Raw genomic sequence first — 284,244 nt, 5'->3', positions numbered from 1 at the left:
CAGGCTCGTGCAGGTGTGAATGCAGCACATGAGCTCTTGCTCTGGGTAGGCCTTGGCTCTGTTGTCTAGCGTGCTGCTCTGCGCTTCCCTTCCCGTGGCGCCCCGATGTCTGATGTTCTCAAACCTTCGCCTTCTCCTGCCCCTCACCTCTCCCGGTCCCTCCTCGCATCTCCCCCCACGAGCCTAGCTGTGGTTGCTTCTTGGCTACAACTCTTGACTCTTACCTCTGCATGCAAATATTTTCTCTCTACCTCTTTTTTTTTTTTCGGTGTTTTGAGTGGATATGATGAGTCTAGGAATTTATTTTTAATTCTCTGACAGTCTTAGGTCTGTGGTTTGGTGCTCTTATTTGGAGAAATTCTTATTCCTTATCTCTTCAAATGTTTTTTTGCCTCGTTCCTTCTGCTTTTGAGGTTTCCATACTAGAACATCAGGTGTTTGGCTCTTGAATGTTCTGTTCTGTTTTCCCTCTTTTTTCCCCGTGGGGAATGCCGTGGGCCATCTTCGGGCTCTGCGTGAGCCTGCTTGGCCCATAGAGAGCGCCCATGGCTGCTCCTCCTGGCGTTTCTGTCTGGAGGCCCTGCTCGCCCCAGGTGTTCACGTGAGCACCTTTCCCACGTCCTCAGGTCAGCACTGGGAGTCCATCTGTGTAGGCTGTGTGGTCTGACAGGGAGAGCATATTTTCCTGCTTTTTCTTCTGGCACTGGCAGGCCTTAGAGTGGCAGGGGAGTGGCAGGGGAGCAGCAGGGTCCCGAGTGCCCTCTGCCCCCCCCCCCCCCCCCCCCCGCAGCCTGGGACCCGGGTTTTTGAGTTGGGCTGCTTTGTTCTCTCATTGGGCGGCTGGTCTGGGCACCACACCCTGTGCTAGCTTTTCTCAGGGTTTGTCTCTGTGCTCACTTCACCCCAGCGTGGGGCCTTGGAGTCCTGTCCCCTAGAAGCATTTTTCTGTCCTCTCCTGTCCTCCTCAGAGTGAGCACTGCCTCTGGCTCTTCCTGTTTCCTGCTTTCTATGGGAGGGCTGGGGTTCTTGGGGAGGGTCTGGGATCTAGGGGGGGCCTGGGTTCTAGGCGAGAGCCTGGGTTCTAGGAGAGTTCCTGGGTACAAGGGGAGAGAGGGCTGGGTTCTAGGAGAGGGAAGGTCTAGGTTCTAGGGGAGGGAGGGCCTGGGTACTAGGGGAGAGGGATCTAGGTTCTAGGAGAGATCTGGGTTCTAGGGGAGGGAGGGTCTGGGTTCTGGGGGAGGGAGAGCCTGGATTCTAGGGGAGAGAGGTCCTGGGTTCTAGGGGAGGGAGGACCTGGGTTCTAGAGAGGGAGGCTGGGTTCTAGGGAGGGAGAGTCTGGGTTCTATGGGGGGTCTGGGTTCTGGGGGAGGGAGGGTCTGGGTTCTAGGGGGTCTGGGTTCTGGGGGAGGGAGGGTCTGGATTCTAGGGGAGGTCTGGGTTCTGGGGGAGGGAGGGTCTGGGTTCTGGGGGAGAGAGTCTGGATTCTGGGGGAGGGAGGGTCTGGGTTCTAGGGGACGTCTGGGTTCTGGGGGAGGGAGGGTCTGGGTTCTAGGGGAGGGAGGGTCTGGGTTCTAGGGGACATCTGGGTTCTGGGGGAGGGAGGGTCTGGGTTCTGGGGGAGAGAGAGTCTGGATTCTGGGGGAGGGAGGGTCTGGGTTCTGGGGGAGAGAGAGTCTGGATTCTCCGGGAGGGAGGGTCTGGGTTCTGGGGGAGAGAGTCTGGGTTCTGGGGGAGGGAGGGTCTGGGTTCTAGGGGAGGGAGGGTGTGGGTTCTAGGGGAGGTCTAGGGTTCTGTCCTCTGTCAGCATTCACAGTCGCTGCTGCAGGATGGCCGTGTTGCTTTCTTGTACAGGAAAGTTCCCCGTCCCTCCTCAGATTTCCCGGGGTGGCGGCTCCTCTTCTGAGAATCCTCCCATCACAGCCGCTTAGGCTGTGTGGGTGAGAGGTGGTGGTGGCCTGTCCCCGGTGCCCAGGTTCGTCCCTGGGGAGGAGGTGGGACTGTCCTTTCCTGCGCACCTCGTCCCAGGTCTGAGCGGTGCGCAGGCCCCGTGCTCCCCCAGGCCAGCCTGTCCCCGTGGGCCTGTCCCAGGTCTGAGCGGTGCGCAGGCCCCGTGCCCCCCCCCCCCCCCCGGGCCAGCCTGCCCCCGTGGGCCTGTCCTTCGTGGGGTTCTGCTGGTGCCTCACCTCACAGTCCTGGCAGCCGCCTCGCTCGTGTGGGAGCCTGGCTTTCCAGGCTGCCCCCTGGGAAGGGCTGTGGCGGCCCCTCCTGGCACCCTGACCAGACAAGGCACTGTACTGCAGGGGCGGGGGGGGGGGTTGGGGGGGGGAAGGAGGGGGTTTCCTCTCCAACTCTGCTTTGAGAATGGGTTTTCTGGGAACTGAGTAATTCACTTGGGGGTCCCTAGGTGGGCCTCCTCTGTGCCCCTGGGGTTCTCTTGGTGGGCTTGGCTGAGCCCCATGCCCGCACTGGTGGGGCAGAGACGGGGCGGGCACTCGTCCATTGCGCCATCCTGCCAGGCCTTCCATTTCCTTGGGCATTTGGCCATTTTAAGTGGAGGAACTGAGGCACCGTCTCTGCAGGGCGTCTCCGGGCCAGCGCCTCCACCCAGCGGGCGCCCACTTGGCACGCAGGGCAGTACCAGCGAGCCATGTGAACCCCTGGGTGCCCTCACTCACAGGGCCTTACTGGGAGGGGCTTTGTGTTTTGGCACCAGCCACCGTCCAGATCAGGCCTCCTGAGCCCAGACCCCCAGTCCACAGCCCAGTTCTGGAGGTGGGGTGGGGTCCCGGAGGGTGGGACCATCAGGAGGAGGGTGGGGCCAGGAAAGGGGTGGCTTCTGGGCTGCTGGGGCTCCGGCTGTGGGGTCCCTGGAGAGGTGGGTGAGCATTGGCTGGGAACTTGCCAGGGCAGCAGCAGCGCTGCTAGCTTGTACTTCCCGGGAGCCAGGTGCCGAGGGGCCAGAAGTAGCGAGGCTGGGGAATCCGTCCCCAGCCCAGTGCCGGGGACACGCAAGGCCTTGCTCTGACCCAGTGGGGGCAAAGCACACGGGGTGGCCTCGGGTTTGATGCTTGTTTGCTTTGTGAGCCTTGGGCGTGCGTGTGTCCTTGGGGTGTGTCCCAAAGCTCTGCGGGATCCTCATCGGCTAGGACGAGGCGGAGAGCCACATCTGAGGGAGGACCAGGCGCCGTGACTCACCTGTCATCCCTGGCACTCCGGAGGTTTGTGGTTGCAGGCCGGCAATGGCAATAGGTGAGACCCCCTGTTGACCAGCAAGTTGGACATGGTGGTGCATTGCTGTCATCCCAGCCACGTGGGAGGAATAGGTAAGAGGATATCAGTCCAGCTTGGTGTGGGCAAAAAACGTGAGACTGTATTAAAAAAAGCAAAACTATAGCCAGCAAGGACTTGGGAGAATGAGCGGCTCAACTGGTGGAGTACCTGCCTGGCAAGCACAAGGTCCTGAGTTCACAGCCTGATACCATCTTCGCCTGAACTTCTGTGCCTTCCAGGTTGCCAGTGACACCCGGGGCGGGGGTGAGGGGTTGGGGGGGTAAGGGGTGGGGGGAGGAGGTGCCCACAGCCATAGCCACACGCCGTGGCCACACCCACACTCCACGGGGCCACGTTTCGTGGCCACACCCCAGGTCACCCGCCATCATGTTTCATGGCCACACTTCCCATTGCGATGATGTTTTGTGGCCACACTCCCTGTGGTCACCTTTTGTGGTCAGTTTTCATGGTTACACTCTCCATGGCCACCTTTTGGGACCACACTTTGTGGCCATGCTCCTTTTGTGATTATATTTCATGGCTGCACTCCGTGTGGACTTTTTTTTTTTTTTTTTTTTGCCAGTCCTGGGGCTTGAACTTGGGGCCTGGGCGCTGTCCCTGAGCTTCTCTGTGCTCAAGGCTAGCTCTCTACCAGTGGAGCCACAGTGCCACCTCTGGCTTTTTCTGCTTATGTGGTACTGAGGAATCGAACCCAGGGCTTCATGCATGCAAAGCAGGCACTCTACCACTAAGCCACCTTCCCAGCCCAGCCGTGGTCACCTTTTGTGGTCTCTTTTCATGGTCCCACTCTGTGGACCCACAGGTAGAAGGGTTGGCCCACAGTGAGTGGTCCAGGCTCACGGCTGCTCTGTGGCGTGGCTCTGGGCAGTTCACTAGACTGAAACAGGAGAGCCAGTGGTCGGGCAAGTCCCCAAGAAGTGAGGGGTCCTCAGTTACCCACTGCCAGCTGTGGCCGGAGGCATTCCTGCAGCGTGAGTGAGCGGTTAGACAGCTTGTCACGTGGCGCCTGTCACGGGTGTTCTGATGACTTTCTTGCATTGGTGATTGTTCACCTTTTCCTGCCTCACTTATAAAGCCAAGCTTTCATCATAGGCCTGCACATGGGCGGAGCATTGGGTATGGAGGGTAAGGGACCCTGCAGATGTGCTGGGAGCAGCACACGGGGCTTTGTTAGCAAGCAGGGGTGTTGCCTGAACCAGGGGCAGACGCTGGACAGGACAGCACATGCCGCCCCTGCAGGGCTGGGCTAGCACACGAAGCGCTGAACTGAGCAACGCCGCAACGCCGGTATAGACCGGAGCCCTGTCAGGGAGGCCACAGGGCTCTGTCCTTATCCCTCGAGCCCGAGGTTAGCCCACGTGACACGGGCCATATGATGAAGTCAGACACAGAAATCTGAGGCAGGAAGGGTTGGTTCTGAGGAGTGGGATGGGGGGAGGTCAACTGGAGCCCAGAACTTCACCCATGCGGGGAAAAGGTGCAGCACCAAGCTTCACCCCTAGCCCAAGGCTGTGCATCTTCTGTTGTGAAACCCATAAGTGCTTTTAAACTGGGTGGTAGTGAGCCGGGTGCTGGTGGCTCACGCCTGAAATCCTAGCTACTCTGGAGGCTGAGATCTGAGGATCGAGGCTGGGAGCCAGCTGTGGCAGGAAAGTCTATGGGTGTCTCATCTCCAGTTAACCACCCAAACAAAAGGCAGGGAGTGGAGCTGTGGCTTCAGTGGTAGAGCGCTAGCCTTGAACCAGATAGCTCAGAGACTGGAGGACCCCATGTCCCAGAATATCTCTCCCTTCTCCCCCCCCCCCCCCCCGCCCCCCCCACACACAGCAAAACAGCAGCTAGGCAGCAGTGTGACTTTGGTGAATGATAGAAAGGGGTCTCTGCTTGCCAGGCCCTGGTGCAGCCAGGGTCCTGTTCTGCTTCTGACCCTGGGAGCTGTCCATGGTGCTGAGCTCAAGACTGCTCTGGTTCCCGGGACAGAGCTGGCAGAGCAGCCTTGTTCCTGGCTTTCCAGCAGACTCCTGCCTGGCTCTTGGGTCCCAAGACTGAGCCTCTGTGTAGCCTGGGCCTTGTCCTTCTTGCTTCCATCAAGTGCAGAGTGCTCAGGCCGCCTGGGGTGGTGAACTCAGGCAGTCTCCTGCCGGCCTCTCTTGGGGCCTGGCTTGAGGGCAGGCTGGGCAGCAGGTGGTGATGTTTTCAGGGCTGTGTGCAAGCACAGGCCTTGGGGAGGGGCCTGGGGCTGAATCCATAGTGCACCCTCCCCGCAGAGTGCCTGTTCCCACCTCCGTGGTATGTGTCCAGGCTGTGTTGCTGCTTGGTGTCCCTGGAGGGCATTTGGTCTGGGGCCTGACCATGGCGTGGCAGCCCCTGTGGCTCAGGCTGCAGTCTTGGGGGCACTGCAGGCAGAGTTGGGGTTTGTTTGTAGCTGAGTGCAGTCACACCTGTGTTCAGCCGCTCCCACACCACCCAGTGTGTGACCTGGACCCAGGGCTGCTCCTGTGTGCTCTTGAGCCACAGACTTCCAAGAGCCACTGTCTCCCCTCTGCCACTGAGCTCATAGATTACTCTCCCACCCGTGTGCAAAGGACACGGACCACGCAGCCCTGCCTTCGGAGCCAGGAGACCCCGCTGTGTTCCGTGGGGGCTGAGTTGCAGATGAAGGCCTGCTGGGAAACCACGTAGATAGCATAGGCTGTGAAGTTCCCCCCTCCCCCCCGCCCCCCCGCAGGTGCAACGCCATTATGCCCCTCGGCAGGTGAGGCAGGCACCTGCTGCCTCACTAGACATGAGCGACTTGGTTGGCACACGGTCACCCCAATGTGGCGGTAGGCCCAGCATTCTCTGAGCACCTCCCTGCCTCTCTCCCAGGCACCAGCCTACTGCAGGAGGTGGTCTACCTGGTCAGCCAGGGGGCCGACCCTGACGAGATTGGCCTGATGAACATTGACGAGCAGCTGCCTGTGCTGGAGTATCCGCAGCCTGGGCTGGATATCATCAAGGTACTGGTGCCCCGCCCCCCCCCCCCGCTCCCTCCCCCCCCAGAACCAGCAGCCGCCGAACTCTGAAGAGGCTCACAGACCTCGTCCACAGGCTCCTAGGTGCCCACCTCCCACCCCTCCCCCATAGCCAGGAGGGGAAAGCTGGCAGGCCAGACCCATGCAGCTGCCCTGGATCTGGTTGGGGTGGGGGGCTGTCAGGGCTGGAGAGTTAGCGGGATGAGAAGGAGGCAGGTGTTTGGGGTGCACAGGCTGAGCACCTGGCTCCCCTCATCTCCATCCCTTGGGAGCAGAGGAGGACATACTTTAAGTATTTGGTATCAAGAATGGAATAGATCTGTGGTGGCTCAAGACTAATCCTAGCTACTCAGGAGTCAGGGGTGAGGTAGAGGTGTGTGTGTGTGTGTGTGTGTGTGTGTGTGTGTGTGTGTGTGTGTGTGTGTGTGTAAATCCCAGTTCAAGGCCAGCCCAGGCAAAAAGTTCCAGAGGTTTCGTCTCCACCCATGGCTGAGTGCTGTGATTACCCATCACCCCATAGACACAGGGACACACAAGGAGGACCACGGTCCATGCTAGCCTTGGTGCAGAGCCAGCTCCGACCTGGAGAAAAACCAGTGTAGAAAGAGGCTGGAGGCCCAGCGGGGGCTCAGGCTCTCCCCCGGGGCATTCCCAAAAGTGTCCTCCCATCCCAGGCTCCAGTGGGGTCCTGCTGCACCCTGTGCCCAGCCACATTGCTCCCTACAGCAGTCAGTGTGCAGCAGGGAACTGAACGTCACAGGACGTTTAGACAGCGATCACGTGGTCCTCAGTGCCGGCCTCGGTGGGGCTGGATGAGCCTGGCTCCCAAGACAGGAGCAGCAGGAGCAGCGGACATGAGGAACTGGGACCCGATGCGGGGAAGAGGGGCTCTGAGCAGAGCCTGAGCTCTCGATGGGGTCAGCCTGGCTTCTGTGCACGGGCCTGGGGCCGTGGGGTAGGCAGGAGCAGTGGGGCTGGGAAGATGTCTGGGTAGGGCCGGGCTGCTGGGCCAGTCCCGTGAGCCCCACTGCCCCACAGGCCTTCCTGTGGCTCTGCCCTGCTGCACTGTTCTGGGGGGGTCCCCATCCCCCTATCCCAGCCACTCCCAGCCTGAGCCCACCCTGGTGGCTAGGAGGGACGTTGGTCAGATGAAACGGGCTGACATCCATGCTAGTTCTTTTTTTTGGGGTCCAGTCGTGGGGCCTGAACTCTGGGCCTGGGTGTTGTCCCTCAGCTCTTCAGCTCAAGGCTAGTGCTCTACCACTTGAGCCACAGTGCCACTCCCGGCTTTTTTTTCCTTGCTTATGTGGTGCCGAGGAATCGAACCCAGGGCCTCATGCATGCAAGGCAAGCGCTCTACCACTGAGCCACCTTCCCAGCCCTCCATGCCAGTTCTAAGTGCTCCCCTCTGCCCACAGGAGCTGACGTCCCCCCGCCTCATCAAGAGCCACCTCCCCTACCGCTTCCTGCCTTCCGACCTGCACAACGGGGACTCCAAGGTAACCTGCCCGGACCCCATGCCCCAGGCCCTCAGCAAGAGGAGTCTGAGGCCTGGGCTGTGCTGCCCACCAGCTTGGGTGCCTCCCTGAGCACTTTGGGGTGTGACTCGTAGGGAGGGCCGGCCCGGGTCACACCGGGAACGCTGCACCCGGGGCAGCGCACACCTGCATTCGTCTTCCTCCAGTTGTAAGGTTGATGCGCAGGTTCTCCCCGGTGTCACCTTTGCCTCTCGGTTCCCCGGCCGCGGGGTTGTAGTTCTGGGGGATGGGCCAGGTGAGATGCCCATGGCTGGTCCTGGGCGGGGCAGGGGCGGCTGACCGGCAGTGGAGGAAGGCAGGCAGGGGCGGCGGCCTCCCGCGCCCGAGGCTGAGCCAGCAGCCAGCAGCACTCTGCCCACAGGTCATCTACATGGCTCGGAACCCCAAGGACCTGGTGGTGTCCTACTATCAGTTCCACCGCTCCCTGCGCACCATGAGCTACCGCGGCACCTTCCAGGAGTTCTGCCGGAGGTTCATGAACGACAAGCGTGAGTGCTCCTGCCCTCCTGTGCTGGGCGAGGGATCAGAGAGGCGTGTCAGATCTCAGAGCAGGGGGCGGCGGCAGCACGGGCTGTGGACTTGCACCGCCCTGCGCCCACCCTCCCTCCAGCCCAGCTTCGGTACAGGGGAGATGGGAAGAGAACTTACAGCGTCTGTATGTCACTGCTGTTAGCAGCCGGGGCGGAGCTGTGGCGGGGCGTGATTGTCACTGGCCTTTGGCTGGATGTGAGACAAAGGCAGGCTGCCGCGCAGGGCAGGGCAGGGCAGGGCAGGGCAAGAGGGCCGAGTGTCCCATGCTTTTCTAATCACTGCGCGTTGCAGGCGAGCAGTGTGGAGCGCTGGGCAGGGCTGCCTCCCTCCCAGCACCCCATGTCCTCTGCAGGAGCGGCTCTGCTCGGGGTTTTCTGCCGTGCCTGGTGTCTGGGGCCTGCTGGGCACCCAGAAGCTTGCAGGTGGCCTGCAGCAGGCCGGGCCTCACGCCCCCCTAGTGCCTTCGTCCATCTGTGCCCCTTTGCAGCTCAGTGGGCCAGGGTTTCACCCCCACAGCATCCTGCTGAGACCCACCAAGCCGGAGGGGGGGGGGGAAGGTTGGAGCATGGGGAGGCCACGCTGTCAGGGCTGGGCAGCTCAGCCGGGGAGACAGCGGGCACCCGGAGAACACCCAGCCCTGCCGTGCATCTGACGGGGCGGCTCCCTGCAGTCCAGGGTTCTAGCTTGTCCTACAAATTCCCTGTGTTCTGGAACTTTCCTAGAGCCTTCTGCTGCCCATCCCACCCCACAGGCTACTCTGGGTTTTTGTGGGCATCACTGGTCTCTTCCCATTGAATACTTCGTGGCTGGTGAAGTGCCGGGCTGAGGTCCCTCCCAGTGCTGCTGCCCAGGCTCAGAGCCCCCACTGCTTGGTCAGGCCTCTGGGATACCCAGAGGGGGTGACTTGGCTCTTCCAGGCCCGCGTCCCACTGTTTCCCTTGCCTGCTGGGCAGGCAGACGGCACCTGGGGCCACAGGGCCCGGCCCGGCCTGTGCTCACTTGCCCTGTCTCCACAGTGGGCTACGGCTCCTGGTTCGAGCATGTGCAGGAGTTCTGGGAGCACCGCATGGATGCCAATGTTCTGTTCCTCAAGTATGAAGACATGCACCGGGTGAGTGTTCACCTGCCTCCCCGCACCCCTGCACCGTGTGAGTGCTGGCCCACTTCCCTGCACCTCTGCACCGTGTGAGTGCTGGCCCACCTCCCTGCACCCCTGCACCATGTGAGTACACGCCTGCCTTCCTGCACGCAGCCATGCACTGTGTGAGTGCTGGCCCACCTCCCCACACCCCCACCCCACGTGAGTGTTCCCACACGCACCCCTGCACTGCATGAGTGCTGGCCCGCCTCCCTACACCCCTGCACCGCGTGAGGGCTGGCCCGCCTTCCCACACACACCCCTGCACCACATGAGTGCTGGCCCGTCTCCCTACACCCCTGCACCGTGTGAAGGCTGGCCCGTCTCCTCACACCCCTGCACCGCGTGAGGGCTGGCCCGCCTTCCCTGTACGTGTGAGCCTTACACACCGATTTCTGTTAGGGCAGACGCAGCAGGTATGTGCTTAAATCGTCCACTGCCTGACGGGTCCTCAGTGTTTAATGAGCCACTGAGTGATGGCACGGCAGAAACCCTTATCCCCTTTTCCACGAGAAGCCGCGGGTTGCTGGTACAGGAAGGCCCCCCCCCCCCCCCCCCCCGCAGTCCCGCCTCATGCCAGTGGGCCAGCGCAGTCCCTGGACTGATACCTGGTCTTTTTTTGAGACCGGTCTTGCTTCCTGCCCAAGTGTGCCTGTCCAGTCCACCCATGGGAGGCTTCATGGCACAGCTGAGGTAACAGTGTGGTGCACCTCCTCGGTCTCCCAGATTCTCCACTCAGGATTGCCTAGAACTGCAATCCTCCCATTCCTAGGTTCCCAAGGAGCTCAGGTGACAGTGTGACCCCTGCCCAGCATGGCATTGTTTGTGTTTTATCCCTGGTAGTGTGAAGCTCACCGTGTGAACTCTGGTGCTGGGTCCTTGGCTCCAGTGTCCAGTGTGAGTCCGTAGTCTGCCAAGGCGTGGTCTTTTTTCTATCCTCTGTGGAGAATGTGGCCTTTCCCTGTCCATCCTCAGTGTATGGGGGTGTGGCCTTTCCCTGTCCATCCTCAGTGTATGGGGGTGTGGACTTTCCCTGTCCATCCTCAGTGTATGGGGGTGTGGACTTTCCCTGTCCATCCTCAGTGTATGGGGTGTGGCCTTTCCCTGTCCATCCTCAGTGTATGGGGTGTGGCCTTTCCCTGTCCATCCTCAGTGTGTCAGGGCATGGCCTTTCCCTGTCCATCCTCAGTATGTCAGGGCATGGCCTTTCCCTGTCCATCCTCAGTGTATCAGGGCATGGCCTTTCCCTGTCCATCCTCAGTGTGTCAGGGCATGGCCTTTCCATGTCCATCCTCAGTGTGTCAGGGCGTGGCCTTTCCCTGTCCATCCTCAGCATGTGGGGGGGTGGCCTTTCCCTGTCCATCCTCAGTGTATGGGGCGTGGCCTTTCCCTGTCCATCCTCAGTGTATGGGGGCATGGCCTTTCCCTGTCCATCCTCAGTGTGTCAGGGCGTGGCCTTTCCCTGTCCATCCTCAGTGTGTCAGGGCGTGGCCTTTCCCTGTCCATCCTCAGCGTGTGGGGGCGTGGCCTTTCCCTGTCCATCCTCAGCGTGTGGGGGCGTGGCCTTTCCCTGTCCATCCTCAGAGTATGGGGGCGTGGCCTTCCCTGTCCATCTTCAGTGTATGGAGGCATGGCCTTTCCCTGTCCATCCTCAGTGTGGCAGGGCATTGTCTTGGGGCCTGACCTTTTTTTTGTGAATTTGCCATGGTTGATGTGCTTAGTGTATTCTGCTAAGAGGTGCTCTGCTGAGTGTTTCCCACGTTTCCTTTTTGGGGTAACAGTGTGTCAGGCTGCTGTGTCCCCCATGACTTGGTAGATGTCAGTTTGCTTGGTATCGGATGCCTTTGTTTGCTTGGCCTTCTAAGGTGGTGTTGGCACAGGGCGTGTGCCTGTCCTCTGTGAATCACGACGCGCTGTGGCACGGAAGTGGAGACAGCCACTGCCCAGTGCTGGGTGGGGCACCTGTGAGGAGCAGGTTCTTCCCGGAGCTTCAGCTTGCGTGGTGGTGAGGGATGGTAAACACCAGTCCAGTGTCAAACCACCAGGGAGCAGAAGCAGTTGTGTGGGTGGCACTGCTGGGCTCAAGGTCACAGGTGACAGCTCAGGGATCCCGGTGGGAATTGGAGGTCGCTGGGGATGCCACGAGGCAGTGGCAGATGCCGAGAAGAAGTGAGAAGAGCAGGGAGCCCTTCGGCGTCAGGGCTGGGACAGCCTGGCCTGTCCCATGCTAAGGGGCGAGGGGGCTTCTTCAGGCTGCCCCTCAGTGGGGAGGGAAGGCGCTGGCTAGCTTCCCGGGCCAGGATGGCACAGGAAACTGTGGTACTAGAGATGGCCGCAGGGCCAGCCCATCCTCTGCCCTGACCCCTCTGCTTCTTGCTGCGGTTGGAAGGTTAGCTGCAGCTGTTGTATGCTCTCGGTCTCCTCCTGATCTCCCACTGCTGTGAGTTTGAATCCTAGACCAGTAGCTGGAGACCTGAAAGCCCTTGGACCATCTTTACCTGTAGGCCTAGACGGGGGCTTGAGCAGTTCAAAAAGGAGGCACGTGCTGGACAGCGCCGGACCTGAGCAGGTGCCCAGCTCGGCAGCATGTGCTGGGAGGTGCTGCAGCTGACGGGTCCTCTGCTCTGTCCTCAGGACCTGGTGAGCATGGTGGAGCAGCTGGCCAGATTCCTGGGCGTGGCCTGCGACAAGGCCCAGCTAGAGGCCCTCATCGAGCACTGCCACCAGCTGGTGGACCAGTGCTGCAATGCGGAGGCCCTGCCCGTGGGCCGGGGTGAGTGCTCCCTGGCCCCTGCCTTGCCAGGGTCCTCCCTCCCTTTTGTCTGCCTGTTGCCTCCCTTCTGGAGCACGTGCTAGCCTGTGCGCTCTGACGGTGCCTGTTGATGGTGCTCGAGGCACAGCAGTGTGCCCTGCCTGCTCACAGCTAGAGCCCGGCACTCCAGGGGATGGTGCTGGCTTTGGCAAGACAGCCCAGCAGGGTCCTTTCTGATGGTGGAGGTCAGTGCCCCACAGAGCAGATCACGCCAAGCGCAAGGCTGCCCAAAAGGTTTTCCTGCCTCCGATTGGCAAGCAGGAGAGTGAGCTGGAGTGGGGGTGGGGGAGCGCGCGGTGGGCAGCAGTGGCGGGGAGCAGATCCTGGGTGAGGAGACCCTCCCCTTCCTTCACCCAGGACACCCGTGTCTTGGAACAGGCAGCAGAGTTGTCCACCCTCAGGGCGGGCGCAGGTATAAACAGGGCAGGAGCTGTGGAGATGGCCCACAGGAGGCAGGCGCCTGGCTCAGCGACAGGTGGCAGGGTGTGGGCGGGGAGCCCCTGAGGGGGGACCCTCAGGAGGTGTCCCCCTCCCCCCACATGGCGGCTACACGGGGGTGTGGTGGGAGCTTCAGTACTGCAGTCCCCGGCGGCGGGGAGCCCCAGGCCAGGAGCCCCTCTTGGTGACTGTGGACAAAGGTGGTGGGGGCTGAAGCCCACAGCGCGATGGACTGGAAGCTTGCAGGAGGAGGAAGTTCGAGGGAAGGTTCCAGAAGGATGGATCCCTCCTCTCTAGCCAGGGGAAGACAGGAGCTGCCCACGGCTTCGTGTCCTTGCTGTGGCGGGCCGGTCACAGCGGTAGAGCTCTGAGGGTCAGGCGTGCAGGCCCTGTCCCTCCTACAGGAATAAGTTACGAGAATACCAGAATTCCCTGCCGTGCATTTCCTGCTTGTGTTTCCACAGTATTTATCATTTAAAATTTATTTGCCATTTTTTTAATTTGCGTTTGCTGTGTTTTGTTGTTTTGCCATGACCCCCCCCCAGCACATCCCTCAGTGTGTGTGTGTGTGTGCGTGCATGTGTGTACGCACATGTGTGCCGACGAGCTGTGGGACCCTTGTGGGGACACAAAGGGTCCTGCATGCTCATGGGGTGTTTGTGTCACCATCGCCCGCTTGGTTGCTTCATTTCAGTTCTGTGGTTCTGTTTCCTTTTAGCACACTGCCTCTTTGCTCGGACGACGCCCCCAGGGCGCTGAGAATGCAGGGCTGGAGAGCCAGCCGCATTGCTTAGATTTGATTCTTACCACACCATAAATTGTCTTGAGTCAGATCCTAAACCAGGTGGGTGACTCCTTCCACCGGCGCTCCACCGGGACAAACCACAGAAAAGTAGATGTATAGTGTGGCTGGTCTAGAAGCTCCTAATGTTGTCCCTTCAGCACGAGAGGGTAGCAAGAACTGATCGATGTCCTTTCCTTCTGCCAGCCTCTCTTCTTGTTACTACAGAGAAATCCCCGCCCTGCCAGGGTGTGTCCTTCCATTGTGAGGTCCCAGGATGTCCTCTGTGGGGACAGGTGTGGGACAGAAGCCCTGAGGGAGAGGGGGCATTGCCAGGGACAGCAGAGCCTGACCTCAGGGGCTGCTCAGGAACCAGCCACGGTGACGCGGGGCCCCTCCCCACAGTGGGGCGTGCGGTGCACGCGTGCTCCGGGCGAGTTAGATGTCTGCCCTGCTTGCATCAGCACAAGCATTTCATTTGCTTTGAAGGCTCCCCAGGTATTCCAGTGCAGGCTTCCAGAACTCTCCACACGTGGCATCGTCTGGAGCATTTCCTGCACGCCAAGGTGTTGTGTCTTGGGGGTGAATTGTTTTCTTCACATTCTCCCAAGGCACAGCGTGAGCGGTGAATGAGCCCCCTGACCACAGTTCCACACAGTGCCAGTGTGCACATACCTGTGCCAGAGCATGGTGCTAGAGCACACACACACATACACATACCATGGACAAGCCCACATGTCAGCACACACACGTGCACACACACACACACACACACACACACACACACACTGACAGGGACTGCCCTTGTGCTCTCAGGGACATTTACGAAGTCTTTCTATATTCTGTAGTTTCAGATTTCTGGCCCAGCTGGCCCACCCTCTCCCTTGGGATAGTTGAGGGGTTCCATGTATTAGATCTGGAGGCCCACGAGTAGATCTGGAGGCCCACAAGTAGATCTGGAGGCCGACGAGTAGATCTGGAGGCCCATGAGTAGATCTGGAGGCCCACGGATAGATCTGGAGGCCCACGGATAGATCTGGAGGCCCACGAGTAGATCTGGAGGCCCGCGAGTAGATCTGGAGGCCCGCGAGTAGATCTGGAGGCCCGCGAGTAGATCTGGAGGCCCGCAGGGCTGGCCCTGGGCTCCCCTTGCCTACCCGCAGCAGGCACCGACTGTGCCGTGATCTGTGTCGCAGGGCGTGTGGGGCTGTGGAAGGACATCTTCACCGTGTCCATGAACGAGAAGTTCGACCTGGTGTACAAACAGAAGATGGGGAAGTGCGACCTCACCTTTGACTTTTATTTATAATCTTGAACCCGCGAACTTGCATGCTCACTATACCCAGGCGCTCAGCTAGCTCCACGTCCTGTATGCATTCATCGACTCTTTGCTGGACGCACGGGAGGCCGTGGGGCAGACCTGGCGGAGGGGGAGAGCCGGGAGGGCGCCATGCAGAGCCGCTGGCTCGCCTCCACTTTCCCCCCGAGATTGTTGCTCTGCAGGCCCATACCCCAGTGCGAAGTCTGTCCCTGCACACCCCGTTACTGTATTTTATCAAGCTTCTCACTGGAAATCTCATAAGTGTGTCAGCCACATACAAAGTCATGTCGGAGGGGAGGCCAGAGCCAGCCCTGCCTGGATGGTGGCAGTTCTTGGGGAGCTGGCGTCACAGGCTCTTTGCTTGGGGCTCCTGCTGCCCCTGAAGGACGGGTGGGGCCCTGGGGAGCTGGGGTTCAGTCCTTTGTAATCGCCCTGGAGAGAGCCTGTTCCAGCCAGGATCAGGAAGAGACTTCCAGGAGGAAGGCTGCTGAGGAGGCCAGCGGATGGAGGCCAGTATCCTAGCATCGCAGGCTGTGTGGGGACTTCACGCAGATGGAGGTCTGGAGAGAGAGCACGTTCCTGATGAGGCCATGGCCGGCTCATCCCTCCCACGGGACCAGATCAGCGCCCCTCTGGGCCTGGGGCTCTGGCCCAGAAAGCCAGGATGGCTGGTCCCGCACCCTTGTCCACACACACGGGACGGGACCCCTCAGTACTCTGAGGGGACCGGCTGGGCTACGGCGGCTGCGGTGTGGGCCGAGGAGGAAGGGGCCTCGTGGAAAGGGCTGGTGGGGCCTGTGATGGCGTGGGTGCCTCCCCTGCGGGGAGGAGCGCGGTGGGCACAGCCCGAGAGTGTCTAGGAGGGGCGGCTTCCTGTGAAATTCTGTTTCTATTTTTCTATTTGTGGACTGTATGGAATTCCTGAGCTCTCCCACGGTTCTCCACGCTTGCTTGCATTTTAATAAAGACCCCTCTCTGCTGTGTGTGTGTGTGTGTGTGTTGGGTGGAGGGCTGCAGGGAAACTGGTAGCTTTTCTGGCAATTCTGGGGCTTGGCAAGTGCTCTGCTACGCCCTCCCCCCCCAGCCCCTTTGCTTGATTTTATTTGGAGGTGGGGTCTTAACCAACTTTGTACTGGTGCCTGTCTTCACCTCCAGGCAGCTGGAGTTACAGGCATGAATTACACTTGAACTGGGGGGGGGGGGTTTCCTCTTTCTGTTATTGGCGTGCATGAGTGATGGGGGAGATCTCCTCATTCCACTCAGACTTCCTTCATCACACCCTGCTCCTCCCCCCATAAAAGCATCTCCAACAGATACCTCCTTCCATCTGCATAGTTGCAAAGGATCTGTTCCAACCTCCTTTGTCCTCTCTCCCTCCCCCCAAGGGGGCTTCTGCTGAGGCAGAATGGCTGTTTCAACTCTTAAACTTTCTAGGGTTGAACCCTCCCCCTTTCCCAGTTACCTTTGACCTCTTTACAAAAGGAAATGGGACACATGGGGAGAAAGAACAGGGGCGGGGGAGATCCTGGTGTTTCCTCCTGGTCCCACACTCATGAGCCCTGTCCCTGGCACCAGGGGTGAAGTCCATCCCCCACCCGCACCCCAAATGCAGAGCCTTCATGCAAATCGCTTCCTCTGGCCCTGTGAGACCCTGCAAGGCACAGCCTGGCCCCTGGTTGGTGGGGGGGGGCTCCAGGTGGGCACTGGTGGACTTCCTCCCCCAGGCTCATTCTTCGGTAGTGACTTGAACACCTACTGTGTGCTGGTTTCTGTGCAGAGGAGGGATGCTGGGGCCCTGAGCTGAGGGGGGCAGGGTAGGGCAGGACCCCTTGGCCTTGAGGTCATGCGTGTTTGGGTTCTGGACTAAGCTGGGAGCCATGGCGGGGAGGAGGGGTTAATCAGAACATAAACCTGGCTTGAGCCTGAGTCCTGGCCAGGGCTGAGGGCCCCTTACCTGGGTGTCTGGGTCTCAGGCACAGCTTGGGGCTGGGGGCTGTGTTAGGGTTCTCTAGTACCCCCCCAGTGGTCTGCAGAGGCTGTTTACGTGATGGGTCCTGAGTGTTGGTAGTTCCGTCTCTGCCCAGCAAGGGGGAGCAGGCAGCAGGGCACCGGGGCACTGGGACTGGATGCCAAGCCGGGCCTGCAGGGAGGAGAGACCAGGCCTCCATCAGTTCACCTGACAAAGGTTAGTGGGGAGGGAGGCTGCTGGTCATTACACAGAAGGCAGATGAATGAAGATTCTAGAAAATGTGTGGAGGGAGAGCACAGGGGTGTGTGTGTGCGCGCATGTGTGTGTGGGGGGGTTAGATTAGGATCCCTGTGGGTAGCAGTTCTCAGCAGCCCCTCAGCATGTGTGCGTGTGCACGTGTGTGTGTGTGTGGGGGGGGTGGTTAGAGCAGGATCCCCGTGGATAGTTCACAGCAGCCCCTCCTGAGTGTGTGCGTGAGTGTGTGTGCCTGCACGTGTGTGTGTGTGTGTGAAGTTAGAGCAGGATCCCAGTGGGCAGCAGTTCACAGCGGCCCCTCCTGAGCATGTGTGTGTATGTGTGTGTGTGCGTGTGTGTGCGCGTGCATGTGTGAAGTTAGAGCAGGATCCCAGTGGGCAGCAGTTCACAGCAGCCCCTCCTGAGCGTGTGTGTGTGTGTGTGTGCGCGAGCGTGTGTGTCTGGGTGTGAAGTTAGAGCAGGATCCCAGTGGGCAGCAGTTCGCAGCGGCCCCTCCTGAGCATGTGTGTGTGTGTGCGTGTGCATGTGTGTGTGTGTGCGTGTGTGCGAGCATGTGTGAAGTTAAAGCAGGATCCCAGTGGGCAGCAGTTCATAGTGGCCCCTCTTGAGCATGTATGTGTGTATGTGTGTGTGTGCGTGCGCACGCGTGCGTGTCTGGGTGTGGAGTTAGAGCAGGATCCCAGTGGGCAGCAGTTCGCAGCGGCCCCTCCTGCGCTGGCCGCTGGCACCTCCACCCCCCTGGAACCCCTCCTTGGTGTTGGGGTTCACCTGGAAAGGGAGCCACCAGATTTCCCCCTCCTCCCCCCCTCCCCCCCCAGGCAGGGAGACTTAGTTCCCAGACCCTGGGCCACGGTTCACACCATGGAGGCCTCATTCTGGCCGCTTGCCAGGCTGCCCAGCGCCTGCTTTGGGAACTTTGATTTCCCCACCCCTGCCTGGTTGCCTGCACCGCCCCCTAGTGGCCACAGACGTCCTAACTGATGGGAGGTGGGGTATCAGAGCTGCAGGCTGGTGCTGGGGGACCTGAGTATGGGAGGGTTTTCACACACACACACACACACACACACACACACACACACACACACACACACGAGGCCGGGACAGCATTGTCTGCTCCCCGAGGGAACTATGAGCAGGGAGAAGTAGACAAGCCGAAGAGGGGTGGGTCAACAGAACAGTCTCCGTGGCCCCGCCCCCCAGTATGGCCACAGGTGCCTGCCACTCAGCAAGGCCACGGGTGCCTGCCACTCAGCAGGGCCACAGCCAGCAACTCCAGCCACCTCCAGGCACAGTGGACGAGATGTGCTGAGCCTTTGCCAGATCTGCACATCAAATGCCAGTCTGATGCCATGCCGGGGTCCTGTGGCAAGCTGGCATGGAGCGTCTGAGCTTCTTGCCTGCTACCACAGAGGGAGCCTGTGCTCTATTAGAAAGCATTTTCTGAAAACTGGGGAATGCCTAGTGTGTCTGTAAGATGAGAATCAAGCAGGAAGCTCATTTTCTCCTTCCTGAAGTTGGCATTACCTCCGTCCCTCTGTGGCACTGGGCACCAGCGGGGAACAGGAAGGAGCCAGGCTCACACAAGTGTGCCGTGTGCACAAGCCAAGACACCATTGGAGCTGCCAGAGGGATGCTGGTCTCTTGCCTGCATCCTCAGAAAACCCCTGTGGGTGGCTAAAATTGCCTCTGTTGGAGGCCTGCGTCTGGCTCTCCCGGCAGACCCTGGCTGGTCCCCGCTGCCTGTGATGCCGTGGCTGGTTGGACTGTTGCACTGGCTCTTCAGGATCCGAGCTGTGCTCAGGGCTGGCGGCCCACGAGCACCTTTTGGTCAAGGCTGTCACATAGGTGGGACCTGGGGACCTTGGTCCAAAGCTTCTGGAGGCCAGGGCCCCGCCTCCTGCTTTCTCAAGTGCAGAGCCCTGAGTGAAGGCAGCGAGGCCAGGGAGCAGCCCCCTCCCCCCACCCTGGCCCCGCCTCCTGCCACTGTGTCCCCAGCCTCAGAACTCAGCTTCGTTGTCACAAGGACCCTCCGTGGCCCAGACACCCCTTTCACCCCAGGACCCTGACCTCCATGTCTGACAGAGCCTTCCTAACGAGGGGCAGTGTGGGTGACCGGCCCCACGTTCATCTGTTGCCTTCCAAGCCATTGTGAGATGGGCCACCCCTGGCAGACGGGCGGAGCTGCAGTGGCTGGCGGCCACTGCTGTCTGAGGCCCCTAGCACCTTTGGGGGGCTCTAGCCCCCAGCACGGTGACCAGGTCCTGTGTCACAAGACCACACAGCAACAGGGACAGTCTTTGGCTTTGGTGTCACAACTGTGTTCACCTTTTCTTTTCCTATTGGATATTTTCAGCCCCAGTAGGAGCATGAGCAGGGATGGGGCTCATTTGTTCCCTCCCCCCACAGCCCTTCCCCCCCTTCCCCCCCCCCCCCCGCCCCGTCCCCATGCTGGACTTGCACAACCTTCCGTTCCTATCAGGTAATCAATAAGTGCTCGTTACCTCACCAAAGGCAAATTAAATGCTAAACAGCACTAATGACAAGCTGTTGCAGGATCTAGCACTTAGCAAAGAGAATTACTCGTGATTGCCGGGGGTTTGCTTATTATGGGGTGTAAGGAACGCGGAACTCTTCTTCTAACAGCATCTTCATTCCAGGGGGAGGACGCTGCTTTGTAACGTCGGGGTACGGGGAGCTTCATTAACATTCTCTGTGCCAGAATTCTGCACTGGAATCTTGTTTGGGAGCAAGATAAGTGGGCTGTGCATTCTGTTTCCATGAAAGAGAACAGCCAGCAACTATGAAAAGAAATTAAGAGTTTAGCACAGCAACACATTGGGGTGGGGGGTCCATGGGTTCATCTCAGGTGCTATGCTGCTTTAGCACCCTAAAATAGATGCCACCAGGGCCCCATTTACAAGAGGTGATCAGTTATTTGGAGTGGCAGAGCTTCAGATGTGCAATTTAGTTTCTGGCTGATTGAATGAAACTAGGCAGCCATGTCATCTGTCAAGGTAAATATCGGCGAGAGAAAGGATCTATTTCAGTGAAGAAAAAACCCACTACAGTAGCTTTTCCCCAAGAGCTACTTACACCTCATTTGTTTTCTCTCTCTCTCTTTCTCTCCTAAGGACAGGAGAGGGAGGGGAGTCTTGTCTCCATTTTAAGATGCTCAGCAGTCAGATTCCTGGCTGTGTCTCTGCTTTGTGGCTCTGAGTCACGTGCTTTGCTCTTCTATACTTGTGTTAGACAAGCCCTCGTTCCTTGGGGGTAAGAAGCCAGGCTGGAGGGAGTGCCCAACTTCAGGGCCAAATAGTACCCGGTGCTCATCACCAGGCAAAGGCTCAGTTGTTATCTAGGGCTGGCCCGAGTCACACATGCTCCGTCCTGGAGCCTCAGCCCTCAGGCATTGGGAACTGCAGGGAGGATGGAAACCCACAGGGTGGGCTGGGGATTACGGCTGCATGGTTTACCGCGATCCCAGGGTCTGCCACATCCCAGAGGGAGCGAGCAATCTGGTGAACAGCCTAGGTGTGAAATACGTTCTCCGCGTGCTTCACATCGCAAGTTCGCCTCCAAAGGTGCTGAGTGAGCAGCAGACAGACAGCAGCTGCTGAGCTGCAAAGACAGAGTTCCTGGTGGGTGGAGATGCTTTCCCGAGTATGTGGCACCCAGTGTCTCCAAATCCAGACTCAACTCCAAGGAAAGCAGGGGCCGGGAGGAAGGTGGTGGAGAAGAGAGCAGTGCCCTGCACACTCTGTGGGGCCACTCGATGCTTCATTCCAGAAAAAGGCCACAGCACTCCAAGAGATGATATGGTTCCAATGGGATAAGAAACAGGAAACTGCATTTTAGAGGTGTGTGTGTGTGTGCGCGCGCGTGTGTGTATTTCTGTGTGTGTGTGTGTGTGTGTGTGTGTGTGTATGTATGTATGTATCACAAGGAAATGAGAAATTTCCAGAGCAGGTAAAAAAACACACTTTGGAGTAAAAATGCTGTTTAGAAAAGTCCCATATCAGACCTCTCTCTCTCCCTCTCATTGTTTTTTTTCTTTTTGTTGTGGGTCGTGGGGCTTGAACTGTGGGCCTGAGTGCTGTCACTGAGTTCTTTTTTTTGAGGGAGGGGGTCCAGTTGTGGGGCCTGAACTCTGGGCCTGGGCACTGTCCCTCAGTTCTTCAGCTCAAGGTTAGCGCTCTACCACTTGAGCCACAGCGCCACTTCCAGCTTTTTTCTTTTTGCTTATGTGGTGCTGAGGAATTGAACCCAGGGCCTCATGCATGCAAGGCAAGCGCTCTACCACTGAGCCACTTTCCCAGCCCCACTGAGTTCTTTTTCTCAAGGCTAGTGCTCTACCACTTGAGCCACAGCATTACTTCCCCATTTTCTGGTGGCTCATTGGAGATAAGAGTCTCATGGGCTTTCCTGGCCAGGCTGGCTTTAAACCTTGGTCCTCAAACCTGAGCCTCCTGAGTAGCTAGGATTACAGATGTGAGCCACTGGCACTTGACTTAGATCTCTTAACAGGTGGTGAGTTAATCAGTAACTACATACACACATATATATTACACATCTGTATGTATACACATGTATACATATATATGTATAAGTGTTTAATGTCATAGTTACGGAAAAAGAAAAATAAAGGAGGAGGAAGGAGGAGGAGGAGGGACAGAGGAGACACTGGCTGAGGCCACATATTCAAACCCAGTTTAAGATGGGCAGTCCCCAGGGACATTTTGACACCTCCCCGTCCCCACGCAAACAGAAGGACATGCTTTGTAACAATTGCACAGGAGATTTTGCTGTGAAAGGGCTGAAAGCCAGGATCTAAGGAAATGGCATCATTAAAATGCTGAACAAAAATAACTGCGACCCAGAATGTATACTTAGCAAATCTTTCCCCTTACAGGGAAAGGGGATAAACACATTTCCAGATGAATGCACATAGAATTAATTCCTTTCCAGTAGAGCCGTGCTAAATAAAATGCATTGTGCCAAATTTCTTGGAAAGTAAAAGGACAAATAGCAACAAGGAGTAAAATGGATGGAGAGGTTCAACAGCATGTGTGCATGTGTGTGTGCACGTGTGTGCTGTGTACTGTCCCTGAGCTTTTTCACTCAAGGCTAGCACTCTACCATTGGAGCCATAGCTCCACTTCCAGCTTTTTCCTGGTTAATTAGAGATAACGGTCTCACAGACTTTTCTGCCCAGGATGGGCAGATCCTCAGATCTCAAAGTCCTGAATAGTTAGAATTACAGGCATGGGCTTCTGACTTCATTTTAAACCCAACAACTTCACAGATACGTAGCATGTTCAAGTATAAATAAAGCAGTCACCCAAACTGACCAAGTGAGCCATAAATTTCAAAAGAAACTTAAAAATTTTTTTTGTAGTAGTGTGGTTTGAACTCCTAGTGCTTGCTGGGCAGGAGCTCTATCACTACGCCACACCTCCAGCCCTTTTTGCTTTAGTTACTTTAGGTTTTTGGATAGGGTCTTGAGTTTTTGTCTCTGGAGCTAGCACCAGACTGTGATCCTTCTGCATTGGTCTCCTGCATAGCCAGGACTACAGGCTTGAACTACCTGGCTTATTTGTTGATCAGAGCTGCCATTGCCTGGCCTCAAATCATGATCCTCCCCATCTCTGCCTCCTACGAAGTTGGCACTACAGGTGTGAGCTACTATGCCTGATCTTCAGAACTTATTTCTATATTCTTTGACCACAGTGGACTTAAGTTAGGAATAAACAACAAAAATGTAGCTAGGAAGTTCCCCAAAAGTTGTAAGTTAATATGATTTTATTTTTAATCCATGGTCACAATGGAAATTGATGTGATTTTGTACCTATTGCTAAAAACCAGTGATTCGTGTCAGAATGCAGCCGTCGCCTTGTCTAGAGGGGAATTTATCACCTTCAGCACATGCCTTACAGAAGAAGGAAGGCTGAAAATCAATTATCTCAATATTTATAGCATGAAGCAAGGAAGAAAATTACAAGTTATATCCAAAAGAAAGGGCAGAAATAAAGAGGAGCAGAAATCAGTGACATGAAAATGAGTGAGAGATCTATTTGAAAACATGGTATTTTCTTTCTTTAAATTATGATCTTTAAGAGGTGTACAAAGGGGTTTCAATTCAACATGTCAGTTTGTGAGCACAATGCATCTTGATCAATGTCACCCCTTTTGAAAATGTGGTATTTTCAAAGAAGCTAATAAAGCTGATAAAGGACGGAAAGAAGAAAGACCACAGCAGTTGTGGTGGCAGAGGCCGGCTGGCCGGCTCAGCCCGCAACTATCCTGTTTTGTTTTAGCACTGAGACCCTCCATTCCCCAGGAACCTTTTATGTCTTGAAAAATGGGACCATTGGTCATGCTAGATTCAACAGACCTTGTACTACGAGGATAACAAAAAATGTTATGCCAATATGTTTGACAACAAAGATGAGGTGGAGAACGCAGTTTACCAAATAGGAGAGGAAATAGAAAATCTGAGTAGACTTACAGTGAACAGAGAACTTTCTCCCATGAAGAAAACCCTAGGACCAAATAGCCTTACCAATGCAAGTTTCCATTTAAAGGGGTGTGTGGGGGTGAGGGAGGGGAGAACGCACACAGAGAATAACCTTAATTTGAAATCGGACATCATAGAGAATACTGGTCAATTTCTTCCATGAAACTAGATGAAGAACTGACATATGTTTTTCTCCAAGGACCTGACAGGAGCTGTGGCTGAACAGATTCCATCACCGCTTCTCAGTCTACCATCCTCATGTAAAGCAGTCATGAGCACTACACAGGCAGTGACATCTTAGGACTTTGTATGTCCAATGAATGAAGGAGCTCCCTAAAAGGAGCCCACAGGGTGACCCAATGCTATGTAAATGTGAGCGTCAGCTTAGGAGTTCAAAGCACATCAGCAAGAACAACAGAATCCCAGCTACACGGAAAAAAAGGCTGAGGATCAGGAATTCTAGGCTAGACCCTATCTCAACAAAACAAAACAAAACATACCAGGTGCTGGTGGCTCAAGCCTGTAATCCTAGCTTCTCAGGATACTGAAATCTGAAGATTGCAGTTCAATGCCAGTCTGGGCATAAAGATCCATGAGTCTCTTATTTCTAATTACCTTGACAAAACCAGAGGTGGCACCATGGCTCAAAGTGATAGAACACTAGTCATGAGCAGAAAGAGCTCAAGGAGAATGCCCAGGCCCTGAGTTCAAGCCCCACAACTGAAAAAAACAAACAACAATAAAATAAGGCCTGGGGGTATGACTTACCTGCTCTTTGCCTAGCTTGCATGAGGCTCTGGGTTTAATCCTAAGTAACACAAGAAAGTGTACAAAGGGTTTCATTGTGATACTTCCCCCTCTTTTTATGGGTTTCATTACCAGTTTATATGTTGAAGCTATCATTCCATTTCCCTTGAAGTTTGCCAATATTTAGAGATGGGACCATTTTTGTTTGTATTTGTTTTCTGTGGTGCTGGGAACAGAAGCTGTGCTTGGACAAAAGCCTCATTCCAGCTTTCTTGACAGGGTCTTTAGGGAGGGAATTAAGCCTAGTGACGCAGGAGGCTGAGACTTGAGGACCGCAGTTCAAAGCCATCCCAGGCAGGAAACTCCTATCCCCAATGAACCACAAAAAGCCAAAAATGGCATTGTGGCTCAAGTGGTAGAACACTATCTTCAAGTGTAAAAGCTCAGGGACAGTGTCCAGGCTCTGAGAGGCAGGTGCATAAGTATGAAGAGTCTGTTGCCTGCTAGGAGAGTTTCTTTCTTTTTTCTTGGTCAGTCATGAGACCTGAACTGTGGGGCTGGGCACTATCCCTCAGCTCTTCAGCTTAAGACTAGCGCTCTACCACTTGAGCCAAAGTGCCACTTCCAGCTTTTTCTGCTTACATGGTGCTGAGGAATCAAACCTAGGGCCTCATGTATGCAAGGCAAGTACTCTACCACTGAGCTACCTTCCCAGCTCCTTAGGGCAGTTTCTTAAAAAAAAAAATCCAGCACTGAAAAGTGGAGAGCAGAGTGTGGTATATGCATAGGTCAAGAGCCATATGGATGGCTGAAGGCTGATTGCTAGTCATGCCAAGGGAGGGTACAGGTTGTTGAAAAGAGCAAGAGTAAGACCCAGGGCAGAGTCTGAGGGACGGTAACCCTCTGAAGTCATAAGAAGAGAATCATTAGTGGGTCCTAAGAATTGAGTAGTTGAGTGTAGATTATTTTTTTCTTTATGTTGCTAGAGATTTGAAGCCATGGCCTTACCTATACTAGGCAAGCACCATATCACGGAGCTACATTCTCCATCCTTGTGTGATGTTAAAAGAGGCAGATAAGGTAGGAAGGAGTAGTCAACTGGGTTGAGTGTTATTGAGAGGTAAGGCTAAGTAGAGATGAGCTATTTATGAAAATGGCCAGGTACCACAACCACACCTCTCACCAATGAATGATAGCGGGCAGAATGCATGTGTAGTTGGCTCTACTGAGAAGGGTAGGGACAGAAATGGGGTAGAAACTACACAGAATCCTTTTGTCCCTAAAGACATTTTAGAATGTGTTTCAAAAGAAAGTGAGGGAAAAAGAGAAAATGAGATTTTTAAATTTAAATTTAAATTTTTTTTTTTGTCGGTTGTGGGGCTTGAACTCTGGGCTTGAGCGCTGTCCCTCAGCTCTTCAGCTCAAGGCTAGCACTCTACCACTTGAGCCACACACCACTTCCAGTTTTCTGAGCGGTTTATTGTAGATAAAAGAGTTTCATGGACTTTCCTGCCTGGGCTGGCTTTGAACCTCAATCCTCAGATCTCAGCCTCCTGAGTAACTAGGATTACAGCATGATCCACCGGCACTCAGCTGAGATTGTTGTCTATTGGAAAACAGAGGGGAATGGTTTAAGCCCTTTTGATCTCAAACTTTCTCTTCTCTGAATCCTTCCATACCCTTAAAAATCATTAAAGATCCTCAAGAACTTTCATTCATATGAACTGTCTCTCAATAGTCATCATATTACAAAATAGGACTAATAAAATTTAATTCATTTAAAGTAATAATAAACTCATTAAATGTTAATGTATTTTTGATGAAGAATTAGTTTTCCAAACAAAAAAAAAAAAGTAGAAAGATTTTTACAAATCTCTTAATGTCTGGTTTGACAAAAGGCAGCTGGAGTCTCCAATCTTTTCTTTTCTTTTTTGGTCAGTCGTGGGGCTTGAACTCTGGGCTTGAGCGCTGTCCCTGCGCTCTTCAGTTAAAGGCAAGCACTCTACTGCTCGACCCACAGCACCACTTCCAGTTTTCTAGTGGTTTTTATTGGACAAAAGAGTCTCCCGGACTTTCCTGCCTGGGCTAGCTTTGCCGCGATCCTCAGATCTCAGCCTCCTGAGTAGCTAGGATTACAGGCGTGAGCCACCAGCCCCCGGCTCCAATCTTCTTTAAACACTGTCGAGATGCTTGAGTCTCAGATCTTCCTCAGCGTCCTCTTGAGATACCATGCTCACCTTGGTGTCTAGAAACCCTAACTTACACACGGGAGACTAAGAGTGAAACATCAATAACACCTTAGTAGTAATGGTAAAGGATCCCAGGACCGTTAAGGGCTCCCAGAGCCCACCTACTGAGCCACTACCAACATAAACAAGAGTGAGATTTGAAAGCTAATGTGGTGGGACAAAGGGCATGTGTGGAGGGATTCACTCTGACTCACTTCCACTTTGGGAAAGAGCGTGAAAGAAGAGACCAAAGTGATTGTGATTGCCAAGTGTTTTCAGTTCTTAATGAATCCTATTTGGCAATGAGACCCAAGGCGTGGCTATTGAATCAGTGTGAAGTGGAGAGTGTGGTGGTCTGAGCAGGGGGTGACAGGAGGTAACTGAGTAGGGAGAAAGCTAGTTTACCAGTGGAATGAAGCCAGCTGGTCAGGCCCAGACTCGTGTCCATCTCAGCAGCACACAGCAGGGTGCTGCTGGCAGACGGTGCAGTGAATTGCAGCCACCCTCTTCTATCCTCCTTTCTGGGTGAGTAGGTGTTAGGTAAATTAAATCGGCAGCCGAGGAAAGAGAGCGTAGCACGTGGTATTCAGGCCGGGGAAAGGTTTATTTTCGAGCTGCAGGCTGCCCCAGGTTAAGTTGGAAGCCCATGCAGCCAGAAAAAAGGTGGAACCACAGCCAGGCGAGGACTTATCAAGGCCAGGGAGCAGAAGAACGTGTGGCCACACTGGATGCCGATGTGATCTGGGGGAAGGAGTGAGGTGACTGCCCCCAAGTGTTCCAGTTATCTAGGTGACCGCAGGTACAGGGCGGAGACTTAGCCAAGAGGAAGGAGGGGTCTGCCCCGCCTTCCCAGGGCGGACCTTATAGTAGGGTGGCAGGTGGCTTCAAATGAGCACGTGCTGCCCTCTGCATTCTAAGTCTGCCCTAAGGACCTGGTCTGTGACTCAGTTTCCCACAGGGGTAAAGATGAAATCACTTGTAAACCATTTAGAAGGGTGCCCAACAAAGGGAAGTGCTTTACAGAGCTAGACATGACTGTTTTTATGATTTGTGCTTCCACGAGGTCCTGTGACTTGGCAGTAACTCATCTATTCAGCGTTGATGCGATACCCACCATGCACCGCGGCGGCCTTCCCGGTGGAGGGGGGCACGGGGCCCGCGGCAGACGCAGGGGCCCACGGCAGGTGCGAGAGCACAACGGGCCCACGGCCTTTGGCAGGTGCGCGCGTTGAGGGGACCAGGGCCCACGGCAGACGCGGGACGGCGGGGCCCGGGAGCCGGGACGGCGGGAATGTCGCTCCCGCTGGCATCAGGAAGGGCCTGGCAGGGACCAAGGCACAGGCGCTCTCGTCAGCCCTGACCAGCGCCGAAGCGGGTACATTCGTCCGGCAACCACATCTGCTTCCTCGGGGCCCCGGCGCCCGGCCCCTTCCCGGGGTTCGCGGCAGCTCGTCCCGAGCCGGTCGCGGCCCGCACCACACCTCACACGCACCTGACGGGCCTGCAGCCACCACACCAGGCGTTCACAGCTTCGCACTCCCCGGGGCGGGACTTCCTGTGGGATTGTCCCCGCCCACTTCCACTCTCCACGCGACCAATCGCAGCTTTGCTTCTTGCGAGGGGCGGAGACCCATCCTCCAATCGGCGAGGGTCCTCGTCGCTCTGGCAACAGCGTCCCGGAGATGCCGAATTGGCGGGGCCGCGGCGGCCCGGCGGCCTGGGGTCCACTCTCAGATTTGGGCCCAGAGAGGCGGAGGCGCAAACCCGGGCCGGGGTAAGGCGGCGCGGGCCTCGGTGCACGACCCTCGGCCCTCGTTGCGGGCGGCAGCGCGCGAGCGTGAGGACCGCGGCAGACCCGGGCGGGTCCCGCAGCTCCGGGGGCCCCCGCTGCGCTGAGGGCAGCGCACTGCGCCCACCCAGGGGCCAGGACGGCTGTTTGTCTGTCCAGCACCTCAGCGGAGCGCCTGGCTCGAGCTAGACTCGGGCCCAGTGACCTAGTGAGGCCCCTGCGCCCACGGGGTGGGTGAGCGTCGGGGTCGTGACATCTCACAGGAGCCGTGGAGAGGACGGAGATGGCACGGCCCGCCCGAATCTCCCCAGTTGACCGAAGGTCTTCCGCCCTCTGCTTGTTCGGGCCCCTCCGCGGTCCTGAGACTGTCAAGGCCTCCGTGAGCCTGTGGACAGCCCAAGGGCTTTTCCAGCCATGCACGGAGGAAAGTCACCCGGCAGAATCCAAACACAGCTTCTGCCTGATTCCTCTGCCCTTTCACACTCTTCTCCCTAGGCCTGCCCAGCTCAGACACTTTGTTTGGAAGCACTCTGTAATAGGCACTAAGGTTCGGTGTAGGGCCTGGCAGAACCGGGCACTGGTAGCTCATGCCTGTAATCTTAACTACTCTTGAGGCTGAGATACATGGTTAGAAACCAACCCAGTCAGGAAAGTCTGTGAGACTCTTACCTCAAATTAACCATCAAAAAGCTGGAAGTACAGTTGTGGTTCAAATGGTAAAGTGCCAGCCTTGAGTGAAAAAGCTATGGGACAGTGCCTAGGTCCTGAGTCTAAGCCCCAGGACACTCTCTCTCTCTCATCACACACACACACACACACGCACACACAGAGAAACATCATCCCTCCACTCCTTTTCCTTGTCTACTGAAAATCTGTGCCTTCCAAGATGGCTTGCCCTCATTAAGGGAGCTGTGATATTACTTGGAAGAAGAGTGTTTCTTACGTTGTGCCTTTAGAGGGGTGGATTTACTGAAATGTCAATAAATTTACACACTGCAGTTCCTTCATCTTTTCTTTTATCTGTCGCCTTCAACTCAGCAAATATTTATTCACCTGAGCTCTGTGTACTCAAAAGCAAATCAGGCATGACTCCTTGAATTATCTTTGAGAGCCTTTGCCTCCTACTCAGCCTTACTGTGAGCTTCTTTGAACATAGGATTTTATTTTAGTTATGTTGCTCCCCCGCCCCCTGTACCTTCATTTTGGTGCTTGGTTCCTGGTAGGTGTGTATAGATCTTTGTCAAGATCGCTTACATGAGATTGTAAATTTTGCTCTCACATTTTTTATTTTTGTTGCTCTTTTCCAGCCATCTGCTTCTTCCAGTGTAAAAGACCTTCTGCGGCATCCACACTGTGATCCTTTGAGCTGACCAGCACCTAGAGACAGAACCAGCTTCACAGGATGTTTCGTAGCCTGGTGCCTGCCCAGCCAAGGAGTCTGGTGTTAACAAGACAGTTGATTTAATAAAGCTTCTTTACAGGTGTGTATCTAAATCTACTGTGTAAAGTTACTAGATAGCAGAGTTACAAAAGGGCTTCCTGAATGTCTGCCTCAACTGCCAGCAATGAAAACTAAGCCACACAATGTAGAGGAGAAATGGAGAAAAGAAGCCAAGATTCAGTGTGTTCTTTCATGCCAGAATAATCTTTTCTTCTTCTCTCTCTCTCTCTCTCTTTCTCTCTCTCTCTCTCTCTTTCTTTCTTTCTTTTTTCTTTCTTTCTTTGTCGTGGGGTTTGTACTCTGGGCCTGGGCGCCGTCCCTGAGCTCTTCAGCTCAAGGCTGGTGCTCTATCACTTGAGCCACAGTGCTACTTCCGGTTTTCTGGTGCTTTATTGGAGATAAGAGTCTTCAGGACTTTCCTGCCTGGGCTGGCTTTGAACCACGATCCTCAGATCTCAGCCTCCTGAGTAGCTAGAATTACAGGTGTGAGTCACTGGCACCTGGCTGAGAATGATCTTTTTTTTGGGGGGGGGTCCGGTTGTAGAGCCTGAACTCTGGGCCTGGGTGCTGTCCCTCAGCTCTTCAGCTCAAGGCTAGCACTCTACCACTTGAGCCACAGTGCCACTTCCGGCTTTTTTCGTTTTGCTTATGTGGTGCTGAGGAATTGAACCCAGGGCCTCAGGCATGCAAGGCAAGCGCTCTACCACTGAGCCACCTTCCCAGCCCAAGAATGATCTTTTTATGAAGTGCATTTATCTAAAAGTACCCCACATGGAGGCTTGTACAATGATACAATGGTATCTTGTAATTAGTGCTTAAACATTCATGTTCCACACAGCATTCTTCAGGATACCTTTCATGTCAAGATATAGGAATGTATTTGAACCTATGAGAGGCTATATGACATGAATGCAATACATACCAGGGTGAATGAACTTCACTTTCTGCTGCTTTTTCTTTTTCTTTTACTCTCTCCCTGCTATTTTCTTCCAGATGCGGTTATTTATTTATTTACTGCCTGCACTGAGGCTTGAACTCAGCGTTCATGCTCTCAGTTACTCACGGTTGGTGCTGTACCTCTTGAGACACACCTTTTGTCTCACATTTTGGTGGTTAATTGGAGATAGAGGTTCAAAGACTTTTTTTTGTCCAAACTGGGCTCTAACTTTGATGCTCAGATCTTAGCCTTCCTGAATAGCTAGGATTTACAGGCACCTGGCACTTGACTTGTTATTTTTCCCTCCATCTATTTGTGTGCAGTTGTAAGGCTACTACTACTCACTAGTACCTTGCTGATTACTCTTTCTTTTGAATGCACAGCTTGGCCTTACGTTCCTTTTGCAATTTAGTCCCCATAGGTGGCTTGTGGGAACTTCTGTACCATCAACTCTTCCGTGTTTTAGTGACACAGGTCTAGGGACTTTGCAAAGCTAATCCACAGCATGGTGCAGCTCATAGTTCAGAACTGCCTGAATGGAACCTGAGTACTTGATTGGTTCTCTACCACCATCCAGGACGTCCCTGCTCTGCCAGTCCTGCTAGGTGTTGAGATGACTTGTGTGCTCAATAGAAATGTGGAAGTCTAGGTCACAGAAAGTACAGCTAGTGCAGAAAGAGAGCACCAGGAGAATGACAGTAATCACATTGTCTACTTGGTTACAGAGCAGGGCTCTGTCAAGTCAAGGAAAAATGATTTCTTTTTCAAAATGGAGAAACTGGAGTCATTTTGTCCAGGTAAATAGGCCTTTTACTTCCTCTGGGAAAAAAAAGTCTTTTCCATTACCTAGATCTGATAGGAATTTCTCCTGGAGCACACGAGTCTGGGAAGGGTCTAGGTTACTACTACAAGACAAAAGTGTAGGCTCAGTATCCTCATTACACAGGGAGAGAATATGCACTGTTGCATTTAGGTTGAAGATTTGAAATGAGAAATTTCTGAGCAATAATGGTTTCTAGAAACACCTTCTGAATTCCTCATGGGACTTTATGAGTGGTGTGATTCCATCTCCTAGACTAGTTTGAAGCATTTGCTGCTCATTCTTTGGTGGTGACTCCGTGAACACATGCCCAGTCTTGCATACTCCCGGTGCCCCAACTCTGCCAGTGTCTCCCACCAAATGTTTCCAATCTGCTTTAGGTTTGCTCTTGGTGGTCCTTCAGTGCCCTGAGATGACCTAACACTTAGCCTGGTGAGTGTCCATCTATTTTCTGTCCTATACTATGATTTCTCCTCGTGTACATTCCAGGACTTGACAGTGGTAGCTATTACCAAATAGTAGGTACTTTCAGCATGTGAGCTGTGGTCTGTCCCCAGCCTTGAGAGCAGCAGCCTTCCCTTGTTTGTGGGGGTCAGTTGTGCCATGAGAAACTCTAGTCAAATAATCTGAGATTGCTATTCAATTGCAGAGAGTGCAGATCTACAAAAACACACATGAAGACCTTGTCTGTAGATTGCTCATTGACAATAATTGCTATTCATTTATTTATTTTATTATTTATGCCAGTCCTAGGGCTTGAATTCAGGGCTTAGGGCACTGTCACTGAGTTGTTTTTGTTTTTGTTTTGTTGTTGTTTAAGGCTAGCAAGCACCAGCTTTGAATGGTGGCACTTGAGCCACAACTCCACTTCCAGCTTTTTGGTGGATAATGGGAGATAAGAATCTTATGGAGCCATACACTGGTGGCTCACGCCTTTAATCCTAGCTACTCAGGAAGCTGAGATCTGAGGATTGAGGTTCAAAGCCAGCCCAGTCTGGAAAAGTCCAGGAGATTCTTATCTCCAATAAGCCACTCAGAAAACCAGTAGTGGCACTGTGGCTCAAGTGGTAGAGTGCTCACCTTTAGCTGAAGAGCTGAGGGACAGCACCCAGGCCCAGAGTTCAAGCCCCTCGACAGACAAAAAAAAAAAAAAAAAAAAAAAGGAAAAAAAAACCCAGTCTCATGGACTTTCCTATCTGGGCTGGTTTTGAACCCCAATCCTTAGATCTTAGCCTCCTGAGTAGCTGGGATTATAGACATGAGCCACCAGTGCCCTGTTAATACTTGGTTTTAAAGCGGCTGTTTCCATTTTGCAAATGAGGAAACTAGATGGGTGGAGGGGAATTAGCTCGCAAATTTGTATAAGTGAGGGAGCCAGTTTGACCCCGGGTTTGGTGCTTGGCTCCACTCTCTCAAAATGAAGAGACCCCAAAGGGACTCAGGTATGAGTGGAAACATACAAAATGCTACAGAGAGAACTTGCCATTGTGTGTCCCAAAATAGAACCTAGTATCCATTTCCTAGCAGAGCAGACAAGGAGAAGATTTCTCTCAAGTATTTGGACTTAGCTGCCAAAATCTTTTGTGTTGTTTATGATTTTTTTCTAATTTAGTCAGTGATGATTCCCCCTCCCTACCCCTACCAGTTCCAACAATTCTTGCTTCTGGTGCCATTTCTATTTGGCTTGTGCACATTTTTTAATCCTTGTGCTGAATTATGTCTTCTCTAGATGCCAAGGCAGATGGATGGCACTTTTGTTATGATTCTGATATAAATAGCATCTGTTAAAAACTGGACATCACTACTTCTCTAGAAAATGAACACATGTATCTGGGAACTAGCCGCTTAGTTGTTTTTGCCTCTGACTAAGAAGTGTATCTGAAAGTTTGTGACTATTTTTATTTTATAATAGTTGCTAATCTTTACCTTACCAGGGCCCAGAGTAACCACATCCATTGTGTCAGAGTTCTCTTTTCCTGATAAACTGAAACTGAGGATGAAGTATGGTCAGGGATGTACTTTGTATAGAATTTGGCATTGTTTAGTTTCCAGAATGAAGGGTAACATGAGCCCAGGCTTCTTTCCCTTGTAGTATTAGTATTGATAGCGATTGTCCACCAATGTTAGTGGAGCAAGGCTGGGCATGGTAGCATACTCCTGTAATACTAGCTACTTGGGAAGTTTAGCTAGATGGAGTAAGGTCTGAGGCTGGTCCAGAGTATAGGAATGGCTTTGACAAAAGGCTAAGCCCTTGGTTGGAGGCATGGCTCAGGTGGTAGGGTGCCTGCCAATGAATGGAAAGCATCAGGTAACAAGTTCCAGGTCAAGAGAAAAAAGGCCTAGCCCCTTCCAAGAAAGTCAACTAAAAGCAGAAGGACTGGAGATATTGCTCAAGTGGTAGGGTGCTTGTTGGAACACTAAGTCCTCCCCCATGCCAAGATGAATGAAACAAAAACTAATAGACTGCTCACTGCATATTAGGTTGGGTTGGGACTGATGTCGTATTGTGGGGCTGTTCACTCCCCTCCACCCTCAGGGCCAACAGAAGCTACATTCTCACTTTCATGGAGAGACTGGAGGAATGGCTAGGATGGACAAGGAGTTACTTCAACTTCTGACCTTACCCCCTTGCTGCCCCTGAGGGCCACAGCCAAGCGAGGAAATTTTAGAGGCCCTAGCTTCCCTTGCAAGACAGTGACCGCCCAAACCTTTGCTAGGGAGCTCTGTGCAGGTACCATTGGTTTTAAGGTGAACAGGAAGGCCTCACAAAAGAAGGGGCTATGGCTCAGGTCTTGAAGGAGGAATCAAAATGTGTCAGGTGGATAGGGAAGAAGGAGATGCTAACTACAGTGTGGTGGGACCAGCCCGAGTGTGCTGTGGGGTACCCGGGGCACAGTGGACAGACACGGCCCACACTGCTCTGGCGGGGCGCTCACACAGCGACTGCTCTGCTCCCCACAATGAAGAGTTTGCATAGTCATGTGATTTTCACCTTGTATTTTTTTTGGAGATGATTTTAGGTTCACATAAAGTTGACAAATTAATACCAAAAGTTCCTGTGCACACCTAGCACTCCAGTGGTACTCTCCTGGCAAGTAGCCCCGGCAGTGAGCAAAACCAGGAAATGGACACTGCACAAGATCAATTTAACTACAGCCAATATTAATCCAAAACATGATTAGCATGTCACCAGAGAAAATATCCACTCATCCTTTTCTCTGCTGTATGGTTCTACATAGTTCCTGTATATACAAAATTGGCATTGTGCATTTTTGCTCATGACTGGTGCTTTAGCGCTGGAACCATGCCTTCAGCCTAGATTTTTGTGGGTATACCAGTACTGTGCTTGAACTCAGGGCCTGGGCACTCTCCCTTATTTTTCTTTGCTCAAGGCTAATACTTTACCACTGAGCCCCAGCTCTACTACTAGCTTTTGAGTGGTTAATTTGGAGATAAGAGTCTCTCATTCTTTCCTGCCTGGGTTGGCTTTGGACTATAATCCTCAGATCTCAACCTCCTGAGTAGCTGGGAGCCACTGGTATGTAGCTCAGCATGGCTTTTTTTTTGCTGGTTAATTGGAGATGGAGTCTTATGGATTATTATGCCTAGGCAGAACCTTAGTCCTCAGATCTCAGCTGCCTGAGTAGCTAGAATTACACAGGTTAGCCACGGGCTCCTGGCAGGCCAATACATTTTTAAACAAGGAAGAAATATGACTTTATTTAACTTTATTTATTCTTTAGGTAGACAAGTCCTAAAACAGAGGTGGACCAGTGAGAGAGAAGAGGAAGATCTAGAAGTAATTTGAAGTCACAGTGGATTTAGGCATTCAGAGAACAGAGGGTGTTTTCTGAGTCAAGCAAGCAGTAACAGCTGATTGATCACAAAAGAGTGGGGAACCTGGGTGTAGGTGGCTCATACCTGTCATTCTACCTACTTAGGAGGCTGAGATTGGGAAGATTGTGGTTTGAGGCCATTCTAGGCCAAATGTTTGTGAGACACTAATTTCAAACAATAGTTGGGCATGGTGACATGCTACAGTCTTGGGTGTGTGCTTGGGCAGGAAGTCTCTATCTCAAAAATAACACAAAAAAGGGCTGGGGCCAGGAGCTGGTGGCTCACACCTGTGATCCTGGCTACTCAGGAGGCTGAGATCTGAGGATCACAGTTCATAGCCATCTGGGACAGAAAAGTCTGTGAGACTCTTATGTCCAAGTAACCACCAAAGGCCAGGCTCCGGTGGCTCATGCCTGTAATTCTAGCTATTCAGGAGGCTGAGATCTGAGGATCGAGGTTTAAAGCAGGAAAGACCATGAGACTCTTTTTTTTTTTTGGTCTGGTCGTGGGGCCTGAACTCTGGGCCTGGGCACTGTCCCTCAGCTCTTCAGCTCAAGGCTAGCACTCTACCACTTGAGCCACAGCGCCACTTCTGGCTTTTTTCTTTTTGCTTATGTGGGGCTGAGGAATCCCAGGGCCTCGAGCATGCAAGGTAAGCGCTCTACCACTGAGCCACCTTCCCAGCCCCGAACGTGAGACTCTTATCTCCAATAAACCACTCAGAAAACCAGAATTGGTACTGTGGCTCAAGTGCTAGAGTGCTAGCCTTGAGCTGAAGAGCTGAGGGACAGCGCCCAGGCCCAGAGTTCAAGCCCCATGACTGACAAAAAAATAATAATAACAAGTAACCATAAAAAAAACCAGAAGTAGAGCTGTAGATAAAAGTAGTAGAGTACTCGCCTTGAGCAGAAGAGCTCAGGACAGCACCCAAGTCCTGAGTTCAAACCCCATGACTACAAAAAAAAAAAGGCTGTAGGCAAGCAGAAAGCCTTTAGTCTAAAGCCAAGTACTACCACAAGAACAGAAGAAAGAGAGAGAGAGAGAAGAAGGAAAGAAGGGAGGGAGGGAGGGTAGGGAGGGAAGAAGGGAAGAAGGAAGGAAGGAAGAAAGGAGGAAGGAAGGAAGGAAGGAAGGAAGGGAGAGGGAGGGAAGGAAGAAAGGCAGAGCACGAAGCCAGGTGCTGGTGGCTCATGTCTATAATCTAAGCTACTCAGGAGGCTGAGATCTGAGGATCATGGTTCAAAGATAGGCCCTAAGTTCAAGCCCCACAAGCCACCAACACAGAGAGAGAAAGAGAGAAGGGGGAGGGGGAGAGAGAGGGCGAGAGAGGAAGAGATGAGAGGATACAGGAAGCATTTCTACCTTTAATGACCAAGTTCCAGGGATGGGAAGGGCTTCCTTCTTTATTTCTTTTGTTTTGTGCCTCTCCTGGGGCTTGAATTCAGAGCCTTGGCATTGTCTTCAAGCTTTTTCTACTCAAGGCTGGCGCTCTACCATTTTAGTCACATCCCCGCATCTGGCTTTTTGCTGGTTAATTGGAGACCAGAGTCTCACAGACTTTCCTGCCCAGGCTGACTTTGAACCATGATCCTCAGACTCAGCCTCCTGAATAGTACTACAGGCAGGAGCACTGGTGCCCAACGTCCTTCTGATATTCCTTCTGAACTCATTGTTGGCTTTGGATGTACCAATAACATAGGTAACACAGATGTAGTCCTCAAAGCTTGGTGAAATTCAAGCCTTAGTTGAAGCCTCCTAGCCAGACACAGCATTCCAAACAGGACAGAATCAGAGTCTAGAGCTTGGACCAGCAATCTAAGAAGCTCTCCAAGATTCTGAGGGACACTGAAGTAAGAGCTGCAGAATTTTAGGACAGGGAGAAGGGAAAAGGGTACATGGGCCAACGTCTAGTGACAAAACATCCACGTAGAAATGTTTGTGTCAGAGGGAACCTTTGTGGTGGGGCCCCGGGAAACTCTGGAGCTGGAGGCAGCTAGAGAAACAGGGTGATGTTTCAGCCTGGGGCTGTTACAAGGGCAAGTGGGCCATTGGATTGTTTTAAGCAAGGACTTAAAGGCAAAGAGTGTGTCAAAATGTCTGTTCTGCTGTTGTAGGGAAGGTGAAGGGAGCAACAGTGGGAATGTGCCTGAGTGTGGATGAGTGTATATGTGCGCCCTCATGTGTCACTAGTGTGTGCATGTGTCAATGTGTGTGCATACCTGCAGGCTTGCATTTGTGAGTGTGTGTGATTGTGTGTGTGTGTATATGTGTGTGTGGTGTGTGTGTATATGTGTGTGTGTGTGTGTGTGTGTGTGTGTATGTGTGTGTGGGGGCAGGTGAGATGCATTGGCACTTGAATGTTTTCCAGGAACGTATCCACCGGGGATGCCACGGTCCATGAGTGTGTGCACACCTGTCAATGTGTGCATGTGTACATGCAGGTGCCCAGGGTCCATGTGCAATTCCCCAGCAGGCTGCATGGGATCTGGTATTTTCTCAAACTCCAAGGTTTCATTTTTGGGACTTGATCAGCTAACTAAGGAAGTTGGTCTTCCTGTCCCTACTAACTAAGCCCTTTGCTCTCTTTTCAGAATTGTCAAATTGAGGAACAGTTTATCTAGGAAGAAATGATACACATTAGCACCTCCCAAAATACTGCCACTGTCAACACCACCAAATCGACCAGCACCCATGCCAGGTGAGTTGCTTTTAGTCCCCAGTGGGGCTCGAGCCCAGGGCTGCAGCAATACAGCAAGGTTGTGAGACCTTGTTCTGGGTCTCAGAGCCTGAGTGAGAGGAACCTTGAGCCCTTCTTCTTGGGCAGGTCCTTCACGTAGCTCACAGTTACCGATCACTTTTCTGCTTGGAACGCCTGTGTCCAGCCTCTCAGCCACACGGGGATGTGCATTTTTTTTTTTTTGGTTGGTCATGGGGCTTGAACTCTGGGCCTGGGCGCTGTCCCTTAGCTCTTCAACTGAGCGAGTACTCTACCACTTGAGCCACAGCACCACTTCCGGTTTTCTGTAGTTGATTGGAGATAAGAGTCTCATGGACTTTCCTGTCTGGGCTGGCTTTGAACCACTGTCCTTAGATCTCAGCCTCCTGAGTAGCTAGGCTTACATGTGTGAGCCACCGGCATCTGGCTGGGGTGAACATTTTTTTAAAATATATTTTTATTGTGAAAATACTGTACAGAGGGGTTACAATTAAATGGGTAAGATAATGAGCACATTTCTTATCAAGCATTGTAGCCTCTTGCTTTGTTTCCCCTTCCCATCCCTTCGTAACCTCCTTCCTTCCCCCTCTCCCCCGTCCCCCCCCACCAAAGTTGTAAAGTTCATTTTTTGACATAACGACTTGTACATCTCATTGTTGCAATGGGTCCTCCTGTATCCCTGTTTTAACAATTTGTTTTTTCCCTTCCCCTCCACATATACCAACATCATATATAGTGAAAGCAGGGGTTATACCATCGGGGAGGGACATACAAGGCATGAGGTGAACATTTTAATACCAAGTGGCCTTGTGATGGCATCAGACCCAGGACCACCATTCTGGCCTGTGTGGGGAGGCCATCTGGAAGGCTGCCCCTCTGTCCCCTTTGGGGTCTTGGAGCTGCATTCCCACTTCCTGCCATAGGTGGCAGCAGCAGCAAACTTTCAGCCCTGTAGCCCAGCCAGGGAAACCTTGAAACTTTCCTCTGTTAGAGCTGGGACTTGGCTGGAATTGGCTCTGGACTGTAAATAGGAGGCACCGAACTTGCCTTGTCTGCTTACAGGGATGGGGAGGGATGTAACTGGTTCCAGTCCTTTCATTTCAGAAGGTTCCACGTGCACAGCTCTGAGGATGGACAACCGTTGGACAGTACACATGTCAGCTCAGGGTTTCTGATGCCAAGTGGCTTCTTCCCAGTGCCCTAGCTAGGTCTGCACCACCCCTGTGTAGAAGTACACCCCTACCGGGCTGGCTGGAAGTGTCTGGAAGGACACCACTCCCTGCTTACTCCTTACATTGTCCTAAATGCTGCCGCTTGCTCACCTGTGTGATTGCCATTTACAAGCCATTAGCTAGGTCTGTCAGTGAGATAAGTCTGTGACACATGAACAAACCTGCAGGTTACCGAGACTTTCAGAGGCAGCCTCTGAGATGAGGTTTTATGCTCATGATGGAGAAACACATTATGAAACAAAACCATGTGAGCATTTTCTTTAGGCCCTGGGGTCTGGAGGCAGTAAAGGTACTAGTGCTGATATAGAGGGGCTCAAGGCAGCCACTCATGGCAGGGCTTGAGTGCTGGGCCCACCATCAGTCATGGCTCCCACTTTCATGACACTGGTGGACTGACTACTAGGGAAGGTGGCCCAAGCCATCTCAGGAGTCACAGTGTTAATTAAGAAAACACTGCTAGCACTGGACTAAGGTGGTGATGTGTGGAGGATAGATGGGGAAGCATCTGCTTTGCATGGTGGGAAAGGAAGAGTGGACAGTGTGTGTGCATAGTCTGTGTCTAGGGAAGTTGAGTGTGTGTGTGTATGTGTGTGTGTGTGTGTGTGTGTGTGGTGTGTTGTATGATGGGTGATGGTACCTCGGGGGCCAGGCTGAGTGACAGGCTGGGAAGCCACTCAGCTGTGGGTACTTGGCGCTGGGGTGGGCAGGCTAGGGTGGCAATTTGGTGTCAGCACTGAGAGTCTAGTGTGCAGTTTCCCAAGTAAGAGCTTGGTTGCACATGGTGGTAAGTGCATCGTGGAGGATACCAGTGAGAACCCTAGGAAGACTTTGGTCTGTGCTGAGTGTGCCATGGCCTGAGGCTGCTGGCTACAAGTGAGCCAGTGGGCAGCGGGCAGTGGGCAGTGGGCAGTGGCAGCCTCAGGACCATGGGAAGCTGAGAAGGGGAAGGGGTAGCAGGAGCTGCTCAGGTTGGCAACCTAAACTGCTGTGGCCCTAGGATACTGGACACAGGCAAGGCAGAGTCCCTACTGTCCTGATGCACCACCCCTGTGTAGAAGCACACCCCTACCTGGCTGGCTGGAAGGGTCTGGAAGGACACCACTCCCTGCTTACTCCTTACATTGTCCTAAATGCTGCCGCTTGCTCACCTGTGTGATTGCCATTTACAAGCCATTAAACCACACTAACTTGGAACATTGGGTCTTTGGGTTTGTGTGTGTATGTGTGGGTGTTGGTATGTGTGTGAGAGCTTGAAAGCCATGCTGGGAGAGGAGACTGCCTTGGGGTGGGGCTCAGCAGGAGGTTGGGGGACAGGCAGAGATCTGTGGAAAGTGGAGGTGGCGAGGCACAGACCCTGGAGCTGGTGGGGGCTGTGGGCTGAGAGGTCAGTTTCTAACCGCATTTGTTTCTGCTACATTGAATTCAGATGACTGGCTGAATTGTTTTTTTTACCGTACCCTATCATTTGGGGTCTACTTGCAAATCATCTTGCATTCTTGTAATTCCTAGTTGAGAACCTGCCGCCAGTTAGGCTGGCAGCCTGTTCTATCTCAGGTAGGCAGAGTGAGACCAAGTTTCAAAGGTGCCACTAGGCCAGGCTCTGTGTGGACTGCTCGCTGTGTGAGCCGCTCGCTTTTGGTCTCCTAGGCCAGGCTCTGTGTGGACCGCTCGCTTTTGGTCTCCTAGGCCAGGCTCTGTGTGGGCCACTTGCTTTTGGTTGCCTACGTGTTCTGCTCAGTAGGCTGCAGTGCTGAGACTGCGCTGCAGACTTGAGGTGTTCATCCTTGTGGGTTGATGCCCAGATTTCCTCAGTATTCTACCAAGCCAGTGCCAACCTGGCTGTCCTTATGTCTTGTAAGACACGAGTCACTCACACCCCCGGGCACAGACGTTCACCCTACCCCCTACCTACACTTGTGCACATACACCTGTGTATACCCACATCTGACATCCATGCATGTGCATATCCAGATCCCTGACACCCCCCCACACACACTTACACCCACACGTGCACCCCCACCTGACACCCACACCTATGCACATGCACACACAGGTGACACCCCACACCCACACCTATGCACATACGCACATCCCCTCCCCCACCCCCACCCCCCACCCCCTGCTGCAATCGGATGGGGAGCTTAGGATTCAATTCTGGGGAGTTTGGGGCATGGCCTCACTGTCACTGTGTAAATTTAACTTTTTCTATCTGGCGTTTAATGTTCCCACCTCTACAAATGTGAATAATGATATTGAACTTACAAGGACATCACCAAGTTGATTAAATGGGATAATACCCAGTAGTCAGCAAAATGGCTGCTCAGCTTTTGGATTAAATCTGCTTACCTCTGTGTGTGTGTGTGTGTGTGTGTGTGTGTGTGTGTGTGTGTGTGTGTGTGTGTGTGATATGTGTAGTATGGGTGTGCGCGTGCGTGCATGCACATTCACGCACCTGTACTGAGGCTTGAATAGGGCTTGGGTGCTGTTTTCACTCTAGGCTGGAACTCTTCCAGTTGAGCCCTAGCTCCACTTTTAGCTTTTTGGTGATTAATTTGATATAAGAGTCTCATAGACTTCTCTGGCCAGGCTGGCTTGAATCATGATCCTCAGATCTCAGCCTTCTGCGTAACAAGGATTACAGGTGTGAGCCACCAGTACCCAGAAGTGTTGGAAGCTGGAACCCAGGGCCTTGTACATACTAGGCAAGTGCTGTACCACTGAGCCACATCCCCATTTAAAATTAGGTCTATACAATGTATAAGAATCAGATTAGGGTAATTGGCATGCCCATTAGCTCCAACACACCCCTTCTTTCTGGAACATTCAAGAGAAGATCTTCTCCACTAGTTATTTTGAAATAAGCAGTTCATGTTGTCAACCAGTTCTCCTATTGTGCTGTAGAATGGAGAGGTTATTCCTCCTGTCCAGCTGTACCCGTCAATAGCCATTCCTCTCTAGCCCCTCTCCATCCTTCCTCCCTCCCCTCTTCCTTCTAACCCTCAGCTAACTGCTCTTCCACTCGCTTCTGTAAGAGTATCTCACCAGCATCCCGTGAGACATGTTAGTGTAGTTGAGGCTACGGCCCATGTTGCGGTCTTTTTAAAACATGACTTATTATCCAGATGCCAGTGGCTCATGCCTGTAATCCTAGCTACTCAGGAGGCTGAGATCTGAGGATAGAGGTTAAAGCTAGCCTGGGCAGTTTGTGAAACTCTTATCTCCAATAAACTACTAGAAAAAACCAGAAGTGGTATTGTGGCTCAAATGGTAGAGCACCAGTGTTGAGTAAAAGAAGCTCAAAGATAGTGCCCAGGACCTGAGTTTAAGCCCTAGAATCGGCACAAAGACATATAAAACAAAAACCCCATGATGTAGAGGATAATCTGCTGGAGGGCAGGGCAGGTCTGTTTCCAACTCTGGGCCTAGATTTGAGACAGCCTGTTGTGTCTCCTGGCAGTGCACGATTGGCTGAACACTTGCTGAGTGTTTAAGTGAACTCCAAGCCGTCTGTTTCCAGAAGTATCCACATTGGCTCTTTGGAGCATGCAAAGAGCATCCAAAGACTTCCACTGAAGTCTCAGCAGCTGTTCCGTCCTGTGGTTGGGAAAAGGGGGAGGGGCACCCACAGGTCATCCAGACCATTCGCCCATTGGGAGAGGGCTGGTCCCCACCATGGGCTCCTGAGCTAGGAGGAATTATTTTTCATATGATTATTATTTTGCTCATGCTGTCTCCAGCTAAGTGTTTCTTGCTTTGGATTGCTTTGTGTTCAAGTAATAAAGCTCACACCAGGCAGTGCATTCTGAATGATTATCTCACTCCTCGGGTGGGGGAATAAGGAACTGGGCCAGAGCTCTGGCAGCCTCATTGTTATTAGGAGGGGGATTTATGGGGGAAATAAAGCCCAGGCTTCAGCAAGGGTGGTGACTTTGCGCATGCGTGAGGAGCAGGGATAGGCAGGAGGCTTGTGTTCTTCATCAGTCACCCAGCAGTTGCCCTGGACTTCCGGCTGCCTTCCAAGAACTTTTTCTTTTCTTTTGGTACCAATCCTGGGGCCTTAAACTCAGGGCCTGGGTGCTGTCCCTGAGATTTTTTTGATCAAGGCTAGCACTTTACCAGTTGAGCCACAGCTCCACTTGCAGCTGTTTTTGTTGTTGTTGTTGTTTGTTTGTTTGTTTGCCACTCCTGGGGCTTGAACTCAGGGCCTGGGCACTGTTCTTGAACTTTTTTGCTCAAGGCTAGCACTCTACCACTTGAGCCCCAGCGCCAATTCTGGCTTTTTCTGTGTATGTGGTACTGAGGAATGGAACCCAGGACTTCATGCATGTGAAGCAAGCACTCTACCACTAATCTACATTCCCAGTTCTCACTTCCAGCTTTTTGGTGATTAATTGGATATTAGAGTCTTAAGGACTTTCCTGCCTAGACTATCTTCTAACCTTGGTCCTTAGATCTCAGCCTCCTGAGTAGCTAGGCATGAGCCTCTGGTGCCCGGCTTGTTATTCATTTTGACAAAGACCAGGACAGTCTCAGTGGTGGACAGCCACTGGCTCTTGCTGTCTGGGAGGAGCCCTTCTCCTGGACCAAGAAGAGGAGCTTCAGCCCAGCACCAGCTCATCACCTGTGTCTCAGGCAAGCGGCCTGCCTGCCCTGACCACTGCCCGCTCTCTAGGAAATGGGAAGGGATGAGGAACTGGGCCTGGGAGGCTTGGAGGTCAGGTTTTCAACACCTTAAGCACATTTCCTCGCTCAGGGGAAGTCCCCAGTAAATGCTCATTAATTAGGCTATTTTATTATTTTCCTTCTTAAACTCCTTCATCAAGTTGAGTTTCTGGTCTTAAATGATTTCATTGATGTGGGGAATTTCCACCCCTCTGCTGTTCTGGTTCAGATAGACCCTCCTTCCTTCCCTGACACCTGCTTGACTCACTGCCCCAGTGACCTCCCTCTGCCAGCCCCATGCCACCCGGTGTCAGCACACTCACTTCCCTTCTGCCTCCCTGGGCTCCTCCTCTCCAGCCTCCCCTGGCTTGGGGCTGATGTCCAGAAAGGAGAATCAGAAGGAAGTTGCCCCCACTTGCTCTAGTTCCAGTCCGTGGCCCCTGGCTGTTGTTTGGTTGGTGAAGGGGTGTCAGTGAGTGCATGTGCTCTGGAGCCTAGGCACGGCTAGAGATTCTCCCCAGGGGCAGCCCCAGGAAGCTGCCACGACCCCCAGGGGCAGCCTCAGGAAGCTCCCATGCCCCTGCCCCCTTCCCAGAGTGCACCCCATGCCTCCCTCCTCACTCCCACACTGACGTGGGTCTGGATGTGCTCTGAGCACTGACTAGCCCCTCTATGAGTTGGCACATCTGCCACTCCCTTGCTACAGGAAGAGCCGGCGTCTCCCAGGGCCCATAGGCTTTCCTTCCTTGGGCCTCCTTCCTTTCCTATGTCCTCTTTGCTCGATGCCATCTGTTCTCCTCACGCTCCTGTGTGGACTCACTTGTGTGCTTCCATTACTACAGAGGTAGATCCCAGGTTTTACTACAGAGGTAGATGCCCAGTGTTTACTCTATTTTATTAATTGACCCAGATACCTAGAATGAGCTGTGGACCTTCTGTCTGGGCACATTCTAGGCCGAATTCTTCAGGAAAATTCTGGGAATTTGCCTCTGCTATGATTCTCTGGTGTCAATTCAGTTAAATCATACCAGTTCTAGAACATGTGAAGGCTCCCCAGAGACTCAGCAGTTCAGCTCATCTGAGACACCGACTTTGGATGTGGTTTGAGTGTGTAGCCCATGTATTGGAAGTATTAAAAGGTGGTGAGACCTTTAAGGAGTGGGGCTTTGTGCAAAATAATTGAGGTACTGTTATCAGAAGAGATTAATGTGGCTGGGAGAGGGGGGAGAGACCTTGGATTTTCCTAGAGAACAGTTATTACCATAAAGTGGGCTTGGGTTGTGAATCCTACCCTGCCCCCACCCCATCATGTCTCCACCATGCTGTCCCTGCTGTGTGAGCCATCGGGGTCCCCCCAGACCTGAGTAGTGAGGCCTCTAAGACTCAGGCTGGATAAACTCCTTTCCTTTATCAAGCACCCCGCCACATGAATTTTGTGATGGATCAGAAAACAGACCAGTTGCCCTGTGGTGTAGTATTCATCTCCAGGGTCCTGCCAGCTGCCCATGGCAAATATGGTAGGCATCCACGTCAAATGCAGGACTGACACTGCCCCCTGGAGAGAGGTGGAGGAGAGGGACTAGTCCACGCGGCTCTCCTACAGATACTCATGCATTTCTTCAACCCTGGAACTTCTAGATGCTTCCGACTGAGGCCTGTCAAGCCGCGTCTTCTCTGATTCTGTGTTCTCATGCAGTGCCACGCACAGCCACCTGTTTTTGAATATTCAGAAGTTATGTGCTCACAGTTAATATGTGAGACCCACAGGGATTTTTTTTCCTGAATAATTTGGCCAAGTGGAGCACCTTTGACAGTTTCACTGTAAAGCTTCCTTACCCAGCAGAAGCTGCTGAAACTCACTGGAGTCAAAGCACAGGGCCGCTTTCTGCTTTTCCACTTTGAGCATTCAAAAAGGAGTGATACTCATTTCTTTCTGGAACACTGAGAAGCCAACCTCCTGTCTGCCGCAGATTGACAGAGCCTAAGAGTTAGAAACCACAAACGCCTGTGACAGTTTGCCGGTCTTGCTGTTGGTAGAGTACCTCCATGCTTTTCATATATCCGTAAAGCTGTGAATTCCAATTCCAGAATGCTCTTACCTATTAGCAGTTCCATTACCCCTTGCCACAGCTCTTGCGACTGCTGCCATTGATTTGGAATGATATAGTATGGAATTTTGGGGTTTGCTATAGCAAACCCAAGTTTGCCATCATGTAGCATGAGTCAGTACTTCATTCCTTTCCTGCCTCCCCACCCCCCATTCCCCCCGCCAAGTGGAGTTTGTACTCAGAGCCTCAAGCTCTGGCTGGTACTATTTGAACCTATTTGAATCGTGCCTCTAGCCCAACTTTTTGCTGGCTATTTTTGGAGATAGAGTCTCTTGAACTTTTCTGCCCAGGCTGTCCTCAAACTGCAATTCTCCTGATCTTAATCTCCTGGGTAGCTAGGATTACAAGCATGGCTCACTGGCTTCTGGCTCACTGCATCCCTTTTTATGGCTAGAGAACAGTCCGATGAATGGATGCATCACTTTCATCACTTGATGGAACTTCTTGGCTGTCACGAAGTGATGACATTCATGTGTAGTTTTCTGCGTGCATGTGTTTTTGATTCGTACGCATATACCCAGGACTGAACTTGCATGGCCATATGCTAACTTTCTGCATCCCCTTTTGAGGAACAACCAAGTGGTATTCCAAAACAGCTTTGTCACTTGTCATTCCCACCAGTAATGGTGGAGGGTTCCAGTGTCCCTGTGCTTTCTAATAATTCTTACTCGTTTCTTCTTCTCCTCTTCCTCCTCCTTTTTCTTCTTCCATTTTTCCTTCTCCTACTCCTTTTCCTCTTCCTCCTTCTCCCCCTCCTCTCCTTTTGCTTCTTTTCCTTTTTATTTATTTACTTATTTTTTATTATGAAAATACCATACAGAGGGGTTATAGTTACATGGGCAAGATAATGAGTACATTTCTTATCAAGCATTGTGCCTCCTCCTTTGTTTCCCCTTCCCATCCCTTCCTCTCCCCCTCCCCCTTCTTCTCCTTTTTAAACTTGGGTATTCTACCTGTTACTCTTTTGCTTGTTTAATTATCACCATCCCAGTGATTTAGATTTTCATTAAAAAAATCTTTGTTATTATAAAGGTGATATACAGAGGGGTTTACAGTTACATAAGTCAGGAAAAGAATACATTTCTTGGACTGGGAATGTGGCTTAGTGGTATAGTGTCTGCCTAATGTGCATGAAGCCCTAGGTTTGATTCCTCAGAACCATATAAACAGAAAAAGCCAGAAGTGGCACTGTGGCTCAAGTGGTAAAGTGCTAGCCTTGAGCAAAACAAGCTTGGGACAATGCACAGGCCCTGAGTTCAAGCTCCAGAACTAGAAAAAAATATATTGTTTTTGGACAATTGTATTTGCATCTCTCTAAAGACTAGTTATATTGAACATCCTTTTCTGTACTTACTATTTGTATATTGGGTTGTTTGCCTGGTGCCGGTGGCTCATGCTTATAATCCTAGCTACTCAGGAGGCTGAGATCTGAGGATTATGGTTCAAAGCCAGCCTGGGCAGGAAAGTCTGTGAGACTCTTATCTCCAATTAACCATCAGAAAACCTGAAGTGGTGCTGTGGTTCAAGTGGTAGAACACTAGCCTTGAGCTGAAGAGCTGAGGGACAGTGCTCAGACCCAGAGTTCAAGCCCCACAACTGACAAAAGAAAAAAAAAAGGAAAAAATATTGGGCTATTTATCTTTTTAATTAGTAAATTGTAGGAACACTATATTGTTGGTGGTGGGACCTTTCTTTTTTTTTTGTTATTGTTTTGTTTTGTTTGGGGCAGCAAGGTCTCACGGCATAATCTAGGCTGGGATTACAGTGGTATACCATATGCCTAGCTCTTACTATTCCTGTATACAAGATCCTTATCAGATACATGACCAGTAAATATTTGCCTCTGTTTTGTGGACTATCGTTTTCCCTTTCTGGATAGTTTCTCCTACCCCACATTTGATGAAATCAAATTAATCTATTTCTTTAGTTGCCTGTGTTTTGGTGTTTTATCTAATATATCAATATCTAACCCAAATGACTTTGGTTATGACTTTGGGTTTTCTTCTATGAATTTTGTAGTTTTTAGTTCTGATATGCTTTTTTTTCTGCATTTATTAAGATGAATGTTTTTTTTTCCTTAATTCTGTTAATATGGTATATAGTATCAAGTGATTTTTTTGCATGTTTCACCCTTTTGATTTCTATGATATATCCAATCTAATTACCTGTCATCTAATTATTTTATGTATTATTAGATTCAGTTTGTGAATATTTTGTTGGGAAGTTTTTCTCTATTTATAAGGGATATTAGTGTCTGGTCTTGATGGCATTGACTGGGTTTAATATCGGCATAATCCTGGTCTCATGGAGCCTATTGGAGAATGCTCCCTCTCCTCTGTTTTTTTTTTTTTTGGTGGGGGGAGATTCCAGGGTCTGTCACTCAGTAGGCAAGCACTCTGCCACCAGGCTCTTCCCTCCCCGCCCTCTCCCTCAGCAATGTTTTTGGAAGAGTTTGTAATAAATGCAGAAAAAAAGCATATCAGAAAATCCTATACCTACTGAAAGAAAGAAAAAGTAAAAAATACTCAAGAAACTAGGAATATAAGGGAACTTCCTTGAACTAATAAAGAACATTGAGGAAAAATCCATAGAGCATACCATTCTCAATGATAAAGTGTTTGTGAGACTCTTTTCTCCACTTAATCACAGGAAAAGCTGTAAGTGGTCCATAGTCCAAGTGGAAGGGTAGAGTGCAAGGCTCAGGACCACTAAAAACAAAAACAAACTCTCTCTCTCTCTCTCTCTCCTTCCCCCCCCCCTCTGAAAAGAGGGTAAGATAGTTGGAATACATATTGATGTCTCCCCCACATCCCCATGTGATGGACTGTTTTTAATTATTCTTTTTTTTTGGTCCGGCGTGGGGCTGGGCGCTGTCCCTGAGCTCTTCAGCTCAAGGCTAACACTCTACCACTTGAACCACAGCGCCACTTCTGGCTTTTTTTTTTCCTGCTTATGTGGTGCTGAGGAATCAAACCCAGGGCCTCATGCATGCAAGGCAAGCACTCTACCACTGAGCCACCTTCCCAGCCCTTTTAATTATTCTTTACCTTCATTTATTTCTTCTGTAATCATATTTTTTTCTTTCTTACTATAATTTTGAGATCAAACTCAGGACTTGTGCATGCTAGGGAAATGTTCTACCACTGAGCTGCATCCCCTAGGTGATTCTTTAAATGTGTGGTAGAATTCACTAGGGAAACTATCTGATCCTAAACTTCTTTTGTTATAGCTCTGTCTACCTCTTCTTGTTTATCTTCATCAATTTCAGTAACCTTCAGTTACCTGTATTGTTCTAAGGGTTTTCCCATTCCATCTGGATTACCTAGTTTGTTAGTGTACGATAGCCTTATAATTCTTTTTACTTCTGGAAGGGCAGTGATAATGACCACGATCATCCCTGATTTTAATAATTTGAATGTTTTCTCATTCTTACCTTTTGGGGATGGCAGTCTAGATTAAAAAAAAACAACCATCAATTCTATTGCTATTTTCAAATAACTAATTCTTCGTTGATTATTGTTGTCTTCTCTAGTCTTCGTTAGTTTCTTTATCATGTTCGTTGGGTTTAGTTGTGCTTTCCTGGAAGCTTAGTTATTAAGTTGAGGTTTTAATTCTATTCTGTTCTGCTTTGTTCTATACTTCCGTTCCATTCTATTCTATACCTATCTTACTCTCTTCAATTTTGCAGTGCTGGGAATTGAATTCAGGGCCTTGAGCTTGCTAGGCATGTGCTCTACCACATGGACCACACTCGTTAGTCATTCTGTTGTTTTCCTGGGTCAGAGTCTCACTGTGTGGCCTGAGTTGGCTGAGAATACAGGTAGGCATTACCATGCCATTTGTGAAGTTTGTGGGATATGCTGAGAAGAACCCAGAATCATGATGTTGCACATATCTGAAAGTGATTGAAAGCTGGGCAGGCAACATTTTTACATGGCCCTCTGTCATTTCAGAAAGGGATAGGAAGCTGGGTGCTAACAGTGTCTGTTTGAGGATAATGGATCTGTTCTCTCATCACAGGGACTTAATGAATAAGATGGCAGTTCTACCAGACTGGCAAGCTCTGTACCCTCAGACACGGAAGTCCAACTACCCAAGGCCACACTCTTCACCGTGTAAAGTTCCCTTGAAAAATAGCTTTCAGAACATGTTCAGACCTTCTTCCTCTACTTCAAGTGAGTATTTGCAAGCAAATAAAAATAAAACTCTGGCAGAAGACTGCCTCCCCAGCTTAACATGTGCCTGGCTCAGGATGGAGGGTCACATGGTCCATTCGTGTTCGTGTGTGCTGTGTGGGAAGCAGCTGTGGACTGATCAGCCCACTTGTGTGTGGTTTTTGAGTGGGTAGGGCAGGATCTGATCCGGGACAGTGAATTTGCAATCTAGGTACTTAATTAACTGCTATGTTATATAGTATACTGGTTCTTTGTTGTTGTTGTTGTTTTTAAAGTAATGTTTTTTTTAGTAGTCTTTAAGTTTGTAGAAAATTTGAGCAGGAAGAATAGAAAATTCCCATACTGCTGTTACTCCTGATTCATCGAGAGGTTTTTCAGGTTTGAGTTTTAGGATTAGGTTGGAGGTAATTTAGTGAAGGGTGTAAGGTCTGTGTCTAGATTCACTTTGTTTTACATGTGGATGGCCACTTGTTCCAATGTTATTTATTGAAAAGACAACCTTTTCTTTGTGTTATCCTCACTGATTTATTGTGCATTTTGGCATTTAAAACATATTATATATAAATATATATATATATATATATATATATATATATATATAATGTACTTCTGATCACATTCACCTCTGTTACCTTATCTTTATTTATTTTTATTTCTTATTTATTTTTATGCTGGTTCTGAGGTTTGAACTCAGGGCTTGGGCTGCTATCCCTGAGCTCTTTTGTTCAAGAGCTTTTGTTAGCACTCTACCACTTCCAGCTTTTTGTCAGATAATTGAGATAAGAATCTCCCAGACTTTCCTTCCTGGGCAGGCTTCAAACCATGATCCTCAGATCTCAACCTCCTGAGTAGCTAGGATTATAGGGGTGAGCCATCAGTGTTCAACTTCTTCACTTATTTTTGTTTTTTCTTGCTGAGTGATAGAAAATTTTATTGCCACAATTTATCCATTCAACCAGTGAAGGGCACTTTTCCATAAATACCCACATATTATAATATAATATGTTGTATATATAATATATATTAAAATATATATTTTGTTGGTCATAGGGCTTGAGCGCTGGACCTGGGTGCTGTCCCTCAGCTCTTGAGCTCAAGGCTAGCACCACTTGAGCCACAGTGTCACTTCCAGCCTTTTCTGTTTATATGGTGCTGAACCGAGGGCCTCATGCATGCGAGGCAAGCCCTCTACCACTGAGCCACCTTCCCAGCCCAACGCACATACTGGTTTTTTGTTTTTTTTTTTGAGATCTTCATTCAGTCAGGGCCTTGTATTCTCTTGCTTCACTTTTTGCTCAAAGCTGGTACTCTACCACTTGGGACACAGCTCCACTTCTCACTTTTTGCTGATTATTTGGAGTTAAGAGTATCATATCCTTTTCTGCTTGAGCTGGTTTTGTACTTCAAGTCTTAGCTATTCATATAGCTAGGCTGCAGGGGTAATTTTTAAATGCAGTGAAGGGGTTTTTTTTTCCTTTTATTGATTACATATAAATAAATATGTATTTGAGTCTCATTACTTTAAACACAGGAGCTCTGCCCTCATCACTGTTTCCAGTTCTGGCTTCCTCATCATTTTAACAAGTTTCTGTCTCTGCTGAGGTCCCCTGGTGTCATCACGTCCTCTGTTACTGTCTCTGTTACTGAGTTGAACATGTTTCTTGGTCATAGTTTGCCCATGTTTTTGTATTGGTTTTCCTGTGGGTGTTCTTCTGATAACTGTTTAGGTCATCTTTTCCTTTGTGCTTGCCTTGCCATTAAAAAAAGTAATACCAGACATCTGTATAGGAGAGTAGAGGGAGAAGTAAATAGTATTTGTGCCTAGAGAGGACCCCTCCTCCTCTCAGGCCTTTCATGAGTGGGTGAACTGACGTTGCCACTGATGTGAGCCGTCCGGACCTGGTGGCATTTTCCTTAGATTTATGTTGTGCTGATTTCACATTTTCTTCTCTGAGACCTAAGATCTGAGTTCTCTGTGTTTGTAGCCCCTCTGTCAGTGTGAGATGCTAGAGCAGAGCATCTCTCTGTTTCTCAGCTCACTTCCATGGGACTCTGGCTCTGCACTGGACATTCAGTATCAGGAGAACCCTGTCCACCCTGTTGCCGTGCTTGGAGCCTGGGGCTGACCCCTGGTGTTCATTCAGTGAAGCCCTAGGTGCTCCAGAGGGGTTGGCCCCGCCCTTCTCTGTTGGCATTACACGCATGGCTGCCTTGCCACAGGCCAGTGCTGTGAGGGTCCTGGGCCAGGAACCCACACCACTCCACAAATGGCTATGAATAACAGCAAACCCAGCGCATTTGCTCTCCCACTACTGCAGATGAGCTCTCCTTCTATCTTGGGGACTGGCTCGTCCTTTCTGGAGCGGGTCTGTGAGTCCTCGGAGCTCGGTGGGGTTTTCTCTGAGCATATTGTTGGCCCCCGTGTTGAGGTGAAAGCGGTGGGATTTCTCCATCCTGCACAGATGGACAGTAATCCCTCAGCTCACCCCAGCAACATGGCATCCGTTCGTGCTCCCCACAGCGGGTTTGCAGGTGTGGTACCCCCTTAATTTCCAGCCTCAGAGGTTGCATGAGGCACGTGTGGTAAAAAATATTTCCTTCCAGTGACTTCACATAGCTTCCAGTCTACATTTTCTGCTACCTTTTATTAGCTTCTGAGTTGTAAAGTGGAGGCTCCTTGGAGAACAACTACAAAATACGAGCAGTCTGAGGAAGGAGCTCACAATGGAGGCATCCATTAGCCAGAGACCTGTGACCCTGGGTGGCGGGGGCCAGGGGGAGGGTGCCTGGTATACTAGCTCTTGGGGGGGGGTAGAGGAGGTAATACCAGCTCTTGGGGTACACCTGCTCCTGGGGAGAGGGAGATGTGGAGTCTGTCCCCTTCCTGAGCAGTTTTGAGGTCTGGTAGGGTGTTTGGGGGGTGGTCAGCTCCTTCTCCCTTGTGCCTGTATAGTCCTTGCTTGGCTCTATGACCCAGGTGCCATCTGTAACTAGAACAAGAGTTCCACATGGGAGATCCCAGGTGTCTGGCTGCTGGCTGCTTTCTATGTGCACCCCATCTACATATATCTTTCTCCCTCATGGGCCATTCTAACACCCCCCCTTTTGCCCCCACACCACCACAGGAGCCCCACCAGCCATTTGTAAAACCTTGTTAGCTCCAGAACAAACAAATCTCATCTTCATTCTGCTTGTTTCTGTCCTCACTATGGCTCCTTGCCCCAGTCCTCTCCCCTCTGTTCTTGCCCTGTCACCCATTTTCTACTCAGCAGCCATTGTGATCATAGAGCCCACCCAGGCCAGGTGCACTGGCCTCACCAGCAGGGCCCTTACTGCTCTGCCTCTCCCCTGGTACACACCACGAGGCCCATCCTGGCCTGAGCCCATTCCTGCCTCCAGCGTCCTCACCATTGCAGGGGTCTCCCTGTTTAGGACACTGTTACTTCAGCTTTCGGGTTTGCTGGGCAAGCTCATAAGCCCCCTGGAGGAGGCTTTCCATGCCACCCATGCGAGCCCCTGGGCACCGCCTGTACCACACTCTGCCACATTGTCTTTCCTCCTCTCTGCCTTGGCCACCGTCCACCATTATCTTAGGACTTCCTGGCTGATGACCACTCCTGTCTGTTTTTGCTGTCCAGATGGTGGGCTGCACCAGTCACAGGCACTGCATGTCTGACAGGTGGGCAGTGCCTAGGCCATCGTTCCCCAGGGATGTATCTACCTCCTTCACAGTCACTATATCTGAGGATTCCCCTCCCTCCTTAGGCCCAATATTGGTGCACATGCATGCATGCACATGTGCATACACACCCACACATACACACACTGACTGCATACCATAGCCAATAAAGCTCTGGGGTGCAGGCACACCACCCAGACCTCTACCCCAGAGTGACTGTGGGGACCCCTCCACGGGCTCTAGAGATGGCTTAGGTACCCCTGGTTGTGAAGATCCCCAACAGCCCTTGGGGTGCATCATGCGGTCCTGCTCTTTGAGGCCCTAGTCTGGCTCAGGGCCCCCAAGGCAAACATCTCCACTTGCTTCAGGCTGATGAGACATTCTCATTTCCAGGAGAAAACTGGAGCTGCTCATCCCTGGTGGCTGCCATGGTAACAGGATAGGTGAGGCAGGGGTAAAGCTACCACCCTGACCTGCTGCGTGGGACAGGGTTGCTCTCTAACCTTTGAAATCACCCCACGGAGGGGCAGGGGTGCCCGGGCTGCTGAAGTGCCAGCCTCTTGTCCTGCCCATCCGTCATAGAATATCACACTGACCATCATGTGGTCTGTTCATTGTCTCCTTCGATTGGTGCCACGAGGTGGTTTGTGGTTACATTTACTTGTTCCTGCCTGTTGGCCCCACCATTATTTTTATCCAGGATGGAGACCCATAGTCTGTTTCCTCTCACTGCTGACACAGACCCCAACACCCAGCATATCAGTCACCTGAGCACTTTTTTAGACACTCAGCCTTTCCATGGCTTGCCGCTCACTTGTCCTTCTGACTTGTAAGGGATCATCTAGAGTTAAGCATCACATGCTTCTCCCTGAAAAATGGTCAAGGCCAGGTAGACACCATACTTTAAAGAGTGATTTGATTACTACTTCTCAACTAAATTCTCTCTTCCCATAGTCTTAATTTTTCTAACAATATCCTATGTGCTGTGTGTGTGTGTATGTGTGTGTGTGTGTGTGTGTGTGTGTGTGTATGCATGCACACACCAGTACTCAGGCTTGAACTCAGGGCCTGGGTGCTGTCCCTTAGCTTTTTCACTTAAGCTTGTGTTCTACCAATTGAGCCACACACAGCTTCACTTCTGGCTTTTTGCTGGTTCATTGGAGATAAGAGTCCCAGATTTGTCTGCCAGAGCTGACTTCAAACTGGGTCTCAGGTGTCAGCTTCCTAAGATTAGCTAGGATTATAGATGTAAGCCACCAGCACCTAGCCCTATGTGCTTTTAGGAGAAGAATACCTTTCCCCCTGTTTTTCTCACCTAAATCATAGTGACAAAATTTCAGAGGTAAAAAATGACGATAGTAAACCTGGAGCCATTGGCTCATGCCTGTAATCCTAGCGACTCAAGAGGCTGAGATCTCAAAATTGAGGTTGAAAGCCAGCCAGCACAGAAAAATTCATGAGACTGTCTTCTCCAGTTAACAACCAAAAAGCTGAACATGAAGCTGTGGCTTCAAGTGGTACAGCACCAGCTTTGATGAAAAAGCTCCTACGAATAGCTCCTAGGCCCAGAGTTCAAGCCCTGAGACTGGTACAAATGGGAAAAAAATGACTGTAGATTTTTCCATGACTGAACTTGTAGACCTAAAGATAGTGGAAGAACCTGCTTGGTTCCATTCTTCTTTTTATGTTTGAATAGCAAGCTCCATCTCTCTTACAGCCACAGCCATTGCAAATCCAATCCTGTCCTCCTCGGATATTAAGCGGATTCTATTTCAGAAAATTTCTGATAAAAGGGATGAATTGAAAAAAGCCTTCCAGCTGCTCGACACGGGTCAGAACCAGACCGTGAGCAAGAATGAATTGAGAAGAGCCATCACCACTTTCCTGTTGCCACTCACCAGAGAACAGTTCCAAGATGTGCTGGCTCAGGTGTGTTCATGGGAACTGGGACATGTGGGATGTGCTGATGGAATTCAGGTCCTGGGTGCTGCCCCTGGGCTATTTTGCTCAAGGCCAGCTAGTGCTCTACCACTTTGAGCCCTGGCACCACTTCTAGTTTTCTGGTGGTTCACTGGAGATGAGTCTCACAGACTTTCCTGCCTGGGCTGGCTTTGAACTGCAATCCTCAGATCTTAGCCTCCTGAATAGCTAGGATTATAAACATTAGCTGTGGAACCTGGTAATATGTTGATTTTTTTTTAATGTCACCTTTTAAGGCTATGTATATTTTTAACAACTAGTAAGACAGAATTTACATATCACAAAATACACTTTTTTAAAGTTATAAATCTTGTTTTTAATTTGCCAAATAATCTTTAAAAGAATTATAAAAGACAAAAAGCATACTTTCATTCAGACTGCCTTTTTTAAGTAAGTGATTTGCTCTTAATTACAAATACTGGGTACGACAATACCTTCTTTTCAAAACCAATAACTACAAGAGTGTATTGTTAACCTGTATGAATCAGTGTTTTTAATTTATTCACAGTTGTGCAACTGTCACAGCAACAGGCAACTTAAAAGCTGTTTTTGCTAGGCCCATGAATTAACTAAAAGCAGGATAAAAAGGCTGAGTGCCCAGCCCCTTCTCTGCTTTATGTCTGAGTCCTCTGATCTGAGCCATTTCCTCCTGTGGTCACTTTGCAGTCAGCTGCAGGAAAGACAGGATTTACCTAGAATCATCTTGTGACACAGCAGCTTGGCACCCCCCCCCCCAGGCAGTGCCACCCGCTCATCACCTTGTGGCACAAGGTGCAGCAGCTGCAAAGGCAAGCTCAGGCCGGCCGCGGGCCACTCATCCCTGCTCTCCTCTAGCAGGGGGCTCTCCAAAACCCCCAGGACAAAGGCCACACAGGTGACTTGGGCTGGTTAAAACTGTGTGTCCCCTGCCCCCAAGTCTCCCTACTTAACCTGAAACAGATGCCAGCACCCTGAGAACAGCAGAGATATTCTGAAGCACTATCTTCTTGAACACAGTTCCACAAAATGCATCTCCTTTGTCTGCCCTTTGCCATGACTCTCTATTTGGCATTTTGGGTGAATGGCTGGATGTGCTCTGTGGAACACCTGGGGTGTAAAACTCCATTGTCACCAGCATTGTCTAATTGGAGGACAGTGTCACCATCCCCTGTATCCATCACAGTGATTCTGCCCTTGCCTGGAGCCAGCGCTTCTGCTTTCTGTCATGGTCAGTGGTACATAGCCAGTGAACGGGTCATACTTTGGTAACTGCTTTTTCCATGCCTATATCTCTACTGCATTCTTTTTTTTAGGGCCAAATAGTAGTCCACTGAATGAACACACTTCTTTCTCTGTTTCCCCTTTCTTTAGAGGGTGGACCTTTGAATTGTTCACACCTTTGGACTTCTTTGAATTCCTTTGTTGTGACCCTTACTGCCCAGGGTTCTGTGTGACCACAGCTGGCAGTTGTCTTGGCTGCACACCTGTGGGACTTGCTGTGTCCCATGGTAACATTCTGACTCTGTGTGTGTGTGTGTGTGTGTGTGTGTGTGTGTGTGTGTGTGCCATTCCTGAGGCTTCAACTTAGGGTCTAGGTGCTGTTCCTGAGATTTTTTTTGTTCAAGGTTAGAGCTCTGGCACTTGAGCCACACTTGAGCCACAGCTCTACTTGTAGCTTTTCTGGTGATTAATTGGAGATAAGAGTCTCACAGGTTTTCCTGCCCAGCTGGCTTTGAGTTTCATTCTTCAGATCTCAGCCTCCTGAGTGGCCAGGATCACAGGTGTGAGCCACTGGGCGCCCAGCAGCATTCTGACTTTTAAAGAGCACTCTTTCTTGTAAGCATTGCGTTCATTTCCTCTGAAGCTAGATTTAACTGACACTTTGTACCAAATGGAGAGTTAAAATATTATTTCCTGCTGTGTGCCCTTATAGTCATGCTCTAATGTGTAATTTACAATTTTGACAATCTTCCCAAGCTAATCAGATATGCAGGAAGGGGGAAAGTACAGAAAATATGAAGTGTGTATTTGGTTTTAAAAGTGACATATGTTTTTTATATTTTTTTATTTTTTAAGAAGCCACTGAGATCCCTGGAATGTCAAAGGCATTTTTTTTCAGAGCAGGTCTTGTAATCTCTCCTGAACAACAGACTGGCTTCCCTAGAGCTTGTAGCTGGTGGAACCTAGGAGTCAGTAATGAGGTCCCAGTGTGCTGTGGGTACCAAGGTCATGGCCAAGGTCGACGACAAGAGCGAAGGGCAGACCCTACGCTCTGGCCTGGGCTGCACTTCTGTAGGTCTTTCTGAGTAGCCCACATGGTGACTCAACCTCCTTTTCCTGGGAGGTGGAGACCAAAAGGTTTCATGGCCCTTTACCTTTGAAGGTGGACAAAGCATTTTCTAGTTAGGGCTGAATTTCTGTTAGCTCTGATTTCTTTCAAGAGCCATGGCAGGAATGTATTCATGTAGAATCGTACCAACTGGCCAGGGCAAGAGGGATGGCTGGCTTCTGTCTGGGAGCAGCCCTGTACCTTGTTACTTTCCACATGGCCTCGGTCTCAGTATTATTATTTTTTTTGGGGGGGTCCAGTCGTGGGGCCTGAACTCTGGGCCTGGGTGCTGTCCCTCAGCTCTTCAGTCAAGGCTAGCGCTCTACCACTTGAGCCAAAGCACCACTTCCGGCTTTTTTCTTTTTGCTTATGTGGTGCTGAGGAATAGAACCCAGGGCCTCTGGCATGCAAGGCAAGCGCTCTACCACTGAGCCGCCTTCCGAGCCCCTCGGTCTCAGTATTAATGCAGACCATTTGCCGAGAACTTGGATTGGTCCAAGAGAGGGAGAACAGAGCTGGACTCTGGGCCCCGTGCTGAGCTGGGCTCTGGGCCCCGTGCTGTGCCAGGCCAGGCCCGGTGTCTTCTTGGAAGATGCTGATGGGGACTGACATAGCCCTTCCCTCTGCCCATCTCCAAACCCTGGCTGAGGCTCTGCTCCCGCAGTTTATCTTTGGATGGTTTTGATCATTTAACATATGTCACAGATTCATAAATCCTAGAAAGGGGTATATTGTACAGAGCCTTCCCTTCAATTTTCCAGGGCACTCAGTTTTAGCAAGAGTGCTCATGGCAACGATTTATCACTATATTACAATTAATTTGAAATGTGGTGAGCTGCACTCTGTGATGGTCTTCCTCTCTAGACAAGGCCATGACGATAGTGTCATTGGTGGACTCTGCACCATGCCAGGAGATTGTGAACTGTGTGGAGATGCCTCCTCCCCCAGCGGACACCTCCTTCCCCAGGGGATACCTCCTCTTTCTCCCTTGGGACACCTCCTCCTTCCCCAGGACACATCTCCTCCTCCTCCCTTGGGACAGCTCCTCCTTCCCCAGGGGACACTTCCTCCTCCTCCTTGCTCAGGGCTGCCACATCTGAGTTTCTCTCTTTACTCCCCTATAGCCACCATGAACTTCAAGTCCACATTTCATCTGTTCTGGTCTTCTGTCATATTAGGGAAACGTGAGCAGTTGATGGCACATGTATGTGTTGGTAACTGGACAATCAGGCATTCTTCCCTGGCCCCTTCCCCAGGCTCCTCGTCCCACAGGCTTTAGATAGAAAAGAGAAATTCGGGCTGGGAAGGTGGCTCAGTGGTAGAGCACTTGCTTTGCATGCCTGAGGCAGCACCACATAAGCAAAAAGAAAAAAGCTGGAAGTGGCGCTGTGGCTCAAGTGGTGGAACACTAGCCTTGAGCTGAAGAGCTGAGGGACAGCGCCCAGGCCCAGAGTTCAGGCCCCACGACTGGACCCCCCAAAAAAAAAAGAAAAAAAGAAAAGAGAAATTCATTTATGAGACAGATACCACACAACTGTGGCCACTCTATGGGTGTCAAATTTGACTGACTCTGTGGATCTACATAAGCTTAATAATGAAGTATATTGACTTTTAAAATTTAAATTCTAATGCTCTGAATATTTGTGTTATTTTTTATTTTTATTTTTTTTGCCAGTACTAGGATTTGAACTCCAGGTCTAGTACTTGCTCAGCATGCTTGTTTGATTGGTGTTCTACCAATGAGATATGCCTCCAGTCTAGCTTTTTGCTGCTTAGTTTTGGACATGGAGTCTCATGGATTTTTGTGTCCTTTCTGGCATTGAACTACAATTATCCAATCTCAGTCTCCTGAATAGTAAAGATTTACAGGTGTGATTCAGTGGTGCCTTGTTTAAAAATTAAAATTTTATTTAGAAATTATTTTGATTCCAGAAAATTTGCCATAAGAATGGAATGAGGGCTGGGAAGGTGGTTCAGTGGTAGAGTGCTTGCCTTGCATGCATGAGGCCCTGGGTTCGATTCCTCAGCACCACATTAGCAGAAAAAACAGGAAGCGGTGCTGTGGCTCAAGTGGTAGAGTGCTAGCCTCGAGCTGAATTGCTGAGGGACAGTACCCAGGCCCAGAGTTCAGGTCCCACAACCGACAAAAAACAAAAAGAATGGAATGACTGGGGCTGGGAAGGTGGCTCAGTGGTAGAGTGCTTGCCTTGCGTGCATGGGGCCCTGGGTTTGATTCCTCAGCACCACATAAGCAGAAAAAGCCGAAAGTGGCACTATGGCTTAAGTGGTAGAGTGCTAGCCTTGAGCTGAAGAGCTGAGGGACAGTGCCCAGGCCCAGAGTTCAAGCCCCATGACTGACAAAAAAAAAAAAAAAAAAAAGAATGGTATGACTAGCACTTAAGCAGCACAAATAATACTCAAGTGGCTTTTGCTTAGCTTTAGGAGCTATGACCATATTCTAAATAGTTTCTCCTAGGATCTCACATTGTGTGTATGAGTGCATGTCTGTATGTGAGTGTGTTCAAAGTCAACATAGTTAATGTATACAACATACTTTTTTTTCTAAAAGTATTTGGGAAGAAGTGATTTATTTCACAGTTCTTTCCAAGTAAGTCCAGAACTAGAACTTGATATCTGATGCGTTCTCTCACTGACTAGGGCTCTACCAACTGAGCCACACCTCCAACCCCCACTTCTTTTTTTTTGGCCAGTCCCAGGACTTGAATTCAGAGCCTGGGTGCTACCCCTGAGCCTCTTTGTGCTCCAGGCTAGTGCTCTACCACTTGAGCCACAGCACCACTTCCAGCTTTTTCTGAGTAGTTGATTGGAGATAAGAGTCTCACAGACTTTCTTGTGTGGGCTGGCTTTGAACCACGATGCTCAGATCTCAGCCTCCTCAGTAAGATTACAGGTGTGAGCCACTGGCTCCCAGCTCCCAGTTAGTTCTTCACTCTTAAACAGTTCAGTATATTGTTCCTAAGGAGAACAACTTGCACTGATTGCTGAGATAAATAGGCACACGCTACCACACCCAGCTTCTTCTGTGAGACAGTCTCCCAGACTTTTCTGTCATTGCTGGTCTGGAACCTCAGTCCTCCCAAACTCAGCTTCCATATAGCAAGGTTGAGCCACCACTCCCAGCTGTAGCTGAGAGGGTCAAAACTGTGAGGCTGGCCTTACCCTCTCATCCTCCTAGCCTCAGCCTTCCAGGCAGCTGGGATTAACAGGTGTGAGCCATGGTTTTCCATCAAGACTTTTCAATTTAAAAGTGACCTTTTCTACCCCAAAGCTATTTGAATGTTTAGGAAAATTACATAGCACTAGGAGTATACCTCAGCTCCTAACTTATATGTATTAGAATATATTTGTATTGATTTCCTCTTTTCTTTTAGATAGATTTTAGGTTTGGCTAGGTTTAGACTTGATGTTTAGATAATTTTGTTGCTGGCACACTGATGCTTCGTCTAGGATTACAGACTGACACTGGTGCTTGGTTTTCTGAGGCTACCTTTGATCTCAGATACCAGAGAAGTGGTGTAACTGTGTGCCAGCAATCCAACCCACAGCACACCGTGGAGCTGAGCTTGTGTGCTCATCTGTGTTTTTTTTTTTTTTTTTTTTTTTGGGTCCAGTCGTGGGGCCTGAACTCTGGGCCTGGGCGCTGTCCCTCAGCTCTTCAGCTCAAGGCTAGCGCTCTACCACCTGAGCCACAGCGCTATTTCCGGCTTTTTTTCTTTTTGCATATGTGGTGCTGAGGAATTGAACCCAGGGCCTCATGCATGCAAGGCAAGCGTTCTACCACTGAGCCACCTTCCCAGCCCTGGACCTTAATTCTTTAACATCCTGTTACTCTTGTTTGAATGTAGCTCCCTCTGACCAGCTCTGGATCTGTGCCGTACATGGAATTCCTGTCCAAGTTTGGCGGGATTGACCTGAACATCAATGTTATAAAGAGGTAAGTGTTATTCAGTCATAGGTAAATGCGAAGTTGAGATGACGAATAAATGCTGTGACAAAAGGCCCCAAGAAGCCATCTTTGTTTTTTTCTATGGCTATGTAGCCTAGGATGGCCTTGAACTCATGATTCTTTTGCCTCAGCCTCTGGATTGCTGGGATTACAGGCATGCACCAACATGCCTGACTTATATCTATAGTTCCATGAGAAGTGAGTTGATGGAGCTTTTCCCTATGGAATGCAGTGTATTGATCTTTAGTCCAAATTGAATTTAGAGAAGATTCTAACATGTCTATAAGAGATATTTCAGAATGAAACAAGGTATATTGTAATGAAATGTTATTGTAATGAAATGTAAGCATAACCCATGAAAAATGAGGCAAAATATGCCTTATTTTAGATTTTGAATAATGGATTCTATTTTTGTGCTGTTCCATTTCTTTCTTTTAATTTCAGTCTCTCTTTTTATTTTGGTGCTGAGGATTGGCCCCATGGTGTTGGCTGGCATCTTCCACTTGAGCCACGCCTGGCTTTTCATTCTGCAATGAGATAATGGCATGCAGAAGTTGAAATGTGTTGGGTTATGTGTGTTTTCATTGCTACTAATTGGAAAGTGATGTGTTTTGGTGGCTAGAAAGGGAATGTTAACATCTTGTCTGAGCACTTTTGGCCTCTCATAGTCCCAGCATAAACATAATGCTCATTTGCTTCATCTTCAGAGCGAGAGGCCGGAGCATGGCATTAGATGTCTCTGTCATCTGGGAAGTTCCTAGCTCCTAGCATGTGGTTTGTGCACAGTCTAGGAAACAACTAGTTTAATAGAACAACTTCGCTAATGATTGGACTCTAAGGGACTAAGCCCATTTTCCCCAGGAGCTGAGTATACTGCTACAGAAAAGAAACTCATTCCCCCATCAAGCAGCTTTTAGTATTGCCCAGTGTTCTTGACTGAATCCTCAGTCTTGCTTAGTACAAGAGAAGTGGGGAGTTGATCACATTTCCAGACCCATGCCCTATGTTACAGCCATAGGAAATAGACTAAGGCCCCTCCATGACCTGGACTTCTCTGTGGCCTGTTTAGTGTTATTTTGACTCTGTATTCCTCCTCTTGACCCAGACCCATCCCTGTTGGTGTGATGATTGTTGTGTAGACCATAACTAGTTCACACACACTTGGTTGCAAAAGCCAAAAAGATGGGGCCTTGTGGGGCAGTGCTGGGGTTTGAATGCAGAGCTTTGCACTCAGATGGCAGTCACTGTACCATTTGAGCCATACACTCTGCCCGCCCCTCTCCACTCTTTTTTTAAGTTTATGTTTCAGGCAGAGTTTTACCTTTTTGACAGGAACAGGCACCAAACCATGATCCTCCTATTTATAGTCGCATATAAATAGCTGGGATTATAGGTGTGTACCAACGTGCCAGCTTATTGATTTAAGTGGGGTCTCACTAACTTTTTTTTGCCTTGACTGGCCTTCAACCAGGATCTCTCCTAACCTCTACCTCCCAAGTGGCTAGGATCCTAAGTGAGAGCTGCTGGTGTCCTTCAAGAAGAGACTGAAAAAATTCTTATTGAGAAACTTCTGTCTAATAAGTTATTTGAGATGAAAATGATCATAAGCTACTTTCTTCAAGATAAAAGGTTAAATATTTTTGGTATATTTGAAAGACGTTGTACTCTGAAGCTGGATTCTCTGTTGTTGGAGACAATGCATCATAGCAAACACCTTCTCCTTCCAGCCATCCCTGTGGTAGGCTATTTGCCATGAATAGCGTTTCTGCTGAAAACAATTAAATTTGTGGGCAACAGGTAAAGCATATGTACACTTCTTCACGTGGCACTGAACTCACAAGGACTTCTTGTGTGGGCATTAGCATCTACAACATTAAATGTAAAAGGGTTAAAAATTCTTCAGCTAAAAGAGTATCAGACTGTTTACATTTTTTTTCTTGCTGGTCCTAGGGCATGAACTCAGGGCCTGGGTGTTGTCCCTGAGCTTTTTTGCTCAAGGCTAGATAAGCTACAGCTCCACTTCTAGCCTTTTTGGTGGTTAACTAGAAATAAGAATCTTCCAGACTTTCCTACACAGACTGACTTTGAACTGTGATCCTCAGCTCTCAGCCTCTTGAGCTGGGATTACAGGTGTGAGCCACCGTTGCCCATTGGAGATTCATCTTTAGAGAGTTCCTGTCTCCAAGTTAGTATCTGAGAGCAGCTGGTCGCAGTTAAGGTTCTGAAGCCCAGAGATGAGGGGTGTGTGTCAGGGTGTAGGTAAGGAAGAACACCTGTGAAGGGCAGAGGGCAAGGTTGGCTGTGAGGTGGTGACTTGGTCAGGTGCGGGAGGCTGTGGCTGGCGCACTGCAGCTTGCTAGGTTCCAGGTTCCGGGTCCTGCTACTGACCATTGTCACACTCGTCCAGTTTATTCCCACCGGTCTCTGCCATGAGCAGGGACAGCATTCGGCTCACTGCCATGACCCAGACCTGGTGTATAGGAAGCACTGTCAAATGCTGAAAAGCGGGGGAGCCCTAGTTCTGCTTCCTTTGTTCTCTACCCTGTGCCCCAACTCCACTGGGGTGCTCTAAAGAGAGCTCTAAAGAGACACATGGATCGTGCACAATGCAGAAGATTGACGGGGGAAAGGCAGACGAAGCGAAGGGATGGCAGGCACACTCCTCTCTGATGGCCACAGAATGGCCCAGGGGTCACGGTGGTCAGCACCAGGGCTGACCTCCACTTGTTCTGTGTTACCTTCATTCTCCCATCCACATCTCCACATTAGTCAGGATGATGGTGGTCCCAGGCCCAGAGACCTGCTCTGAATTAAATGAGATGAAACATGGCCCGAGTAGGTGCTCACTGAGCATCCACTACAATCACCTCACTGCCAGGGACTGAGGAGAGCCATTGGCCTTTTGTTTCATTTCATGGCGAGGAAACAGGCAGAGAGAGGTGAAGCCATTCACTCATGTTCATACTTCAGGCTGACTTTAAAAGAGATTTCTTTTTTTTGGGTCCAGTTGTGGGGCCTGAACTCTGGGCCTGGGCGCTGTCCCTCAGCTCTTCAGCTCAAGGCTAGCACTCTACCACTTGAGCCATAGCACCACTTCTGGCTTTTTTTTCTGCTTATGTGGTGCTGAGGAATCGAACCCAGGGCCTCATACATGCAAAGCAAGCGCTCTACCACTGAGCCACCTTCCCAGCCCTAAAAGATTTCTTAAGCCAGGTGCTGGTGCTTCTCGCCTGTAATCCTAGCTACTCAGGAGGCTGAAATATGAGGATCAGGGTTCAAAGCCAGCCTTGCCAGGGAAGTTCATGAGACTCTTATCTCATTAACCACCATAAACGCTAGAAGTAGAACTGTGATGCATGTGGTAGACTTCCAGCCTTCAGTGGAAAAAGCCAAGCAAGAGTGTGAGGCCCTAAGTTTAAGCCTCAGTAACTGACACCAAAGAAAACGGGGAGGGGGGAAGGTTTATGTAAAAATCCTTTCTAGTTAAGGAGTCTGTAAGCTTTGTGTAAACACTGATCAAAACATTTTAACAAAGATTTTTTTTTAAGGGGAAATGGAAGTGAAATGGATAGCTGTCGGACACTGAAGGAACTTGAAAGCCAAATCGGGGAAAAGGTAATACGAGCGTCCAGCCAGTGGCAGGTGTCAGCTGAGGTGGTTGATTCTAACTATGCGCCCCTTGTCTGAGCCGGCACCTAAAGCTCTCTGGCTAAGCCAATGTCAGAACAAGTCCCTGGAATGGCTGTTATCCCAAAGCCTTCACAATGGCAGATGGATGGCATCTTCTAGCGAATGGCATAGGTAGAAGTCTTAGAATATGAATTGCTTTGGTAAGGATCTTTGTATCTTTGTTAGTAAAGCTGCCTCTCTGCTTTTGTATTGGACCAAACTAGGCTTTCTTTAGAAAGAGAAAGTGACTGCTTTTCCCCAGCAAATGCTGATCAAGAGCATCAGTGGGGAGAGGGGGTTTAGGGGGTAGCTAACCAGGCAGACCGGCAGCAATATACATTTAATACTGAGTAATTTGCCCCGAGAGCTACTGCACTGTGTGTAGGAGCAGAGCACCTGGCCTCATTCTTGCTGATTACTGAGACCTCACCATGGCTAGGGTGGGGAGAGGGTGGTAATGCCATGCAAGACTTGGAACCTGATGCTTTTTTAAAATGCATTTGAGTCTGTCAGTTACATGGCTTAATTTATTTGATACAATATGTTGGTTTGGAATGCAACAAATTTACTTTCTTTTCTGAAATCTTTTTAGACTTTCATACATTTCAAAATCAAAATTAACTAGAGATCCACAGAACGTTGGCTTTGAGTTTGCTGGCTGGTGCCATTAAGGCCCCAAACTCCTCCTTAAATCTGGTAATTTGTTAGCCATACGTGCTGAAGACCTGATGCAAGCAGGGGCCCTGGCGTCATCATCTTCCTCTGGTTTGCGACCCTAGTTATTCTGGAGGGAAGCCGACTGCTTGTGACAGCATGGGTCTACACCATAACATGAGATCTCACAGTTAGTGTGGCGAGAAGAGACATAGCAGGGGTGGGGTGGTTGGGGTTACCTGAAACAAGACTGAGAAGACCTTTCCTTTTGTGCTCCTCCTAGGGATCAAGGTAGAACTTTGCAGGTGTGTGTGTGTGTGTGTGTGTGTGGTGTGTGTGTACGTATACACACGCTCACGTGAGCATGCTGGTACAGGGGCTTGAGCTCAGACCTGGGCACTGTGCCTTAACTAACTTTTTTTTCAAGGCTAGCTTTGACCCATAGCCCAAGGGTTTTGGTGGTTAATTGGAAATAAGAGTCTGCTCAGGCTGGCTTTTAAACCATAATCTTTAGATCACAGCTTCCTGAGTAGCTAAGATTACACAGTTTGGGGGCAGCATCCTGTGAAGACAAGAAGATAAGGGCCAAAAGCTGAGGAGCGATGGCAGAGAGAATGCTCTATCTTGGGGTTGTCCAGCTAGTGCAGTTTACCAGCCAGGTGGCCTTCGGCAAGTCCATGTCATTGGGTTTCTGTATCTGTCCGTGGGGATCTCATCCATATGGAGGATCTAAGGTTGAAAATATCTAGTAGTGACCACTGGGAACCCTACCAGGATTCAGTGAGCCCGAGGAGCCTGGGGAAAGGGGGATACAATGAGCTCTTGAGCCCCAAGAACCCCACAGGGATACAGTGAGCCGCAAGAGCTGGCAGCGATGCACTGAATCCTGGGAGCTACTGTTCTTCGCCTGTAGCATCCTAAATCCCTTCTCCCCCTCTTCCTGGAATAGAGTGGCTGAAACGAACAGGTCGTTAAGCTTGCCCTGCCCTTTGCTGCTCCCTGGCACCTCTTAGTGGAAGGTCATGGCTAGTGCTGGAGCCTGAGAAGGGTGGATTAGATTACTGGAGCCAGTCTCCAAGCCTGGTGATGACTGGTGAATGAAAAAGATGCTCGTTATTCTGCTTTAGTGATGAAGCTAAATAAGTGCATTGCGTATTGCTTATTGGAGCCAGCAGTACATGTGTATCCCTTGGAATTTGGGGAGTCGGACTATGTTAATGCACGTGTGAGCCAGCCTTCTTAAACCCACAAATAAGTAGTAGCTCAGCTAGACTCCCAGACTGACTGAGTACTCCAGACTGACTGAAGTACTGGTACTTCAGTACTTACCATGCAGTGGGTCTCTCAGATGGCTGCTTTCCCAGACTCTGCCTCCTTCCCATGTTCAGGCCCTCGTTCATGCTCGTTGCCTATGGGTCCCTGGGCTCTGAGCCCCACCTTTTCCCATCGGACCCAGGGAGCAAGCCAGGCTGGATGGTCTCCAAGGTGCATATGCGTTGCGTGACTGTGCCCTGTCTGTTCCCCTAGGGTCCACCCTGTGCTGGGGATGGGGAGGTTTGTCCAGTCATCAGCCCCAGGGTTTAATCTGCACTGTGCTCCACCTAGCCGTCACCCAAAGGCCTGTGTGGTCCTCACCCTCACTCTCTTGGCGCCCCTGCTTTTCATTTCATCACAAAGTAAGACCCGGCACGTTCCTCCAGTCCCCTGGCTGTACCTCAGATGAGCTGGTTCAGGGGTTCTCTGGTCTCCAGGTTCTCTGCTCCTATAGACTGGAGGTGGAGGGATCTAGGGAGACTCAGCCACTCAGAATGGCCTCCAGGGGAAGGGGCAGCAAGCTGTGGACAGCATCGGGCCACCAGTGGAGTTTACCACGAAACCTGCCACAAGAGTGTTTCACCATCGAGTAAGGTCAAGGGAACAAAGCCTTAGGGCAGGCCTCCCTCCACTGACCAGGGAGGCTGGTTTTCCTGGCTAAACCCTCCTAATGACAGCTTAACCTGCCACCAGGTGGCGGCTCTAGCCACACCAGGCTGGGCACTCCTGGTGCCCAGACAGAGCCTCCTCGTGGACAGGAGAGGAGGGAGCCTGGCTACCAGAAGACAAATGTTTCTCCCCTTCTGGCCACCAAAAGGTCGTCCCCATTCCTGGCACATGTGCAGATACTTCAAAGTCAGTTTTTTGCAATGGGCTACTCTTCCATAATGACTTCAGGAACAGGGGAAAACTTCTCCCATGTTTCACAGCCCAGAATGCACCCCAAACAGACCTACACTGGCTGTGGCCCTGGTCCCTGCCAGCAGCCTAGGCCAGCCCTGGCTCTCCTTCCCCAATGTGGTTCTATCTGTGGAGCACATGGCCACCCAAGGAGGTGCAGCTGAACCAGAGGGGACTGGAGGGTTTGTTAGAAAGGAAAGAGAGGAGCACGGGATGACTCTGTGAGCCTGTTTGAGCCCTGGCTAGGAGTTCTCTGAAGAGCTCTGCTGTATGAAATCACTTAGCTCCCAGGAGATGTGCATAAGGCAGCAGCTACTGCTGCCCAGTGTTGGCCTAGGAGAGACTGAAAATGATCACACAGCCCAGCCAGGGGTGCAGAGCTGAGCGGAGAGGCTACTGCAGCCTCAGCTGGGTCCAGAGCTCTTGATTTAACCCCTGGGCTATTCTGCCTCTGTGTGCCTCTATGTGTGTGTGTGCATGCATGTGTGCGCTGGTACTAGGGCTTGAACTTAGGGCCTGGGCACCCTCTCTTTTTTTTTTATTGTGAGAATACCGTAGAGAGGAGTTACAATTACATGGGCAAGATAACGAGTACATTTCTTATCAAGCATTATTGCCTCCTCATTGTTTCCCCTTCTCATCCCTTCCCATACTCCTCCTCTCCCCCCACCTGATCCTCTCCCTACCCCCCCACCAAAGTTGTTGTTTGTTTTTCGACATAACTACTTGTACATCTCATTGTTGCAATGGGTCCACCTGTATCCCTAGTTAAACGATTTGTTTTTTTCCCATCCCCTTCACAAATTATACCAACATCAACTACAATGAAAGTATGGGTTCTACTGCGGGGGAGGGACATACAAAGCAACATAGAAATCATCTTATAAATATGATAGAAACAATTGCATGAAAGAAAAAAAAAACAAAAAAACATTTGAATACTTATCTTGGAGTTCATTCCGCTAACATCAACTTATCTGACCTTTTCTGCTTGACTCAGACATATACTAGTTATTGCAAATAAGGTAAACCGTGGGGCCTATGTTTCTTTGGGCCTGGCTTACTTCACTTAATATAATTTTTTCCAAGTCTTTCCATTTCCTAACAAATGGGGCAATGCCATTCTTTCTGATGGAGGCATAGAATTCCATTGTATATATATACCACATTTTCTTGATCCATTCATCTACTGAGGGGCATCTGGGTTGGTTCCATATGTTAGCTATGGTAAATAATGCTTCAATAAACATAGTCGTGCTGGTAGCTTTAGTGTGGTCTTGTTTGTGATCATTTGGGTAAATGCCCAAAAGTGGGATTGCCGGGTCACAGGGGAACTCTATGTGGAGTCTTTTGAGGAACCTCCATACTGCTTTCCAAAGTGGTTGAACAAGTTTACACTCCCACCAACAATGCAGTAAGGTTCCCTTCTGTCTGCATCCCCTCCAGCATCTGTTGTTATTAGAGTTCGTGATTGTAGCCATTCTAACTGGGGTGAGGTGGTATCTCAATGTTGTTTTGATTTGTAGTTCTTTTGTGGCTAGAGAGGTTGAGCATTTCTTCATGTGTCTATTGGCCATCCTTTTCTCTTCAGAGAAGTTTCTCTTAAGTCTTTAGCCCACTTATTTATTAGGCAGTTGTTTCTTTGAAGATTTGTTTTTGGGGGATTTAAGTTTTTAAGTTCCAGGTATATTTTAGATATGAGACCCTTGTCTGTTGTATGGCTTAGTGAAGATCTTCTCCCAATCTGTGGGCTTTCTATTGATCTTGCGAGCTATGTCCTTTGCCATGCAGAAGCTCTGCAATTTCATGCAATCCCGTTTGTCCAACCTTTCTTTGATTTCTTGTGTTTCTGGGTCTCTATTAAGAAAATTTCGGCCTGTGCCAAGGAGACCTAGGGTTTCTCCTATTCCATCCTGAAATGTTTTCAGAGTGTCGGCTTTGACTCCAAGGACTTTGATCCATTTGGAGTTGATTTTGGTGCAAGGTGATATATAAGGATCTAGCTTTAGTTTTCTACAAGTAGTTAACCAATTTTGCCAGCACTTACTGAAGAGGCTGTCTTTCTTCCATTTTATTTTTTTAGCTCCCTTATCGAAGATTAGATGGCTGTAGATCTTTAGGTTCATTTCTGGGTTTTCAAGTCTATTCCATTGGTCCTGGGGTCTGTTCTTGAGGACACACTCTCTTAACTTTTTTTTTTTTTGGTTATGGGGTCTGAACTCTGGGCCTGGGCGCTGTCCCTCAGCTCTTCAGCTCAAGGCTAGTGCTCTACCACGTGAGCCACAGCACTACTTCCGGCTTTTTCTGCTTATGTGGTGCTGAGGAATCGAACCCAGGGCCTCATGCATGCAAAGCAAGCAATCTACCACTGAGCCACCTTCCTAGCCCTCTCTTAACTTTTTAATTTAAGTCTGGCACTCTTATCACTTGAGCCACAGCTCCACTTCCAGCTTTTCTGCCCAGGCTGGCTTGGACCAGGAGTCTCAGATCTTACCCTCTTGAGTAGTGAGGATTATAGGTGTGAAGCACCAGCACCTGGCTGCCATTTTGCCTTTTGAGAGTGCCTCTCTGGAGAGCAGTTGAGACTGGTATATTCAGAAAATGTGGCATGCTCACTCCTTACCTCAGAGAGCAGCTCTGTTACCATTGGCCTGGGAGTACATGGGGCTCGGCTCTAGCCAAGGAGCCATCCTTTTGTAGCATCTACCTCCACTGGGCATCTGGAAGTTGGCTCCTCTTTTCCCTGTCTGGAGTCCCGCCTTCTCCCACCCCTTCCTGCTCATGTCTGTTGTGCCTGCTGTCTTGCCCTGCAGAACCCGTGTCCCACCGGGCACTGAGGGCAAGTCTAAGCCTCCAGACTTGGCTTACTCATACTAGAGGTTAAAACTGGGCAGGAGGGAAAGGGGCAAAGGTAATGCTGGTGTGTTGCCAGGAAATGGTGCTTACCATTTCTCTCCAGTTTATCATTGTTGACTCCCACACAAGGTGCAATAGAAATGGAAGAGGCAAGGAAAGGAGGAAAGCCCAGCCTGCTCCACCCTGCCCTTGGCAGGGCCCATGCCAATTCAGCCACTGCAGGGAGTCAGATGTGGAGAGTGAGTCCCACCTTCCTGGGTGTGTGCATGGCCAGTGGTCCCGCATATCAGAGCTCTGCCCCCTTCCCTGCCACTCACAAAAGCAGTTCTTAACCAAAGACTGGGAATCAAGACTGTGTAACTCAGTTAAGGAAGTATAAAAAGAAAAGCCCCAGAAGCCTGGGTTGTTTGCTCTCATATCTTGTCATGCTCCAAGCCAGAGAAACTCTCCATAGGAAAAAAGGCCCCAAGGCTTGGGTGCCATGATGCGGGAACATCTGGTCCGCCAGTCAGCTGTGACTAGTGTGTCTATGGCCGCCGAGTGCTCTGCCCACATGTTCGTGGATTACCACGGTGCCTGGGAGTTCTGATGCAGCCTGGTTCATCTCCGAAGCAATTAGGAAATAATGGGAGGTGCCAGGCTGCTTGCTCGCTCTACAACGTCCTTGCGGAGAAGAGACAGATTTGTTCTTCCACATTGGTGGATTCTTTTCCTAGAAGAAACTTTAAAAGTTACTTGAAAATAGAGGGACAGTTGTTAGATGCACACCCCGGAGCAGTGCACACCCGTATTTTCATGAATGGACACGCCACAGTTGCCTTGTTAGAAGTCTGCACCCCCCCTTCCCCTTCCCCCCCACCCTCCCCGCAAGCTGAGGCCATTGGGTAGAGCACACAGCCCGGTTTGCTCCCATCAGTTCACTGGGATGAATTGCCTATTGCGGCAGGTATTTGAATACCTCTCCTCTTCTGTCTGAAGAAAACATTAACATATCGCAGAGTGGTTGGGACAGATTGTATCTGAGGCACTTCTTCCTCCCTGCAGAACAGCCTATCAATCATCACAGAACACAGCGATTAATAATGTCACAGCTTTTCTCTGGCTCTGTGCAGCTCCATGAAGAGTAGCGTTTGCTTTTTCATCCGGAGAACCTCACACCACAGAACAATCACTTGCCATTTTATAACAAAACTATGTTGAAAGTTCTACTTCTACCCCAGATCCTATTTTTGGGTATGCTATTACTAATTTACTGAAACCTTCCAAAGGAAACTGCAACAAAGATTCTGTTGTATCAAAATTTATAGTCATTTCAGACTGTGCATCTTTTTTTTTCTTTTAAAATAATGTATCCCTGCATATGGTAAATTCATAGCACAAGCATCAGCCTGAGATGAGATGTTTGGAACATGCGCGTTGGGGACAGCCTGGTGCCCCGGGGGACAGGAGCAAGCTGTCTCCCTCCAAGCTCGTCCTCATCTGGGAAATGGACAGTCTTAGCAAGGTGGCCTCAGTATTGTTGAGATTCCTTGAGACAGGAAGGTAGAATGAACTCTCTGTGGTGCCAGGCCCAGGGGACATACTCCAAACAATTTGCAGTTGGCACTTGGAAGACATGCGACACAACAGCTCTCTCTCATGTGGCTCAGAGCTATGAGAGCTGTACGCCTGTGGCACCTATATGCCTGCCCCCTTTCGAGGCCCCTGGCTCACAGTGTCCACAGGGCATAGCCTAACCAGGGACGGGGTCCCCAGTCACTATCAGTTAAAAGGAAACTGAGGACCTAACCCTCTCCATCAGCAAGTCCCATACTCATGTCCTGAACAGAGCCCTCAACTCAGCAACTGCTTCCCCCACGCTGCATCAGCAGCAGCCTGGCCCTGGCCCCGTGGCCCCTGTCAGTGCTGGCAGCACCTTGCACAGTTTCCTGCCCCAATGGAAATGTCACAGCCGTGGTTGCCCACGGAGCCCACTTCAGGTCAACATCCTGCCCTACGTGAGATCCCAGAGAGGTGGCGTTTGGACCCCCATGTACAGTTGTGTATTTTCCTTGGTATCTGGAATAGTCCGAAATGTGTTACTTGTTTTTGAGTAGGTCGTGTACTCTGTGTTTGCAGGCAGCATCTCCGTGTTGTTCACAAGGATGCCTTCAGGGCCTCGAGCAGTTCTTGCCATCTGGTACACTCTTGGTCAGTGTTTATGGGATGAGTCAAGTTTTGTAGGACAGTTCATGGTACTTGTGGGGGGGGGGGGCGGCGGTGCAGAAGCAACTTGATGAGGATGGAGGTTGTGTGTGGACCAGCACAGGGTCTTAATGCATGTTGAGGACAGGGTCGGGGAGTGATGACGTGTGGCGTGTAGGATTGCCACGTGGCACAAGGACACAGAAGGGTGCAGAAGAGATTGGGAGCTGTGTGTTCATGGTGGTTCTCTGTGGGTCCTCTGAGGCAGGTTAGGGCAGGTCAGATTTGGAAGGTAGGCTGGAAAAAAGTACTTGAAAAAGCCTGGGGCAGGAAGGAGGGTGCATTGAGAGGGTATGACTGGAGACGGAGGTGCTGGGTGGCATGGTGAGGAGCGTGATGGGTGCCTGTTTGGGATCAACTGAAGGTGGGGCCTATTATCAGGCCTTTGGAGTGATGAGCCAGTCTTTACCTTCCTTCCTTCCTTCCTCCCTCCCTCCTTCCTCCCTCCCTCCCTCCTTCCTCCCTTCCTCCCTTCCTTCTTCCCTCCCTCCCTCCCTCCTTCCTCCCTTCCTCCCTTCCTTCTTCCCTCCCTCCCTCCTCCCTCCCTCCCTTCCTCCCTCCCTCCCTCCCTCCCTCCCTTCCTTCCTTCCTTCCTTCCTTCCTTCCTTCCTTCCTTGGTCCTGGATGCTGCCCCTGAGCCTCTTTGCGCTCAAGGCTAGTGTTCTGCCACTTGAGCCACAGTGCTACTTCTGGCTTTTTTTTTGATAGTTTATTGGAGATAAGAGTCTCACAGGAACTTTTCTGCCTGGGCTAACTCTGAATCATAGTCCTCAGATCTCGGCCTCCTGAGTAGCTAAGATTACAGGCGTGAGCCACTGGCACCTGGCTTGAGCCAACTCTGTTTAAGTTATAAAGAAAGGAGGTTCATTTGGTTCTGGTCCCAGGTCAAGGGTCAGCAACCTTTTTATCATCACCATCAGCCTACTGACGTGAGTGCACAGAGACCCAATCTTTGTCCTCCAGACGCTTCAGATGGGTGTGGGAGCACCAGCCCAAGTGGTGTATCATGGTGGTTCCAGTGTTTATTGGCTGGCATATCACTATACTCAAGAGGATCAAGAGACCGAGGAAGTGAGAGCTGCTTTGGTAGCAGTGGGTTTGGATACCGACTCATGCTCCGGGCCCACCGCGGGTTTCCACAGAGGCTCCCCCAAGCCTTTGCTGTGCTAACCTGCCATGAATCTCCAATGCTTCAGAGCATAGCAGCGAACACTGCTGACTTCAGGGTGAAGTCAGTAGGACTGGTGGTGAATTGTGGGAGTGAAGAGGAGAGTCAAAGTGGGGCTCGGTTCTGTCATGGGGTCCTGGATGAACAGGACAGAGTTTGGGTTTGGCAAGGAAGACCCAAGCTCACCTAGCTAACGGGGTGAGAAGAACCTACATCTTCTCTTCTCCCCCTTCGCCCCCTTCATAGACCCCTTCCCCCCCCCCCCCCCCGCCATCACCTTCAGACAACTTGCCCCCTGGAAGAGTGATCTGGTTAATGGCCTCACTTCCACCCTGTGCCCCCTTGCCTTCCTCCTGTTTGTTCATGAATCCAAGACAGGAAGAGCCATCTGGAGTCTCACCTTTCCTTCACCACCTGGCTCAAACCTATGCACAGTGCTCCAAGGTGCCCTTAGTGGCCAGCAGTGGCCCTGAAGAGCTAGTTGGTGTCCAGAGGAACTTTTATTTGTGGCCTGGACTCTGTCTCCCCAAGGTTTGCTTTGCTCAAGGCTAATGCTCTACCACTTGAGCCACAGCTCCACTTCCAGCTTTTTGGTGGCTGATTAGAGATAAGAGTCTTATAGCCTCTTTGACCCAGGCTGGCTGATCTCAGATCTCAACCTTCTGCACAGCCAGGATTAGAGATGTGAGCCACCTACACCTGAGGAACTCTTGTCTGGAGGAATGCCACTTGGGGCCTGCTGGAGGGGGCCTTGTTCTAAATATGGCTCTGTTCCAGTTCTCATGGGAGGGTTCTCTGACTGGCTTTGGGCTGGGCAGCACCCAGCACTGGCCTGCGCAGGAAGCTTGAAACTGCTGCTCTCCTGCTGGGTTCTCTTCCTTTTCTCCAGACAGGCCACATTTCTGCAGTGTACAAGCGGAGCTTGTGGTGTGCAAGTGTGCTGGATGGGGTGGCAGCCCCTCCTGGCGTGGAGCTCTGCCCTGTGAGTGAGATGGGGCTAGGCTGGTGAGATCCCAGGGTTTTCGACCTGTACCTGGGGTACAGCTAGTATTCCATGGGTGTGGGCTGGGCACCAAGAAAGAAAGGAAAGCAAGGAAATATTTCCTAGCCTGCTCCAGCATCGCATCAGTTGAGTAGGTTGTTTCTTATTAATAGTTGTCTTATATGTAATCATTAAAAAATGAAAATTAAACATAATTTATACATGGCTTGTGGATTATATACCAGCAACTTTCCTTCTTCACTTTGGCTACAGGGAGACCCAAGACTAGATTTTTGCTCCATTATGGTGACTTTGTGGTTTTCTTCTTTCTTTTTTGTCTGCTCTGTTTTCTCCATTTTCATTGCTCTGATTTGGCTGTCTTTTTATGCGAGCTTGTTCAGTTTTGGGTAGAAGCAGGATATGCATATGTTCATGGAAATGACTGCATAGTCCTTTGGCCCATTGGGGTGAGCTCTAAAGTGGCCAGAGGGCTGAAGCTAGCCCTGGAAAGGGTGGCCGAGGCTTTGTTCAAGGTGAGCCACACCCAGCCGCCACTCCATACACCCTCCCCGGCCCCTTCCCTCCCCTCCCTGAATTGAAAGTTTGTGTTTATGAGATTCTGAATGTAGTCTAATTTTTTCCTATCTGGTTTGGCTTCTCTCTACCAGCTGGTAAATAGGAATCGTTCACTGTAGGAGGCCAGTACTCTGCAGAGTGTAAACAGATGGAGTCGATATAAAGTGACAAGTTAGACTGCTACTGAGAATACAGAGCCAAAACTCTGAGCATAACAGTCGAGCTACTGATCGCGTTCCAGTTCATTTAGTCCTGAATAGTGCCTCGTATCTGCACAGCTGTGTTGTTCTCCCCCCACCCCCACCCTTTTCTTTCTTCTGGGTTGATAATGACAATTTCAAAGAAAAACTTTAATTAAAGATTTTATACAAAATAGCCAAAAGTAGAATAATAAGGAAAATGAGCACTGATGTGTTTATTGTAAGAGAAATCCTTTTGCATGGTGTCATTGAATTTTTTTTCTTTCTTAAATTTCAAACGAGTTTGGTGGTGATGACAGAAAGGTGCCAGACTGACAGCAGTGGGTGCTGAACCAAGATGAGGGGCTGTTAAAAGCCCCCTTCCCAGAGCTGGGTCTGCAGGTGGTGGGGGCCGTGGCTCCTGACCTCCTTCTGTCAGGATCAGGCAGGAGGGAGCAGCTCTGGGAGGGATGCTGAGCAGAAAGCAGCGTGGTAAAGCCAGGAGGGCCGGCTGGGGCGGGGCTAAGCTGCATCAGACCCAGGAGGGGAGGCTGAGCGTGGCCGTGAGCCTCCAAGAAGGAACCACGGAGGCCCTTTTGTGGCTCCTTGAGATCTGGGTGGTCGCATTTCTTGGGTTTTCAGCACTTCTTCCTGGAGCTCAAAGTGCCTTAAAAAAGCATTTTAAACAAAGAACTGCAGAGTAATAAGGCCCACCACGGTAGGCAGTTTATTGAGCTGACTGAGCTCAGTGGGGCACAACTATGAAGCAGATTCATTTCCTTCTCTCCCTGCCCTCCAGAAGCATGTCTCATCTGCACGTCCCTGAAGGACCGCTGGCAGGCCTCCTGTCTTGTTGCATGCAGGTAGAGGAACCGCAGCAGGCCCCGTGTCTTGTCCCATGGAGGTATAAACCAGTCTGCGATGCCGGCGGGTCTGTGTGAATCCTCTCAGCTCAGCACTTAAGCGCTGCGCCCACCCCCTCCACTTTACTCCACCTGCTCACCCCTGTTCTGCTGCCACCCTCCCCAGAGTGTGGGAGAGGGATCATTCTATCCCTCCCACATCTGGTAACTTCCCTGGCAGCCTGAAAAGGCTGCTCTCAGGTAGGGCCCATTGAGGGTCTCTGAACTATATGGTTTCTGATCTGAACCCCGGTGGACCTCATTGGCCCCCATGCCCAGGAGCCCGCCCCCCTCTCCCTGTGCCACCAGGGTCCCCTCACCTGTGAGCAGCCCCTTTGGAGCAGTAAAGCTATCTTTCAACTATTGGTATATATTTTTTAAAAAAATGTATTATCATAGGGCTGGGAAGGTGGCTCAGTGGTAGAGCACTTGCCTTGCATGCCTGAGGCCCTGGGTTCGATTCCTCAGCACCACATAAGCAAAAAGAAAAAAGCCGGAAGTGGTGCTGTGGCTCAAGTGGTAGAGTGCTAGCCTTGAACTGAAGAGCTGAGGGACAGCGCCCAGGCCCAGAGTTCAGGCCCCACGACTGGACCCAAAAAAAAAAAATGTATTATCATAAAGGTGATATACAGAGAGGTTACAGTTACATAAGTCAGGTAAAGACTATATTTCTTTTTAGACAATGTCACCCCTTCCCTCACATTCTGCTGCTTTCTATCTTCTTGGAAGTCTTCTTAATACATGAGAAACGTATACATCCTGTCCATGCCAATACTAGGGGCTTAAGCTGGCTGATGCAGGAGGCCTCTCTTGATTGGCTTGGACATGCTTCTGATTCCCCAGTTCCCCTCCCAGGAGGGTGCAGATAGACCAGTGAGTCCCTTCTTTACAGGTGTCTTACTTTCCTGTGCAAAGATTTGTGTGGCAGATTGCAGCTTATTGCCTATGAATGTAGCAGCCCCACCTACCCACCATCCATCCATCCATCCATCCTTCCTTCCATCCTCCATTAGCCACCAGTCCCTCCACATATCATCTATCTATCCACCTACTCATATACTCACACAGGTACATCCCCTTATCCATCCATCCAAACTTCCATCTGTTCAGCCTACCAATTCATGTATCCATCCATGCATCCATCCATTCATCCATCCATCACTTGACAATTATTCATTGATCCAGGTCCTCTTCCTGACTATGGACTCCTTCCTATGTCAGACCTCCTGTCCTCCCTAGGCTCCTTATCTTTGAGAGATGGAGCTGGGGAGAGTAGTTCTGGTAAGGGGTTGCCACTCCCCATCATGTGTGTGTGATACTCGGTGATTTGGAAGTCTGTCATCAGCCACTGAGCCCAAGCTGGCAATTCCTATAGTGCCACCATCTTCAGAATGTGTAAAACAGTGCTCCTACTTGTTCCCACTTTCCAGATAAGAAGTCATATGACTGGAGAAGTCAGTGGGGCTGGGAATAGCGTCTGTGTCATGCACCACTCTGCCCTCCGGGTTTCTCGCAGAGGAGGGGGCTGGCGCACACGCCAGGCGTGGCCCTGAGGTGGGCTCTGGTCTCCAGTGGTATCCTGTGCTTTCAGGGGTGAGCACTGGCCTGGAGGGAACTGTGGGTCTCTCCTTGTTTCCTTGAAGGACAAGTAGTCTCTGCTTATTGTGGTAGCTTTTACAACTCTACCTTTCATAAGTTAAATCTTTAAAAGAATAGTTTGATTTATTCCATACATAGTAATTTCACCAAAGGATTCTCCCATGGTATTCAAACTCGCCATTTCTCCTTTCTTTTGATTTTAAAAAATGATTCAAAAAATTTAGTAGTCCCTTCCATGTCTTACTATATCCAATTGGGCTTTAACCATCAGGTAAGGTGTCTTGAAGCCACGCTTGCTTTCCTCCTGCCTCCTGTGGGTGAGGCTCCCTTGGTGAGGTTGCTTGGTTCCTCCTTCTGCCCTCCCCTCCCCACCCAGGTCTGCCACCCTGGGTTCCAAGGGCCTGGAGAGAGGGTCGAGAAGGAGAAGTTTGGACAGGGGGATGGGAAAGCTTCCTGGGGGGAGATATGGCCTCCCGCAGGGGCCTGGAGTCCATTCCTGACTTGTGCACTTTCAAGTGCTAACTAGCTCTGCGTTGGGTTTTTTCTTAAACTCTTCATGTCTCTAGGGCTTCTCCAAAGGCCTCACCTGCTTAGCTTCAAGTGAGGAGTTGTGTGCAGGACTGGACCAGGACTGACCAGTGAGAGGCCAGGAGGACTGTTCTTGTCTTGTTCTGGAGGGTTCTACCCAAGCCACCCACTCAGCCCTGCTAGGGGAAATCAGCGCAGACGATATGCAAATGAGTGGGAGCGGCTGTATGCCAATAGAATCTATTTATGGATCCTGAAATTTGAAATTCACATAACTCACTTGTCACGAAATACTGTTCTTCTTTTTGATTTTTCCCCCAACCATTTAAAAATGTCAGAACCACTCTTCACTTGCAGGTGTACAAGGCTGGGTGGTAAGCAAATGTTGACTGCTCCCCAAATAGTGAGGAAGTGGGGTCAGCCCTGTTCAGGCAGGTCTCCTGGGGCAACCTTCAGGGCAGGAGTAGATTTTCTTTATTGAGAAGCACGCTGGGTTTGGAAAGGACTGCCAGAAATGTGGCCCTGTGCCTTGGGTGAGCTGTGCTCTAGGCCTCCCTCCCTGGAAGCCGCCTGTGATGGAGGCCCAAGTGGAGCAGGGCAGGAGCTGTCCAGCAGAGAAGCCCAGAGTAGAAATGTATGATCTGTGCTTTCAGAAGCAGGAAGGAGTTCCCCGTGGCTCAGTGTGGCTGGAGCCCGGGGAACAGAGGTGGGGGGTGGGGGTGGCCGTCTTGGTCACCATCCCTGAGCCCTTAGCTCCTTCTCCTCCCCTGCCACATTGGCCCAGTCCCGTGCACCAGGGCCCTAACTTCTCTGCTGTTGATCAGCCTGGCCATCTGTAGCGCCCTTCTTCGGATGGTGCCAAACTTCCATCTGACAAGTGATAGGAAACTTGGAGGCGTATCTTGACGGGGTGCGGCGGGGGGTGGGGGGGTGTTCCTGCATGCCAGGTTTGTAGACCCATATGGGGTACTCAGGGGTTTAAAGGAGGTACATCACATGTGTCCTTCCCCACCCCACCCCCACTTTCCCAGAAGAGGTAGACAGGACCTAGGCAGCCGACAAGGGCTGAGGTTTTTCTGCAGCTGTGGGTGCAAGTGCTGCTGGTTAGAGCTCCATCTTTTAGACCAGGTAGGGGAGTAAAAGATGGACTTACACAGCCTGGCCTACCTCTCCTGCTCCCCGGCACTTGCTGATCCCTCTCTGGGAGGGCGTGGTGGCTCTGGAGTACTTAGTTTGGGGCCTTGCACACAATAGGCATTTGTCAACCTGTGAGCCTATGCAACCAGGCTGCAATGGTACGAACACTGCTGTCATCACGCTTCCATTCGGGGCTGGTCCTGAGCTGAGGAGGGGTCCGACCACAATCCATGACTGACCCCCATGCTGCCCTAGACCCTGGGACCAGCAAGGATCCCCAAGGGCTCAAGTAGAGGGAGAGGCCACACAAGATCCTGGCTAGCTGGTGGGGGGGGGGGCCTCTGGAGACGGGGACACTGCCAGTGGGTATCCTGTTTCTCTGTGGGGTCAGGGGAGGTCTGACTGATAAGGTGACATCTGGGGCTAAGACCCAAATGAGGAGCGGACAGGAACCAGCAGGTACCAGGAAGAATGTCCCAGAATATCCAATCACCTATTTGATGTCTGCCTCATACTTCCTCTCATTTTCCAAACCCAACTGCTCCCCGCCCTGTCTCCTCCTTGATGAAGGCAAACCCATTCCACCTATTCCTTTTTGCTCACAACAACTCCAGCCTATTGAGAGAGCCTGTCCCTGTCCGGACTGAGAACATTTCCTGAATCTACCCCGTCTCACTTACCACCTCCCCTCCCACATGGCTACCAGTGTCCTTCCAGTGCCACACCTTACCTCACAAAGCATTCTTGCCTGAACACTTGTCTGTCTAAGCCCATCTTGATTCAAAGCCCTGCAGGGCTCCCACCGGCCCACCCCCTCCAGATGGCCTCCAGGGCTGCCTGGCCGGACTCCACTCCCTGTCTGTGTCCTTGTCTTCACTGCTTTGTAGCCACACCAGACCCTGCTGCTCCCCCTGCAGGCTTAGCTTCTCCCAACTCACCTTTTCTAAGCCAGTGCATGTGCTGTTCCTGAGCCATGATCCTCCCAACCTTACTCTTCCAAACAGTTTAGGATGTCAGGAGTTGTGCCTCTGAACCCGACTAACATTTCGTCCAGAGCTGTCCTCTAACTGCGATCCTTCTATTCTCAGCCTCCCAAGTCAGTAAGGTTACTGGTGTGAGCCTCAGGCACAAGGCTCACTAAGTGGAGGATGCAAGGAGGCTTTGTTCCAAGCCCAGTGTGATAGGGGAGGTGTGGCGGGGAAGGGAGGGGCTAGAGAACTCCTTGGCCAGCCATGTGCTGTAGGTGGGGTCACAGAGGTCTCTCCCTTGGACCAGGACCAGGGTCACAGCACATGGGTGTGAAGGCAGATGGACTGTGAATGCTGGGGAGCCCAGGAACATGGTCTTTCAGTTGGTTTGCTTTTTCCTGTAAAGCAGAGAGGAATAGAAGCTGGAAGTTGGGAGAGTGGGTAAAGCAGGCAGTGTGGGCACATATTTCAAGCATCAGGGTTACGAGTAAAGGAAAGGAGCAGAAAGGCAAACTCAACCGTCCAACAGGAACCTGGGGGAGGGCAACCAAGTCTCCTTCAGCCCGGCTGAAGAGAAAGAGGCATGCCCTCCTTGCCACGAGGGTCCTTGTTATCAGACAGGAAGGAGAGGAGGGGTAGAAGTCAGGGTGGCTGCATGTTAGCGGGGGAAGGATGGGAACAGGGAGAACGGGGCTCTTTGTGCGAAGGTGGAGTTGCAGTTTTAGCAGCCTCTGTGTCAGCAGATGTGGCCATAGCTGATATGGTCCTGGGTCACAGGCTATCTCAAAGCTGCAGGGTGTGTTTGGGGAGGGAGATGATGCATTGAGCTTGACATCACGAGCAGCTCCAATATTTTGTGTTTTAGGAGGTAGATGTCGAGGGGGAGAAGAGTGTTTCTAGTTCTAGTTACTGTCCAGTTCCATCTATCAGTGAACATGGCTCAGTGCTAGATGCTTTCCTAGCATGTCCAAGGCCCCAGGTTCCATCCCTAGTTCCAACAGAAAAAACTAAAGGCAGCTGTATGGATGGTGTGTGTGTGTGTGTGTGTGTGTGTGTGTGTGTGTGTGTGTGTGTGTGGACAATGGTAGAGGAGGGCTAGCATGCAGTGATGCATGTGTCTCTGGCACCGTCAGACCACGTGGAACTGGATTTACTTGAAACTGAAGGAGGAGAGTGGTAGAGTCCCAGGGAGGAAGGATAGGATAGGCAGTTAGGAGGAAGGGAAGAGTAAGGGTGAGGTGGGTGAAGGCTGCGTGGGACACTCCTAGAGTAAGCTGGAAAGGAAAGTGGGGTGTCTTGAGTGTGATCATGACCTTATTATTGTCATAACAAGGCATGGAGTTTGGGCAGGGGGCAGCAGCCTCCGGAGTGAGGACCCAGCTGGGGCAGTGTCTGGGTCAGATCAGGCGTCCAGAGGGACTGGGACTGGCACTGTCCAGCCCGGAGGGGCTGAAGTCTGCAGAGCTGCTGCAGGGCGGGGTGGAGACAGAAGGTGGAGATGGGAGCTCCCCGCATCAACTGACAGGAACACTGTCCTTGGTCAGCCTCAAGATGGGGGCCAGCCCCCCACCATCCCATGGCTGCTCAGGACCTCTGGAGGACCTGTGAGAGAGGCTCCTTTGCTGGGTAGGCCAGGATCAGTGAGTGCAAGACAGCCAGGGGTACATTCTGAGAGTGTGGGGAGGAGGGGAGTGGTGCCGATGAGAGACACACCTGTTGCTATGGGTCTCCCTGAACTTCTCCTGGGACCACTGATTCTCCTCAGAATCCAGACTTTGCCCTCACTTCCCACCCTACCCACCGAGCCCCTGGCCTGCCTTACCCAGAGCTTTCCTGTCCTCGCTGGAGGGAGCTCACTGCAGGCTGACCATGGACCCAGCCACAGAGGCATCAGGTCCCTGTGTCCAGAAGTGTTTGTTCTTTTCTCTGAAGGCCTCCACTAGCTGCCCCCTGAGCCTCTTATTTGACTATTACCTCCACCACCCCAACTGTGTGTGCTTCCCCATCCTCCCCATCCTCCCACAGAGTAGCATAGGGAAAGCATAAACATGAGGTTGAGCCAGCGTCATGCCATTGAACTGAAATGAAGCCTCTTGAATCTCCATCTCCTGATCTACAAATGGGGAAACGTGTGTGTGAGTGTGTGTGTATGTGTGTGTGTGTGCATGTGTGCATGTGTGTGTGCGTGCTTACATAGCTCGGTGCCTGCTTACGGGGTCTACCCAGAGCTCCCTTTCTCTGAACAGAAGAGATGGCTGTCCATACCCTCTATGATTCTGAGAGGCCTCATCAGACACCGTGCACATGCCATTATTTGCTGAATTGGGGCAGAGCTCCATAAAACTCCTCATGGTATATTTTTTAAAAATTCAGAGGGACTGAAATATACAGTCATATCTTCTAGTTCCTGGTAAAAATAGTTTGCATATGGCTATGAAAAATACAAATTGTACCAGTCCAGCTATGCCAGAACTGTAGTTTTGAAGCATCAATTAACAAAAAAGATTTTTTTATGTAGCCCTGAAAGGAAATGAGTTGTTCATGAGGCTTACTGCTTTGCATTAGAGTTTTATTTTAAAAAAAAAAAACCAACAAACTAAGACTATTTACTGAGAAAATTGCCTTGAAAACATTCAATAAACGTAAAGTGTCCTTTTTTTTCTCCCAAAGACATGTCATTTTGCAATGCCTGCCACTGTGAATCTTTGAAAACATTTTATTTTTATAAGAAGTGTTCAAAAAAACTTTTTCATTTTTTTAATGACCAGTTGGGTTTCACGCACTGGATCTTTTGACTTTTCCTGAATCCCTTTTTAAATGTAGGTTCACAAGAACAAGAAAACGATTATCAAAGCCTTCCAGCTCATAGACATCAACAACACAGGCCGGGTGCGCCCTCAGGAGCTGAGGCGAATCCTGGAGACCTTCTGCCTGAAGATGAAGGAAGAGGAGTACCAGATGTGAGTCCTGGGGGCTGGTGGCAAATGAGATGGGCACGTGGGTGGGTTCCAGGAGGCTCCCCGGACATTCCCCAAAGTGGGACATGAGCATCCTGGGTTGGGTACTGTCATCAGGCCTGTGGATTTTTTTTCTGTTTCCTAGAGTTCATTTTGATAAATATTATGTTTATATACTCAGACACACACAGGCATTGCACCTTTGTGTTCTTCCCCTAAGAGGGTCCTCCTTTGGTCTCACTGTGTGTGAATGCCTAGAGTCCTGTATAATTTTTCATATCCCAGGTCTAGCTTACATTTAGCTTCTGCCTATGAGAGAAAAAGAAACCATGTGCCATTTTTCTTGACTTACTTTAAGCTTGACATACTTTACTTAACATGATTTATTCAAGATCCATCCATTTCCCTGCAAATATCATATTATTCTTTCTAATAATTGTATAAAATTCCATTGTTTATAAGTACCACATTTTTTGGATCTGTTCATCTATTGTGGGGCATCTGTGCTGTTTCCACAACTTGGCTGTTGTGAATAGTGCAGCAACACAGATGTATCCAGGCTTGTGATGTTCTGGGTAGATGCCCACAAGTGGTATGGCTGGGTCGTAGGGAAGATCTATGTTTAGTTTTCTGAGGAACCTCCAGACTGCTGTCCAGAGTGGTTGTACTAGTTTACATTCTTAACAGCAGTGCAATGGGATTCCTTTTTCCCCACATCCCCACTAACATTTGTTGTTCAAATTCACAATGTTGACCAATCTAACTGAGATGAGATGGAATCTCAGAGGTGTTTTGATTTGCATTTCTTTATGGCCTGGGATATTGAGCATTTCCTCATTGGTTTCTTGGGCTCCTTGTCTATTTTGGGTGTTACGGCCAGCAGATATGAACATTGGTTATTGACCGTCCCCTCACTAGTCGCCTTTCTTTCCTGATTGGTATCACGCTTGGCGGCTGCACATTTCCATTTCACAGGTCTGCTTGACTCACCCTGAGGTTTGGAGGTGAACCAAACAACCCAGGATTTACTCCTTCATCCATGGGCCCACTGTGGCTCCCCTGTCTGATGTCACGGCAGAAATTTTATTCTCTTTTCAAGTCCATTGTTGCTCTGTGTGTGTGTGTGTGTGTGTGTGTATGTATGGCAGGGGATAGGAAATAACATTCTCTCTCTCTCTCTCTCTCTCTCTCTCTCTCTCTCCCCCTTCCCCCCTCCCTCCCCCTTACTGGAATTTGAACTCAGGGCCTCTCACTTTCACTTGGCTTTTTCCACTCAAGGCTGTGATGCTCTATCACTTGCTTTGTTATATGGTATTTCCTTTGTACAACTACTTAAAGATAATAAGACCTTTTATTTAGTATGATTTGTTATGCTTGAGAGAATTTAATGTGATAGCTGTAGAAAACCAGCCAGGCACTGGTGCCTCATACCTGTAATCCTACCTACTCAGGAGGCTGAGATCTGAGGATCTTAGTTTGAAGCTAGCCCAGGCAAACAAATCTGAGAGACTCTGGTTCCCAATTAAGAAGCAAAAAGATGGAAGTGGAGATGTGGTTCAAGTGGTAGAGTGTCAGCCTAGAGAAGAAAAGCTTAAGCAAAAGTATGAGGCCTTGAGTTTAAGCTCTAGTATGGATGTGTGTGCATGCACGTGCATGTACACACACACACATACACACACAGTGAAGACAGTAGGATAACTGTGGAAGAAAGCAGAGATAGGGCTGGGGAGGTGGCTCAGTGGTAGAGCACTTGCCTTGCATGCATGAGGCCCTGGGTTTGATTCCTCAGTACCACATAAGCAGGAGGGAAAAAAAAGCCAGAAGTGGCGCTGTGGCTCAAGTGGTAGCATGCTCGCCTTGAGCTGAAGAGCTGAGGGACAGCCCCCAGGCCCAGAGTTCAGGCCCCATGACCGGACCCCCCCCCCCAAAAAAAAAAGCAGAGATAGACAAGGTGTGTCCATAGCACAGGGGGCTGCCCAGGCTAACAGCAAGGAGGCTTAAAAAACATCAGTTCCCACTCTTTTGAACATTTTGTCTTCTTTTTTTCTCTTTATAAACCTACCTCAGAATAAAAAAAGACATAATAGATGTTTTAATTTTTACATCCTTTCCGGCTGGGAAAATGTCCAGAATAAGATCCAAACAAAACAAATTAAATAATTTTGTGCGTGCAATTATAGAACAGAGGCAGCACTCTTCTAAAACAGGCAATCAAAAAACAAAGCAGTGTTTTATTTGACAATAAACCTTGTGTTTGGCACTGCAGTCTCCAACCTAGTAAATCTATAAAAAATGTTACTGTTTCCCCATCTCTTAAGGGTTGAATAATAAAGAACTCCACAAATTTTTATTCGCAATTTTTTTAAAACCCCCAAACAATGCCGTTTTCATACTACGGCTTGAGAAACTTCACATAATAGAATTGCAATTGCCTCCTGTAGACCAGACACACAGGGCATCAAAAGGAGAATATTTCTTCAGTTGTTTAATGTGCTCTTTATTGAAGCTCCAGAATATGCTGTTTCTGCGCGTGCTGCTTTAGTATTAATTCTGCTTTGTTAATTGTAGTACAGAAAACACAAAGCATTTATGAATCCTTTCATCTCAAGGCTTTCTATTTAAGATCTGTGTTAGGCCCTTGGTGTGGGATAGGAATGGATGGGCTTTGAAGTCAAGTCTGTACCCTAGTCCTAGAACCTTGGGAAGCTCCCTGGATGGCCCTGCCTGAGACTCAGGCACAGTGACTTAGGCTGGAATCCTCATTGCTGAGGAGGCTGAGATCAAGGATCACAGTTTGAAGCCAGCATGGGCAGAAAAGTCCATGAGACTCTTGTCTCCAATAAACAACCAAAAAGCCAGAAGTAGAACTGTAGCTCAAGTAGCAGAGCGCCAGCTATGAGCTGTAAAGGTCAGGGACAGCGCCCAGGCCCTGAATTCTGGCTCAGGACTAGTACAAGAAGAATAAGGAAGGAGGGGAGGGAACGAGGAAGAGGAGGAGGAGAGGGAGGAAGAAGGAAAGGAAGGAAGGAAGGAACCAGAGAAGTCTACCACAAAGGATAGTGATATATGAATGGTCAAAGGTATGTGGCACAGGTGCGTGCCATCAGTAGTCACAAGTGTGTGAAAGTCATAATGGTGCCATCAGTAGTCACAAGTGTGTGGCACAGTCATAAAGGTTCCCCAATGCCCTTTGTTCCTTCATAGTTTAGCTGCTGAACACCTTTCAGCCCGTACCAAATTTGAAGGTACAGATTTGATCACCTCCATGCTTTATACTTGACCAAGACTTCCCTTAGTCCATCTCAATTCACCCCATACCACCCTCCATTACCCCCCAGGATAAAGTATTGTATCTCTGTAATTTTTGAGCAATCTTTTTTTTTTTTTTGCCTGTCCTGTGGCTTGAACTCTGGGCCTGGGCACTGACTCTGAGCTTCTTTGTGCTCACGCGTGCTACCACTTGAGCCACAGCATCATGTCTAGCTTTTTCTGAGTTGTTTACTGGAGATAAAAGTCTCATAGACTTTCCCTGGCTGGCTTCAAACTGTGATCCTCAGATCTCAGCCTCCTGAGTAGCTAGGATTACAGGCATGAGCCACTGGTGCCTGGCTTGAGCAGCCTTCCAAACAAATGAACCAACAAGCCATGGAAGGCCGGCCTGCAGCCCGAGCAGCGAGTGCCCATGGACTCTTTTCCAGGTAAATGCAAAATCTGGAGAGGTTTTCCAGCTGAGTCCTCCCTTCTCTAAATCCGCCTTCCTGAGAGACCCACTTGCCTGCTGCTTCCTGTAGTCCGTGCCTCCCTGCCCAGAATTCTAGTTCCTGGGACCATGGCTCTGATAATTGTGTGTCTCCACCTTTTCTGGCATAGGTGTGCTGGGCAGCTGCCTTCCTGTGTGGTGCTAAGGCTCATTTTAGAGTCATCCTCCACAGGACGCTGTCCCAGGCCTTGCTACCTGTGCTCCTCCACTGTGTCACAGCCCTCTGAATGTACCCACACCAGGTGAAAAGAGTATCCTTGGAGAAAGACCAGACTTGAGGCATGTTGGATTTTTCCCAGATGTTTTCAAGGCTGGGAGGAGCCTCTCACCAGCACACTGTGTTTGCCTGAGCAGCAGGCAGCCTTGCCCTTTCTGCACAGCTGGATTCTGCCAGGAATTCCTGCCTGCAGGAAGAGGCCAGGACTGGCCCCTGTTAGATGCCAACTCTGAGTTGTCCAGTTTGCAGGAGGGAGGCTGAGGAGGAAGGATAGAGCTGGTTAGGGACTTTCTCTGCCAACATCTGGCAGCTGTCATCAGCTCCAGATAATTTTTCTTTTTAAAACAACAGACAAGCGTCATCAAAGTGGAAAAATAGGTAGGCACTGAAATGCATCTATGACATTCTGTGTGAAATTTGGAAAACAGAAAAACAAATACTTTAAGTAATCATTACCAAATTTTTAGAAAGCATGAAATTAGATAATTATAGAAACTTAACACATATGGAGATAATATAACCAAACATTTAAAAAAACATGATTTTTTTTAGAAATGTAATAACCTAGAAATTATTTAGAAAAAACATTTATTAAGCAGCAGATTTGAATAATAGAAAAATCCATGAGAAATCCAAGCCTCCTATTCATTTCACTATATTCTAGGGATAGCCAATGATTTTTGTGTTTTAAACTTCTCATTGTATGTCAACACTATTGAATGCTTCAAGAAAAGCTGCGCTTCCTCAGCCATTTGCTGTGTGCCTCAGTTTCTCCCTAGTGAAGGGGGTCAAAAAAACAATCATGGGTGCCACCTATGCCCTCCAGACCTGGGTTCCCTAGCCAGGAGATGTTATATTGATTGCCTCCTTGCTCAGATCATCTCCCACCACTGATGACAGGAAGATGCTGGCCTGAGGGTCTGGCTGCCCCACTCCCAAGGAGGAGGTGCTGTAGGTTGAGGTTGGCAAGGCCCCTCCATATCCATCTTCGGGCAGAGGAAGTGGTCTCCTTCCAAGTGGGTTCTTTTTTTTTTTTTTTTAATTCCAGTGCCACTCCTAGGGTAAAAGACAGTTCAAAGTTGCTTCCTTTCAGACTTGATGTGACCGGATGTCTAATTTGTATTTCAGGTTTTCCAAACACTACAGCCTTGATCAAGAGACTGCAGTGGATTACAGTGTATTCTTGAAGAACCTCAACATCAGCAATGACCTGAATGCTCGATATCTTATAGGGAATCAAGGTAAGGGTTTAAAAAGTATACAGCTAAAGATGACAAGGGCCTTTTCTTCTTCTCAGGCAGTGCTTCCAAATATGGAAAATGGCCATGCTGTCATTATTTATAAGAATAATACAAGCAGTGAACAACAGAAAAGGGTATGGGCGCCACTGCACAGCCCCAAGCTCCAGAGAGCTGCTTGGAAGGGCGGCTTCCCACAGGGGCCACCCCCAGCTCTCGCAGAGTATCATTAAGGGAGATGTCTTGACCTTCTTCTTTCTGGTACCTATTTTGAAACAGTTTGAGAAAGAACATATTCTTGTAGTGGGAAAAAGTCTCGTTGTAAAAGGTCCCAGTGTTGAGTAATTGACAATTAGCTGTGGAAAGCCAGGCATGGACTCCTGAGATGGAGACTCTTCTCTGCTCAGTTTGTCCTGACCATGTGCAGAGCGATCTGGCTCTAGAGTAGCTGGAGGGAGCAGGGGTCCAGTTGTCTTGAGACAACAGCCCCACTTGCGTCTTTTCCTGCTGTGAGCGGGCTTAGCATGGGGCTCCCTGCCCAGGGCATTCTCTCCCCGGGACTGGCATAGTCAGCACTTGATACGTGTCCGATGCAACTTAGTTCAGTGAATACTTATGGAGCCCTTCTGTGGTTTGTAGGCTGAACAATGACAGATGCTCAGGTTCAGCCTGGTTTTGCTCACACAGATTGCTTGTAGCAGACTGCAGGACTCTGTAAAGCCGCCCCATCAGGCACTAGGCTAGACTTGCTCTTTATCATCTCGTCTTGTTCCAAGCAGGCTGTGAGGCTGCTACTAATGGGGATGAGCAAGAGATCGAAATAAACCATCAAACCAGTCCCACTACCCAGAAATAACCACTGCCAGCCTTATTCTTGGCATCTTCCCCTGCATATAAATGGAAAGGAGAGACAGAGAGACAGAAATGCACTTGCAAAAAATGAGTTCATGTAGATTTTATGTAAGAATTACTCGTACACGAGAGAATCAGAATAGAAATTGCATTGTAACAAGAAAACGGTGGCCGCACCTGGGCTGGACATTGGTCTGCAGCACACTTGCCCTTTCAGAATGCTGTGGACTTTCACTCCTGGCCTGCTGGCGGAGGTCCAGCTGTGGACAGGTCCAAGGTCCACTTAGAGTTTAACTTTCTCTTCCCGGCAGCCTAAAGCGCTTTGTTAATTTTTTCTGTTCATTTTTATTAGTGTACATTAATTGTTCAAAATAGTTTCATAATTACATTTTCATGCATGTTTGGTCATAGTTATCCCATTTATCTCCCATCTCCTAACTCCTTTCCTCCTCCCAAATGGTCTCCTATCACCTAGATACTCTGCCATCACCTAGTCTCCTGTCACTTAGATATACTACCACCTAGATAGTCTACTGTCTAGAAGGGGTAATTTACTATCTCTTCTACTTTCATGTCTCCCTTCCTTCCTCCCTTCCTCTGTCCCTCTCTTCCTTTCCTTCCTTTCTTCCTTTCCTTCTTTCTTCCAGTCCATTTTGTAGACTGCCTCCTTATTCTGGTACTTGTTTACTTTGCTGTCCAGGAGCATTTTAGTTTGATGAAGTTTCATACTTCCTGAGTTGTCAGAGTTGTAGTAAGAAAGTTGCTTAAAGTTTTTTTTTTTTAACCTCTTTACATTTAGGTTTTTTAAAAATCCATTTCAAGTGTTTTTTTTTTGCTCAGAGTCTAGTTTCAGTCTGCTACAAGTGGAAACTCAGTTTCCCTCCACCATTTGTCCAAGAAGCCATCTCTCCAAGTGGCTCTGTGCCACCTCTGTTGAAAGTCAGGACACTGTAGCAATGTGGGTCCACTTGTAGGCCAACTGTTCCGCTAGCCTGTGTGTCTGCTTTTGTGCCAGTACCATGCTGTTTTTGTTACTATTGCTCTGTAGTATAGTGTTTTTACAGTTTGATCAATTCTGATCAATGCAGCAACCATGTAATAAACACCACAGGTAAAATAAAACCATTTCCACCACCAAAAGATTTCTTTGTCAGACAGCTGCTGTCTCGTTTCTGTCTATACAACTCACAGCTTATGTTAATCTCTATATCACTAGAGTTCCAATTAAATGAAATCATGGTGCAAACATACAATACCATATTTTTTAATCTTCTTTTTCTCAATGTGTTTTTAAGATATTCATCTGTTAACTAAGTTGACAATTTGTTCTTGTTCTCTTGGTTTACCCTCTTCCCCTTTTTCATCAGACGGTTTTCAGGGCTGTTTCCAGGGTTTGTTTTTGAGATAAGTTCTCTGTAGCCCAGGCTGGGCTCCTGCCTGGGACTCCCCTGTGCTAGGATGGCAGGTTTGTGTCACCATCCCTGGGTTCAAGTCTAGTCTTACGAACATAGCTTCTGTGAGTAGTCCTGGGCAAGTGTGGATGGGTTTCCTTACTTTTCTTAGGATTACCTGCTAAAGGATTGTTGATTCAGAGGCTGAATGGGTAGATCTTTATCAGAATGGCTAAGATGCTGTTTTCTTTTTTAAATTTTTTATAGCATACACTATACAAAAATTGTTCAGTGTGAGATTTCCACAATGTATTCCAATCAATTTCAGTCCCCGTCACCCTCCCAAACCACCTTGTAATATAACTGGAAATTGGGTCTTGTGATACCTCCAGCATTGCTCTTTCTGGTCAGCTTTGTTTGGACTATTTGGGGTCTTTTGTGCCTCCATATGAATTTTAGAATTGATTCTTCTGTATATGTGAAGAATATCATTGCATTGAACCTTTACATCACTTTGGTAATATACACAGTTTTGCAACTTTAATTCTGCCAATTCACAAACACCATCTGCAGTGTTTTCTTCCATTTTTAAAAGATGTTTTAATCACTGGATTTTAGTAACCTAGCCTGGGACTTCTCCAAATACAGTAAATATATTTTTAATTTAAAAATTCAATTCACTCTAAAGTGAATTTTTTTTTAAAAAAGTAACATATCTTTGAATAAATCATTCAATTTCCATTTTTTTTTTCTATTGTGTGGCACTAGGGTTTCAACTAGCACACTGGGGCCGTGTGCTTGTTAGGCAGGTACTCAATCACATGAGCCACACACCAACCATACCTCCAGCTCTCATTTTCTAGGTAGAAATAGTCCCCATGTTGGACTGCTTTTGTTTCCTGTAGCTGTGTCTTCCCTGCAAGTGCCTTGTCCCCCGTCCTTTCCCTCTGCATTCACAGTGCCTCTTCTACATGTCACTCAGCTCCCACCGGGTCTGCTCCCTTCCTTGTTGCTGCTTCTAATTGGCTTGTTAGTTCCATAATGTTTGCTTAGCTCCACTCTTGTTTTTCATCTAGTTTTATTGTTTTATCACCTCATCATCTTGAGCTCTTATTTTCCTGTATTCATGTACTTATAAGATATCCTGTCATTGTTTTTAATCTTGGCTTACATATTCCTGCAAAGCCGGTGCTTTGCCTTCTGTTCCTCCTCCTCCTTCCTCCTCCTCCTTCCTCCTCCTCCTCCTCTTCCTTCTCCTCCTCCTTTTCCTTCTCAGTCTCTCCCTTTGTGTCCTGTATAGCATGCATTCACTTAAAGAAATTTGGGTAAATTGAGCATTTCCTATTCCATCTTATATCTCTACTGACGTGTTTTGTTCTCAGATGTTTTTGTGTTTGTTCTACATTTATGCTCTGCATCTTTGAGTTCTCAGCAGCTACTTGTAGGTAGTCTGGGAGGTATAAGGACTTGACCGCAGCATGTCCCCAGTCTTGTCCCTGCCAGGTTGCTGTTCCACGTGGGGCTCTTACAGTCACAGTAAACTCACAATACATGGCGATGGGTTTTGGTGTTCAGTTGGGATTTCCCATCTTCATTCATTATGATTATATATTCTCAAACACTTATTTTAAATTTTAAGGAATATTAAAATACTCTGAAAATATTTGTCCGCTAATTCCAACTCATTGCAGGGGTTCATTTTTTCATTGATTTTGGCTTATTTTTCTTGGATATTGATCACAGTTTGCTGTTCTAGTAGCTTGGGAATTTAGTCTGGCAGTTGTAAATTTTGTGTGATAAGGATGATGGATTATTTCATGCTCCTTTGCAGAATTTGAGTTTTTGTTCTAGAAGCCAGTCTCCTCGACTGCTCATACTCTAAATGTGGCCCAGCTGCAGGGTGGCGGCTGATGTCCGGGTTGTGCTTGTCTCATCACTGGACAGCCTGCTCTTGCTGTGCATTGGACTTCAGAGGTTAGCAAGAGATTTGGGCAGTTTATCCCTGGATTTCTGAGCCCCTCTTCATGCCTGTCTTTGATGGTTTCCATCCCTCTTTCCCAGCTCAAGACATAGTCTTGACCCAGATTTATAGCCCAGGGTTAGCCACCTAGCAACTCTCTGGCTGAAGCTGCCCCTCCGCACAAAGCCAGGTAATAGGGGATTGAGTATGAGTCACAGTTCCAGTGTGTACTTCCACTGGGGTCTGCTCTCAACTCCCGTCAGGGCCTTCAGATGTGGTTGTTTGTATTTTATAATTGTTATCTGCCAAGGATTTTGGTTTAATAAGAGCTCATCTGCCATCATTGGAAGCAAAGACTCTGGCTGCTCATATTAAGCATTATTTTGCTATTTTGTTTTGTTTCGTATTTTCCTCTTTTGCTTATTAGGTGCTATAAGAGGGCAACCTCTATAATACAACTGTAATTTCTATAATTTTCTCTTTCATGTTCTTCTTAGTGTATACCTAATAGAGTTTCAGTTTAACACAACCCCCCCCCCCCCCCCAGCCACACACATTGTATCTACCACTGGCAGCTAGCTTTCTTTGTTTATAACACATAAAGTAACAGTGCCTCTTACAACAAAAGGCGTCTTTGATTTGATCAGGTGTAAGACCTCTCAGCAGGCTTCTCCTCTGCATCCCAGATGCCACACTTTCTTAACTTCCTGTTGCTGCCTCCTTCCTGGCTCATTCCACAGCAGGGGCCTTTTCCCGTACCTGTCTGCCTCCCCCAAGTCCTGAAGATCCGCTTGGAAAATGTCATACTCAAGCTTCTTTTCCCATTGAATACCAACTCTATAACTTTTGTCATTGGCTTCAAATCCTTCAGTCAGCAGCAAAGCTCTTTTGTGGACATTCTAGATTAAGGAACCAGCAGCTGGGGCTCTTGGCATGTCCCATTTCACCTCTAGGTCTTCCTTTCTTCCTCTCTCCCTTCTTACTTGATATAATTCTGACTTCATCTTCTATTTCTGCTGTATTTGTTTATTCTTGTGCCTCTTTTTGTTTAGTCTTCATGTCTAGAATGATTCATTTCCAGCTTTGCTGATGTATCATCAACAAAGAAAAATACTCTGTGTTTGAGGTCTATACTCTGATGTTTTGATACACATGTACACTGAAGTGATTACCCAGGTCAAGTTAACTCACACACCTGCCATCTCCTATCAGTATGTTTTTGGCATGTGGCTGGAAGGTTTTATAATGACTATAGTTAATAGCACTGTACTTTATAGTGTGAATGTTCTTTTTTTCTTTTCTTGAGTTCTGCCATCTAGTTTCTGAGTTTTTCTTACTTGGGTTGCTACTGTCCTACCAGATGTCCCTTTACTAAAGAAATTTCTTAGTCATGGACCTACAGCTGATATTCTTGAGTGTCTGCCAGGAGCCAGGCAAGTGCACGTGATAGCTCCTGTGAGTGCACGTGATAGCTCCTGTGTGTGCACGTGATGGCTCAGGCCAGTACCTGTGACAGGTCATGTGCACACAGGTACTCTCTCCCCTGTCATTTTGCCAGTGAGGAGACAGAAGCAGAGAGTGTGTGGCTTGGGCAGTGGCAGAGGCAGTAGTCACAGGCAGGTAGCCTTGTCCAGCTTCAGGGATGCTCCCTTGGTCCTGTGTCCCCCTTGTGTCTGTCACTGACTTTGGAACTCGTTTTGGGAAAGGCCTTGGGGCACCCATACAGTAGTGGAGGCACATCACCTCCAATTCTTGTAGCGCAGCACCCAGTATCTTCATATTCTTTGTTGTCTCTATGATGTCTGTAGCATTTTTGGAAAATATACTTGAGTGGGAAAATCACAAAATGTACTTCACCTATTTGCATTTATTTCAAATGCTTTACTTTCATGGTTAAGCACAATTCCACATAGTTCTTTACATCCGTCTCTAGTTATGAACTCCCACTGTAAATGATGAATGATAGCATTTCCCTGCTGTATGTAAAATTTTTAAAAAATGTCTTGATGAACTCAGAGCTGTTTACAGAGCCAGTGATATTCTTACTCTGTAACGCTGTCTGTAGTTGGAGCAACTTGTTATCTTTGACTTTTCTAAATATAGAACAATATTTCCTATTAAGTTTGTGTATTTCTGTTTCCACTACACTTGCATCCTTGTGGAGCCAGGACATCATAGGCACTGTCTATTTAGGTACATTAAGAAATCTCTTGGGTGAATCTCCTGTTAGCTGCATTTTGGATGGGCCTGGCTTTGTGTTTCTTCTGTGTCCTTGGAATCAGCAAGAGTCCTTTTGAGAGGGACTTGTGACATGTGGCTCAGTGGTGGGGCACTTGACTTCCATGGGCAAGACCCTGAGTTCCATGCTGAGCACCAAAAATAATTAGGCAGAGGGGAAGGGGCGGGGGTGGAGGGCTCCTTTCAAAGAAAGGAAGGCAGAGGTAGTGGGGATTGCACAAACCTTGTTGAGAGGGAGTCACAGAGGATACAAAACTAAATCCTAACCCCATTCAAGGTTCCAGACAGCAGGTTTCCAGTGGATGCCCACTTCTCCATCCCCCAGAGCCCAGCTGCCTTAGGGTACTGTGCATGTATGCATGCATGCGTACATGTGTGTGTGTGTGTGTGTGCATGTGCACACGTGTATGTTTCTGTCTTAGAATTCCAGCACACACAGAGAATAGGATGCAGTACCAGAAAGCTGGCGCAGAGCCCAGGGCTAGCTTGACCAGGTCAGAGCCTGGCTCTGTCCATTCCTAGTTCTCTTGTTCCAAGCACCCAAGGCTGGAACATTCCACATGGAGCTTGAGAGGATGGTGTTATGTTTTATTATGTAGCCCAGAGGGGCCACTAAGGGAGACTTGCTTTTGTTTGGTTTGGGTTTTTTTCTTTTGGAGATAGGAAATGAGATACCAGATGACTGGCAGTTTGTGAGCTGCAGCTGAATTAAGTGTGCTTCATTTCGCTGAAGCTTATTTGCAGACATTTTAGGAAATAAATCTGGGAAACCATTTGTGATTCTTTGCAGTCAACTTTGAAAAAGAAAATGGCTATACTTTAGATTTATCTTATTCTCTTCTCTTAAAATGTAATGCATGCTTATTTGACAAAAGCTGGGAAACATAAAAACATAAAATGACAATCCCTTGAAAGCTACCTCCAGAGCCCTGTCACTTCCTGCTGTGTGTGTTGCCCTCCTGGAATCCTGTTTCCTGGTTCTTACATAGCTAGATGGGTAAGGCGATAGGAAGACTTAAAACATCAGTGTCAAAAATGAACATGAAATCACATCATGAAGCTGGGCGCTGGTGGCTAACGCCTGTCCTAGCTATTCAGGAGGCTGAGATCTGAGGATTACAGTTCAAAGCCAGCCTGGGCAGGAAAAGTCCGTGAGACTCTTATCTCCAATAAACTGCTCAGAAAACTGGAAGTGGCGCTGTGTCTCTCAAGTGGTAGAGCACTCACATTGAGCTGAAGAGCTTAGGGACAGCGCCCAGGCACAGAGTTCAAGCCCCACGACTGACAAAAAAATAAAAATAAAAATAAATCACATCACGCTTACAATCATGAAGCAATGTATCTCCAGGAAAATTGTTTACACACATGTCTTTGTTTTTGATGTCCATGCACCACTTCATAATTCGGGTAATCCTCTGATTTATAAGACTCATTCTCCATTACTTGGTATTCAGAATGCTTCAAGTTTTTTCTCTTATGAACAGTGCAGAAATGTCAATGTCCATTTTCATTTGCTGTGTGAGCCAGTTGTTCCATGTTCTAGCATGCAGTGCTAGAAGACCGTGTGAGGATTCACACACCAGTGTGTATATAAAGCCAGAACTGGTAGTCAGCTTTCTCTCTAATCCCAATCCATATGACATGTATGTAGAAAATGTACTAACTGTTTGTATTTTTGTCAGTTGTGGGGGTTGAACTCTGGGCCTGGGTGCTGTCCCTGCACTCTTTAGCTCAAGGCAAGTACTCTATCACTTGAGCCACAGTGCCACTTACAGTTTTCTGGTGGTTCATTGGAGATAAGAGTATCATGGACTTTCCTGCCTGGGCTGGCTTTGAACTGTGATCCTCAGATTTCAGGATTATAGTCGTGAGCCACCGGTGCCCAGCCTCAGTCACCAGTTTCTAATGTAGATATTCTACAAGATATTTATATCCATCTCATTGGTTCATTGGTTCATAAGGGTCACTAATATATTTTAAAAATTAACATTAAAACAAGTTTTCCCCCCTCATTTTTCTTTCAGCTATATGTGATATTCTTATTGGATCTAACCATTAGTTAAATAACTTGTGGATTTAATGTTTTCCTTGGAAAATTCATGCTAAAGATTATGTACTATACCAATAGTCACTTTTAATTTTCTACTATTTTAACTGTAATTTTCTTCTACTAGCTTTATTTTTCTATTTCGTGTACATTTCATTCTATCAAGGGTTTATCTGCTGAAGATTAATTGTTTTTTCTTCAATATTTATACAAATAAATTGTATCTCAATACAAGTTACTAGATGGTTCATCCTTTCTCTGGTTTCTGATGGTTGTGGAGAGAACATATTTAAACATACCCAGTGGTGGTTAAGGGGAGGGACTATTTAAATCCACTCAGTGGCAGTTAAGGGGGAGATATTTAAAGGTACCTTTAACAGTGTAGATCAACTAGAGTTACTTTGTTTTCCCAGAGATCCCAAGGGAGAGTCACTCAACCAGAAGTTCCAAGAGTGAACTAATCAATTCTGAGTTATCTGAAGATATGTGGAAAAATTGCTCCTTGAGTGACATTCAAAATATCCTTAGCCAAGAGGTAAGAATATCTTCCTAAAGGCATAGTCATCTGCAGTGTGAGTTCAGCAGAGTAGACAACATGGAATCCATCACGTCCTGACACTATTTCTAAAATGTGTTTTGATCCTACCCACAAATCCTCACACTGCAGGCAGCCTCCATCTCCTAGCAACCGTGTGTGTTCACAGTGGAGATAGGAGGGGAAAGTCATTTCTAAGGAAACCTCCATGCTGCTTCCATGTGCATGCTTATAAGTATAAAAAACTCATAGAAAGAAATCCTGGGACTTGGTTAGTAACACAAAAGGAAACTTGAAGAAATGAAGAGGTCTTCTCTAATTATTAGATTGGAAAATTCCATATCCTACTACAGCTGAGTACACACACACACACACACACACACACACACACACACACACACACACACATGCTATATATAAACATATATGTATATATGGTATATGTGTATACGTTGTATATATGTGGTATGTATATGGTATATATATGGCATATATACAATATATGGTATATGTGTGAACATATATAATGTATATATACATCATATATATGTACCACATATATGGTGTGTACCATATATATGGTGTGTGTATAGTGTGTTTGTGTGTGTGTGTGTATATATATAATAAAAGGCCAACCCTCCTACAAGTAAAGCATTTTGGAAAGGTATGATAAGATGTGGCACTGGTATAGAAATACATACGCATATTGATCTGCAGGGATAGTAGAGCCTAGTGTGGTGGCTCCCACATGTACTCATAGCTACTTGAAAATCAGAAATTGAGAGGATCACAGTTAGAAACTAACCTGGGAAAAAGACTTCATGAGACCCATCTCCAATAGCTGAGCAAGGTAGTGCACACCAGAAAGAAAAAAACAAGCAAGTAAGCAAGAAGGAAGGAAGGAAGGAAGGGAAAGAAAGAGAGAGAAAGAGAAAGAGAGAGAGAAAGAAAGAAGGAAAAAAGGAAGGGAAGTAGGAAAGAAGAGAAGGAAGGAAGGAGGAGAAAGAGAGAAGAAAAGGAAAGTCAGCAACATCAAAGGCAACATTTGGTGAACATCATTCTAGACCTTTCATTAATGTAAAAAAGAGTGGCTGCATCAGAGGGTATGCGAGGATAGAAACAATTTTATAATCATCTAGATATGTGGTGGCTCACGGCTATAATTCCAACATTGGGGAGACTGAGGCAGGAGGATCATGAATTCAAGGTCAACCTGAGCTACACAATTGGATCACATTTTTTAAAAAAGAGAACAGTGTGGTGTGTTCTTCCTAGAAATTAAAACATATGTAGTTTATGTTTCCTTAACTTGGTCACCATCCTAGCTAGCCCTTTGATAGGCTTCCCATAACCGGGTAGTAGTCTCAGTGTCTTATGGGTATTCTGTCCATCTCCACACAGCTCCACCAGTTAGGTGCTGTTCTCTCAGTCTTAAGGTGAGGGAACTGAGGCCTAAAGGGATTAGAGATGGAGGAGGCAAGATGAGGCAGGCAGAGGTTAGATACGGAGGCAAGGTAATGCATGGAGAGGTTAGGTGACATGACAGTAAATCCGAGAGCCAACTCTAAACAAGCTACACCACACAGCTCCAGCATCTTAGCCGCTAACACCACAAAGCTGTCAGTTATAGCTGATGGGTAAATGATCCACAAAAACTAACATAATTTACAACCAATAAACCATCACTGCAGAAGTTACTGAAAGGAATTGTACACATGGAAGAGGAAGATAAACATAACCATGACAATGGAGGGAAATTAAATCCCACCAAATGAGCTAAGCAAATGAAGAATAGGAAAGAATCAAACACTATAAAACAACAAAATGGCAAAAATTACAATGTAGCTCTCAAAAATAACATTGGTCTCAATTCTCTGAAGGCAAGTTGGATTAAAAAGCATGGCCCAATCATTTGTACCCTACACTAAAGTTCATTGGCATATGATAAAAGGGTGCATAAAGATCTAACAAGCAAATGGACCCTGGAAGCAAACAGAAGTAAATATTGTTACTTGAGAAAGTAGACTTCAGACCAAAGTCAGAAGAGAAAAAGAAAGTCACCTCCTATTAATAAATGGAACAATCCATCAGAGGGAAATAACAATGGCTAACATCTCTGCACTGATATCAGTGCACTCAACTTTATTAAACAAACACTAGTGGACTTTAAAAGTACATAAGGACCCTCCACACCCAACACAGTTATAGTGGGAGGCTTCAACACCCCACTGCTACCAAGAGAAAGGAAAAAAAATAAGCAAGGAAACCTCACAATGAAATAATGCTATAGACCACATGGACTTGTCACACATCTACAAAGTTTCCTGCAACAGCGCCATGAAATGTTCTCCAAAACAGATCATAGTTCAGTGCATGAAGCACTGAACAACTTTCTTCATTCTATCAGACTATAATCGTACAAAAGTAGAATTCAGCAAAAGAGACTTCAGAAAATATTCAAATACATGGATATTGAACAACAATTTGTTGAATGATTAGTAAGTCATTGAAGAAATACGGGAGAAATCCCCAAAGTTCCCAGAATGAGACACAGCCCGTCAGTACTTTGGGACACAGCAATGGCTATGAGCATATATATCTAGATCTAGATGATATAGATCTTCTAGATGGATAGCAATCTCAAGTAAATATCCTGATGTGTCTCAGGCTCCTAGGAAAGAAAAAAACAAGAACTAGCCAAACTCAAAATTAGTAGCTAGAAAGAAGTAATAATGATTAGGGAAGAACTAAATTGGAACAACAAAAAAAAACCCTATACAATGCAATGAAAAGTTGGTTCTTTGAAAAGACGACGGAAGCCGATGAACCCTTAGCTCAGAGGGGGAGGTAAAAGACTTAAAGAAGTAAACGCAGAGATGAGAACCAAGCTTTCAAAACAAATACCACCAAAACCAGAGATTGCCTGGGGATACTTTGAAAGCCTGTATTCAAATTAGCTGGGACATGCAGAAGAAATGGATATATTTCTAAGATTTATTTGATCAAAAGTGAGGGTATGTCACCAAAATAGGTCTACAAGAAGTAATGAGTTTGAAGGAGTAATAAATAAAGAGCCTCAAAACAAAGAAAGACCCAGAACCTGATGGATTCACTGGCTAAATTCCACCAGACCTTTAAAGAAAATTGGAACACTAACATTCCTTAAATTTTCTGTGAAATAGAAAGGAAAGGAACACTTCCAAACTAATTTTGTGAAGCCAAGATTATACTGATTCCAAAACTAGACAAGTACACAACAAAAAAGAGAATTATAGGCCAATCTTTTTGATGAAAATTGATACAGAAATTCTCAGTGAGATATGTTCAAACTGAATTTAACAACACACCACAAGATAATACACCATGATTGTATTGGTTTCATTCCATGTATGTAAGATTAGTTCAACATATATAAATCCAGAAACATGATATAGTGCATTAACTGAATCAAAGATAAAAGTATCATGTGATCATCTCAATTGATGCAGAAAAAGCCTCTAACTAAAGTTAGCATCTGTTCATCATAAAAAAAACTTTGAATAAACTAAAAGCAGAAGGTATGTACCTAAACATAGTAAAGCCAATATATGACAAACTAACTAAATTGAAGAAAAGTGAAGTCATTTCCTCTCCATTCTATCTAATTTAATATAGTACTGGGATTCCAAATCAGGGCAATAGGCAACAGAAAGAATTTTTTAAAAAATGTCCAATCAAACCAGGTGCTGGTGGCTCACATATAATCTATAATCCTAGCTACTCAGGAGGCTGAGATCTGAGGATCATGGTTTGAAGCAGCCTGGGCAGGAAAGCCCATGAGACTCTTCTCTCCAATTAACCACTCAGAAAACAGGAAGTGGTAGTGTTCTAGCCTTGGGGGAAAAAAGCCCAGAGACAGCACCCAGGCCCTGAGTTCAAGCTCCATACCCCCCCTACACAAAAAATCCAATTGTGTTATTGACTGTACATTATGTGGAAAATGCCAATAGCTTGCATTTGTAACTTGTGGGTAGGATGGGACGGGATACCTGGGGGAAAGCAAAGGAAGGGGGTGACACTGTCCAAAAAAATAAATGTAGTCTTATGAAATGGTAACCCCTGTACAACAATAATAACAAAAATAACAATAATAACAAAAAATGATCTTTTCTAATCCAAATAATAAAGAAGTCAAAGGACCCCCTGTCTGCAGATGCTATGAGCCAATAACTAAATACCTAAATATACTAAAGATCTCACCTCAGACTTCTAGATCTGCTAAACAATTTTGACCTTGTAGCCGGATAAAAACAATCAGCATACAAAAAGCAGCTTTTCTGAGCAAGCTGGTAAAAAACTTAAATGGCTATAATATGGAAAGCAGCCTACAAATTCAATGCAATCTCCATCAAATTCCCAATGTCATTCTTCACAGAAATAGAAAAGTCAGTTCTAAACTTCACCTGGAAACACAAAAGACCTCAAATTACAATCTTGAGAAAAAAAATAAAAGCAATGTTGGCACTATCAAAATACAATACCAGTCTCTAAATTATACTTCAGAGCCATAGTAATTAGAGCCGTATGGTAATAACACAAAAAGAGTCATGAAAACCAAGGATACAAAATAGAAGATGCAGAAATAAATCCATGAGGCTTCACGCATCTGATTTTTTACAAAGGTGCCCAGAATGTACATTGGAAAAAAGATGGCCTTTGGACAAATGGTGCCAGAAAGACTATATCCATACATGGGAAACTGAGTTCAGGTCCCCTACTCCCCCTGTGCTAGTCAGGTCTGTTGACCAAAGATCTTAATGCAAGGCCTACATCTTTGAAAAAAATAATTGGGAACAACTTTAGAACATAGCAGTATAGGCAGTAACTTTCTGAACAGACACTTCTCAAATGAAGAAGTACAAATGATCAGTAAATACTTGAAGAAATGATCAAAAATTGCAAGTTTGAAAGGAAATGCATATCAAAATGATGTTGGGATTTCATCTCCAGCAGTCAGAATGGCCTTCATCAGAAAACAAAACAAAACAAAACAACAACAACAAAAAAAAACCTAGCAGGTTACAGAGACAAAGAAAGCTGCACACTGTAAACTAGCGCAACCGCTATAGAAATCTCTACAGAAGCTCTTTAGACAAATGCCACACCTTCCAGCAGTACCACGCTCGTCTATCCGAAGGAACATCATTCAAGATGCAGCTGGGGCACTGGGGCAGCCATGTTCACTGCAGCCCCATTCACAACAGCCAAGTGTGGGAACAGCCGGATGCCTAGATGAAGAATCGAAAGAATATGGTACAAGCGCGCAAGGGAGCGTTATTCAGATACAAAGAATGAAAGGATGCCATTTACAGGGAAATGGATGGGACCAGAGATTGTTAAGGGAAGTCAGCCAGGTTCAGAAGGGAAAAGACTGCATGCTTTCTCTCATATGTAGATACTAGATGTAAAAGATGAACATATATGTAAACACACATAGGATCACAAACACACATGTAAAGACACACATCTACATATACATACGCATATACGTGTCTATATATATGTGGAACTGGAGAGAGGAAAACAATGCTAGAAGGTGAACAATTCTGAAATACCTGCATCTAGGAATGAAGACAGCCAAGCAAAACTCACTGAAAACTGTTGACTAACAGGATGAGGAAGGTGAGAGCAAGCAGGGGTTGATCTGGTTGAAATCCTGGATGTAAATGCACATGGGAAATACCAGGTGGAACCCTTTGAACCATCAGCACACACTGAAAAAGTAAATGGCAGGAATGTAGCACAGGCTCTGGGTATTGGAGCAGGAGGAGCATGAAGCTGGGGCGGGGTGGGGGGAAGGGAGGGCATGTGTGAGAATGGAACAGAAAACGTAATTGAGGCGAGTTTGGGACAGGGCAGGGGGTAGGGAGAACAGCAAAGGTATGTATAGATGGACATATCACACACTCTGGCATAACTAATGGATGCTAATGAAAACATAAGAAAATCAGGCATCAATGGCTCATGCCTGTAATCCTAGCTACTCAGGAGGATCTAAGTTCAAAGCTTGCCCAGGCAGGAAAATCCCTGAGACTATCATTTCCAATTAACTACCAATGGAAGTGGAGCTGTGTCTCAAGTGGTAGAGCACTCACGAGCACAAAAGTTCAGAGGCAGTACTCTGGTCTGGAGTTGTTCAACCCTAGTACCAGCACCAAAAAAAAACCAGATGGGGGGAAATAAAAATGAATTCTCCTAGCTCAACAAAAACCCCGGAGAACTGAGTCTGTTTATAAATCGAGTTTCTCTCACAGCCAGCCAGGGCTGTGCCCTGCCCTGGAAGCGGAATGGTGGGCAGGTGCTTCTCCCCTCCCCTGCCCTGCAGCACTTCCTGCCTCTCACGCTCAGTTTATGGTATTTGTTCCCTGTGCCACCTTGCCTTGCCATGAGTGTCATGTAGGTTTCTCTGTAGGTCGGGGTTTACCATGGTGTATCTCCATCACAGTTCCTTATTGTGATTTATTTTTTGGTTGGATGGATTTTCTTGTCAAGTAATTTCCTTAAGAAAAGCTCATGTGGAAGTGGCGTTGTGGCTTAAGTGGTAGAGCACTAGCCTTGAGCTGAAGAGCTGAGGGACAGCGCCCAGGCCCAGAGTTCAAGCCCTATAACTGACCAAAAAAAAAAAAAAAGGCGCATGTTTTACTCCCTTTGTCTCTTCCTTTTGAAACTCCTGACTTGAGGCCAGACTGATAGTTCCCTATAGCTGATTGTCCTTTTGTCCCTCGATGCCTAATATGTGTGTTGTGTATGTGTGTGTGTGTGTATTTATTTATTTTGGTGCTGGTCTCCTGGGGCTTGAACTCAGGGGTCTGGGCTCTGTCTCTGACCTTCTTTTTGCTCAAGGCTAGCACTGTACCTGAAAGGCTTCCCCAAGGAAGATCACTCAGACACATGTCACATGTCACATACAAAGGGAAAGGAATGTTATGCCAGTAACCTGACAGCTACCTCGCAGGTAGAGTAGCAGCGGGGCGGGGTCCCAAGCACGACTTTTGTAAGGGCAGGTTCAAGTGGGACTCGAGGGCTGGACACTGCATCGTGGAAGGGCTTGGCACGTGAAGTTGTAGCTATACAAGCAAAGGAGAGGGAAATGGTGCTAGGGGAGGGGCTGCCATTTGAGATTGCAGCTGCCTGCGACACCTGTTGTTGGGGAGAAGCTGGTGCCACCTGTTTTCCAGGAAAGGCCATTCTTTTTTTTTTTTTTTCTTTTTTTTTTTAAATTTTATTTTATTTTATTTGAGAACATACTGTACAGAGGGGTTACAATTACATGGGCAGGAAAATGCATACATTTCTTACCAAGCATTGCAGCCTCCTCCTTTGTTTACCCTTCACATCCCTTCCCAGCCTCCCCCTCCCCCCCACCCAATCATACCCCCCCTCCCCCCCCCCACCGACATTGTAAAGCTGGTTTTGACATGACATTTTGTACTTCTCATTGTTGCAACAGGTCCACCTGAATCCTTAAATGACTTGTTTGTCCCCGTCTCCTCCACATGTTATACTGACATCAAATATAGTGAAAGCAGGGGTTACACTGTGGGGGAGGGACATACAAAGCAACAAAGAAATAATATTATAAATGCGTTAGAAACACATGGATGAAAGAAACAAAAACATTAAAATACATATTTGAGGGTTCGTTTTCCTAACATCACATTCTCTGACTTTTTCCACTTGACTCATACCTATACTAGATATTGCAAATAAGGGAAACCATGGGACCTATGTTTCTTTGGGCCTGGCTTACTTCACTTAATATAATTTTTTCCAAGCCTTTCCATTTCCTAACAAATGGGGCAATGTCATTCTTTCTGATGGAGGCATAGAATTCCATTGTGTATATATACCACATCTTCTTGATCCATTCATCTACTGAGGGGCATCTGGGTTGGTTCCATATCTTAGCTATGGTAAATAATGCTGCAATAAACATAGTTGTGCTGGTAGCTTTAGTGTGGCCTTGTTTGTGATCATTTGGGTAAATGCCCAAAAGTGGGGTTGCTGGGTCATTGGGGAGCTCTATGTGGAGTCTTTTGAGGAACCTCCATACTGCTTTCCAAAGTGGCTGAACAAGTTTACATTCCCACCAACAATGAAGTAAGGTTCCTTTCTGTCCACATCCCCTCCAGCATCTGTTGTTGTTAGAGTTCTTGATTTTTGCTGTTCTAACTGGAGTGAGGTGATATCTCAATGTTGTTTTGATTTGCATTTCTTTTATGGCTAGTGATGTTGAACATTTCTTCATGTGTCTATTGGCCATCCTTCTTTCTTCTTCAGAGAAGCTTCTCTTTAAGTCTTTCGCCCACTTACTTATTGGGCAGTTGTTTCTTTAAGGATTTGTTGGTGGTGGTTTAATTTTTTGAGTTCCAAGTATATTTTAGATATGAGACCCTTGTCTGTTGTATGGCTAGTAAAGATCTTCTCCCAATCCGTGGGCTTTCTATTGATCTTGCTAGCTATGTCATTTGCCCTGCAGAAGCTCTGCAACCTTATACAATCCCATTTGTCCAACCTTTCTTTGATTTGTTGTGTTTCCGGGTCTCTATTCAGAAAATTTCGGCCTGAGCCGAGGAGACCCAGGGTTTCTCCTATTCCATCCTGTAATGTTTTCAGAGTGTCTGCTTTGAGTTCAAGGTCTTTGATCCATTTGGAGTTGATTCTGGTGCAGGGTGATATATAAGGATCTAGCTTTAGTTTTCTACATGTAGTTAACCAGTTTTGCCAGCACCATTTACTGAAGAGGCTGTCTGTCTTCCATTCTATTGTTTTAGCTCCCTTATCGAAGATTAGATGGCTATAGGTCTGTAGGTTCATTTCTGGGTTTTCAATTCTATTCCATTGGTCCTGAGGTCTGTTCTTATGCCAATAACAAGCTGTTTTGATTACTATGGCTTTATAGTAGAGTTTGAAATTTGGTACTGATATTCCTCCAGCAGTGTTCTTTCCGTTGAGGAGCGTTTTTGCTATTCGGGGTCTTTTATTGTTCCATATGAATTTTTGGATTGCCTCTTCTATTTCCTTGAAGAATGAGGGTGGAATTTTGATAGGTATTGCGTTGAATTTGTAGATAGCCTTGGGAAGTATTGCCATTTTCACGATGTTAATAGGAAAGGCCATTCTTTACCACAAAGCCTAAGATGACGAAGTGGCTCCTAAGATGGTGGAGGTCAGGCTAACAGTACCACTGGAGCCACAGCTCCACTTCTGCCTTTTTTTTTTTTTGAAGATTAGTAGAGACGAGAGTCTCCTGGACTTTGCTACCCAGGCTGGCTTTGAACCACTATCTGCAGGTCTCAGCCTCCTGAGTATCTAGGATTACAGGTGTGAGCCACTGACACCTGCCTAAAATAATTTTTCTTGATTTTTGAAGTTAAAAAAATCCATACTAAGCTATACCCTGGTGCAGAGCATTTTGGCCAGATTTCCTGGAATTCTGTGTGTTCTTTTGATATACACACTCAGTTCTTCCTTCATTTCAGGAAATGTCCTGCATTGCAGTGCGGGGCCATCTTGCTGGACCACCTCTACCTGCCCCCTCCATCTTTCCTTCCTGCATCTGTGTCCCCATTGTCCCTATATGGAACTGTCTTTGTCAACCATTGACAGCTGTCATCTGCTCTCAGATTGTTTTAATCCTTTTGCTCAGTTTCTCCGTTTTCATTCATCTCATCTTTGCTATTTGTAATTTTATCACTATAAATTCTTATTTCTTTTCTGTTTTCCTAGCCCTGATATGTTCCTTCCCATCCCCTTCATTGTTTTATAATTTTTAGAATTTCCTTGTGACGAATTCATGTATATAAATGAACATGGTGGGGGTGGGAAGGTGGCTCAGTGGTAGAATGCTTGCCTTGCAAGCATGAGACCCTGGGTTCAATTCCTCAGCACCATATAAGCAGAAAAAGCTGGAAATGGCACTGTGGCTCAAGTGGTAGAGCGCTGCCCTTGAGCTAAAGAGCTGACAAAAAGAAAAAAAGAAAAAGATGAATGAACATGGTAGTACTGGAGTTTGAATTCAGGGCCTTGCTAGGCAGGCACTCTACAACTTAATCAACACACCTGGCCCTTTTTGTTTTAGCTATTTGTCAAATAGGGTTTCACATTTATGCCAAAGTTGGCCTAGACTGCAGTCTACCTGCCTGTGCTTCCCTAGTAGTCAGGATGACGGGGTGCCCCACCGAGCCTAACTTTTATTGTTGAAATGGGGACCCACCAGTATTTTGCTCCCACTAGCCTTGAACCATAATCCTCTTTATTTCTACTTCATGATTACCTAGGATTACAGGTATGAGCACTGCACCCGGCCTTGGGTTCAGACTTTCATTTAGTTCATTTTTCAGGGAATGTGCACTTATTTTTATGATGTTTCCTGATACTTCTTTTTCTCAGTATTTGTTATTTGGTATTTGTTTCTCTCTCCTGTCTTTGTCCCAACCACTTGTTTTCATCCTGTTGTGCTCACAGTAAGATTGGTACACAGCGCTGAGCTAGTTGCATTACGCTGTCACTGCTGTGTGTTCTGCCATCCACACGTGATGGTCTCCCGTGGCGGCGTCTGGATTGCTTGTTGGGTGTGAGTCCCACTGCCGACAGGTGGCGGCCGGCCTCCTGGTGCGAGAGCCCAGTGCTTGCCGGGCAGCAGAACAGTCTTCTTCCATTTGCAGCGTCACATGGTTTCCTGAGATCAATTACTCCCCTCCTCCCCCAAGCATATGGGGGCTCCCATTCCACATGCGCCCCAGTACTTGACATGGTCAGACTTTCTCATTCTGCCGTCCAGTGCAGATGGCGTTTCAGCTGTGAGTTTGAGGTTCATTTCCCTGTTTACTAATGTACTGAACAGCTTTCTCTGTTTTGCAACTTTTGTTTAGAACATTTTTGATAAAAATATTTCCACATTTACCAAATATTGAGTGCTCACCACATGCCAAAAATTGTGCTTTGTTCTGGGTAGCTATCAGCAAAGCAGGCAGGAGCGCACGCTCCCAAGGTCATGTGACCTGGCAGTCAGGGAGGGGCGATGCACAAGTGCTGGTGTTCACAAGTGCAGTTCCTTCCAGGAACTGTAAAGGGCAGGGTGTCCTAAGAGCATGCCTGCAGAGATCTCACGTAGACGGGCTCAGGAAAATGGAAAAACTGAATGTGTAAATGACATGCATAAAGGTGGAAAATGGGGGGGCCTTTTTGCAGCCCATCAATAATAGGATGGCATGCCATCTGCCAGCTACAAGAACACTGGATATACACTAGCTTAATGTCAAAGTAGTAAAGCTGTGTCAAGCCCGAAAGTCTCGTGTGACTCCATTTTTTATAACTCAGTGTATTTTCTCATGGTCATGTTGGGAGCTTTGACATAATATGTTCATAATTGTGGATGGTAATGCTTCTGTGTATGTGTGTGTGTATGTGTGTGTGTATGGACATGAGCACGTGTGTGGGTGTGTGCATGCACATGTGCATGCATGCGTGCACCAGTGCCAACACAGGGCTTAAATTCAGTGCCTTCCACTCTCACTTGGCTTTTTTTCCTGAAGATTCCCATTCCACGATTTGAGCCACAACTCTGCTTCTGGAATATTGCTGATTAATTGAAGATTAGATTCCCATGGCCTTTTCTGCCCAGGCTGGTTTTGAACTGCAGTCCTCAGATTTCAGCATCCTGAGTAGATTACAGTTGTGAGCCACCACCAGTACCTGGCTTTTATTTCCTTTTTATATTTTGTTGAATTGCTTGATCTTATACAAGGTTGTAATTTCCTTATAACCAACAATAATGAAAATTCTTAGGAGGTTACATATAAGGTACCATTTCTATTTCATTCGAAGCTTTCAATCATCTAAGAAACATACTCCAAAACTAAACCAAACCCTTGTTGGAGACCAAATGTCATTATATTAAATATAGATTTCACTCATCTAATGGAAGTGAAGACCTTGTTCTATGCCAGGGCCCTGCCTCTCCCTGAGTCCTTCCCCAGCATTGTGTCTGATTGAAACCCCTCTGTCTGGAAGATACGTGCAAATCCAGTTGCATTGGGGGTTAGTTTTATCCAACATTATAAGCAGCTGGGGTCCTGAGAAAGTTAGCTCTCTAAATATTTCAAAGATTTCCAATATCCTGTGTCCATGGAAGGACATCACTCACCTGCTTCCCATTTCTTGTGAGACTTGAACATGTAAGCCATATTGTATCGGAGTAACTCGCTTTCTCCAAGTGCCAGTGGTATTATTGGTCATCGTATCCTTGCTTGCAGGAGACAAAAACCATCAAGCCAAAGTGAAAGCAAATGCAGTCATTGCATTCAGTAGACAATGTGTGGAAAAGGAGCTATGTAACTTGAGGGCAGGGACCTGAGGGGGAAGTGAAGGAAAGTGAAGGAAAGGGTGACATTGTCCTAATAAAGAAATGTACTCATTACCTGACTTGTGAAATCGGTAACCCCTTTGTACAACATTTTAAGTATAGCAATAAAATTATATTATAAAAAACAAAGTAGGATGGCTGAAAAATATGGGTGAATACTGGTATTTTCCAATAATAAACAGCAGGAGACCTTTGGAAATGTGGCAGAACTCCCTGTATCTCCGTGACTCACATCAGAGACCAGGGGTGAGCCTGATGCGCTCCACTCTGGAGCTCACAGCCAAGCTCACTCACCTAGGTTCTTGTTAATTCTTCATTTAAAAAAAAAAGGAACGATTGAAAAACTGTGCAGGGTATACTCTGTTTGTGCAATCTCTAGATTCATAACTTTCCCTCTTGTAAAAGCTACTTCTTTTTTTTTTTTTTTTTTGTCCGTCGTGGGGCTTGAACTCTGAGCCAGGGTGCTGTCCCTCAGCTCTTCAGTTCAATGCGAGCTCTCTACCACTTGAGCCACGGCACCATTTCCAGTTTTCTGAGTGGTTTGTTGGAGATAAGAGTGTTATAGCCTTGGGGCTGGGAAGGTGGCTCAGTGGCAGAGCGCTTGCCTTGCGTGCCCAAGGCCCTGGGTTTGATTCCTCAACACCACATAAGCAAAAAGAAAAAAGCCGGAAGTGGAGCTGTGGCTCAAGTGATAGAGCTCTAGCATTGAGCTGAAGAGCTGAGGGACAGTGCCCAGGCCCAGAGTTCAGGCCCCATGACCAGACCCAAAAAAAAAAAAAGTCTCACAGGCTTTCCTGCCCAGGCTGGCTTTGAACTATGATCCTCAGATCTCAGCCTCCTGAGTAGCTAGGATTACAGGCATGAGCCACCAGCGCCCAGCTGCCACTTCTATTTTTAATAACATGCTTGCATCTTGTGTGCTTGATCTGCCTGACTTACCCAGGAGAGGCATAGGATAGGCCCACAGGAGGAGGCGCTATGGAGTATATGGGGAAAGATGTATCAAACTGGCAGAGCCACGGATTATTTTTAGTGTTGAAATTGGAGGTAGATTCTTCATCTGTGCTGTTTTTCCCCTAAGAAACTTGTCTGCTTGTCACGGGTGCACTGTCACTGGCTGGGGATGCTGTCTTGTAGTGAGATTGTCAATTAAACATTTGAACTTCCATACATGCCCATGGAACCCTTTTGATCAGCTTTCAGAGAGGAAGATATGAAGAGGTTCTGGCAAAAGTAAGAAGGCAGAGTGACTCCGTGATGTTTATTTTGTGATGTTTATTCCTTTGCAGCTTTTGAAGTCCTACCAAAAGGTTGAAAAAGCCCTGAGCGCAGGGGACCCCTGCAGAGGTGGCTACGTCTCCCTGAACTACCTGAAGGTCGTGCTCGACACCTTTGTCTACCCCTTACCTAGGAAGATTTTTATCCAGTTAATGAGAAGGTAAGACCTCCTTGACATGTCTTCCCCACCCATCAACTGTGAGAATAAGAAAGAGCTTTCATTTATTTTTTATTTTATTTTTATTTTTGTTTTTTTCATTTATTTTTTATCAGAATTTTTTTGAAAGTTTCAAACACATCCTTAGGTAAAGAGAATAATCTTGTGAATCTGCTAACCCAGTCATGCCCCAATTTCTAAAGCATTGGCGTCCTGGCCAGTCATTTAGTTTGTATCTTTGCATGTTTTCCTCAACCCCTTGTTTTCATTTTCTTTTTTTGGTCAGGTGTGGGGCCTGAACTCTGGGCCTGGGCACTGCCCCTCAGCTCTTCAGCTCAAGGCTAACACTCTACGACTTGAGCCACAGCACCACTTTCAGCTTTTTCTGCTTATGTGGTGCTGAGAAATCAAACCCAGGGCCTCATGCATGCAAGGCAAGCACTCTACCACTGAGCCAACTTCTCAGTCCAACCCCAGATATTCTTAAAGTCCAGACATCATCTCTCTATGTGTCTAAACCCCAGTGAAATATTGTTTTTACATCAGATACAATGATCTGTACTACTAGTAAATGAATATGTAGCCAGGGTTCATGTGGAACAGCTGGTCCCATGGTCCCTGTTTTGTCTAGGGTCCAGATCAAGTCTGCATTGTTGGAGGCTGGGTTGCCACTCCTCTCCATTGGTTAATTCTGTAAGTCACGTGGATTGTTCGTCATGTGGCATTTCTTTTCACCAGGATTAGACCATTGAAAACACATGCTCCTTTTTTCACCTGCCCCCAGCACTCTGCCCAGCACTGGTAGGTTATAGACCCATGCATGCATGTTTTGTGTGCATTGCTCTGGGCAATGCATCGTCACAGAAGGTGGCCACTGTGTTAGCTGATGGTCTCTTTTCCCACCTTGGGGGAATGTTCTGTCTCTCAGCTCTCCTGTCATCTTGCCTGACCATAGCAGGGCCTGGTTAATATATGAAGGCAGGGCAGCCTGCTGGTTATACTACATTTGCTGCTTCTCAAAATTAGGGGCTGGTTCTCTAGTATCCTCTACAAATAGAGTATTTAGCATTAGACTTTTAATTATGAATTCACAAATCTAAACATATGTGGTATGTTTTAATTTACTCACAGTTATTATTCTTTTTCTTTTTTGATGTTTTTGAGACATGGGCTCACTGTGTATCCTAGTCTGGCTCTAAATTTGGGATTTTCCTGCCTCTCAGCCTTCCAGACTGAGATTACAGGTGTGTGCTATTATACCTAACTCCTGACAGTTATTATTCCTACTGAGATTCAGTTGTGATTATTCAATTGAGATTCAGTTGTGGGAGCGTTTTCATACCGGCTCCTGAGTTGTGCTGCTGTGACCCTAGTGGTTATGGATACCTTTCTTGCTTTCTGGTATGACCAGATGCTTGGGGCTCATCTCACACACCCATGCCTGGGGCCTGGAGTTAGCCATTTCTGCACGGATCCCCGGTTCCTTTCTGTTTGGAACTGTCTTAAACACAGACAAAGGTCTGGGTGAGCAAAACTCTCTCTAATGCCCTGGTTTCCTGTCCTGGTAACATAGAGAAGGTTTCCTCATAGAGGTAGAAGCTAATGGAGAGACTGTCCTGTGTAACTCTGGTAACTGCTGAGGCCTTTGGTGGCCTAGATAGAAGAGGTCTGAGCGATGGGAGGAAGCAGTGTTATCCGGTGCTGGGAATCCTTTTCTAGTCAGTGCCACTGTTCAGGGACAGTCCCTGTTCCCGAATCCATGACTTCTAGAAGGAGAAGCAAAATTGACCCTAGGAGCAAAGATTTCTATGGCTTGAAAAACAGCTCCTTGTGCTGTAGGAACTCTTCTCTTGAGTAGCTTAAAGTTATGCAGCCATTTCTGTCTCCTTTCCAAGATTACAGAAGCACTAATTTAACAATAGTAGAAATTAAAAACCAGAAGTCACCATCCACCTTACCTAAGGAACTATTTGCACGGTTCTTCATTCCCTTCAATTTTGTCCCCACACATAGATAACTTTTACATCTGTAATCAGGGTACACCTACAGTTTTACACTGTGCTTTTAAAAATAGAAATGTATATTACAGGCATTTTTCATATTGGTTTCATAGTCTTTAAAATTCGAATTTTAGCACGTACATAAAATGCCATTCAGCTAACATTTATTGAGTGTCGTTCCCTACCAGCCATTGTGGTAAGTGCTAAAAAATGCAAAAATAAGTAACAAATAGTTGCAGGGCCGAGCAGCTTGCTGGAGGACTGTAAGTGATGGACACAGGATGAGGGTCTGGGGGCGCAGATGGCAGAGTGTGCTGTCGATCTGACCTCCGCTCCCAGGGGTCCAGGTCTATGAGATACTCTCTTGCATCCACCCAAAACTCCAGGCACAAGAAACAGCAGCAGAGTTATAGGTTGCATGTGTGGCAAGAATCCAGATTCTCAAGGACTTCGAAGACCAGGCCTTTCTGCGTGGCACAAGTTGAGGAATCCACACATGATGAGCTATAGTCAAAATGCAGGTGCACTAAGAACATTGTATGACATTACCTTCAGCTATGTACAAGAGGCGGGTATGAAACATACACAGGTTTTGTGTTCAGGCTTGGGACTTACTCCTAGAGCTTATTATGGATATGCAACTATGGCAAGATCTAAAAAAAGAAATACAAAATCTGGGACATTTTTGTGTCCAGGCTGTGTAGATGTGGGACATCCATCTGTATTATATACCTGGGGCACAGATCTAGTTGGGCGGACTTGGCCTGTCTTTGCAATCACTGTGTGATACCCTGCTATCCCTGGGGAGGCCCCATATGGGCTGTCTGATCTCATATGAAAATACCTATAACAGTTCTCTCTGCATGCTTGTGAGCAAGCACATGTGCCTCTGTCTGTGTGTGTGTGTGTGTGTGTGTGTGTGTGTGTGTATACCAGCACCAGGGCTTGAACTGAAGTCCTCATGCTTTCACTTGACTTTCTTGCTCATTGCTGGCACTCTACCACATGAGCCTCCATCTGACATTTTGCTGGTTAATGGGAGATGGAGTCTTAAGAACTTTTCTGCCTAGACTGGCTTTGAACTGAGATCCTCTAGATCTTAGCCTCCTCAGTAGCTAGGTTTGTGGGCATGAGCCACCAGTTACTGGCCTAACAGTTCTCTCTTCATTAGCATTTATCAAACATATCTTTTGCTAGCTTTTTTTTTTTTTGAGACAAGCTCCCAGGCTAACTTGACATTTTGATCTTCCTGCCTCAGCTAGGATTATGGGCCTGTACCGCCATGCCCTGCATTCTGAGCTTTTTATTTCTACTGTTTTGTTGTGAAGAATTTAGTCATTTCTTATAAAATAGCACATATCTGAATTTGTAAGACTCAATCTTGGTAGATTGTATGCATCTGGAGATTTGTCCCGTATCCAACTTTTAGTATTCAGTTGTTCATAATAGTCTCTTATGTCCTTTATGTTTCTGTGTTATCAGTCTTAATATCTGCTTTTTCATTTCTGATTTTTATTTGAGTCCTCTTTTCCCCCATAATCTAGCTAAAGATGTATCCATTTTAGTTTTCAAAAAAATCAACTCAGTGGGCTGGGAATTTAGCTTGACAAGTACGAGCCTGGAGTTCAGTCCTCAGCTCTGAAAAAAATCAACTCAGTTTCATTGATCTTTTTAAAAAATTTTCTAGTTTCTATCTGCTTTATTTTCTTCTGTGATCTTTGTTCTTTCCTTCTGCTGATACTATACTGGGTTGAGTTTATTCTTTTTTTCTGCATCCTTGAGGTTAAACCAAGTTGTCTGAGCTATTCCTTCTTTTGATGTGGGCGTTTCATTCCTTCTTGGCACTGCTTTGGTGGCGCCCCATGAGTTTAGTAGGTTGCATTTCCATTTGTCCCAGGAAAGTGGGATTTGCCAGGCTGGGCAGGGGCCAGCGGGTGTGCCGCTTCAGGTCATACCCGGTGCTTGGGAGCACCAGAGTGTTGTGCAACCAGCCACTCCTTGTTGTGACACTGCTGGGAGGCCCCAGGGTAGTTTCCCAGGCTGGCTCGGGAGGCTGGCCTTCTGGGATTGGAAGCCAGTAGAACACTGCCTCCAAGCTGGGAACATTGGGCTCAGCTCTGAGGCGGTCCTGGGCTACCCTCCTGGCTGTGTCTGTCCGAACCCAGACAGCCAAGCCATGCCATCTGCCTGGCTCCCCCTGAGGGGAGGAAGAGGGGCAGCCTGGGGCACCTGGGTTCACACTTCTGGTTGTCTGGCCCCTGGCTGTCCTGTCCCCTCTGTGTGGCACTGTGCTAGCCTGTGGAAGGGGAGGGAGAGGCAGAGTGAGCTCCCTTCTTTTATCCTTTCAAAGTGGTGGCTATTTCATTCTCAGCACCAGGCAGTAGACTGGGGCTTGTTCTCAATTTGAAGTTCCTTGGCAAAGGTGGCAGTGGCAGATAGTTGCTAGTTAGGGCTCCCTGCATCTGGCATCTGCTCTGCTGTGTGACATCACCTGTCACTCTTGTGGATCTCATGAGGACGGCCACAGCATCCTCTCAGAACAGTAGCAAGTTATGTCACCATCTGCATCGTGGGCATTCCAGTTTTCACGTACTCACACTTCTGGTACTGGTACCTTTAAACAAAGGCAGGGAATTGCTACCTCTGAAATGTGTTTTTCTCTTTGCACCACTGCTGGCTTTTTCTGCTTATGTTGAGGAATCGAACCCAGGGCCTCATGTATGCAAGGCAAGCGCTCTACCACTGAGCCACCTTCCCAGCCCTGGAATGTGTATTACTTTTTTTTTCCTTCCTTTTTTTTTTTTTTTCTGGTCATGGGCTTGAACTCTGGGCCTAGGCGCTGTCCTTCAGCTCTTCAGCTCAAGGCGAGCGCTCTACCCCTTGAGCCACAGCACCACTTCTGGTTTTCTAGTGGTTTATTGGAGATAAGAGTCTCACGGACTTTCCTGCCCAGGCTGGTTTTGAACTGAGATCCTCAGATCTCAGCCTCCTGAGTAGGTAGGATGACAGGCGTGAGCCACTGGCACCCGGAATGTGTATTTCGTGGAAAGGTGATCTGCTGATGCTGTCGAACCTGGTCGTGGCTCCCGCCTGGTGAATTTCTTCATCTCTGAGTTGGCTGTGGCCCTGGTGAGGTTGTTCAAGTTAACACCATCACCTTTCAGTTTGCTTTAAAAAAGCAATTAGATAATTATTAACAGACAAGTGTTCTCCAGCCCAATGGCTGCAGCTGTTCTCATCTCGCTGGGCTCTGTCTCTAACAGGACACCTCATTATAGGAAGGTTTACATCTTCATATAACCAAGTCCATTAATCTTTTCTTTGGAGTGTCTTCTATTGTTTAAAATCTATTAATTCATCATTCTTATTGAGACTTGATTAAAAACTATTCCACTCTGCTTGTTTTTCTTATTCTTTACAATAAACACTTTAATCCGTTGTAATGTAAGTTGGCTATCTTAATTAAAATTGTATTTTCCAAAAAGGAGTTTATCTTCCACTACTGCTTACTAAATACTCCTTTCCCTATTGTTTTTAGTGTCTACTTTGCCCAATCCTAAATTGTTGCTCATAATTTGGTCCAAATTTCTATTTTTTATTCTACTCCATCTCTCTAGATTTCTACTATGCCTGGACTTCTCTGTATCAGGTTCGGTCTACAATGGTCCATCCAGTTAATAAAAATAGCCTTTTTATTTGTGCTAGTACTGGGCTTGAACTCAGGGCCTGGGCTCTGTCCTTTAGCTTTTTTACTCAGGGCTAGCACTCTACCACTTGAGCCACAGTTCCTCTTCCAGGTTTTGGTGATTAATTAGAGAGAAGAATCTCAGGGACTTTTCTGCCTGCGAGAGCCTCAAACTTCGATCCTCAGATCTCAGCCTCCTGAGTAGCTAGGATTGCAGGCTTGAGCCACTGGTGTCCAGCTCTTTTGTTGTTGTTGTTGTTGAACTTGTGGAAAGCACATGCTTTCATATTGTATGTTTTTAACCTGCTTATTGAGCTTAGACAGTGATCATTAGGGACAATAGGACTCCATATGTCTTGTAGGAAGAGGGGTCTACCAAGCAAAGCCTGCATGGGGCAGCAGGGAGTTGCACCAGGTGTCTCCTGGTCCCCAGTGGCTGATACTCCTCTGTGGGCTTTCCCCGGAAGCCCCCATGAGAAGGGTGCAGCCAGGACAGCTAGCAGTGGCTTCCTCAGCCACTCCACCTCACAGAACAGCCCTGGAAACCAGGCCTCACCCACTAAATTTAGGCTTTGCTTTTTTGTTGTTGTTGGTGGTGGTCACAAGGCTTGAACTCAGGGCCTAGGTGCTGTCCCTGAGCTCTTTTGTTCAAGGCTAGCGCTCGACCACTTTGAGCCACAGCTCCATTTCCTGTTTTCTAATGGTTAATTGGAGATAAGAATCTCTCAGACTTTCCTGCCCAAGCTGGCTCTGAACTGTGATCCTTAGATCTCAGCCTCCTGAGTAGCTAGGATTACAGATGTGAGCCAGCTGCTTTGTTGTATTTTTTAACTCACTAGAATGAGCCTGTATTTACGTTGGGCACATTTTATGTGACTTTTAGTGATTTAAGAGTTCACTAGCAAACCTGTACACAAACATTCCTATTTGTTCTTCAACTGGCAACAACCCAAGTATAATCTCAGCAGACAAATAGATAAACAAGCTAGCACAGCCATATGATGGAATCTTCTTTAGCAAAATAGAGAAGGAACATTGACACAAATGTGCAACATGAGTGAATCTCAAAGATGGCAGTGCTGCGTGGGAGAAAGAGTCTCAAAGGCTGCTCTGCAGCATGCCATTTTGATGCTGTCTTAGAAAAGACAAAGCAAGGATGCTAAGAGTGAGGAGTGATTGCTGGAGGTCTGGGGTCAGGAGGGAGGGTCGGGAGGAAGGAAGGACGTGTCTCCACAGGGCAGCGTGAGGTATTTGGGGGTGATGAGTGTAGAAATCGACACAAATCTATACTCGTATAAAACTCATAGGTCAGCACACCAAAGGAAAAAATCAAATGTACTCTATTTTCATTAATTCCTACTTAAGGCGTCCTCAGAATGGGACCTCTGCCCTCCTTCCAGTGGGAGCCTGCGCAGGGCCACCTCAGGATGGGCCTCTGCCCTCCTCTCTGGTGGGAGCTCCTTCCATGGCATCTGCCAGTGGCGCTTCTCTGGGACACCCACATCTCTACAGCAGTGCTTGTTTCCAAGGCCCATCGGCGCCTCTTTTCTAGGCCTCTCTGTTGTCTCCCCATTTGAGGCTCATTCTTTGTGGGTTCACAATCCATCTGTCCATCGGCACACATGGACTGACCCACCAGTCTACCTGGAGGCCTGCTAGTCTCTCAGGCTGCCTGGACAGGGCTGTGGCGATGGTGAGCTCTTTGCTATGCTGCAGTGTGTCCCACAGCCCACCTGCCAGCCAGGCCCAAACCGTTCCCTCCCCCAGGTCATGGGTGTAGGGGAGGGTGAGATAATGGAGGACTCAGCCCCTGTTCGGCACTTTCTCTCTCTTCCCAACCAGCTTGGGCCTGCCTGCATACCGACCATTTCCACAGAACCATGGTAGGCTCAGTGGTGCCTATGGGGGCCCTGAAGTGGAGCAGAGTTTCAGGACCCAGTGTCTCTCAGATCAGGGACCTCCAAGAATGGCCTCTACTCTTTTGTGATCTGTCACAGGCCCAGACTTTCACTTTGGAGGGGCCATCCCAACCAATGGGCCTCGGAGTCCTTGGTCCCCAGTGACTTTCAGAATGGTGGCCTCCAGATACTTGTTCCTCCCTTCAAACTAGAAGGAAGCTGGTAGACTATGGTAACCAGTATAATGGCCCCTTGAAGTGGGTACACTCATCCTGTGCACATAACTAGCTGTAGGTGGGACTTCCTGTGGACAAGCCTTGAGTACAGTTCCTTCCCATTTTACTCCCACAGAATGCAGAGCCCCAAGATAAGGCTGTGTGAAGGTACACGGGGCTCCCAGCCCTGGGGAGGGAAACTGCCGTCGGGAACTGCAAAGCCAGGCTTTGCTCTGCCGGCAACTGTACAGCAGACTGGGGGCAGTGTGGATTTGCATGTGTGCTTGGCCTTGTCACTTTATTAACATTAACAATGCCATCATTGGCCTAAACCAGGTGACTGCCGTGGAAATGTGGGATATGAGAGCAGCCCTCTTCTCTTTGGTGGCAGCTCCAGTCTGTATTGGCTTAGGGAGATCTGTCCAGAGAAGTAGCGTGAGGGGTCCGAGGGGAGCAGGGATCTGTATTTCCATTCTATATTCTGGAGCTGGCCTTGTCCTGTTGGACCTCAGGGAAATGAACTTGGCCTTCAGTAGGAGGAGCTTGGTGCAGTTGAAGGTCGGGGTAGAAGAGGCTGCAGGACAGTTCTGCACTCGCATGCCTGTTAGAACAGAACCCGCGTGTTGTAGTGCGGCAGAGGGGGCTGCACGCAGGAAGCTCCGGAAGTCCAGGCCAGAGACAAAAATGGACCAGCACAGCTGTGGCGTCAGGCCAGCTGCGTGGAGCTGCCTGGAGAAGGGAAGTGAGGTACGGGCTGTGAGCTTCTGCGATGGGACAGAGGAAGGTGCCAGCCAACCGTGTCCCATTCATTCCCTTTTCATATGTTCCTCTGGTCTCCTGCCACTGCCGTTCCCTCCCGCTTCTACCCCAGATCCTCACCTTGCTCTCCTTGGGAGCCTTCTTGGGTCCCAGTGACCTGTGGACTCGTCTCTGCCTCTGTGACTCCTTGCTCCTGTGCTCCACAGTGGCTGTCTGTTGAGCGATGGGACTTTGATGCATTCCTCTCTGTGATGGGATCTCCTGCTGCCAAAAGTCTCTACCTGGATCCCACATTGTGTTTGGCTTCTACCATCAGAGGCCAGAGGACAGCTGCCAGAGCCATCGGGCATTGCTGGGAGTGACAGTCGGCAGGGCCTTTATGGTTTTAGCCAAGCAATAGTTGCTACCTCGCTAGTAAAAGTACGAGCTGTTTTTTAAAATGGATTTTTATTTGTGTTGATTATTAACACCAGGCATGCTCAAAATGGAAATTAAGAGGAACCATAAAGAATTACCCAGCATTGTAATAGACAGAACTAGCTGCTGGTGAGGTTTTGATGTTTCCCTGCAGAATTTCTTTTGTGTGTGAATGTTCGCATGTTCACGTGAGCACTTCCCATATTTCAGACCAGGCGGGGTATCAGTATGTTGTGTTTTCTCACAGAATGTTGTATGAGGAGCCTTTTTATGTCACTAAAACACTTTTGACACTGATTTTTGAATGGCTGCACGGTGTTTTGTCAATCCTCGAGTCAAGGGTTTGGACATCTTTAAGGGTGATGTTCCATTTGCTGAGATGCACTTCTGAAAGGTGCTAATTTATTCTTAGGAGGGAGGCTCCTCATGCCATATTTAACGCTGCCATTGAAAATCCTTGCTAATCTGATAGGTGAGAGCATTTTCGTGCTGTTTGGATTTGATTACTATTTTCATTGTGTGTTTCATGCTTAAAAGTTTTATGTACTCCCTCTGTAAAAAAAAAAAAAAAAAAAAAAAAACCACAACCCTTCTGTTTATATCCTTTGTCCATTTTCTGTCTAACTTTTGAAAAACTACCTTTACTGAAATATAATTTTTAATAAAATGCCATTCTTAAGTATGTAGCTTAGTAAATTCTAGAATTGTGTGCATTTGTATAACCACTACCTAGTCACGATGGAGAGCACTTAATCATCGCTCCTATGCTACCAGCCCTCCTCCCTCCTGCTCCCCTCCACAGACTCTTCAGCCACTTGTCACTGTCACTGTAATTTTACCCTTTCTGGGAGTTTATTATTTTTGTTGTTGTTTCTTGTTTGGGTTGGGTTGTGCCTGTAATGAGGCCTCTCACTTTACTTTTTCCCTCAAGACTGGCACCCTACTACTTAAGCCACAGCTCAACTTCCAGCTTTTTGCTGATTACTTGGAGGTAAAAGTCTTAGGGACTTTTCTGTTCAGACTGGCTTTGGACTGCGATCCTCAGATTGCAGCCTCCTGAGTAGCTAGGATGACAGGCACGAGCCACCAGCGCCGGGATTTCTGGGAGTCTTCCTGAAGAGTCATGCAGTATGCCATGTTCTATGTTCCACTGCAATCACTTACCATCATTTTAAGACTTGGCGCGTTGTTGCACACCCCAGCACCCCACTAGTGTCTGCTGCTGCGTACCTGTGGTGGGGATGGACTGCGCTCACTCGGCCCTCACCAGTAGGGGGTGGTTGGGTGGTCCTCAGGTGCAGGCCATTGTGGGAGCTGTGGTGGGCACCTTCACAGACAAGTCTGCACGGACTTCTGTTTTCATTTCTCAGGGCAATGTCTAGTAGGAAAACTGCCGGCTTGTCTAGTTAACTGTATGAAAAATACAATTCTCCCAATCTGTTTTCCCAATAACCTAACCAATTTGTAATCCTACTACCAACAGGTAACAAAGCCGATGCCTGTAGGGAAATTTGCATTTCCTTTTGATTAATGATAGCCATCTTTATTGCTTATGTTTATTATTGCCCAGAAGAATTTGGGTTCACAGAATACCGAAGATTTTATCCCCAAGTGTCCCCCTTTTAACCTCCCTCACCCCATATTCTGGACTATTAGTTGCCCACTTGTAGGTAAAGAGTTCACTGCCCCATTCTTGCCCAGGCACTAGATCCAGTGACCAGAGCACTACAGCCTGTCGCATGCTCACTGTGATGTTGCTGAAACTTCTCTCTGGTGGCGGCACCTGGTGTGTGAGTGGTGGACCCAGTGTGGGATTGATACATGCCGGGCAGCTCACAGCCGAGGTTTTTATCTGTTACGTTTCCCCTTGTCAGATCCATCCTTGGATAGTTCAGCTCTCCGTTTCTAGCCGAGGAGAGCAGAGAAGCCGAGGAGAAGCGCAGGGAGGCACAGGGAGAGACTCGCACGCTGGCCCATGTCCACACCAGCGTGTTTCCACCGGCCTCTTGAACTCCACAACTACTGGGCCCCAAGTCACAGGATCATACGAACTTTGGAAATAAGTTTTTGAGCAATTTTCCAAGTATGTGTTCTTGCCAGGACTTGAGGACTACACTCGTCTTCAATTGCCACTATAGAGGGTGCCTGCATCCAGTGTCTTCAGTCGGTGTCAGTTATTCACACCTGTGGAGCCTGCCACAGGTGGGGGCGGGGCCCCCACTGGGCTCTTGGAGCCACTCCCTTTCTTGCCAGTCCTAGGCACGTGCATTCTTTGGCTCACAGCCCCTTCCAAAGCCATCAACATCACATTGTTTTCTGGTTTTCTCTCCTTTTTTTTTTTTTTGTTGGTTGTGGGGCTTGAACTCGGCCTGAGTGCCGTGCCTCAGCTCTTCAGCACAAGGCGAACGCTCTACCACTTGAACTACAATGCCACTTCCGGTTTTCTAGCGGTTTATTGGAGATAAGAGTTTCACGGACTTTCCTGCCCGGGCTGGCTTTGAACCGCGATCCTCAGATCTCAGCTAGGATTATAGGCATGAGCCACCGGCACCTGGCTAGCTTTCTCTACTTTTAAGAACTCATGTCACTCATCAGGGCCTGCTGTGATCACCCAGGACGCTCTTCCACCCCAAGGTCTATCTGTAGTCACATCTACAGAGTCCCCTTTGCTGGGGACAAGGGAAGGTGTCCACGGGGTCCGGGGCCCAGGATGTGGACATCTTATGACCACTGCTCTGTTGAACATGCTGTCAGCTCTTCAAATACCGAGTTTGAAAAGTCATTTAATGTACATTAGAACTTTGACCTTCAGTTTATGAATGTACGAACAGATAGACACAGGTGTATAATGTTTGATTTTTCTCCCCTTGCTTAAAAAATCAATTTGTGTGGCTATTTTACAAAATGATTTTAACTTAGATTTGAAACTTCATATGAATTCATTGCTGCCATTTTTGATCCAGTATTAAGCATCTAATCTATGTGGTATTATGGGGGGAGTACTTACAGTAATATTTGTTTGTTTTCTTTTCATCCAGGCTTGGATTTAGAACTACTGCTAAGATCAATTGGAAGCAATTTTTAACATCATTTTATGAGCAGCAGAGGTTGGAAACCAGTAATGCACCTCCCTCACAAAGAAGAAATGGGTATGTAAAAAAATCCCAAAGTCTTCTATCTTAATTTAGCTTAATTTATTATTTATTTATGCCAGTATAGGGAACTGAACTCAGGGCCTCATGTTCTTGCTTAGTTTTTTCACTCAAGGCTAAAGCTCTACTGCTTGAGCCACAGTTCCACTTCCAGGATTTTGGAGGTTAACTACAGATAAGAATGTCACAGATTCTTCACCTGGACTGGTTATGAACCATAATCCTTGGATCTCAGCCTATCTTGAGTAGCTAGGATTACAGATGTGAGCCACCAGTGCCTGGCAGAACCTCTGCATTTGAGTCATGAAAATCACAATATTTTTAAAGTTAGGGACTTTCTGAATTACATTTTTTTATTTATTGAATGATCAATTTGTTTCCATTGAATAACTTCCAACTTTCACATAATGATTTAAAGTTTGCAGATTATTTTTCACCTATTTTTCTTCCTTCAAATTGCTTTCAGCTGTAAGGCTGCTGCCATTTCCGGTCCAATTTCCAGGCAGGGAGAGACTGCATGCTCAGCGTGGTGGAGGCCCGCCCTGCCCTGAGCCCGGAGTGTATTCCTGTGAGATTGTGTGCACACATATATCATTATGTGTGTGTACTTAAGAACCATATATGCTAACCTGCCCTCCAGCCACTCCTGCAAGGTGCAGGGCTGAGATACTCTTTGAGTCTGTCTCAAGTGAATCACTCATTTCCCAGCACTGTACTTGTCTGACAGCACCTTGTCTAAAGGCTGTCAGAATTTAAATCAAAGTTTTATTTGTGCAAAATTAGTGGCTCTCAACAGGGAGCTGTCTCACCACCCACAAGACGCTTGGTAATATCACATCATGATGATGGCTATGGAGGTGGTTAGCTCCTGAGGCAGGGAGGGAGGAGGCTGGAGACAGTAGCCATCCTGTAGTGACTCCACAGCTGAGGACTTCTGGTCGTGTCCTGCATAAAGAACCCTGGCTAGTGCCACTGCCAGTGTCAGCGATCTCTAGAAAAATGAAGCCCAAGTCAGGCGCCGGTGGCTCACGCCTGTCATCCTAGCTACTTAGGAGGCTGAGATCTGAAGATCGTGGTTCAAAGCCAGCCTGGGCAGGAAAGTCCGTGAAACTCTTATCTCCAATAAACCACCAGAAAACTGCAAGTGGCGCTGTAGCTCAGGTGGTAGAGCGCTAGTCTTGAGCTGAAGAGCTGAGGGACAGTGCCCAGGCCCAGAGTTCAAGCCCCACAACCGACCAAAAAAAAGAAAAAAAAGAAAAACGAAGCTCAGTGGAGGGACAGGAGGGACACAGACTCAGAGCTAGCGTGTGTTTCTGAAAAGTGGTACGAGCTGTGTTTCCCTGTTCATGCACAATTGGGAAAAGCCGAGATGGCTGTGAGGATGCAGCAGGAACAGCACCCATCCTCTGCTCATCCCGCCTCAGCGCTGAGGAAAGGGAGGCAGCGCATGGGATTGTGTTAGGAGACTCGGAGCCTACTGAAGTTGGATGTGATGTCTAGAATGGCTGACCGTGGGCTCCTAGAGTGCACAAGGATGAGGGGCCTGAGCCCCTAGACAAGAAGGAAAAAGAGGGTCAGGTGGTCACTGGAAGTCTGGGGGGGGGGGGAGGGCTGTGGAAGGCCATCCCCTCCCCTGCTAGTTTCCATGCGGGGCGGGTGTGCCACACAGTGCTCCCTACACAGGGGGCCTCGGGGGTCATCTCTGCTCGCTGTCCTGTACTTTTTCATTTTTTCAAATCAAAAATCAGATTTGATGGCCAAGGAGCTATGGTTTTGGGTCACAGCGGGCAGTGTAGGCAAGATGGTTGAGCTGATAGATGCCAGTGGGCGTGGCACCTGTGGCCTCCCTCCTAGCTGTCACCCAGTTACCGGAAGAACAGACTCACATGGCACATTAGCATCCCAGAGAAAGAGCCACCCACAGGGACAGACTGCTGCTGTTGCGAGGCTGCTTATTGATGACACTGAGAAAGAACCAAGTACAAGAGCCTCATCTCATTCCTGCTTTTCTCCCCATCCTTTTGTAGTGTCAGCCCTCAAAGCCGATTTCGCAAGGAAAATATTATCAGAAAGTTATTTAAATACTCAGAAGACCGTTCTATATCGTTGAAGAAAGCATTACTGAAAAGCAACACTGTAAGATTTTGCAACCCTCCCCTTCCCCTATTGAAAAAGTCATTGTTAGTAAGAAAGCGGACACTCAAAGTGAGGCCAATAAACCTCTCTTCTCACCCACTCACCAGCCAACAGATAGTTCTTGAGCTCCTGTTTGATATTGGGGATTGTTCTGAGCCCTGATCTTAAAGGCAGAGTCTAGGCTGATGTAAAACGAATTGCAATGCAGTAAGATAAATATGGATACCATGAGGCCAATGGGGGGCAAGACTATCACAATGAAGTGGCTATAGCCATCATTCCCTGTGTAATTAGCAAAACACTCAGACTAGAAGGGCAATCTCCACTCCAATGCAGAATTAACAGTTCATAACCCACTTGTATCTCATAGCAGGAACATTTTCTTCCTTTCAAAATACCATTTTTACCTTACTTAATTGTGTTGCAAAGGGGAAACGAATCCCTGGCTTCGCAATTTGCTTTTTCTCGCTGTCAGCATTAGGCACTGGCTCCCATCATGTCTCTCTCAGGGAGGGGAATTTGGATTCTCCTGATCTGTAGCCACTTCCTCCAGGCTAGTTGTTTCCTGAGCATATCCTCGAGAGGAATCTAGGAAACACTGAGGACTGGGAAAGTACTTCTGCTCAGACTAGAATAGGACCAAGTACACAAGGTTTACCACCAGGGGAGTTATTCAGCCTTAGCCCCAACTTCCCAAGCCTGTGGCCCAAGGGCATGTCCGGAGCTCCAGGCACACTCTGGGGAGACTGCAGTTCTTATGGATTCAGGTGTGGAGTGCTGTGTTCCTGCAAACATACCTATTTTAACTAGGGAAGCTTCTTTGATTCATTCAGGATACAACCCAGGAATCCCCACTGGATACCTGGAAGCATGAGCAGTAGTGAACCTTACAGTCAGGGGTTATTTAACGTTCTGAGAACGGACTGTTTTGTGAAGGCCTGCCCCACCCCTGGCTGTCAGCGCTGTAGCTGGGCCTGTCATTGGCTGAGTGATATGAGGCAGCACGGGTTGCTCATTCCATTTTCCCTGTATCCTCATCACCACGATGAGATGCAGCTGATAAATCAGGCACCGTAAAAGATGAATAGTGAGTAGCAATGAGATAGAACCACTGTAACCACATACGTATAAAAGCTGTGTGCCTGTGTACCTGTGCACAGCTTCACTCTCTCTGTCTCTTTGTCTCTGTCTGTCTGTCTCTGTCAAAATGTTTGGTTGTCCTGTACAGTATTGACCGTAGGTGACTAATGTACTTGATACTACAGGAAGTGACCCCTCAGTAAAGGGAGACTGCTTTTATCTTTAGAGCTGTAGCATTGGCCTCTCTGAGTGAATGCTACCATTGAGTGGCCTGGGCAGCCCTGCCTTTAGTGACCCGTGTCCACCTTTAGGAAGTAGAGCTTCTCATCATCTCCATGGGGCCAAGTAACCAGCTTGAGGCAGTCGGTGGGGAGCCAAACTCCCAGCTCCAATCAGGCTCTCCTAGCACTGGTAGAATTGCTGGAGAATGCTGGCTAAGCCACCCGGGAAGATGAAGGAAGTGGTCGTTTCCCCTCTCAACTCAGATTCCCACAGTAATTTAAGTAAGCATATGGAGTCTTCATTTCCTTTTGGGGAGAATGGCCCAATGCTAATCATTCCTAATATTGAACAACATAAGCCATTGCCGTCCCATTGAACAAGACGGCCACAAATGCATCATGAGGGCCAAGAGTCTGGACTTAGTCCCTCCTCCCGTCCCAGGCCCTGCACTGGGCCATCAGGCTCACACAGATAGGTAATAAGAAGACAGCCACCTCCCACAGAGGCAGTGACACTCGAATGTCACGTAGTTGCATGGTGTGTAGTTTGTCAGCGATGCTACCCTGCCTCACCACTGTTCACCTGTTTATTGGCCATTTCTAGGCCATGGAAAGGAGAAGGTAAGGCGAGCAGAGGGAGGAGGAGGCAGGCATAGACATGACTAGGCATGAATTTGGGCTGAGGGGCGTCTGTGGGAATGTGGCCCCTCTCTGGCTCTAGGGCGGCCTGTGTGCGGTAGTTAGGTCCTCTGTGTCACGCATCCCACTTGCTGTATGGCAGCCTCCAGACACTGCCTTTTACAGTAAGGGGAAGCATCCTGCCACCCAGGGCACACCTCCCCCTCCCACAAGTAGTGTGCCCACCACCAGCTCACCTGCTCCTACTCTTGCAGCTGACATGACTTCACAAAATAGAAAATCCCAAATGTTAGAATTAATATTAGAAGTTATAAACTGCCAGATACAATTAGAAAAACAAGAATTTCAAAATATCATTGCTAATAAATCTCAAAAAATGTCAAATAGCTGAAAGTATACCTAATAAAAACATGCAAATACTCTACAGTAAAGACTATACAAATTGCTTCTAGACATATCAACTCTTGGGGCTGGGAAGGTGGCTCAGTGGTAGAGTGCTTGCCTTGCATGCATGAGGCCCTGGGCTTGATTCCTCAGCACCACATAAGCAGAAAAAGCCATAAGTAGCACTTTGGCTCAAGTGGTAGAGCACTAGCCTTGAGCTGAAGAGCTGAGGGACAGCCCCCAGGTCCAGAGTTCAGGCCCTGTGACTGACAAAAAAGAAAAAGAAAAAGTAAACATCAACTCTCATAAGCAGTCAGAAAATATAGGAAGAAGGAAAATATCCGATCTCATTCCCTGATCCCAAACACAGAGTGATCTCATGCATACACACACAGGGACAGAGGAGGGGGGCGGGGAGAGAAAGAAGGGGGAGAACAAAAACTAATAGAACTCATGAAGGTTGCTGAATAAAAATCAATATACAAAAGTTAGTTGGATTTCTACAAATAACAATGAACAGCCTGAACATCAGCTTCCAAAACAGAAGAGATTATAGAATTATAAACAGAGATTACTAGTCTCATTCATAGTAGCATCAAACGAAAAGAATAAAATGCCTATGCATCAAGTTAACAAAAGTGTTAGAGTTTTGCACCCAAAATTACAAATACTTCTCAAAGAAATGACAGGGTACCCAAATAAGTGAAGAGACAATTCAGATTCATGGCTGCAGCACTCAGTATCATTAAGATGGAGACTCTCTCCAAAGTCATCTCTGTGTGCAATGAAAATATAATCAAAATCCCAACTGGGGTATTATTTTGCAATTGATACAATGATCTTAAAATTCATTTAAAATTCAAAGCTCACACAGAACATCCAAACTAGCCAATAAACACATGAAAAGATGCTTGGCACCATTAGTTATTAGAGAAATGCAAACAGAAAGCCCAGTGAGATAGGGCTTTGTCATCCTGCGATCTTGGAGAACAGGGTATGGATTTCTTCCACTGGGCTGCATGCATTATTAGCTTAGTAGGTTCCTCTAGAAGAGTCGTTTCTTTGTGTTAGGTTCATGATAGCTTCCAGCTGTTTAGATGAGCCTGGTTCTGGGTGAATTTTACTAACCAAGGGTCTGTGATATAAGGGACACTTTATGGAAAGAGTCCTGGGGCAAGGCCAGAGATACTTTAGAGGACAATTCTAACACTGTAACCAACAGGGAGGGATGTGCAGGGAAAACTCATGTATACTTTTTCTTTATTTCCAGCTCAGTGTTTAACCTTACAGTCCTAGCAATTTTGCCGTCTGAGCTCCAGATTTCTGGCTAGCTTTGATTTCTACTTCGCCAGTCCCTCAGCTACCCTGCTTCAATGCCACGTTTCACTCACTGGAAAGGCTGTAACCCAAAAGCTGCTCCACACACTGTGGGTGGAAATGGAAAATAGTTCAGCCATTATGCAAAAAAAAAAAAAACCCAACAGTGTCATTTCTGGAAAAATTAAACAATTTAGCACATGACTCAGCAACTCTACAAGTAGCTGCCTGCTCGAGAGAAGGAAAAACATGTCTATGCAGACTGTGTGCAGATAGTCAAAGCTACTTTAGTCGTCATTTACAAAGTGCAAATGATCAGAGGTAATAATCGTCAGGAAAACATAAAATATAGATCAATGAATAAATAAAAGTCAAATATAGAGACATGCTACAGCATGGATGGACCCCAGAAATGTCACCACATCAAGGAAGCCAGCTACAGGACACCACAGATTCAGTGTGTGATCCTGTGTCCATGAAATACACAGCCAAAAGGAGTCATTGAGGCATGTCCTTAAGTCCTGGATGACATGGGAAGGGAATGCTCCTGGGTGCGCTTAAATGTTGTCCCAGTGGTGACCCACTGCTGAACTTTTTCCAAAAATATCTTAAGCCAGGTACTGGTGGTTCACGCCAGTAATCCTAGCTACTCTGAAGGCTGAGAGCTGCGGATCACAGTTCAAAGCTAGCCCCAGACCGGAAAGTCCATGAGCATCTTATCTCCAATTAAACACCAGAAAACCAGAAGTGGAGCTTTGGCTCAAAGTGGTAGAATGCTAGTCTTAAGCAACAAGAGCTCAGGGACAGAGCCCAGGCCCTGAGTTCAAGCCCTACAATTTACCAAAAAAAATTTTTTAATTAGCTCTTATTGATTACTGTTGGACATCTAACAGTTTATTCACATTCTAAAATAAGCACACAGATATTCCCTAATTTAACTTAACCCAGCCCAGAGAATCTTGTTTCTTTTTTCAACTTTGAGGCCTGAAGTGAATAGTTGACATTTGTGTACTTTTTTTTTAACCACTTAATAGGCTGTCAGTGTGTTAATATTCAGTGTCTCTGTGAGGAAGGAGTTCTTTATTTCCTCTGTCTTTCCAGTAAACAGACACTCTCAATTTTCATATTTAATTTACTTATTGACCATTTTTTAGTCTGGGGGAGAAATTTGTCAGAGTAGTTTGCTCATGTTTTCTTTATTCAGCCTGATACTTCAGGCTGATACTTTTCTCACTAAGTAATTGTGCATTTATGTAATTGATGAGTTTGGTGAGGCCGAAAGCAGCCATTATTAATATTCTTAGTAACTTGGCAGGTTGTAATGGGACTGCCGGGAAGTTCTGCACCACCTGGGAGGTCCTGGGGTGGTGGCAGTTCACTCTGGAGGGGAGGTTTGGCCTGCTCCCCAGAAGTGGGCCTTATTCTTCACCAGGCCCACGTCTTGGTAGAGAATTTTGTAGTTATGTGAGAGTGTTTTACCAGTATTTCCCTGCTGCTCTTGGCAAATGTGTGATCTGATGGCTAATAATATCATCAGCTGACGTATTCACAGTTCAGATCCTAACTCTGACCAAAGCTTGCCCTTCTGAATGATGTTAAATACAGAATACTTTTCCTTCCTTTTCAAAATGTAATTTTATTGTTGTTATTAAGGTGTTGTACAGAGGGGTTACCATTCCATAAATCAGGTAATGAGTTCTTTTTGGACCATGTCATTCCTCCCTTTGCTTTCCCCCAGTTTTCCCCTCCTGTCCTTGCCCACAAATTGCATAGTTCATTTTTTATATTGTATATATTGAATATCATAACTACATTTGTTCACCCTTCCTCCCTCCATTTCCTTCCCTTTTTGTCTTTTTTTTTTTTACATTCCCTGATGTATACTCTCATACTCAGACACCTGATGGACAGATAAAGTGGGAAGACTTGCGCTACATCCTTGACTGCATGGTTGTAAAATTAAGTGACACAGAATTCAAAGAACTACGGCAGGTATTTGACCCTGATGACCTCGGAGTGGTCAACATCAGCTCCTTTATGGATCTGCTAGAAGATGTTCCCAGGGTAAGTCTCTGAGTAGCTAAACCTGAGGTCTGGAAGGCAGAGTGACTACGTGTTCAGTAGACTCAGATTACACCTTCACAAGTCAGTGACTTCACATTCCACCCAAGTTTATTTTCATTCCCTATAAGGGTTAGTTAAGACTCCTTTGATCAAAGGTAGGTATTTGGCATGTCTGGAAGCCCTCCTTTAAGTCCAGGATGCTGCCTCTCTTCTCAGCATGGAGCAGTGCGCCCCTTGCAACTGTGTTTTTAGAAGCACTACCTGGAAAAAAGCTGCTGTCCTTGTGTCACTCATCTTCTTAGACTGACACTTACCAGACTAACACAATGTCTTCTCACTAAAAAATTGACAGAGTTTTCTGGGTAAGGTGGGTCATATCTGCACTCCTCACTACTTGGGAAGTGAAGATACGAAGATCATGGTTTGAGGCCAGCCAGGGCAAAAATGTGAGACCTTACCTGAAAAAATATAACTAAAGTGAAAAGCATTGAGTACCAGTCCTCACACCTGTAACCGTAGCTACTCTGGAGACTAATATATGAGGACCGTGGTTCAAAGCCGCCCAGGCAAGAAACTCTTTAAGACTCTTATCTCCAGTTAACCACTAGAAAACCATAAATGGTTCTGTAGCTCAAAGTGGTAGAGCACTAACCTTGAGCAGAAAAGCTCAGGGACAGTGCCCAGACCCCGAGTTCAAGCCCCACAACCAACCAAGAAAAAAATTTCCTCATGAACACGAATTTTAATGTCTGTCACGGAGTCGTCTCTGTGTGGCCCTAGTGTCTGTTTTCACTATGGATGAAAATACTGTTGAATACTTTCCATGTATATATGAAGAATTACTTAGAACGAGCAATTGGGTCAAAGGAATGGGCATTTTCATGGTTTGTGACACAGATCGTACATAATTCTTCTTAAATAAAAGTTCTAGAAACTGTTTGGATACAGCTCATGGCCCCCCAGGCGAGATGTTGATTTAGTCCGTACCTGTCCTCAGGTAGAGGTGAGAACCTGTGTGTCCAGGCAGCATCTGAAACCTGGGAGCCAGTTGAGTACTGGTGGTTCAGAGCAAGATTAAATCAAGCCAGTGATAGTAGCCCATGTCTGTAATCCCAGTTACTCAGGAGGTAGTGATAGGATGATCACGAGTTTGAGGCCAACCTGGCCAAAGATAGTTGTAAGACCATATTGTTGTTTTCTTTTAAAGGGGAAGGGTAGCCAGGCACTGGTGGCCCACACCTGTAATCCTGGATACTCAGGAGTCTAAGATCTGAGGATCATGGTTCAAAACCAGTCTGAGCAAGAAACTCCATGAGACTCTTATCTCCAATTAACGACCAAAAAAGCCAGAAGTGGAACTGCATGTAGTTCATGTGGTAGAGCACTAGCCTTCATTTAAAAAAGCCTAGGGACAGCACCCAGGCCCTGAGTTCAAGGCCCAGGACCAGCATAAAGAGGGCCATGTCTTTAGCCCAGTCCTTTGGTCCTTCTTAAACCCTAATTCAAGAAGTCCAAGAATCCTTCCATACACAAGCAGGAGTGAGCCCAGCCTTCCCTGAGCCCTGCTGCGGGTCAGACCCTGTGTTCGTTCTGTGTTTATGATCTATATACCCCACCTGAGCAAACAAAACAAGAGAGACCTGTGAGCAACATGCCTGCATGGAGCAAAGGCTGTGACATAACCCAGCCATGCCAGCCCTGTGTTGGCCCTCAAGGACTCTGGGAATAAAGCAGCAGAATGTCCTCATGTGGTCAACTAGCCTCATGCCCAGCACACATCCAGCCTCATGGCCTCCTCTTGTAGCCTCCTCTCTCCTCTCTTTGGGCTTTCCAGCCACCTTGAAGTGCTGTCCCTACTGCTAGGGGCTTCTTCCTGGGCCTCTCACCTGGTGGTGCCTCCACCAGTGCTCAGCACCCCACCTCTGCTCAGGACCGCCCCCACCCACACCAACAATCCTGGCTAAGCCCTGTCCTCCGGTCATGGACCTCCCAGAGCGCCAAGCACTGGCCACCACCACTAACTTTTATTTGTGGCACGCTGAGGTAACCTGTTACCATGACCCTCTGGACCCCAGGAGATGTGGCGGGGTGGCCCGTCCCATCATTGGTTGAATGAATAAATGAGAAAAATTAGAAAGCATGGTTCTGTAAATCAAAGGGAGCAAAAGTCACCACTAAGTCCTAGTGTTATATAACCTTCTGAATCTGTAAAAATGTGTTCATGTATACACATGCTTTCCTTTTTTTTTTTTTTTGGTCAGGTGCTGTCCTTCAGCTCTTCAGCTCAAGGCTAGCGTTCTACCACTTGAGCCACAGCACCACTTCTGGCTTTTTCTGCTTTATGTGGTTCTGAGGAATCAAACCCAGGGCCTCTTGTATGCAAGGCAAGCACTCTACCACTGAGCCACCTTCTCAGCCCGTTTTCCTTTTTGAAGAGAAAAGTTATTTCAGCATAAGCCAGATTTAAAAGTATACATAGTTAATGCATGGATTTTGATGCATTTGGCTGCATGTTTTCAAACACTGTAATACTTTATTTGAAAATTGGATCATATAGTCAATGACTTTTTGTTATCACCTATATACTACTGATATTTAACATCAATAAAAGTAATGCTGTAAAAGTTTAAAACAGAATTTCCTGTAAACTTTGTTCCGTTTCTTTCCCTTTATAAATGTTGGTGTGAACACTTTAGTACATGCTTTTCTCTCTATGATTTTCTATGATTATTGCTTTAGTATGAAATTCTGTTTGTTTGTTTTTGGCAGTACTGGATGTGAACTCAGGTTCTCATGCTCTGGCTTAGCTTACTTGCTCAGCTGATGTCATTTGAACTACACCTCCAGCCCAGTATTTTGTTGGTTAATTAGAGACAGAGTCTCTTGAACTTCTCTGCTTAGGCTGGTCTCCTGAGTAGCTAGGATTACAGGCGTGAGGCACCAGTGTCCAGCAAGTAAGGGAGTTTTGCTGCTGAGGCACACCCCATCTCTTTGGCATTTGTTATAGGATTTGTTAATAGGATCCTGCATGTGGGCCAGCCTGGACTGAGATCCTGTTTATTCTTCCTACATAGCTAGGGTAACAGGTGCCTAGCACGGTCTCTAGCCCTTGGTTGATAAGGTGTGTGTGGTGGGGGGAGAGAAGTGTCTCACCTTTATACCCAGGCTGGCTTAGAACTGCAGTCCTCTTGATCTTGCCTCTCTTGTGGCTGGGATAGCATATCACCATATTCAGCTACTGACTGAGGTGAGACTTACTAATACTTTACCAAGGCTGGCCTTAACTGCCATCTTCCCTAACTCTACCTCCCTATTGAGTACCTAATATTACAGGTGTGAACCATTCCCAGCCCCCAACCAGAAATGGAATTACTGACAAAACAATATGTGAGAATGTATGTGTTATACATCACTGTAATTATTTTGAAAGGAATATACATATGATGTGTAGCACTCAGGGTTGTGACGGGATCCTGGGAGCACTTCATTCCCTCCCTGCTCTGCTCCCAGCCCCGGGACCCCAGCTACAGAATTTTTCCATCCGGAGCCTGTAAATCATCAGACTGTGCAATGGTGACTATCTGTACAATGAGACAGAATGCCTTCCACAAACCCCTTCTGGTTGCAGTCCCACCATTTCTGATCCCCTGGTCACTGTCTTCATGTGAAAGGACACTACCTCATTATTCTGTGTGTGCCTGTGTGTGTGTGTGCATGCATGCACGTGCATACGTGCCGGTGTGTCTCTCAGTGTGCCTGTGTGTGTGTACTGGGGCTTGAACTCAGAATCTTGCACTCTCTTAGATTTTTTAATTCAAGGCAGGTGCTCAACCACTTGAGCCACAGCTCCACTTCTGGTTTTTTGGTGGTTAGCTAAAGATCCGAATCTCACAGACTTTTCTCCCCAGGCTAACTTCAAACCACATTCCTCAGATCTGAGCCTCCTGAGTAGCTGGGATTACAGGTGTGAGCCACCCGTGACCAACCATCTTGTCATTCTTTTACTTTGCCTTTATTTGACTTCTAGATGATAAATTCTCATGTTGTGCCCATTTTCAAATGGCAAGGGAAATGCCAGCTCCTCTAGCCAAGCCAGGTCCAAGTCCGTCTGCTTTCTAGACACCTGGAGTCTGTACACAAATGTTTTTTATTTACACACTTTCTCTCTTTCACTTAGACGAGAAAAATATCCCTGAACACAGACAGCAAGATTCCTTTCCTCCTGGCCTGGGACTCAGTAAGTAACTCACCTGCTCTTTGCCAACACCTGCCGGACGCCAGGTCACAGCATGGTAAATGTGTTTATCTCTTACACTAGGTGGAAGAGAAGGTGCAGGATGCAATCTTTAGGAACCAACCAGCTTTTTATGACATGCTGCAGTCCTATGACCTTGGCAACACAGGGATCATTGGTCGAAATAATTTCAAGAAAGTCATGCGCACATTCTGTCCATTTTTAACAAATGAACAATTCATAAGGTAAGTGTTTTGGGTTACCAGATTCGTTTCCTGTCTTCTATCAAGTCTGCTTGCTAATGCTAGACCTTTGTGTGTTTTCATAATACCAGTAGGTAGTATTGGTAATTGTTGAATCATTGCTAGACATTGGACACTGGCTGAGAGTTGAACCTAAATTATGAGTTAGTCCTTCCTAACTCCTTCTGCTGATGGAAGTTGCGCACCCACCCGAAGTCATGGGTGAGTGATAGGGCTTGGGTCTCACCCGGTGTCGTTAGGCTCCTCCACTTTCAGCTCTTTGCTGGCTAATTAGATACAGAGTCTCAAGGACTTTTCTGAGCTGGGTTTGGATGATGATCCTCAGATCTCAGCCTCTTGAGTAGTTAGGGTTACAGGCATGAACCACTGGCCCCCAGTGCTTTTGATTTGTTAGAAATGCAGGTCTTTCTCTTACTTCTTACATCTAGACAATCTGTCCCCTCCATTCTACCAACTGAAACTCTGGTTTATTCATCGTTGTTGCCACACTGTGTGGTGCAGTGCTTAGCCCGTGGTCACACGCTGACCATCGGAGCAGTGGTAGTAGCCATAGTTCTGGGCAGCGTCAGGCTTCAGAGTGCATGCTCCAACTCTTGCTGTCTGCCGCCATGAGCACTTCATGCCAGGTTGACCCTGCTGCCGTTGCACACACAGCACGCCAGCCCAGGTTCAGAGTGGCGGTCCCTGGCCAGGGCAGCCATCCTGGGCCCTTTCTGAGGAGGGTGCTGAAGCAGGGCTGAGCCATTCTCACCACCTGCACTCTCCCAGCTGTGGTCGCATGGACGATGTGAGAAAGGGCGGCCACGGGAAGCAGGTGTCCTGGGAGTTTCACATAGCAACATGACAGAGCATGGGCAACATGACAGAGATGTCACTGTCAACGATGGTGTTGCAAAAGACATGGTGTAACAGAATGGCTGTGCAAAACTGTTTGAACACCTCCTCCACTCCCCCACAACCCGAAGACTTCAGCATGTTCTCTTCCGGTCAGAGCATGGCTATCAGCGCACACACAGGCCCAGCGCTTCACCAGCCTCCCTCCACCAGAGAAGCCACAGGAAGAGGCAAGCCGTGCCTCAGTACTAACAGAAAAAAATAGTCCAGGCCTTGCCGGTGCCCTGCAGTATTCTCAGACCACAGCTCTGAGCCCTGCCTCCCCCGCTTCCAGTCCCACCTCCCCTTTCCCTTCCTTCCCATGCCTCCCCCCCTCCCCGCCTGCCCCTTTGCCTTCCCCCTGCCTCCCCCCTGTCTTCTGGCACACAGCTCTATAAAAATCGAGCCCACATCTACGCCAGTGCCTATGCCAGAGGCCGTGCCAGGCATACCTCCACGGCACTGGGTTCTGTGGCCTTAAATCTTGTGGACTTAAAGGAATGTGCAACTTTTGTCTTGCTCCTCATACTCAATCAAGTTTGCAAAAATAAGTATTTACAAATTTTATTATTAGAAGCATAGGAAACAAAATATTGAGAAAAACCTCAGCCCTAGAGTTGGAAACAGGGGAGGTGGTGCAATGTACAGCACCTGGAGACCTGTATTCGACCCCCAGGCCCCAGATAGCAGCGGGACGGAAGGAGCGGGTCTGGTCATTCACATTTCCTGACCTGTTTACACGTGCTAACAGTCCCACATATGTGCCTACATAACTTCATTGCAGGATTTCTAATTTAAAAGCACTCTTGCGCACATGTGCTGTGTCTTTCTTGTGATGTACTTTACATGCTCTGGGCTGCCCGTGCCACAGACACAATCTGAGGAGACTCATCAACCTCCACATCCATGAAGCCATCTTATGATGTTGTTCAAGGGACCAAATATTGTCTTCTCAGTGCTACCGGGGTTTAAGCCAGGGCCTTGTGCTTTCTCTGTAGGTGCTCTACCACTTGAGCCATCTCCCAGCTCAGATAGCCAGCCTCATACTGCTCCCTGTTTACCTCTCCTTGTATCTTGGATGACAGATGTGACCCATCACACCCATCTTATTTGTTGAGACAGGGTCTTGCTGATTTATTCCCATCAGCCTTGCCTCAAAGTGAGTAGATGGGATCAGAGGCATGTGTCATTGTACCTGGATTGCTTTGCATTTTCTATGACTTTATGTAAATGGAAGAATACAAAATATTCCTCTTTTTCTCTGGCTGTATTCACTAGCATAATGTCTTTGAAATCCACTCACATTGTTACAGATAGCATCATTTTTTCCCTTTGCATGGCTGAGTAGTAATCCATTGTAAGACTTTTCTAGTTAGTGTACCCATTTATCTGTGTAGACATGTGGCTTCTTTCAAGCTTTTGGCTAGTAAGCTATATATATTGAGCAATTCTTTATGTAGACATATGTGGGCATCTTTTGGGTTAGTTCCTCTTGTAACAATATATTCAGTAAAGCCAGCCCTGGTGGCTTATACCTGCAGTCCGCACTACTCAGGAAGCTGATATCTGAGGATCATAGTTCGAATCCAGCCTGGGAAGGAAAGCCTACAAGGCTTATCTCCAATTAACCACTAGAAAACCAGAAGTGGAGCTGAGGCTCAAAGTGGTAGAGAGCTACCCTTGAGCAAAAGGGCTCAGGGACAGTGCCCAGGCCCTGAGTTCAAGGCCATGACCATGACCAAAAGAAGAATTCAGTGGCAAAAATATCTTATCAAGTGTTCATACAATTTTTTTTCCACTCCCTTGAGCAATGGATGAAAGTTATAATCACTCAGATGGGCTTGGTGGCTAAAGCCTGTAATCCTAGCTACTTAGGAGAAAAGCGTGGGGGGGCGGGACATGCAGGGAGGCTCATGGTTCAAACTACCTCAGACACCAAAACCTCAAAATCCCATCAATGGATGGCAGGGTGTTGTGGAGTGTGCCCGTCATCCCAGGGGCTTGGGGCATGGTGACTGGGCGCAAAGGCACATGCCTGCCATCCCCAGGGACACCGGCAGCATCACAGCTCAGGCCAGCCTGAGCATGAAGCAGCACCCTACCTCAACAACAACTAATGCAGAAAGGGACTGGGGGAGGCATGGCTTGGCTCGGTGGTGAGCACCTGCTTAGAGAGCACTAGGCCCTGAGTCCAATCTCAGGGTGGGATGCTGGGATGTGGAGGGGGGGGGGGCGGGCAGAGATGAAGGAAGGGAGGAAAGAAAAAAATAGAGAAAAAAGATAGAAAAGAAAGAAGGGAGAAAGAAGAGAGACACAAAGAAAAAAGGAAAGGAGAGAAAAAGAAAGAAGGAAGGAAGAAAGGAAGGGAGGAAGAAAAGAAGGGAGAAAGGGAGGAAGAAAGGAAGGGAGAAAGAAAGAAAGGAAGAAAGAAAGAGAAAGGAAGAAAGGGAGGAAGAAAGAAAAGAAAGGAGGAAGGGAGGAAAAAGGGAAAGAAAGAAAAAAAGAAAGAAGGAAGGAAGAAAGGAAGGGAGGAAAAAAGAAGGGAGAAAGGGAGGAAGAAAGGAAGGGAGAAAGAAAGAAAGAAAGGAAGGAAGGAAGAAAGGAAGAAAGGAAGAAAGAAAGAGAAAGGAAGAAAGAAAGGGAGGAAGAAAGAAAAGAAAGGAGGAAGGGAGGAAAAAAGGAAAGAAAGAAAGAGAAAGAAAGAGAGAAAGAAAGGTTGTAATTAGCAGGATCCACCCATGCCTCTTTTTGGGAGGCAGGGTCTTACTGTTTAGGCTTCTTGAACCTGTGACCCTCCTACTTCAGCCTTCCAAGTGCTGGGATTACACGTGTGCCTTGCTCAGCTCTTGGTTTAATCTTTGGAATTCTGTCCATTCTGATGGTGTGCCTTGATTACTTTTCAAATCCAGACTCTGCAATAAGTTTCATGACTTAACTTCAGGAAGAATCTTTTACAAAAAACTTATGGCGTACTTAGGAGTTAATGGCCATCCTGCTGTCTCCCCGTCTTCGAAGGATAAGCCAGGTGGACAGACTCAGAAACAGGAACCAAAGAATGCCGGTCTTCCCAGGAGGTAACATGAACAGAACGAAAGGATAGATGTTGGGTGGACATTTGCTGGCTAAGTGACTGTTTTCATAAGTGAGCATACCACATGGACAGTGACTAGAGTAAGAGAATTTTAGAGCTAGCTAAGTTCATCGGAATGAGCGGGCCTGCCTGCTCAGCTCAGAAATGCCTGCACTGCAGCAAGTAGGCTGGGGTCTCACCTCCAGTCATCCCTGAACCAGGTGCCCGCCTGGGTCAAGCTCAACCTGGGTCCGGGACTCAGTGCCCAGTCAGTTCCCTGTAGCTCTACCCTTCCATTCTGTGTGTACATACCATCTGTCCTTTTCCAGAAACACTGGTTCTTACTAACATCTAACATTAGTGCAAAACATAAGTCACTTAACATTTTCCAATATGAGTGGTAGAATTATTTAAATGAGTGCTAAATTGAATTATAACAATAAAACACACTCAGCAAATCTATGGAAAGTCGGCCTTTAGAATATTCTATAGCTCTTCTGTCTTTTGAAAAGATACAGGTTTACTGTAATGAAAAGATATTATTTTAACTTGCTTCTTCATAGCTTAGCATAAATTTGCACGAAAGGTAAAATTCCACAGCCTTCCCTTTGTCATACCTCTTTTTAAAAGTTCTTAAGTGTAGAGCAATGGGAATATTTTAATGATAGCCTAGTCATTTAATGATATGCTAATGAAATCTGAATACCCAGCTTTTCAATAATAACTGCTTTATAAATGGGCAGAAAGTACTTTAAGAGAAAGGTTAAGAATTCAGTGATAAGATGGCTCTGCTTCCTAAAACCAGTGATGGAAGTAATGGCAGTCAAGTGTGTCGAGAAGTGTGGCCCCTCCTGCATGCTGGGGAGCCAGGGAGGACGGAGGACGGGGGACGGAGGACGGGGGACAGGAGCCCCTCTCGTGCTCTGGCCACACTCACTTTGTTTCCGCCACGACAGGCCCAGGAGACCTCAGAGAGCTGAGGAAATTGCTAACCTCCAAACACGCACGTCCCCCCCCCACACACTTGTGCACACACACACTCACGCTCATGCACACACAAATGAGCTCAGATATAGCCACACTCTCATGTACTGTCACACTCAAACACTTTGCACACATTCACACGATCGCCTTGTGCACACAGCCCACTCAGACATTGGTGTGTACAGTCATGTACACACAGACATTCAGGTACACATGCACACACTCACATGCACTTATGCAAGCCACATTCTCACGTACTGTCACATACACCCGCACTCATACATTCACACAGCACATCACAAAGGGTTTATATTTTGTAAATCCCTCTCTTTCCACAATGGGCTCTGACTTTCAATTTTCCCAGTGCATAAAACTCCTTTCTGCCACACATACCATCCCATGCCATTCCCTCTCATAGCCCAGAGTCTTAGTGTGAGGGTCCCCACTGCCAACACAGCATCCTGGCACACAGGACCTGTGGGGGATGTGGTGTTGCTGCCAATTCTGAGGGCCCAGGAAGGCCCTAGAGTCCCCTGTGAGCACAGCTTCTCCCTTGTGGACGGGAACCTCCTTGCTGTGGGGGTGAGTCGTAGGAAGCACTCTGCTTTATCAGCAAGCACTAAATTAACTAAGTCTGCTTGCAATCCTAGCATCCAGTCCCCAGAGAATAAGACTATGACCAAAGAAGAGGTCATCGAAAAGCTCAAGAACTGCATCCAGCAGCAGGATCCGGTCTTCAGAAAGCACTTTCTTGACATCAGCAAGGATCTGGATAGGAAGATTGCCAAGCAGGACTTCCGGAAGGTAGGATGGTGCCTGTGCAGCTGAGGCCCACAGGACACAGGTGGCCCTCACGCTTCATCCCAGGGTAAAGCAATGCCATTTCCAGTCATCACTCTGCAATGTTAATGGTTATCTGGCCAAAACTCATCCTTGTCAAATGTTTTTCCCAGAATACTTCCAAAGTGGGCATGGCCCATTTTTCAAAGGTAAACTTTGAAACAAAGCATTGCTTGCCGCACTGCTTGGCTCCACTGTGTACCTGACACTGGGGTGGGGGTGGAGGGACACAAAGCTGCTCCAGCCTGCATGTCATGTCAGTGAAGAGTCCCAGCAATGCTGTGATGACAGATCCAGGGATGGCTCCTCCAGAAAGCCAAGAAGAAACCTGGCAGTGAAACATGGAATTGTGAGCACTGAGTTGCATGTGCTGTGGGGAGCTGGTGGGTTTCTTCAAGAAAGGGCTCTGTTGAAGGGCCTGCATATACTTCCTAGGAATTAAATGAGTGTTTAAATTTCCAATGAAGGCCATACTAGCTCTTCAACTCTGGTTCTTGTTAGGGAGAGAGTTGCAGCTAACATATACTAGTGTCCATGTGGGCAAATTGAAAAGTAGTCATGGAAATAGATTTCTAAGAAGAGAGCTATTGCTCAAGTGTCTGTTCTTTATCTAGGACCATGGCTGGCCAGCACTCCCCAGAGCACTCTCCTGTCTACTTCCTAGGCCTTATGGAGCCTCATTTCAATACAATTACAGGTGATAGGGGAGAGGTGCCCCAAGGGAGGGGTTCAGGTAGTTATTGGAATCATCCAGACCTCTTCCTCTCCCTCTTCAGCAAAACAAAACAAAGCAAAAACAAAAACAAGAAGCAGGCACCAGTGACTCATGCCTGTCATCCTAGCCATTCAGGAAGCTAAAATCCGAGGATCATAGTTCAAAATCAGTTCTATAAGACTTATTTCCAATTAACCACCAAAAAGCCAGAAGTAGATATGTGGCTCAAGTGGCAGAGTACCACTCTTACATAAAAGAGCTAAGGGATAGCACCCAGGCCCTGACTTCAAGCCCTAGTCCTGACACAAGAAAACAAAAAGAGGGGGAAAAAAGAAACAAGAAAAATAAAGAGCTGTGTGGAAAGTCTAGAACTCTGAAAGATAAGATTTATAGAAATAAAAGTTTTTCTAGATGACTAGGCTCCAGAATGAAGAAACAAAAGGAAGGGTTGGTAAGTGTTTGAAGATGTTATATGATGAACTGAAGCAGAGAAGGAAAAAGGTAAAAACACTGAAAGGAGAGGAGTGCCTCAAGATCCTGCAGAAAACACTGTCCACACGCCTGACGCTGGTGTCACTGGAGTCACAGGAACAAGAAACACAAGGGAAGAAGATAGATACATGAAGAAAAAATGGTAAAATTTACTAATTTGTTACACTTAGCGAGAGAAATGTACATATTACCCGATTTGGAGGAAATAGCTGTAGTGTCAAAGTTTGTAGCATCCATAAACTTTATAGATCACGATAATGACAATGCGCCTCATGAAGGTTAAAATGTATTTGTGACTGTAAGTACCACTATCCCATAATACTGTGAAATTTGTGAAATTTATGTAATCAATCCCAATAAGGGAATTATTAAAAAAAACTTTTACCAATTTGGGTGAAAGACCCAAACTTGCAGATTTAAGAACCTTACAAAACTCCAAGTACAATAAAAACCAAGAAAATTACAGGCAAGTTGTTTAAAAACAAAATTAAAGAGAGATCTCAAAAGCAGTATGAGACAAACCACAGTGAGCTCCAGGAGGACAGTGATAGACTTCTGATGATCGTGCAGCAGAGTCGATGGAGCCAGGCGACAATGGGACAGCAGCTCCCATGTGCTGGAGGAAAAACTAGAGTCAAAGCCAAGGCAAGCCCTCTCACCTCCAGTCTGTAGGCCTAGCCAGTCTCCTTCCAGAATCAAGATGATGTTTTTCAGATCAAGCAATTAAAATAAAAACCAAGATGATTACTGGCGATTCCCATCTTCAGCACAAGCAATGCTCTAGGGAATTCTTGGGCTCAAGGAAGGCGATGGTTTAAGAAGGGATTAAGAAGCCCACATATAGTAAGCATCTGATTAGATACAAAAAGCTACTTAACTCTTAACTAAAAAGTGTAGGCATGCTCAAAGAAAAAACCCAGTAGCTTCGTCTTTGGATGTTTGTGATATATGTGAATGCAGAACATGAAAGACCTGGCAAGGCCCTTGTTGGCTGCCACATTTCTATGTTGTAAGTGGTATGGTGCAGTATTAACCCTAAATGGACCGTGGCATGTTGTAGTCCCTGGAGAACCCACTGACAGCACGAGGCTGAACACAGCAACGCTATCTGGGTGGGTCCTTTCCAAGTAGTAGCTGGGCTCCACAGAGCCCCACCCTGGGCTCAGCCTGCTCTGGCTCCTTTCTCCACCCAGCAATCAGCACTCAGCACTCAGCACTTGGCACCCAGAACTTGTTAGTGTGCTGTGGAATGTTGGTACTTGTAAGGAAGACCCCCCCCCCATCACACCGCAGGGATGGCAGGCGTGGCTCCATGGTGAACGAGAGTGCCAGGCCCTGGTGTGCCACTCTGAGGAACCTTCTCACAGAAGTGCCTCCTAGGAAAGGCCCAGCGACATAACTGTCTTTTAAATCTGTTGACAAACATTGCAAGAGCCTTCCATTGTGCTAGAAATTGCCGAGGGTTGTGTGACTCCAGTTGATTTGCTGCTGTGTTAGTCTGAATCATGCCAGGGAGCCCCTGCTGAGGCCCCAGAGGCCCAGTGCCCCTCCAGAGGAGGGGCTTGCTGGCCATAGTCTCTGCAGTGGCCTGTGGTGCCCTGTGGCTCTCCATGCCCGTGGGGGCTGCTCCGGCTGCCACAGCTCTGGTGTTTCACGGTCCTCCAGGCTAGGAAACATTTGCCTACAGACATTTCTTCCTCTCCATTGCATATGTTTTTGTGAAAGGACTAAGCAGGAAGAATTTGCAATGAATAATTCATGTGTAATTGTTTTCAAAATACGGAGTTGTTTTTCAAAGCAAGCAACCCATCTATTCAATGCAGAGACCCACTGCCTCTGGGTGCTCCTGCGTGGGTTCAGCTTCTGTCTAAACCCTCGTGCTGCCCCAGAGCTGGACCCTGGCTCAGATGGCCTGGGATTCTCAGTTGTGCCCGGCAGGCCCTCAGGCGGGCCTTGGAATTTCGCTTCATTCCCTCTTCTCGGAGCCCTCACCCCAGCCACGCCACAAGCCCCAGCCCTTCCCAGCGCTGCTGTAAGCACACCTGCCAGCCTCCTCCAGACAGCTCCACACAGGCCTCACAAGGCCTCTGGGGCTACCTTCCCACCATGACACAGCATGGAGGACTCCAGGGTCCGAGCTCACGGCGCACAAGGATGGACCACCTGCCACGTGTAGACCAGAGCCGTCAGAGCTCCAGCGTGAGACAAATACAGAAGAGCTCTATAGAACCATCGCAGGTTCTCGTCCTTTCCTTTTGGGAGCCAAGGCCCTTCACCAAGCCTCCAGTCAGCCTTCCCCACATGGGGTTGCCCCTGAGGGCCCCAGGGCTCCATAGCGCTGTCCCCTCCTTCCTTCCCTGCCAGTTCTTGTCTACTCCTGCCTCTCCTGCTCCTCATCCTTCTCACATTGAGCTCTTCATCATTGTGATGTGACCACACTCAGCCCCTCAGCCTGCTAATTCTAGTCACCTGTTGAAGGCAAGTCTCGCAGGCACCTGAAGCCTGTTTCCCCTGCTTCGGGGGCAGGTGGGCAGGAGTGGGAAGAGTACCTTCTCCTGGCTCCACATAATGCCTGGCACGGAGTAGCCAGTGTGCCTGTTAAAGGGCCTGCTCACACCTTGCACATGTGCCCTGCATGTGCGCCATGCCCGCTTGCCCTGCAATACTGGTCGCACGCCCCGATCCCCGACCAAGGGTGCGGGGCTCAGCAGAGAGGTGAAGCACAATGTGTCATGCTGTGGTCAGGATCGGGGATACTGGTTCCCCCAGCGGGCCACTGGGCCTTCTGCCTCCCAGCCACCATAGGTCCCTTGTGCCCCGCCCCCACATTCTCCGTTAGTGTCTATAAACCTTATACCTCTTGGGGCTTTCTTCTATTTTTTCACACCTGAGCAACATTCCACAGCCCCACACACTTCCTTCACAGCCCTCTCAGGAGAGCCTCTGGCTTTTGCCCCTGGTGTAATGAACCATCATGGCCAGCTCTGACACTAGACATAGATCCATTTTGGGTTTTTTTTGTTGTTTTTTTTTTGTTTTTTTTTGGGGGGGGATCCGGTCATGGGGCCTGAACTCTGGACCTGGGCGCTGTCCCTCAGCTCTTCAGCTCAAGGCTAGCGCTCTACCACTTGAACCACAGTGCCACTTCCGGTTTTTTTCTTTTTGCTTATGTGGTGCTGAGGAATCGAACCCAGGGCCTCAGGCATGCAAGGCAAGCGCTCTACCACTGAGCCACCTTCCCAGCCCCCATAGATCCATTTTGAATGATGATTCTTTGGCCATTGCTAGAAGAAAAACCATGCCTCCTCAATGTGACTAAGAGATGTCTTCCCTTTGTACCCCAGCTCCCTTGGGGTGCAGCCTCCTCCATGAAGACAGCTGGCTGGGGTGTTGACTGACCAGCTATTGACCCAAGGATGCCATCTGCCTGGGCCATTCAGCAGTCCTGTTCCCCTAGGAAGACAGTTGCTGTTGGACGTTTGCAGGCCAGGGAGGTGCAGGAGGCATGTTTTTTCCACTACCTCCACCCCATGCTCACAAATGGACTGAGAGAATGGATGGTGGGGGGGGGGGGAATGTGCCCACAGCCCTTCCTGTGAACTGTGGGGTGTGAGGAAATGAGAAGTCCCCTCACACATCCCGCTTCATTGTGTTTGTGTGTCCTTGGACATCTGTGAGTAGAGGTCTGACTTAGGAGATTGAAAGCAGCATCTTGGAAGAGGGCTGCTGGGTTCCCACTTGAGCCAGTGGTTCATTCACAACTCAACAGACATAGGCTGCCCTCTCTGGGGCCCTGGGAGCCGGGAGCCCTCCCTGCCCACAGCAGCCTGGGTGAGGGCAGACAAGTAACAATGGTGGGCTGGAGCCCAGGGCAGGGCAGGAGGGCCGGGGCCCAATTGTGACAGCTGGGGCCCTGATGGCTCCCCTCCCCCCTGTCCCCACCAGGTCCTGGAAGACAGTGGGATGCCCATGGAAGACACTCAGTTTGCTGAGCTCATCTCCAAGATAGGCTACGGGAAGGAAGGGATGAGCTACCTGGACTTCGCAGCGGGATTTGAAGGTAGCTTAATGGCAGGCGTACGCCACCAGGGCATTTGCCTGTGGCCTGCAGCGCAGCCGTGCTGCTCCGGTCCAAGCAGAGAGGTGCCCAGGCCATCTGGGACTGGGGACATACATTTTTTTGCTTAATTTTCTCTGAGCCTCAGCCCCTTCCTTCTGCTAAGTTAAATAGAATTTCAAAGGTGGAGCTCAGCCTGAATCTCCTGCAAACTCAGAGCACAGATGGTCATCCTAAGTGATACTCCACAGCCTGCCTCTTCAAAGGACCCGTAGCCCTTGAGTTCTACCTCCTGGACCAAGTACCTTGCCTTATGTCTATAATCGCAGCCATTCAGGAAGCTGTGATCTAGCGGACAGAAGTTTTTAGACAGCCCAGGCAGAGAAGTCCGCTAGACTTACACTCTCTCCCCTACACTTCCCCTCTTTCCATTGGGGGGGTGAGCAGGCAGGTGTGATGTAGTTGCTGACCAGAAGATTCTAGAAGCCCATGGGCCTCCACTCAGCTATGCAGCTCAAGCATGCCTGAGGCCCCAAGGCCCCTCTGAGCCCCATCTCCTCTGTAAAAGAATGAGGTGCATTTCCGAGGAGTTAAATAAGATGTGAGAAGCTATGAGGATGGTTGGAAGGACTTAGATATGTGAAGGGCCTGGCATGGGCTGACGGGTGGGGGGGTGGTCAGGAGGGGAGTCAGCCAGCAGGGCGTGATCGATGCACGCCTGTCAGCAGGACATGACCCCAGGAATTCCTACCTTCTGTCTCCAGGAATTGAGAGGGGAACAGGATGCTGTCCCAGACCTGGAGAAAGGTCGGGGCTGTGAGACAAACCAGGACGCGGAGTGCAATGCCACCTCGCAATGTGGGAGCAGGGGCCTCGGCGGCCGAGCTGACGCCATGAGCGTCCTAGGACACAACCCCTGTGTTGCAGTTTACAAGGCTTTGAGAAGAGCAGCTCACAGAGAAGCTGTGGGCAGCACTAATGGAGGTGTTCTTTTTTCTTTTTTTCTGTTTTTTTTTTTATGTCTGTTTCAGATTCTAAAATGAGCCAGCCAGTGGCATCTCCAGCTCTCTCCCCACTTCCCTCCAAACCTTCCTCGAGCAGCCACTTAATAACCGCAGAGGAGTGCCTGAGACTCTTCCCCAAGCGCCTGAAGGAGTTTTTTCCGGTAAAATGTGACTTGCCTAGGGCTCCCCTCTGCTCTCCACCCTATAGCCCTCCCTGGGGACTTGGTCAGAGAGGGATGGGGGGGCTGGTTCTGAGCCTCTGCTCTCCCTCAGTCAGCCTGTACTTCATTGGGAAGGAGGGATCCCAGAGCCTAGCGCTGGATTCGTGCTGAACGCTGGCTGGACCACTGAGGCCCTGCCCAGGGGCCTGGTCTAGTCCAAGGCTCTGGTAGTAAATGGACAATTTCTGGACACTTGGGTGCTGAGAAGGGTGCTGAAGCGTCCTATGAGGCCCACCATAGTGGATTTCTTGGAGCAGGTGCCCTCATGTGCTGGGCCAGAAAAGGAGGGAGCCAGCCATGACAGGCAGATGGCAGGGAGAGACAGAGCCGACTCCAGGCCCGCTGGCCAGAGGCCTGGCTTGTAACAGCTAAGATGGAAGGAGAGGATGGTGGTATTGACAGAGGCGGGGAGACTGTGGGTAGGAGAGGAGTTGATAAAGCGGAGGGTGGAAGGCTCCAAGCCAGGAAGGAGGCAGAAGGGAAAGGATTCTGCCAGAGGGGAAAGGGGAGGGGGATAACCGGCAGAGCAGCTCCAAGGGGCAGTGCTAGGCATGGCGCAGTGTCTTCTGAACTGCCTTCCCGTTCTGACTGCCCATTGGAGACCCCTCTGCCCCCACGCTGGGATGGCAATGTGCGCCTGTCCCCACGTCTATAACAAGATGCTGGAAATGGCAGGGTGGCACTCCAGACTACACCCAAGCAGGGAGCAAGACCCTATCTCCAAAACAAACTGTGTGGAAAAGGGCTGGAGGCATGGCTCAGCAGTAGAGCAAATATGAGGTCCTGAGTTCAAATCCAGAGCTGCCAAAACAAGAGCAAACAAGATGAGACAGACCAGACCCACACCAGATCTGGGGTGCACATTTTGGTACCTTGGTTTCACTTGGTGGTATGTCCTGCACATCAAGCACCACATAGCTCTCAGGATGAGCCCCGTCCTCGCCCCTCCGGCCCAGCTCTGTCTGTCTGGTCCAGCCTCTGCAGCCGCAGCTCAGACCCCCACCCCGCTCACTGCACACTGTCGTCCACACTCTGCCCTGAGCCTTTGCATTCTTTTCTTTTGCCTGTTTGACTTTTCCTCCTCCTGTTGTCAGATAACGCCCACCTAAGCTTCTGGAGTTGGTGTTTCCATTTTACAGCTGGAGAAACCGAGGGCTGGAGATGGAAAGCACCTTACACAAAGCCACACACCTAGTCAGTGTAGTCAGGAACTGGAGTAACAGTTAAATGCAAATCCTGTAGAATAAAGTGAGGAGCCCTCATTGTGGGAAGTGGAAGGCAAGGAACTGGGGAATGGTTCCAATGTGTGCCCTTGTGAAGATTATGCACTAGGAATGAATGGGTCCCACAGTCTCTCACTTGGTGGTGGTGGTGGTGGTGGTGGTGGTGGTGGTGGGGTGTGTGTGTGTGTGTGTGTGTGTGTGTGTGTGTGTGTGTACTGGGGCTCGAACCCAGGGCCTCTTGTTCTTGTTTAATTTTTTTCCACTCAAGGCTGGTGTTCTACCACTTGAGCCACACCTCCAATTTCAGCTCTTTTTCTGGTTTCTTGAGCATTAGAGTCTTTAGGATTTATCTACCCATGTTGGCTTTGAACTGTGATCCTCAGGCCTCAGCCTCCTGAGTAGGTAGGATTATAGGCCTGACTCACCAGTGCCTGGCTGGGAAGGGTGCTTCCCTTGTGCTCTGCAGGGAGCCTGCTGGGGGGGCGGGGAGGTACTGGCTCTGAAAGGAGGAGGACCCAGGACTCAGGTATGTGGTCTGGTAGACTGGTTAGAGTGAGCAGCCACTTGCTCAGGTGGGAAAGCCTGGGGTAGAGGCAGACTGGCTAGGGGCCAGGAGTTTTTCTTGGCCTTGCTCAGTTTGACATTCAAGAGATTACACTGCCCGCCTCATTTGGAGATGTGTACTTGGAGCTGGATGGAGTTAGGATTGCCAGCAATGGATGGGCATGTAGCCCTGGAAGCCCCTTGGCCAGGGGCCATAGCTCCTGAAGAGGAGGATCACTCAGAGAGGCAAGACTTCCGTAGTATTTAGCAGAGTGATTGCACACACGGATGAATGAATGAATGAATGAGAGGATACAGACTGACCTTTCCACAGTCTCTATGCTTCTCATCAGACCTGAGCCATAGCAGGGCCTTTCTGTGCCCCCTTCCCGTCCCTGTGGCAAGCACCATGCCTCCAGGAGGCCTGTGGGTAGGGGCAGCCTCGGTGGGATCCAGACATTGGTCCTGAAGGGATCAGGGGGCCACACTGGCCATCTCTCCAGCCTGAGTCCCAGGAGGGGTATGATGGGAAAACACAGGAGTTGGTCCAGATAGAGCCTCACATGTGCTGTCTGGCTGTAGGCAAGAGGAACAGGGCAATCTGCATTTTAGAGCACTTAACCCACCAGAGCCCATCTCAGGGCTCTGCCTTGCACTTCTCACAGTGGGCCAGACATGTGGAGCCTTTCTTTGCGATGGCGTTTTACAGTGGGATCCCTGGCCCCAGCAGCACCATGGACAGCGCAAAGGGTTTGCAAGGAGGGATGGCGGGCCAGGCTCCCCTGCTCCACCACCAGGGGAGCCCCGTACTGCTCCACAAAGCCTGGGGAGCACTAGCCAAGCCCAGCCCCTTCCCTTACCCCTCATATGGGAAGCACAGACGCCAAACAACTGCCATCTCCAACTCCCCGTGAGCAAGGTTCCCCATTCCCAGGAGAAGCCACCGGGACTAGGAGGCTAAGAGAGCCTCCCAAATGCCCCAAAGCCACAGCCGAGGGGTCCGGCTGGCAGTCCCTGCACACGGGCTGGAATAGAGTGCCTTTAAATACTGGGAAGGGCTTTGACATGTGCCTTTTGTTTCTAGGATCCCTACGCTGCCTTCTTTAAGATAGACACTGACATGGACGGCATAATCAGCATGCATGATTTTTACAGACTGCTTCTGCAGCTACTGCTCAACATGAAAGACGATGAGTTTGAGCGCTTCCTTGGCCTCCTTGGCTTGAGACTTAGTGTCACTTTAAATTTCCGGGAATTTCGAAACCTCTGTGAGAAGAGACCCCTCAGAACAGATGATGCACCCCAAAGACTCATAAGGTGAGTCTCCTCACTTGGCAGTTACACCCCCTTGCTTCTGGAGACACAGGGACCTCCTTCCACTGCTGCTCACCACCCATGGCCCCACCCCTGGCCACAAGAAGTCCCCATACTGGGCCAGACAAACCCCTCCCCTTGTGCCCCTGGCCCCTCCTGAAAGCGTGGACCTCCTAAAGGCAGAGTAGCATCCCAGCTACATGGCAGCAGCCACAGGCAGCATGTGTTCATACGCAGGCTAGCCAGTCAGCTTCTCCCTGCCCAGTTGTGATAACTAAAAGTCTTGGTAAACCTAAGAAGATGACATCTGAGTATCACAGTTCAAAGACAGTCCGGGCAGACAAATCTGAGACTCTTAACCTCCAGTTAACTAGCAAAAGGCTAGAACTGGAGCCTTTGGCTCAAGTGGTGGAGTACCAGCTTTGAGTCACAAAGCTAAGCCAAAGTGCAAGGCCTAGCATTGAAGCCCCAGTACCAGTACAAAAAAGAAAAAACAAGTTTTGAAATGCTGAGTAGTGTGCTGACACGTGAGAGGCCTTTCTGGCAGTTATCATAATAGCAGTTCACTGTGGTGCCCAGGCCTGGAGGGTCCTGTGGCCCTGGGGCTTCAGCCTGCCCCAGTAGCCACAGCCCCCAGCAGCGCAGCCCTGTGCCAGGCCGTGCCACCTCCTGGCGAGGCCACAGAGCACCCTTCACTCTGGCACTCTACTTGATCGACCTCTCCAGAATTCATAGATTGTATATTGGTTGCCACTAAACAAATAAAAGCAAGAAAATGACTTCAATCTCTTGTGAGCAAAACAGTCACATAACAGGAGTTGGACACCTGTATCCCATAGCCCAGGGTCGGAGTTGCTTTAATGCGAGACTTGATTGCTTGGCATTAAGACATAACAAAAAAAATCCAAAGAATTTTCTAGAGGATGTACACAGAATTAACATGGGAAATTTTTCAACCACACAGTGGTCTTCCCTCCTCAGCCTTTCAGTCTGCACCAGTTCACCTCCTGGGTAGTGAGGGCTGAGTCTGTGCTGAGCGCTGCCTCAGGATTGGTGGAAGGGAGCTCAAGCTGGGCTCCAGGTGTGGGCAGGAGTGGGTGAGGGGCAGGCTGGAGGATGGATAGCTTGTTGCAGAATCACAGAAGAGCAGACGGGGGTGAGGTGGGCCTGGGGGACACCAGAAGGCCAGGCCGGCCAGTGGGGCAGGCTACTGGGTGCAGGCAAGGAGGCCCTGTACCCTAGGCAGGGGAGTTACATGCCCTGGGGTCTAGAAGGATCTTCAAGGAAGTGAGACTAGAGCTCCTAAGACCTGGCTTAGCCTCAGGCAGTCATGGGGAGACTATCTCAGAGAGCTCCGACAGTGCTGCCTACACCCTGCCCACCTTTGAGGGGTGGTGGGCAAGGAAGGGAGCCCAGTTGGTGGTGGGGTGTCCCTCCGCTGCCTAGAGGGCTTGCCTTTCCCCCTCTCCAGCCTCACACTTCCCATCATGCCAATCACCAGGGCTTCCCTTTCTAGAAGCTTCCTTCGCCTTTGGCCCCTCACCCTCTCAGCTACTTTGAATCATCAGAACACATTGGAAAAGTTCATTACTTTGTGGAAAAGAAGATTCTCTGTGTGTGTGTGTGCATATACGTGTGTGTGTATGCACACGTGTGCATGCACGCATGTGCACACGTGCACACAGCTACTTGGGCTTGAACTCAGGGCGTTTGCACTCTCATTTGGCTTTTTTTTCCCCTCAAGGCTGGTCTTCTACCACTTGAGCCACAGCTCTACTTCTGGCTTCTTGTTGGTTGGTTGGAGATAAAGAGTCTCCTGGACTTTCTTGGTCAGGCTCTCAAAGTCCAATCCTCAGGTCTCAACCTCCTGAGTAGCATGAGGATTATAGGCATGAGCCACTGGACGTGGCTTTGATCTAAATTCTGGTTTACTGTCTATTTCATGGGTCAGCTACTGCGAGAGGGGCACTCCCTGTTTCTTCTCGTCCTGTTGCTTCATGTTTTTCATGTATCTTAAAATGCCAGCGTATTAGTTACCCAGTGACTTGTCTTTCTGCTGCTCCTCCTTTATTCCCAAAGTTTCACACTCCCTCCCACCAGCGTTTTCCTTCCCCCAGGAACTTCTGTTAGTGCATCTTTGAATCAGTGACATTGTCTCAGTTTGCCTTCATTGAGAGCATGCTTATTTCTCTCACATTCTTAAAAGATTTTGTTTTTACAAAAGATATATGGAGTTTGGAGTTGATAATGTAAAAGTGGTAAAAGCATGCCATGGTGCAATCAACCTTCCAGAAACCTTGGAGTTAGGTAAAACAGAGGGGGTCTGTAGTACAGAGTTCCAGATTCTTTTCAGCCCTTGAGATTCTGTAACTCTGTAGAGCCCGGTAGGCAGTTGGAGAGAGACATGGCACCAAAAAAGAAGGTGAGGCCAGGTCCAGGTGGTACAGCTCTGTGGGTAAGCCACTCACCTTGTAGTGGGGGATGTTTGAGGGCAGGAGGAGACAGGCAGTGGCAGGAAGCCATACAGGTGACCCTGGAGGCAGGAGTTCACCAGGCCACAGGTTGTGACGCATGCATTTCCTTGATTGTGTGTGTGTGTGTGTGTGTGTGTGTGTGTGTGTGTGTGTGTGTGTGTATACTGGGATTTGAATGTAGGGCCTCACACTCTTGCTTTTTTTTTTGTTCAAGGCTGTCACTCTACCACTTGAGCCACAGCTCCACTTCCAACTTTTTGCTGGTTAATTGGAGATTAGAGTCTCACAGCCTTTCTTGCCCAGACTTTTTGAAGCTTGATGTCCAGATCTCAGCCTCCTGAGTAGCTGGGATTACAGGTGTGAGTCAGTAGTACTTGGCTCCTGGTTATCGTAGTAGAGGAACAAGCCAGGCTGTCCAGCGTTCCTGCAGCCCCAGCCTCTGTCGGGTTTCACTGTCACCTGTCTAGGACCAGGCTCTCTTTGAACATGTTTGTGTTGTCTATCATTTTCTGAGTAAATACAACAAAATTCGTATCATCTTTAAATCCTACAACTAGTCTTTGAGCACCAATCTCAACTAAGCAATGGGTATTAATATGTGCTTTACCATCTACTTGGGTCTGTGTTCTCACCCAGCTTGCAAGTTCAGAAATACAGATTTCAGTTGTTTTTCTCCTAAGACCCTTAATGATAAATTATGTTTCCTGCCTCTGGGAATAAATGAGCCCTGTTTGTTTTGTGTTCTGCAAAAAAGTAAAAAAAAAAAAAATTGAATTGTATTTATCTGAAAATAAACAGGAACTTAAAAGTTTAAGAAGACTTCCCTACCATGCAGCTGGGGAAATAAGACTATATTTTAAGAATTAAGTTAGACCAGATGTGAAGTAACAGACTTTAATGATATCTTTGAAAGAAACAGGGCGGGGGTGGGAGGGCGGGGAAGAGGAGGATAGGGAAACCCCTTGGGAGATTCATGAGCCCATTAAATATAAGCACAGTTGTTTATTTATTTATTTATTTTTCTTTTAAGAACCAAACAGAAAGTTGCAGATTCAGAACTAGCCTGTGAACAGGCTCATCAGTATCTTGTTGCCAAAGCAAAAAACAGATGGGTAGACTTGTCTAAGGTAAGGAAATTATTATTCCCTTAAAAGGGAATGAAAAGAAACCCATTTCAAGCCTGCTGGATCATCCAGCCTCTGGGACAGGAGACAAGTTCGCTTATCCAATTTGTTGACTTTATGTGTCCTTTAAACACTTCGTCAAACTAAAGTCTCACTTTCAGTTTTTAGAAAGTTAAAGCCATTGCAGCAGTGCACAGAGACATTACTAAAGCTTTTTCAGGATTAATAAAGTTTAAAAACTGAAATGAAAAATATGACAAACTAATTTTTCCTATTGGCTTGAACTCAGGGCCTGGATGCTGTCTCTTAACTTTTTCCCTCAAGGCTAGTGCTCTACCACTTGAGCTACAGCTCCAATTCTAGTTTTGTTTTGTTTTTCCTGGTTAGTTGGAGGCAAGAGTCTTATGAGCCAGGCATCTGTGGCTCATGCCTGTAATCCTAGCTACTCAGGAGGCTGAGATGTGAGGATCACAGTTCAAAGCCAGCCCAAGCAGGAAACTCTGTGAGACTCTTATCTCCAGTAAACCACCCAGAAAACCAGAAGTGGTGCTGTAGCGCAAGTGGTAGAGTGCTTACCTGGAGCTGAAGGGCTGAGGGACAGCACCAGGCCCAGAGTTCAAGCCCCACAACCAACCCCCCCCCCCCCCCGAAAAAAGTCTTATGGACTTTGCCCAGGCTGGCTTGAAACTGTGATCCTCAGACCTCAACCTCCTAAGGAGCTAGGATTACAGGCATGAGCCACTGGTGCCTAATTCTACAAAGCATTTTAAAACTGATGCTTCCACTTAGTTTCATTTGGTTCTTGTTATTGGTTCTTTCCTGGTCTACTCCTACTGTGAGGTTCTGTATATAACTTTTAATCCCTTTAGTTACCTGTCCTGAGGCCTGTGTCCTCTCTCCTCAGTATGGTAGCCTGGCTGTGCTGGCCCACACCAGATAGCCGTGTGCTGGTGCTCTGATGCTCTGCACAGGCCACTAGGCAGACCCAAATTTTTCTGGCTGCCCTGGAGGTCAAAACGTGTGGTCTGGGCCTGGTCAGTGCATACCGGCGGGGGTGAGCCAGGCATGCCAGTGGGCAGCCTCTTCCCTACCCTCTGCTAGCTTCCCCTTAACTGCAGACTCACACAGGTCCACTTGAGGACGGAGAAAGAGCCGCCTCTGTCTGCAGCACACATGCATGCACATTCACACACACATGCACATGCATGCTCACATGTACACATGCACATATACGCTCCAATTAAGTGATGGATAGGAAGACTGGATTTTTCCAGATTTTGACCCCTGATGACACTTATGTGCCCCTTACACATGTAGCGTGTCTTACAAGCTCCTAAGCCCACCTTGTACCATTGCAGAACTTTATTGAAACCGACACAGAGGGCAACGGCATTCTTCGGCGGAGGGACATCAAGAATGCCCTGTATGGTTTTGACATCCCCCTCATGCCACGGGAGTTCGAGAGGCTTTGGCATAGGTAAGTGGCATCTGCACTCTTTACTCTGGTTTCCAGGGCTGCTTCCTGCAGCAAATGCCACACAGTCTTTCACTGCAATTCAGGGGAAGTGAGGGCAGGGATTTCTTGTTGATGCATGGTCCTGCGTTCTGTGATTTCCCCATGGAAGACAGCTACAGAAGTAGATGGGTGGAAAACCAGGCTATGCCTGCACCACCAGTACTGGGCCTGTGAGGTTTGTGGGTCCATAAGCCTTGGACTGAGGAGCCTACTTTCACTAACTTAAAGAAACAAATTACTCTCCCAAACTAAACTCTAATAGGACTTGTTCAGTTGACAGATGAGAAATGAGCAAAAGAAAAAGTGCTTCCCCAGGACTCAGATAGGAGCCGAGGTGGCACAACTTTTATACCTAAGTCATCTCTGGAATAAAAGAACCAAACCTCAGGCAGCTGGAAGTCATTTCCTGACGGCCTCTTAAACCGAAAATACAACCTAACTTTCTTTTTTCTTTTCTTTTCTTTTTTTTTTTGGCCAGTCCTGGGACTTGAACTCTGGGCCTGGGCGCTGTCCCTGAGCCTGTTTTGACTTACGGCTAGCACCGTACCACTTGAGCCACAGCACCACTTCCGGCTTTCTCTGAGTAGTTTAGTGGCGATAAGAGTCTCATGGGCTTTCTTGCCTGGGCTGACTTCGAACCGCGATCCTCAGGTCTCAGCCTTCTGAATGGCTAGGATTGCAGACGTGAGCCACTGGCACCGGTTGATTTTTACAACTATTTTAGATTACATGGGAGGGCCGCGCGCATGCGCCCTTCCACACAGGCAGCAGCGTGTGAAAACGCGCGCGCATGCGCCCTCTTCCCACAGGGGGATGACGTGTGAGGGCCTCGCGCGTGTGTCCTCTTCACACAAGGGATGACAGGTGAGGGCCTCACGTGCATGCGCCCTCCACACAGGGGAGGACAGGAGAGGGCCGCGCACGCATGCGCCCTCTTCGCACAGGCGTGCCTCCACTGGAGGCAGATACTGTGTGCTTAGGGACCCTGCCCGGAATACACATATTTTACCCTGGGTCGAAGACTGCAGCGGTCAGACCTGTCCGCGGTTGCTTCGCTGGCCTCACACTGTGGATGCTAACTGGTAAAGATCCAAGCTCTGCAGCCAGGAACCTGGGCGTGACTCTCGCCTCCCTGCAGCTGACCTGACCTAGTCCTGTGCCTCTTCCCGGGTGGGCCCACAGTCTCTGACCTTTGCCTTGTACATACATTCAGCAAGCAATGTAAGCCCCTTGGCTGGATGGGGGCGTAGAATGAATGCATACCACCCAGGGTGTCCCCAGTCCCTTACAGTGGGAAACGGCCTGCGCAGTCCCAAGGGGGCAGCGCAGGCTTCAGCCATCAGTGACAGCAGCTGGGCTTCCAAGGTATGGTCTTTGTGCTTTTATTTCACTTACGTCTTCATATAAAAATGTGGAGAGACACAGGAGCCCAGAGCACCAAGGCGCCCCACGTGTCAGAGGCCATGGGGAAGCTTTATCCCGCAGTCTTCCTGCTGCTTGTCCCAGCAGCCCTCCTCCTGGCACCCCATCCCCCCACTACGTGGCCTCTTCTAGCTCCTTCTCTCCTAGCCCAGCCCGCAGTCCCCAGTAAGCTCTGCCAATTATAGCACGGATTATTCTGACTTTATTTCATTAAATGAACTACTTCTAAGGAATATTTTGTACTGTATGTACATTTCAAAAAATCAAATTAAATCTATATTGATTTGGGATTTTGTTAGCTGCTGTCTTTTGTCCCAATTGTTTTATTGTGCTAAAAAGCACATAATACAAAATTTACCATCTTTACTATGTAAGCCTGCAGTTAAGCCGTGCAAAATATATTCATAATATCAGGCGTCATCTCCATTGTTCTGTTCGTCTTATGAAATTGAAAATATTAGGCTGACTTCTAGGCTGAGTAGTTGGAGTAGCTTCTTGACCAGGTTAACAAGACCAGTATTTCCCTGGCTGCCCCTCCCCCACAGCCTGGTGTAGGACAGGGTGGTGGTATATCAGGTGACAGGTGTGCCACCCTCCATGGCTCAGCCTGCAGGGAGAGGGCAGAGCTCAGAAAGTTCCGAGGCTGGTGGAGCCCCTGGCCTGGCAGTGTGGCTGTGGCTCGGCCTGCTTTCTTTTGGCCAGAGCCCAGTCACCTGGCCACACTCACCCATCAATGGCGGTGGCAGGTGCTCCACATAGGTGTCCAGGGGAGAAGGAATGAGGTGGGGCCTTGTCATGGTTTCTGTTTGCCATGTGTAAGGCACCTAGGAAGAGCACGCAGGGCGGTGGGGGGGAGCACGCTCCCAGTGTCCAGTGGGACATGAGAAAGCAGATGTCCTCAGCAGGTGAGGGCTGAGGCTAGGAGAGGGCTAGGAGGCTGAGCTCAGGCCAAGAGGCCGTGGCTGTGGGGCAGGTGATTCGGCAGAGGAGGGGCTGTGCTGAGATCCTGGAACTGTTCCCCAGATGCCAGGGTCCAAAGGGACCCAAGAGTCTCTTGGTGATGAAGATACCATCTCCAAGCCAGCCAAGTTCATCCTGACCCAGCCGGGAGTGGCAGCCTGTGCCAAGCAGAAAGAAGAGCATGGCGCGATCCTCCCTCACCAGCACCATCATACAGTGAGAAGCAAAAGGAAGACCACAGGTGGAGGACCGCTGGGCAGGGGTCCTCTGTAAGGGCCCCCTACTGAGTCCATGACGGTCACTGCTGGACAAAAGACAGGCAGAGGGCACTGGCAGGGAGGAGGCAACACAGCACCACTTGAGAGCTGAACTGATCATGAAAGCCAAGTACAGTGTGGACCTTTCTTGTTTAGTAGGCAGGCCTAGATTCTAGAAAGTTCCCCTGGCTCTAAGTAGGAGAGGGAGTTGTAGGAGGCAAGCCTACAAGCTTGGTCTTGGAATGGAAAGAAGTAAGGGCTGAGAGAGACGGCACAAGAGGCTGCCAGCTACTCCTGGGTGCTTCTGGTGCACTGTGCCCAGAGACCAGGCGGCTTCCTGAGGGCCAGGCAGTCCACAGCTCAGGCCACCATGAGTTGCTGCCACCATGGGATGCTGCTCCCATATCTGCCTAGGACACCGGACTCTGCCACAAGGCCTTGGACTGCCACTAACTGTCAAATGGGATAGTGCCAGACACTAAACAAGTATGGAGGGTGCCCTGAATAAAAATGTGTGGGAAAGCCAGGTGCTAATCCTAACTACTCAGGAGGCTGAGATCTGCAGATCACAATTCAAAGCCAGCCCAGGAAAGACTGTAACTCTTTTTTTTTGGGAGGGGGGTCCGGTCGTGGGGCCTGAACTCTAGTCCTGGGCGCTGTCCCTCAGCTCTTCAGCTCAAGGCTAGCGCTCTACCACTTGAGCCACAGCGCCACTTCCGGCTTTTTTTTCTCTTTTTGGTTATATGGTACTGAGGAATCGAACCCAGGGCCTCATGCATGCAAGGCAAGTGCTCTACCACTGAGCCACCTTCCCAGCCCAAGACTGTAAGTCTTTTATCTCCAGTTAACCACCAGAAAACCAGAAGTGTTGCTGTGGCTTAAGTGGTAGAGATAGCCTTGAGCTGAAGAGCTGAAGGAAGGCACCCAGGTTCAGAGTTCAAGCCCCCTAACTGACAAAAAAAAAAAAAAATTGTGAGAGTGCTCTAATTGTAATGCAGCAGCGCACTCACTTTAGACAGCTCAGAAAAGCACCAAGGAAAGGAGGAGATGACTTCTCCATCGGCTGTGACCACTTGGCAGAGACGTAAACAGTAAACAGTTGTGCTTAATGGCGTGTTCTTTCTCTCATCATTATCATAACCCTCCTGGCTCATTGCCCAGGCAGTGGAGCACTGTGAGGACCGGCCTCCATCCCCGTCATGACGGTCAAGACCTCCAGCAGCCCTCGCAGGCCAACGGCAGCGCCCAGTGGTGGTGATGGGAATGGAAGCACCTGCACCCCACTGTCCCCACAGAGCTGGGGCCAGCGTGGTCCCTTCAGTCAGTTCATTGTCAGAACAAGAAGCACCCTGAACTGGGAAGACAGAAGCAAAGAAGAAAATAACACTCAGTTCTTTTGAAAATGTAAGATTAGAAAACTTGGCAGACTACAGACAAGAAAGAACCTTTCTGCACCCATTATTCTCTCAACATTTATTAAGCGCCTCTGAAGTGAAGTACACTTGTTTCGAGCTTTGGGTTTGTGTGGAGGAGCTTGTCTATGCTGTGGAAGTGAATTAATAACTCCCAAGTCTCAGGAGATTGGTACACCACTATTTTATTTCCTGTTCACACCCAGACGGTGGCATGTCCACTGGCTCTGTCTAGTGGAGAGTTCCCTCCCAGGTGGGGATTTGGGGATCAGGCTCGCTTCTAGAGGTGACCTTATCATCACAGTTGATGGGGGGAGAGTATCCACCCAGCAGGCAAGGTTGCACTGCCAGAGGATCACAGCTGGGCTTCCAGAGCCTTCTGTAGCCCACTGCCCAGGGCTGGTCAAGTCTCCTAGTCCCCCACCCAGCAGTGGTGGAGGGGCCAGCAGATGGGGACAGATGACCGTCAAGTAAGCCTGACTCTGGTGATGAAGTAAAGGCAGACTGGAGCCAGGAGCTGTGAGTCTGGAAAGACTACAGAGCAAGCAGCCCTCCTGCCTTCCAGCAACCACTAAGCAGCATCAGTCAGGCTTTCTTTTCTGTGCCCAGGCCCTGTGCTCCGCCCTGGAGTTTTAGAGCTGAAAGGTGGCCACTCCCATGTGCTTGTAACCGGATAAACAGGTACACCTTGCCATGTCCAGCAGGAGCTCCGCGCAGCAAGATACTTAGCAGAACCAGAACCTAGTTGTAAGCCCTGAGGAGCCAGGGGTAGGGCTCGGACAGCTGGTGAGAAGAATCCTGTCCCTCAGGGCCCTGCTTCCATGAGAAGAACCTGAGACCACAACCCGGCTGGGCAGGGGGTCCAGGCACAGGGTGTCACCTTGGGCACTGCCCAACTGGAGGCTGTCCTTCACGGCAGCACTCACGCTCAGCACTGGCCAGCCTGGTTTCATCTGGTGGCATTCAGCAGTTCCTAATCTAAAACCAACTCTGTGGAAAGACAGTGAGAGCAATGTGCAATGGAAGCACACTGAAGGGAATCCTCGGCGGGAGCAGCAGTATGGCGGAGCAAGGTTCTGGTATGGAAACATGGTGATGTGCATGTGGTGTTGGTATTCACACAGATGTCTTGCAGTGAGATGTCTTGCACTGTGTCAGGATTCCAGTTCAGAAAGACACCACGGAAAGCTCCTGGGCAGCAGAGGACTCAGGATTTGCCACGGGTAGGAAGCAAGGTCAAGACTGAGTGTAGAGAAGCTCCTTGGTGCCCAGCTGGCAAGTATCAGATGCCTGAACCTTTGGTGAGAGAGGCTGGATGTGAATGAACAGGATCTTGGGTGGAGGGAAGTTCACTTTGGAGCTGCATGGTAGGAGGCTCTGGCTCACGAAGAGAGCTTTCCAGAGGCTCAAGTGTCGAAACTCCAGCCTGAAGTGTTTCCTGTGACTCCATGCAAGGGCAGACTGGCAGTCTTAGGGGGATAGAGGAAGGCTGATCTGAAACACAGCTGTCTGAGTCATCAGACCTTCCTCTAACAAGATGGCACCAGGGGGAATTCTTCACATCTCTGGGAGTGTCACCTGTGGGGATGGCCTGGGGATCCTGTCCTTATCTTGCCCTCATCTCTTGGACTAAATTCCTATGTCCTAAAATTCCCCCCAAAAATGGGTGCAGAAGTCCAAGACTTCCTCAGCAGAGCCAAACAATTGATGTGGATATATCCAAATTTGTGTGTACTTCTGAAACACCATGTGTACAATAACCGGGCAGCGTGATCTGATTATATCATAAATTAATGGCCAATGCAGAAATGCAAATGCAAGTTTTTATGGGGCTTCTGTTTATGAGCTCATTTTCCCTGGCACATCTGTTGCTGAGCCATTTTAAAATTCAACCTTTATAGGCAAGTTGATTTTTTTTTAATGTTGCACAAAGGATTATATAATGAAGGGGTGAGGTTATGTAAGCTGAATTAACTCTCTTATTATTCACATTCATAACAATATTTTAGTTGCAGTTGTGCAATCTGGTCTTCTGCGCACTGTGATGAGAAGAACATGTTTATGATCTTTATTAATGAAGTAATTAAGAAGTGCCTTTTCATTCAGTTCAAGCAGCAGGCAGGTGAGGGACACCAGCACACACCGCTGTAGAGCAGCCCCTGCCAGGAGGGCACTGCCATTCCCCGGCCCAGCAGACAGCAGGGCCTACACAGTGTCCCTGCACGCGGGGAGAGGAGACATGGGAACTGGGCCAAGGCAGGACGTGGTAGAGACACAGCCACCCCTCACACAAAGTCACAGGATTGAAGCTCCCAGGCAGGCCTTGAACTCATTGGCCCCTCTGTCCTCACAGGCCATGAGGCACTAAGAAAGGATGGGTCATGAAGTCTAGACCTAGAAGAGGAGTGAGAGGTTTCTGGGGAAGATACAATGCTACCTGAGTCTGTCTGTCTGTCTGTCTGGGGGTGGATCATTCCACCCACAGCCCTCTGGTAGAAGCCCTGGCAGCTCTGTGAGGGGGTGTCTCAGCCAGGGTCGGCAGTGTTCTGACACTGATAAGGCTAGTCTGGGTCTCAATGTCCTGACCCAGGGAGAGATGCACTGCTCTGGTGCCATGGAAGCACAGGATGCGGCACATGCACACAGACATGCACACGCACACACACATATACACACTCACAGGCAGACAGACCACCACTCCAGTATGAATTAAGCTGTCCTTCTGCAGCCATCTTACTGACATTTGCAGGACTGCTTCCCAGCCATGGCCACTCATTGTGAAACAAAGTGAAACAACAAAGTGAAAGAAATCACCAGAGGGTCACAGACCTGGCCCCGGACAACAGTGGTAGGGGAAGCTGCAGGTCTGTCTGGAACAGGACTGACAGGCCATGGCTTCTACCAGGCCCCTGGCTTTGGGCAGCGGATAGCTTCTGGCTCCCAGTATGCTCTGCAGTTCAGCGCAAGAGAGAGACACAGTTGCCTGGACAGCTTGCCTTCCTACCCCCAACTACCACCATTCTACCCCCAGAACTCAGAGAAGCAAATTGCTGACTTTATTGTTAGGGCAAAGAGTACATGAGCGACCGTGGGGCTCTGTCGTCGTCCTGGGAGCTCCCAGCTAGCGGGCAGGAGAGCTGCACAGCTGGTGAGAGCGTGGGTGCCCAGGGCTGACACCCAGCAGCATCCCTGGAGAGAACCAGGCTCCAAAGATTGCCTGAATATAAATCTTGCTCTGTGTCGCCAAATTTATCTGGGAAAAAGCCACATCTGCAAATGCCGTTTTAATCGATTAGATGAGAAGCCAAAAGCTTTAAGTGGGGAAAAAAAAAAAGCTTTTTTTTAATAAAAGAAAGAAAATTGACAACTTGCCTTAATTTTTTATTAAAGCAATTCTATGCTATTTGAATAACATTGGGAGATAAAAAATCTCATTATGCCTTTTTTAATGAATTTTAATTCAGAAAAAAATCACAATAATAGGAAATGACATAAAAGGCATATAACAGACTTTTTATCTTGTTTTCTTTCTCGTCTCTCTTGTTGGCGGTGTGTAACTGGCTTCTCTTCAAAGGGAAAATGGGGATTTTTACCATCCTTGAAATCAAGTGGCATTCACTTATTCAAGTTTTAAGATGGAATATGCTTTTTGAAGGGTTTTCTTCTAAGCCTTAGCATAGCTCCTTTTAAACCAGTTGAGTGTATGGAAGGGGGGGTTAACTTTGGTTGTGACTGTCCCGCCAGTTACATGTTGTAACTTTGGTAGTGTTCTCTTGGGCTGGATCATGCAGGAGGAAATCTTCCATTTGATTAGAGCAACAGGTTGCAAACTGTGGTGCACCTTTGAGTCCCTGAGAGTCAGAGCAGGTCAAGAGAGAGGCATGAGACTGAATTTCCAGCCACCTTGCCAGGCCCCTGTGTGTAGCAGAGCCCTTGCAGATGTAGCCTGGGCACGCCTTCACAGCTACTAATGAAAGCTTTGCTGTTCTTTCTTAAAGCTATGACAGGGAGGGAAGAGGCTACATTACTTACCAAGAGTTTCTACAGAGGTTGGGCATTAGCTTTTTGCCTGCGGTCCACCGGCCCAATAAAGAAGACTATTTCAACTTCATGGGCCACTTCACAAAGCCTCAGCAGCTCCAGGAAGAAATCCAAGAGCTGCATCAGGTCATGGAGAAGACCATGCCTGCCAGGTGAGTTCACGGTCTGGATGCGCTGTGTCCATTTACCTGGCAGGAAAAGTTGCTTTAAAATGCTGCCTTTCAATTTGTGTTGGTAAAGTTATCATGAAAATTGTTTCACTCGCTCATTGCCTTCACTTCTAGAAACTGGTGCTGAACCAGAAAACTATGTCCTGCCTCACCCGGTCATCACATATCTCTCTCAAGGTACAGGTCACTCTTGACAGCGACCCTTTCTGGTTGTGCATCCCACAGGGCCTGGCCCAGCCCACAGGATGTTTGTTGCTTTCCCCAGTGCCAGACACCTGATAGGAACCCTGTAAATATTGATGGATGGGATGGGTGGACTGAATACATGTATGAAGGGCTAGATGGATGGGTAGATGGATGGGTAGATGGATGGATGGGTGAATAGATGGAAAGATGGGTGGATGAATAGGTGAGTGGATAGATGGATGGGTGGGTGGATAGATGGATGGGTGGGTGAGTAGATGGAAAGATGGATGGATGGATGGATGGATGGATGGAAAGATAGATGGATGGGTGGGTAGGTGGGTGGATGAATGGGTGAGTAGATGGGTGGATGGGTAAGTAAATAAATGGAAAGATGAATGGGTGGGTGGGTAGGTGGATAGATGGATGGATGGATGGGAAGATGGATGGATGGGTGGGTGGGTAGGTAGATGAATGGATGAATGTATGGGCAGACTGATGGATAAGAGGATGGATAGATGAACAGATGCTGGGCTAGTGAAGTAAAGTGTGTCTTGAGAGCGAGCCTATGCAGCGATGTGTGCCTGGGAACCCCAGGAAATGTTTGTGGGAAAGGACCAGTGGGTAGGGCAGTATAGGCATCACAGGCAGAATGACATCCAGGGAATGAATTGTCTGCAAGGACCAGGAGATACTATATAAGAGGCAGCCATTGTATGTGGATGAAGGATGGTACTTGATGGTTTTTCCACATTGATAACTCCCCCTGTCATATTTTTAGCACTTATAACACAGGAGACAATTGTGTCCTGGGTGATGTGGCCATAGAATAACTAGACAGGTCAGTCCCACTGCCGCCTGCCCACAGGCCCTGCCCGCGTGGCTCTGCCATGGCTCCTCTTGTGCCCCTATCCCCTGCCCTGTCATTCCAATGGCAGGACTCACTCTATCCCCAGAGTACCTGAGCAAATGGATGAGTGGCTGTTAAAGAATCCCCAAAGGAAATAACACTAAGGACAAGGAGAAGAGACACAATAATGAAGTAGGGTTTAAGAGGAAAGCCATTGGCATGTACCCTTGAATTATGTCTAAGCTACTGAGTCACAGAGCTGGAGGGAGGGGAATTGAGTTTGTGAAATTCATCGTAAAATGTGTGCCCGATCAGTATAAATCAAATACGCCATAAAACTGATGAAGAAGTGGAATTTATCTTCAGCAGACAGGGCTGGCCTCATTACCCACTCCTGTCTCCAGCTCGTCTCTCCCGTCCGGTGCGGATAATGAGGATCTGTGGGGAGGCCCCCCGCCTCGGCGCTCCCACACAAGGCACGCACGTGTGCCACCAGCTCAGGATTGCAGGGAGCCTGGTGTAGCTGAGGAGCTGTGTGCACTTGTAACCATCAGGCTCAGCTAGTGAACTCACACTGTCACGCCCCGGCTTACTCACCACACAGGGCTGACTTCTGTTTTCCCAAAGGCAGGAACCCCCCCCCCCCCCGCCCCGCCCTGCAGCATGGCTTGTTTGGCAGTTCACCGTCAGCAGGGCTTTCAGGGAACCCCACACACCCAAACCAAGGCTCTCTTTCATGTCCCCTACGTCCTCAAATGCGGATCCACTGCAAGATGGATGTTATGATGAACTAAGAGATGTCTTTTAAATCTAAGGGAGTTAATTTTATTTATTTACTTGAAAAAATTAGAAAAATCCTTTTCAGACTTTCTTTGCCAGGCCTTTTTTTTTTCTTTTTCTTTTTGTTAGCGTCTGAGTAGAAGATTGAGAATCAGAATAGCCACACAGGCCCATTCTAGAATACACATGGAGAGGGATAGAGAGCAAACCCAGCAGAGCTCTGGGGAGGGCGGGCAGTGGCCTCCTCCAGCTCACCATGCAGAGCAGGGCCCCACCGGGCCCGAGCAGCTGTATTGCTCCGTGTGGACCAACACCGTCTCTGGCAGTGCGCTGTAATCCGCGCTCCAGGCCTCATTTACACAGTGCACACATTTCTCTGAAAGGGAAATCATTGCTGCCTTGAAGCCAGTTCAAGAAATGCTGAATGCCTCAATTTTCTAAAACTATGTATCCCCCCAAATGTGTGGGGGCCACACTTTCATTTGCTTTCATTCTGAAGGATTAAGTAGACATAACAATCTTGCTGACAAGCCCAGCAGTGTCTTTTGCAGCCTGTGGCTAGACTGGGGGTGGGATGAGGGGCTGGGTGAGTGGGTTCTGAACCAGAGGCCACAGGGAAATGTCCACGTTCATACCACTTCTGTCTGCCCCACCCATCCACGTTCTACTTCATTTTGCCCCTCCTGGGGTTCTAACTCTGCTGTGTCAGTAGGTTGTATTTTCCAGGCAGGCTCCAGGGCTGTCCCATAGCTACCTGAGGCAGGCACCGGCATAGCTGTAGGGATAAACCTCTAAGTCCATCTTTTCCAAGGAATGGCCCCAGAGCCCACGTGGCATCTGAGCCCTATGGGCAGGTCTTTTCCTCCAAGGGGTGGAGAAGCAGAACTTAGAGAAGTTATACTCAGTCACTGAAGGTCAGAGGTCAAGTGCAAGGCTATTCATTGTTCCCAACCTCTACACAATCTCAGTCCTCCAGCAGAAGTGGAAGAATTTCCCTGAACCAAATCAAGGAGGCTTGAATAGTCTGTAGGAAAATCAACCCCACAGCCAGGAAGCAAGCATGGATCCCCCACACTAGGCAAGACTGCCCTTGGCTCTTGGCCCAGGACTGCCCTGTCCTCTGTCTGCAACGTGGGCTTATGTATTGTTGAAAAGATCAATCATAGCCAGGTCCTCACGGCTCACACCTATAATCCTAGCTACTCAGGAGGCTGACATCTGAGGATTGCGGTTCAAAGCCAGCCTGAGCAGGAAAGACCATGAGACTTTCATCTCCAATTAATCAGCAAAAAGCTGGGAGTGAAGCTGTGGTTCAAGTGGTAGAGTGCCAAGCTTGAGCACAAAACCTCAGGGTTGGCACCCAAAGCCCTGAGTTCAGTGCACATACAGAAAGTAGCCTGGCCACTGCTTTGCCTGCTGGTGCACATAGTGGCAATATACCTGCTCCACGATAAGGCATTCCTGGGTGCTCCTTGACCCCTCCTCTCCTCCACTCCTGCCACAGGGCCTGGGCATTGGCTGCTCCCTGGAGCCGTGGGATGCTTCAATTCCCAGGCTTTGCTCAAGGGTGTCAGGCCCAGAGAGGCCCACCTGCACCTCCCACGGTCTTACAGGTGTCTGTCTCCTCTGGCTCTTCTCCTTTCCCACTAACATGTGTGCACTGTGTGATTATCTTCTAAGTATTCTCAATATCTGCCACCTAATATCAGTTCTCCTAGGGGTGCCTGCTTGAGTCCATAGGTGCCCAATGCCCAGAGCACACAGGACAGGTTCCTCCGAGAACAGGTTTGCTGAGAATGAAGGCGTGATTCCTCTGTCTGCAATAATAGCTCTTTATTTTAAAAGCCTTGGCTCCATGGGAAAGGAGGAACGAGAGGGAAAGAGGGAACCGCTTACACTAAACAAAAGGAAAGAAATGTACATAACACCTGATGTGGACGAAATAATTGTATTGTCAAAGCTCATAGAATTCACAACTTTATAGACCATGATAATGACAATTTGCCTTGTAAAGGTTAAAATGTATTTGTGACTTTAACTAAGTATCACTATTCCACATACTGTGAAATATGTGAAATTTATGTAATCACCTAATCTCAATTTTAAAAAAATTTAAAAATTTAAAAAAAGAATAAAGTTTGGAACATGCTAAAAAAAAATCCTTGGTTCCATTTTTACATTGCCAACTTCAGTAAAAAGACAAGGTTGTAATTTCTCTAATATAATTTTGCTAATAATAATAATAAGCCGGGCACCAATGGCTCACACCTGTAATCCTAGTTATTCAGGAGGCTGAGATCTGAGGATCATGGTTCAAAGCCAGCCCAGGCAGGAAAGTACATGAGACTCTTATCTCCAATGAACCACCAAAAAACCAGAAGTGGCACTGTGGCTCAAGTGGTAGAGCGCTCGCCTTAAGCTGAAGAGCTGAGCGACAGCACCCAGGCCCAGAGTTCAAGCCCCACAAATGACAAATAATAACTAATAATGATAGTAATAAGGCATTATAGACATCTTTTCTGGGATACCTCCTCTTATAAATGTTTCGCCAAGCCTGAGACTCCTCCAGACTGGTTGTTGGGCCAGCAATGGAGGCCTTACTGCATGTGCTTTGGGGAAGTTGCTAGTTCTCTGAGCTTGGAGTGTCTGAAGCATTTTCTCTTCCAGGGCTAAGCTTATGGACCATTATAAAGAGATCAGCAAGGCTCTCAGCACACAGGACAAAGCCAAAGTGGGCTCTGTGTCCCTCTTCAGGCTGTACAAACTGCTGCAGGACTGCGGCTGCCCCCTGAAGGAAGAGGAGCTCACCCAGCTTATCAGCAGGTTGTCTTGCATGTGTGCATGCATGTGTATGTGTGCACACATGTGTGTGCATGTGTGCAGTCATGTACGCACGAGTATGTGTATGCCAGTACTGGGGTTTGAACTCAGGACCTCACACTGATATAGTTTTTTTGCTCAATAATAGAGTTGTACCTCTTGAGCCATAGCTCTACTTCTTGCTGGTTATTTTAAGAGTCTCACAGACTTGTATGCCCCAGCTGGCTTTGAACCATGGTCCCTCAGATCTTAGCTTCCAGAATACCTAGGATTAGAGGCAGGAACTACCAGTGCCCAGCTTGTTTGTTACTTTTGGGAAAAGCAACTTTTAGGGAAAGTCCATTTCCTCCAAGCCTGGCCTTCTCCTGTCTCCACTCAAGCAGCCTTTGACACCGAGGTGATGTGAACTGCCTCCTGCTGGCCCTGGGGGACCAACACAAAAAGTGCAACTTATCAGTGCCCTGGGGCTGGGTTGGAACTCAGAACTAGAGTAGAGACCTACAGCGTACAAGGTGCTGGGTTCTATGATATCCCCAACAGGGCGAAAACAAACAAGAAACTAAAACTGCCTATGTGTCCTCTTCCCTGCCCTTGTTTTTACCCCCACAGTGTCTTAACTTCCAGTGCTTTAACTGGCTTTCAGTACCGAATGTCCCCATTTCTTAGTGACAAGCTCATGCTGCTACATTGATTTTTGCTTGCTAACTCCCCTCGAGGAAGAGGTGGCTCTAAGTCCTTTTCTGTCTTCATTCATGCCGGCCTCTGCCCATCCATCAGTGCTGCCCTGCTGTGCAGGTAGAGGATGGTGGGTGCTCACCTCCATGAGTGTCTTGTGTCTGAGGAGACCCAGACATCCCATGTCACACAACACACAAGCACAGAGCCATCCTGCTCCCCAGGGTCCCATGTGCTCATTGCCAGCCGAGTCCCCAGCCCCCCAAGGCGTCCCATTTGGGCTTTGCCCCCAGCCATTTTCCTTTCAGTTATTTCTTTCAGGTACCTTTTCAGATAGAGTCTGTCTTTTGTGAGGCCTGGACCATGATCCTCCTATTTCTGCCTCCAGAGGGCATGTGCCCCATGCCCAGCTGAGGCTGTTGAACCAGCCACTGCATACTGAGTTGTACAGACTTGTTCCTTTATGTTTCTAAATGTTTATTTCCCATTTTCCTCCTCTGCTTCTTACTGGGCCTTCTGGGAGATTCCCTCAAGTTGAGCTCCCACCTCTTTTTACAGGCCATTGTTGATGTTCTCGTGTGTGTGTGTGTGTGTGTGTGTGTGTGTGTGTGTGTGTGTGTGTGTGTGTGTGTGTGTGTGTGTGTGTGGTGTGCTGCCTCTCACTTCTCTCAGTTAACAATGAGCTTTTTTTTGGTGTGTGGGTCCTGGGGCTTGAACTTAGGGCCTAGGTGCTGTCCCTTGAGCTCCCTTTTGCTCAAGGCTAGTGCTCTACCACAAGAGCCACAGCTCTACTTCTGGCTTTTGGGTAGTTAATTGTAGAGATAAAAGTCTCCATGGACTTTTTGGCCCAGGCTGGCTTTGAACTACAATCCTCAGATCCCAGCCTCCTGTGTAGCTAGGATTACAGGTACGAGCCACTGGTACCTGGCAACAATACACGTTTTCTTTGCCTGAGGTCTCTCCTCAGTGTGGCTTTACAGCTGTCCTTCATGTTTGATGCATTTCTCAGAAATCTGCTAGAGTACAGTGAGCTGCTGGGAGCAGCTCAGAAGACTGTGACTGGGGATGCTGACTTGGGTCCCAGCCACAGGAAAGGTGGGCTTGTGAGTACCTCCCCTTCACTCTGGGGCTGGTCCGATCCTCCAGAGAGCAGAGTGACCAGATAAAATGCAGATGCCTAGTTAAATTCAAACTCCCAAAAAGTAATAATCTGTAGTATGAGTGTGCTCTTTACAATATTTGGGATACATTTACCTGATGTTCTATGACCAGGTACCAGTTGGGATCGTTGTTGTCATTTATTTGTTCATTCACTGAACTTGGCAGCCAAGCAGAGAGGGCTCTGGGCGGATTGTGGTGTCACGGGGTCAGTGTGAGACTACAGGATAATTCTACTAGCTCTGCACTGCAGGCCGGCTTTCTTCCTCTTTTGAGTCACGCGCTCTTCTTTTATCACGTGACTTAGGAAGTCCATTGTAATTTTTATCTTTGTTCCTCTGTAAGCAAATGTCCTTTTTTTCTCCCCACAGGCTTGTTTCAATATCTTTCTCTGCGTCTTGGTTTCTTGCAGCGTGGGTATGTTGAGCTGGGTGTAGATCATTTAAGAGAGCTCTGCCTGGGGCTCTTCCAGCTTCCTTGCACCTCTTTAGTGTCTAATATTAATTTTGGAAAAGTCTTGGCTGTCATTACCTCAAATGCTTTTTCTGTTCTTTTCCTTTTCTCCTGGAATTTCAATTAAGCAGACATTTCCCCAGAGTTCTTAGACACTGTGTTTTGGTCTCTTTTTTCCATTTTTTTTTGGTCGTGGGACTTGAACTCTGGGCCTGGCGCTGTCCCTCAGCTCTTCAGCTCAAGGTGAGCACTCTACCACTTGAGCCAAAGCACTACTTCTGGTTTTCTAGTGGTTAAATGGATATAAGAATCTCATGGAGTTCCTGCTCTGGCTGGCTTTGAACCATGATCCTCAGATCTCAGCCTCCTGAGTAGCTAGGATTACAGGCGTGAGCCACCAATGCCTGGCTTCTTTTCCCATTCTTAAAGTTTCCAGCCTGCTGACGAGCCCATCAGAGGCCATCTCCATCTCTGTGCTACAGCTCTGTGTGTCTGGCGTCTCCTTTGGTTCTCAGAGTTCCCATCTCCCTGTTCACTTCGTCCATGTGTCCCTGCGCACATTCTCCGTACCCCTGAATCCCTACGTAATCCTGGTGTTTCCACTCAACTGTTCCAGAACCTTTGTCACAGCTGAGGCTGGTGGCCATGTGCATTTGTCTCCTCAGACTGTGTCTTTACTGCTTTTTGGAATGCCTTGTGGTTATGTTGTTGAAAGCCAGATGTGATGTATTGGGTAATAACAAGTAGAGAGATGGATAGTCCTGTGTGGTGAAGTTGAATGTGAATCTGGTCAGGTATAGGCTTGTGGTTAATGTCTGCTGTTCATGCCAAAAGCCACGGCTTCCTCTACTGTCCTTGTCTGCATATCTCCTGTTTTCTCTGGGTGTCCACAAGAACGATTTCTGCTGTGTTTCTGCAGGCTGGGGGATGTGGGAGTGTGGTACCCAGGAGCGCGAACACTCAGCCGATCAGTGGCCTGAGCGTCAGGCCTCCAGCAGTTGCGTAGCTTCTGCCTGTGTGCGGATGACTAGGGGGTATCACTGACTTTTCCTCAGCTGGGATAGGTCTGCTGAGCTCGCTTCCATGGAAAGTGTTGGAAGGCTCTGGGAATGCGTCACATGGCTTACTCTTCCCTGCTCTTACCACCCACTGCAGGATGAGAGATCCTGCCCAGGCCTTCACTGAGGGGCTGGAGGATTCCTGGAGGTAAAGCCTGAGTGCCTGGACCCACGAGAGTGCCTCCCTCTCACACGCAGCCTCGCCGCCTTCATGTGTTCCTGCAGCTTCTGCGCCAGAACACATGCTGGCTATGAGCCTCAAGAGGGCCTTTCTTTCCAGATCCCAGTGTTACCTCCCCCAGAGCCTCAGCTCTTTGCTGGCTTCAAGGAACAGCGGTGTTTGATCAGCTTTTATTGTATGACTGTTAGAGGAGTAACACTTCTAAGTTCTGTGTCCCTTTACCTCCATCCCACATCTTTTGTCAGTAGTGGGACTTGAACTCTGAGTCTGGGTACTGTCCCTGAGCTCTTCAGCTCAAGGTGAGCACTCTACCACTTGAGCCACAGTGTCACTTCCTGTTTTCTGTTGGTTTAATGAAGATAAGAGTCTCCTGCCTGGGCTGGCTCTGAACCGTGATCCTCAGATCTCAGCCTCCTGAGTAGCTAGGATTACAGACGTGAGCCACCAGCACCTGGCAATCCTATGTCCTTTTATCTCTTGATTTACTTTCTTTTCTTGCTGGAGCACTTCTTGAAGTAATTTTCTAAGAAAAAGCAGACCGGAAGTAATGTTTTGGTCTGAATTTTTTTTTAAAGTTTTCTCCCACACAGCTTGTCTCAGTCTAGCATCCTGGCAGCCGGGGGGTGGGGGCGGGGGGAGACATGACTTAGGATTTTGAAATTTTTGTTAGTGTGTTTAAGCTTTGAGAAGGCCAACACCGTTGTATGTCCATGTATGTAGGTGCGCACATATGTGTGTGTATGCATGTATGCAGAGGAGGGAGGGCAGTCTTCAAATGCTGATATGTCCCCTTGTCCCTAAACGGGGTTTCTTCTCACTGAGTGCATCTCCAGCGGAATAAGAATTCATATGCATTCAATGAATAAATCATGGAGAAAAGCAGCAGCTAAATAATTAACAAGGGGATTATAAGAGAGGCTGTGAAAACATAGTCAGGCTGGTACTTCCGCAAACAACAACAAAGGAACCGAGAATTTCTGTAGTCCACCTGTCAATGGGGTGATCAACTTTTTTACGCACTGAAACCTTAATAAGTCTCCATTGCTCAGCCGCTTGTCTCTTCTCAAAGACCTCTTGATGATAAGAATCCCAGCTAGTGGTAATTATATGTAGATTATGCTTTTCTCGCTCCAGAATAGACTTTTCTAAATACTACTGAGATTTGCATATGCATTTGATTTTATTACTACATTTTAATACCACACTGGCAATTCAGCCCGCAGATGAAAAGTACTGATTGTCCTCCTCCGTGCCCACCATGCGGGGCGGCGGGCGCGGCCCTGCAAGGCGCCGCCACAGCTGCATTGTGCAGACGCTTAGCTCTTGGCCGCTCTAGTTTCTTCTTTTTCGTGAGACAGAGTCTCACTACATAGCCCAGGTTGGTCTTAAACTTGCAATCCTCCTGCTTCAGCCAGCCAAGTGCCTGGGGTTACAGGCGTGTAACTCCGTGCTGACTTGTCCTCTTTGGAGGCAGATCTCAGCGTCACCGGAAGCTTCTCTCTTGGGCTTACCCAAGTCCCCTCGGGTCTGTTCTGACATCACGCTCTGTCTGGCTGAGAGGCTGAATTCAGGAATTCAAGTCTAGAGATGTGAACTTTGAAAGCAATGAAACTCCACTTTGACTCTCTACATCGTTTATAAATGTGCTCTCGATTCTTAAGGAACGCTAGGCCTTGAAGGTGCTTGCCCCCCGGTGGGGTGAGGGTCACACAGGGAAGGCGTTTCTGCTCAGATGTCCTTGTGCAGCTCAGAGCTGTAATGGAGTTTTCCTTGAGGAAACATTGCTGGACCAGTCATTGAACAAAGGTCTTTGGAGAGGCTTGGGCTTCACAACTTCATTTCAACCCCACTGGAGGACAGCACCTCCGGGCATGCCTCTGTGGTTCATCATGGGTTTTGCTTGGCTTTCTTACTCATTTCTGCTGCTCCACCCCTTGAGCCACATCTCCATCCTGGATTTTTTTGGCTGGTTATTTTGGAGATGAAGTTTCTTTTCTGCTGTAGGGATGGCTTCGAACCAGGATCCTCCAGGTTCTCAGCCTCCTGAGTAACTAGAATTACAGGCATGAGCCCCTGGCAGCTGGCTCTATCAGCCATGTATGATGCTGTTGACAGGCCTGGTCTCCCACCCCTCAGGCTCTCAAGACAGAGCACAGGGGGCCCCACTGGCTGGGGCGACCCTCCCTCACCTCTGCATGCCGTTCCCTTGCTTCCTGTGGTCACAGTGTCCGTGTGCGCCTACGACAGGGCTGACTGGCGTGTGGCTACCCACAGCTCCAGGACAGTGTCTTACACCACACTCTTTGAACTGTTTGTTGAATGAGCAAGCGATAGGTTTTTTTAAACTAATCTGTTGTTTCTTTGTGGGGGGGGAAGCCTGGAGATCGAAGTGCATGAAAATTCCATCAACTACCTAGACTTCCTGAGAGCGCTGGAGAGCAGCGGGGCGACTGGGCCTCAGTCCATCGATTTCTCCACCCTGAGTCCAGAGGAGATCGTGAAGAGCATCCAGTGTCTGGTCAGCTGCTCCCAGCAGGCCTTGTTCCAGGTATGGTGAATCACACAGTGTTTCTCAATGGAAGCCTATCTTTGTCCATCAAAATCGATGCCCAGCCCTTCTTCCAGGGCCCATACTCAGTGCCTCCATTCTCCTTGAGAATGTAGATGGGTGGTTAGGTTTGGGTTTGGGGGGACAAGGAGGTGGGGGGGGGAGGGAGTCGTGTATATGCTGGCCTCATGTTCACACTTTTTTTTTGTTGTTCAAGTCGGGTGCTCTACCACTTGAGCCACATCTCTACACCTAGGTTTTTGTTGATTGGTTGGAGATAAGAGTGTCCCAGACTTTCCTGCAGGTGAAAGAACCTGAGACCATTAACAGGCAGCAGAGGCACGCTTCCTTCCTCTCCAGACTCCAGGCTGAGGCACCGGCCTGCCTGTCTCCACCTCCGTGGGGCTCTTTGCCATCTGTGGCTCATCAGGATGGTTGGCTTTAGACTCTTGGATTTTAAGAGGTGCACCCTGGAGCCCACATGGGATGGATTAGTGGGGAGATAAACAGAGAGCAGCAGCACCCAGCCCACAACTCCGCCTCTGTCCCAAGAGCAGACACGGTCAGTGTCTAAGATGCAAACATATATGGTGTGGACATGACCATCCCGGGGACGACAAGGTGACAGTGGAGTGCCTCCAGACCCTCCTGTGCTGAGGCCACCTGCCCAGCAGCCACCAAGGGAAGCTGACACACTTCCTCAGGGACCAGGATAGAGGGATGTGGTGGCCACAGCCAGCCTCCCTACCCACAGCTCCTCCCGCCCCACTGACCATGAGCAGCATGTGTGCCCAGTATTGCCACAGATCCTGTCCATGCCACAAGGAGCCTCCTGACCTGTGTCAGCACACTTTCCACAGTTCCCAGAGCTCATTGCACACCAAATGCATTCATGTTTAGGACAGCCTTGTCACCTTTTAACCAGAAGTGTGCCATCACCCCCTGTCAGGCGTTTCTCAAGCTGGGGTTCTTGGAGGTTCTAAGACCAGTGGGTCTCATGGAAAACCCCTTAGGGAGAGGACAGGGGTGGGCAGGGGAGTAACAGGGAGGAGAAGAAGGAGTATGTCGTGGGATGGCCATCAGAGAGGACACGGGACACGTGTGCATTTCTGTGTGCACCACAGATGCCCATGTGCATCGTGTGTCTGAAATGTATCAGCACCTTGCGATCATGGGGCATTGGAAGATCCACGCTTCTAGTTCTCGTGCCTGCCCTATGGCCTGACATGCTAGGTTTGCACAGGGAACTGGCAGGGTCCTGTGGCCGGAGAGAGCCTTGGGCTCTCTCAATATTTGCAGCCCACCTGGCCTTCTGTCCTGTAGCACACCCGTGCCCGTTTTGATGTGGGTCTCCTGAACATGGCTGCTGGGTGCCAGCGATCTTCCCTGGCACATTCCCAAGAGACTGAGTCAGCCTGGCAGCAGTGCTGAACCAGTCCGCCTTTGTGGGGCCGGGGCTGGGGTTCAGGGAGGTCGCAGCATGGAGGTGCACTGCAGAGCCTGATCCAAGATCATGCCTGATGCAGGGCCCCAGGCCTTCCCCACTGCTGCCCTGTGCCCCATGGGTGTGTATTTTAGAGTTAGTTGGGTTACTCCTGCCCCATGCCCTGGGTGTGCCTGGCTATCCCAGAAGTGAGGATTTGCTGCAGGAGTTTGGTTTGGAATTTCCAGGTACATTAAATTCTTATTGTAAGAAAAATCTTAATCTGCCACTTGATAGAAATTTCCTAGTGCAATAAAAAAATGAATGATTTTGTTTTGACAGATGGAAAAAATGTGTGTTCTTTTTATAGCACATTTTTGCACTTTCAGTTTGACTACTGAACACTGAACATTGACAAGTTCCCAGCATAGACCCAGCCCCGCCCCCCAGACCCGGCAGGGGCAGGGTCCTCTCCCCACACCAGGCCCCTCCCACCCCTCAGCAGTGTGAGTACCACAGCCCGCAGCTGTGGAGAGAGCCCCTCCCCCATGACCAGGGGTCTGCCAGTCCCTCCTGGTGAGAGGAGATGGAGGCTCCTGGTGGAGGGACCCTCCCCACACACGTTCCTCTGTCCACCCACTACATCACGCTCAGGAACCAGGACAGGTTCCATGACATTCTGGGCACCAGCGGCCAGGGTGCCTCTCCTTCTCTCTTCTTTCTGATCTCCTTCCCTCTTACCTCCATCTCTTCCAGAAATCTCTGAAGCTCTGACAGGGTTTGTCTTCATTGTCTTAGTCCTCTGATAAAGATGTGTTTATTTAGCAATTCAGAATTTACAAGGGACCATATTTATTTATATTGTGGTTCTAGGTCTGGGGTTTGAATTCAGGACTCTTTCTTAGTTTTTTTGCTCGAGGCTAGAATTCTACCACTTGAGCCACAGTTCTACTGCTTGCCTTTTGCTGATTAATTAAAGATCAGAGTCTCGTGGACTCTTCTTCTCCAGCTGGCTTTGAACCTCAGTCCTCTGATCTCAGCCTCCTGAATAGCTAGGATTATAGGCATGAGCCACCAATGACCAGCTACGAAGGACTTTTTTTTTTTTTTTTTTTTGTCGGTCATGGGGCTTGAACTCTGGGCCTGGGCGCTGTCCCTCAGCTCTTCAGCTCAAAGCAAGTGCTCTACCACTTGAGCTACAGCGCCACTTCTGGTTTTGTGGTGGTTTATTGGAGATAGGAGTCTCATGGTCTCTCCTGCCTGGGCTGGCTTTGAACCGCGATCCTCAGATCTCAACCTCCTGAGTAGCTAGGATTACAGGCGTGAGCCACCAGCGCCCGGCCTACAAAGGACTTTTATATACTAGATTTCATTTTCATTGAACAGAAATGATACTTAAGGAAATTATTTTTTAATACTCAACAGCATTTGTCATCTTTTCCTTTCATGTTTTTAGGTGTTTTCTGCTGTGGATAAAGAAGACACGGGGTTTGTGAAGGCCACAGACTTCGGGAAAGTCCTTAAAGACTTTTGTTACAAACTTACAGATAATCAATATCATTATTTTTTGAGGAAATTGAAGATTCATCTCACCCCCTTCATACACTGGAAATACTTCCTCCAGAACTTCAGCTCTTTCACAGAGGAGGTAAGAAATCTGTAGAGGTAAGTGTGTCTTTGCGAAAAGGAGCTACAATTAGTTTCTGAAAAATGGGTAATTGATTAAAAACAGGTCAGATAAATTGGCAATCACATCATGTAATTAGCTCATTTTAAATGAAAAGTTAGTGCCAATCCTCCATAGAGTCTTGGAGCGATAGACTATGCATCCTCTGGTTTGGGGGACATTTTTATTATATCTTGTTTTTTGTTTGTGTTTTTGTCCTAATGGTCATGGGGCTTGAACTCAGGGCCTGAGGTGCTGTCCCTAAGCTCTTTTTCTCAAGTCTAGTACTCTACCACTTTGAATCACAGCTACACTTCTGGTTTTGAGTGGTTAATTGGAGGTAAGAATCTCATGGGGACTCTTCTGCCTGGGCTGGCTGCAAACTGTGATCCCCAGATCTCAGTCTCCTGAGTATCTAGGATTATAGACGTGAGCCACTGGCACCTGGCTATATTTTGTTTTGTTTTCAAAAAATCTTGAGAGTTTGCTGTGGTCTGATGAGTTGAGAGTTCTAAAGACTCCTGATTCCGGAAGATGGCAGACAGGCAAGGCCTGCTGCGCTGACCCTGGCAATACCCTGGCTGTCTGGCTCTGGCTGTGTCCTGGCACAGCCCAGAGGTGAGCATGGCAGGGCTGGGTTCCGACAGGCATGTGTGGCAGGAGGAAGGTCCCAGAGAGCTGGGGGGGGGGAGGGGAGGAGAGGGGAGGGGGCAGAGGGTTGAGCTTTCTGGAGGACATGGGAGGAGGACATGGGATTCTTCCTTCTCTTCCCCTGCCCATCCCTCTTGTACGTGCCTTTAAAAAATATATATATATATATATGTATATACAAACATTGTACAATTTATTGAGTAGTAATGCACAAGCAACTTTTCTCTTGGTTTGATTTGGTTTTGTCTGGTTTTCTGAAACTGGGTCTCACTGTGTAGCCCAAGCTGGCCTTGAATTTCCTATGTAGTTCAAGCTAGCTTTGAACCCAAGATCATCCTGCTTCAGCCTCCTGAGCAAGTGCTGGGATTACAGTTGTACACCACCATACCTGGCTAAAATGAGTGACTTTGAATTGACCACTACCAATTTGTTAGTAGTTGTACGTGCCTTTTGTTTCTCATCTCGCAACACACATGGACCCGAATTGTAGCCACAGTGACCATCTAGCTCCAGGCGCTGCCCATGCCTTTCGTGGCTCTGCCCATGGTAGGCTAGCACTCTATCACTTGAGCCATAGTTCCACTTCTGGATGTTTTTGTGGTTAATTGGTGTTAAGAATCTCATGGACTTTCCTGCCAGGGCTGATGTTGAACCATGATCCTCAGATCTCAGCCTCCTGAGTAGGTAGAATTACAGGTGTAAGCCACCAGCTCCCAGCATGTTACTTGTTTTTAAACTTTATGCAACTGGTTGAGTGTTGTCTTGTGCGCTTGCCTTATTGGCTTTAGTTGGTTCTCATAAGCTGCTATGAAGACAGTCTATTAAATGTATGTATCTGGAAAGGACATGGTACCCATCCATCACCATCCTCCGGTGGGGTCCTCTGGTGGGCACGGGCAGACTGCCCTCAGTCTCCTCCACCCTCAGCAGCCGTGCCCACACCCAGCACACGTGGACTGCTCACAACAGAATCACTGTTTGGCTGTAGGCTGCCTACATCTCCCAGCTGTGCCCCAGGGTTCCTGGTACACCCCAGCCCGGCCAGGCCAGCCAGCCCTGCCAGCCCCTGGTGTGATCAGTTGTACTAACATTGGCCTCACCGGTCCTGGTGGTTAGTATGAGCAAAACCTCTCAGAGCCTGTCTGCATCCAGGGTCATCCTTTGCACATCACCTGTAGGGATTCTGGTCGCTTGGTACCATGGGAGCAGCAAATGCCTTTAAGTCTGTGCTGTGTCTTTGCTCTTCATTTATAGTGACCTTTGCTACTTCTGTGTGTGTATGTATGGTGCTGAGGACCATACTCAGGGCTTTTCCAGGCACTCTTCCTCTGAGCGGAATCCCAACCCCTGACCTTTGCTACTGTTGATGATACCTTTGTGATTTTCCAAGAAAGATGTATTTGCCACGAGCAACTTTGGGGGGAATACAGTAAAAGCTGGAAAAGAAAGCAGTCACATCTGCATTTGGCGAAACCCCGCTGAGCTCAGGGCCCACATGCACATGTGCCCCTTGCAGGATTCCCAGGGAGGAAGGCAGGAGAAACAGACTCCACGTGGGACAGACATGTTCCACACAGGACAGACTCCACATGGTCACAGAACCACACGGCCGCCTGAGCAAGGAGTGGTAGCGCAGGCCCCAGTCAGAGCTGGTGCTTGTGCTCTGTTTAGTCTGTGTCTCCCATTTGTAGCGTGGGTTAGCACTGGGTACGGACTCTAGCTAATGTCACTAGTGGCACTGGATGCTGTGGCAGTCATTGGCATCTCCCCAGCTTTCCCTTCACAGCCTTATTTTTTAACAATTCCAATGCTTTTTCCAGCTTCTGCTTGTAATTTACCTGTCCCTGAACACTGTGCTTTTGTAATTCCATCCTCACATTTTAAAGTATCCAAAAGATAAAATAACCAAAGCCAAAGGATAGGGATAATTTTTTTACTGGTCTTGAAGGATATTTTTCTAGTAGGTTGAATCACGTGAAATTGCCATTTTAAAAATCACAAACAATTGAACTCTGACCATCCACACACCTTGAGCTAAGATTTGCAGAAGTTGCTCATGTCCATATTACACTCTTTGGAATGTGCCAGTGACTGAAGAGCCCTGAAATTCCCCCCAGGCGGCAAGGTAGACACGTTGATGGACTTCCCTCCCATCCCTGCTGTGTGATCTCCCTGGGGAGGGGCAGCGGGAAGCCTGGACTCACTGTGCAGCCTGAGGCCTGCTGGGGATTTTCTAGACTTATACAAGTCTTTTTTTTTAACCTGCATTTTTTATTTATATGAAAGCAACATATGCCCATGTAAAAATGCAATTGGAGTATGGTGACAGACCCGCCCGCTCCCCAAGCCGCCACTGTGGTTGCTGCCGTGCCTTATGTGGGATTCCTTTCTGCTCCCCAGGGGCCCCTGCCTGTGGGCATGGCCAGGATAAAGTCTGCCCAGATGAGGCAGAAGCAAAGGCCTCCAGGAGCTATTGCGGGCCTGATGGGGCCTCTACCTGGGATCTCTGGTCACACAAGGACTTCTGAGCATTGAATGATGGCAGTACCAGCACTTCTCTGGAATCGAGTCCAGTCACTCGGGGTCCCCCTTTCCCTCCCCCCCCCCCGCCCCGTGTGTGTGGGTTCCCCTGTGCGGACCCCAGCACTCTCCTTATCTGTGCGCCTTTCCCACAGGAGCACAGCGCCGGGCAGGTGCCTGGCCTGGCTGTGGGCACACAGGTGTGGCCTGTGCCTTCCAGGGCCTCATTCCGCCGGGGACACGGGAAAGGGCTGTGGGGGGGGATCAGATCTTGCTTCCTGCGCCGACCCAGGCAAGCACAGGAGGCCTGGCTGCGGGGAGATGTGGAAGCGAGGGAGCCGGTGATAGCAGGTGACGGGCAAGGATGACAGGGGACAGTTGACTGGAGCCCTGTGTGGACCAGGAGAAGCGCATCCGGTCCTTCACGCTGTCCACCGTGGGATGGATGGGGATGAGACTGCAGGAGATGCTGTCAGCAGAGGCCATGGGAAGACCTAGTTATGTCGGGTCCTGTCCTGGGGGTGCCATCTTCACAGGAGTCACGGGGTGAGCAGGGTGGATCCTCCAACCGCCCCCGCCCCTCCCAGGAGTCACCTTCGACCCCACATCCTGCATGAGGCGGCAGGTGTTAGACGTGCTCAGAGATGGATGCCGGGGTGGGCGGGGTCCAGGCCCCTGCCAGGGCTGTGCCATGGGCGGGGCTTCAGCAGCTCAGTTGTGCTGACCCAGAGCTGGCCCAGGACAGGGCTCAGAGAAAGTCCAGAGAGGGTATTATGAGGCTGACCACAGCAGCTCCCCCCCCCCCCGCCCCCCGTCACCACGAATGAGGGAACCTGTGGGTTTCTTCTCCCCTGTGTACCTCTGCCCATAGGCGGCCCAGGAAGTGGCTGGGACAGACGCCAGGCCCTGCATCCTTTGCTGCCCTCTGTAGTTGTCTCCTTCCGGCCAGGAAGGAGAATTGTTGGTGATGGCTGAGCTGGGAGAGTGTGGAGTGCTCAGCCATGCAGTGTGACTGGGACGTCAGGTTAGAGGAGAACCAGGACTGCTCATCACGACGCCTTCCAAAGTTTAATCCTGGGGCTTCCAGAGAAAGGAAGCGTCTTAACAAATAGTAGGAATCATTAATGCATCGCCCTGGAGCTCATTAATATGGCTCTAGTGATCCCATCCCTCTGGAGATGCTTGGGAGGCTAGTAATTAAAAAGAGATTACCCAAAAGTAATTAAGGCATTCAGTACCACCCACACCGGGGAAGTTCACTGAGTCATCCCTGACCAAGCAGACCCCAATCCTGGGAGAGGAAAAGGGAGTCACACTTGAGACCCCAGGGCCCTGACTAGGTTGATGTCTGCAGAGTCTGATGTGGCGCACTCCTCTTCATCCTCCGCTGCCCTTCGATCTCTGGGCCGTGATCCATGCGTATGACGTGCGGACCCTTCCCCACATCGGGTGCAGCTTATGTTCGCCTCCCTGCTTTTGTTGGCCCTCTCGCCCCACACCCCAGTGCTGCTGCCGCTCCTGAAGCACCCCTCTGTCAGCGAGCACTCCTCAGGTGCCGGCCTGGGCCGCCGGCGCCACAGGCTCACCCGCCCCAGGTCAAGGTCTCACTGTGGCAGACCCGGGAGACCCTGCGGGTCATTCCTGTGCAGGAGGACCCCGGGCCAGCGAACTGGGAGGCCTGCGTGTAGACTGGGAGATGACGGTGACTGACCGCATCACTCCAGACAAGAGCCAGGCCTGCCCTTCACCACCGGTGCTGCCAGCCGGGCCGAGGTGCAGGCTGGGAAGCCCTGAGGCAGAGGAGCAAGACAGCCTGGGCAGCAGGGCCCTGGTGACTCCACAGCGCACCAGAAGCAGTGTCTGCCTTCCTCAGGCGCCCGCTCACTTCCGGAAAAACATACCAGCTCACTGGTAGAAAATCCCTCCTGCTCATCGTTGCTTTTTCCATCCTAAATTGCAATTTCATTATCTTCTGTGAATATGGAAATAATATCCAGTAATGAAATATTTTTAAAGAAACACATGCTTAGTCAATGCAGAATCATTATTTTGGCAAATTCTAGCAAGCAGAGAACCAATGAGAACCAAAGTCCTTACTTGGTGTAATTATGATCTATACATATGTACGGGCTGTAAAGTCATTTATGTATTTAAAAAAAAACTTAAGATGATTTTCCTGCCAGGTAATGTGGCTCATGCCTGTAACCCTAACTGCTTCGGGAGGCTGAGTCCTGAGGACTGCTTTGTGAAGCCATGCAGGGTAGGGAAGCCTATGAGACTCATCACCAGTCAATCACCAGAAAGCCACATTTAAGTGATAGAACTCCAGCCTTGATCAAAGAAAAAAAAAAACAAAACCACAAACAAGAGTGTGAGGCCCTGAGTTCAAGCCCCAGTACCAGCACCAAACAACAACAAAAAAAGATCCAATTTTCCTTTAAGGGAGAATCAAGGAGTCCGCGGTCCTATCTCAGCAGCTGAACAGGGCCGGGGCTTGGATGGGAGAGAAATGAGGAATGGAGTGTTTCACACAGGCCTTGAAGCTCACCAGAACGTCTTTATGAACACCACGTTAATATTAGTTGCCACATTATATTGGTGTTACTTCAATTTATGTCTGCTTTTATTGTCAATGGAGCAAGATCCGTGTATCCCTAATGAATGTGATGGGGAACGAGGACTTCCTAGGCAGGGCACTAAGATGGTTGGAGATAAATTACCCATGTTACTGAGGCGGTCTCGTGACTGCCGTTTTCCCCTCCCGCTCCTGGTGTCGAGAGCAGCTCTGCCGCGTGTAAGTCCAGCCGTGCCGTTTTGAAGGTGTCCTCTGACTTCCATTGCGCTTGCTGATGCACTGTACGCTCTCTAGACCTGTGGCAAGTTGTCCGGGGTAACTCGGGGTGTCCTTGGTGGCGTCAGGGGAGAGGGGGCCACTGATGGCTATGCACATACACGAAGGCAGGCTTGTACTCTCGAGGCGTGCATGTATGCGTGCGTGCATGTGTGTGTGCATGCTTGTGAGAGCAGGGCCCAGCGGTGTGTGTGGCCCCCCTGGGAGCCAGGGAGGCAGATCGCCCCATCCCTCTCTCGGGCCTGGCAGGCCCACTGGCCTTCCTGTTGGTGGAGGACCGAGGAGGGACCTGCTTCTGCATATTGCGTCATACTGGCACCCACACCCCAGTATCTGCCCCCCACCCACCCCGGGAGAGCCTGCATAGAGAAAGCCAGGGACGGCCGTGATGTCACAAAAGACACCCAGCCCCGGCCGGGCCTGCTCCACTGGTGCGCGGCTGTCACCTCAAAGTTACATACAACTTCTGTCTCCCAGTGGTTTCTCCCCACGTGTGAGTCCTGAGCTGTGAGACATCAGAAGTTTCCAGCAACATGGACAGTCCAGGGGCTGGGCACCTTCTTGCTCTGTTGGGGAGCAGGGAGGGGCGGCTTCCAGGGGAAAGGAACGTGACTGCTGCTGCTTGTAAAAACATGGAGGTGGCCGTGCCCAGCTTGCTTCTACCTGACCTCTGTGGGCTCAGCCCGGGGTTCCCCTTGACATAGGGCTGTTTTCCGCCAGAAGCCAGGGCTGTGCACAGCCAGCAAGGTCCAGAGGAAGGCACACCCTACTGCACCTCCAGCAGGCCAGCCGTGTGCATGGCTGCAAGCCCTCACCTCCACGCTCGGTGTTCCTGGAGGGCGAGCCCTTGTCCACGTTGGTGTCCCCAGCACCCCGGTGTCCTCCAGCTGGGTGCTGGCTGGGGAGGCCTGGGCAGGTCCTCCCCGGCTCACAATTCCTCCAGCCTTCCCTCCTGAGACTGTGTTGGGGCCCTTTTCTTGGTTCCCTGCCTCAGTGTGACCTGAGCAAGTCCAGGCAAGCTCCCCTTCTTCGCCCCTAGCCCAGATAGAAGCCTTTGATCCCCTAAGCATCAGAGTCGGTCTTCACTGGCGAATCTGCCAGGCCATGGTGATGTCAGGAAGCCAGGAGAGGCTGTGCCTGCCTGGAGATCTTGCAGGGGAGATCTGAGCACAGGGGAGGGGCACTGACCAGGAGGCCCTGCAGGGGAGATCTGGGGGGGGCATTGACCCGGAGACCCTGTGAGGGAGAGCTGAGAGCAGGATGGGGTGGGGGGACAGGATGCGGACTTCTCACATATAGCTCGCGGCACAGCTGCCGTGTTCCGGCCGTAAGCCTCCCTTCAGGCTGTGAGTCTGCACTCAGCACCTAGCAAGTGTGAAAGCAAACAACCAGTTCCCGGCCACCTGGGGGTCCAGGCTCAGTGGGGGACAGGCAGGACCGACCCTCGGGTCCATCTGTGCCACTGAAATGGCTGTGATCCTGCCTGAACAAAGCAGAACATTTCGTCTCTCAGCTGGTGCTGAAGCCCGAGTTTGAGTGATTTGTGCCAAGAGATTAGGAGGGAGGAGGGAGGTACCTACTTGGTGATTGTGCCTGTCCAATCACCACCACCTTCTTGTCACCAGCAGTCAGATGTCATTATCAAAATGCTGGCAGAGCTCATGCCTGTAATCCCAGCACTTGAGAGTCTGAGGAAGGAGGACCCCAAGTTCTGGAGTTCAGGCTACCTGGCTGACAGGCATAGGGCATGTGAGCAGGCATGCTCCGTAAATTAGATTGGCCAGTCCCCTGACAGCCTTAAGGAGGGGGCCATCACCAGTCCTAGTTTACAGAGGAGGAAATGGGCCACCCAGGAGAGATGCTAGCGCTGGGATCAGAACCCCAACGCGCCAGGCCTAGGCCTCAGCTTCCTTCCCCACGACAGGACTGCAGTGTGTGTGCACCACCCCGCCAGCCAGAGCCAGCGTGCTCAGAGCCCACGCCGGCGCTCACGGCCCCTAGTATTATTATTTTATCAGTGAGTGCATGTTAAATGCCCAGTAATGAGGTGATTACACGGTGTAGAATTTCCCTGGGTGGAAGAATTTTAACAGTTTCATAAATGACTTCACCTGTGAGTTTATCGAATCATTAAAGGGTCGAGGGGTAGCGTCCGTGTTGCCGTTTTATTTCTCTGTGTTTTATGACAATTTCACACTATCAAAGGATTTATGAATTGGGTGTTTGCAGAGGGCTTGGCATAGATTCTTTGCTGCCTGACAGAGGTAAGCTGCACAGCTGGAGAGGAAGACCAGGAGGAGGAAGAGGAGGAAGAAGAGGAGGAGGAAGAGGAAGAAGAGGAAGAGGAGGAAGAAGAGGAGGAGGAAGAGGAGGAGGAAGAAGAAAAGGAAGAAGAGAAAGGGAGGAGGAAGAGGAAGAAGAGGAGGAGGAGAAGGAGGGAGGGAGAGCCTCCTGGGCAGGTGAGGAAGGTGCAGGCGCTGTGATCCAGGGTGGAGGCTGGAGGAGCAGCACGGGCGGTAAATGTGGGCTGGGGGCTTGGGGAGGTGGGCTGGCCTGTGTGGAGTCCTGAGGGTGGGGGAAGCAGCAGACTCAGCACTTTGGGGGGGGGGGAACTTTTGAGTCTCCAGGACAGAGGTTTGAGTGTCTGCTCAGTGCAGCTGCCTGGGGCTGTTCCCTCCCCACCTCCCCCAGTCTCTGGTGTCTCTGAGCTCCTGGGTTCCAGTTCCAAGTAGGCACCTTGTGTCCAGGCGCATGGCAGGCGGTAGGGCATGGCCCTGCTGGGGCCATGGCCCTGCCGGGGGTGGGAGGGCAGGGCCAGTGCTCAGAAGCTCTTGTAGGACACCAGGAGACCCAGCACGGCTCCTGGAGGTCTGGTGTTGACGCCTGGCTTGGGCAGATTTCATCCTGGCCACGGAGGGCGCCACCGCATGGGCTGGGGCCTGCTCAGGTGGCACAGGCCCGAGGGACTGCACCTGCGTCCACTCCGCTCTCAGCTGCAGTTTCCATGCTCCATCTCTCTCTCTTTTTATTGACAGGCAGATTTGCTACTGTTGTTATTTTTAGCATTCATTTATTCACTGTAAATACAAATGAAGATACAGTACAATTAATTTCTTTGCTAATCAAAATATTTGATCAAATGAAGCAATTTTTCAATTCTTAGGACTAATTACACCTTTCTCTAAAGGGAAGTGGAGGAATTCTTCACTGAGTATTTCTAATTAGGATTTTTTTTTTGCTACCTGCTGAGTTCCTATTCTGTATGAGATTTCAGATTTTTTTCCCCTTCCTGTAAGGAGTCTGCATAGTCAGAGCATGCTGACTGCTTGGTAAAGCAGGGAGTCTGATGATCTCTAAATTAACATGTGGCTATGTTCTTTTCCTTCCTGCCTGCCTTTCTGCCTTCCTAGCTAGGATGCTGTCCCTGAGCTTTTTCCTCAAGGCCACTTGAACCACAGCTCCTCTTCCAGCCTTGGTGCTTAATTGTAAATAAGAGTCTCACGGACTTTCCTGCCTGGGCTGATGTTGAGCTACAGTCCTCAGATCTCAGCGTCCAGCATAGACACGATTACAGGAGTGAGCCACAGGTGCCAGACTTTTTTTTAAAGAAAATTGTTATTCTTTAAACAAAGATGTACAGGGTAAGTCAGGTAAAGAGTACATTTCTTTTCTTTTTGACAGTTACCCTTCCCTCGCTCTCTCCCAGTTTTTCCCTCCCATCCCCACAAGGTGTATAGTTCATTTTCAACAGAATTCTAACGAGCACCACTGCTGCCTTTGTTCCCTCTGCTCCTCCATGCTGTGCTGCCCTTACCTTACCCAAGACAGATAACTGAACAAATAAAAAGGAAATGAGCCGGGCACCAGTGGCTCACGCCTGTCATCCTAGCTACTCAGGAGGCTGAGATCTGAGAATCGCAGTTCAAAGCCAGCCCAGGCAGGATAAGTCTGTGGGACTCTTATCGCCAATAAGAGTACTGTGGTACTGTGGCTCAAGTGGTAGAGAGCGCGCCTTGAGCTGAAGAGCTGAGGGACAGCACCCAGGACCAGAGTTCAGGCCCCACGACCAACAACAACAACAAAAAAGGGAAACAAAACAACAACAAGGAAAAAAAAAACCTCTTGTTTCCATTATCTAGAGTTCATTTTGATAAATATTATTTTATTTTCTTTTTTATTGTGAAAATACTGTACAGAGGGGTTACAATTACAGGGCAAGATAATGAGTACATTTCTTATCAAGCATTGTAGCCTCCTCCTTTGTTTCCCCTTCCCACCCATTCCCATCTTCCCCCTGCCCCCCCCATCCTCCCTGCCCACTCCCCCCCACCAAAGTTGTAAAGTTCGTTTTCGACATAACGACTTGTACATCTCATTGTTGCAATGGGTCCACCTGTATCCCTATTTAAACATTTGTTTTTCCCCTTCCCCTCCACAAATTATACCGACATGAAATACAGTGAAAAGCAGGGGTTATACTGTGGGGGAAGGACATACAAAGCAACAAAGAAATAATCTTATAAATGTGTTAGAAACAATCGCATGAAAGAAAAAAAAATTTGAATACATATCTTAGGGTTCATTTCCCTAACATCACCTTATCTGACCTTTTCTGCTTGACTCAGACATACACTAGATATTGCAATTAAGGGAAACCATGGGACCTATGTTTCTTTGGGCCTGGCGTACCTCACTTAATATAATTGTTTCCAAGGATGAATATTATTTTAAGCAATCAGATGCACATAGGCCTTGTGCGTCTGCCTTCCTCCCCCAGTGTCCTCACTGTGTGTGGATGCCTCGCGTCCTGTGTACAGTTGTATTTTTAACTTGACATAGGGCCTGGGCCGTGCTAAGCTGCCTCACTCTCTGGCACGCTCAGGCAAATGCCCTCTTGGACACACCAGGAGAAAGCCACCGAGTGTCCCTTTTCCACGGCTGTTGACGATCTAAAAGTCGACTGGGCTGGGCTGCCCCCCGTTCTCTCTCATTCTAAGCGCATCCCCTTTCACTGCTTCCTACGTAGAAGCTAGTGAGACCAGAGCTGGATCAGTCAACTGTTGCTGTGTAACAAACAAACTCTGGGCAGAAAAAGCAGCATTGCCAAACTAGGCAGGACCCAGCATCGGTGCAGACAACCCGCTCGGTTTTGCAGGCACTTTAGAAGTCTCTGGTCCTGTGGTCTTCATTGAACATTTTTCAACTTTATGGTCCCAGTAGAAACCACCCTTTGAATCTAGGTCTGTGCCTAGATCTCAGTGTGAAGCCCAGTCCTCTCCTGGTCCAGGGCCCTGGGCAGCTCCAGCAGCTCCGTGTCACTAAGCCGAGAGGTTCATTACATTGTGTACATTCGATGCAAAGTACTGGGACTTGAACTCAGAGCCTTACACTCTCTCTCCTTAAGAAGAATGGAAGAGGAGGAGGAGGAGGCTGGTGCTCTACTACTTGAGCCACATCTCTGTTTCTGGCTTTTTGATGGCTAATTGGGGATAAGAGTCTCATAGAAGTTGCTGTGCTGGCTGGCTTGAAATCAGGATCCTCAGATTCCGGCCCCTGAGCAGCTCAGATCCCAGGCGTGAGCCACTGGCAACCCCGATCTGGATGTCATTTAGTAATAATTTCACTTTGTGGTGGGGTTTTGCCCCACGGCTGCATTCTGGGTTGGAGGATGCCTGTCCTTACAGCAGCTCACTGGTGAAGGCAAGAGGTCTGGCTAACTCCAAAATGCTGAACTGGGGGGTATTTGCACACTAGGCTGTGAGCCCCGGCGGACACACCTGCCCACCCACTGCGTCTTGCCCTTGGCTTCACTCTCACCTTGCTGTAAGCTGTAGGTTTGGGTCGAATAAGGAAGCTTTGAAGCTTTGCCCTCCTCAGCCCTAGTCAGCTGGTCTCCTAAGCAGACTCTTTGCAGTGTGATGGTCACTGCCAAGCCGGGAGGTGGAGGACAGGACCCAGTGCACAAGGGTGTGGTCAGTGCTGTCTTAGGATTCCTCCAAACGCTCTAGATTGCTGCCCCATCTAGAAATGTCCTGTTTTGTCCCGCCATTTTCCTCACGTCAGATGCTCGAGATAGCTTTTTTTTATTATTAAACTTATATTTAAAGTTACTCTAAATTTAAAGTAGCTTTGCAAAGGGGCTTCAATCCAACATGTCCATTTATGAGTTAGATAAATCTTAGGGAACTTTGCTACAAATCCATTGGGGCCCGGGAATTCTTTGTGGAGAGATTCTCTATTTCCATTCCAATGTCGCTGTTTGTTTTAGGTCTGTTTCAATCCTTGTGGTTCAACTTTGGTAGCTTGAAGTTCTCTAGAAACACATCTCTTTCTATCATTTTTCTGGTTCACGTAAAAGTTTGTGAAGTATTCCACTTGTATTTGTTGAGATATCTTCTTTTTCATGACCAAGTTTCTTTATTTGGGTGATTTCTCATTTTGGTCTGGTTGACTACAGGCTTATCAATTTTATCTTTTCGAAAAACTAGACTTTTGTTTTGTTGATTCCTTATATAGTTCTTTCTGTCTCTAGTTCGTTGATTTCTGCTCTAATATTATTTCTTTCCACCTTCTGGCTTTGAGTCTGGCTTGATCTTGCTTTTCTAGTTACTTTTAAGGTGCCTCATTAGGGTATCAATCGGTGATCTCTTATTTTATTCACACCAGCGCTCATAGCTCTAAACTTTCTTCTTAACCTGCCTATATACATGGGCACATCTGAGGGAAGCTAGGAGGAGAACACAGAATCAGAAGGAAATGGGAAAAACACAACAGAGGGGCCCATCAGCTGCACTGGACATTGATGAAAATGAACTGAGCAACTCAAGGGCAGCGATGGGAGGGAGGGAAGGAGAGGGAAAGAGGAGCAGCTGACACTAAGCAAAAGGAAAGAAATGTGCATACCACCTGAGTCAGAAAAAATAGTTGTAATTCCAAAGTTTATAGAGTTCATAAGCTTTATAGACCATGGTAATAACAATGTGCCTTCGTGAAGGTTAAAATGTTTGTGACTTTAGCTAAGTATCATACCCCACAATACTGTGAAATTTATGTAATCACTTAATCTCAATCAAGAAAAAAAACTGCCTTTGCTGTGTCCCAGAGATGGCAGGCTGTATTTTCATTTTCATTGTATTTTACTCAAGTGGTTGGGCACCTGCCTACCAAGCATAAGGCCCTGGGTTCAAACCCAGAACCTCCAGAGGAAAAGTATAGAAACTTGTTGTGACTCCAGAGCCTCATTGTACTTTCCAGCACTGACACCTCCAGTCACTGGGTCTGCCGTTTTCCTGGGACTGAGCAGAGCAGAGGCCTGCCACCTTCCTCGTTGCTCATGTGGACATGTGGGCTGTGCTTTCTTGGACCACCATAGAGATCTGCTGTGTGCGGCTTCTGCATTAAGCCCTTGGCGATTTTATAGGAAACAAAAGACTAGAGCCCTTGCCCCCATAAAGTTTATTTTCTGTAGGGTAAGAAAGACAAGAGTAAAGGGTCAGAGACCAATAAACAGGAAAGAAAACAAGCTGGGAACAAGATAGGAGGTATGGCATGAGGCTCCAAAGATGCTTTGGAGAAACACTTGAGGGAGTTGCAGGAACAGCAGGTACTCAGGCCTTGAGCAGAGCGGAGCCTACGATATCTGAGGCAAAGCATGGAAGCCTTTGGCTCTGAGTACGGCAGAATCAGAGTGAGGTCACAATGTGTCCGGAAGGGCCATCGCTCGGCCGTTGCCGAGCAATAGGTAAAGTCACTTGAGGGCTTGACGTGGTCTGTGTGTTTAGACAAGGTCATCCTCAAGAAAATGAACGGGGCAGGGAGCGGGCTGCTGCTGTGACCACGTGGCTGGACCCCGAGGTGGGGCTGGAGTGGCCGCGTCCACCTCCACGCTGAAGCAGAGCGGCAGGGGCTCGCAGGCCAGCGGGGCAGAAAGCCACATCACGGGTGAGCCTGAGACACAGACAGGACAGGCCCCCTTTGCTAGAGTTCAGACCACAGGAGACCACAGTGGACCACAGGAGAGCCATGGCTGGACTGTCCGAAAAATGTGCTAGCAACCTCCGTCCATTTTTCTGTTATCAGCATGTCACACTACAGCTGCTGATAGTTATCAGCATTTTACCAAGCTTGTTTACAACCCAAGAGAAGTTTTCTGTGGTGTTTGTTTTTGTTTTTTTTGGCAGCACCAGGATCTGAACTCAGGCCCTTGCTCTTGCTAGGAAGGTACTCTACTGTTTGAGCCATAGCCCCAGCTCTTTCTGCTTTCACTATTTTTTTTGGCAGTGTGGGGCCTGAACTCTGGTCCTGGGTGCTGTCCCTCAGCTCTTCAGCTCAATGCCAGTGCTCTACCACTTGAGCCACAGCACCACTTCTGGCTGTTTCTGCTTATGTGGTGCTGAGGAAATCAAACCCAGGGCTTCATGCATGCAAGGCAAGCACTCTTCCCAGCCCTCACTATTTTTTTTTAAATAAGATTTTGCTTTTTGCCTACTCCAGCCTGGCCCACAGTCTTCTTATTTCTGCTTCCTCCCTAGCTGGGATGGCAGGCACTCGCCACCATGGCTGGTCTTGAACTCTTATCCTCCCAGTCTTAAGGATCTGGGATTTTGGCACGGGCCATAGTGCCCTGACTGAAACTGGATCTTTATACCTAGGAATATAACCTGTCTCTCCACTTGCAACAATCTTAGTAGACTAAATATAGATTTCTTATATGTCTTCTGCCTTCTGTGTGAATTCATCCCAGCCTATCCGTAGTGATCATTAATGTGATTATAAATTTTTCCACAGTTCACCTAACTAGTTATAGCTACTGTTTTTGTTAATGTACAGTATTGTACTTGTGCTATTGTATTGTACTTGTGTTTTCGGCTTCAATGGGACTTCTTTCTCCAAATGTCTTCCTAAGGTTTCTAGTTATTGTCATGGCCACAATGATAAACATATCTGCAGCGTTTTACTCTTTCTTCTTCACCAATGTAGACATTCCTTGTCCACTTCAAAGCTGGAGCTCCATCCATGACAGCGAGCTGCCCCCGCCCCTCCTGACTCTTAATACGTGAAAGTTCACCATTTGGACAGGTGTGGTGCCAGACAGCTGTAACCCCAGCATCCACAAGAGGCTGAGACAGGAGGATCATGAACGTGAGGCCAGCAGTAAAAATGTCTCAAGACTGAAATAGTGTGAGGCAGGTGGGAGAGGGTCTGCTGAATCCTCGGTGCAGACTGCTCATCTGAGGTTCCGGAGTTGGTGTGCTTCCTTCTTTACTGCTGGGACTGTTTTCTCCAGGGGTGGCTGATGGCTTTTGTCAGCCTTTTGGCCTGTTGAATCATGGCCTCTGCTAATGTAGAGCCGATCCTGGAAGCATTCAGAACAAACCCTGGCTGGCTCTGGTGAGCCCTTCAAATAGGTGTCAAAGTTGCTAGCTTTTACCTTAGCATTTGCACATTAATACTCATACGAGAGTGATTTCTATTTCTCTCCCTTGCACTGGTCTTGGGTAACATGATTGTCATTACATATGCCTCTTTTTGTGTACTGGAACAGTTTGACTAGTATCAAAATTGTGTTTCCTGAAGTCTCAACACAGCTTGCCCTGAGGGCCATCAATAGGTGCAGATGGAGCGGCTCCCTGACCCTGCACCCTGCCCCGGCCCCAGGCCTCTTGCAGGAGGCTAAGCTCTGGGGTGCCCTACCAGCTTTACCTCCCGGCTCATCTCCCAGCCCTGACTTTGGCACCCCTCACACACACACACAGACACACAGACACAGACACACACAGACACACACACAGACACACACACACTGCACCTTCTTCCCACATGTTCCTCAGCACCATGGACAGAGCCTCCTCAAAGCTTCCCTGGCTCAGCAGGGCAGAGCCCTAATGCAGGCCATTGCTCCCTTGGTCTCCCTAGTCCTCCCTCCTCCCCACCACAACAGACCTCTCTGCATTCACCAGAATTAAATACACGTGGATCTTGGGAGGTTGCTGGCCGCAGGGGCACTCGGCCAAGAGTGCTACAGCAGGGTCGTGTTATCTGGGCAAGCCACATGCAAACCACCTTCATTCCTGGCCTGCAGTGGAGGCTGTGCGCACCATGGGCCTCTGGGAACACGCTGTGCAAGCTGATGAGAGCTGAGGGTGTCCCCTCCCCAGGCGGCCCAGCCGGCAGGGCATGGCCCCCTGGGTAGCCTGGTTCTCCACACTGCCGAGTCTGACCTATAGTCAAACCGATGGGCTGTGTCTTGCTCTTCTGCCCCCACAGAGCTGCTCCTCCCCTGGACTTGTATTCATTATCAAAGGGATCCGTTTCCATCTGTTTCCCACAGGCTGCTGACGAGTGGGCTGAGAAGATGCCCAAAGACGCACCCCTCCAGTCTCCCCACGAAATGGGCTCCAGAGACCTCCTGGCACGTCTCCACAAGGCAGTGACAGCTCATTACCACACCTTCATCCAGGAGTTCGAGAACTTTGACACTCTTAAGTCCAACACGATCGCCAGAGATGAGTTCAGGTCCATCTGTGCTCGCCACATGCAGATCCTGACGGACGAGCAGGTAACCCACGCGAGCAGCGCTCTTGTTTTTCATTGTAATATAGAACGTTACAGCTACGTAAGTAAGGTCATGAGGACCTTTCTTGTCGAACAGTGCTACCACCAACCCTCCCCATTTTCTCCCACTTTCCCTCCCCTCAACTTCCATCCCCCCAAATTGTAAAGTTCATTTCCAATATGGTGTCTTGTGAGTTTCACTGTTGCAATGGTTCCTCCTTTGTCCTTTGTCTCACCATTTCTGTGATTTCCCCTTTCTACCCCCAAATCAGATAAACTTATATATAAGACAAAAGGTACAGGGGGTAAACGAGAAAAAAAAATAACCGCATTACAGTACATTGAAAATATCTGTAGTTCCTTAGCATCATTTTATAAGGTCATATGTACATAGCTGTTGAGCTATTGTGATCCTCTGCTAGAACTATCCTAGACATGTACTAATTATTATTTTTTTTTTGGGGGGGGGTCTGGTCATGGGGCCTGAACTCTGGGCCTGGGCGCTGTCCCTCAGCTCTTCAGCTCAAGGCTAGCGCTCTACCGCTTGAGCCACAGAGCCATTTCTGGCTTTTTTTTCTTTTTGCTTACATGGTGCTGAGGAATTGAACCCAGGGCCTCATGCATGCAAGGCAAGCGCTCTACCACTGAGCCACCTTCCCAGCCCCACATGTACTAATTATTACTGCAAGTTCTAAAGTTGAAAAATACTCTGATCTTCCTCCTAAAAAATGACTTGAAGCCAGAAACTGGCTCAACACCTATAATCCCAGCTACTCAGGAGTGAAGTCTGAAGATTGTGGTTTGAAGTAAACCCAAGTAAGAAAGTCACTGATTAAGCACCAAAAAGCCAGAAGTGATGCTGTGACTCAAGTGATAAGAGTGCTCACTCTGAACAATAAAGCTCAGAGGCAGTACCCAGGCCCTGAGTTCAAGCTCCAGGACCAGCACCAAAAAAAAAGAAAAAGAAAAAAGAAGAGAAAAAAATAAGACTCGAGAATATCAAGCCTCTTCCATGGAGACATGCCTGTATTAAATCACGCACGGGCACACCCGTGCATGCGCACACCCACATTATCCGCAGATGGGATGGGAGGCTGTGCAAGGCTGGACGGTGACCTGACTTAGATCACTCGCCGCGCACACCTTTCTCCTGGGCTGTTCCAGGTTGTGGTGGCTGGAGGTATTGAGGGACCTCCCAGGGGTCACTGCCAGTTGCGCTAGTGGAGAGTCAGACATGAGCCTGGGCTTTGGGAAGCGAGGATGGGGCCTGCGGGGGCTCGGTGCTGGGGCTGGGGCTCGGGCTGGGGCTGGGGCTTGGTGCTGGGGCTGGGGCTCTGGCTGGCTGCTGGATGATGCCGTGACCCGTCAGACAGCCGAGTCCTGAGCTGTTCTGCTCCCTAAGAGCGCTAACATGGTGGCAGCAGCCTACTAAAGACGCCTGGGTGGTTTGTTCCGTCCCGGCTGTGGAGGTCCCCACAACAGCCTGAGGCACAGCCCGGATGGAAACTCCCCGCTGGGTTCCCAGTGCGCACTGTGCATCTTGGGAGGCGCTTGTGAGATCAGTGGTGGCCAAGGGCTGCGTCACCCCATGAGCTGTCTGCAGACCTGGTATGCGGGGAGCCCTGGCTTCCCCAGCAGGGGCAAGCCAGGGTTTGAGTTGGATTTTCTCCCAAAATGTTTCTGCACACTGCAGCTCAGTCACTGTGTCTAATCACAGGTTTAATGGCCCTCAACTGCTCGCTGAGGGCCCAATTCGATTAAAACACGTCCTGCGGAAGCCATGAATAATCCTCATCTTGGCTTTCCCATCTTCCAGAAGCTTCCACCCAGCAGAAGCCAAATGGATTTTTACTTTATTTCCATTTTTTCTATTGAAATGTGCCCCTCCCCCATAATACTTGATTACAGCCACCTTCTCCTGCCCCAGCCCAACCTCTGCAGAGCCCTGGGCTGGGGGGCTCGGCTCATCCCTAGGCCCCTCTTCTGCTCACCAGTTTGACAGGCTCTGGGCAGAGATGCCTGTGAACTCCCGAGGAAAGCTCAAGTACCAGGACCTCCTGAGCCGGCTCAGCAGCTTGAGACCAGCCTCGCCCGCCTCCTCCGCCTCCCCCGCCACAGAGGACTCCACCGCCACCCAGCGGGGGAGCAGCACCCCCGAAATATCAGAAGACACGAGATGTGTCAGCTCCCCCAACCGAGACACGAAAACAGGGTCAAAGGGGAGGAGTCACCTCTGCGTGAGTCACTGACAGGGTGGGGTGGGGGGAGGCGCACACCTGCCCTGGGTGGATGATGGGACTCAGCACGGAAGCCAGCTTCCTGGGGGCTGTTCTGCAGAGGTGAGGTTGAGGAGGCACTGGGAGGGAGGGATGCGCTGGCTGCCAGAGCTGGATCCAGCCAGCACTCCCCACCCACAGCTGACCTGAGCGAGATGGGGTAGAAGCTCCCGTGCTGAGCACTGGGCTGAGCCGGCCCAGGCCGGGGTAGACGGCCAGTGCCCATGCTGGCCGAGGCATTTGCCATCTGTGCACAGGATGTCAGTGAGTGTGGGAGCGGCTGAGGGAGTGCACCCAGCGCAGCACAGCAGGCCTGGCTGGCCGGCCCAGCTCAACAAGCCCCAGACAGGGTCTGTGATGCATTCATTGAGTCACTATTTAGTGCACACCTACTGTGTGCTGGGCGTCTCTTTAAGATGACCCCCATTCTTGGGTGCTCCTGTTCTCACTGTCAATGAGAGGTGGTGAAGATGAGTTTAGTAAATTCAAAGGGCATCAACACCCACGCCCTCGCCCTGGCCCCTGTGACGGTGTCGCCCTCAGCGGCCAAGGCCACCTGCCCTGGGCCCACAGAGCTCAGAGAGCGATGCAGAGGCTTCATGGGAGAGTCGGGGGGGGGGGCGGCTGGTGAGTGTTAGATGAGATGCGAGGACTGCTGCTGTCCTGAAGCTGGAAGGAGCTACAAGCCAAGGAATGCACACACCACGCAGGCACACACGCACACATGCATGTGAACATGTTGTTTGTGCATAACACGTGCACACACCACACTACGCATGCCACCGGTGTGAACATGCCTCACGTGTGTGCACTCCACATGTACATGCATGTGCGATGTGTATCACATGTATGTGCTACAGTATATGTGTGCACACGTGCATACCACACATGTGCATGCACAGCACACATTGCACAGGTACATGTATCCCGCCTGTGCATACTAACACATGTATACACCACACATGCACACACTTGCAATACCACACCACACATGCATGTGGACACCATACATACATCACACATCATAAACACATTTGAACCATACCTATATATTTATTTCCAAAACCATTCTGATAATTACTGTTTGGCCCAAATCCACCCCACTGATAGATGTCAAATTTAAATTGTCAGATGACATGCTTTAGCTCTCATTTTACTTTGGAGCCAAAACTGCCTGTAGAACTGAGACCTCCACCTTGAGCCTCTTCCCCCTGAGCCTCTCCCCCTGAGCCTCTCCCCCTGAGCCTCCCCACTGGGCCTCCTGTAGTTTCATCACCTGCACTTTGGCTCACGTTGAGGAATTGCTTTGTTCCTCTCTGCCAGACCCCCGCATCGGGCAACCCGCCCCTGCAGAACTGTGAGTCCACTGAGACAAAGCTGCGGAAGCAGATCCACGGCTGCTGGCGTGAGCTCCTGCGGGAGTGCAAGGAGAGAGACGTGGACAAGCAGGGAAGCATCGCCGCACCCGACTTCCTTGGTCTGTCCCCGCTCCCTGCCACTCTGAGTGGAGCTTGAGGCTCTGGTACCCACGTGGCAAAGCCCACACTCCAGCCATCCCAACACTGAAGCCCCAGCTTGCTAGTGACCCCAGGAGACTGACACGTCAGGAGGAGGGAAGGGATGGGGCGGGACACAGCCTCTCATGGTGGAGAGGGGAAGGGTGCAGAGGGTGGCACAAATACCCCATCTCTGCTGTCAGCCCCGGCATCATGGGGCAGCACAGGCAGGAAGACCACGGCCCAGGCTGGCCCAGTCATAAAGTGAAACTCTGCTTTGAATTAACAATGCAAACAGGGGCTGGAGGCATGGACCAAGTAGTAGAACACCTACCTAGTAGTAGAGAGTCCTTGAGTTCAATCCCCAGTCCTGCCAAAGGGAGAAAAAAGTGCTTGGTCAGAGGATGGAGTCTGACCCAGCCCCAGCCTCCTCCCACTCCACTCCCCATCTCAAGTGTGGAACGGCTTCCCTCATGCCCCGGTCCCGCAGGCCGGCCTCAGCCCCAGCCCCGGACCACTGCCGTCGGCCCCAGTTCCTGCAGCACATCCACAGGAGATGGCTGTGGCTCTTGGGGCCAGGACCCTGGTTGCCTGGGACAGTGTGAGCCAGTGGGGCAGCCCCTCCTGACAGCACATAGTTTGCATACCTGCCATGAGCATGGGGCAAGCTGGGCCTGCAGGGGATGGCACCTGGGGAAGGAAGGAAGGAAGGAAGGAGCGGCTTGCCACCAACCACACTGTGGTTTCTGTCTTCAGCTCTCGTGGAGAAGTTCCACCTGAACATCAGCAAGGAGGAGAGCCAGAAGCTCCTGGTGAAGTATGACCTGAAGAACAATGGGCAGTTCGCGTACTGTGACTTCATCCAGAGCTGCGTGCTCCTGCTGAAGGCCAAGGAGACCTCGCTGATGCGCCGGCTGAAGATCCAGAACGCGAACAAGATGGTACGCACACACTTGCGCTCCGGGCACGCACCCACCCCCCTCAGCTCAGCCCCCGTGGGTTCCCCAGGCTTCCCGGCAAGGCGGCCATGGATCCCACTGCCTGGCCCAGCTTCACCACGAGCCAGGACTCAGCACCATCTCCCCACGCAGGCATTCTCCATTACCAAAGGCCGGTGTGGCAGGCGGCTGCCACTTGGGGCAGACAGCACAGGATCTGTGTCACCCCTGCACTGAGGCCAGACTTTAGGGACATGGAAATGGCCCAGAAACTTCTTTCCTCAGTGTCCTTCTGGAACCTTCAGAGCCTGGAGACCTAGGCTAGAAACAGGACCAGGGGCCTTCAGACTCATCCAAGGGGCAGACAGCTGCACATCGCAGCTTTTCCCAGAGCCCCGGGGATGGCGGGCAGCAGGGCAGGGTCACATGGCACCGGAGTCAGGAATCACCCTGCGGGAGCAGGGCCACCACAGCAACATTAACCTTAGCCCTGCCAGCACGCATCACCTTCGGAGACCAGCGGAGCCTGGTCTGCGTGGAGCAATGCCAGTAATCCATGGTTAATCCACGATGCGACCCGCAGTGTAATCCACGCTTAATCCACAGCTAATCCACAATATGATCCATAGTTAATCCACGGTGTAACCACATCTTTCCATGTGTTCCCGTGTGCTCCATGTACTCCTGTGTGCTCCTGTGTGTTCCCATTTACTCCTATGTTTCCATGTGCTCCTGTGTTCCATGTACTCTGTGTACCTGTGTGTCCCCATGTACTCCTATGTATCCTGTGTTCCCATGTATTTCATGTGCTCCAGGTGCTCCTGTGTGCTCCTGTGTGTCCCCATGTGCTCCATGTGCACCTGTGTGCTCCATGTGCTCTTGTGTGTTCCCATGTACTTCCATGTGCTCCATGCACTCAGTGCGCTCCATGTGCTCCATGTACTCAGTGCGCTCCATGTGCTCCATGTGCTCCATGTGCTCCATGTGCTCCATGTGCTCCATGTGCTCCATGTGCTCTTGTGTGTTCCCATGTACTTCCATGTGTTCCATGTACTCAGTGCGCTCCATGTGCTCCATGTGCTCCATGTGCTCCATGTGCTCCATGTGCTCCATGTGCTCCATGTGCTCTTGTGTGTTCCCATGTACTTCCATGTGTTCCATGTACTCAGTGCGCTCCATGTGCTTCATGTGCTCCGTGTGCTCCTGTCTGCTCTGTGTTCCATGTGCTCCTGTGAGCTCCTGTGTTCTCATGTACTCCCATGTGCTCCGTGTGCTCCATGTGCTCCCTGGTGCTTTGTGTGTGCTCTGTGCTCCCGTGTGCTCTGTGTGTTACATGTGCTCCATGTGCTCCCGTGTGCTCTGTGTGTTACATGTGCTCCATGTGCTCCATGTGTTCCATGTGCTCCGTGTGCTCCGTGTGCTCCATGTGTCCCGTGTGCTCCGTGTGCTCCGTGTGCTCCATGTGCTCCATGTGCTCCATGTGCTCTGTGTGCTCCATGTGATCTTGTGTGTTCCCATGTGCTCCTATGTATTCCATGTGCTCCCGTGTGCTCCCATGTGCTCCATGTGCTCCATGTGCTCCATGTGCTCCGTGTGCTCCGTGTGCTCCGTGTGCTCCATGTGTCCCGTGTGCTCCGTGTGCTCCGTGTGCTCCATGTGCTCCATGTGCTCCATGTGTCCCATGTGCTCCATGTGCTCCATGTGTCCCATGTGCTCCGTGTGCTCCGTGTGCTCCGTGTGCTCCGTGTGCTCCATGTGTCCCGTGTGCTCCGTGTGCTCCGTGTGCTCCGTGTGCTCCATGTGCTCCATGTGTCCCATGTGCTCCATGTGCTCCATGTGTCCCATGTGCTCCATGTGCTCCATGTGCTCCATGTGATCTTGTGTGTTCCCATGTGCTCCTATGTATTCCATGTGCTCCCATGTGCTCTGTGTGCGCGTGTGCGCCTGTGTGTGCCGTGTGCTCCGTGTGCTCGCGTCCCAGCATCTGTAGCAGTGCATCGGGCGGAAGTGAGCAGCATGCTCGTTGCTGTCACTGGCCAGGACAGACCCTGGGCGGGGCTGTGACTCTGGCTTGGCCAGGCGGGAGCTGTGCCTGGGCGCAGGCCAGGTTCACCAGGTCAGCCTCTCTTGCCCCATCTGGGAGCCAGAACTACTGGCCACGTACGCAGCGGAAAGCCACGGCAAGTGCGGGGTCCACAAGACCTCCTCCGCTTCCTGCCCGCCACGCGGGGGCTCCGCTGGGCACAGCTGTGGGCACAGCTGTGCTGGCTCGAGAGCACGTGCCTCTCCCACGCCCTCCCTGGGCAGAGCCACCCTGTCAGAGGCCTCCGGGGGCTGGGCGGGCGCTGTGGGCGGCCCTGGTGACAGGCGCGGCCTGCCTCCTGCTGTTCCTCGGGGGTGTCCTCACAGGTGTCCTGTCCGCTCGGCCCAGCCAGTGCCTGAGCCTCGCCACCTGCGCGTGGCTGCCGCATGCCCCTCGCGTCCCGGCCACACGGTTGGCTGTTTGGGAGCTCATCCCTATCTGGAAAGTGGCTTGGGCACCTGCTCCCCAAAGCTGGGGACGGGGCTATTTCTGTGAGGGGCACTATGTGAGGTAAAAGCAGAGAGCATTTTTTTTGGAGGGGGTCAGCCGTGGGGCCTGAACTCTGGGCCTGGGCGCTGTCCCTCAGCTCTTCAGCTCAAGGCTAGCACTCTACCACTTAAGCCACAGCACCACTTCCAGCTTTTGCTGCTTATGTGGTGCTGAGGAATTGAACCCAGGGCCTCATGCATGTGAGGCAAGCGCTCTACCACTGAGCCACCTTCCCAGCCCAGCTGACAGCAATTTAACTCTGCTAATTCCTTTTACGTAGTTCTGCGCCATGTTAAAAGAACACCCCCCCCCCCACGCATTCCACATTATTGCGTGCAGTTCACCTCTGTGGTGTTGGGTGTTGGTGTTGGGGTTGGCAGGTGTTGGGGCTAAATTGTGCTTACACCCGGTTTTCAATCTAATCATACCTAAATGAAATAATCGCAGCGGAGTGTACTGTCTAATCACCAGATATAATTACCACCCTGGCTATTTTTTTAAGCACTTTTCATTTTAATAACCTTTTAGAAGACCCAGGCAGAATCCCTCTTCCCCTCCAACTGCTCTGGAGTTGGCATTGGTCCTTAAGGTCCCCTGGGAGGGGCTGCGGCCCGTGTCAGAGCCTGGGGGCCCCCCTTCCAGCCTCCCAGCTGGGGAAGGGGTTGGTGTGGGAGAGGACGCACCCCAAATGGGGTTTGGTTTGTTGTTGTTTGGGGAGGGGCTATATTTTTTTACTTTTTCTAAATTTTCCTTTGGCAGTACTGGTGTTTGAAATAAAGGCTTCACACTCGCTAGACAGAGGCTCTTCCACTCACGCGCGCGCACACACACATGCACACACACACACACACACACACAGAGTACTGGAGCTTGAACTAAGGGCCTCACACTCTTGCTTAGCTTTTTCAGTCAAGGCTGGTGTTCTACCACTTGAGCCACACCTCCCCTTCCGGCTTTTTTTATACTGATTAACTGGAGATCGGGGTCTTTTTCTGCCCCACTGGCTTTGAACCGAGATCCTCAGATCTCAGCCTCCTGAGCAGCTAGGATGACAGGCAGTGGCAGTGTTTGTAACCTTCCCACCCAATGCACCTGGCACTGTGGCAGCCTGCGCATCTACCAGGAGCAGAGCCGGCAGGAGCAGAGCCGGCAGGAGCCGCTCCAAATCCCTCCCGCTCTCCTCCACAGAAAGAGCCGGGCGTCGACACTCCTTCCTTCTACAATGCCCTGCTGCGCATCCAGCCCAAGATCCTGCATTGCTGGCGGCCCATGCGGCGCTCCTTCAAGGCCTACGACGAGGGCGGCACTGGGCTGCTGAGTGTGACCGACTTCAAGAAGGTGAGCAGGGAGCCAGCGTCGCGCGCCGCCCCACGCAGGGAGCACTGCGTTCCGCTGGGGGGAGCACCTTCCTTCCCGCCCTCTCCTCCTCCCCACCCTGCCCTCTCCTCCTCCCCACCCTGCCCTCTCCTCCCTGGAACCCCCGGCTGTTGGGCGCACCTACCGCTGCTGGTGGATGCCAGCTCCTCCCTGAAGGCATCCAGGGGCTCCGGCTTGCACCCCTCTCCGCCCCCCCCCCCACACCACCGGAGCCCTGCCCCATGTTCCTTGGGCCCCCCCCAGCTGGCCTGGGCCATGCCACGCCCACCCAGGCTTCCGCCTTTACGCCTCACTGTGGGCCCAGAAGAGCATCCTCAGTGCAGCCTGCCAGTGCGCCCCAGCCCCGTGGCACACAGTAGGGCTGTGTCACCTAGGAAGCAAGTTCATGCGCACCGCCCGACCCCCCCACCCCCCGCGGCTCCTCTGGGTTCATGGTTTCCTTTACTCGGGGGTGGACAGCATCCCTGCTGGGGAGCCGCAGGCTGCACCCCGCTGGGCAGTATAGGCGCTGGGTCCCCTCCTCCCCTTCTGTAGCTTCTGAGCTAGGAGGCCAGGTGGGTGTGACGGGACCCATCTGGGCACTCAGGCCGTCTCTGCTCCCACTTTCAGCCTGGCCAGCTGGCCTCAGCCCCAGAGCACCATGGGATCTTCCAGCCCCAGGTTCTAGTTTCCTTTTAAAAACGAATCATGATTTTTGTGCTGGTCCTGGAGTTTGAACTCAGGACCCTGGGCACTGTCCCTGAGCTTTTTTGCTCAAGACTGGCACTTTACCACTTGAGCCACAGCTTTACTTCTGGCTTTTTACTGGTTAACTGAAGATGGGAGGCTCACAGATTCTCCTGCTGGAGCTGGCTTCAAACCAAAATCCTCAGATCTCAGCCTCCTGAGTAGTGAGGATTACAGGTGTGAGCCACTGAGGACCAGCTTTGAAACCAAGACATGAAGAAGAGAATTATGACCTAATCTTTACTCATTGCTGGAGTAGCTTGTGAAAATTTGTTCAGCAGCCCTGGGGCGGGGGGTGGGGGGGTGGGGGGGGGATACTAGTTCCTCCCCAGATAAGAGGACCCCAGGCTGGCACAGTGGCTGGGTGGTCATTACTACAGTTATATTTTTGCTCTACGGTTATATTTTTTACGGTTATATTTGCTGTCCTCAATGCCTGACTGGCTTCCTTCCCCAGTGCCGCCTCATGGTCCAAGGTGGCTGCTGGAGCCCCAGCATCATTACTACAATCCAGGCAGCAGAGAGGAAAGACATGGCCCCTTGCCTTTAGAGAAGGCATAGAAGTTCTGCATGATCTCATTTAGTTTTCAGGAGCCAGGCTGTCCTCATCAGTGAGAGGCTGACACAGGGTCCCCTTTAGCTGGACACAGCCTGGAAGGAAATCAGAGCTCCATCCCTTGGGAGCTAGGAGTGGGGGGGGGGGGTGAGGGGGGCCAGGGGTGATGCTGGAGGGTGAGGGACGGCCTCGGCCAACATGGCAGGGCCCTGTGACCCTGTGTCAGGGCGCCTCCAGGCCCAGCCCCAGCCCCCCTGTGCCTGGCCGGCTGCGCCAGAGGCCCCTCCACAAGACCCTGTGGAGGGGCCTCCCGTCCAGTGCTCTCAGCCTTGAGTGTGAAGGGCTGGGGCGGAGGTAGACCAACTCCTGCCCTCTGTCCTCTCTGGCTTCCCACCCAGGGTGCAGTATGATTTCCCTCAGGCCGTGTGTGGGCAGAGGCTCAGACAAGGGAGGGAGGGCGCGTGGGGGCGGGGCATGGTGGGTCAAGGGGTGGGGCCTTGGTGCCGGGGCGGGGCCTGCGCCCGAGGGGCGGGGCCTGGCGCAGGGCGGGGCCTAGCACGGGGCGGGGCCTGGGGCGGGGCGGGGCCTGGGGCGGGGCGGGGCCTGGCGCAGGGCGGGGCCTGGCGCAGGGCGGGGCCGTGCGGGGCGGGGCCGCGCGGGTGAAGGCCTTGCGTCCCCAGGTGCTGCGGCAGTACAGCATCAACCTGTCGGAGGAGGAGTTCTTCCACGTGCTCGAGTACTATGACAAGACGCTGTCCTCCAAGATCTCCTACAACGACTTCCTCCGGGCCTTCCTCCAGTAGGCGCCGGCTCTCCTGAACCCGAGCAGCCAGCCTGCCGCGCCCGAGCCCGCGGCCTGGCCGCCGGGCCTCCACCTCCGGCCTGCAGGCCCCCGCGGGGCGGCCCCTCACCCCGACACCGGCCCGGGTTCGAGCGGGTCGCTGCAGGAGCCACGGCAACGTGGAAAGAGCGACCAGTGATTAAATAGTTGAACCCTTGATTGGTGCCTGCAGCGTTGCACGCGCGCCGCGCCCCGCCTCCCGTTGCACGCGCGCCCCGGCCCCCGCCTCCCGTTACACGCGCGCCCCGGCCCCCGCCTCCCGTTACACGCGCGCCCCGGCCCCCGCCTCCCGTTGCACGCGCGCCCCGGCCCCCGCCTCCCGTTGCACGCGCGCCCCCCGCCCCCCGCCTCCCGTTACACGCGCGCCCCCGCCTCCCGTTACACGCCCGCAGCGCCCCGCCTCCCGTTACACGCCCGCCCCCGCCTCCCGTTACACGCGCGCCCCCGCCCCACCTGTTACACACCCGCCGCGCCCCGCCTCCCGTTACGCGCCCGCCCCCGTCTCCCGTTACACGTTCGTCGCGCCCCGGCCTCCATTACACACCCGCCGCGCCCCGCCTCCCGTTACACGCGCGCCCCGGCCCCCGCCTCCCGTTCGTTACACACCCGCAGCGCCCCGCCTCTGTTACACACCCGCCGCGCCCCGCCTCCCGTTACACGCCCGCCCCCGCCTCCCGTTACACGCCCGCCCCCACCTCCCGTTACACGCCCGCCCCCACCCGTTACACGCCCGCAGCGCCCCGCCTCCCGTTACACGCCCGCAGCGCCCCGCCTCCCGTTACACGCCCGCCCCCGCCTCCCGTTACACGCCCGCCCCCACCTCCCGTTACACGCCCGCAGCGCCCCGCCTCCCGTTACACGCCCGCAGCGCCCCGCCTCCCGTTACACGTTCGCCGCGCCCCGCCTCCCGTTACACACCTGCCGTGCTCCTCCCCCGTTACACACCTGCTCCCCATCCTCCTGGCCCGGACGCTGGAGCCCTGGCTCGGGGCCGCGGCCCAAGCCCTGGTTCGGCAGCCACAGGGGATGCGCCGCCGCCGGCCAGGCGGGCACCGCAGTGGCCCCAGGAAGCCGGGGAAGGAGCCCGGGCCCGACACCCGCCCCGGAGCACAGCTCAGCCAGGCGGGTCCTGATGTGCTCCGGCTCCCACACGTGTGCCTCAGGGCCGGTCCCAGGGCTGGCGGGACCCTGGGCCCCTGCCCTCCCGGGGTCCCTGTCCCAGGGCTGGCGGGGATCCTGGGCCCCTGCCCTCCCGGGGTCCCTGTCCCAGGGCTGGCGGGGATCCTGGGGCCCTGCCCTCCTGGGGTCCCTGTCCCAGGGCGGGGATCCTGGGGCCCTGCCCTCCCGGGGTCCCTGTCCCAGGGAGGGATCCTGGGGCCCTGCCCCTCCCGGGGTCCCTGCCCCCCACATGGCCACGAGGGAGACACGCGGATGTCACTTTCTTTTTACAAAGACTTTATTGTCTGACATGCTTGACAAACAAAAATCACAGCCACGATGGATGGAGTTCTGCAGAAGATGGAGGCGCAGGCCGCGCCCTGCACGCCTCAAAGACGCCACAAATTCTCTTCAAGGAACAGCTGCCTCCATAACTTCTTCACATAAAAATACACCATATTCTGAAGATGCCTTAGGAAAAAAGTTTTTAAGTTTATAGTTCCTGGTCCGCATAGAAATCAGAGGCGACACTAGCCCGCGCTCCACGCTGCGCGTCCGTCGGGGCAGGGTGGGGAGGGGGTAACCGGCCTGTGGGAGCCGCTGGGCCCAGCGCTCAGCTGTCCTGGCCAGCCCACAGCCTTGCCCAACCTCACCCAGCAGACAAGGATGGATCCTCCCAGAAGGTTGGGATGCCAGGCTCAGAGTTTGAGACTCTCCAGGGTAAAAGGGGCTCTTGGTGGGGAATGAGCCAGTGTTGAACAAGACCTTTCAACACCAAACGAGAGCCTCGGTCCACACACTGCTTTGTTGGGAGAGAAGTGTGGGTCACCAGAAAAGAGTTTTGATGCCAGAGACGGAGGTTCAAGTCCTGTCACTGCCCTTTTGGTGCTGTGCATCCTCAGGCAAGTTACCTCCCCCTCTGGCCTTGATTGCCTCATAATAAGGGGACAACAGTCCCTACCTTGCAGGACTGTCTGCAAATGAAACAAGATCCTGTGTGCACATGGCTGGAACCAAAGTGAGCAGCCTTCGTCTGAGGGCTGCACGAGGCCAGTGGGGTGCAAAGCCATCGTGGTGAGCCCAGAGGAGACCACGCGACGTAAAGTCATAAATCAGAACAGATGCGAGACAGAGTCCATGGCAGACACTTTAAACAAGGAGCAGCCTGACTCCGCGTCTCCAGCCCGGGCTCCGAGCGCGCGTCACCCTCAGAGGTGAGTCCACGGCCGCAGTCCTCCAAAGCCAAAACCAAGCTGCTGGAGCCCAGGGCATGTCGGGGGGGGGCGGGCGCGGGACGCTCTGGGGCTGCAGATGCCAGACAGGATCCCGGTCCGCAGAAGATGGCCACAGACCGGAGCCCCGTGGGAAGCGGGAATGAGAGGCACAGTGCACTTTGTCAAGGGGGTGCGTGCATGTGTGCATGTGTGCGTACACACGCCCCAGGTGCAGTTTCTGGGCCCCACAGGATGCATTGAGGAGAGCCAGGCTCGGGCCAACACCTCCTGCAGTGCTGTTGGTTCCCCGATGCCCCAGCGGCCACGGCCTCTGCTGCCAGCCCGCCTGGTCCTCGGGCCCAGCACGGCCGTCCTGCCAGGCTGGTGCAGCAGGCTCCAGCGGGCAGGGCTGGGCCAGGAGGTCAGGAGTTCCGGGGCGTGGGGAGGTCGATGACGATGGGCGGGTTCACGGGCTGGTAGTTCACAGTGCACACCGAGGCATTCACGTAGGTGGTGGTGCCGTCTGCCATGACCCCGTAGCCTGGAAGGGAAGCGGGGCTGTCGGCTGGGACCCTGGCATCGCCGGCCGTGCACCAGCCAACGCCCCTCCTCCTCTGTGAGCTGGAAGCCCAGTACAGGGAGGCCTCCGGCACCGTCCCCTGCACCCGCATCCCCTCCATCCCCTCCATCTCCTCCACCAGCCCCCCATCATCACCATCACCTCCATCCCCCTCCCCCCATCATCCCCATCCCCCCCATCATCACCGTCACCCCATGCACTGCCCCCACTCCAGTCCCCGTCACTGTAGGTCACTGCTGTGTGATGCCACCCTCCATCGTGATGACCACCTCGTGGTACTGTTGCCACCACTGCCACCACCACAGTCGTGACCATCCTCATGTGGCGCGCTCGCCCTGCCACACCTCCTCCCCCACCACTGCCTCACCCCTACTCCCCACGCTTTGGAGCCCATTCTGCGGGTGTGGCTGGGTGTTCGTACACACGTTCTGTGGGTGTGGCTGGGTGTGTGCACACGTTCTGCGGGTGTGGCTGGGTGTGTGTGCACACGTTCTGCAGGTGTGGCTGGGTGAGTGCACACGTTCTGCAGGTGTGGCTGGGTGTGTGTGCACACGTTCTGCAGGTGTGGCTGGGTGTATGTGCACACGTTCTGCAGGTGTGGCTGGGTGTGTGTGCACATGTTCTGCGGGTGTGGCTGGGTGTGAGTGCACACGTTCTGCAGGTGTGGCTGGGTGAGTGCACACATTCTGCAGGTGTGGCTGGGTGTGTGTGCACACGTTCTGCGGGTGTGGCTGGGTGTTCGTACACGTTCTGCGGGTGTGGCTGGGTGAGTGCACACGTTCTGCGGGTGTGGCTGGGTGTGTGTGCACACGTTCTGCGGGTGTGGCTGGGTGAGTGCACACGTTCTGCGGGTGTGGCTGGGTGTGTGTGCACACGTTCTGCGGGTGTGGCTGGGTGAGTGTGCATATGTTCTGCAGGTGTGGCTGGGTGTGTGTGCACACGTTCTGCGGGTGTGGCTGGGTGTGTGTGCACATGTTCTGCAGGTGTGGCTGGGTGAGTGCACACGTTCTGCAGGTGTGGCTGGGTGTGTGTGCACACGTTCTGCGGGTGTGGCTGGGTGTGTGTGCACACGTTCTGCGGGTGTGGCTGGGTGTTCGTACACACGTTCTGCGGGTGTGGCTGGGTGAGTGTGCACACGTTCTGCAGGTGTGGCTGTGTGTGTGTGCACACGTTCTGTGGGTGTGGCTGGGTGTGTGTGCACACGTTCTGCGGGTGTGGCTGGGTGTTCGTACACGTTCTGCGGGTGTGGCTGGGTGAGTGCACACGTTCTGCGGGTGTGGCTGGGTGTGTGTGCACACGTTCTGTGGGTGTGGCTGGGTGAGTGCACACGTTCTGCGGGTGTGGCTGGGTGTGTGTGCACATGTTCTGCAGGTGTGGCTGGGTGTGTGTGCACACGTTCTGCGGGTGTGGCTGGGTGTTCGTACACACGTTCTGTGGGTGTGGCTGGGTGTGTGTGCACACGTTCTGCGGGTGTGGCTGGGTGTTCGTACACACGTTCTGCGGGTGTGGCTGGGTGAGTGCACACGTTCTGCGGGTGTGGCTGGGTGTGTGTGCACGTTCTGCGGGTGTGGCTGGGTGTGTGTGCACACGTTCTGGGGTGTGGCTGGGTGTGTGTGCACACGTTCTGGGGTGTGGCTGGGTGTTCGTACACATGTTCTGCGGGTGTGGCTGGGTGAGTGCACACGTTCTGCAGGTGTGGCTGGGTGTGTGTGCACACGTTCTGCGGGTGTGGCTGGGTGTTCGTACACGTTCTGTGGGTGTGGCTAGGTGAGTGCACACGTTCTGCGGGTGTGGCTGGGTGAGTGCACACGTTCTGCAGGTGTGGCTGGGTGAGTGTGCACACGTTCTGCAGGTGTGGCTGGGTGTTCGTACACACGTTCTGTGGGTGTGGCTGGGTGAGTGCACATGTTCTGAAGGTGTGGCTGGGTGTGTGAGCTCACATTCTGCAGGTGTGGCTGGGTGCGTGTGCACATGTTCTTTGTGGCTGGGTGTGTGAGCTCACGTTCTGCAGTTATGTCTGGGTGTGTGTGCATAGGGTCTGCAGGTGTGGCTGGGTGTGTGCACACATTCTGCAGGTGTGGCTGGGTGTGCATTCATAGGTTCTGCAGGTGTGGCTGGGTGTGTGTGCACACGTTCTGCAGGTGTGGCTGGGTGTGTGTGCACAGGTTCTGCGGGTGTGGCTGGTTGTTCATGTACTCGTTCTGTGGGTGTGGCTGGGTAAGTGTGCACAGGTTCTGTGGGTGTGGCTGGGTGAGTGTGCATATGTTCTGCAGGTGTGGCTGTGTGTGTGTGCGCACGTTCTGCGGGTGTGGCTGGGTAGGTGTGCACACGTTCTGCAGGTGTGGCTGGGTGTGTGTGCACACGTTCTGCAGGTGTGGCTGGGTGTGTGTGCACAGGTTCTGGGGGTGTGGCTGGGTGTGTGTGCACAGGTTCTGGGGGTGTGGCTGGGTGTGTGTGCACAGGGGAGGACCAGAGAAGGTGGTGGCCAGTGATTGTCCACTCCCCGCTCTGGCCAGGCCTCTGCTTGCCCGTATGCTGCCTGGAAGCCCGTGAGCTCCCAGCGGCGGCGAGCTTGGATCAGGCCTTGGTTTCCCATCAATGAGGGCTTGGCAGGGGGAGCCGCGGGGGCCACCATCACCTCCTTCCCCTGGCCCAAGGCTCTGGGAGCCACAGGGCTCTGGAGCCCGGGCCCCGGGCCTCACTCCCTCACCTCCTCACCCCTTCAACCCGCACCCCTTTGCCCTGCATCCCCACAACCCCTCGCACTCCCGCACCCCGCACCCCCACGCAAGCAGCAGTGCCCCAGGACCCTGGAATTGCCTGGGGTACGCGGCCTTGTCCGCGGCTGCGGGGTACGAGGCGTAGGCCCCGCGGTGCCCCGCCGCTCACCTTCGTGGATGTGGCCAAAGACGTGCAGGCGTGGCTGGACGCGCCTCTGCACCGTGTTCAGCAGCTCCACGCAGCCCACGCGCTGCATCTTCTTGGGGACCCAGTCCAGGAAGCCTGCGTGGGGGGACGACAGACGGCGTGATGACGGGGGGAGGGGGGGCACGACCGAGCACCGGCCGCAATGACGGGGGAGGGGGGGGCACGACCAAGCACCGGCCGCAATGACGGGGGGGGGGTGGCCTCGACCGAGCACCGGCCGCAATGACGGGGGGGGGGGGGGCATGACCGAGCACCGGCCGCAATGACGGGGGGGGGGGGGGGGCATGACCGAGCACCGGCCGCAATGACGGGGGTAGGGGGACCATGACCGAGCACCGGCCGCAATGACGGGGGTGGGGGAGGGGGGGGGCATGACCGAGCACCGGCCACAATGACGGGGGGGGGGGGCACGACCGAGCACCGGCCGCAATGACGGGGGGGGGGGGGGGGAGGGGCACGACCGAGCACCGGCCGCAATGACGGGGGGGAGGGGCACGACCGAGCACCGGCCGCAATGACGGGGGGGGGGGGGGGGGGGGGCACGACCGAGCACCGGCCACAATGACGGGGGGGGGGGGAGGGGGGGGGGACCTCGACCGAGCACCGGCCGCAATGACGGGGCTTGAAGCCTGCAGATGGCGGTCCTGGGTCACAGGCCGCGAGGCCCTCCTGCAGCTGCCTGCTGAGCGCCAGGGGTAGGGTGGGGGGAAGGGAGGGGGCACAGCTGCAGGCACTGCCAGCCCCCCCCTACCCCCCCACCCCTCGCCAGCTCTGCCCCAGGGCTACAGAGGGCCTCATAGCCTGCCAGTGAGCCGGGCATTGGGGTGAGATGCTCAAATAACCACTGCACCCCATCCCTGCTGAGGGCCTGGGGTGGGGTGGGGCCAGGCTCCCCACACAGAGACACACACGCCACTGCCACCAAGGACCTGGCACCCCAAGACTGGAGGCAGAGCAAGCCGCACACACCCCGGAGCCAGAGCTCCCCTGGGAAACGTCCTAAGACAAGCAGCAGGAACTCATGAGGAGGATCTCCAGGTACCACAGGCGGCTCGCATGCCAGCCTCCACCCCACCAGTCTCACTCCACCAGCCTCCCGACCACCAGCCTCCATCCCACTGGCCTCCCTACCACCAGCCTCCACACCACCAGCCTTCTGACCACTGGCCTCCACACCACCAGCCTCCACAACACCGTCCTCCAGCGCACCAGCCTCCTGACCACCAGCCTCCCGACCAACAGCCTCCACACCACCAGCCTCCCGGACGACCCATATGGTGGCTGCCTGCTAGCCTCCCATGGCTACACAAATGAAAAACAATTTACTCCAGTGAACAATTAGCTTCCTCTCAGCCCCTCTCTGCCTGAGTAAGCAAAACAGGCGGGGTGTTCTCGTATGAGGAGGCCAGGACAGGGAGAGGGAGGGGAAGGAGGGGAGGAATGGCAGACACCACCCCAATGGCTAGGAGAGGCAGACACTGGGTTTAAGTCCACTCTTCACCCAGACGGTTAATAGTGAGTTGATCGCCCAGTGCCTGGGCCTCATCCACCCACTGACAGTGCTGTGCGGGCTGGGGCCTCGCACTGAGGCTGGCTGTCCTCACTCCACAGCATGTGGGTAAAATGGTGGCCCGCTGCTCAGCTGCCCTGGCTGATCCAGGTTGCAGAGGAAAGGGAAGGGAGCATGTGCAAGGGCGGGGAGGGACATCAGAGAGGAGGAGACAAAAGACAGTATGTCCAGAGGGAAGGGGAGAAGGGGAGATTGATGGAGGATGGTGGGTGGGTAGATGGAGGGATGGATAGAAGATGGAGGGAAGGAGGGATGGATGGGTGAGTGGATGGATGGATGGGAGGATGGGTGGATGGATGGATTGATGGGAGGATGGATGGATGGATGAGTGGATGGGAGGATGGATTGATGGATGGGTGGATTGATGGATGGATGAGTGATGGGTGGGTGGATGGATGAGAGGATGGGTGGGTGGGTGGGTGGATGGATGGATAAATGGATGGAGGATGGATGGATGAGTGGGTGGATGGATGGGTGGGTATATAGATGGATGGGTGAATGGGTGGGTGGATGGATAAGTGGGTGGATGGATGGGAGGAAGGATGAATGGATGGATGGATGGGTGAGTAGGTGAGTGGGTGGATGGATGGATAAATGGGTGGATGGATGGGAGGATAGATGGGTGGATGGATGGGTGGATGGGTGGGTGGATGGGTGGGTGGATTGATGGATGGATGGGTGGGTGGGTGGATGGACTGATGGATGGATGGGTGGATGGGTGGGTGGATAGGTAAATGGGTGAGTGGATGGATAGATGGGTGGAAGGGTGGATGGGTGAATGGGTGGATGAGTGGATGGGTGGGTGGATGGTGGATAGGTGGGTGAGTGGTGGGTGAATGGGTGGGTGGGTGGGTGGGTGGATGGATGGGTGGATGGGTATTGGAGTATGGACGAAGGATAGGTGGGTGCATAGACGCACATAGGAAGGATGGTTGAAGGGAAAGGAGAAAAGAAAAAGTGGTAAAGGAGAGGAGAGCAGGAAGGAGGGGGGAGGGGATTAAGTACCCCCAGTGCCAGCAGCTGGCTGACTGCAGGATCTGCTCGCTGGGTGGAGGGTTTGGGGGCCCAGCAGCCCAGCCTCACCGCTTCCCGGCTGTCAGGGCAGAGGAGACGGGGCAGGACTCGAGGGCAGGGAGAAGGCCACAGAGGACACTGGCGTGGACGAACAGGAAACCAGCAGGGGCAGAGAGGAGGGAGGAGCTGGAAGGCAGGTGATTCTTGGGATGGGGCAGCGGTGGAAGGGAAGCTAGAGAGGCCTCAGCCGGGGCCTGGGCGGGAAGCGGTGAGGAGTGAAGCTGGGCCGGCTCCACGCTGGAGGGGGCTGGAGGGGGCTGGAGGGGGCTGGAGGGGGCTGGAGGGGCTGGAGGGGGCTGGAGGGGGCTGGAAGGGGCTGGAGGGGGCTGGAGGGGGCTGGAGGGGGCCAGGCGGGGGCGGGGGGAGCAGAGGCTCTTACCCAGCGGTGGTCCGTGCGTGATCAAGACGTCCACGCCCTCGGGGATGAGGTTCCATTTCTCCAGCAGCGCCTGGCCCCTCGGGAGGTTGAAGCCCCAGCCATAAAACCAGGGCTGCCTGAGGGAGAAGAGCAGGCGTTTCAGGGGTGCTGGCAGCAGGCGGGGCCAAGGAGAAGCTCCGCCAAGGAGAAGCGAGGACTCTTAGACGGCTGACCAGCTGCCCGGAGGGGAGAGCTCAGACCAAGGGAGGGGAGAGCCCGGAGCCAGCGGCTGCTGGCCAGGCGTGGTGCCATCACGTACGCTATCACCATCACCATCACCAGCGGCATCTTCCTCACCTCCAACAGCATTGCCATGGCAGCCCCCTGACCCATGCCTGGACCTGTGCCTGGTCTCCCTGTGCCCTCTGGGGGCTGGGCCTGACCCATGCTGGGACCCAGGTCTCCCGGTGCCCTCTGGGGCTGGGGCACCCAGGGTGGGCAGCGCAGGGGAGACTCCAGTCAGAGGACACGGGAAAGGCGAGGCTGCTTCCGTCTCTGTCCCAGCTCGCTCATCCCATCCTGAGTGGCTGGGACAGTCCCTCCGCGGCCCGGCCTCCGCCAAGGCCCCCGGCTGTGCCCGGGGTCTGGAGCCCAGGCTGGGCACACTCGCGCTCTGCCGGCTGAGGGGGCGGGTGGGGTGCAGGGGTGGGGTGTGCCGTGAGGAAGCCACAGAGGCCTGGACTCTCGGGGTCCCCTGAAAGCCCAGCCCGGCCCTCTGATGAGAAAGGGGGGTGGCGGGTTTCCAGCGCTGACCTCAGAGCGCGGGCAATGTGTCTGGATGTCTCCCTTCTGGTCCTCCCTTCTGACTGCTGTGCCCACCACCCAGCACGGGAGTGGGGGGCTACCAGGACAGGCGGGGTCCCCCCTTTGGCACATCCCCGAGCTCCAGCTTGCATCTGGAATGGGGGAGCGGGTAGGGTTGAACCCCTCAGAGATACTTCCAGAAGAGGTTTCTGAGCCGCCCCAGGCTGGAGCTCTGCCACCCTTGTGGGTGCTGCCCACACCCGGCCTGCACCAACACCCAGGAGCCATAAAGATCCCAGGGCTGCCAACCCCGTGGCCGCCTGGATCCGAACCCGGCACCTGAGCAGGCTGTGCCTCTCTGCGGGTGGAGAACCGCTGCCTGCCTGCCCATTGGACAGGGCAGTCCGTCCATCCATGTGGCCAGCCCACAGCCAGTCCACGACCAATCCATGGCCAGTCCACAACCAGCCCAGGCCAGCCCACAGCCAGTCCACAGCCAGCCCAGGTCAGTCCACGGCCAATCCATGGCCAGCCCAGGCCAGTCCATGACCAATCCATGGCCAACCCACAGCCAGCCCACAGCCAATCCACGAATCCACGGCCAGCCCACGGCCAGTCCATGGCCAGCCCATGGCCAATCCACAGCCAGTCCACGTCCACTCCATGGCCAGCCCCTGGCCAATCCACAGCCAGTCCACAGCCAGCCCAGCCCCCCCCCCCCCCCCCCCCCCCGCCCAGCCCCAGGGGAGGGCGGTGAACGGGATTCTCGCTGAGCCACGCACACTAGACAGTTTGATGTCCTGAATCTCTGTCTTTCTGTTCGAAGGTAACCATTGGAATAATTTTCTTACAGAATGATAGTTGCCATGACAACCAGCGCAAATTTTCCTTTTCTGAAACAGATGTCTCATTTAGTTGAAAATTAGAATGTGAATAAACCCATGGGAAAGACGAATTCAAACTTCTCCAGCACACCGGCCTTGTAGCCCGTCTCCTGGCGCTTAACCCCTTACCCACCCGCCTCCCGTGCAACCGGGCTGAGCCCCACCCCGGCCTGCGCAGTTACCCCCCCCACACCTCCACCCCCACCCCCACCTCTGCGGCCTGTCTCCTCGGCCCCACCCTCCAGCCAAGAACCCTGCACCCCCCACGCCAGGAATGGGGGGGGAGGGGGTCTGGGCTCCAGTCCTGCGCTGGAGCAGGGGCCACACAGGGACTCGCCCCTCTTCCCCTGGCTTCCTTCCGGCCCCTCACGCAGCTCCGAAAGTTCTGGTGAGGTCCTGAGCCGGGCTGCAGCCAGCCCCGATCCCAGCACAGCCCCTGTGGCCCCAGGCCTCCACCACACAGGGCCCTGGGGTCCCCCCAGACGATCTCAGACAACCCCGACTCCCTCCAGTCCCCCGACAGCTACTGTTCCCGGAGCACAGCGCTGCCCACCGCCAGGCCTCCGCCCTGGGCTCCTGCCATCCGCAGCATCCTCCTCTCCGCGTCGTCCGCGGCCATTCTTCCCGCAGGCCTGGCTTGCCCGCTGTGGCCCGGTGACCACGCTTCCGCCACACTGCTCTTCCAAGGCAGAGCCAGGCACCCTACAGACAGGGGTGGGCCGCGGCGGGCTGCAGGTGGGGCTCGCTCTAGGGGTGTGTGGATGAAGGAGCAGCGGCTCTGGGCGGGTGTGGGGAGGGGCATCGCCATCCCCCGCCCCGTGCCATCCTGGCCCCAGAACCCACCATCACCGCAGGCTCCCGTCCGCTCGCCCTCCCGGGAGCCGTCCAGCGGGCTGCCCGGCGACGCGCAGGCCTCGCAGGCCGCCCCGCCTCCGCCCGGCAGGAAGGCCCGGCTGAGGGTCACCTCCGCTCTCCACACGGCCCCCCTTCAGGGAAGGCCTGGGACTCTGCGGCAGCCCTCCCGCACCCCGCCGCCCTTGGGGGCACAGACGAACGCACGCCTCCTCTGCGGGCTGTTCTGCCCTCTGCCCTCCCTCCTGCGCCGGCTCTGCCCGCAGTGGGGGCTCACGAGGGACAGAGACACGGTGTCACCTCCAGCCGGCGGCTCTGGATGCTCGGCAGCCCCTGCCGTCCCAGCCCCCCGCCTCCTGGACCCCCCACGACCTCTCCCTGCCGGCTCCCTTCAGGGCCTCCAGCGCCCGTGAGCCTGCGCCCCAGGCCCCGGCACGGAAGCCACGGCCGGCCTCTCCCGCACACTCAGGTCTGCGCCCGGGATAGGCGGCACCGTGAGGACCAGCCTATCCCAATCCTGCCACCAGGGCCTCGGCCTCCATCCCGGGCCGGGCCTCGGCCGCCTCCTCGGGGCCAGGGCCTCGGCCTCCTCCCCCAGGGCGGGGCCTCTGCATCAGGGTGAGGGGGCGTGGCGTCAAGGGAGGGCGTGGCATCAAGGGAAGGGGCGAGGCACCAGGGTAAGGGGCGTGGCACCAGGGAGAGGCGTGGCTTCAAGGTGAGGAGCGGCTCAGGACGAGGGGTGCGGGTCAGGGGCGTGGCATCAAGGTGAGGGGCGTGGCATCCGGGTGAAGGGCAGCAGGGTGAGGGGCAGGGTGTCATGGTTGAGCAGAGGGCGTGGCATCAAGGTGAAGGGAGTGGCATCAGGGTGGGGCACGGCATCAGGGCGAGGGTCGGGGCGTTAGGTTGAGAGGTGTAGCGTCATGGTTGAGGGGGCGTGGTGTCAGGTTAAGGGGGCAGGGCGTTAGGGTGAGGGGGCGGGACCTCAGGGTGAGGGGCGGGGCCTCAGGGTGAGGGTGGGCTGTCAGGGGCGTGGCGTCAGGGTAAGGGGGCGTGGCGACAGGGCGAGGGGCGGGGCGTCATGGGGGGGGGGCTTCAGGACCGCTGGTGTTCTGAGCCCTCCTCACCCTCCCGGTCCCCCCATGTTGGGGCGGGCGCTGGTGGCCCGGGGTCCCCTCTGGGGCCCCAGGCTCTGGGCTCAGGGCAGAAGGGCTGGGCCCCGGGCGGAGAGGGAGGAGGGCGCCGCTGGCCGGCGGGTCAACGCCCGTCCAGCAAGCGAAGGACCCAGACTTCAAACCCAGTACTGCAACCAAAGAGAGAAAGAACAAAGAGGGCTCAGCCGCCCGAGCTGGGCTGCACCAAACCAGGCTGGGGCGTCCGGGTCCACCTCCCCCACCCGAGCGAAACTCAGATCACAGCCCCTCCATGGCCCGGCTACGAAAACCTGACCTGTTTCTGAAGATTTAAAATGCTTAAAAGTAGCCTGGTGCTGGCGCTCCCACATGTAACCCCAGCTGCCCAGGAAGCCGAGGGCAGAGGGGAAGCCAGCCTGGCAGGACAATCCAACTCACTCACTCTCTTTCTTTCTTTCTTTCTTTCTTTCTTTCTTTCTTTCTTTCTTTCTTTCTTTCTTTCTTTTTCTTTTTTCTTCCTGGTACTGGGGAGCGAACCCAAAACGTTGCACTTGCTAGGCAAGCACTTTGCCACTGAGCTACATCCCAGCCCTGAGTCAATTTCTTCAAAACAACAAAACAGCCAAAAGCTGAGCTGGAAGTATGGCTCAAGTAGTAGAGCACCAGCCATGAGTAAGCAAGCTGAGAGTTCAAGCCCTGGAACCAGAAAAAAAAAACACCCACCTCAGAACCCCCACCCAGCCCCCCCCCCCCCCCCGCCCCAGGGCCCCACCTTGGACACCCCCCTGCCCTGGGACCCCCCAACCCCAGGACCCCCACCCTGGGTCCTCCCCCCACTCCGGGACCCACCCCCCCCAAGGCAGATCACAGGCCGCCATTCCTTTGGAAGGCGCTAGGAGGTGAGAAAGAGCCAGGCGCGCCACACTTCTCGCACTACCCCCTGTTAAAGAGGTATCTCTTGGGGTGCCCTGCTGTGTGAAGGCCCGGGCATCCCCCCTCCCCAGCCCCTGTTAAAGAGGTATCTCTTGGGGTGCCCTGCTGTGTGAAGGCCAGGGCATCCCCCCTCCCCAGCCCGGCTCCCTCTCCGGGGGCCTTCCCTCCTGGGGCTCAGTGGCCTCATCTCTGAAGTGGGAATGAGGGTCTCAAGGATTCAAGCGGCTGCAGCGCGGCCTGGGCGCCCCCGGGAGCCTCTCAGCATCGGCAGACAGCCCATGCTCTGCAGAAGGCGACCTGGAGTTCTCTGCCCAAGCAATGACAGACCCGGTGAGCGTGCGAGGAGGGGCCGAGGCCGGTACCTGGTACCCAGTCCCTTCCACACTCCGCTGCTTCACTAACTGGCTATGTAGATACCACCTTTATTCTCAGCCCTGGACACTCCCAGGAGCCAGCCTCAGGCCTATTCCCCGAGGACAAGGGGCCAGTCTGTCATTGCACAAAAGCCAGGGTGCTGGCCACCCGTGGTCCATGTTCCCTAACTCCTGGAGAGAGGGGCCCAGGTCCCCAGCTTGGACCCAGGCCTGCCCTGCCGGGAGACAGCCAAATCCCCCAAGCCAAGAATCATGATGGAGGCCCAGACGCAGGCCAGGCGCGGCCACGCCCCCAGGCTGAACCTCCCAGCAGGTTCCAGTCCTGCCTTCAAAATACCACAAGTAACGAGAGCAGATGGAGGAGCCTCGTGCCAACTTCCCTCTCCTCCTCCCCCTCCTCCCCCTCCTCCCCCTCCTCCCCCTCCTCTCCCTCCTCCCCCTCCTCCCCCTCCTCCCACTCCTCTCCCTCCTCCCCATCCTCCCCTCACTTCTGGCTTTTTTTTTTTTAAATCAAGGCCGTTTTCAGTTAAATGAGAACAACAAAAATGTATCCAAAACCCGTCGGTGAGCGCGGCATGTATAGGGAAGTTTTGTGGTTTCGGGGGTTGGGAGCACAGTCTTGGTGACACCGGGGCCGCTCTCCTCCCTCTTCCCCTCGGCAGCTCTCACAGAAGGCCAAGGCCACGCACAGGCCACCGTGGGGACCAACAAAGAGAAAGGGCTTCCCGGAGCTCCGCACAGCCACGATGGCCCAGAGGGAAGACGAACGCCCAGCCCAGAGGCAGGCACCCCGATCCAATGGTCAGTGTCGGGGTGGGCCCGACAAGATGGTCACCTTGATCCTACGTGGTCAGATGTTGGGGTGCCCATTCGGGCAAGGACAGACCCACAGCAAGGGGACGGGAACAGGGGGCCTGGCCTTCATCCCAGGGAGCACACAGGGCACAGGAAAGCAGGAAGCCCGCCACGGGGTCCAGCGCCGAGGCAGGGAGGCGGGAAGCGGCCGGGAGACAGGCGCTGCAAGGTCGTGTGCACAGGAAGCCCGGCCCGGCCTGGACTGCAGCTGAGTCCTCCACCTGCTTGACCATCCACTCGTTTATTCAGGACTAGAATGAGCCAGTGTATTAGACACTGGAGTTTGGTCTGGGTAGATTCGTTGAGAAATAAGAGTCAGGAAAACAAACAAAAAAACACCTGGGGCAGTTGGGTGTGGGCTCACTCAGGAGGCTGAGATCTGAGGATCGCGGCTCACAGCCAGCCCAGGCAGGAAAGTCCATCAGACTCTTTTTTTTTTTTTTTTTTTTTTGTCGGCCGTGGGGCTTGAACTCTGGGCCTGGGCACTGTCCCTCAGCTCTTCAGCTCAAGGCGAGCGCTCTACCACTTGAGCTACAGCGCCACTTCCGGTTTTCTGGTGGTTTATTGGAGATAGGAGTCTCACAGTCTCTCTTGCCTGGGCTGGCTTTGAACCGCGATCCTCAGATCTCAGCCTCCTGAGTAGCTAGGATTACAGGCGTGAGCCACCAGCGCCCGGCTTCCATCAGACTCTTATCGCTATGAACCACGCAACAGCCTGAAGTGGCACTGTGGCGCTAGCCGTGAGCAACATGAACTCAGGGACAGCGCCCAGGCCCTGAGTTCAAGCCCCACAAATGACAAAAACAAAAACAAGAGAAATGACCCTCAAGGATAGTGCTCAGATATTGACAACCCCACTACTGCACCATACCACTACTGCACTACCCACACTACTGCGCTACCATGCTAACCTACCACCACACTAGCCCTACACACCACTACCCCACTACATCACTACCACACCACCCACAACCCCAGTAGCCCACAACACCATTACCACACCACCCACAACCCCAGTACCCCACGACACCATTACCACATCACCCCACTGCCCTGCTACACCATTACACCACTACACCATGACCCCATTCCCCCACTACACTAGTACCACACCACCATACTACCCCACCACCACACAATACCACTACCACACTACTACGCTCCCAGGGAGAATTCACACTCTCCACTAAAGGCAAAGCCACCAGAAACAAATCATGGCCCCAGGGGCGAGCCAACGAGGATGCTTCTGGAAGGAGGACACTGGCCTCTGAGCCTCTTCTAGAGAGGGAGAGGCGGAGCAGGGAAGGGAGAGGCAAGGCTCCCATTCAGAACACGTGAATCTGTGAGGAAAAAGACAAACAGCCCACATGTTTTCTAACACAGGCAAAGGAGTGAGAGGGTCCCATCCCCCCCTCACGGGGGGGTGTTAAACGGAACCCCCACCGTGACCCCAGCACACGCCCACCAGGACCAGCGGAAGTCTAAACTCCCCCACACCCAGCGTGGGCAGGAACGGAAGGAGAGACGGCTGGTGGGGGCCAGTGGCAGAAACACTTAGAAACACAGATAGGAAGCTCGACTCAAACTGAAAACCCGCGTAATCTGATACCTGGGTGCTGTGCATGTGTGCGTGTGTGTGCATGCGTGTGCATGCATGTGTGTGCGCATGTGTGTGGGGGGGATCTCCATCCACACGTCTATATCTTTGTGCATCAGCAAACGTAGATAGAACATGCCAGGCATCTGGCATTCATGCGCTTGCACGAGGGTCGTTAGAGTTGGAAAGGAAGGATGCAGAAGCTGTTTCACACTTGTTCTATGAAACACACAGAGCAAGGGGGAAAGAATCCACCACCACCGCAGGCCACAAGACCGGAGAGTCCTGAAAACAAGCAAAAAGCCAGGCCCGAGGGCTCATAATCCTATCTACTACTCAGGAGGCTGAGATCTGAGGATCGCGGCTCACAGCCCTGAGACCCTTATCTCCAATTGATCGGTCAAAAGCTGGAAGTGGAGCTGTGGCTCAAGAGGCAAAGTGCCAGCCGTGAGCAAAGAAATGAAGGGAGGGTGCTCAGGCCCTGAGTGTGGGTCCCAGTACCCGCACAAATCTAATAGATATCATATGTAGCTACATCTGGCCCTACGTAACCCTACAGTGTGTGTGTGTGTTTGCCAAACGTGGCAGACAAGGGAACATGGAAAATCTCTACCTTCTACTTTGTTTTGCTGTGAACCCCAAACTGCTCTGAAACGCGAGCGTTCACTGGAAGAACTTTTAAAGGACAAGGAAACGGGGCAGAGCGACTCCTCGGGATCAGGGTCACGATGACAGGCGGCTGCCAGGCTGCATCCAACGCCAGACACACGGGTGCTGTTCAGTTCACGTGCGTCCGATGTGTGGTAGGACAGACTCACGGTGCGCGCGCACCTCCTCCTCCGCCTTGCCGACCGCTCGGGGCACACAGGCACATGCGCACATACGTGTGCACATGGCGTGGAGAGCGGTCTGAGTGCCCTGCGAGAGGAGACCCCGCACCCTCTCCGGAGCTGGGCGATGGCTGCGACACGGATCCAGCCCCTGGCCACGCTCTTCCCGTGCCCGGCCCGCCCTGCAGTGCCCTCCCCAGCCTCTGGCTCAGCCCCGCCAGGCCCGTCCCAGGCTCCTGATCCCTCCTCCTCTGCCCCCAGCACCCCACGTAGCCTTCCAGCCCCCCAGAACCTCCCCTTGGCTGTGTTCAGGGAGCCCAGCAGCGAATGGAGGCCTGAGCTCACTGTGGGTCCACAGCTGAGCCCTGCAAGCAAGAACCACGTGGGGAAGGATGGGGTGCCACTGGGAGGTCAGGAAAAGGTCATTCTGCACCCAGGGCCCCGGACCTCCCCGGCTAGGCTACGATGGAGGCCTAGCCTACTGAGGTTCAGAGGAGGACCCTGCGGCCTCTGCCGTGGAGCGGGAAGGGCACAGACTGGAGCCTGGAGGGGGCGTGGCCCACGCTGGGGCCTCAGCTGACCCCACTCTCCCCTCCCCCTCTGCCTCCACCCCCCCCCCCAAAGCAGGAATCATCAGTGGGCCCCTTAGCTGGACTGGAGCTACCCCCCCCCCAGGCCCACCCATCAGCACCCAGCAAGGAAACCACAGCCCACGGGGCCTCCAGGCCCCCCTCTGGCCAGGCCCGCCTCTGAGCCTGCCTTACACACCCAACTCCCTACAGTGCAGGAGCCCAGCCTCACCAGCCACACAGCAGAGAAGCAGTGGCCACCACACCTGTAACCCTAGCTACTCACAAGACTGAGACCTGGGGAACCAAGGCCAGTCCAGGCAGAAAAGTCTGTGAGATCCCATCTCCAAAATAACCAGCAAAAAGCCAGGCTGGAGGTGTAGCTCAAGTGGTAGAGCACCAGCCAAGCAAGCATGAGTCCCTGAGTTCAAATCCTGCTACCTAGTATCGAAGCAGATGCAGACCCTTAACTCACACACTTGAAGGTTTAGTGAAACTTGCCCAGGCCTACTCCCAACCCAGCTGGGTCTCAGGGAGACCTGGTCACCTCTGAATGACAGCTTCTGGTCCACAGCAGGGTAGCAAGAGGGCCACGGAGCCTCCGTGGAGAGAAGGCGCTCAACAACTTGAGCCAGACTCCCAGCCCTTTGTGCTTTTGAGTTGATCAGGCAGGGTGTTCATGCTTTTGGCCTGAGACTAGCCTTGGGCCATGATTCTTCTTACCTCTGCTTCCTGTTGAGCTGGGATTACAGGAATGTATCACCATGCCTGGCCAAGCCTTGGGACTGTTCATGACAAGAGTCTAACTAATCCAGATCATAAACGGAGGTCCTCCCTGCTTCCCCCACTCCCTTCTTCCTTTGGTGCCTCCATTGGTGAGCCCTCCTGGATGTCAGCACATCCTCTCCTCGACTGCACGGCCGGGACAAGGCCTCCGAGGACAGAGACCCGCGGGGCTGGGCCCACCCCGGCCTGGCGCGCCCAGGGGCTGTGGGAGAGGCTGTCCGGGGGGCTCTGGAGCGCACAGTGCTGCTCTGGAAGGAAGCGTTGGTGCTCTGAGCACCCCATTGCAGGACTGTGCGCCAAGGATGCCCAGACACGCAGCTGGGGAACAGGGCCGTGTGGGAGGGACACCCGGGGGGCAGGGCTGTGGGGGAGGGATGCCCGGGGGACAGGGCCATGCCAGAGGGATGTCTGGGGGACAGGGCTGTGGGGAGTGACACCCGGGGGACAGGGCCATGTGGGAGAGATGCCCAGGCACACAGCGAGCAAGGCCCATCCTCAGGACCGATGAGCCTCGGGGCACCTCAGGCCCCATAGGGAGACGCCCTGCCAAGACCACCTGCAGAGAAGGGAGCTGAGACTCAGAGAGGGGCCTGGATCTGCCCACTGCAGAACAGGGGATGCCAGCTCTCACAGGAGGGGGGGGGTGACAGGATGCATATGGCGGCTTTTTTCCATGGCCCAGCCCAGAAATAAGATACTTCATTCCCACCGCTATTGTCTGCCATTACACCACATGATCATGACAACCACCACCAACCACCGCCATCAACAATAACCACCGCTACCACCGGGATCACCACCAGCACCACCACCACCAGCACCACCGTGATCACCAATATGACCACCAGCACCACCACCACCAGCACCACCGTGATCACCAATATGACCACCAGCACCACCACCACCAGCACCACCGTGATCACCAATATGACCACCAGCACCACCACCACCAGCACCACCGTGATCACCAATATGACCACCAGCACCACCACCACCAGCACCACCGTGATCACCAATATGACCACCAGCACCAGCAGGATGGCCACTGTTGCCATTGTCATCATCGCCTCCATCTACCTCCTCACTGTGACCGTCCTCCTCTTCACCATCCTCCTCCTCCTCACCTCCCTCCCCATGATCTTGATTGCTCTCCCCGACCACCACACAGTGGGGCCGGGCCGTTCCCATCTTGCCTCCGAGCTGGCTGGGTGAGCCAGCGAGAAGGCCGGTGCTGCCAGGCAACACCTGAACACGGCTCTGGAGCCCGACTGCGGCCAGCTCTCCCTGTGCCTCAGTTTCCCCCCTGCGGATTGGAGGTGACAGCCCTGCCTGTGTGTGAGGTGGAGGACAGGGCCGGCACGCCCCTCACTGGTGACCCCGGGAGGACAGGGACCTGGGCAGCCCGTGTCCACGGCTCCCGAGGCAGGCCCCCGCCCCGCCCCAGGCCTCGGCTCCCCCCCCACCCCCAAGGGACGGGAGGCCCTGGCGGCCCCGCCCGGGCCAGTGCGGGCGCACTCACCACGGGGAGCCGTACACCCTGAAGCCGCGCACGGTGACCTCCGAGTCCTGCAGGTAGATGCAGTTGGTCAGCAGTGACTGCACGTTCTCGTAGTTCTCGGGCTTCAGCTTGGACACGGACGGGAAGTAGTAGAAGTCCTGCTTGATGAGGTCCGCCATGAACTCCTGGTCGAAGGTGAGCTCGTGGTTGCCGGCGATCACGATCTTGTACTCATAGGGCAGGCTACCTGTACAGCGACACAGGCACGCAGGGGCTGCCGTCGGGCCTTCCGGAAGCCGCCGGGGAGGGAGGAGAGGCAGGAGGGAGGGATGGGGGGGGAGAAGGGAGGGGAGATGGGAGCCACAGGCCTCCAACTACGTCCCCAGATCCCAGGGGGCAGCCATGGCTCCTGGCCCTCCCCATGGACGGGGCGCGGATTCCTCCCAGCGCTCTGAGCCTCGGGGCGCCTGGCCTCACTCTCCCGATTCTCTGCCTCCTTCTCTCCTGTCCATTTTCACAGGGACTCAGCGTGAGCTACCGCCAGCTCGTCAAAGCCAAGGCCACGGGAGACGTGTGTGCTCTGCACAGGCCACGTGTGAAAGCGGCGGAGCCGTCTCACTTCCTGACTATTCCACTCGACTCCTCTCAGGCGCTGCGCCCTAGAAAAGATGTCCTGAAAGGGAAGCCCAGCTCTGCCACTAACCCTCCACACCATGTAGCCCCCACCGTCCATCCACCACCATGCCTCGATTTACCCACCTGCGTGACGGAAAACATGAGGCCCACCTAGTCCCACCCCACGACTCTGAGATCACAGAAGGTTCCAAATGAAAAGGCACACTTAAAAAGTTTGTAAGTTGAGAAGTAACACGGCACGTCCCCTCCCCGGGGGGGGGGGGGGGGGGGGGGCGGGGAGGACACGGCTGGCCGGCTACGCACGCGCAGATTTTGTTTGGCACAAAGTTTTGGTTTTTCAACTCGAACTTGTTGCCAGCATTAAAGAAAAAAAATTCAGAGCGTCCCAACAAAACTTCATTTTGTTTTCTAAAAGTAAATGAAATGAACAAGCAGCACGTGTGTGTGTGTGTGTGTGTGTGTGTGTGTGTGTGTGTGTGTGTGCATGCATGCTGGTCCTGGGACTTGAACTCAGGGACTGAATGCCGTCCCTGGACTTTTTTGCTCACAGCTAGTACTCTACCACTTGAGTCACAGCCCCACTTCTAGCTTTTTGGTGGTTCGTGGGACATAAGAGTCTCACGGGCTTTCCAGCCCTGCCTGGCTTCAAATCTCCATCCTCAGATCTCAGCCTCCCGAGTAGCGAGGATTCCAGGCGTGAGCCACTGCACCGGACTGAGGCTCATCTCCCATGTTTCCAGGAGGGAGGGAAAGGGATGGGGGAGGGATGGGGGAGGGGAAGAGGGGAGGGAGTGGGGAGGGGAGGCAGGGACGGAGCCAGGAAGGCCCATGGAGCTCCCCCTCCCCTTCCACTGGAGTCCATGTCGCCCGCTGGGGCCACAGGGCACGGTGGCGGTGGCGGTGGCGGCGTCTGTGCTGCCCTGCGCCTCTCACGCATCTGGTTCAAGGCCTCAGCCCAGGGGCGTCCTGAGCCCTCGGGGCGTCTGCACATGCCTGGGCCGAGGCACATGAGCCGCACGGCAGGGGCGGGGTGGGGGCTCCGGCTCACCCCGTTCCCCTCACACCCGTCCCGCCTGCGTGTGCACCACACCACCCCGCCTCACACCAGACACAGCTGCCCACGGCCTGCGTGTGCACTGCACCACCCTGACTCACACAGAGCCGCCCACAGCCTGCGTGTGCACCACACCACCCCGACTCACACCAGACACAGCCGCCCACAGCCTGTGTGTGCACTGCACCACCCCGCCTCACACCAGACAGAGCCGCCCACGGCCTGCGTGTGCACGCACCACGCGGACTCACACCAGACACAGCCGCCCACGGCCTGCGTGTGCACCACACCACCCCGCCTCACACCAGACACAGCCGCCCACGGCCTGCGTGTGCACCGCACCACCCCGCCTCACACAGAGCCGCCCACAGCCTGCGTGTGCACCACACCACCCCGCCTCACACCAGACAGAGCCGCCCACGGCCTGCGTGTGCACCACACCACCCCGCCTCACACCAGACACAGCCGCCCACGGCCTGCGTGTGCACGCACCACCCGGACTCACACCAGACACAGCCGCCCACGGCCTGCGTGTGCACCGCACCACCCGGACTCACACCAGACAGAGCCGCCCACGGCCTGCGTGTGCACCGCACCACCCCGCCTCACACCAGACAGAGCCGCCCACAGCCTGCGTGTGCACCACACCACCCCGCCTCACACCAGACAGAGCCGCCCACGGCCTGCGTGTGCACGCACCACCCGGACTCACACCAGACACAGCCGCCCACGGCCTGCGTGTGCACCACACCACCCCGCCTCACACCAGACAGAGCCGCCCACGGCCTGCGTGTGCACCGCACCACCCCGCCTCACACCAGACACAGCCGCCCACGGCCTGCGTGTGCACCACACCACCCCGCCTCACACCAGAGCTGCCCAGCCTGCGTGTGCACCGCACCACCCGGACTCACACCAGACAGAGCCGCCCACGGCCTGCGTGTGCACCGCACCACCCGGACTCACACCAGACAGAGCCGCCCACGGCCTGCGTGTGCACCGCACCACCCGGACTCACACCAGACAGAGCCGCCCACGGCCTGCGTGTGCACCGCACCACCCCGCCTCACACCAGACACAGCTGCCCACGGCCTGCGTGTGCACCACACCACCCCGCCTCACACAGAGCCGCCCACAGCCTGCGTGTGCACCGCACCACCACGCCTCACACCAGACACAGCCGCCCACGGCCTGCGTGTGCACCACACCACCCCGCCTCACACCAGACAGAGCCGCCCACGGCCTGCGTGTGCACCGCACCACCCCGCCTCACACCAGACACAGCCGCCCACGGCCTGCGTGTGCACTGCACCACCCCGCCTCACACCAGACAGAGCCGCCCACGGCCTGCGTGTGCACTGCACCACCCCGCCTCACACCAGACACAGCCGCCCACGGCCTGCGTGTGCACCACACCACCCCGCCTCACACCAGACACAGCCGCCCACGGCCTGCGTGTGCACCGCACCACCCCACCTCACACCAGACACAGCCGCCCACGGCCTGCGTGTGCACTGCACCACCCCGCCTCACACCAGACACAGCTGCCCACGGCCTGCGTGTGCACCACCCCGCCTCACACCAGACACAGCCGCCCACGGCCTGCGTGTGCACCGCACCACCCCGACTCACACCAGAGCCGCCCACGGCCTGCGTTGCACTGCACCACCCCGCCTCACACCAGACACAGCCGCCCACGGCCTGTGTGTGCACTGCACCACCCCGACTCACACCAGACAGCCGCCCACGGCCTGCGTGTGCACTGCACTACCCCGACTCACACCAGACACAGCCGCCCACGGCCTGCGTGTGCACCGCACCACCCCGACTCACACCAGACACAGCTGCCCACAGCCTGCGTGTGCACCGCACCCCTGCCTCACACCAGACACAGCCGTCCACGGCCTGCGTGTGCACCGCACCCCTGCCTGGTGGATAGATGATGGATATGTAGATAGAGAGATAGGTGGGTGGATGGATGGAAGAATGGATAGATGGATGGATAGATGGGTGGATGGATGGATGGGTGGGTGGATGGATGGATAAGTGGATGGATGGGTAGGCAGGTGGGTGGGTAGATGGGTGGATGGATGGATGGGTGGGTGGGTGGATGGATGGATGGATGGATAGATGATGGGTGAGTGGGTGGATAAGTGGATGGATGGGTGGATGGGTGGATGGATGGATGGGTGGGTGGGTGGGTGGGTGGGTGGGTGGATGGATGGGTGGGTGGGTGGATGGGTGGATAAGTGGATGAATGGGTAGGCAGGTGGGTGGGTGGATGGGTGGATGGTGGGTTGGTTGGGTAGATGCTCGCATGGCTGCGTGGTTGGACAGATGAGAGGTTGGTTGGTCACATTTACCAATCAATCATTCTTTTTTTTGGTTTTTTTTTTTGGGGGGGGGGGTCCGGTCGTGGGGCCTGAATTCTGGGCCTGGGCGCTGTCCCTCAGCTCTTCAGCTCAAGGCTAGCGCTCTACCACTTGAGCCACAGTACCACTTCCGGCTTTTTCTGTTTATGTGGTGTTGAGGAATCGAACCCAGGGCCTCATGCATGCAAGGCAAGCGCTCTACCACTGAGCCACCTTCCCAGGCCCAATCAATCATTCTTGAGACAGCTCTGATATCCTACTTTTTATACCAAAAGTAGCTCTGAATGCCTTTGGACCCCCTCCCCACCCCCACTTCCTCCGACTCCTCCTTAGAGGGGAGTTTCCACCTCCTTCATCCACAGGGATGGCTGACAACCTTTGAACCTTTTCTAACTGCGCGTATGTGTGTGAGAGGCGGAGACACAGGGCTCTGGGATGGGGTGGAGGCCCCTCCCCTCTTCCATCTTAGTGGCTGCCTTGGCTTCCTAGCACTGCGCCATCCTGGGGCTCTGACGGTTGGTGGGGTGTGGGGGGTGGGAAGAGGGACTCCAGGCAGCGTGGAGTCCAGGTCCCCTGCCTGACGGGCTGGTCCCCGGGGACGAGCTGGGCTGGCAGAGCTGGCACCGGGCAGTGGGCCGGCCCGGGGCGGGAAGATGGGTACCACGCGCTGCCAGAGGAATCCCTCCCCCCCCCCCCCCCCCCCGCCACACTGCTGCCCTATTGAATGGGCAGGTGGGGTTTTTCTGTTCTCTCTTAATAGCCAAAATGTTTAACTTCCAGCCACTGGTTCCTCCTAGGGAATGCTTTAAACACAGGAACATTCCCTCCTCGTCATCTTCAACTGCGATGGATGGATGTGTGCACCACCCCGCCTCACACCAGACACAGCCGCCCACGGCCTGCGTGTGCACCGCACCACCCCGACGTGACCCCGGCACTGCCCCTGCGCTCTCCCCTGAAAACAAAGGCCGCTGCAGCCGGAGGGCCGCAGGGCTCTGGGACACCGCCGCCTGCAGCACACGCCCGCCCAGCCCACCGCAGAGGCACCGCGGCCCGGGCCGGCCGCTCACACCGCTCATGCCAGCTACCCGGAGGCCAAGAGCTGAGGATCGCAGTTCAAAGCCAGCCTGGGCAGGAAAAGCCATGAAACTTATCTCCAATAAACCAGCAAAAAGCTGGAGGTGGAGCTGTAGCTCAAAGTGGTAGAGCACCAACCCTGAGCTAAAAAAAGCCAAGCAAGAGTGTGAGGCCCCGAGTTCAAGCCCTAGTATTGGCGTGCATGCACACATGTGCACGCGCACACACACACACACACACACAAGGGTGCAACTGCAGTTGTTCACAACCACAGGACAGGACGCTGTGAGTGCCACATTCACACATTCACCTCTGCTTGCTGCAACACGCCATGAAGGTGACAGTAAAGAGATAAGAACAGCCCTCCCCAAGGGCAGAAGCAGAAGCACACACACACACAATGTTAAAATCTCTACAGAAGCACAAAATAGCCAAAGCAATCCTGATCACACCGGATCTCACCATACCTGATTTCAAAATACACTGCAGAGCCATAGTAACCAAAACGGCATGACACGCGTGTGTGTACGCGCACGCACACACACACACACACACACATGCAGAGTCTAGAACCTAGGAAGTTCAGGTCCTGAGGGTCAGTACGGGGGTCTGGTGGGGGGTGGGCTATAAGTCCTACACAGTGCACAAAATGCCCCTGGTTCTTTGGGGGAGTGTGGTCGTGTGAGGAGGGGCCGGAGCAGGCCCTGCAGTGAGCCGTGGGCAGAGGTGGGGGGGGGGAGGCCGGGCAGGGAAGAAGAAGAGTGGGGCAGGCCTGGAGTGGGCGAGAGTTGCCAGGGGAGCTGGGGGAAGCTTCTGGAGAGGTGGTGTGAGTGTGCCTGTGTGTGCCTCCGTGTGTGTGTGGTGTGTGCACACACAGTGTGGTAAGTGAACAGACACCTTTCAAATGCCCTAGTGACTGGTGACTGTTCTGGGAAGTGGGGTGTCACGGGGAGCCCCCCTCTGCCCTGACCCCGCCCCCCGCCCTCCACCTCCTGCCCCCGCCCCTCGCCCTGCCCCCACCAACTGACCCCCTCCTCCCGCCCTGCCCCCCACCTCCTGCCCCCGCCCCTCGCCCTGCCCCCACCCCTGTCCCCCGCCCTGCCCCCCACCTCCTGCCCCCGCCCCTTGCCTGCCCCCACCCCTGCCCCCACCCCTGCCCCCCCCGCCCTGCCCCCTCCCCCTGGCACCTCACAGGCCTCGCGTGGCGGCCTTGCTGCACAGCTGTCCCTCGGCCCAGAATGAGCTCCCGCCCCGCTGCACTCAGATCCTCATTTGCTTCCAGCAAACCAGGAAGGTGTGAAATCAGAGACACAAACCTATGCGCTGGAAAGAGCTGCAGTCTTTGAAATCAGATTTCAGAGAACCAGATCCTAACTTAAACACGGGGGAGGACGGCCAGCGCCAGGGCCTCGGACAGAGGGAGGACGGGGCACAGGAGGACGGGGCACAGGACGGGGCACAGGACGGGGCACAGGAGGACGGGGCAGAGGAGGACGGGGCACAGGAGGACGGGGCAGAGGAGGACGGGGCACAGGAGGACGGGGCACAGGAGGACGGGGCACAGGAGGACGGGGCAGAGGAGGACGGGGCACAGGAGGACGGGGCAGAGGAGGACGGGGCACAGGAGGACGGGGCAGAGGAGGACGGGGCACAGGAGGACGGGGCACAGGAGGACGGGGCACAGGAGGACGGGGCACAGGAGGACGGGGCAGAGGAGGACGGGGCAGAGGACAGGGCAGAGGAGGACGGGGCACAGGAGGACGGGGCACAGGAGGACGGGGCAGAGGAGGACGGGGCAGAGGAGGACGGGCACAGGAGGACGGGGCAGAGGAGGACGGGGCAGAGGACAGGGCAGAGGAGGACGGGGCAGAGGAGGACGGGGCAGAGGAGGACGGGGCAGAGGAGGACGGGGCACAGGAGGACGGGGCAGAGGAGGACGGGGCAGAGGAGGACGGGGCACAGGAGGACGGGCACAGGAGGACGGGGCAGAGGAGGACGGGGCAGAGGAGGACGGGGCAGAGGAGGACGGGGCACAGGAGGACGGGGCACAGGAGGACGGGGCAGAGGAGGACGGGGCAGAGGAGGACGGGGCACAGGAGGACGGGGCACAGGAGGACGGGGCACAGGAGGACGGGGCAGAGGAGGACGGGGCAGAGGAGGACGGGGCACAGGAGGACGGGGCACAGGAGGACGGGGCACAGGAGGACGGGGCACAGGAGGACGGGGCAGAGGAGGACGGGGCACAGGAGGACGGGGCACAGGAGGACGGGGCAGAGGAGGACGGGGCACAGGAGGACGGGGCAGAGGAGGACGGGGCACAGGAGGACGGGGCACAGGAGGACGGGGCACAGGAGGACGGGGCAGAGGAGGACGGGGCACAGGACGGGGCAGAGGAGGACGGGGCACAGGACGGGGCAGAGGAGGACGGGGCACAGGAGGATGGAGCAGCCCAAAGCCACAGACGGAGCCAGGATCCCATCCCGAGGGCTCTCGTGGCGTGCGTTCACTAAGCAGGCCCTCACCGCACCTGCGGTGCCCTGCTGCCTGCAGAGCGGGTGTGGACGGAGCCTTGTGGGCGTGCGGGGGGGCACACCAGCCCCTGCACCTCAGGAACCCCAGACCTGTAGCCATGGCCACCTGCTGGTCCCTGTGAAGGCAAAGCAGAGGGAGCTAGGCTCGGGGTGCCTGTGCCCCCTCCCCGGGGTGGGAAGGTGTTGGCTGCCTTGTGGTGCTCCCCCCAGCAGAACATGGCCAGTCCCATGCAGCCAGGATGCTGGGCCCGCCCTGCGCCACCTCTTCCCCCCCCGCAAGGCCCCCGGGCCCAGCTGCTTCCCAACCCACCGGTGCCAGCAACAGCCCCTGCAACTGCTTCTGCTGGGGCCGGAGAGGACGAGGGCTGCACCTCCCTTCGCAGCCGCAAGCGCCCGTGGGGATGTCCCACGGCCTCTCCCTTTTCCAAAAGCAAAAGAAGAGTTCCAGGAGGGCCACGCCACCCATGCAGGGGCGCCGGAGGCGCGGGGAAGCGAGCGGGTTTGGGGACAGGTCCAGTCCCCATGCCTTTGCCAGGCATGCTGCCACTCTGCTCCCTGGGGGTGGGCACAGCCCAGCTGGTGGAGGCAGATGGAGGCCACACACGTCCATGCACGTCCACGCACATCCACGCTTGTCCACGCACGTCCACACACCCACACCCGTGAGGACAGGGAGGAGTGGGTGCTCAGACCCGAGCACGGCCAGGCACCAGGCAGGACCCTGGCCCAGGGGGGCTGGCGCTGTCCGTGGTGCTGACAGGGAGGCCCTGGAGCAGAGGCCGGAGCGCTGGAGACCTGGGTGGCCTCCCGGAGACCATCTACTTGCACTGGGCCTCACTCTCCTCCTCTGTAAAGCGAGGGCAGCATTACCCAGGGCTCAGGCTGTGGGTTGTGAGGAAGACGTGGGGGCCCAAGGGGTGGACAGCTGTGCCAGGCTGCGTGTTCCACGCCTGCCCCCAGGACGTGCAGGAGACCAGCCCCGCCCCCCTCCCCTCCCCATGAAACCCTAAGCTTGGCCTGACGGAGCAACGACCTGGACCCGGCTGCGTTTCCTGGGTACAAAGAAAGGTTCCGCTCTGGGAAAGCGACCTACTGACGATTTCACCAAGAGCGCCAATTTGGGGTGCAGTCCCGCGTGGGCTGCCCTTCGCGGTGTGAACAGGGCCGGCTCAGACCGCGGTGGCCCACAGAGCCAGGAGCGGCCACAAAGCCCTGCGGCCGTTTAATCCCAAGTGCGTCACCACAGAGGAGGCGGCTCTGTCACCATCTTGGATAGCGCTGGCATGGCGCATTTCCACTACCCTGGAAAGTTCCAGAAAGTTCTGCTCTGGGGCCTTGCGGCTCTCCCCAGAGGATCCTCAGAGGAACGCAGCCGGGTCTTGTGGAAGCTCATGGGGCATCTAGAACCCCAGGCCCACTCGGGATTGGCACGATTCTTTTTGACTTAGGGGTGCGCCACGTAGTCCAGGCTGGCCTTGAACTCACACTCCCGTTGCCCATGGCTGGGCCCACAGGAGTGCCCCGACACACCCAGCCAGGATCTGCGTGTTAATGAGCTCTTCCTGGCCAGGGAGCCGCATCTGTGGAGTAGCCCCGCCTGGGCTGTGACACAGACGGGCACACAGGAGGTGGGAGAGGGCCTGGGGAGGGGCGAGCGTGGGATTCACGGGCATTTTCACACTCACACGTACACATTCGCGCAAGGGCTGGAAAATGGGGGCACGTGTGGCCGGGATGCCCTGGCTTATTGATGAGTCCCATCGTGGAAGGAGAGCCAGTGTGAACATGACATTTCTAACGCCCACAGGCTCACCGCACACCCAAATGTGTCTCTCCACCTTTGTGAGAAAGAAAACCAGCCATGGCAGGAGCAAGCTGGCAGCAAAATGTGGATTTTTACATCTGGCTTTGGGGGCTCACGGTGAAGATGGAATTGGGGGGTTAAGAGGATTGAGCCAGAAAGCCCTCCTCCCCTCCCTGTGCCCTTCTCCCCTGGCCCTCCCCTCCCTGTGCCTCCTCCCCCGGCCCTCCCCTCCCTGTGCCCTCCTCCCCCGGCCCTCCCCTCCCTGTGCCCTCCTCCCCCAGCCCTCCCCTCCCTGTGCCCTCCTCCCCCGGCCCTCCCCTCCCTGTACCCTCCTCCCCCGGCCCTCCCCTCCCTGTACCCTCCTCCCCGGGCCCTCCCCTCCCTGTGCCCTCCTCCCCTGGCCCTCCCCTCCCTGTGCCTCCTCCCCCGGCCCTCCCCTCCCTGTACCCTCCTCCCCCGGCCCTCCCCTCCCTGTGCCCTCCTCCCCCGGCCCTCCCCTCCCTGTACCCTCCTCCCCGGGCCCTCCCCTCCCTGTGCCCTCCTCCCCCGGCCCTCCGCTCCCTGTGCCTCCTCCCCCGGCCCTCCCCTCCCTGTACCCTCCTCCCCCGGCCCTCCCCTCCCTGTGCCCTCCTCCCCCGGCCCTCCCCTCCCTGTGCCCTCCTCCCCCGGCCCTCCCCTCCCTGTGCCCTCCTCCCCCGGCCCTCCCCTCCCTGTGCCTGTGCCTTCCTGTGGCCTCGATCCCTCCCAATGTCTCCCTTCGCAAATCTGACCCACTCCCGCCACATCCTCACACGCGCCAGGCCTCCCTCCACCCCCCCAGACACAGCCACAGTGCCCTGCATCCGGTCTCTGCCCTGCCCAGAGGTCCGGGAGCCCTGACCCTGTCCCCGTCCCATTACAGCTGCGTGTGCACGCCACATTCTCCCTGTGTTCCCAGACCCAGGCACCAAGTTTCCTTCATGAAGCTTCCATGACCGGCAATCACAAAGACTCAGCACACACTCACTGCAGTGGCTCAGCACACATACAACACAGTGGCTCAGCACACACTCAGCACAGTGGATCAGCCCACGCTCACCACAATGGCTCAGCACACACTCGCTGCACTAGATTAGCACACTCACTGCAGCAGATCAGCACACACTCACTGCAGTGACTCAGCATACACTCACTGCACTGGCTCAGCACATGCTCACTGCAGTGGCTCAGCACACACTCACTGCAGTGACTCAGCATACACTCACTGCACTGGCTCAGCACATGCTCACTGCAGTGGCTCAGCACATGCTCACTGCAGTGGCTCAGCACATGCTCACTGCAGTGGATCAGCACACACTCAGCACAGGGGCTCAGCACACGCTCACTGCAGTGGCTCAGCACATGCTCACCGCAGTGGCTCAGCACATGCTCACTGCAGTGGATCAGCACACACTCAGCACAGGGGCTCAGCACACGCTCACTGCAGTGGCTCAGCACATGCTCACTGCAGTGGATCAGCACACACTCAGCACAGGGGCTCAGCACACGCTCACTGCAGTGGCTCAGCACACGCTCACTGCAGTGGCTCAGCACACACTCAGCACAGTGGATCAGCACACACTCACTACAGTGGATTGGCACACACTCACTGCAGTGACTCAGCACACGCTCAGCACAGGGGCTCAGCACACGCTCACTGCAGTGGATCAGCACACGCTCAGCACAGGGGCTCAGCACACACTCACTGCAGTGGTCAGCACACACTCAGTGGGTCGGCACACACTCACTGCACCAGCTCAGCACACACTCAATGCAGTGGCTCAGCACACACTCACCACAGTGGCTCAGCTCACACTCAGCACAGGGGCTCAGCACACACTCACTGCACTGCCTCAGCACACACTCACTGCACTGGCTCAGCACGCACTCACTGCACTGGCTCAGCACACACTCACTGCACTGGCTCAGCACACACTCACTGCACTGGCTCAGCACACATTCACTGCAATGGCTCAGCACACACTCACTGCAGTGGCTCAGCACACGCTCACTGCAGTGGCTCAGCACACACTCACTGCGGTGGCTCAGCACATGCTCACTGCACTGCCTCAGCACACACTCACTGCACTGGCTCAGCTCACACTCACTGCAGTGGCTCAGCACACACTGCACTGGCTCAGCACACACTGCACTGGCTCAGCACACACTCACCACAGTGGCTCAGCACATGCTCACTGCACTGGCTCAGCACACACTCACTACACTGGCTCAGCACACACTCACTGCAGTGGATCAGCACACGCTCACTGCAGTGGCTCAGCACATGCTCACTGCAGTGGATCAGCACACACTCACTGCAGTGGATCAGCACACACTCAGCACAGGGGCTCAGCACACGCTCACTGCAGTGGATCAGCACACGCTCAGCACAGGGGCTCAGCACATGCTCACTGCAGTGGATCAGCACATGCTCACTGCAGTGGATCAGCACACGCTCACTGCAGTGGATCAGCACACGCTCAGCACAGGGGCTCAGCACACACTCACTGCAGTGGATCAGCACACGCTCAGCACAGGGGCTCAGCTCACACTCACTGCAGTGGCTCAGCACACACTGCACTGGCTCAGCACACACTGCACTGGCTCAGCACACACTCACCACAGTGGCTCAGCACATGCTCACTGCACTGGCTCAGCACACACTCACTACACTGGCTCAGCACACACTCACTGCACTGCCTCAGCACACACTCACTGCACTGGCTCAGTACACACTCACTGCAGTGGCTCAGCACACGCTCACTGCAGTGGCTCAGCTCACACTCACTGCAGTAGCTCAGCACACACTCACTGCAGTGGCTCAGCACATGCTCACTGCACTGGCTCAGCACACACTCACTACACTGGCTCAGCACACACTCACTGCACTGCCTCAGCACACACTCACTGCACTGGCTCAGCTCACACTCACTGCAGTGGCTCAGCACACGCTCACTGCAGTGGCTCAGCTCACACTCACTGCAGTGGCTCAGCACACACTCACTGCGGTGGCTCAGCACATGCTCACTGCACTGGCTCAGCACACACTCACTACACTGGCTCAGTACACACTCACTGCAGTGGCTCAGCACACACTCACTGCACTGGCTCAGCTCACACTCACCGCAGTGGCTCAGCACACACTCACTGCAGTGGCTCAGCACATGCTCACTGCACTGGCTCAGCACACACTCACTGCACTGGCTCAGTACACACTCACTGCACTGGCTCAGTACACACTCACTGCAGTGGCTCAGCACGCACTCACTGCAGTGGCTCAGCACACACTCACTGCACTGCCTCAGCACACACTCACCGCAGTGGCTCAGCTCACGCTCAGCACAGGGGCTCAGCACTCACGCTCTGACAAACAGTCGAAGTGACCTGACCCTGAGACACGAGGGCAGGGTGGGCACAAGGAAAACAACACCAGAGCCGCAGGCCAGGCGGGCGGCACAGGCGCAGCAGGTGTGTGGAGTCCCAGGTCCTGCAGTTAATTTCAGACTGCGTGAAATCAGATCTGCATCTGAAACAACAGATGCAAAAACGAGCAAATGAATAATAATAAACGGGAACAGAATTTCCAAACCAGCAGAGGGGAAATAATAAATTCCAATCAATCCAAAAGAAGGTGGGCGTGTGGAGGACGGACGCGAGGACGGGGGGGCAGACATGGGCGCGCTCTGAATCCAGGGAGAAACTAAACAGACACCTGTGTCAGCCCCAGGCACCGCCCGAAATCGCCTCTGCCAAGACCCCCACCTCGAGGGCCACAGGACCAGCTCTCTCAGCCACTCACAGTTAAGTGAGACCAGGAACATACCACCCGGGACAGACCAAAGAGCCAAACAGCAGGAAGAACTCCCAACAGCCCCGGCCAGAGCCAGCGCATCTCCCTTTTCACCCCAGCCTCCAGGAAGCTCAGGCTTGTTTCCCACTCACAGAGCCGTGTAAGCCTTGGTATTCTCGACCCTCCCTCCAAATGCTGTACTTTTTTTTTTTTTTTTTTTGTGGAGAGGAGGTTAACCCATCATTAATACTCTGCGAGTTTAGTATCTTTTGTTTGCACTGGGGTTTGAACTCAGGGCTTTGACCTGCTAAGCAGGTTCTCTACAACTTGGGCCAGGCCTCCAGCCTTGACTTATTGTTCTTATAAACCACCTCACACCCCTTGACAAAGAGAGAACATAACTGAGTTAACAGAAAAACTCAAAACGGGCTAAGAACCCCCAGACGACTTAGGACTTTGGGGAGAAAAGCATCTCTATCCTGGTTAAACATTTAATCGTATTTGTTGAAGGCAGACTTAATTTTGGACTGTAGTCAATAAAAAGGCAGAAAATATTATATATATGTGTATGTATGTATATATCATAGAACATGCTTGAAACACATGCAAACATGCTGCACACACACACACACACACACACACACACACACACACAGCAGTGAGCCCCATTTCATTTGCAAAGCCATTCTCTTGTAAATAGATAATTAGCACACAAGCACACCTTTCAAGGGGTTTATGCATTAACATGAAAATACTGTAATTATGGCTGGCCAAAACCACTTGACTATACAACTTAGAATCCTCCATTTTTCATCTTTATTAGAAGTTAATTCTCTCCCTGTTAGCCCCTAAAATAGAGTTTGGCTTTGTGAGGGTTTTTTTTTTTTTTTAATGAAGAACATAGAAAATTAATTTTGTAAAAGAATACCAAGCCGGGATCTCTTCATTTTTCAGCCGAGCTCGGATCTCCCCTTGGGGCCCCTCTGGGCTGCTGGCTGGGGGCTGTGGTAACAACGGGGGGGCTCAGCTCCCCACACACACCAGCGGGGGGGGGGGGGGGCGGGAGGGAACAGCACCAGACACACGCTGTCACCGGTGCCGGTGGTCACGCCTATCATCCTAGCCAGTCAGGAAGCTGAGATCTGAGGATCACCGTTCAAAGCCAGCCTGGGCGGAAATGTCTGAGAGACTCTTGTCTCCAATCAGCCAGTTAAAAGCCAGAACTGAAACTATAGCCTGAATGCCACAGCACCAGCCTGGAGCAAAAAGCTCAGGACCCAGACCCAGGCCTTGAGTTCAGGCCCCAGGACCAGTGCAAATATAAATGAATAAGCTGGGCGCTGATGCTCACACCTGTCATCCTAGCTACTCAGAAGGCTGAGATCTGAGGACTGCAGTTCAAAGCCAGCCCAGGCAGGAAAGGCCATGAGATTCCTATCTCCAAATGAACCACCAGAAAATAAGAAGTGGCACTGTGGCTAAAGTGATAGAGCGCTTGCCTTGAGCTGAAGAGCACAGCGACAGCGCCCAAGCCCCGCGTTCAAGCTCTACAGCCAACAAAAAATACATGAATGAATGAATGAATGAATGAATGCCCAACCCTGATTCTTTGCCAGAATAAGGATACATTTCTGAGAATGCCTAGATCAGGCCAGGTGCCCAGCAGGAAGAAGAACAGACTAGGATATATCTACACCTATTCACATCAGCGGCAGAAATCACTGTTAGCGTGTACATTATGTATATGTGTGTGTGCATATACATATACATGGGGGAGAGAGAGAAAGAGAAAGAGAGAGAGAGGGAGGGAGGAAGGGAGAGACGGAGGGAAGGAGAGAGCGACCCACCCCTCCCCCAGAACTCCAGCCTACCCCCAGCACTGCCCCCCACGAGGCAGGAGGGCAAGGGCTCTGCCACCCCCACACAGTGCCCAGTGACACCCCAGCACCAGCTGGGCTTGCCCAGAGCCCTCAGCTACCTGTTCCCCCCTGTCCCAGCCATGCCACGGGGGAGGCCCCCTCCCCTCCCCCCCACATCCCTTCGCAGCTATGGGCGGAGCCGGCCCCTCCGGGCTCTTGTGGAGCTTTGCCAGAGCTCAGCCAGAGCAGCAAGGAAGAGAGCACGTGGCGTGCCTTCGCAGCCAGCCAGACACGCACACAGACCGGACGCGCTGGCCCCAGGGTGAGGACGCGGAGGGACAATGACAGAGGAATGGGACAGAGCCGTGAACTCCAAAGCCCCCCCTCCCAGCAGGCCCAAGCCCGGCCCCCCAGAAGGCAGGGAGGGGGCAGCCATTCCTGGGGACCCCCGAAGAGCGGCTACAGGGGCTTGACAACACCCTGCTCCATCTGAAAACATTCTGCCCTCAAATAATCCTCAATTCTGGGCCTATGAGCTGCTTCCCGCTCCTGAGGGGTGCCGAGGCCCGCCCTGCCCCCCCCCAAATGACCCATCAGGTCACCTGGACCGGGACAGAGCTGTGAGTAACTCCCAGCCACTAGGGACCCTGGACACAAACAGAGGCAGAGGAGGCGAGAACCAAAACCCTGGTGAAGTGAATCCTCTACTTCCCCCTCTCCCTCTCTTCCTCTCTCTCTCTCCCCCTCTCTCTCTTTCTCTCCCTTCCTCCTCCCGGATTTTAATTAAGGGTTTACTTGCAAAAGACTTAGCTCTATTTAACTAAACCCTCAGACTCCCCCTTTATATTGTCTTATATATCGTTTTATGCTAGGGAGCCAGGAAAAAGTTAATTATAACTTCTAAATGCTCCATTAAGGGCCCTGGTCCTTCTCGCCGCTAGACTCTGCTCATGGTAGTGACACTTAATTAACCAGCTCATCCCTCTGCAGGAGGACGCCCCCGGGGCCAGGCTGGGCAGCGCTGACCCTGCGTGGACCCAGCCCTCAAGGGCTGGCAGGCACGAGGATACTCACCCTGACTCAGCAGGATGTGAAGGGAGGGATGGTAGATGGGTAGGACAGACAGCAACCTGGGTCAGACTGGCAGGGGCTGGGGGAAGAGGCCCGGAGAGGCGGGCCCGAGACGTCACAGTGGGTGGAAGGCTCAGAGGCCGTGAGGGTGGGGTGGACAGAGCAAGCTTGAAATCCTGGAGACAGCCTGGAGGAGGAGGCCTCACCTACACAGAGGCTTTCCACCGGTGTGGGTGGGAGGGAGGGTTCAGTTTTGATCTGGGGGGGGGGTCTCAGGAAGAGGCAGAAGAGGGAGGAAAGGAGGTAATGGGGCGCCCAGGGAGAGAGCCCCACAGGTAGGCCAGCGGCCGTGTCTCCTGCCACAGAGCCGAGACCAGAGGAAGGCGCTAGGACCCTGTGGTCTCTGCTGCGCCCTCCCAGGGGGAGCCAGGGCTGAAGACAGGGCGCCTGGCAGGGGACAAGGGTGCACCGGCTGTGGTTCCTAGTGGGGGGTCATCCCCGCCATCCCTTGGCTGTCCCTCGGCTGCCCCCCACCCTGGGGCCAGCAGCGGGGTCTGGGCCCCCTGCCGTGGGGGAGCAGTGAGTGGTATCTGGGCCTCAGGACTGGGTGCAGCCCCTGCTGCCAGGATCCTGGGTGGTGGACGCTCATTCTTCTGCCCATTACTGTCCCCACCTGCCTCCAGGGGGCCTCCATGCCCACCGGGAAGCCTGGCCTCCCTGAGCAGCCAGGCCATTTGCTGGTTCGGCTCCTGGCCTCTTCCTTGGGACTGCAATTCAGGCGCAGGGTCCTGAGTTCAAATCCCAGTACTGTTGAGGAAGAGAGCGCATACCCCAACTCGGCCCACAGTGGGGCGGTTGTCTACTGCCATCCTGTCTGGCAGCACCTGGGGGTGGACACCCAGGCTGTACTGGGGCCTCAGACAGGGTCCAGGCGGTGAGGACTTTCTCCGGAGTCTTCCCGGCTGGCGCTGGTGGTTTCTGAGTTCTCAGGCAACCCTGTGGCCCAGGACCAGCGCCTCCACCCCTGGGACACAGGGAGCAAATGCTCAGCGATAGAATTAGAGGCATGGGTGGGGGAACAGCCTGGAGGGTCACCACGGCCAGAAAGAGGGGCAGAGAGCAGCGAAGAGAACATGAGTCCCATCACGTTCCCAGCACGCTTCAGGCTCCTGCGCAAACGTTCCTTCCCATAATGCTTCAGGTGCCCACTCGGCCAATGAAAAGAGCCGAGCTGGGCGGCACCTGGCCAGCCAGGGAACCAGCAGCACCCAGCCGGGGGAGGAGGAGGGACGGGAGGAGCTCTGCCATCATCCCAGAAGCCTCACACGGACAAACCACGGGATACACTCAGCCAGGCGCCCTTGCTCCTGGAGGGGCTCCAACTCCCCTCTCTGCGTGAGGTTGGGGGTGGGGCTGGTGCTGCCTGGTGGTCCGCAGGTGTTGTGCCTTTCTGTGAGGTGAGGGCTGGGCCCATAATCCTGCTGGGAAGGGCTCACGGGGACTGTGGAGGTCGAGCTCCTGCGAACCAAGCGAGTTCAAACCCCACTCCAACCAAAATGGGGAGAGGCGGTGCAGTGGTTCATGCCTATCATCCCAGCTACTTAGGAGGTAAACAGAGGGGCAATCACAGTTTGAGGTCAGCCCAGGGGAGAGAAAGTCACCAAGACTCCATCTCAATCACTAAGCTGGGCATAGTAGCACATGCCTGGGACCCCTGCTTCGAGGGTGACGGAGGTAGGAGGGGTTGTGGGGAGAACCTGGCTGAAAAATGACTGAAGCAAAACTACAACAACAACAACAAAAGTGGAGCCGGGCGCTGGTGGCTCACACCTGTAATTCTAGCTACTCAGGAGGCTGAGATCTCAGGTCAGGGTTCAAAGCCAGCCCCAGCAGGAGTCTGTGAGACTCTTATCTCCAATTAACCCCCAGAAAACTGAAGGTGGTGCTGTAGCTTAAAGTGGTACAGTGCTAGCCTTGAGCAAAAGAGCTCAGGAACAGTGCTCAGGCCCTGAGTTCAAGGCCCATGACTGACAAAAAAAGGGGGAGGGGGAGGGGCCCTGAGTTCAAATTCCAGTACTAGCAAAAAAAAAAAAAAATTATGGTCTAATAAAGAACTTAATTCCAGAGACTGAAGGGGTTTGAATCCTGGCTGTACCACATACTTGCTGTGTGCCCCTGGGCAAATGTCTTCATGTCTCTGAGCCTTATGTTCTACTCTGTAAAATGGAACTGGCAATCCCTGCAGCCTCATCTATCATGGGGAAGATGAAACGAGGTAGTAACTACACATAGCAGGGCCTGAGGCCCAGGAAACATTCGGTAACCACTAGCTAGGCAGAAATGGACCTGGTCAGGTGCATCAGACACAGAGTGTCCGGCACCCTCAACCAGACTTCCAGCCTTCGGACAACTGACAGAGGAGCCCAAGTCTAGCTATTCCCGCTCTCACGTGCAAAAACCCTGCACTGGTCTCCTGTGGGAACCTGTGGGGAATCCGGAGAGGCAGGGAACTGGCAGCCTCCTAACAGCCTCAGGAATCAGGGTCTGTGGGGGCCTTGGGGACTTGCGTGGGACCGGGGTCTGTAGGGGCCTTGTGGGCTCGCGTGGGGCCGAGGTCTGTGGGGGTCTTGGGGGCTTGCGTGGGACTGGGGTCTGTGGGGGCCTTGTGGGCTCGCGTGGGGCTGGGGTCTGTGGGGGCCTTGGGGGCTCGCGTGGGACCAGGGTCTGTGGGGGCCTTGGGGGCTCGCGTGGGACCGGGGTCTGTGGAGCCTTGGGGGCCCATGTGGGACCGGGGTCTGTGGGGGCCTTGTGGGCTCATGTGGGATCGGGGTCTGTGGGGGCCTTGGGAGCTCGCGTGGGACCGGGGTCAGTGGGGGCCTTGGGGGCTCGCGTGGGACCGGGGTCTGTGGGGGCCTTGGGGGCTCGCGTGGGACCGGGGTCTGTGGGGGTCTTAGGGGCTCGCGTGGGACCGGGGTCTGTGGGGGCCTTGGGGGCTCACGTGGGACCGGGGTCTGTGGGGGCCTTGGGGGCCCATGTGAGACCGGGGTCTGTGGGGGCCTCCGAGGCCTGCACCTTCCCCTGCAACACCCGGGCAGGCAGAAACTCCACCAACCACAGCACAAATCCCCATTCGAGTCAGACTGCACCAGGCACGCGGTACTCACTGCTGTTCTACGCCACCCATCTTGCTGAGCCAGCCCCCACCCCAGGCCACACCCGAGCCCCGGCTCCCCCGACACCAGCACAACCTCAAACCAGTTGCAGCCAGAACACACCTGTCCTACGTGCATGAGTCCTGCATGCTGAGCCCTGAGCTGGCCTAGCCCGAAACTCCAGCCTCCCCTGGACAAACCTCCACAGGCTCTGCCAAGGCCCCGAGGCCTTCCCCACCTGGGGAAGGTCACCCTCAGCCTTCACGGGGTCCTGTTACACCCACTCTTCCACACGTCATTCTTGCTCCAGCCCTGAGGCCCAGACGGGGTGCTACTCTCTTAACTCTTTCACTGAGGTTCTACCACGTATGTCACACTTCCATTTCTAGCTTTCTGCTGGTTAATTAGGGTCTCGGGGATGTTTCTGTCTAGGCTGGGTTTGAACCAAGATCCTCAGATCTCAGCCTCCTGAGAGGCTGGGATTTCAGGCAGGAGCCACGGGCACCCAGCCCATTCCACTTTGATGGAGGCACTCGGGCCAGATACGCTGAGAACAGCCCTGTCCCCCTGTCCAGTGGGGTTCTGAGCAGACAGGGTCACCCCCACACAGCTGTGCCCACACCCACGGGGCGAAGGGTGAAGAGCCTGCTACACCAGTTCTACACACAGGCGGGCCACGGTGACCGAGCCACAGAAGGTGGGATAAGGAGCCTAGTCTAGGAGTTCGGGGGGGGGGGGGGGGACAGCTGAAGGCAGGGCGAGGTGTGACCATCTGGGAAGCACCAAGCATCTGAGCCGGGCGTTGGGCTTAATTTCCCATATGAAAAATCAATACGTAAAACGCCAAGCCTGCCTGGGTAGGGGGGTGGGAAGCCTTGCTGGTCAGTATTTGACTCCACTGGCTGCGCTGGGCCTCCTGCTTCCTGCCTCCCAGCCACCCACAGGGAGGCAGAAGGAGCCGTCTGGCTGCCACAGGGGGCTGCATAGGACGTGGGTCCACCAGGCTGCCCGGGCATCCATCTGTCCCCCAGGCCGGGCAGAGATGCCTCTCCACATAGCTCCTTCCAGATTCCCAAGCCAGCCTCATCTCTGTCTGTCTTACATGGGGAGGGGGGGTGGGGGAGGGATAAAAGTACAAAGCCAAGCATGAAAGCCTGCACAGGCTTATATAGAAATTCTCACACCCACCCAGCCACCCACAGCCACCTTGCCGGCCCAGGTCCAGCACCCTGAGTCCCAGCAGGGGTCCCTGAGGCCAAGGGGGCTCCTCTCAGGCTGGGTAGGCTCCTAAGAACACATGTTAGCCGAGTACCTGCTTCGAGTACCTTCTTTATTCTGTGTGTACTGGTTGGTTCTGGGACTTGAACTCGGGGCCTAAGTGCTGACCCTGAGCGTTTTGTCCTCAAGGCCAGTGCTCTCCTGCACGAGCCACAGCTCCGCTTCCTGTTTTGGGATGGCTCATTGGAGATAAGAGTCTCACAGACGTTCCTGCCCCTGCTGGCTTCAAACTGCGATCCTCAGATCTCAGCCTCCTGAGGAGCTAGGATGACAGGTGAGCCACCAGTGCCTAGCTAAGAACCTTCTAGAAAGTAGCTCCTTCATGCATTCCTCAAGTGTTAACTGAGCACTACCCCTAGGGTATTCCACAGTAGAGCACAATGGCCAGAAGGAAGGTACACTGAGCCCTTCTGAGCGCCCCAGGACCAAAGCCAAACCCACACGCTAACAGCAGTCATGGAGGGGAAGTGGGAGGATGGGGGAGGGGGTGAGGCGGGGTCACAGGCAGCTGGACCTGCGAGGCCTGGAGGGGTTCTAGGCAGCGCGGGCAGGGGGCAGCTTCATGAGTCCCCTCCCCCCCCCGTGCTCCCCCTCCCCCTCCCTCACCCCCTGGACACCTACCCAGCCACTCGTTGAACTTCTTCACCTCGCTCGGAAGCCCCAGCTCCGTGAAGTCCCCGGCGTGGATGAGCACGTCGCCGTAGGGCATCTGGACGGGGTCCGTCCTCGAGTGCGTGTCCGAGACGCACACGAAGCGCGTGTAGCCCGGCGGCTTGGGGGCGTCGTGAGGCACAGGGTCCACCCTGCGGGGAGCAGAGTCCAGTCACAGAGCTGCAGAGCTGGTGGGGAAGGGGGTCCGGGGCGGGGCCCGCGCGGGAGAGGGGCCCTGGGAGGAGGCCCATGATGGAGGGAGGGAGTTGGCGGGGGGGGGGGGGGGGGGCAGGCCCATGTGGCAGCTCACAGGCCCAGAGCTGTGCGCAGGTCAGACCCAACACCTTCCCTGGGGCCTGATCTGGACTCTAAGCCACTAGCCAGGCAGGGCACTTGTGCCCGAGCCTCAGTTTCCCCTCTGTGGCACGGGGAGTGCAGAGAGCATGGAGTGGGTACAGGGCACTGTGTTGTCACAGCCCCCTCCCCGCTTGCCTCCCTCACTCCACGCAGCTCTAACCTAGCCCAGCAGACACTGCCTGTCTGTCCAGGTTCTCCAGCCGGTCTGTCTGTCTATAAAATGGGACTCCAAAGGCCAGGTGTCCTCTGTGGAGGGCGCTGTGCCCGACTCGGGCTTGGTAAGAGAAGGCCATGGAAGAATGACGGAACTCAGGGAGAGGCAGCAATGTTTCGGAGCTGAGGCCCCAGTGGAAGCCAGGGGTGAGCGGGACCCCAGCTCCACTGCGGGCACCCTGGGGTGACTTCTAAACTGAACACGTGTCCCAGTCTGCATGTCTGCAGAATGGAGCTTTCTTCCCAGGCTAGACCACTCTGGATGCTTTTTACTTGTTTTTTGGTTGGTTGTGTGGCTTGAACTCTGGGCCTGGGCGCTGTCCCGCAGCTCTTCAGATCAAGGCAAGCGCTCTACCACGTGAGCCACAGCGCCACTTCCTGTTTTCTGGTGGTTCATTGGAGATAAGAGTCTCATGGACTCTCCTGCTGGCTTTGAACTGTGATCCTCAGATCTCAGCCTCCTGAGTAGCTAGGATGACAGGCGTGAGCCACCAGTGCCCGGCTACCTACAAGCACACGTTGGCATACATCAGCTGTTCCTCCCAGGAGGCTCAGTGGCTGGTGGAGGCAGAGCAGGGCCGGATCCCATGCGCCCTGCTCCTCCCCGCCACACGGCTCAGTGACTGGGCCCGGAACCAGCCCAGTGACACCTCCACGGCAGCCCCTCGCTCCAGAGCTGCGCTTACATCTAATTATGCGGCAAACCAAAAGCGGCACCATACCACTTACATAAATACTTTTAAAGACATCTTTCTAATTATCCTTTTTTTTTTCCAGACAAGATACTCGGAGGAAATTTAATTACCACCTCATGGCAGAGGTGCTCCGGGCGCTAGTGTGCGGGCTCAGGGTACCGATGTCACCATGGGGAGGGGGGCTGTCCGTGACCCCCTTGTGGGGGGCTGATAAGACAAGACAGACTCCCAGCAGCCCAACTGGAGAAGAGACGCCTGGGAAGGCTCCGGGCTGTGCCCCTCTCCTCAGTTGCCCGGTACAGCCCACCCTGACACCCCTGCACCCAGCCCTGAGCTGGGGGTGCAGGGAGGGGACACAGGGATGGGCCAGGCCTGGTCACCACCCGCCAGGAACCCGTCCATTGATGGCAGACAACACACAGGGTCACACTGTGATCATAGTCCACACAAGGGCTGGTGGCCGGAGGAGTCCCTGACCTGGTGTGGATCCTTCTAGAAGCTCCCAGCAGGAGGCCCAAAGAATGCACTAGTGGAGCCCCACCTCCAACCACAGGCAGCCAGGGTGGAGCCTGCTGTTGGAGGGAGAGTTCTCTGACTACCTGGCCCCCAGGCTCCCGCACTCGGTGAGGATGCAAACTCTGCAATCCCTGGAGAGAAGCACAGAGGCTCCTTCCCGCACCGTCCCCTCCCGCACCGTCCTCCCGCTGTCCCGTGAGGAACACAACTGGCAGCATAATGGCACCGATTTCCACAACTGCACACACCGCGCGCTCACAGCGCACGCATTCACACCCAGCCCTCCCAGCAGCCACAGAAGCAGCAAGCTCTGGTACTGGCGAGGACACAGGCCAGGAAGGGCTGACTGGCGCACAAACTCCACCCCGGCGGCTGGCGGGGCTAACATCAGAAGCTTCTTTTCTGGATCTGACCTGGTTTCCTCCCATGGTTCCGTGGTCAGATGCTTCTAGAAGGGCTCCGGAATACCAGGCACCCGGTGGGCGTGAGGGGCGCTGCCTGCAGAGAGGACGCCCACCCAAGGAGCTCCAGAAACCCACCTGAGGTTATAAAGGAAGAAAGACAGCTGAACAGAACCAGGGAAAGGAAGGCCGTCAGTGGGCTCCTGGATCCAGCCGTGCCTGAAGCTAGCACGCTCGCTAATTACATAAGCCAGTGACACACTGCTGTTCAGTTGAAGTGGGACTCCTGACACCTGCAGCGACAAAATCCCAGCTAAGACCCGAGTCCCATTTGTGCCCAAGATCCTAAAGGATGGAATCTGAACAACAAGAATTTGGGTATCTAACTTCCACATCTTATGACAAGAAGAAGAAACGAAATGTAAAAAGCAAACGGATGACATTCTACAGGGACCAGACATAAGGCAAGGAAACAAATGTGGGCTGGGTTTCCCCCTCTATCTTGAAGCCAACTCTAACTTGCTCGAGGCCTCTGCCTGCTGAGGTAGCTCAGAGCCCCGAAACCTGCCACCAGCTCTCCCTCCACCCCCAGCAGAGCACAGAGGCAGCAGCGGGAACCAAGACCCCGGAAGACCCCGGCTGAGCCTCGCCCAGCCATTCTCAGGGCCCAGCCTCCACGGCCAGCTCCGCTTAACTGGAGTGCGTCTGGACCGCCATGACCCCTTCCCGGCCCCTCTCTCTGCCTGTCCCTGGCCTGTCTGCCGCCTTTCTTCCTCAGCACTGTGCTGGGCACGAGATATCCAATCCCAGCTTCTGAAGAACAGGTGCCTGAGAAATCGTCCCAGAGGAAGGCAGGAGCCCAGACTGCACACCTGCCCCGGGCCGGGCCGGGGACTGGTGGCCTGGCCTCCGAAGGCTGCCCTGAGGAGGGGACCCCAGAGCGAGGTCTGAAGAACAGGCGGGCACGGTGTTGGAGAAGCAGAGGAAGCAGGGATTGGGGAGAGGGAGATGTTGGGCACAGCCAGTAGCTTCTGCTCTGCCCTCTGCCGCCACACAGAGCCCTGCCCCTGGTGCTGAGTGTGTCCCCAACTCTACGTTCTCTCCTTCTGAAGCCTCTGGTTCCTCCTGGTAAGAGACCAGGGGCCGGGAATGAGGGACAGCAAGCTTCTTCCTAGCCTAGCTCGCCCGTCCTTCTCTCTGGGTTTGTGTTGCCAGTTCCAGGACTTGAACTCAGAACCTCACGCTCTTGATTGGCTTACTTGCTCAGCTGGCACTCTACCACTTAAGCCATTCCCTTCAGGCATTTTTTTTTTTTTTTGCCTATCCTGGGGCTTGAATGCAAGGCCTGGGCACTGTCCTTGTGTTGTTTCTGTTGTTGATATTGTGTCTCAGGGCTAGTGCTCTACCACTTGAACCACAGCTCCACTTCCATCTTTTTGCTGGTCAGCTGGAGGTAAGAGTCTCATAGTCCCCATGAGACTCCTGCCCTGGCTGGCTTTGAACTTCAGTCCTCAGAACTCCATCTCCCAAGAAGCTGGGATGACAGATAGGAGCCTCCAGCACCCAAGTCTGAGCCATTTTTGGTTTGGGCTGGTAAATTGGAGATAGAATCTAGTGAACTTTTCTGTCTGGGCTGGCTTTGAACTGCAAGCCTCCAGACAGCCTGATGACAGGCATGAGCCGCTGGCACCGGACTTCTCACTACATTCCCTAGGACCCAGCACAGGCCAGGGGCACAGGGCGGGGAGGGGGGTCTTTAAAGGGACAACTTATGTCTCCACCAAGGTCCCTGCTGCAAGGCGGAGAGAGGAGAGAGGCTGTGCGTCATGTCCCGAGGCCCCCCGTGGCCACCTGCAGGGGAACCTGACCGGGAACACACCTGCACATCTTCTCAGTGACCACAGGGTGAGGCTTGCCCACCCAGGGCCAGGGCCTGGGGCCTGGAGGGCCTTGCCTGCCCCTCCCCACCCCGCGTCCCAGCGGAGAGACCCACACCCAGAGGCCCGGTTACCAAGATTCATGGCTCAGCACCGGCAGCCTGGCTACCTGTACGGTCTCTGGGGCAGTTGCATGAATCACTCGGCTCCATCGGGGGCCACATTCGCACTGTCACTGTTGTTATTAAACATAAATTGTGGATTTATCCAACAAGGCCCCTGGCTCCCTCACCTCAGAGACAAAGCCCAGAGCAGCGATAAAACGCACCAGGTGCAATGTCTCAGCCCCTCACCAGCTGGCCTCTCAGGGCTCAAGGCAGGAGTCTGCACGAAGGGGAAGGCGGTAGCCCCGCCCCTGAGCCCACTCTTGCTTCATGCAGTTTGGCACAACATTTGTATTTCAAAGCGAGCTCTGTCTGGTCCCGAATGGGCCCTGAGCCCCATTTTCTATGGTAGTTGGGACCGTCTCTGTCTGGAAGGCACCAGTGGGGAGTGGTCTCCACCAGAGGGGAACCAGCTGGGCCACAAGAAAGCCACTACGTTCTGTCCCCACCACACCTCGGCTACCAGCGTCACATGCGATGAAGGCCACGCCTTGTTGGCACATTTTCTGTCTATACCCACCTGGAGTGCGTGCTGGGCGCGCGCAGGGGCCCCACATTTGCGCTGAGCAGAGGCAGGGGCTTCCCTGTGCTCACCGCCCTGCATCAAGCTCGGAGCCCTGGTCCACCACGTACTCTGAGTACCTGCCCTCCGCCTGGTCCAGCCTTCCCCCGATGGGGGAAACTGAGGCACCCTACCCTTGAGACAGTCCAGGGCCTGAGTTCCTAGCCAATATACTACCTGGCTGCTCCCAGAGATCCTGAGTGGATAAATGGGTGGGTGGGTGAAAGGATGGATGGATTGATGGATAAATGAGTGGATGGATGGATGGATGGATGGATGGATGGATGGATGGATGGATGGATGGATGGATAAATGAGTCGAGGGATGGATGGATGGATAAATGAGTGGATGGATGGATGAGTAAAAGGATGGATGGATAGATGGATTTAAATGAATGGATGGATGAATGAATGATGGATGGATAAATGAGTAGATAGATGGATGGATAAATGAGTGGATGGATGGATGGATGGATAAATGAGTGGATGAATGGATGGATGGATATATGGATGGATGGACAGATGGACGCACGAGCCAGGCTCGGCAGGGAGGATGCTTTCCCAGGGCCGGCCCACCCCCTTCCAGGCCCTTCCCCTGGTGAACACTCTGCCTGCACTCTTCCCCAACGGCCCAGGGCTGGGGGTAGAGCAGCCCCCACACTACCATGTGAGCCAGAATTCGGGGACGATCCCCGTGACACCTTCTCTAAGTGATCGTCATGATGACAGGGTCTTCCCAAGGGACCATGGCTGTACCCCACGGGTCATCTGACAGAGCGGGGGTCCAGGATGGCTTCCACAGAGCCCAGTGTCTGGGCTCGGCCCCCTGCACCCGCCCCAGGGCCTCCCCATCCCCACCTCTGTATGGGCTCAGACCCCAGACCCCGCACAGGGGCTGGCCCAGAGGCCGCACACACAGAGCATGCATGGAGGCGGGCCCGCTGTGAACTCCCCAGCCAAGGACCCTGGGAGGCCAAGCGCGGATGCCGCAGGCCGGCAGCCTGAGCCGCAGGGCAGCCCGCACGCAGGCCGCTGGTGGTCACCTCACCCATGTGGGCTGCGGGCTCCCCTGGGCACCCCAGGGGCCTTCCATCAGAGACCCCGTGGGGGGCAGGGCCTTCTAGACCTGCGAGTAATCATCTCCACTGCCCACGGGAGGGCACAGGAGGGCACGGAGGGGTGGAGAGAAGCGGCTGAGCCCCAGCGAAGGTTGTGGCCTGCCGTGGTGGTCATCCCCTCCCTTCTCTGGGACTCAGTGTCCCCATCCACACAAATGAGAGCACAGGCCACTGCTGGAACTCAGTCCCCATGGACCCGTCTGAGGACATGGGCTCCAGGCTGCCAGAACCTCTGACCCAATCAAGCAAAAAAGCCAGGGGCTGGCTTTCTCTGTGAATCACCTCTTTTTTCCCTCTTTCTGGTGCCAGTCCTGGGGCTTGAACTCAGGTTCTTGCCGTATCCTCAGCTTGCTTGCTTGCTTTCTTTCTTTTGCCTCTCCTAGGACTTGAACTCAGGACCTGGACACCATCTCTGAGCTTCTTTTGCTCAAAGCTGGCCACAGTGCCACTTCCGGCTTTTTCTGTGTATGTGCTACTGAGGAATCCCCAGAGCTTCATGCATGCTAGGCAAGCACCCTACCACCAAACCACATTCTCAGCCCATTACTCAGCTTTCTTATTCATAGCTGGTGCTCTACAACCTGAACCATGCCTCCAGTCCTGCTTTTTGCTAGTTAATTGAGGACAGAGTCTCTCAGACTTTCCCGCCTGGGCTAGCTTTGAACTACAATTCTCAGACCTCGGCTTCCTCTGTAGTTAGGGCCACAAGCATGAGCCCCTGGTGGCCAACGTCATTTCCCAATATTTGGGAAACTTTCTCCAAGTCAAATCAAATAGGGTAAGGGGCCAGCGGGGGTCCTGGGGCCGACCACCGGCAACTTCCGTGCCAGTCAGAGCAGTGTGCTCCGTCCACGAGCCACCCACGGAGCCATCCCAGCCCCAGCCCGGGGACCCCGGCCCCCACTTACATCTGCACGTGCGGCGGCTGGAAGCGGCCCTGGTTGATGTTGTAGAAGGTGAAGGCCTGCGTGGGGTTGGAGCTGTACTCGTCCACCTCGATGATGAGCCGGTTGTGCAGGGGCCGCCGGGCGGCCAGCGCATGGGACTGCGAGAACGCCATGCCCAGGCCGCACGGGAGCAGGGCCAGCGCCTCGGCCTTCAGGACGCCGGCGCCCCACCTAGAGCGCCACATGGGCCTGCGCTGCCGCCGGCCGCCTGGGCATCTCCTGCCTCCGCCGCCGTCGCTGCAGCGGGCACCGCGGCCCCGGCCCCCGCCAGACCTGCCAGCGCGCTGGGGAGACGGAGCAGAACGTGCGACAGTTAATCTGTTTGTGATTTGCTTTATTTAATGTCAGATGAAGATTTAGGAAGAGGGAGGGGAGAGGAACACACAGGCACGCACACACACGCGCACTCACGCACAGTCGTACAGCTCAAAAACTCATTACAAATCTTTCCGACTCAGCAGTTTGATGAATATACTTTGGTAAAAAGAAAAGGGAGGGGAGGGGACGAGGAGAAAACACACACTCAGCCCGCAGAGCCGCGGACACGTGCGCGCCTGGGCCGACATGTTCAAACACTTGAGACGTTTCTGGAGCTTTCCACCAAGTCCTCTAGGCTCACGGGGCGACAGCTCGCTGATATTTTGTAAACAGGGAAGTTAAGTTCTACTGTTCAGAATTGGGGGGCAGCAGGCCTCCCTCCCCCAACCCCACTCCCTTCATGCAAACCCCCAGATACCCACACAGGCCCCCACCCATACCCCAGCAAGCCTGGGCAGGCAGGGAGAAAATTCCTTCTTCTCTACCAGTTTAGCCTCCAGGTAGCTCTCAGCGACACCCAGAAATGGGATTTTCCCAGAGTGGAGGCTTGCACCCCTCAGCTCAGCAGGGGAAGGGGGGAGACAGGAGGGAGTAAGGAGGAGGGGCAGGGGCGGGGGGGGGGGGGAGAGAAGGACACCTCCTCCCCCACCCCTACCCCCCCCATCTGAGTCCCACAGTCCCCATCCCGTGCACCCTTGAATTCACCCTAATCCCAGCTGGTGAACCCTGTCATTTCTTTTTTTATTTTCACTTAAAAGTGTAGTTTGTATTTAAATTTCCTGGACCAAAATGCCCTTCTCGAGGATTCCAACCCAGCTTTGTAGGAACTTAGAAATTCAGCAACACACACACACACACACACACACACACACACAACCAGAGCCTACCCAACCAACCCACACACTCAGAGATACAGCCAATGCCTGCTTTTAAACACTGTCAATTTTCCTTTCTTTTTTATAATTAAATTTTTTAAGCCATACAAGTGGGTAATACTTGATCTTTGTTTGGGGCTACAAAAAGCCTCCGATGGTTCCAATTGCACTGTCTTTAGCCAAGGAGAAAATAATGTAATTTAACATCTTCCTGGACAGTTGTGTCCTAATCAAAAAACAACAACAACAAAACATCCTAGCTTATGCGCTCGAAAGAAGAATCGACAACGAAAACAAATTAGATTAGGAAAATGACAAAAATTAGAGAACATTTAATTATGCGCTAAAGAAATGGGTTATTAATTTTTTAAAATCATCTCCATACAAGGTAAGATAAAATAGCACACATGCACACTGGCTACCCCCCAACAAAAACTGCACCCTAATTTTCAATACACATCTTCCTTCAATTGGAAAGAAGAGAGAGAGAGAGAGAGAGGGAGGCCTTCTTTCCTTCTTGGTCACTGCTAACTGAGTGACAGCCTCGGGGTGTGGACCCCCTCCCACTCCAGCCCCCAAGACTCACAGTCAGCCTGTGCCACCTACAACTGCCACCAGACCCTGAGGAGCCCAAGGAGGCCACAGGTCACTAGACACCAAGCCCAAGGCTCCCCTGCCCTTGGATGGGAAAATCGGGGGACCCTAGCACCCCGACACTGTGCTGCATGACGTCATCCCCTCACAAGCCTCGGCTGGCTCTTCGGTACGAGATTTGAGGGGAGGAGGTCACACCCCCCTCCCGAGGCAGACGTGGGGCTGAGGGAGCCCGGGAAGGCCTGGCGGACTCCGAGGGTCTGGCCGGCACTCCGCTGCTAAGTGGGTCCAGCCTGGGTCCAATGCCAGCCAGTGCGGCCTGGGAGCTGGACACCCGGCTGGACACGGGGGCGGGCAGGGCCAGGGACGGGCCGTTCAAATGCACGCTGCGCACGTCACGCCTGCCTGCTGGCCCTGTCCACCCCAACATCCGGCCGGGCGCATGGTCTGGCCTGCCCACACGGTCTGGCCTGCCCACACGGGTGGCTGGGCCCATCGCCCCCTGAGATCTTGTGCCCCAAGCCCTCAGCCAGAAGATGCCATCCAGTCCTCCTGCCGGATTCCAGTACTTCACGGGGAGGGGGTCTCTTTCATGCTCACCACCAGGGAGGCAGGCATTCCTCTAGCTCCTGTTTGACAGATGAGAAGCCCCATCTCCCGCCCGCACAGGGAGCCATTCAGGTTCAGAGGCAGGCCGCCCGGCTCCCAGGGCCCCGCATCTTCCTCCCGGACCCCTCTGGCCTCCCTCCAACTGGCCACCACCTCTCACTCCATGCCTCTCAGCAAGGACGAGGGCTTGACCTTGGCCCTGTTGGGAGATGGGTGAGGAGCCGCTGGGGGCAGGGCCTGCGGCCGCTCATCCCTGTGAGGTCACCGCCCTGTCGGCCTAAGCTTAAGGAACCAGAGGCTGGGGTTCCTCGTCGCCTCCTGACAGTGAGAGGGTGATGTGCGGACTGCTCGTCCGGCTCCCAGCTGGTGCTACTGCTCCATTAGTGTTAGCGCTCTCGTCCGTATCACCCCAGCACCCACCAAACACCGATCAATGTTAAATTGCGCATGCATGGAAAAGAGGAAGGGATGAGGGAGGGGTCATGAGTGGGTGGATAGATGGGGAAAGTATGGACAGAAAGATGAGTGGATGAGCCAGGAGCCAGTGGCTCACGCCTGTAATTCCAGCTACTCAGGAGGCTGAGGTCTAAGGATCACGGTTCAAAGCCAGCCCAGGCAGGAAAGTCTGTGAGACTCTGATCTCCAATAAACCACCAGAAAATCAGAAGTGCTTTTGTGGCTCAGGTGGTAGAGCGCTAGCCTTGAGCTGAAGAGCTGAGGGACAGTGGCCAGGCCCAGAGTTCAAGCCCCATGACAGAAAGAAAGAAAGAAAGAAAGAAAGAGAGAGAGAAGGAAGAAAGGAAGGAAGGGAAGAAAGAGAGAGAGAAAATTGTGTATATGGATGGGTGGGGTAATGGATGATGGACTGATGGATGAGTAGATAGTGGATAGATGGATTGATTGACGGATGATGGATGGATGAATGGGTTAATTGATGGATAGATGGATGAATGAAGGATAGATGGTGGATTGATGGATGGACTGATGGATGACGGATGGATGGATGATGGATAGATGGATGGACAAATGGATGATGGATAGATGGATTGATGATGGATGGATGAATGGATTAATTGATGGATAGATGGATGGATGATGGATGGACTGATTGATGGTTGATGGTTGATGGATGGATGAATGAGTGAAGGATGGATGGATGGTAGACAGACAGTAAGTGTCTAGCCAGACTTCTTCCCTACCATCCCCTTGCAGGCCCAGAAGAGGGTGAGGGTCCAGGCTGCTCATCCTGTGGAGCCTAGATTGCCCTCTTGGCCTCAGCAAGGGGGCTGACCACCCTGGTAGAGCGGGAGGGGGGAGGGGGGAAGGAGGGGTGAGAGAGCAGTCTCCCCTCCCACAGGCTGGCCAGCCCCGCCCACCCCTGCCCCAAGGTTTCCGGTGCAGCCAATGGGAAGCCAGGCTGCACACTGGGGGGCCAGGCAGGGAGAGAGGCGGTGAGCAGAGTGCCCGAGACACCAGCTCCGTGGTGAAGCGCTGCGTTTCACACTGAGGAGTTCACAATGAGAACACGGAGCGCAGAGCCTGCTTTTAATGCCCATTTAATATTTATGGAGATGCGGCACCAGCCACCGGCGACAGCACGCATCCTCCGGGCCTGCGGGGGGCGGGGTGGGGGCGTGTCTCCCACAGCATCACACCTGGTCCACAAAGCCCACAGCCCCCTCGCGCAGAGGCCGCCCGGAGCGCAGCCCGGCGCCCCGGAGAGCCCGGCGCCCCAGCCCTGGTCTCGCTGGCCCCAAGGGGGCAGGGCCTGGAGAAGAAGCCAGTAAATAGCTAAGAGGGCTTCAGACAGTGATACACACGCTGGTGATGGTTGGCACGGACACCTTCAACGCGGGTAAAAAGGAAGGTCTGTCTGGAGAGGACACATCTCCTCCCAGGAGAGGTGAGTTAATAAGCAGGAACCAGACTCACCTAGACCTGGGGGAAGGAGAACCAAGGCAGAGGGAACGGCAAGCGCAGAGGTCCTGAGGCAGAGGCGGCAGCCGCAAGGGTCCTGCTCTTACGGGGCCTGCGACCGCCCCTCGCATGCTTCTGCAGTTGGAGATGCTCAGACTCCGCCTCAGGCACCGCCGTGCTGGGGCAGGCCGGGGCAGCACTCAGCCTCTCTGCTTCTGTTCCCTCCTTCCTTTCCACTTGGGGTGACAGCCTGCTCCTCCAAAACAGCCCAGGGAGCCCGGGTTGGAAGTTCCAGCCCCCGCCCCCCCGCCCGGCCTGACAGTCACTGAGAACTTTCTCCTCCACGTCCCCTGTACTCTTCTCAAGTTGCGTCCTCTTGGGAGATGGCTGCTCTTTGTTCCTCTCACAGGGGGTCTTCTCCTGCGTCCCCATTCCAGCAAGGACACCGGCTCCCAGGGGAGCTGGAGCCTCAGGAGGTGCCAGAGCCAGTGAGTCACAGAGGCACCCAAAGCCCGTGCCCCAACGCTCCCCGAGCTTCTCCTGGCCACGCCAGACTCCACAAGGAGCACGGCGAAGGGCACGCCGCCCCTGCTGTTCCCGGGGTTCCCCGGCCCCCCCAGACCCAGACCCAGAGCCAGCCACCGTCAGGGAGAGTCGGCCCCCCAGAGCCTCCTGCCCACCGCGCCCCACCTAGAGGGCTCGTGGTGCACCCCAGTGTCTAGATGCCCCTTCATTACCCGGCTTATGCAGGGCACCCCGAGACCCTCTGAGTGTGGAGACCTCTGTCCCCAGCCCCGGCCAGTACCCCCATCACTGCTCCCCGCAGACCTCTCACAGCCCTGCCGGAAGCTGGCTGAGCCCCTCGCTCCGGCCTCGCTCCCCACGCAGTCCCCGTCCTTGCTGCCCTGGTGGGCAGCTGACATGCTGGCACGGCTCCCTCTGGCTAGTGTCTGTGGGCACTGACCAGTCCCTCCGCACCCTGCCCATCCTCTGGGCCTTGCCTGCTCCTGGGCCTGTGAGACAGGGAAGGGAGGGAGCCCCCTCCTGGCCTGGGGCCCCCCAGGAGCACCAAGTCCACCCCGGCCCCTGGGGGTGCCCAGCCAGGCCCAGGAAGGAGAGCCTGAGAAGGGTCCAATTCACACCCACAGCCCATCGGAGTGGGCTTTGAGACAGAGACGCCAAACTGGCCCGGCATGCAGCCGCCTGGGCGCGGGGTGCAGGCTGCACCCCCACAGGCTCCCCGCTGCCTGGCCTGTGGCATCCGCTCCACCCACAAGGCCGCCTGGGCTCCCATCCACCAGCCCCAGGCCCCCCTCCCAGTCTCCTCTCCTCTCTCGGAAGTTCTGACTTGGAAGGTAAAGGTCATGACCTCTGACCAAAGCCACAGTGGAGCCTTTCAAGGCCCACAGCCACCGACGTCCTAGCACACACGCACGCACACACGCGCACATGTGCACCATCCGCAGGCCTTCCACAAGATCTGAGGCAGAGACACCGCTGGGTCACCGCTCGGTCCAGCCCGTGAGGGCACGGGACGGACTCAGATTCCCGGAGACAGCACCACCGCCTGGCTACCACACTGCCAAGAAGTTTGACCATGATTCCCGGCACACCTCTCCTCTGGCGCCTCGCTGCACCCTGAACTGTGAGCTGGGGGGGGGGGGGGGCACGTGGAGACCACACACACACACACACACACACACACACACACACACACACACACACACTCTGTAACCAGCCATCCCAAAGCCCACCCAACCACGCTCAGCCTCCAGCTCAGAGCTGCAGGGAGAGGGCCACGTGGAGAGGCTGCGGCTGTAACATGCCCAAATGTCACAGGGAAAACAATACCAGAAACAACAACAACAACACAACCACCACCACCACCACCCGGAGCCTCCCCGCGGAGGAGATACCGTTTCACAGACAGGCACGGAGGAACGGAGACGTGGGAGGAGCTGGCTCAGAAGTCATGCTTCCCAGACGGGCTCAAAATCACTCTACACCCCATTCCCTTCCCTTGTTCTGCCTGAAAATAAGCAGTTGATCTGTTGAGTTTTCAAAAGGGAAAAAAAGAAAAAGGAAAGAATTTTTAAAAAAAGGAAAATTCAAAGAACAGGAAAAAAGAAGCCATAACTCAACGCCAAGGGGGTGAGACCCTGTCTCCCAATGTCCGGAAAAAATCAGAGTCTCCCATCCGGTCTCTGCCGACCGAGCACTGCAGAGAAAGAGATTCCCAGCCAGCACTGGTCCGAGCCGCTCGAGCTGAAGGAGCTAAGGGCTGAGCAGAGGAAAGAATCCACAAACACAGTGGAAATCAGCCCATGTTCCTTGAGAAAGGAATCAAGCCCAAAGTGACTTTAAAGCATTTACCACTTAAAAACCTTTTAGCAGGGCCCATTTTGAATGATGACGACATGATTTTAAATTACACTTTCTAATCCCTCGCCCACCCCCAGTCAGTGGCTGCCGCTTCATTTTCCAATTACATACTTTTATTTCAGAATGATGAAGAGTGCTACTTACTGGATCATGTCCTGTCGGCCGCAAATAGCTGCTCACTTATTCCCCTAATTTTAGATCGGAATTCAAGTCAGTTTACCCGATGCACCTTCAGAATCTGAGTCTCCTCCATTCTTTCCCACATAGAATGAGCAAGACCTTGGGTGGGGGGTACAGAGCCCCCCCAGCCTGGCCCCCAGAGGAACAGGTTTGCAAACCAGTGCTCTGCTCCAGGAATTATTATAATTCTATACCCGCCTAGTAATGAGCAATCACATAAATAATAGTGAGGGGACCGGTTTTCCTTCTGCGAAGTGGTATGTCCTCGCTTTCCAAACCAAGCTCGGGAGGCTCCACCTGTCTGTGGGGTTAGGAGGAGAGACTGCCCAGATCTGGCTCTACTCTGCACATGGACAGACCCACACAGCGGGACAGAGCGGTCACCGCGGGCAGCTTGCTCGCCATACCCCTCCCCCGCAGCTCCCCAACTCCACCCCCGCCCAGAGCAGTAAGGTCTTAGTAACTCAATGTTCAAACCCAACGTGGAGGGCTGGGGGGCGGGGGGGGGGGGGGAATTACAGATCTCTATGAAACAGATGTCACCAAAACAAAAATGAAGCCAGCAGTACGGTAATTCCACGCTCAGATCTCAGATCCGGGGGTTAGCCATTTTTCCGATCAGCTCAAGTGTATTTTTTTTTTTTTGACTCACAGAGGAATTCACATTTAGGCATTTGACCCCAAAGTATTCACTACTATTCATGAAAGCCAAACTTACAAAAGCCAAACGCCATTCTCCACCTGCGCCCGCCTTGCCCAAGAAGGCCAGGGCAGGTTTGGGGTGCAGGAAGGAATGTGGCCTCTTCCGTGAAGGTTGCAACCACACACACACACACACACACACACACACACTCACACACACAGAGCCTCATTAGGAGGCAGCAGGCAGGGAGGGGCGTGTATGGCGCAGGTAGCGGGCCGTTTATTGTACAGGAAATGCGGTGCGGGAAATGCAGACTGACTCGGGGCAGGGAGACCCTGTACCCGCCCGGTGAGAACCGCAGGCACCGCCACCTCCTCAACGCGGTGAGACTGGCACGGGCGACCGCCAGAGTATTTTCATGCACATTAATGCTGAGCCTCAAATTCTTCTTGGGAAAAAGGTAGGCAGTGCACAAGTTATACGGAAGAAAATAAGGCTGCAAGTATAGACCAGACTGGTGAGAAGAGCAAAGCGTTCATGCCTGGCTCCGAACTGGATTCAGATGGAGACCAACCACAGGAGATTGTGTGTGTGCGTGCGTGTGTGTGTGTGTGTGTGTGCGTGTGTGTGTGTGTGTGCGTGTGTGTGTGCGTGTGTGTGTGTGTGTGTGTGTGTGTGTTTCTCTTCTTAACTATAGCTGTTTCGCTGTGTGATGAAAAGCATCAGGGCCAAGTTCATGGCCACGAAACCCTTGGAAGCGTCATTCTCAGAAAGGCAGGGCAACATCTCAAATCCCCTGTGTGCATTCAGGAATCATACACATAATCTGAATTTGTGGAGAAGGTTTAATGCAAAGGAGCTGCCGCCTCGCCTTGTTATTTTGAATGGAACAAGAGCAAAACCAAGCTTCCTCTCACGGGGGGTGGGAGAGTGGGGGAGTCGGGGGAGTCCAAACAATGAGAACAGGTCTCTAATTTCTACCTGACACAACTTTCCACATAGGAGATTCTTCTTTAAGAGGTGGCGGGGAAGTGGGGGGTGCAATTTGATTTTCTTTCTTTCTCTAGATTGCTTTTGCTTTTTCACGCTTTGGACCCCAAACCATTTCAGGTCAGGCTAGAGAAGGCTGTACATGTCATCAGATGGACCTGCACGGGCCGGGAGCGCGGCTGCAGGAATTGTAGAAGGAGCAGGACTGTGGGGATGCGCGTGATGGGTCAGACACCTGGAAGTGCGGGCACAGAGCCAGCTCTGGGGCTACACCGGGGCCTGTGCCTCTGGGGACCCCCCTCACAGATGAACGGACAGACCCCACCAAATGAACCAGGACCAACAAACCGGCGCCAAGCTTCAGAGAGGACAAGAATGGAAGGAAGGAACACAGGCAAAGACCCTTTTTTTGTTCCCACTGAGGGAGGGGCGGTGGGAGAGACGTGTCACGCTGTCACTTTAAAGATTTTGACAGACAACCCAGGGACCACGCAGCAATTCCACCCCGAACTGCACACTGAACGGCATTCACTAACCTCCACTAATTGTATGTTGTTGTGCGCATACTATTTACTTGTTAAAAGTCTTCGCCCGGCCGATTCAATCCTCTGCCCCTTCTCAGCTGCCGGGGCCTGAGACCGGAATGGCGATGAAAAAGATGATGCGCTTTGCTAAAGGTTTCCTTTCTCTTCCCAAGTCCAGAATGCTGGTTTTCCTCTCTACACGCACCCCCTTCCCTGCAATCCAGCAAGCATCCTTAATTCCTCGGGCAGGTTGGGGGGAGGGGGTGTCTATGTGCGGGGAACCCGGGAGAAGCCGCTGATGGCTGGGTAAGAAGGCAGCAAGTTCAAGACAGAACAAATGAACTTAAATCACTTTGGTGTAGATAAAGATTTACTAGTCCCATGGGTAGACCAGGAGGAAAAAAAATTAAAGCAGCTTTTCCTCCAATTGAGGATTCCAGACGCTGGTCTGTGTGTTTGTTATGTAGCTGAAACCGTACCACACGCACTCCAAAATGCCCACCTAGCCCTATCCTTCGGGGCCCTAAACTCAGCCCCCTGAGCATGGACAGGAGTGGACAGTCCAAGGCCCGTCCTGGAGGGTCAGGTCGGGGGTGCTGGCCTCCAGGTCGAGGTGGCAGCCTGAGACCAGCCGTCTCATTCACCCCAGGTATTCCGACACTCCTGCCCGCCTCGGGAGGAAATGGGAAGACAGTCCCATGCAAAACCACTTCCCAAACATACAATTAAGCCCCCACGCCTGGCTTGTCGCCTTTGACTAGTCATCAGCCAATGAAAGTGCCCCACGGAGGAGCCCGCACTGCGCTGGATGGCACCATGTCACCGAAATTCATCTTGAGGAAAGAAAAAGGGAAAGACTTTACAAGTGTTGAGGGGTTGCTGCTGGGAACGCCGCGTGCAGCGCCGGGCACTGCAAGGCACGGTGGATTATGCACAGTGCCCGCACGGCAGTCCCCCCAAGACTGTGCCTGGCTCTAGACAAGTCCCTGCACCGCCAGCTCTGAAGCCTGGTTCTCCGGCCTGCGCCCCCCCCCCCCAGCCAAACCCACAGCCCCGGATGCTCTCCCAGGCCCTGTTTCTAGGCTGGGGTGCAGGGTCAGTACCCATTCCCAGCATTTTCATCTGGTCTCCTTTACCCCCTACTTCTGTCGAGACCAGTCAGGGCATCAATGGCATTAATACCCACATGACACCCCCTCCCGCCCCACCCAGACAGATCAGTACTCAGCCCTCCCCCATACCACACACACACACACACACACACACACACACACACACACACACACACGCCATTCAAGTCCTGCAAAATCCAGCTCAACCCTTTCACAGCATTCTACTTTTGCTCTCCCAGTTGAATTTCATAATGGTTTGCCACTTCACAAGCAAGCTGGCCTCTGGGCCATTCCATACAGCAGTGGACACCCCAACAGGGTGGCAGCTGAGCCCCTAGAGAGGCACTGGGAAGGACTTCCCAGCTGGAGTGGTCAGCAGGACAGGTGCAAGGCCCAGCTCCTGACTGGGGCCTCTTGACCCCATGCTGCCTGGCTACAACCTCTCCTAAGGCTGGGGGGGAGGGGTGGTTGGGATAGGTCCTGGCCCCACACTTGGCAGGCCAGACTTCTGGACACAGCAACCACCCTGGGTGCCCAAGGGGGCCCCAGGACACTGCACGGTGTCCACTCCTGGTAGTCGTGGAGAGGCCACACAGGGGCAGAACTAATGGCTCCTCAGCCTGGGTAGTTGGGGCACAGTTGCCCTGTGGCTAGGACCTGTCCCTGTATCCTGGAGTCAGGACTGAGTGCGTGGAAAGGTGGACGTCCGGGTGGATGGGTGGACAGGTGGATGGATGACTGGGCAGACAGATGGGTGGATGGCTGGGTGGACGGGTGAGTGGACAGGTGGACAGATGGCTGGGTGGACAGCTGGGTGAACAGGTGGACGGATGGCTGGGTGGACGGGTGAGTGGATGGGTGGACGGCTGGCTGGGTGGACGGATGGATAGGTGGATGGCTGGGTGGACGGATAGCTGGGTGGACAGGTGGATGGATGGCTGGGTGGACGGATGGCTGAGTGGATGGATGGATGGCTGGGTGGACAGCTGGGTGGACGGATGGCTGGGTGGACAGGCAGGGGTGAAGTTTCCGGCGATTCTGAGCCCCGGCGGCGGCCCGCCCCGCCTCGGAGCCCCCTCGGGCCCCGGGGACCGGGCTATTGTTAACCCCGGGGCCGGCCGCCTCCTCCCGCGCGGGCCCGGCCGGCGGCCACCGGGGAAAAGTTTGGCCGCCGCGGCCCGGGCCGAGCCCCCGCCCGCCGCCCCGGCCGGGCACCGGCGGCCAAAGTAACTTTGCGGACGCCGCGCGCCGCCGAGGGCGTCCCCGGCGCCCGGGTCCGGGCCGCGCCCCGCCGCCGCCCGCGGGCCCCGCGCGCCCCCCGCGCCCCGCGCCCGCCCCGCCGCGGCCCTACCTGGCCCGGGGCTCCTCTTCGGCGGCCGCGAGCAGCCGCGCGGCGGGGGGCGGCGGCCCGGCGCCCGGGAGGAGGCGCGCGGGGCGGGGGCTCCGGCGGCGGCCGCCTCGCCGCGCGTCCGAGGCTGCGAGTGGGAGCCAGACTCCTCCTTCGGGGGCGGGGGTCCCCGCGCCCCCTCCCCCGCCCGCCCGCCGCGAGCGCCCCGCGCCGCCCCGCCCTCCCCGCGCCGCGCCGCGCCGCCCCGCGCCGCCCAGGCCTCGGCCCGCGCCCCGCCGCCCGCGCCCTGCGGCCTCCCGCACCGGCCCCGGCCCCGGCCCCGGCCCCGGCCCGGCCGGACGCGGGCGCACCGGGCGGGCGCGCTCACCTCCGCATCCGCGCCAGGCCGGAGCGGCTCCTTCCGGGGCGCCGGCCCCCCCCCAGGCCGCGACCCCCGCCCGGGCCGCCCCGCGCCCCCCCCCCCCCGGCGCCCGGCACGGGTCCGGGGTCTTCCCGCCGAGCGCCCTCTCGAGCTCTCCCGGTCCCCGGCCAGGTCCACCGGCCGCCCCCGCGCTCACCCCGAGACGCAGGGCGGCCTCTGGTTTGGGGAGGCCCTGTCAGCAGCGCGGAGCCGGACCTGAACCCCAAGGAGACGCTGGGGTTGAGAGGCTGCGGCCTCCCATCCCGGGCCAGGGCCGGAGGTCCCTCAGAGCCCGGGGGAGGGGGGCACATGGGGCCTGGGACCCACGGGGAGGGGGCGCACGGGGCCCAGGACTGAGGGGCAAGGGGGGCGCACTGGCCCTGGGCTCCAGGGGGAGGGGTGCACAGGGCCTGGGACTGGGGGGAGGGGGGTGCTCAGAGCCTGGGCCCCAGGGGGGGGGGTGCATGGGGCCCAGGACTGAGGGGGAGGGGGGCACAGGGCCTGGGACTGGGGGGAGGGGGGCACAGGGCCCCGGGCAGTGGGGGGGTGCACACAGAGCCTGGGGTGGCCAGGACACAGGCCCCTGTGGCCTCCACATCCCCTACTGAGAAGGAGTTGAAAGGCGTCATCTCAGGCCCCTCAACCAGTGCCCGCACAGACCTCTTCCCCACACCCTCACCCCCCCCCCCAGGGCCCTACAGTCTTCTCCAAGGACACTGGGTGGACACCCCAAGCTGGGCCCGCTTCCAGAAAAGCCCAGCCTGGCACTGGAAAGACAGGGAGAGGCTTCATGAAGGTTGATGATGCCCGGTGGGATAGGACAGAGCATGGAAAGGCTTTCCACGCAGAGGACCGGTGTGGGCAGAGGCCTGGGTGGGTTTGGGGGAGGAAAGCAGGAAGAACAAAGGGAAGAAGGAGAGCTGGGCCAGCACCAGCCTTGTGGCTTGGCCGAGAAGATAGACTTCAGTCAGGAGCCAGGGAGCCACAGACAGTGCTGTGGGACTGGGCCAGGCCTTTGCTGGAGCTGGGGGGGGGGGGGGGGGAGAAGGGGCTTTTGTTTCCTTGTTTCAGGACCCACTTTCCTGCGCCCACACTCGGCCGGGTCCCAGGCTCCCCCGGAACACCCCTTTCCTTCAGCTGCATCTTCACCTGTGTGGCGACCCCGGGGAGCTGACCTCAGGAGTGGCTGTGTCCACGTGGGAGGCAGGCTTGCGCACCATGTCTCAGACCCCACGGCCACCTGCCCAGGACAGGCCGCCATTTGCATCCCTCCCCCGCATGCACGCTTTGGGATGCTGAAGACTTGGCCGTCCTGGCCCCTGGGACGAAGGCGGGGAAACCCCTGCAACTCTGCTTCTCCAGTGTGTGACTCTGTGGCCTTCAGAACTGCCCTCCGCAGCCCTGCCCGCCTGCCTTCCCTGGGCATGTGTCACTGAGCTCCCATCGAGTGCCTGGTACTCGCCTTCCCTTGGAGCCAAAGGCCTGCTCTTGCCTAAAAACTGCTCAAGCCCCGAAACTGAGTTCTGAGCACCGGCTCGAACCTCTCCAGGTCCAGGCTGTGCCGCAGAGATCAGCGCTGCGTCCGGACCACCTGGAGCCCAATGGGTGCCCAAGGCGGGGTTCGAACAGATGAGGGAATGAGGAGTGTGGAATGGGCAGCTAGACCCACTCCAAAAAGAGCAACCAATCTGGCAAACACCACAGACATTCTGCTTTTAGAAGAATTTAATAACACAGTGGCACTTGTTCACGGAGACTAATAGAAACACCACACGATCCCACACTGCTCTACCAGCAGGGGTTGGCTGGCTCTTCTGTGAAGCTTTTCCCAGGCGCCTACTACGTGCTGGAGGCCGGGGAGAGAGGAGGAGAAGGCTGGAGGCCAGGGGTCAGGAGGAGAAGGGGGGCTCTCTATCACCCAGGACAGACTGAAAACCAAAGTCCTTGACCTGCTGCACAACATAGCAAAGCCATGGTCAGGGAAAAGAGCCACCAACAAAAGCAAGGATGCATCTGTGCACTGTGACCGTGGGAGGTTACAGTCCAGCAGAGGCACCCACGGGACAAAGACTCGGAGCTCACAGGATGGCCCTAGCTGAGCAGTTCACCCTCCAGATGAAGAGACCATAGGGCAATTCCAGTTTTCTGAGTGGTTTATTGGAGATGAGTCTCACGGACTTTCCTGCCCACACTGGCTTTGAACCTTGATCCTCAGATCTCAGCCTCCTGAGTAGCTGACAGGCATGAGCCACTGGTGCCTGGTGGTACTTGGCTTTTTAAGTCATGCCATGGCCAGGCACATCCAGGTAGTGAGGTCTGGTGAACGCAGGAAGCTGGCCACATAAGCGCTCACCCACGTCTGTCTTTTGAAAAAGGTAAATAATACAGCCACTGGTGGCTCACCCGTGCAAACCTCGCTACTCAGGAGGCTGCGATCTGCTGCTCCTGATGGAAAGGCAGCTAGGGCAGAAAAACCCGAGACTCTTCTCTCTGAGGAACCAGCAAAAAGCTCAAAGTAGAGCTGTGGCTTAAGAAGTAGAGCTCCGGCCTTGAGCAGGCAAAAAGCTAAGCACTAGCTTGAAACTCTGAGGCTCTGAAGGATTCAGGATCCATCCAACTAGTGTATCACAAAGTTGAGGCTGCCTTTAGATTCTGTCCTCATACAGAATCCCGCCCTCTACCCGGGACCAGGCCAGCCCCTTCCCATCCACCCCCCAGCAACGCGCCGCCTTATCAGGGGGTGGGGCTCTCATGAGCTGTCCAGGGTGCTGGCCACATTTCATCTCTCTGGCTGCTTCTTAACTTCCTGGACCTCAAGAGAAAGGCAAAGGAGCCTGGATCCAGTGGCTCACACCTCCCCTACTGGGGAGGCCGAAATCTAGAGGATTGCAGTTTGAGGTCAGCCTGGGCATAAAGCTCACGAGGTCTTTCTCAACCCCTAGCTGGGTGCCATTTGGTATGTCTGTTGTGTCAGCTATAGGAAGCTGACACAGGATGCCTGTTCCAGACCAGCCTGGGGGCTGGAAGCTACGCACTCACCTGCCATCCCCACTGTGCCAACAGCAGGATCGAAGTCCAGATAGATGCCCGAACAAAAGCAAGACTGTCTCAAACAACCAGTGTAGAAAAAGGGCTGCAGATGTGGCTGCCACGTTGGATTACCTGCCTAGCGAACGGGGAGTCCTGACTTCAAAGTTCCAACAAGACATCCGCACGCCCCAAGAAAGGGGGCCTGGTCCCGTACCGTCTGGGTGCCTATAGACCCTCAGACGCCGCACTGGAGGCTCGGGGCCTTGGTGCTCTATCTCTCTGAACAGTGAGGGCCACAAAGCAGTCCCTGGTCAGGCAGAGTCACAGATGCCCCAGCCTCTTCCCTGGCCGCACAAAACCAGAGACCTGGCCTGACGCCACCCAGCTCTGCACTTGAACCAAAGAGACCCAGCTGGCATGGGGCCTGGGGCAGCATGCTGCGGCTTCCGGTGCCTCCTGGCGGGGGAGGAGCACGTTGGGGAGCGGCCACGGCAGGGCAGAGCCCCACCAGCGAGGAGGCGGGGTGGGGGGAGCCCCGGGGAGTGCTCCACACCTAAGGCAGCAGTGGCGGCGGCCGGTGTTCAGCTGACCCTTTTGGAGCCTCTCTAGCCGGTCTGTGCGGGGCACGTGAGCCGTGTCTCGCTCCGCACCCCCCGCTTGCCTGACACCCCGGCCAGGCCTGGATCCCTGGGCAGACGCGGTGGTGGCGGTGGACGGCCCTGGCATGGCCCTGGACAGGAGCCGTGGGGTCAGGGACCCCTGGAGCAGCACTGCGTGTCCCTGTCACGCCAGGGACCTCGCGGCCAGCAGGGGACGTGTCACCGCGGGGAGAACAGCATTGACCGAGGTCAACCTTTGAGCCCCTGCCCCATAGCCCTGCTGCTTCCGGGCACAAGTGGGGACACTGAGGCCCAGAGGGGCTCATGCGGCCCGGCATTGGGCTCTGCCTACACTGTCATACCCCCCTCGGCCCCCCCATTCCCTGGCCACCCCCCCCAAGTCCGTACCCTCCCTTCTCTGTCCTGCTCTCCCCAAACCCCTCCGGTCGTCCCTACCAGCCAGGCCGAGTCTCTGCCAAGCTATCGGCTTCTGCCACCACCCCGTCCAGCCAGTGGGAGTGATGGGGGCAGCAGGCCAAGGACCCAGCCCCCCCCATAGGCACATGGCCAGGACCTGAACCTCAGGAAACTGAGGCTGGGAGGACCCTCGGGCCAGTGGGGCCTCCTTGGAAAGCGGCTCTGAGTAACATCAAACTTGCGGGGTGAGAGCAGAGGTCAGTGGAAGGCAGAGCCCCGCGGGACCCGCTCCTCCTCCCAGCCCCCAGCCCCCAGCCCCCAGCCCCCAGCCCCCAGCCCCGGCCCCAGGCCAGTGCTGAGCTGGGGAAGCTTCGGCAGGGGGTTGGGGCACCTGGCTATGTTTGGTTGGCTCTTGGTGGCCAGGCGGGGGGGGGGGGGCATCTGACTGAGAGAGACCACAGCCATCTGGGGGAAATGCCCAGAGGCAGGGCAGCCCCGTGGGTATCACCAGGTCACCAGACCTGGGACTCCTGAGCTCCTGCTTCACCAGCCAGGCTGGTGGCAGGGGGCAGCTGGGGATGGACAGAGCCTGCCCCTCCCCCCGCCCTGGGCCTCCTGCCCCCCCACAGGGTGACAGGGGCTGGGGAGGCAGGCGAGGCGCGGCCGACCTGCCCCGTGGGGGCGCAGTGAGCATTTGGCGCAGCCCCCTCGCCGTCTGCCACCTCGGGTGGCAGACGGTGCAGGGCTGGCAGTGCCAGGACGGGCAGCATGGGGGCGAGGGCCCAAGGCTGCGGGAGGGGCCGTGGAGGACGGGCCTCTGCCGGCAGCCACACAGCTAGGCCCCTGGAGACCCGGGACTCTGGCTGCAGCCAGCGAGAGAGACGCCAGAGAGGCCTTAGGAAAGTGATTGGCGTCTGGGGGCAAAGAGAAGAAGAAAAGGGACAAAGGTGCAGCTTCAGCAACCAGACTCCAGGCCCCACCCCTTATGGCACAGAAGTGGGAGGGGAGAATACCATTGGTCAGGTGTCCAGCCTGAGCCAATCAGCTGTGGGGAGGGTGGAGCCACTCGCCTTGCTAATCCCAGAAAGGAAGATTTGTGGGCAGGGCCACGGCCTGCAGGCAGCTTCCAGTTTCTCCTGTGGGAGGCTGACTGGGCCCCAGCACAAGCAAAGGCCCTGTGGTAGGAGGGAGCTGGGTGTCTTGCTGACACCCAGGAGGGTGGGAAAAGGTGCCGGACCCCCAGGGGGGAGGGCAGGATGGGTATGGGACAGGAGGCCAGCAGAAGCAGGCAGGGGCAGGGGAGGCCACTGCCCGGGGCTCCAGGGCACAAGATAGTACTTTCTGAGTGGCATGGATCATTGAGGGCAGAGAACCAGCCAGGGGAAGAATGGCATGTTTTCTCTGAAAGGTTCTTGGGGTGAAGTTGGTGATCAGCAAAGGGACCCAGGACAGAGAGGCCTCCTTGTCCATCTGGGGACTGAGTGTGACTGGACCTCCCACAGAGGCCCAGGAGGCCAAGGTGGTCACCCAGAAGATGCCTCCATAAGAAGGGGGGCCGGGGCTGCAGATGGAAAGTGGGGAGTCAGGTCAGGAGGGAGACGGTGGGGCTCGCCAAGAGGCCCAGCCAGGCCCTGGGGTCTCATCTGCTCGGCAGCCGGGGCAGGAGGAGGCTGGAACTCTGGGCTGGGGACCAGCCTAGGCCACATAGCTTGGCTTTCATTTTAAAAGAAAAAGAGGAAGGGAAGGGAGAAGAAGAAAAGAGAAGGCGCTCATGTTAAATGGAATAGGCCAGGCTGAGGAAAGGCAGCACCCCATGTCTGCCTCATACGTGGGATCTAGTCCTTAAAAAAGTGAAGGACGTGGTCGGGGTGGTGCTCACACCTGTAACCCCAGCAACGTGGAGGCCGGGATGGGAAGGCTCACCGTCGGAGGCTGGCAGGGAAGTCTGTCTCCATCTCCACAGAAGGCTCGCGGGATGGGGTGGCACGGGCCTGTGAGCCCAGCGATGATGGCGTGCATATTCGAAACTGGAACGGTGAAGCCCCTTGGTACAAGTCAGCGGAGCTAATGTAAACGGAGGAGGGTGTGTGCGGCACCACGCGCGGCCTCCGCTCGCGGACAGAGCTCACAGGCTCGAGCCCAGGACCCTCCAGGATCACCCAGCACCCAGCACCTGAGCCCCTCCTGGCCTCAGCCCTGCTAGGCCCCCTGCCCGCCCTCCTCGGAGGCCCGGACGCCCCCTGGCCTCTCCCTGGGTGCCAGGCCCGTTCTTGCCTGGTCCCACGCAGCCACCACGGGGGGGGGGGTCCCCCCGGGGAGGCAGAGGGGGCCGGGGACCCCCCACAGCCTGCGCTGGCACTGGGGAAGGGCGGGCAGGACCGGGCACCTCCTGCAGGAAAGCGGGGTGTTTACACTGCAAACAGAGGCTGAGACCGGAGACTCGGGTGCCAGGGCCCGCGCCCGCCGCCGCGACCAGCTCCGGTTGTCGCGGGCACGTGGCAGGACGGGGCCGGGGTGCGCTCGCGGCCCCGTGGCCTCCTTCTGAGAGGGAGCCCCCCCCCGGCTCCCCAGGGCCCCTGGCCTCACCGCACCTCTCCTCCGCAGCCTTGTCCCCCACGCCGCTCCCCACGCACCCCTCCCCACGGTGCCGTCGGGCACGGAGGGGCCCCGCGTAGGCCCGGCCCCGTCCTGTGGCCCCATCAGTGCGCGGCGGGGCGGCCCGCCCGGACCCCGCCCGGACCCCGCCCGGACCCCGCCGCGCCCAGCCCAGTACCCCTCCCGTAACCTCCCGTGAACACCCAGCTCCCGCCCGCAGGCCCGGGCCCCTCGCTGCCCCTCGGTCAGCAGGCCCCGCACGGGGACCACCCAGTCCCGCCTGTTCCTGGTCCCTGCTCCATCTTCCCAACGCCTCAGTTCCGGCCCCTCCTCCCCCAGCCTCAGTTTCCCCATCTGCCAAGCGGTGCGGATGTCACAGGACTGTGGGCGGCACACCTGGAGAGGAGCCGTGGGTGCTGCGAGAGGCGCCCCCCCCCCCCCCCGCTCACGCGCACGCGCACACACCCCTCCCGTGACAAAGGCTGTGGAGCGCCGCAGCCGCGTGCGTGCGTGTGCGTGAAGGTGGGAGGAGGGTGGGCTCACGGGTGGAGCGCGCGTGGCGGGGTCTGGGGCCTGACCTGGGGGTCAGCCCGGGTCAGCCCGGCCCCGTCCCGTCCACCCAGGCCCCATCCCGCAGCCCCGCCCCGACCACCCAGGCCTCATCCCGCAGCCCCGCCCCGCCCACCCAGGCCCCGCCCCTGCCCGCAGCCCCGCCCCGCCCCGCCTGCCCAGGCCCCGCCCCGTCCACCCAGGCCCCGCCCCGTCCGCCTAGGCCCCCCCCGTGGCCCCGCCCCGGTCCCCGCCCCCCCCCCCCGCCTTGGCGCGCTCGTGTGTGTGTGTGTGTGTGTGTGTGTGTGTGTGTGTGTGTGTGTGTGTGTCTCGCGGGCGCCCCTGGTCCCCTCGGGCCCGGCCCCGCCCCCCATCTGGGTGGGTGCCTGGCAGTCACAGCAGCAGCAGCAGCAGCGTGAAGGCCCCCCCCGTCGCTGCCTGGCCTCGCCCCCCTCCCCTCCCTCCCCCCCAGGGGCCATTGTGCCGGGAGGGCCTCCCTGGCCAGGCCTGGCCTATTGTGCAGCTCCCACCGACACCCATGACCTCAGCCACCGGGCCTCCTGAGGAGGGAGCGAGCGAGGGGAGCGAGGGAGGGGTGGGGAGGTGGGGAGGGCGGCCAGGTTGGGAAAGGCCTGGGGCTGCGGCTGGGGACAAAGGACCCAGGGGGCCCTCCGAGGGCCCAGGCCAGACAAGGGGCTTTTCATGGGGGAGGTGGGGGAGGGGCTAATCCTTAAGGCGGCGGGGGCGGGGCTGGCCTCTAAGAAAGGGCTCAGGGGACCCAGGGGGCCGTGCCCACGGGGGTGTGGGGAGCCCCATCCTCCCACCACCCAGTCAGGTGGCAGGTGTGACCCCTGGCCTGCCCGGGCATTCTCTGCCCCCCCTTCCTCCGCCTGTGTCTCTCTGGTTCTCTCTAGGAACCTCTTTCGCCCTGTCTCTATCCCTGTGTTTCAGCCTGGCTTTCCGTTTCTCTGTCTCCTCTGCCTCTCTCTCTCTCTCTCTCTCTCTCTGTCTCTCTCTCTGTCTCTCTGTCTCTCTCTCTGTCTCTCTCTCTGTCTCTCTCTGTCTCTCTCTCTGTCTCTGCCTCTCTCTGTCTCTGTTTGTCTCTATCTGTCTCTGTCTGTCTCTGTGTCTGTGTTTCTCTCTGTCTCTGTGTCTGTCTCTGTCTCTCTTTGTCTGTCTCTGTGTGTCTCTGTCTCTGTCTGCCTCTCTGTCTTTGTCTCTGTCTGTCTCTGTGTGTGTGTCTGTGTGTCTCTGTCTCTGTCTCTGCCTCTGTGTCCATCTATCTCTGTGTTTCTGTCTTTGTCTTTCTCTGTCCCTGTCTGTCTCTCTGTCTCTGTCTCTCTGTATCTGTCTCTCTGTGTGTGTCTCTGTCTCTTTGTCTCTGTCTCTATCTCTGTCTCTGCCTCTCTCTGTGTCTCTGTCTGTGTCTCTGTCTCTGTCTGCCTTTCTGTATGTCTGTGTCTGTCACTGCCTCTGTCTCTCTGTCTGTCTCTCTTTGTCTCTGCCTCTCTCTGTCTCTGTCTGTCTGTCTCTTTCCGTCTCTGTGTCTGTCTGTCTCTCTCCATTTCTCCTTCCTCAGCCTCCCCTCTCCCAGCTCAAGCATCCCATCCCTGCCTCCCCTCCCCGGCTCCCCATGGGCCTGTCTGGCTGGCGCCTCCGTGGGTGCTGTCCACTGTGGGACCTGCGCCCCAGGCCAGGTGAGCCGGTGGCCGGTGGCCCTTGTCTGCCCAGCCGGGAAGGCCGCGCTCTCTGGCGTGGGCGGTCTGCTTGGCCCTGCAGCCCCGGACACACACGAACCTAACGAGCCACTCTGCCTTGCGGTGACTTTGGGTTTTTTCAGTACTGGAGCTTGAGCTGTTGGGCGCTCAGCCTGGCAGCTGCCTGGGCCCTTTTTTGTGGCTGAGATGATGGACGCGTGGCTGGCCTCAAACCCCATTCCTCTGAACCGCTGCCTCCCCCATGTGGCTGGAATGGAGGCCTGGGCCGGTGGCCGCACTCCATGGTGCTTTACCGAGCTGGCACTGAGAGCAGACAGACAGTATGCGCCCGCCGTGTGGTGCCGAGCGGTGCTGTGCCATGCCATGCTGGTACAGAGCTGCGTCTGGGCTGAGTCCTGGGGTGAGAGCCCCACCTGCGGGCTTCCACCCAGCCACTAGCCACGCGCCAGTGACTACTCACAGGTGAGGAAACTGAGATCCAGAAACAGCAAACCCACAGGAGCCGGCAGCGGGCTCCCGCCTGTGGCCCCAGCCACTCTGGAGGCTGACACCGGGAGGATGGCTGTTGGAGGCAGCCCGAGCAGTTATGTCCCCTCACCCCTTCTCACCAGAGCTGGGCGCGGTGGCATGCGCCAGCCCAAGCCAGACACGCCTGCCTCTCCCACAGCCTGAGGTCCTGAGTTCAAACTCCAGCACCACCGACCCCCCCCCCCCCCAGCCACCACAGGAGGGTGACCGAGGCTCAGCTCCCACAGCACCCACCCAACGGGAAACAGAGTCAATTACAAAAACCCACCACTAATTCGAAAGCTCTGATTCCCCGATTTCTTACAGGAACAACATGGAAATGGCATGCGAGCGAGCTAACCCTGGCGCCGCAGGAGAGGACCATGGGGCCATGACAGCAGGCTCTCCTTCCTGGAGGAGGGGGGACAAAATGAGGGACCAGGAGGAGGGCCAGGAGGAGGATGGGGAGGAAGACAGGGAGGAGGACAAGAGGAAGGATGGGGAGGATGGGGAGGAGGACGAAAGAAGGATGGGGAGGAGGACAGGGAGAGGATGGGGAGGAAGACAGGGAGGAGGACAAGAGGAAGGATGGGGAGGAGGATGGGGAGGATGGGGAGGAGGACGAAAGAAGGATGGGGAGGAGGACGAAAGAAGGATGGGGAGGAGGACAGGGAGAGGATGGGGAGAGGATGGGGGGAGGATGGGGGGAGGACAGGGAGAGGATGGGGGAGGACAGGGAGAGGATGGGGGGAGGACAGGGGGAGGATGGGGAGGATGGGGAGGAAGACAGGGAGAGGATGGGAGGAGGATGGGAGAGGATGGGGAGGAAGACAGGGGGAGGATGGGGGGAGGATGGGGAGAGGATGGGGGGAGGATGGGGAGGAGGATGGGGAGAATGGGAGGAGGACGAAAGAAGGATGGGGAGGAAGACAGGGAAGAAGATGGGGGGAGGATGGGGAGGAAGATGGGGAGAGGATGGGGGAGGATGGGGAGGAAGATGGGGAGAGGATGGGGGGAGGATGGGGGGAGGATGGGGAGGAGGATGGGGAGGAAGACAGGGAGAGGATGGGGGAGGATGGGGAGGAGGATGGGGAGAATGGGGAGGAGGACGAAAGAAGGATGGGGAGGAAGACGGGGAAGAAGATGGGGGGAGGATGGGGAGGAAGACGGGGAGAGGATGGGGGGAGGATGGGGAGGAGGATGGGGAGGAAGACGGGGAGAGGATGGGGGGAGGATGGGGGGAGGATGGGGAGGAGGATGGGGAGGAGGATGGGGAGGAGGATGGGGAGGAGGACAGGGAGAGGATGGGGAGGAGCATGGGGAGGAGGACAGGAGGATGGGAGGAGGATGAGAGGAAGTTGGGGAGGAGCATGGGGAGAAAAAAGGGAGGAGGACACCATCACCACCACTATCACTACCACCACCACTACCACGACCACCACCACACCATCACCACCACCACCACCACCACCACTACCACCATCACCACTACCACCACCATCACCGCTACCACCACCATCACCACCACACCATCATCACCACCACCATTACCACCACCACCACCATCACCACCACCACACCACCATCACTGCTACCACCACCATCACCATCATCACCACCACCACCATCACCACCACACCATCATCACCGCTACCACCACCATCACCACCACCACCACCACCATCACCACCACACTATCACCACCACCAATACCACGACCACCACCACACCATCACCACCACCAATACCACGACCACCACCACACCATCACCACCACCAATACCACGACCACCACCACACCATCACCACCACCAATACCACGACCACCACCACACCACCACCAGCACCACCACCATTACCATCACCACCACCACCATTACCATCGCCACCACCACCACCAGCACCAGCACCACTATGATACCACCACCATCACCACCATCATCATCACCATCACCACCACCACCACTACCATTACCATCACCACCACCACCACCACCACCACTGACACCATCCCCCCCCACATATACTCACACATGTGCACACATGAACTCACACACTAACTCAGTTACTCACCCACACATACACACTCGGTAGGTGCCTCTGGAAGAATGTTCTTGAAGCCAAGACTATGGGGACTTGGGGCTAAGGAGCTACAAGAATGGGAACCGAGAGACTTAACTGACTGCCTAGCTTGCTTCCCTCGACGGGGGTCTTGCTCTCCCCTTCCCGCCTCCAGCCTCCCTGCTGTGAGGGGCCCTCTGCCCTGCAGCTGCCCCGGGCTGGTCTGTAAGTCACACACACACACACACACACACACACACACACACACACACACACACACACACACACAGCATCACCCCACAGCGCTGCAGGCCATGGATGGGTCCTGGGCGCCACCTGCTGGACACTGGGAGAAATACATGCAGGGGACTCTGTCCAGGCCAGGTCCGGGCCCTGGTGTGGCTTGGGTGACCAGCACCCCCAACCCCGTGTCTCCCCTGGTGTCACTCACCATGTTCCACCCATGAGCAGTGCCAGAAGTTGTGCCTCAGCACCTCACAGTAAGCCGAAGACCTGCCCTGTGTGGGCTGAGTGTAGGACACAGGTGGCTGTTTCAGTGGATTGATGGCGGTTTGTCTGGTGAGGCTCAGAAAAGCATGGTGACTCCCCTAACAACACCCAGCATGAGAGGGTGCAGAGAAGGATTGGATCTTCTGGGCTCCAGGAGGACAGAGGGTCCAGGGTCCCTGTGAGAGCCACTCCCGGGCTGTGGGCTGTGGAGGCTGTCCCGAGCTCTCCCCGGGGAGGCCCGGGAAGCAGAGGTTTCTGCAGAGGCCGTGTTCAGATGGCCTTGCCATGGTGGGTCAGGCCAGGCCCTGCCACGGCTGTGTTCTCCCGTCTAAAGGGAGAAGAGACAGAATGCCAGGGCCTCTAACCCTCCTCCACCCCATGTCCTCATCACGGCCCCCACCAGCCTCTGCTGGAGAGGCCGTCCCGCATGATGCGGCGTGTGCAGCCTGCCTAGGGATTGCCCTGAGCTCCCAGCCTCCATGTCCCGGCCTCCATGTCCCCCTGGCCTCTGTGTCCCTTCCCCCGGCCTCCATGTCCTGGTCAATATGTTCCCCCAGCCTCCCTGTCCTGGCCTCTGCATCCTGGCCACAGTGTCTCCTCCCCCTGAGCAGCCAGACCTGAGGTCCCATCCCATTCCCCGCTCCCCTCCCCCAGACACCCCGGGCTGCCAGGTGTCCTCACCGGCCCCGAGTGGCCCAGCTTTTGTCCAGCCTGTGACGTGACAGCAGCACCTGGGACTGTGGTAGATGAGCAGCCGCTTCTGGTGGGCAGCGCCACCCAAGGCTCCCCAAGGGGTCAGGGCATCCGGCTGGCTCTGGCCCTTCTAGTGTCCAACAGACCTGCCTGAGCTGGGCTATGAAGCAGGGAGGGGAGAGGAAGGGGAAGGGAGGGGAGGGGAGGGGGTGAGGAGAGAGGATCGGGTAGGAAGGGGAGGGAGAGAGGAAGGGGAGGGGAATGGTAGGGAGGGAAGAGTGGGCTGAGGTGGGAGAGGGAGGGGGAGAGAAGTGGGAAGGAGTGGGGCGAGGAGGGGAGAGGGAGGGAGGGTGGGGGAGGGAGGGAGGGGCTGCAGCACCCCTCACCTTATGTGATGCAGCGTGCATCCATCCCTGCTTTCCAGCGGGGACACTTAGGCCCGGGCTGCACCAGGACAGTGCAGGATCCGAACCCTGGTCTGCAGGGGAGGCAGGGCTGCTCATCATGGGCCATCTCCGTGAAACAGTTGCAGCCTCTTGCCGGCACCACGGCTGGCACTTCCCATGTGCGCCACTGGGGGGCAGCAGCGCCCCAGCGGTGGGCAGAGCCCGGCGGGGCCTCTGGTCCACCTGCGCTCCTCGCTCCTCACTGGCCAGGAAGGGAGCTGCTCAGAGACACAGACACAGACACAGGGAGAGGCCAGACTGACCACTCAGGGGCCCCAGACTGGCCCGGGCCACGCCCCGTCACCTCCCGTCACCTCCACTGCTTCAGTGCCCACACCAAAGGAGAAAGACTGGGATGGCTTAGGGGGCTGATGGAAGACAACGTTCCAGCCGCCCGCTGTCTGCCGTGTGACCCCGGGCTAGGCCCTGCCCCTCTCTGAGCCTCCCTTTCCCTATATCCACTGTGGAGGTTGCTTCCAATTGGGCAGGCTGAAGACGCCTTTCCAAAATTGTTCCTGGATTTGGCTGTGTCTCCTCCAGAGTGGCGGGGCCGGGGAAGAGGCGGAGGCGGAGTCCATGGACGGGGTCCCCCAGTCCACGCTGGCGGGAATCCCACCCAACCAGTACGGGAAGGACACCAGTGGCCGACCCACAGGGCTCCCAGGGCTCCAGACAGGCGGGGCCTCAGCCCAGGCTCTGTGAGCAGACGACCTTTGTCCATTCTGCCTTAAGTGTTCTGCTCTGTAACAAGGAGTAGAGCTCAGGGGTGAAATAGTGTGTGTGTGTGTGTGTGTGTGTAAAACTTTCTCCCCCAAACCATATGCTGGCAAACACATTGTGGGGACTGTGGCGGGGGGGGGGGGGGGGGGGGGGGGGGGGGGGGGGGGGGGGAGGGGGGGGGGGGAGTCACCTGGTCCTCTGCTCCCCACAAAGCCCAAGCCCGCCTGAGGGGCCATCCCCATTCTATGTGGGTTCGAGGCGTCTGCCAGGTGGGGCTGGGGAGAGGGGTGGAAGGGGTCCTCCAGCCATGGACTGCTCAAAGGCTCCTCTGTGGGTATTGGGAGGCCCACAGCCTCCCTGCCTCCCGGATGGCAGAAAGGAGGCTCTGGACACCAGAGCCACATCCAGACCTGTCTGCTACATCTGGTGCATCCTGCCATATCCGGAGGTCAAGATCTGAGGATCAAGGTTCAGGGCCAGCCCGGCATGAGAGTCCTTGAGACTCTTATTTCCAATCAACCACACACACACATACACACACAGAATGGCTGAAGATGTGGCTCAAGTGGTAAAGTTCCTTCCAACCAAGGCCCTGAGGTTCAGCCCAGTAGCACTGGCCCAGCCTGCTGACTTAGATTCTCTTCGATGCATCACGTTTTGGTTCTGCTGGCTGCGCAGGACGCATGGCCTCAGCCGTGTGAAGCCAGCTGACCGCCGCTGAGGTGGTTTTTAAAGGGAGCAGCGCTCTGCCCCGGGCTTGCGGCACACATTTCCTCGCTTTCTGGAAAGATCGACTGCCTCTGGGGTTTGGCCTGGGTTCCCTGGATTTTAACTGCAGGCAATAGACGTGACACAGAACACAACGGGCCGCGCGTCCGCCGCGTCCGGCGTCCGTCCGTCCACCTCCCCTCCTTCCTCACCACCATTGGCTGGCGGCAGGGACAGCACAGGCCACGCCAATGTGTCGGTCCGTCCTTCTGAACTTTCCCCGTGGCGGGTTCCGGGTGGAAGGCTTTGATTTTATGCCGCCCTCTGACCTCCGGGCCTCGGGCGGCTTCCTCCTGTCTCCTGGCACATCTATATCCGCACATGCGCACTCGGGCCTGTGGGCCGAAGGTGCGCCCGCCGCCCCCCCCCCCCCCATTCCTGGTGACGTCACCCAATCGGTTTTGTGAGCGTGCGCTGCGCCCCACGACATCGACATCCGTGTGAGCGTGCGCGCGCCCACGCTGGGCCGGCTGGTTCCTTCGGGTCCTGAGGGACGCCCGCCCGCAGCGCCCTCCTCCCCTCCCCTCCCCTCCACCAGGCTGCCTCCCCTCCCTTCCCCTCCACTCCCCTCTTCCCCTCCCCTCTTCTCCCTCCCCCCACCCTCCCCCCTCCCCTCCCCTCCCCTCTGCTGCGATTCTTCTCCCCACAGCTGCGGAGGAGCTGACCCGTACCCACACCCGGCCATGAAAACATCACAGGGCATGGAGTCCTTCCTCGCTCTTCCTTCATTTCTAGGTGTGTTTATGTGTGTGTGTGCACACGTGTGCTGCCTGCATGTGTATACTGCCCTACATGCGCTCACATGTGTGTGGTGTGCACACATGTACTGTGTGCATGTGTGCAGCATGCATTGTGTACTGCTTGCATGTGTGTGCACACGTGTGCTGTGTGCATGTGCTATGTGCTGTGTACATTGTGCATTGTGTGTACATTACTGTGTGCACATATGCTGGTGTGTGGGGTGTGGGGTGTATGCAGTGGGTTGTGTGGTGTGTGTGGTATATATATGTCTTGTGGTGTGTGTGTGGTGTGTATATGTGTCTGTGTGGTGTTTGGAGTGTGGTATGTGGAGTGTGGTGTGTGTGGTGTGCTGGGGTGGTGCTTTACACTGAGCTACATCCCCAGCACTTACTTTATATTAATATAGACACAGAAACTGTCTTTTGCCGGTTAATTGGAGATAAGGTTCTTACAAACTTTCCTGCAGGGCTGACTTCAATCCAGGACCCTCATATCTCAGCCTCCTAAGTAGCTAGGATTTAGCTAACCTTACATTTTATTTAATTTTAGTTAATATTTGCTTACTATTTCTCTTCCAGTCTCTTTCTGTCTCCATGTCTCTCTGTCTCTGTCTGTCTCTCTTTTCCCTTCTTCCCTCCCTCCCTTTCTTCTCCCATTGTTGATGTTGAGGATTAACCCAGCCCCTGGGATATTTTTATTAAGACTTCCAACAGTCTGCGCCCTTTTTATTTGAAGCACATTCCTTTAAGATAAGTTAAACAAGCTGCTAAGCTGTTATCAACTGCCTACATAGCCGGGGTGAAGGCCAGCACCACCACGCCCATCTCCCGTAGTCTAGATGCTCGAAAAATTCATTCCAACTATTACCTTAAACCAATGCATTCAGTCCTTTTACATACATTATTGACAATTTAAGATTATTATTCTGTTTTCCCTTTCCACAGCCCCTGTCTTAACATCACTGAAGGCATTTTAGGGTTTTGCTTTTTCTTAAATTCTGCTTTGTGATTATTTACAAGTGGTCAAGTCTATGGCTGATTTTTAGAGTTTGTCCTGAGTATTTTAGCACTGAGCTCCTAACAAAGTCTAAAATTAGTCAATATATTTGCTCTCCTCCCAAATAATTGAAAGAATCTGAAAGCCTCAATTTTGGACATCCTCTCCCAAATTATATGGTACTGCTTGGTATTTTAGTCCTGGCCTGTTTTTCCTACCATAAATTAGGCATTATTATTGAGGAGTCATACTGTCCATGTTTGTTTAGTTTTCTCCAAACATTTGCCAGTGTCTTTGCCTATTTCTCCTTCCCGTGCAATCAATGGCTGTTACCCTGGAATCTTGGTTGTTGGGCTTTTGTTGTGGGTTTGTTATTTTGATTGTGCTAGGGATTGAACTCTTGCACCTCCTAGACAGGTGCTTTACTGCTGAGCCATGCTCCCAGCCCTTTTTTCTTTCATTATTTTCCCACAAAGCATGCTTCACCAAACCCAGCTTTGTCAATGTTGTTGTTGTTGTTGAGATGAGGACTTGAAAACTTTTGCCTAGGTTGGCCTGGAACTATCAACCTGATCTCAGCCTCCTGAGTAGCTAGGA

The 284,244-nt window shown here is 52.5% G+C and overlaps 3 protein-coding genes and 1 long non-coding RNA gene across 4 annotated transcripts in view; 3 read left to right on the top strand and 1 right to left on the bottom strand.

Annotated features, from left to right (window-relative positions):
* Positions 1–14,979, top strand: part of Sult4a1 (sulfotransferase family 4A member 1) — a 17,815-nt gene extending 2,836 nt beyond the window's left edge. Inside the window, exons 2-7 of the mRNA XM_042698003.1 lie at positions 6,160–6,290; positions 7,724–7,804; positions 8,205–8,331; positions 9,391–9,485; positions 12,147–12,285; positions 14,740–14,979. Of these exons, the coding sequence (XP_042553937.1) occupies positions 6,160–6,290; positions 7,724–7,804; positions 8,205–8,331; positions 9,391–9,485; positions 12,147–12,285; positions 14,740–14,852 (686 nt within the window). The 3' untranslated portion in view covers positions 14,853–14,979. The remainder of the gene's footprint in view (positions 1–6,159; positions 6,291–7,723; positions 7,805–8,204; positions 8,332–9,390; positions 9,486–12,146; positions 12,286–14,739) is intronic.
* A 13,257-nt stretch (positions 14,980–28,236) lies between these two features.
* Positions 28,237–38,091, top strand: LOC122123670. Its single transcript, XR_006150425.1, has 3 exons — positions 28,237–28,351; positions 29,674–29,847; positions 37,993–38,091. It is a non-coding gene; the product is annotated as an uncharacterized LOC122123670 (long non-coding RNA).
* Positions 38,092–50,146: 12,055 nt separating this feature from the next.
* Efcab6 (EF-hand calcium binding domain 6) lies at positions 50,147–207,263 on the top strand. Its single transcript, XM_042697964.1, has 30 exons — positions 50,147–50,294; positions 55,691–55,902; positions 62,128–62,216; positions 65,777–65,843; positions 84,728–84,864; positions 89,967–90,079; positions 98,978–99,099; positions 112,795–112,943; positions 124,953–125,063; positions 127,094–127,202; positions 132,740–132,907; positions 137,085–137,144; positions 137,226–137,386; positions 141,187–141,351; positions 142,982–143,135; positions 148,324–148,438; positions 149,467–149,600; positions 152,511–152,743; positions 156,245–156,341; positions 157,697–157,815; positions 165,904–166,098; positions 170,597–170,752; positions 176,651–176,822; positions 179,702–179,893; positions 196,264–196,491; positions 198,482–198,724; positions 200,087–200,240; positions 201,016–201,200; positions 204,958–205,107; positions 207,109–207,263. Exons 1-30 carry the CDS (start codon positions 50,147–50,149, stop codon positions 207,229–207,231), a joined length of 4,461 nt encoding a protein of 1,486 aa, XP_042553898.1. The 3' UTR covers positions 207,232–207,263.
* Positions 207,264–210,063: 2,800 nt separating this feature from the next.
* On the bottom strand, positions 210,064–255,590 carry Mpped1 (metallophosphoesterase domain containing 1). The gene is made up of 6 exons (XM_042698014.1): positions 255,367–255,590; positions 248,527–248,708; positions 227,285–227,510; positions 216,173–216,288; positions 213,111–213,224; positions 210,064–210,182 (listed from the first exon to the last, which is right to left on the bottom strand). The coding sequence occupies exons 1-6, from the start codon at positions 255,588–255,590 to the stop codon at positions 210,064–210,066; spliced, it is 981 nt and encodes a 326-aa protein (XP_042553948.1).
* Positions 255,591–284,244: the final 28,654 nt, after the last annotated feature.

This window comes from Dipodomys spectabilis, unplaced genomic scaffold (genome assembly GCF_019054845.1).
Source record: "Dipodomys spectabilis isolate Male_0828 unplaced genomic scaffold, ASM1905484v1 ptg000230l, whole genome shotgun sequence".
Lineage (NCBI taxonomy): Eukaryota > Metazoa > Chordata > Mammalia > Rodentia > Heteromyidae > Dipodomys > Dipodomys spectabilis.
Note: the sequence above shows the minus strand (reverse complement) of the source record. Positions and strands in the feature narration are given on the sequence as shown.

Bases quoted from the DNA above. Each gene is read 5' to 3' on its own strand.
- Efcab6 (XM_042697964.1), top strand. From the start codon at position 50,147: ATGAATAAGATGGCAGTTCTACCAGACTGGCAAGCTCTGTACCCTCAG. The intron at 137,387-141,186 runs GTAAGTGTTTTG...TTTCAAATCCAG, and splicing joins ACAAATGAACAATTCATAAG to ACTCTGCAATAAGTTTCATG. The intron at 205,108-207,108 runs GTGAGCAGGGAG...TTGCGTCCCCAG, and splicing joins GTGTGACCGACTTCAAGAAG to GTGCTGCGGCAGTACAGCAT.
- Mpped1 (XM_042698014.1), bottom strand. From the start codon at position 255,590: ATGTGGCGCTCTAGGTGGGGCGCCGGCGTCCTGAAGGCCGAGGCGCTG. The intron at 248,709-255,366 runs GTAAGTGGGGGC...TGCTCCCCGCAG, and splicing joins CAGCCGCCGCACGTGCAGAT to GGTGGACCCTGTGCCTCACG. The intron at 227,511-248,526 runs GTAGGTGTCCAG...GTCGCTGTACAG, and splicing joins GAAGTTCAACGAGTGGCTGG to GTAGCCTGCCCTATGAGTAC.